Source organism: Pseudophryne corroboree, chromosome 2 (genome assembly GCF_028390025.1).
Source record: "Pseudophryne corroboree isolate aPseCor3 chromosome 2, aPseCor3.hap2, whole genome shotgun sequence".
In the NCBI taxonomy this organism is placed as follows: Eukaryota; Metazoa; Chordata; class Amphibia; order Anura; family Myobatrachidae; genus Pseudophryne; species Pseudophryne corroboree.
In genome coordinates this window covers 692,150,627-692,438,984 of record NC_086445.1, presented here as the reverse complement: position 1 = coordinate 692,438,984, position 288,358 = coordinate 692,150,627, and the positions used below count along the sequence as shown (strand labels likewise).

Sequence of the window (288,358 nt, the reverse complement as noted above, 5' to 3'; positions counted from 1 at the left end):
TCCGATGGGCGGAGTATCACGTGCTAACACTGTCAGCAGTGTTCATTCCGGGTGTGGAAAACTAGGAAGCAGACTTCCTCAGCAGGCACGACCTTCACCCGGGAGAGTGGGGACTTCATCCAGAAGTCTTCACGCAGATTGTGAACCGTTGGGAACGGCCACAGGTGGACATGATGGCGTCCCGCCTCAACAAAAAGCTAAAAAAGTATTGCGCCAGGTCAAGATACCCTCAGGCGATAGCTGTAGACGCACTAGTGACACCGTGGGTGTACCAGTCGGTTTATGTGTTCCCTCCTCTTCCTCTCATACCCAAGGTACTGAGGATAGTTAGTAAGAGAGGAGTAAGAACTATACTCGTAGTTCCGGATTGGCCAAGAAGAACTTGGTACCCAGAACTACAAGAAATGATCTCGGAGGACCCATGGCCTCTGTCTCTCAGACAGGACCTGTTACTGCAGGGGCCTGTCTGTTCCAAGACTTACCGCGGCTGCGTTTGAAGGCTTGGCGGTTGAACGCCGGATCCTAACGGAAAAGGGCGTTCCAGATGAAGTGATTCCTACGCTGTTAAAGGCTAGGAAAGACGCTGCCTGAAGTTCAGACGTTGTTAAGGGAGTGCTGTATGTTCAGCCCCTTTTGTGCCTCCAGTGGCACCTTGGGATCTCAACGTAGTGTTGGATTTCCTAAAATCACATTGTTTTGAGCCACTTCAGACCGTGGAGTAGAAGTATCTCACGTGGAAAGTGGTCATATTTTTGGCCTTGGCTTCGGCTAGGCGTGTGTCAGAATTGGCGGCTTGTCATGTAAAAGCCCTTATCTGATCTTCCATATGGACAGGGCAGAATTGAGGATTCGTCCCCAATTTCTCCCTAAGGTGGTATCAGCGTTTCATTTGAACCAACCTATTGTGGTGCCTGCGGCTACTCGGGACATGGAGGCCTCCAAGTTGCTGGATGTAGTCCGGGCCCTGAAAATCTATGTTCCAGGATGGCTAGAGTCAGAAATACTGACTCGCTGTTTATCCTGCATGCACCCAACAAGCTGGGTGCTCCTGCTTCTAAGCAGACTATTGCTCGCTGGATCTGTAGCACGATTCAACTTGCACATTCTGCGGCTGGACTGCCGCATCCTAGATCAGTAAAAGCCCATTCCACGAGGAAGGGGGCTCTTCTTGGGCGGCTGCCCAAGGGGTCTCGGCATTACAACTTTGCCGAGCTGCTACCTGGTCGGGGTCAAACACGTTTGCAAAATTCTACAAGTTTGATACCCTGGCTGAGGAGGACCTTGAGTTTGCTCATGCGGTGCTGCAGAGTCATCCGCACTCTCCCGCCCGTTTGGGAGCTTTGGTATAATCCCCATGGTCCTTACGGAGTACCCAGCATCCACTAGGACGTCAGAGAAAATAAGATTTTACTCACCGGTAAATCTATTTCTCGTAGTCCGTAGTGGATGCTGGGAGCCCGTCCCAAGTGCGGAATTCTGCAATACTTGTATATAGTTATTGCTTAACTATAGGGTTTTTTGTTCTGAGCCATCAGTTTAATGAGGCTCAGTTGTTATTCATACTGTTAACTGGGTATAGTTATCACGAGTTGTACGGTGTGATTGGTGTGGTTGGTATGAGTCTTACCCTGGATTCCAAATCCTTTCCTTGTAATGTCAGCTCTTCTGGGCACAGTTTCCCTAACTGAGGTCTGGAGGAGGGGCATAGAGGGAGGAGCCAGTGCACACCAGATGTAGTACCTAATCTTTTCTTTAAAGAAGTGCCCAGTCTCCTGCGGAGCCCGTCTATTCCCCATGGTCCTTACGGAGTACCCAGCATCCACTACGGACTACGAGAAATAGATTTACCGGTGAGTAAAATCTTATTTTTGCACATCCCCATTAGTAAAAAATCGCATCTGCAGCAGCAGCATTAGCGTACAATGAATCAGGCCCAATGTAAAGTGTAAAGTCCTTGGAGATGATTCCGAACTGATCGCTGGGCTGCAAACCTAGCTGTCTTGTGTTCAGATAGTTGCCGCCTCCAGGGGGTGTGTAATTTCGCCGTGCAATTGTGCGATCCCATGTGTTTGCAGAGCTGCAAAAATCCACTTTGTCTCCTACAGTGCGATGAAAACCGGCTGATTGGGGCCAGAGCTGACGTCAGACACACTCACTGAAAACGCTTGGGCACACCCAGCGGTCATTTACCACCCACAAACAGCTTTCTCCTGTCAATCACCTTGTGAACCAGTGGCGGAACTAGCAGCGGTGCAAGCGGTGTGTTGCACCGAGGCCCGCCGCTGTGAAGGGGTCCACAGCCAGCAGCGGCACGTAACTAAGGATGGCAGGATGCGGTCCGCCCTGAGGTGTCATCACTTCAAATGAACTGAAGGGTTATGAGAATGAGATCACCCTTCATACTGGTGCTGCTGCGGCTGTGAGTCTTTCTTTGCTGGCCGCGCACAGCACGCTGTGAGGAAGGAGGCGGGCCAGTCACGGGAGCTCTATATGCACTGGAGTGGATTCAATCAGAGGCTGGGTGGAAGCTGAAGCTGCTATGAAGCAGCAGCTGCTATGAAGAGCTATTCCGCGCTGGAGCCAGGGGAAGCCAGACAGGCAGAGCTGATGTATGTACAGTATGGCACTATGGCCCTCATTCCGAGTTGATCGCTCGCTGTTGTTTTTCGCAGCACAGCGATCAGGTGAAAAAACTCCATTTATGCGCATGCGCATGGTACGCAGCGGGCATGCGCTAAGTACTTTCACACAAAAGTTTGCAGTTTTACAGAAGCTCGAGTGACGTTTTTCAGTCGCTCGAGTGTTCGTAGTATGATTGACAGGAAGTGGGTGTTTCTGGGCGGCAACTCTGCGTTTTCAGGGAATGTGCTAAAAAACGCAGACGTGCCAGGCAAAAACGCAGGAGTGGCTGGAGAAACGGGGGAGTGGCTGGCCGAACGCAGGGCGTGTTTGTGACGTCAAACCAGGAACTAAACAGACTGCAGTGATTGCAAGATAGGAGTAGGTCTGGAGCTACTCAGAAACGGCATGACATTTTTCCTGTGCAGTCCTGCTACTCTTTCGTTCGCACTTCTGCTGAGCTAAGATACACTCCCAGAGGGCGGCGGTTTAGCGTTTGCACTGCTGCTAAAAGCAGCTAGCGAGCGATCAACTCGGAATGAGGGCCCATGTATGGTGCTATGTATGTACAGTATGGTGTATGTAGAGTGAAAAAAAATGTATATACCAGTATGTGTGTGTGAACATAACGGGTTAATTTGTCAAGACAGGCTCAGCAATGGTATGATAGTTTAATATACATCTAATCAGATAATACAATCTGGACGCGTTGGGTATAGGTGACTGGTGGCCAGGATCCCGGCGTACACCATACCGACACTGGGATCCTGACCTCCAGAATGCCGCAGGGGGGCGAGCGCAGCAAAACCCCTTGCGGGATTGCTGCACTCGCCACAGGTTCTATTCCCACTCTATGGGTGTCGTGGACACCCACGAGTGTGAATAGCCCCTGTTAGGCAGGATTTACTGCGGTTGGGATTCCAGCATCTGCATCCTGACCGCGGGGATCCCGACTGCCGGCAATGTAACTGCATTCCCTCTGGACACCATAAAATATTACTATCATTTCTGACAATGACACCAGCATACTATACAGTTTTAATGACCATAATATAATTCCTATACTTTCCATGAATACCAGTGATGGTGTAGGAGCTTCCGCAGTATAGCAAATATATTGATTCAAGCTTTTTCGCATTGATTAAGATATTTACTGTTAATCACAAATGTGTTCATGTATCCTTAAATATTGCACAGATATTCAGAAAACTGTATACTCCGAATATCTTGTTTAAAGCATGAATTGTTCAAGGACATACAACGCCAGATGTGTCCAAGGCCAGTCAGGCAAATCGCCAATATGTCTGAACATCGAGAACGTTGGAACCCTGACCCTTTTGAATATCAGGAAGGATGTTTTGAGTATAAGTCCGAGAGACTGATAATCACAAAGCAATAAACCATATTCAAGAATGTTCTAATTGCTAATTAAAATCTTGTATGACAATTGATGTATTTCAGGTTCTTAGACATACATGGTGTATTCTGATTGGCTAAATGTATTGGCAAGCATGATTCCTTTGTCTTTAAACTATAAAAATAAACCTGTAACGAGCCCTGGGCAGGTCAGCTATGATCTGTCTAGGTTACACATAATCCTGTGTGTGATCTTTTCATTTACTGACCTCCAACCGGTTGTTAAAGGAACAGAATTCTGACTGATGACTGAAGAGAGTTAATAGACCAGACCTTAAGTGGTTAAAATACCCTAACATTTTTGGGAGCATCGTCCGGGGATCTTCCAGCATCTCCTCCACTTGCAACAAATCCTCTGATCTTTCAGGAACCGCTGATAAAAAAAAACCGGTAAGTGAGATTTAATGTGTAGATTTCTACCTGCTCACTTGACTCAGCGCTTCTTGTATGTATCTGGGGAAGTCCAGTTGGGAAGATCAGAGAATATCTTAAAGAGCCCAGTGTCAGTCAGAAGTAATTTTTTTAAGGTACCATACATGTATGTCATATTGTTGAATTGTGGGTAAATATCTTCAGCTAATTTGTCACAAGTGCACAGGGGGAATTAATCAAATATCCAGGAAACTTTTACATTTTAAAAAGGTGGCATATGGCCAAGGTGTATTCTAATGCTGATAAACAGTTTGAATTGATAAATAACCAAAGAGGTGTATGCAAATCTTGTACCTGTGTTGTTGTGTTAAGAAAATACAAAGGGTCCGTAGCACCGAGATTGGTGGCAATTACAAGCACTGAAGTCTCATTTGGTTATGTGGAAAATGGTGATGAATTTTATTGTACAATAGGTTGTCATTTAAAAAGGGAATTGTTGGAACATTACATTGAGAATGATTGGTCTAACATCATAACCTATTGGCCTAGGAACCACATAATCCCAGGTCTAAGACCCATTTGCCCGTACAGCCTCAAACAGCTGCCGCGCACACAGATAACAGACATAGCAGAAAGAGGGTATCCAGAAGACAGAAAAACCAGATATAAGAGGTGGTCGAGAGTCTGTCAGATATAGCACTTATTGTCATCCTTGTCTTGGTATCCTTGCACTGTTGTATGTACTCTGTCAATATGCTTTTGAAAAGGTGGGGGGAGTCGGGTGTCTGCTAAACAATGGAACCAGTGCCAGTAACTAGATTCTCCTGCACACATTGTACTGCATATATATTGTAATTCAGACTGTAGGATCAAGAGCGCCAAAGGTGGTAGGAATTCTACCAATCCAAGCAGTCCCCGGTGTAGATTTTAAATCAAAAACTCACCCTTGGGAAAACCTTACACTTATAGTGGGAACGCATGTTGGCACCCCAGTTGAACAAGGGAGGCAAGGTAATTTGCATTCTCTTATTGTATGTCCCTATGCAAGAAAGTTAAGGGGTAGGATTGGGTCAGTAACAAAGAACAGCTACTGTCTGAAAGGAAACAAGAAATAAATTTAATGGTATACCCAATAGCAAGGAGACTCAGGTATGATTGCCCGAGGTGCACAGGACACATAATTCTCCAGACACAAGGTGAACGTATTCCAAGAATAGTGGGGAATTTACCAAGAACACAAGGAACAACAGGGGTACTGGTACAAGCAGGAGTCTATATAGGCAGGGGGATAGACCCTTGGAGTGACTTAACAATAATATTAGGGACGCATCTCAGTGATCCAGAAGAAATAATCTATTATGCAGGTCTCACTTGGGGAGCAGTACTAATAGATTTTCCACCAATACAGGGAGGAAGAGGCAACACTACAACCCCAGTCATTTGTCCACAGACGGATTTAAGGAGCTCTTTAGGTACAAGAATAGAAGAGATTCTTCAGAGTCAGCGTCTCACAAGGAGATTTTAAGTCCCTCATACGGGGTTACTAAAATACCACATCAGGAGGGGTTCCGCGCACGCTCACCCAGGCATGGGAGCGCGGTCTGTAAAGATGTCAGGGCCCGACAAACCCTTGGATATTGTTAGTAACAGGGAGGGGAGGAAAACTCTGAAAGGAATAAGAAAAATTTTCAAAAGAGCAGGTTTTCCGTCAGAAGGGACACTAGACCTAGAGAAATGGGAAAAATGTGCCTCCTGTAACAAGAGTTGGATAATTAAGCATAATCGTGGAGATCAAGTATCCATCTGGATCACTGTAGCAAAAGAATTAGAAGCAGGAAAAGAGTGGCGAATAGTCAGCCCTATCTTGAAAGGATCTGTGGTTGAAAACCCGAATGATTTACCTGAGCTATGTATACAGAGTATGCCCCAGTGTCCTGATACTTTATCACAGGAAACCCCAACAAGATCAAACCAAAGAAACTGGCCACCTAAGGCTCCCCTCATGTTTAAACGAGTGGTGGACACCTGGAATCAAGCTATGAGTCCAGTAAACAATAGTCCACAATCAGGAACTATAGGCGAAAGGGTGCAATTCAGGCGGAGAGGAGAAGCAAGGGGTCAAGACACAGCCTCTACAGCTTTTCATGCCCAGGTACATAATGTACAGAATAAAGTGACACATTTTCCAGAAAGATTGTGTCCGGTATGTCAGTTTTGCGTTCCAGAAGGATATGAACACTGCCCAAATTGTGGAAACTGGATTTCACCCCATGAACCACCATGCCAAGATATCTATGCAACTAGAAATGCTGAAAGGCGGTCATCATTGCCTATTTCTCTGTATCCAGTACAAGTACAGAGAATACGCAACCCAGATGATGTAGCCAGGACGAACGAACCATATATCGTACAGAGCCAACACCACAAACCATGGTATGGCAATGACCTCGCAAGTATAGTTGCCAAGTCCCCAGATCCTAGAAAAAATCCAGCAGCATTTTATGCCTATATGTAAAGAATTCAAACCATATGGACACCGGCATGGGTCGACTACCACCAGTTGTGTGAGGCTATACTAGGACCAGGAACTGCCCAAACAGTAAGCACCATGTTAAAAGCAAATGCAGTAGATGATTGCCCAGCCATAGCGGACACGCCGACAGAGGAAAATAGAATAACGTTTGAGAGTGGACAGATGTACATGACAAGACTTAAGAGATGGTGTCATGCACAGAAGCTCAGAGCACCAGCAGCCCCAGATTTGAAACAGGAAAAGACTGAGTCCATCAGAACATACTATGATAAAGTCACTATACGACACACTGATGAAGGTTATGCAACGGATAACCCTCAACATAAAAGACTGTTAAAAACGAAATACCTAAATGGATTGTCAGAAGCCTACAGAACTCAGTTGTTCCAGGTCAGGCCAGAAACCTCTTATATGGAACTTGACGCAATAGTTCAGGTGCTAGAAGGAGTGGAGGAAAGGGAGAATGAAAAAATAAGACAAGCCAAAGAAAAGCATGCAATACCAAAGGTAACAGTACACGTTGTACAGGAACAAAGCAAGTGGAAGACCAGAAGCCCATCACAAGGGGCCACCGGAAGGAACTCAAAAGAAGGAACCAAGCAAGATGACAGAAAGTGTTATTTCTGCAAGCAAGAAGGACATTTCAAAAAGAATTGCAGGAAATACAAAGAATGGTGTGAAAACCAGCAAGAAAAGCCTAAAGCATGAAAAAGTGGCTTCCCGAGGTACCTCCCTGCCAAAACACCATCTGAACAAGAAAATGATCAAGTGACCCTTGTACTGCCAACAGGTCACCAATATCAATGCATTATAGACTCTGGAGCAAGCCGAACAATTTTACAGCAACAGGAGGTACCAAGTGAATTAATGACCACTGAGACACTTCTAGCAACTGGTTTAGAAGGAGCTACAGTGAAATTAAAGGAAAGTAAACCTATGGTATTAACCATTGAAGACGTTGAAACTCCCATTCCGGTCCAATTCCTCACCTCTAGTACTTGCCCAGTAAACTTATTAGGAGCAGATGTTCTAAAGTTGATTCAAGCCTGCATACAGTACACACCAAAAGGAATTACATTTTCCAGTAAATTACCAGAGAAGGTTCATCAACAGATGGAAGCAGCCATACAGATATATCATATAAGACAAGATTCCAACCCAGCACCAAAACAAGATCTGGCTGATGTACCTGACTGGTTAAAGGCAGTACCAGAAAAACTCTGGTCCAAAGGAAAGAATGATGTTGGACACATGCGGGTTCAGCCAGTACAGCTACAGCTGAAACCAGGAACGCAACCAGTATCAATCAGACAATATCCTCTTACAGAAGCACAATCAAAAGCCATAACCCAGCAAGTGGAACAATACAAGAAGGTGGGGGTCATTAAAGAATGCAGATCCCCTTTTAACTTTCCTTTGTTTCCCGAAAAAATGAACTAATGCAAATGAAGTTCAATATAGGCTTGTGCATGATTTAAGAGAAATCAATAAAAGACTGATTGTCAATACTCCAATAGTACCTAATCCTCACACTTTGCTCAATGAGATTCCAACCGAAGCTGCATGGTTTTCGACAATCGATCTCGCGAACGCATTTTTTTCTGTCCCCATTACAGAAGAAAGCCAGAAGTTCCTAACATTCACTCACGAAGGTAAACAATACTGTTGGACACGATTACCCCAGGGGGGAGCAACCAGTCCATCAGATTTCTCAGAGGCAATGGCATTAATCCTGCAGAAATGGAGACCGCACTTTACAGACACCCAGTTAGTTCAATATGTCGATGATCTGCTTATTGCTGCAGAGACAGAAGAGAAGTGCAAAAAGGAAACAGTATCACTACTCATCTTTTTGGCAGAAGAAGATTGCAGAGTGTCAAAAGACAAACTACAGCTAGTACAGAAAAAAGTTGTCTTTTTAGGACACTGCATATCCCAAGGAACAAGGCACCTTACTGATGAAAGAACAAAAGCAATAACTCAAGCAAAAACCCCAAGAACATTAAAAGAAATCAGAGCTTTCCTGGGCCTTATTGGATACTGCAGAGAATGGATACCCTCAGCCTCATTACTGATGCAACCTCTATATGAATTAACAAAAAAGGAGGCATCAGCAGAAAACAGGGACACCATTGAAGAAGCAGTAAGAAAACTAAAGCAAGCCATAATAACAGCCCCAGCATTGGGATTGCCTGATTACAAAAAGCCTTTTAACCTATTCTGCCATGAAAACAGAGGGCACTCTTTAGGGGTGCTCACCCAGAAATACGGAACAAAACAAAGACCAGTGGCATACTATTCAGCCCAGCTGGATCCAATTATCAGAGGAGCACCATCCTGTGTCCGAGCAGTGGCAGCAGCAGCAATACTCAAGGAAAAGGTGGCAGACATTGTGCTTGATCATCCACTGTGTATACAAGTACCTCACGCTGTAACAGAAATACTAAGTCAAGCAAAAACCAAGCATCTTTCTGCAGCCAGGCTTACCAAATATGAAGTAGCACTATTAAGCGCCTCCCATGTCACCATCACAAGATGCGCTGTACTAAACCCAGCTACACTCCTTCCCATCAACGATTCAAAAGAGGGGAGGAGAGGGGGAAATGGTAATGATGGTGAATCGTCAGATGAGGAGGAAAATGCTGCTACAGATGCAGAAAATACAACACAAACATCTCCACATGATTGCCTAGCCCTCATGGAATTAGAGACTTTACCTCTTCCTAATGTCCAAGATACACCACTGGACAATCCAGACATGAACCTGTTCGTCGATGGATCAAGATATTATGATAATGGATCCCCAAGGACAGGATATGCAGTAACAACTGAAACTGAAGTCATAGATTCTGGACCATTGCCACCAAGTATGTCAGCACAAGAAGCAGAACTCATAGCAATGACCAAAGCCTGCATACATGCTGAAAACATGACAGCTAACATCTACACGGATTCACGCTATGCTTGGGGGGTGTCCCAGGATTACGCTGTTATTTGGAAAAGTAGGGACTTCAAAGGTGCAAATGGAAAACCCATCAAACATGCCAGTTTGATTATGGAACTCTTCAGAGCATTGGAACTACCTAAAAGGATTGGAATAATCAAGGTACAAGCACATACTAAGAGCAAAACCATGGAAGCTAAAGGAAATGCATTTGCAGATGCAGAAGCCAAGAGAATTGCCTTACAATCAAAAGAAGCTGAGCAAGTCTTAGTAGCTCAAGATGTGAAGCAAATGCCCAGTGAAGAGGAGTTGATCAAAATTCAACAACAAGCATCACAAGGAGAAAAGGAAAAATGGACACGATCGGGGTCAGAAGAAGATGAACATGGACTTTGGAAGTCAAGAGAATTGAAGTACTGTCTACCAGCAGCTCTATTTCCACCTATGTTACAAGTAGCTCATGGACAAGTACATCATTCAAAGGAAGCCATGGTGAATAGAGTACAAAAGCATTGGATAGCTCCAGGCTTCAATAAAGCTGCAACAAACTTTGTAGCAGGATGCTGGATCTGTGGAATCAGCAATCCAGGACAAAGAACCAAGACACCTCTAGGAACTATACCCAAAGCCTCTTACCCATTTTAAAGACTACAAATCGACTATATACAGTTGCCACGAAGCGGTCCATATGAATATGTACTAGTAGCAACGGACATGTTTAGTCACTGGGTCGAAGCCTGGCCAGTAAGCAAAGCCACAGCAAAAACCACTGCAAAGAAACTGATAGCAGAAGTAGTATGTAGATTTGGGGTACCTGAGGTTATAGAATCAGATAGAGGTACACATTTCACAGGAGAAGTCATGCAGCATATAATGAAAGATTTGGGGGTACAGCAGGCCTTCCACGTGCCTTACCGTCCCCAGGCGAGTGGGAGGGTGGAACATCTGAACTTTGACCTTAAGCTAAAACTACAGAAAATGATGACAGAAACCAAAAGAACTTGGCCAGAATGCCTACCTATAGTCTTGTTCAATATTAGGACCACACCTATGAGACCTAGTAAGCTGACTCCATATGAAATATTGTTTGGATCAGCTCCAAGAACAGGTTGTTATTATCCACAACAGTTACAACATAATCATGGTGATTTAACAGGTTATGTACAGGAGGTCTGTAAAACGTTGACTAACCTCCATTGCCGAGTGTTTTCTTCCATTCCAGACCCAGAAGGATCAGCTACGCTTAAGCTAAATCCAGGAGATTGGGTCTATTTAAAGAGACATGTGAGAAAGACCTTTGAACCAAGATATGATGGTCCATATCAAGTGCTGCTAACCACGCCTACCTCAATTAAGGTGAAAGGTCGTGATACCTGGTTACACGCCTCCCACTCGAAGAAGTTGACAGTGACTCTCCAACCAGAAGAATGAAGTTGCTTATCCTTTGGTTGTTGTTAGGGGTAATCCCCAAGGTTTGGGCTATAAGTCCAGGGGACTGGTTTACTGAAAGGGAGTGCCATAATGATGGGACAGTTAATAAGGGAAAACCAGATTCCTGCTGGTGGAGCTTTGATGACCAACGGTGGAATTACTATAATCTAACTACACAACCCTCTGTCTGTTTTCACTTTTATAAAAAAGGTGGAGTTCTCACTTATGAGACACCAAAAAACAGGTCAGAGCAAGCTATGAAGAGGTGGAGAGCATGTAAAGCTCTTAAGATTATTATAAATGAAGGAAAAATGTATAAGAAAAGAATTGGTGCAGAAATACATCTTTTTCTATTGCCAAGTAACCGCACCACATTTACATTGTCCCGTGGTACCAGGATAAAAATGAAATGCTGTGTAGAGCCATTCACAAACCCAATAAGAAATAAGGGGGTAGTTCAGGCCATATCAAGATGTATAAATGGCTCTAAGGAACTACCTTTTAATACTGAATTGTCCGCACAGGAGTATTCAAGCACAGTAATTGTGTGTACGAACACATCCAGTCTTCCTGGTAATGCTACAGGACACAGATCAAAATTTTATATTTTGCAAAATAAGCCAGATATAAGAAATTACACTTTGATTAAAATACCAGCAACCTGTCAGAAGGTGGGAATAAAACAATTTAGAACACTACATCGATTTAATATTTCATTCCCCAAAGGCCCTAAGTGTAACCGGATAAAAAGAGAATGGTATGATATCCTGTTGGGAGGGGCAGGAGCAACAATGGGAGCACTAAATTCCATAGACATAGAAACACTGACTAACAAAATGAGTGATGCAGGCAGTGATATGGAAAGAGTGGTTCACATGCAGGCAAAATGGATGCCCATTGTCTTCAATCCGATTTTAAAGGTCATTAATTGGGATCATTCTTTTCTAACCTTGGTCAATAGTTCTTTTATGAACACGTTAAAATTGACCAAAAACATCTGTAGTTTGTTTAAGTGGACAGAATGCTCCATAAGAACTGTGTATCAGGAACAACAGAAAAATCTGTCCCAGACCCAGTTAATGACTGGGAACATACAGGTTTACAGAAAAATGTTTAATATAGCATCTGAGTTATGGGTCAGGCTATATGAACATGAGGTTTATTGCACAGACAGGTGGTGTTGGGGGCAAATAGAAACCTACAACAAAACAGAACCTAAGCTCATGTGTAAATACTTCATTTTAGCAGTACCCTTCACCACAAAAGCAGGTAACACAGATCTATGGACACCACAGTTCAGAGGGCAGTACATTGATCCAGAAAACAAAACTCATGACCTATCCCTATGCACTAGCACTGATAATGGGCTGGCATGTCCTCATACTACATACATACCAGAATCATGTCAGCTTAAAAATCCTACTAGTGTTTGTAATTGGGAGTTGCATGACCCAAAAGATGACATCTTCATAGAAGTGGCACCACAAATAGTCTGTATGATTACATATGACATACAGATTAGTTAGCTATATCAGTTACCAAACCCTTTTTCAGGATTCCTGTTCAATGTAACTCATTTAATATGGAAAAATCAGACCATTATTTTCTATAAGGATCAAACTGACTACCTAGATCAGGCTTTTAAGCCATTAACTCTTACCCCCCCTCCCCCCATTACATAACTGTAAGCATACAGGACATCATTAATATAATCAACAATACAGACAAATTGGAAGAGCACCTAAGGGAAGTTAATTACTCTACAAGGCATGCACAGATGCAAACAATAGTAGAAGCTGGGGAATTGAAACATGGCTACACAGCTAAAAAATAACTTACAGCATCACTGGTGGGATATTTTTACAGGAAAATCCCCATCAGCTACAGGATTAATGAAAACTGTCCTACACCCACTACTGGCAATAGTCATAGTATTGATAGGGCTGGTTGCTTGGAATTGTTATTTTTCCTGCAGGTTCAGGAAACATGTGAACAAGATGGACGCAATCAGAAATGCCCAAGAGGTTCTTCTGTAGAATAGGGAACTTGTTGCATTAGTTTTCTTGCCATGAGGGCATTTAATGACAGGCTGCCCATCCCAGTGTGGTGACATAGGTGCCGGAATCATGACAGGGATTACTAATGTAGCCTAGTGTAGGTAGAATAGGGAGAAAAAGTGGAATCAAAAAGAGGGGAAATGATGGTGTAGGAGCTTCCGCAGTATAGCAAATATATTGATTCAAGCTTTTTCGCATTGATTAAGATATTTACTGTTAATCACAAATGTGTTCATGTATCCTTAAATGTTGCACAGATATTCAGAAAACTGTATACTCCGAATATCTTGTTTAAAGCATGAATTGTTCAAGGACATACAACGCCAGATGTGTCCAAGGCCAGTCAGGCAAATCGCCAATATGTCTGAACATCGAGAACGTTGGAACCCTGACCCTTTTGAATATCAGGAAGGATGTTTTGAGTATAAGTCCGAGAGACTGATAATCACAAAGCAATAAACCATATTCAAGAATGTTCTAATTGCTAATTAAAATCTTGTATGACAATTGATGTATTTCAGGTTCTTAGACATACATGGTGTATTCTGATTGGCTAAATGTATTGGCAAGCATGATTCCTTTGTCTTTAAACTATAAAAATAAACCTGTAATGAGCCCTGGGCAGGTCAGCTATGATCTGTCTAGGTTACACATAATCCTGTGTGTGATCTTTTCATTTACTGACCTCCAACCGGTTGCTAAAGGAACAGAATTCTGACTGATGACTGAAGAGAGTTAATAGACCAGACCTTAAGTGGTTAAAATACCCTAACACCAGCATATCAGTGTCTGTATGAGATATATACATGTACTTGTGTTTATATGTATGCATATATGTGTATATAAATCAGTCTATCTATATATGAAATTTGTGTGGCCAGGGCACTCATTTAAATAATGTGCTTTGCCCAGTGTTTTAAGACATTTTAATACGTTAGGTTTATCTCTGAGTCTGTGCATTTTTAATAGTGCCGCCAACTGCATCAGGTGAGCCATAGTACTCACCCGATGGTTGCTGTGTGCTGTCCTCCATGTTTTGGTACTTGCTTCTCTTTGTAAGGTGGCAGAGCGTCCTACAAATGGTCCCGCTTTCCTTCTTAGCGTTTGGAGTGCTGGGTAATACCGTCCACAGTGGAGCACTCAGGTGATTGGGCAGCAGGGGAATTATAGGGGGGGGGGGGGGAGCCGCGGCAGCAGCACACAATACATGGCTGCCATGCTATGGTGCTGGCAGTCACTAATGATATGTACAGTATATGGGGGTCACTAATGCTGTCTTTAGTACATTGTGGTCACTTCTGTTTGTATTATATGGTGGTCATATTAGTAAAGGGTGATTGCTATCCACTGGGAAAGGGGTCACTGAGATGAGTCTTTGCCTTGGGTTGCAGAAAGACTAGCTTCACCCCGGAGAGGAGGAGGAAGGGTCCCCTCCATGTGCTGTAGATCTGACATGGACCCAGGTAAGTAAATACTTTGTTCATCCCATTCACACTTCTGATGTCCGACCCATTCCCAGCATACACCCCACACAGGGTGTCAGTATTATTCATTTACTAAGCAAAAATAGGATTTCTCTTACGTCCTAAAGGATGCTGGGGACTCCAAAGGGAACATGGGGTATAGACGGATCCGCAGGAGACATGGGCACACTAAAAAGACTTTTACTGGGTGTGAACTGGCTCCTCCCTCTATGCCCCTCCCCCAGACCTCAGTTAGACTTTGTGCCCAGGAGTGACTGGACACACACTAGGGGAGCTCTCCTGAGTTTCTCTGGAAAAGACTTATGTTAGGCTTTTTTATTTTCAGGAAGACCTGCTGGCTACAAGCTCCCTGCATCGTGGGACTGAGGGGAGAGAAGTCAGACCTACTTCTGCTTAGTTCAAGGGCTCTGCTTCTTAGGCTACTGGACACCATTAGCTCCAGAGGGTTTGATCACTTGGTTCGCCTAGCTGCTTGTTCCCGGAGCCGTGCCGTCACCCCCTCACAGAAGCCAGAAGAAAGAAGCCGGGTGAGTATTAGAAGATCAGAAGGCATCAGACAGCGGAAGACTTCAGTAACGGAGGTACAGCGCAGCGGTCGCGCTGCACTCCATGCTCCCACACACACATCACCAATGGCACTTGCAGGGTGCAGGGCGCTGGGGAGGGAGCGCCCTGGGCAGCAGTTACTGGGGTCAGTTCTGACTGGCAAAGAGTATATTCGGTGCCGGGCACCAAATACCGTACCCCCGTCAGTATAAATATTTAAAATTTTAGCGGGACTACAGCGCGCCGGGAAGGGGCAGGGCTTAGCTGCACAGCTCACCAGCGCCATTTTCTCTCTCTTCACAGTCGCTGCAGAGATGCTGGCCCGGTCCTCCAAGCTCCTTCAAGTAACAAGGGAGCAAAACGGGGGGGGGGGGGGGGGCACATACAATTTGGTGCTTTTTTGTTGTTAAATACAGCGCTATCCACATATATTATTGCTGGTAGTATATGGGCGCTGGGGTGTGGGCTGGCATATTCCCTCTGTATTTCTCCCTGTAGGCTTCCCTGTGGGTCTGTCCCCTTGTTTGAGAGTGTGGGTGTGTTGGTACTACGTGTCGACATGTCTGAGGCTGAGTGTTCCTCCCCGGAGGAAGTTACTGGGGGCGCAGAAAAGGATTTGGGAATGACTCTGTCGGCACAGCTGACTGCTGATTGGGTGAATATGCTGAGTACATTGAATGCAAATGTGGCTTTATTGTCTAAGAGGCTGGATAAATCGGATTCTCAGACACAAACATGGAGGAAATCCATGGAGGATGCTTTGTCTCAGGTACAGACCCCCTCAGGGTCACAGAAACGTTCATTTACCCAGATGGCAGATACAGATGCCGACACGGACTCTGATTCCGATGCCGATTTCAATGAAGCTACTTTACACCCAAGGGTAGTTAGGAGTATTCAGTACATGATTGTGGCTATTAAAGATGTTTTACATATCTCTGAGGACTCTGCTGTTCCAGACACGCGGGTTTGCTTATTTACAGGGAAAAAACCTGAGGTGAAGTTTCCCCCCTCTCATGAAATGAACGCTCTTTGTGAAAAGGCTTGGGAGTCGCCGGATAATAGGTGGCAGATTCCCAAGAGGATATTTATGGCGTATCCTTTTCCCTCTGATGACAGGGAGAAATGGGAGTCGTCTCCCAATGTCGACAAGGCTCTATCCCGATTGTCCAAGAAGGTGGCGCTGCCGTCTCCTGACACGGCTGCGCTCAAGCATCCGGCGGATCGCAAGCTGGAGACGACATTGAAGGCCATTTTCATTAATACTGGTGCATTGCTCAGACCTGCTGTGGCGTCGGTATGGGTGAGTAGTGCTATTGCTAAATGGGCTGCCAATTTGGCCTTTGATATGGATATCCTTGATAAGGATAACATTCTTTTGACTCTTGGTTATATCAAGGACGCCGCTGATTACCTAAAGGATGCGGCAAGGGATGTTGGCCTCTTGGGATCAAGAGCTAATGCCATGGCGTTCTCGGCCAGGAGGGCGCTGTGGACTCATCAATGGAATGCTGATGCCGACTCCAAGAAAAATATGGAAGCTCTCCCCTGTAAAGGTAGTGTCTTGTTTGGAGACGGCCTTGCTGACCTGGTGTCTACTGCTACTGCGGGTAAGTCATCTTTTCTTCCTTATGTTCCCACACAACAGAAAAAGGTGCCCCATCAGCAGATGCAGTCCTTTCGGCCTAATAAATACAAAAGAGGTAGGGGTTCGTACTTCCTCGCTTCAAAGGGTAGAGGAAGGGGAAAGAGATCGCCTGCAGTGTCAGGCACCCAGGACCAAAAGTCCTCCCCCGCCTCTACCAAGTCCACCGCATGACGCTGGGGCTCCCCTGCGGGAGTGCGTGCCGGTGGGGGGCCATCTCCGAGTCTTCAGTCAGGCCTTGTTTCAATCGGACCTGGATCCTTGGGTTTTAGACGTAGTGTCCCAAGGGTACAAACTGGAGTTTCAGGAGATGTCCCCCCGCCGCTTTTTCAAGTCGGCCCTTCCAGTTTCTCTTTCAGAAAGAGCAGTAGTAAATGCTGTGATTCAAAAGCTGTGTCAACAGAGGGTCGTGGTGCCGGTTCCCCCATCCCAACGGGGGGAAGGGTTCTATTCAAGCCTCTTTGTTGTGCCCAAGCCGGACGGCTCGGTCAGACCGATTCTGAACCTAAAATCCCTCAATCCATACTTGAAAACTTTCAAGTTCAAGATGGAATCTCTTCGAGCTGTTATCTCCAGCTTAGAATGGGGGATTTTATGGCGTCAGTCGACATAAAGGATGCCTACTTAAACGTCCCGATCTATCCTCCTCATCAGGCCTTCCTGAGATTAGCGGTACAGGATTGTCATTACCAATTTCAGATGTTGCTGTTTGGGCTTTCCAGGGGCCCGAGGGTTTTCACCAAGGTTATGGCGGAAATGATGGTACTCCTTCGCAAGTAAGGGGTCACAATTATCCCGTACTTGGACGATCTCCTGATAAAGGCGAGATCAAAGGAAAAGTTGCTAAGAAATGTGGAGCTTTCCCTGTCGGTTCTGCGACATCACGGTTGGATTCTAAATTTGCCAAAGTCTCAGTTGATCCCGACAAATCGGCTGCCCTTCTTGGGCATGATCCTAGACACGGAACTACAAAGAGTGTTTCTTCCGGCGGACAAAGCTCTGGAAATCCAGACCATGGTCAAGGAACTTCTGAGACCGGCAAGAGTGTCTATTCATCAATGCACTCGAGTGCTAGGGAATATGGTAGCGGCTTTGGAAGCCATTCCGTTTGGCAGGTTTCATGCTCAGGTGTTTCAGTCGGATTTGCTGAACAAATGGTCCGGGTCTCACCTGCACATGCACCGGAAAATAAGTCTATTGTCAAAGTCAGAAAAATATCTCTATGCACACTACCATATTTGCACCTCACACAGGTCCGTGCTGCGCATGCGTACGCTCTCCCGTACGTGCGCATACTCACAGTCGCGGGCACCCGCAGGCGCACGGTATGCGTATTTACGGTAGAGTTTATGTGATCATAGCGTGCGACTCAATCGTTACTTATTTTCACTATATAATGTATTTTGTAGATCATGGTCCCTTTGATAGATTCTGAAAGTTTGGTTAATATAGAATGTTCATGAACAGAGAAATCCCTCTTTGTTTGATACGAAGGGTCAGACAGGAGTAATACAGTGGTGTTTAGTATCCATCGGAAGAATATTTAATTAGAAATATTCCGGTGTTGGTTTGAAGCAGATCAATCGCTCGTGCGAATAGTTATGGACATAAGAAGTTTATGAACATTTACTTTATTTGCACTTTATTACCCATGCGGCGGGAAACCAAGTTTCCCTCCCACCTGAGCTGTTGGAAATAGTCACAGCCCACCTGTATGAATCAACCTATGACCTTTTGTTATAATGCAAAGCCGAATTCCTGTGTCCAATGAACAATGAGATTGTAGGGACCATTGAATTGCATTGTGTGTGGGGCATAAATAGAAAGGCCGATCACATCCAGGTCTCACTCTTCAACGGTTATCATTGCTGAAAATCGGGAGCTGGATGTCCAGAGGCGCATGCGATCGTTTCCTTTGTGCGTAAGTTTTTCTCCGTAATCATACTGTTTCTCTCTTGTTATTATGGGCCATATCTTTCTCTCTCTTCTCTTTCTCTCATTTTTCTCTTAAACTTAATTGTATTGTATTTACTGTGTAGTTACCTGGTTAGTTAGTCTATGTTATATTGTAGTGTATGATTTGTATTTGTATTAATTCTTTTGCAAGTATATCATTCAAAATATATATATGTTAGGCGTTGGACCCTAAGCCCAGGTATCTGTGTATTTCTTATAGAGTTAAGTATTCTCAGAGCGTCGGTGACTCTCAAACTGCTTTTAAGCTAGTAAAGTTATACTGTGTTGCATTTACACCATATCACTACACAAAGGGTTTACTGCATAATACACTGTTTATGGTTTAGATATAAAGGTTTTACATTGTGAGCGTATGCACCGCTGGTGATCTCCTCGTGGTCTCGAGCGGTCGCATCGCTATAGCGAATCATTACGGTATTCGGCAGCCAATAGCGTGCCTGCCTGTGATCTCTTGGCCGTGAGCGAACGTAACGCTTGAGCGTCTCGACCACGGCTAAGCGATTGTTACGCAACGTGCGTACCCTTACGGTACTTCATACGTAGTTAGCGTACAGTGTTCTTAGACCTCATAAAGGGTATTATATAAGATAAATAATCTGCTTTAACAATTGCGGGCTCGTCCTGTCCTTCACATATCTGCACTAGGTAATTTCAGCAGACATTATCCAGCAGCAAAGGGCGGGAGATCATATTCCTCGTAGTGCTGTTTGGATAAGCGTCTGCATCCCTTAGTAAAGGGTGCTGAAGGAATCCGGGAACCGGAGGTAAGAACAACACGCTAGTCTCTTTTAAAAACTGTTTATTTTTCTGTCTTGCGTACACACGCACGCATATCTGCATTTCTTTTCATTCGTGTATTTTCGTATATCACTCTCCTGTTTGCTATTGTATAGTTGATAAACGTGCTAAGAGAGATTTGCCGCTATTTCAAAGTGTAAAAGTAAAGGTAATATAGTTAAAGTATAGACAAACACACAGCTCTGCCTGAGAGACAAGGCGAAGTCAGTGTGGTGTGCGGTAGATGATCAAGGATCATCTACATTGATAAACATATAAATTGTGTTACGGTGGATCTTTATTTTGCGTACACGTGTCTCTAACAAGGACTGAGATTTGTGCACGCAAACCAAAGGCCGACGCACGCAGCGTATATTACGCAACGGAGCGTACGGGTACGCCCACGTAACTCAAATCACAAGTTTTTTCTCTCCTCTCAACGCGATAAGTAGCGCCACGCGGTAAATAACGCCAGGCGATAAATCGCACAAATTTATTTTAAATTCGAAATTTAAATTAATAGATCCTTCTCCTAATTTGTAACACATCTGGTCTAAAGAGAAATTTCTGCGCAGAAATAGAAATAGAAACAAAAGTGTACATGTGGTGAGTGAGTGTGTTGTATACAATTTTACAGGTTGAACCACAAGAAAAGTCGAGTTCTCGTGAGGTACATGCGTGTAAGTGACGTACATGGTGGCTAGGGAGGCATCCCTGGTTAAACATACAATTTGAGCATTAGAGTGTAGCAGACCAGGAGGTCATACTGTAACAGACCAGGAGGTCATAGCAGACCAACAGGTTCAGGTACAGCAGACAAGGAAGTCCGCTATACAGTCCACAGGCACAACACCAAGAAAGGGTTGGTGCAACACCCATATAGGCCATACAAGCTCTTGCTGAAGGAATTCGCAGCCGCAATTTTCGATTCCACTGGTCGCTCCGTACATAAGATCAGTTGCTTATGTGCTGAACGATTGTACCGCACGTAATTGTGTACATTAGTAAACCTGACCGGTACTATTTGTGTACGAAGGTCATAAACGCTATTTGTACATTCTAACGTGATTTGTGTAATTTTTTTTATTTTAAGGGAAGTTCGCTGCTCACTCAGGAACTATCCAACAACCAATAGTTACTGGAAAGAGTAAGTGTTCTTCGGATCACCCTCACAGGTTCCAGTAAATAGAGGTTCAGGTCGCAGGGGCCCTAGGTCGAGTACGCCAGCACCATATCGGTGTGATCAGGTCGTATTGGTCGGCGTGGGCGAGTGAGTGGGGTACTCGGTAAACCGCCACCGTCAGCCTATTTTGAACATTTTGGTTTGCGTAAGGGTTGGCTGAATAAAGCAACACCTTCGAACTATGGGGGCCACTTGTTCAGGTAAGGGGCGATCAACCTCGGTTCGGGTTGATTCAGTGAACCGACCCGTCGGGTCGGCAAGATACGTGATGTGTGAAAAATACGGTTCACACACGGAGGTTTTATGTGATGAATGGGAGAGAATGACGGTACATGACGGGGAGAAATTCCCAAGAGTAGGTAGCTTCAGCACAGAAGTGTTAACGAATTTAAGGAGAAGGATATGTCTCATTAAATCAGCAAAGAGACGAATCAAGCATTATGATTATTTGCAGTTGTGGCAACAGGAGGGTGACATACAGAGAGGATTGGCTCAGGCGGCGGGATCTAGCTCAATCAGAAAACTGATAGCCACGGCCCCACCGCCACCATATATATCGGGAGAGAAATTGGTTGCGGAGAATGACGCACTAAGGTGTAACACACAAACACTTAGCAACTGTGTAAATGTTAAAGATAATGTTAACCAATTAACCAATGCAAGTATTAACCCGTGCAAGTTGTACCCTGTTTTGAACTTTCCTCAGGAGTGTGATCAAGAAGACGAATCGGCAACAATTTCAGCGCTCTCTCTAGCAGCCACCATAGCAGAGACCACAGTAGGCACAGCTCCACCCACGAGATTAGTAACAAGGGCTCCTAGCGGAGGGATAGGTGAGGTCGTATCTACAGGTAAGTACGGCACCATACACTATGCTGAAGCCATTTCACCACAGGCTGTAGAACCCACACAGAGTGATGTTGTTAGAGTTAATCCTGTTAGGGTAATAGCTGTTCCAAATGGGAAAACTGACACATCAGGAGTCACCCCTGTGAGGAACATTGCCATGTATAGCCCATTTTCCAGAATGGAATTAAGGACCATAGTGTCTGAATTCCCTGACCCTAGAAAAGACTTAGTTGCCAGTCAAAAATACATCAGAGACTTAGGTAACACTGTAGAGCCCAACAATAAAGACTGGCAGATATTGCTGAGAGCATGTTTACCCTCCAATGTCGACGCAGCTCAATTTTTAGCTGACTGTGGATTAGATCAGGATGTACCTCTTACAGATGTGTACAACAAAGACAATGTAAAAAGAATAAGCTTACAGTTAAAGGAGTATTTCCCAGCCGTAGTTAAATGGAACAAAATATTCTCCATTAAACAGAAGGAGTCAGAAACAGCTGCAGAGTATTTTCACAGAGCATTATCAGAAATGGCAAAATACACAGGCATAGAGGACATTAAAACAAACATAAACCATCGAGAAGTAGCAGTATCGGTACTGATGGATGGTTTAAAAGAGTCATTGAAAACTAGGGTACAGACCACACAACCATGTTGGCGAGGTCTGTCTGTGGCTACTTTGAGAGAGGCTGCTATTGATCACGATAGGAACATCACCAGACACAGGGAACAACAAAGTGATAAGTTAATGGCAGTAAGTATACAGGCCCTGACCACAAAACTGCCTGTGTTAACATCACCAAACCCTGTGGGTAAGTCAAATGTGGTAACATGTTATTTTTGTCACAAACAGGGACACTTTGCACGAGACTGTAGATCGAGAAATGTACAAAAATCTTATCAACCCCCTAGACAACGACACGACACACGACATTGGGAGCAGGGTCCGCAGAAACGGAGTTATGAGCCACATGCAGGGGAAACAAAAAGATACCCCCCAAACAGAGATTGGCAAACCTCTGGTAGTTCCCAGCTAACTCCCTCACAAGTAGTTGCTGCCAGCGGGATTCAGGGAGGTCACCATACCCAATAGGGGTGTGGCCATACCTGTAATCTGCAGCCAGTAAAATTGATTGCAAGCCTTGGAAGTGAACCAGAAATTGCAATCAATGTAGCTGGTAAATCATTAAACTTTCTTGTAGACACAGGGGCGGCCAAATCAGTGATAAATTCGACAGTGGGCATGAGAACCACTGGTAAGACAATTCCAGCCATAGGGGTAACGGGAGTAGTACAGCACTACCCTGTTAGCAAACCAGCCGAGATTACAGTAGGGCCGTTACATACCAAGCATTCCTTTTTGCTGGCTGCATCGGCACCGACCAATCTCCTGGGTAGAGACTTATTGTGTAAAATGGGGTGCGTCATTTATTGTACTCCTGAAGGTGTATTCTTGGACATACCTGAGAATCACGCTCAGGAAGTACGAGACATGTTAGACTCCCCGTCAAAATTAATGTCACATACCACTATGACAAATAGGACTCCCTCCCAAGTAGAAGAAATGACATCTCAGATACCAGAGTCACTTTGGACAAAAGATGGACAGGACACTGGATTAATGGCAAACGTAGCTCCGGTAGTTGTACAAGTAAAAGATGGTAGGATAGCTCCAAAAATCCCACAGTACCCTCTGAAGCCAGAGGTGGAGTTAGGAGTTTATCCCGTAATAGAGCGCTTGCTACAACAGGGCATTCTGGTAAGAACGTCCAGCACTGCCAATAGTCCCATCTTCCCTGTTAAAAAGAGTGGGGGGAGGGGTTACCGGCTAGTGCAGGATCTAAGGGGGATTAACAAAATAGTTGAGAGTCAGTTCCCCGTAGTGCCAAATCCAGCTGTCATCTTAATGCAAATCCCTCCCACTGCAAAATTTTTCACTGTTATTGACCTCTGCTCCGCTTTCTTTTCGGTACCTCTGCACCCTGACAGTCAATATTTGTTTGCATTTACATACAGAGGAGTCCAATACACATGGACTCGATTACCACAAGGATTCATAGATAGTCCAAGTATATTTTCTCAGGCTTTGCATGATTGTTTACAGTCTTTCCAACCAGTGAGTGGATCAGTATTAATACAGTACGTGGATGATCTACTACTGTGTTCTGATTCATTGGAAGCATCCCTGAAGGATACGAAACAGCTCCTGTTTCATCTTTCAGACACAGGACACAAGGTTTCCAAAGACAAGTTGCAATTATGCCAAACTAAGGTAAAATATTTGGGACACTGTCTAACACAAGGACTGAGACACCTGACCGCTGATAGAATTCAAGCAATTAGAGACATGACTCTGCCACAAACCCAGCAACAGATCAGAACATTTTTAGGAATGTGTGGGTATTGCCGTAACTGGATCCCAGGGTTTTCCATTTTAGCGTTACCTTTGCAGGAGATGGTCTCCTCAAACAAACCTGATCGGATTTCGCATACAGACGAGTCTGAGGCAGCATTTGAGAGACTTAAACAGTGCCTAACGCAGGCACCAGCATTAGGTATGCCGGACTATGGGAAACCCTTTGAACTATACGGAACAGAAAGTGCTGGTTGCGCGGCAGGCGTACTAACCCAAAAGCACGGTGATGCCAGCAGGCCAGTAGCATGTTACAGCGCTCAGCTAGACACGGTAGCGCGATCCCTCCCCACATGCTTGCGAAGTGTTGCTGCGATAGCATTGCTAGTAACGAAAAGCGAAGACGTCGTGCTAGGTCACAACCTCACAATTCATACACCACATGCAGTGTCAGCCCTGTTAAATTCTGCCCAAACCAGACACGTCTCATCAGCGCGGTTTACAAGATGGGAATTGGCACTAATGGCCCCCGTAAACATCACCATAAGGAGATGCAGTGCATTAAATCCTGCAACATATCTCCCAGGTGTGCCTGGACAGGCACAAAGGGTGGAGGATGAGAGTGGTGGGGAAGGAGAATTTAACACAAAGGAAGACACTCATGATTGTATGGAATATTTGACCCAAAATTTTACCGCAAAGCCTGACATCAGTGACAACCCACTGGAAGATGCAGAACTTACGTTCTACACGGACGGTAGTTGTCATAGACAGTCAGACTCGGGAGACTTGTGTACTGGATACGCAGTCGTAGATGACCAAGGCACCATAGAAGCGGAACCGCTAGGCCCACCTCACTCAGCCCAGGTTGCTGAACTGGTCGCCCTAACCAGAGCATGTGAATTGGCTAAGGGCAAATCAGCCAATATCTACACCGATTCTAGATACGCATTCGGGGTAGTCCATGATTTCGGAGCCCTATGGCGCCTCAGAAATTTCATGACGGCAGCTGGTACACCGGTAGCGCATGCAGCTCACATAAAAAGGCTTCTAACAGCGATACAGGAACCCGACAGAGTGGCTGTTATCAAATGTAAAGCACATACATATAGCCAAGACCCAGTATCACTTGGTAACAGCCGAGCAGACGAAGCTGCTAAATTAGCAGCTGGTACCCCCAGACAGACAGACACCACACAACTGATGGTATTTAATACCATCAACACACAGAAGTTGTGTGAGATGCAAAATTTGTGTTCCACACAGGAAAGGGCAGTCTGGAAGGCAAAGGGATATGGCCAGGAGTCCTCAGGACTCTGGACGGATGGACATGGTAAACCGGTGGCCCCCAGAGCATATCTTCCATGTTTGGCTGAAGCAGCTCACGGGCTGACTCATCTAGGCAAGGAAGGGATGTGCAAGTTGGTAAGAGCATATTGGTGCGCCCCAGGATTCTCCTCTCATGCGAGTAAAAGAGCCATGTCATGCCTTACCTGTTTGAGAAAGAATATTGGAAAGGCAATACCTACAGAACCATCCCATATCCCACCTGCCGGCGGCCCTTTCCAGGTAATACAGATTGACTTCATTCAATTACCCCCTTGTCGAAATTTGAAATATGTACTTGTTTGTATAGATGTTTTCTCAAATTGGGTCGAAGCATTTCCGGCGGCCACAAATACCGCTATGTTTACTGCTAAGAAAATTGTGCAGGAATTTGTATGTAGATATGGTATCCCTAGAATTATCGAAAGTGATAGGGGTACCCATTTTACAGGTGATGTCTTTCAAGGAATGTGTAAATTGATGGGAATTGATAACAAGCTGCACACTCCATACCGTCCACAGGCGAGTGCGAAAGTGGAAAGAGTGAACAGCACTATTAAAAATAAACTGAGTAAAGTGATGGCAGAGACAGGATTGACATGGCCAGAAGCTTTACCCATTGTACTGTACAGCATCAGAACCACTCCCAGGTCCCCTCTTAATCTGTCTCCCTTTGAAATCTTGTTTGGTCGACAACCGCATGTTATGATTAACCCTCAGGATGATTTGAAGTGTAACAATGAAGTGACTGTAAAATACTTGATTAACATGAGTAAACAGTTAAGGAATCAAAATGATAATCTGAAGTTAGTGATTCCTGATTTACCAGATAGTAATTGTCATGACATTGAACCTGGGGATTATGTAATGATACGGAATTTTCTACGCTCAGGTTGCCTTATTGACAGATGGGAAGGACCATACCAGGTCTTATTGACTAGCACTACAGCATTGAAGGTTGCTGAGAGAGAGACTTGGGTTCATTCGTCCCACTGTAAGAAGGTCGTTGATCCAGAGAAGTCCTGTGATAAGGAACAGACGGTAGAGGTTGTATCACTAGAGTGTCTGTTCCAGGAGGACTAAGGCGGCACCTGAGCATCGAGAACCACAAGATCAAAAGCAGTTGTCGATCCCCTGTTCCCTTTTATTGTTTTTCTCCAACTTCCCATCCCCTCTCCCTCAAATTATTTTTTTTTCCCCTTCTCATTCTTCTCCGTTTCCTCCTACAAGATGGACTTGCCCCAAGAGACTGTGATCCGGATTTTCCTGTTGACCATGATGTTGACCAGAGCAGTCTGTTCCGGCGAGAGTACCATGGAGGTCGAGAGAGGGTCTGGAATGGGTTCTGATGATAAAGATGGAGGCGTAGTTTTCCAAGAACAACATAATCAACAAGCAAAGGCGAGTATCAGAAAACGATCCGATAGCATTGACCATAGAAGGAATTGTGAAGGATTGTTAGCTGAAGAAAACTGTATCTGTCGGCTCTGTAACAATGTCATTGAGGATGGGTGCATAAAGAAATGCCAATCCAGTTTTAATATCCATATGGACCGGCATCCCTTGAGTGACTATCACTCTTTAGTGGGTAGTGTGTTAAATAAAACAGATTGTTGGGTATGCTCTCAAGTACCTCAAGGTCATAGCAAATCAGGGCTAGTACCATTTCCTTTAACGTTAGGGGAGGTACTTGAGTTAAGTGGTGGGAGACCGGTGGACAGGAGGTTTAATATCTCCAGCCCTCCTAGTTTTAAGCTCCACCAATACCATGTGGATAGGTCCCTATTATGTTTTAACATCTCCAATCCCCGAAAGCCGGGAAATTGGGAAGTGTCATGGAGTAACCAAACCATGACCATTTTTCGCATAGAGCAGATAGAATGCCTACAGATACAGAGCTTGTACGCCACATAGCCAGTAGAGGAAAATCTTTCCGGTATAGGTATACCTTAGGAAATAGGATTACGAGAGTTGGAGAGGTATCACCAGGATGCTGTGCACATATCGTACAACCTGATACGTGTACTAAGCAGATGGAAGAATTAGGGTTAGGAGATTTCACTTGGAAGGTGTGTAATATGGTTATGTCCTACTCCGTCCCATATGTTCTCCCCGATGATGCATATTTCATATGCGGGAGAAAGGCGTATAAGTGGCTTGCCCCAAACTCTGAAGGATTGTGTTATATTGGAAAAGTACTGCCTGAAGTAATGACTGTATCACATGACAAAATGAAAGACATACACCGTGTTGCCCAAACTCCTTATACTCACACCCATTACGAGCACGTAGTTAAACGGCACCTGATAGAAAGAACAGAGCACCCGGCCTCTGACATGATCAGTGAATCCACCGGGATTCAATTCTTAATCGCGTTAGATATCACTCACACCGCTAGAGGAGTGTTGAATTATAAATACATTTCTGCGCTCGCCAATTTGTTAGATAATATCACTGAAATGTATGATGACACGTTTAGGTATACTGGAAGGGAACTTCAGGCTTACAAAACAGAACTAGTCCAGCATAGAATGGTTCTTAATTACCTCACAGCAGTAACAGGCGGATATTGTGTCACACTGGCAACACAATACGGCGTGAAATGTTGCACATATATTACGAATAGCACCGAGGACCCGGTCGAGGTCATAGACCAAAAGATGGACGATATTCTCCAACTAAAGTGGGAATTTCGCAGAAGACACAATCTCACCCTTGCTGCTGTGAGTAATGAGCTGACTGGTTGGGTGTCATGGTTGAACCCGCGAAATTGGTTCTCCGGTTTAGGAGAATGGGCCCAAGGAGTTATAATGGATGTTGGGAAGTTTCTCCTATGTATCTTAGGTGTTATCATAACGATTGGTTTGATATTTAGATGCGGTCAGGCTTTAATGAGGTGCAATCATCATACTAGGGTAATGAGTTTAAGGAGTGAGGAAACTGTAATTCCAATGGACTTGATTTATGACCCAACGGTAGAAACAATGATGTAATGAAAATGCGATTTCTACGGTCCGTTTCTTTCACCTGTTTTTCCGTTTCCTCCAAGGTAAAAAGACCCACTTGGACGAGGAATTTGATGAGCCGATATACAGACAACAGAGAGATTAAAGAAGAAGTTTTGACAACCTGATACACAGATTTTTGATGAACTATGCCATGGATCCCCAGTTTCCCTAGAAATTTTAAAATTACGCTAGCCCAACACTTTTGTAAATCTATGGACATTGACAGCTTTGCTCGCACCTTATGAGCAAAAGCACAAAGAAGACTGCATTCAACAGACACCAAACAAGACCTCAATCGACGAATGTACATTTACCTGACATAGAATACCACCGCATTTACCGTAATTATGTCTTTTCTTCATTTCTACAACCCTCAGGTAATGACACACATAGTCGATAGGGAATACAGGCACAGATATCAGCAAATCACATATCTCCCCCATTCATGTATCATCAACTACAATGTGCTCCCCCATTTTGTTACAACCAAAGCCGAAAAGAGCTCGGTAAAGTTTGACAGCCCATCCACAGACCCGTACCACGGGATAAGAAGGAATTCAAATGTATACTTCGCAATACCTCGAAGCTTGATTTAAAACACGTACGGCACGATGATACATGACCCCCAAGCACGGATTCATACACACATACTTCTGCTATCTCACTAGGTCATACCCTTTTCCTACCATCTCCTCTCCTCCCTTACCCAACCATGTAAATGTATTAACCCCTAACATATATTTTTCTCTTTTTGAAATGTTTTCAGGAAGTGGCAGTTATTGTTGACTGCCAAAGGGTGGACTGTCAAAGTCACAAAAATATCTCTATGCACACTACCATATTTGCACCTCACACAGGTCCGTGCTGCGCATGCGTACGCTCTCCCGTACGTGCGCATACTCACAGTCGCGGGCACCCGCAGGCGCACGGTATGCGTATTTACGGTAGAGTTTATGTGATCGTAGCGTGCGACTCAATCGTTACTTATTTTCACTATATAATGTATTTTGTAGATCATGGTCCCTTTGATAGATTCTGAAAGTTTGGTTAATATAGAATGTTCATGAACAGAGAAATCCCTCTTTGTTTGATACGAAGGGTCAGACAGGAGTAATACAGTGGTGTTTAGTATCCATCGGAAGAATATTTAATTAGAAATATTCCGGTGTTGGTTTGAAGCAGATCAATCGCTCGTGCGAATAGTTATGGACATAAGAAGTTTATGAACATTTACTTTATTTGCACTTTATTACCCATGCGGCGGGAAACCCAGTTTCCCTCCCACCTGAGCTGTTGGAAATAGTCACAGCCCACCTGTATGAATCAACCTATGACCTTTTGTTATAATGCGAAGCCGAATTCCTGTGTCCAATGAACAATGAGATTGTAGGGACCATTGAATTGCATTGTGTGTGGGGCATAAATAGAAAGGCCGATCACATCCAGGTCTCACTCTTCAACGGTTATCATTGCTGAAAATCGGGAGCTGGATGTCCAGAGGCGCATGCGATCGTTTCCTTTGTGCGTAAGTTTTTCTCCGTAATCATACTGTTTCTCTCTTGTTATTATGGGCCATATCTTTCTCTCTCTTCTCTTTCTCTCATTTTTCTCTTAAACTTAATTGTATTGTATTTACTGTGTAGTTACCTGGTTAGTTAGTCTATGTTATATTGTAGTGTATGATTTGTATTTGTATTAATTCTTTTGCAAGTATATCTTTCAAAATATATATATGTTAGGCGTTGGACCCTAAGCCCAGGTATCTGTGTATTTCTTATAGAGTTAAGTATTCTCAGAGCGTCGGTGACTCTCAAACTGCTTTTAAGCTAGTAAAGTTATACTGTGTTGCATTTACACCATATCACTACACAAAGGGTTTACTGCATAATACACTGTTTATGGTTTAGATATAAAGGTTTTACATTGTGAGCGTATGCGCCGCTGGTGATCTCCTCGTGGTCTCGAGCGGTCGCATCGCTATAGCGAATCATTACGGTATTCGGCAGCCAATAGCGTGCCTGCCAGTGATCTCTTGGCCGTGAGCGAACGTAACGCTTGAGCGTCTCGACCACGGCTAAGCGATTGTTACGCAACGTGCGTACCCTTACGGTACTTCATACGTAGTTAGCGTACAGTGTTCTTAGACCTCATAAAGGGTATTATATAAGATAAATAATCTGCTTTAACACTATCTTTCAGGGCCAGGATCTCTCTCCTGTGGTGGCTGCAAGGCTCTCACCTTCTAGAGGGACTGGGTTCTGCTGACCAAAGATGCAAGTCTCCGAGGCTGGGGGGCAGTAACGCAAGGAAGAAGTTTCCAGGGAAAATGGTCAAGCCAGGAGTCTTGTCTCCACATAAATGTTCTCGAGTTAAGAGCCGTTTACAACGGCCTCCTGCAAGTAAGGAACCTTCTCCAGGGTCTCCCTGTCCTGATCCAGTCGGACAACATAACAGCGGTGGCGTACGTAAACTGCCAAGGCGGAATAAGGAGCAGGGCGGCGATGGCGGAAGCCACAAGAATTCTCCACTGGGCGGAACAGCACGTGAGCGCTCTGTCAGCAGTCTTCCTCCTGGGCGTGGACAACTGGGAAGCAGACTTCCTCAGCAGACACGAACTCCATCCAGGAGAGTGGGCTCTTCATCAAGAGGTATTTGCAGAAGTGACAAGGCGTTGGGGCATTCCTCTGATAGACATGATGGCGTCTCGTCTCAACAAGAAGCTTCCGAATTATTGTTCCAGGTCGAGGGATCCCCAAGCCTGTGCGGTGGACGCCCTGGTAACTCCGTGGGTGTTTCGGTCGGTGTATGTGTTCCCTCCGCTACCTCTCATCCCCAAGGTGTTGAAGATCATAAGACGAACAAGGGTTAAGGCTATACTCGTCGCTCCAGGTTGGCCTCGGAGGGCCTGGTATCCGGATCTTCAGGAATTACTAGTGGAAGATCCCTGGCCGCTTCCTCTAAGAGAGGACCTGTTACTGCAGGGGCCATGCGTGTTCCTGGACTTACCGTGGCTGCGTTTGATGGCGTGGAAGTTGAACGCCAGATCCTAGCCCAGAAGGGTATTACCGGGGAGGTCATCCCCACACTCCTTAAGGCTAGGAAGGAGGTCACGGCGAAACATTATCACCGTATTTGGAGAAGGTATGTGTCGTGGTGTGAAACCAAAGCAGCGCCTGCGGAGGAGTTTCACTTGGGTAATTTCCTCCATTTTTCACAGGCAGGCGTGGACGCAGGCCTGAAATTGGGTTCCATAAAAGTGCAGATTTCGGCTTTATCTATCTTTTTTCAAAAGGAATTGGCCGTCCTTCCTGAGGTTCAGACTTTCGTGAAGGGAGTGCTGCATATCCATCCTCCATTTGTGCCACCCGTGGCACCGTGGGATCTTGAAGTGGTGTTGCAGTTTCTTATGTCTCACTGGTTTGAACCTTTGCGTAAGGTTGAGTTGAAGTTTCTCACTTGGAAAGTGGTCATGCTTTTGGCTTTGGCGTCTGCCAGACGAGTGTCCGAGTTGGCGGCTTTGTCTCACGAGAGCCCATATTTGATTTTTCATGTGGATAGAGCGGAATTGCAGACTCGTCAACAATTTCTGCCGAAGGTGGTGTCTTCGTTTCACATAAATCAACCTATTGTGGTACCTGTGGCTACGGATGCTGTGGCAGTCCCAAAATCTCTTGCTGTTGTGAGAGCTTTGAAAATTTATGTCGCCAGAACGGCTCTTACTAGAAAAACAGAGGCTCTGTTTGTTCTGTATGCTTCCAACAAGATTGGAAATCCTGCTTCTAAGCAGACTATTGCACGCTGGATTTGTCATACGATTCAGCACGCTCATTCATCGGCTGGGCTACCGTGGCCGAAGTCAGTAAAGGCCCATTCTACCAGGAAGGTGGGCTCATCTTGGGTGGCTGCCCGAGGGGTCTCGGCGCTTCAACTTTGCCGGGCAGCTACATGGTCGTGTTCAAACACTTTTGCTAGATTCTACAAGTTTGATACCCTCAAAAAAGAATACAATATACAGCGCTTGGAAAAAACTGGATATGGAAAAAAACAATTGAATTTTATTTAGTAAATTATATTGCAGAAATTAGTTAAAAATTCATAGATGTACATCAATTAAAAAATAAAATAAAAATAATATACACTGTTAGTATAAAATTATTGGGCAAGCACAGCACAGCAGAATGGTTTGGTATATTACCATATGAGAGGTTGAGAAGTCAATTGGTGCATATACTCCTAGGAACTTATGCCACAGTCCTGGGGGCAATTTACAATGCAGGCAGATGTAAGTCCACAAATTTCTTTAGGAACAGACCTTATGCTTTGTTCCGAGCAGCAGCTCAGTCCTATTGGTAGCTTGGTCTCCTTTCTTTGTAGTGGATATCTGTCAATTCCCCATTTAGGCAGGTAAATGGACTTCCAGGCTTGTTCCAGGTGTTTGGCAATTGGAGTCTGTATGCCCAACCTCTCCAGACCAGACTTTTAAAGGGCACTTCCACAGCAAACACCTACACCTTGAGAAAGCTGTTGTTACAGTGAAACGCGTTGGTCTGGAGAGGTTGGGCATACAGACTCCAATTGCCAAACACCTGGAACAAGCCTGGAAGTCCATTTACCTGCCTAAATGGGGAATTGACCATTCTGCTGTGCTGTGCTTGCCCAATAATTTTATACTAACAGTGTATATTATTTTTATTTTATTTTTTAATTGATGTACATCTATGAATTTTTAACTAATTTCTGCAATATAATTTACTAAATAAAATTCAATTGTTTTTTTCCATATCCAGTTTTTTCCAAGCGCTGTATATTGTATTCTTTTTTGTTGCTTTCAGGGGCTAACTACCCCCCTTTTTACAGCCGCTTAACGAGAAGCACCACACCTCATAAGCGCCGAACCTATTACCTTGGTAATTTTTTTCTTTTGCAAGTTTGATACCCTGGCTGATGAGGACCTTATGTTTGCTCAATCGGTGCTGCAGAGTCATCCACACTCTCCCGCCTGGTCTGGAGCTTTGGTATAGACCCCATGGTCCTTTTGGAGTCCCCAGCATCCTCTAGGACGTAAGAGAAAATATGATTTTAATACCTACCGGTAAATCTTTTTCTCCTAGTCCGTAGAAGATGCTGGGCGCCCATCCCAGTGCGGACTGTTCTTTGCAGTTGTTTTGATTCTGGTTACTTTCGGTTACACGAGGTTTGTGTATCAGTGTATTCAGCTTGTTGCTGTTGTTGGTTCATACTGTTATCTGGTTTCCTGTTGTTCCAGTTGTACGGTATGTTTGTGGTGTGGGCTGGTAGTTTTCTCGCCCTTAGTTAACAAAAATCCTTTCCTCGAAATGTCCGTCTCTCCTGGGCACAGTTCCTATAACTGAGGTCTGGGGGAGGGGCATAGAGGGAGGAGCCAGTTCACACCCAGTAAAAGTCTTTTTATTGTGCCCATGTCTCCTGTGGATCCGTCTATACCCCATGGTCCTTTTGGAGTCCCCAGCATCCTCTACGGACTAGGAGAAAAGGATTTACCGGTTGGTATTAAAATCCTATTTTTAATTACCTACCGGTAAATCCTTTTCTCGTAGACACATTTCTAGTAGATACTAATTTCAACAGTGTGACCGCCTTCCAAGTAAGAAACTTGACATCCACCTCCTGTAAAGGCTCGAACCAATCCGATTGCAGGAACTGCAGCACCACATTAAGGTCCCAAGGTGCCGTAGGAGGCACAAAGGGTGGTTGGATGTGCAGAACCCTTTTCAAGAATGTCTGAACCTCAGGGAGAGAAGCCAATTGTTTCTGGAAGAAAATGGACAAGGCCGAAATCAGGACCTTTATGGAGCCCAAGCGTAGGCCCACATCCACACCTGCTTGCAGAAAGAGGAGAAACCGTCCCAGTTGAAACTCCACCATAGGAAACTTCTTGGATTCACACCAAGACACATATTTTTTCAAAATCCGATGGCAATGTTTAGACGTTACTCCCTTCCTAGCGTGTATCAGGGTAGGAATTACCTTGTTTTGAATGCCCTTCCGAGCTAAGATCTGGCGTACAACCTCCATGCCATCAATTGTAGCAGCGGTAAGTCTTGATAGGCGAACGGCCCCTGTTGTAGAAGGTCCTCGCGAAGAGGAAGAGGCCTCGGATCCTCCGGCAGTAATTACAGAAGATCTGCGTGCCAAGCCCTTCTTGGCCAGTCCGGAGCAATGAGGATCACCTGAACTCCTGTTCATTTTATTTGTTTGAGAATCCTTGGGATGAGTGGAAGTGAAGGGAACACATACACTGACTGGAACATCCACAGAGTTACCAGTGCATCCACCGCCACTGCTTGTGGGTATCTTGACCTGGAACAGTACCTCCAAAGTTTCTTGTTGAGGCGAGAGGCCATCATGTCTTTTTTAGGTACACCCCATTGGCTTGTCACCTGGAGGCCCCATTCTCGTGTCTGCTGAGGAAGTCCGCTTCCCAGTTGTCCACTCCAGGAAAGAAGATTGGTGACAGTGCCACCGCATGCTTTTCTGCCCACAGGAAGATTATTGTTACCTCTGACATTGCCGCTCTGCTCTTCGTTGTGCCCTGTCGGTTTATGTAAGACACTGCCGTTACATTGTCCGACTGAACCTGTATAGCCTGATCTTGCAGAAGATGTGCCGCTTGTAGAAGGCCGTTGTATATGGCCCTTAGTTCCAGAATGTTTATCGGAAGGATGGATTCCAGACTTGACCACTTTCCTTGGAAATTTTCCCCTTGGGTGACTGCTCCCGAACCTCTGAGACTTGCATCTGTGGTTAGAAGGATCCAGTTCTGAATCCCGAACCTGCAGCCCTCGAGTAGGTGAAAAGTTTGCAGCCACCAGAGAAGTGAAATTCTGGCTTTTGGCGACAGGCGTATCTGCTGGTGCATGTGAAGATATGATACCGACCATTTGTCTAGGAGATCCAGCTGGAAGGACCTCGCATGGAATCTTACATACTGTAGAGCCTCGTAGGAGGCTACCATCTTCCCCAGGTGAATGCACTGATGAACCGATACCCGTGCTGGCTTCAGGACATCCCGGACCATTGATTGGATCACCAATGCTTTCTCCACAGGTAGGAACACCATTTGCACTTCCGTGTCGAGTATCATCCCCAGGAAAGGCAGTCTCCTTGTCGGCTCCAAATATGACTTTGGAAGGTTCAGGATCCACCCATGAATCTGGAGAAGTCGAGTTGAGAGAGCAATACTCTGTAACAACCTCTCCCTGGAAGATGCTTTTATCAGCAGATCGTCCAGATATGGAATTATGTTCACTCCCTGCCGGCGGAGGAGTAGCATCATCTCTGCCATGACCTTTGTGAACACCCTCGTTGCTGTGGAGAGACCAAATGGCAGTGCCTGGAACTGATAGTGACAGTCCAATAGCGCAAATCTGAGATAAGCCTGGCGAGGTGATCAGATCGGAATGTGAAGGTACGCATCCTTTATATCTAGGGATATTAGGAATTCCCCCTCCTCCAGACCCGAGATCACCGCTCTCAGAGACTCCGTCTTGAATTTGAATTCCCTCAAGTATGGGTTCAATGACTTTAGGTTTAATATCAGCCTTCCCGAACGGTCCGGTTTTGGTACCACAAACAGGTTTGAGTAGTAACCCTTGTGTTTTAGGTGAGGTGGAACTGGAACAATAACATTTGTTTGAACCAATTTTTGAATTGCTTCCTGTAGGATAGCACTTTCTGTCAGCGAAGCTGGTAAGCCTGATTTGAAGAATCTGTGAGTTGGGAGTTCTTGAAACTCCAGTCTTTACCCCTGGACAACAATATCTCTTACCCAGGGGTCTGGGCATGATGACGCCCAGATGGGACTGAAATTTTTTAGTCTCGCTCCCACCTGCCCGATCTCCAGGCTGGGAGGTCCACCGTCATGCTGAAGATTTTGAGGAAGCAGAACCTGGTTTCTGTTCCTGAGAACCTGTTGGTGCAGGTTTTCTGGATTTTCCCCGACTACCCCTAAACAAAGTGGAAGGGGGTTTGGACTTCTTCACTTTTGTGGTTCTAAAGGACTACAGTGTAGACGTAACATAATATTTCCTAGTCGGTGGTGTTGCTGAGGGAAGAAAGGTTGACTTACCCGCAGTTGCCATCGAGATCCACACATCCAATGAGTCCCCACACAGAGCCTTACATGTGAAGGGTAGTTTCTCCACACTTTTCTTGGATTCTGCATCCGCCGTCTATTGGCGTAGCCAGAGTCCTCTGCGCGCCGAGACCGTCATAGAAGTAGCTCTTGCGTTTAGCATGCCAAGGTCCTTCATGGCCTTCACCATGAAACCTGCAGAATCCTGTATGTGACTTAAAAACAATTCAAAGTCACTCCTATCCATAGTATCTAAGTCCTCTAGTAATGTGCCTGACCACTTTACTATGGCCTTAGAAATCCACGCACAAGCAATAGTGGGCCTTAAAGCCACGCCAGTAGCCGTGTATAGTGATCTGAGTGTAGTCTCAATCTTGCGGTCTGCCAGCTCTTTTAAGGCGGTTGAACCAGGGACAGGTAAAACCACCTTTTTAGACAACCTAGATACAGAAGCATCTAATATAGGTGGGTTTTCCCACTTCTATCCTCTTCAGGGAAAGGGAAAGCAATGAGAATTCTTTTAGGGATCTGGAATTTCTTCTCTGGGTTTTCCCAGGATTTTTCAAATAAAGAGTTTAACTCTTTAGAAGCAGGGAAGGTAAGCAATGATTTCTTATTTTCGGTAAAATAAGATTCCTCCTCCTGCTCAGGTACCTTCTCAGAAATATGTAAAACATCCCTAATGGCTTCAATCATTAGCTGCACCCCTCTAGCAAGGGATGCATCTCCCCCATGCATATCCCCATCACCGTCTCCTGTCGGTATCCGTGTCAACTTGCATTATCTGGGCAAGTGTAATTTTTTTCGGCTATGTAGGGGGGGTGTTTGAGGAAGTAGTGGGAGCTGAATACTTCAAACCCTCTACAGATTTTCTCAAAAACTGTGTCTCTTTCTCAGTATCTGACATTCTTGTAGAAATCTAGGATATCATTCCCCTTAAAGAATCCACCCACCGGGGTTCGGATTCCGAAGGCTGGGAAAGTACATTACAGTCCTGAGTACATGGGATAGACTCATCAGGAGGAGATACACATTCTGCAGCACAGGACACAGAGTCCCTAGACATGGTAAAGTGTATACACACACACACACACACACACACACACACGAAAATGTCAGACACAGTTTCCCCCAGAGTACCTTCAGAGAGTCACAGAGTAAAAGGAGCCAGCCACACAGCGCCCCAGTAGGCAGTTATTATGATAAAAGCCTGGCACTGACTAATTAAACTATAACACCCTGGTACCGCAGAGGTATGCTGGAGTTATGTGGAGGGCAGCGGTCCCTGTCAGCTTCTTTGTCTGTATAATATGCAGGGAGAAAATGGTGCTGGTGAGTACTGGATCCACTCTGAAAGGAAGCCCCGCCCCTTGCAATGGCGTGCGGCTTACCGCACTAAGTTATTTATATTGGCCTGAGGTGTTTGTTGCTAACAGCAGGGATTAGCCCCTGTTAGCAGAGTGACCAGTTTAGGGTGAATTGCGCTGGCCCAGGACGCCCCTCAAGCGCCTACACAGTGTGTCTGAGCCTGCCGGAGGGCAGCCTGTCAGAGCTGTGCTCCCATCCTTGTGCCGCCATTCCCGCCGGCGACCTGCTAACCGGGCCGCCGGTGCTGCACTCACCACTCTTTTTTCTTCTGGCTCTGTTAGGTGGTGGCGGCCATGCTGCGGGAGTGAGCGGTCGCATCGTGGGCTTGCGATCAGCACCCCCAGGAGCTCAGTGTCCTGCCAGCAAAGATAGAGAACCATTAACTTCAAAAGTTGGTTCCTACTCCCCCCCCCCCCCCCCTAAGTCCCACAAAGCAGGAAGGCTGTTGCCAGCAGCCTTCCTGTAACCTAACAACTCAGAAAACAATAAAGCTAGAAAAACTCCTTAGAACTCCCCTAGCTGTGACCGGCTCCTCCGGGCACATTTTCTAAACTGAGTCTGGTAGGAGGGGCAAAGAGGGAGGAGCCAACCCACACTATTAAACTCTTCAAGTGCCCATGGCTCCTAGTGGACCCGTCTATACCCCATGTTACTAAATGGAACCCCAGCATCCTCTAGGACGTAAGAGACATAGGTGGTCATTCCGAGTTGTTCGCTCGCTATTTTCGGTCGCTGTGCAGCGATCAGGCTAAAAATCTGCACTTCTGCACATGCGCACGCGCGATGTACTTTCACAACAGCCGATGCAGTTTCACACAAGGTCTAGCGACGCTTTTTATTCGCACTGCTGGCCGCAGAGTGATTGACAGGAAGTGGGAGTTACTGGGAGGTAACTAACCGTTTTCTGGGAGTGTTTGGTAAAATGCAGGCGTGTCAGATACAAACGCAGGCATGCCTGGGAAAACGCAGGCGTGGCTGGCCGAACGCAGGGCGTGTTCATGACATCAAAACAGGAACTAAATAGTCTGAAGTGATCGCAAGCTAGGAGTAGGTCTGGAGCTGCTCAGAAACAGCACAATCTTTTTTTGTAGCAGCGCTGCGATCCTTTCATTCGCACTTCTGCTAAGCTAAGATACACTCCCAGAGGGCGGCGGCTTAGCGTTTGCACGGCTGCTAAAAGCAGCTAGTGAGCGAACAACTCGGAATGAGGGCCATAGTCTTCAGTCAAATCAGGATTATTCTGATTTGATTTGATTGAAGACTATTTTGCATTGTACATGAATAATACTGATACACTGTGTGCCGCAAGGCCATGTCCGTTTTAGGCCGAGTCCTTCGGAATGCAAAGAGACCCTATTTTGGGGTTAAAGGCTGGGGGCCAGGGGGGCCCAAAGCATATTGTTGCACCTGGGCCCACCACTGACTAGTTCCACCCTTTGTTGATGTCCGATGCGCATGCACATTGTGGTGCATACGCATGCACAGCATACTTACCTACTTTGTGGAGGGAGCAGCCAGGTCACACAAGAGGGGGCGCGGAGGAGGCAATACGGGGGCGTGGTGACGTGTTTGCATCATCGTAGCCACGCCCCTGCTCTGTAATGCCCACATTATTGGTATTGCAGAGCGGGGGCGGGGCTACCCCGCCCCTTTTTTCTATTAAACAGGCTTAAAGTGGTGGGGGGCATGGGATGCAGCGGGAGGAGTGCGGAGTGGGGTAGGGGTGGCGAGCGGGATGCGGGAGACTTGCCCCCTTCCCCGGGGGGCCGGGAGTGCCACCCTAATTTCGGGAGCCTCCCGGCCTTTCCGGCAGAGTGGGCAAGTATGATGCACAGTTACTACCTGATCGCCCGCTGTGCGAAAACACACAGCAGCAATCGGGTCTGAATATGACCTGTAGAATTGGACATTGATCTTCCTGGCCAATCAACCTAGTTTGCCAGTATCTTTACACCAGCCCCCCAAAGGATACACCTCCTTATAAATGGGCATCTAGAGGTGTGTCCAAATTTCATTAGGTGAAATCTCTAAAGTGCTGCTACAATTATGTTAACTAGCCCTTTTATATGTTCCACTAACAGTTCACTTCCCAGATGTCTGAGGATGAAAGTGTAAGATATGCACAAATCTAGCTATGGATGCCTTTTATTACACGTGAACAACATACAGAAATTCATATATGTGCCATATGCCTAAATCTGAATGAGGACCGATGATATCACATTATAAATCTGGCAAATAATACCAATGTACTTATCTCTGTTCTGCACAAGCCATCAATTCCTGAAATGATGCAGATTTAACAAATTTGAAAGGTATAATTTATTTCTAAAGCTATTATTATTCTAAGTGTTCTTTTAGGAAGAGTACTCTACAATATATGCTACTATAATTTTTCCCTCTGCCTAGCACTTCCAGTAGTGATGGCTGGCAGTGAAACCTGTTACTGCTTTGTGAATGTTTCCTTAAGTTAGAGTTATTAAGTTATTAAGTGGTTATGATGATGGAGAACATTAAGGGGCCTATTTATCACCGTGGTGTGATAAAATCACCCGAATCCTCACTGTGATAATGGATTACATAGCACGTATGTATAAATTATCGCATGCAGGGACAGAGCTTGTCTCTGTCCCTGCGATAACAATCTGCAGCTTCTTTGGGGTATTTTGCAACCACCGTTGACATCGCCGCTACCGCCGCCTCCTGGTCAACTCCCCTCATGACTACCCTCGTGCCGCGGCCCCCACCCCCCATGGTAATTATACTTACCAGTCCAGGGAGCCAGAGATCACTGCTCCTGTAGGGCTGCCGGGCGCCGGATCCTGTGCGCTGCTGTGTCCCCCAGGGCTGTAAAGTGAGCTGCAGTTTTGCAGCGTCACTTTACTGCACCAGGGTTCACAGCACAGCACATGAAGGACCGATGACCAGCTCCCTGGACTAGTAAGTATTTTTTTTATTAATTTTTACTTTTTTTTGTTAGTTTGTTTTAACCAGTGATAGCTTGGGTGTCCATCGGACACACAGAGCTGATTACACTGGCCGGTCCCCGCACAGCTTTCTCTACCAGGGGTCAGAGAAAGCTGGGTAGAAGTAGGGATCTCGCAGTGTTGCCCTGTGATTTAACCAGCCTGAGCTGGCATTAATATCACAGGGCACACTGCGGTGTTTTTTTTTAACATTTTTTGTAAATTCGTCCATATCGCATTTCCCATTATAAGTATGGGGAATGCGATAAGGGGTTACAAAAAAAAAATTACAATTAAAGGGTTTGGAGCAGATTTTCATGAAAACTGATCCAATAAGCCCTTTAATAAATTTCAGGGATACTAAAATAATGTGAAAAGGGTGTGAAAACACCCTTTAAAAAAAAAATATGACAGTAACAATAATGTTAATAAATAGGCCTCTAAGTGATGATAACTGACAACTTTCTGACAGCTGACATAAGAACAGTCATCAAGTGCTGGATCAGTACTGTAACAATAAATCACCACAACCAATAGCAAGGACATTGTTAGATACAGATGGAGTGGTGCTCATATAATGCTGCTCCATCGCAAACGTGCACTCCCAGCGCGGCTAGGCGATCTGGCGCCTAGCCATGGTACGGTTTGATTGTCCTTTTATCACAACCAGCAGGAGCCCCCGTGGGCATTTTTATACATCCCCATGGATACATAGCACTTTTACAGGGGTACAACTGATCAGCCCAGGGAGGAACCAGGTTAGCAGAAATGTTAGTCAATGCACTTTCAGTATCCACTAAGGCCCAGACCTCTCGGCCTACATGTTTCCCTGCTTTTCATACACTAACTTAGCAGGCTTAATTAACTGTCTATGGCAAGCCAGATTCCCAGCACACTATCTCAGCATGTTTCCCTTAACACTGCACACCAGTGTCTGGGCTACTAGCCCTATACACAGCTTGCAAAAAAACACATGAATAAGTACTGATGTTTCAGGATTCAGACTCAACGAGCCGCTGTGCAGAGTGTAGCACCCTGCAATTCGTCTCACTGCCTCTGTGGGTGGACGGGGTAAAATCCAACTCACTTTATTCCATCACAGGAATGTTACAGAGTTTCATGTAGGATTCACAGGTCAGGTTTTAAATGCAGTTTCATACAGCAACAAAAGTCACACACAGGGTACAGTATTCTCAATGAAGTTGATCTGAAAAATCCAATGGTTCCTAACGTAGTCCCCAAACAACCCTCCTATTGCATGGCCGACTACTTCAGCATCAGTTTCAAAAAGTAGAGATTTGTCCTGCACCGGCCTAATTAGATATATATGAGATAATGATACTGTGAGATAACACTAACAGCAGGATCACCACTTTCACTTATTCGTATTACTTCACTACGTCTAGATCTCACTTTTATTCATCGTATGCAATTTTCTCCTAGACGGACTCGAACTATCAGGGTAGATCTCAGTCAGGGGGTGGTCCCTCGCTTGAAATCATCCCTATTCAGGGCCTTATTAATACAAACACAGTTTGTACAGATCTTTGGCAGACGGAAGCAGCATGGTATGTAGCTATCTTCCAATATGCATTTATCTAAGCATAAATAAGATCTGAACATTCCCAATTTTTTCCAGAGAATATTTGTCTCATTGTTGGAATGCTAATATCCATTTATGTTAAATTTCATTATTGATTTTTGTTTTGTGCTGAGTTTCCACATATTTTAAGAGTAGAAATAAAGAATTGACTATTTTTTATACACATCCCTAATCATTAGACAACACGATACAACAAGAGTGTGCCCCAACAAGAGTCATACTTTTTCTTTCTTTGTTACATTTGTACTTCAGCATCAGGACAGTTTCCTAATGTCTCTGCTGCTTCCTTTACCAGGCTCATAGAGGTAATTGTAATCATATCTGCTGCTCAGTTTTGCACACAGTTTACCGGGCCTGGATCTTATGTTCTGCATTTTACCTTTCTGTGCTATCCCTGCCACAATACTTACTTGTTTATTAGCAGATTTAATAAACTACTGTCTCATGTAAGTGCACTCTCCTTCTACAACTCTGCCCCAGGTGTGATCCTGTTCAAGCCATGTAGGGTAGGCATTTAGTTGGAATGGTAACCTAAGATAAAGATGGTACTTTTCTCCCTATATGATAGGTGGGTGTCCTAATTTGATTTTTATGTCATTTTTGCTTTTTAAACCAAGGACGTAGCTACCATAGGTGCAGGAAGTACAGTCGCTATGGGGCCCAGAGCACCTTTCTTGTTAAAGTTACATGTGTTCTATAAAAATTTTTTTACCATTGGTAAATACATAAAGGCCTTTACAAACTTTTGCCTTGGGGCCTACAATATATCTAGGTATGCCCTGGTACCTGGTTATTGTAATGTGGTATAAAATAACCAGGGAGACATTAAAATGTTACATAAGAAAAACTGGGGCATTATAATGTGGTATAATATGAAATAGAGGCACTATAGTGTAGCATAAAATGAATTGGGTGGCCACTGTAATGGCATAATATAAATGGGTACAATGTATGTCATAATGTGAATTGGGGGTATTGTGTTACATAATGTTTACTGGTAACCATACAATGTGACATAATGTGAACTAGGGCACTACTGTGGTTCACAAAATAAGCTAGGGCACTACTATGGGGCATAACATTAACTAAGGCACTACTATTGTTCATAAAATGAACTAGGGCATGTTGAGGGGCATAAAATGAACAATTGCTGCAGAGGTGTTTCTCTAGAAGCATTGGACAGGAAACCCCTTCAAAATGTTCCTATGGGGACCACAAAGTTCTTGCTATGCCCCTGTCTTTACCTATATTTCTCTTTAATGTGTTTCTTATTCTGGCCTACTTGTGAAATATTTTGACATTCAAGTGACACAGTCAGGCCTGTTAACCAAGAGTAGATACAAACAACTACAGTATAAGCAAGTGTGCGTAGATCAATGTTTCCCAAATCTGGTCACCCTGCACCTCCAACAGCTTATGTTTTGAGGATTTTCGTCAGTGGCAATGGGTAATTGTCATGAATCTGCATTTAGTTCAGCGTTTCTTACCAGCGTGATGGTGTACTGGTCTGCGGAGGTCAGCAGCTCAGGCTGTCTGTCAGTCTTCCCTGTTCCACTGCTGTCCTCAGTGCACCCCACTCAGTGAACACCGCTTTTCTCCCACCTTTCTGGTCATTGGGCGCTGCCATGACACCTCTGATCAGCTGACTCCAGATTCTGGAATCCTAGCCTCAGCAGGGGTCAGCCGACTCCATTCTCCAATCATCGCTGGCCAGGAAGGATAAAAGGGAAACTCAGACAAGTCACCATTGCCTTGAACAACATCTCTTCTGATAAATGTCGTGGGCTCCAGACTACTAGCTTCTGCCTACTGGTTATTTGACCACAGTCTGTATCTCTCCGTCAGTTCCAGCCTGACTCAGAGAACACCTGCTGATTTCAGCCCTGCACAGAGCACTTGTCAGTTCCAGTCTGACTTAAGGAACACCTGCTGATCCCAGCTCAGTGCTTGTGTCAGTTCCAGTCTACCTTATAGAACATGTGCTTATTCCAGCTCTGCCTCAGTTCCAGCCCAATATCAGTAACATTGTTGGTTCCAGTCCGATATCAGTAACATCATCAGTTCCAGTTCGTTATCAGTAACATAATTTGCTCCAATCCGATAATCCAGTACCATCGGTTCCAGAACGATAATCCAGTACCAACGGTTCCAGTCCGTTAATCCAGAATCATTGGTTCTGGTCCAAAAACCTAGTACAATTGGTTTCAGTCCGATAATCCAGAACCATCAATTCCAATCTGATAATCCAACCAGGATATTCTAGCATCTGTATTGGGAGACCCAGTCAGAGGGCCGCGACCTGCATGTAGGGCGCAGCTAAATCTAAACTTCCTTACGTGGGTCCCTAGTGAAAACCACTCTGTGCCACTGATCTGGGTTCTCACCAACTTCCCAGTTCCAGTTAGTCAACTCATTACTGCACATGCACAAGTATGATACCCCAGTTATGCATCCCCCCCAAACTTCAACTGGGAATACCTGTGGAGCCGTGGGACCTGGAGATGCACGGGATAACTGGCTGGCCGGTTGCTAGGCAACACCAGCAAACAGAAGCAGCACTAGGACCCAGAGAAGCGAAAGGCAGTGGCTCGCAGCAGTTGGCTGAGAGAGAGCGGGCTGAGGAGGAGGCGGACCTGGCGCCTGAGGTCTCGTCTGGCAGTGCGGAGAAGAGAGACTTGTCATGATGCCAAGGGGAGGAGAAGAGAGGAAGCCAGGGAGCATCACGTGGCTGCAGCACACTGGGAGAGAGGAGAGCCGTGGGTGGAATGGGCTGGTGTGAGCGCCGGATGGCAAATGAGTGAGGCCACGGACAGCAGCCAGCAGGAGAGCCAGAGCAGGAGCACACTGTGGGTGGTCCCAGAGCACAGAGCCACGTCAGGAGCACTAGCGGCAATCAGGTACCAGCTCCTCCACTGTTGTGCCCCCTGTAGTGACCAGGGTATCATTAAAGACAGCTCCTTCCCCTTGAATTACCACTGAACCCAGTTACACCGTGCCTGGCACATCTGTAGCTGCCTAAAACAAAGTGCCTTGAGCCTCACTGCTGGTTCATGCTGCCCACCTCATGGAGGGACATTAGTAGAGACAATTGGGTGCACCCCCTTCCCCGTATCCGGTAGCCCTCTGACACTGCATGCAGCTACCCAGGAGTAGTGAACACAGAAGCCAGTGCTTTAGGCTATACTGAACCCCCAGCCTCAATAGGCTGATCATACCACAGCCGCCCTACGCAGCTGTGCAAGGAACTGTGATATCTGCTAAACAGTATGAACTCATGTTTGAACTTCTCAGGATTGTGTAAGGGGTCAGAGACTGCCTTTGTTTGACCCACAGTGCCAGCTAGTGGCTTATTGGTATATTGTTTGAATATTCATGAATCAGCTTTTCTAAATGTCTGAGTGTTGAAATTCTGAAATGCACTTGTGATGATGTTGTGTTATGCTTATGTTCATCATGCAAATGATATTAATCAAAAGTAATGTGCCTTATTGAATTGTACCGAGTTTCACCAATCGGTAAATCAAGTCTCGTGAACCGGTGCCTAAACCCTGTTTGCAATAAATCCTTATCACCGTGTCCCATGATCGTGATCCTTGTGCACTTTGGGGGTGTTGATCGTACTGGGGTATCGCCATCCTTCTTCCCAGTTCCTACACAAGTGTTCTACGCAGATTTCGGCAGGTGTCGTGACAAGCGAGAACTGGACAACCATACATGCCACAACTGGACAGGCATGAGACTCCAGGTACGCAGACATATTACATCTGGCATCCACGATCAGGATACAAATAGGATGACAGATCCACAGGTTCCCGCGACCCCCACATCAGCATCTGGCAGGAGGATGCTACCTGCGTCACCCGTGCAAAGAAACACGACCACCAAAGTGGCATCACCGTTAACTAGGCCATACTATTTTGGGGCCCCATGGTTACCAACATATGCAGGAAAGCAAATTCCTGGTTAGAGTACCTACAAGGAATTTAAAGACAAAATGTATTCAATGTTCCGCCTATACCTGCTGACGGAAGAACAGAAAATAGAGATTGTGATGGGTCAGTTGACAGGCTCAGCACTATGGGAAGTGAAGGCATGGAAAGACAGTGAAAATAAGACTGTCAAATGTATCTTTAAGAAGCTGATGACCATATTCGACAGCGAGACCATAGCAGAACTAAAGAGTCGCCTTTATGCAAGAAAACAGCAACCCGATGAATCACTGCAGGACTTCGCGCTGGCCCTACTAGAGACCAAGTAGGCTGTATGGGCCTTGGATGTACAAGAGGTCGAGGGGATGGATGGAACGTTAATAGACCTGTTTGTGGAAGGGGCGAGAGTAGAGACGATCCGCTCTCAATTGCGCAGGTGGAGATGACAGCAACAAAGGAGCTCCTTTTCCGAATTCAAAGACATGGTGCTGCAGATCCTTGGGCAAAATCAGAGCAGTGATGTTGAGAAGGACGCGTCTTCTGGGTGGAGTGAAGATGACAGCTACAAGGAATCAGTCATCTGGGTAGATGACCTTTAGAGTCTGTGATAGTGACCTGGCATGCAGCTGGCTCTTTAAACAGTAGATCAAAACATAATACAATAGACACTGTGTGCTCTTCTTCCATTAGTTCGGGGGTGGGACATATCCTGTGCACCAGGGATCATTGGTCAGCTCAAGAAGTGGGCGATGGCTAAGACTTGAGATGTGATTTATGTTGTTTGCATCTGAGTTCCCGCCCCATGACCAGTTAAACCCATCACATTAATCATACATAAATCTGGTATTATTAATAACTTAATGTGGTAATATATATGATAATATTCTTATTCCCACCAGATTAATGTTTACGTGACTCTGAACAATATGATCCCACACATGATATGATTATTTATTTCCATCCTCAAGATATACATATATCCACATATAGATATCTATATATATATCTATCTATCTATATATATATATATGTACACTCACACATACTCCTGCTATTACAATTTGTTAGTAATTATATATATATATATATATATATATCTCCAAGAGTTTAGGCTATGAATGTTATTACCTCAGATTTCTAAATGTCTGGTTTGTATTTTTGTTAGCTATTGCTAATTGAGTTTCTCCTCAACCTAGGTTCCTGGGTATTGTCTTTTTGTTTGTCTTGTCTTCAGGTAAGACAATGACAATCCAGTACTAATTGCTTTCGATAGAAACTAGGCTACCCTAGGATAATAGGAGTAAACAAAGGTGTTTGCCTTCTTCTTAGAATTTCAAAGCTCTGTGTAAATAAGGCCATTGTATTTGAGTCTCTGGGAATTTAATTTACGTGTGACCGATCTTCATGCTATTTAGAAGAGGAAGCAGACAGTGGGGGATTAATGCAATATATGGATTAGATTTATGATATGTCTTTGTGGCTTTTCCATGTGAGTACAAATTCCACTGTAATTACTTATACCACGCTCTAATGCGCAGGACCACGGGAGCGACCATACGCAAATTGCGAATATGTGCACGCACAGCCGAACATGTATGCACACGGAGGCCATCTATGTGGTGTTTGTACGTAATGTGTGTGTTGTAATATTTTCTGACTTCGACATTGCATATTTTGATATTTAGAATGCGCTATGGCATTTATTAATGGATGCATCTACGATGCATGCGTCGAAACAGTAAGGCACGAATGACCGTAATGGCAAGTTACTGTGTGCATTACGGTAAAAGATGCATTTGTTAATAAATATCATACTGTGACAAAATAGCAAATCTCTCTTACACACACTCAAATGTGGTATCTCCAGGAATACAAATCAAATAGTGTCTTAAACATATCAGATTGCTTAAACAGCCATTGTGAACATACAATGTAGTGTTCTTTACTCATAGGATTTCTTTGTTGGGAAGGTAAATACCTTATGTGTGCCTGACTGTAAGCACGAACAATTGAGAGTTGTGAGTTGAGTCAATAGATCCTGGACTGTCATTATTACACTATAGGTCAGAACAAATAACACAATATAACATACAAAACCCTAAGTATAGGCAAATGCCTGATTGTGTACTCAAACAGCACAATCCAGAACCTTGTTTGCTTAAGCCTTTAAATTATTTAAGCAAGACCACCAAAAGCTGACATTCAATATAGTACAGACCAGACATTGATGTATGATATGTCAAATGTATAACACTTATATTCTCCTACACATAGTTTTAAACACATCTAATCCGCGGTTTATATATATATTTTATAACATGATTGTAATAGCAGGAAACTATATATATATATATATATGTATATCTATCTCATGAGGATGGGATTGAGTAAGGATACCGGGTGTGGGATCAAATTGTTCAGGGTCACATAAGCAGTAATCCGGTGGTTGTGAGGATATTGTCGCATACTGCTGCAACAAGTTAATAGCAATACCGGATTCATGTATATTACTGTATGATAATGTGGTGGGTTTGACTGGTCTTGGGGCAGGAACTCAGATGTAAACAATGGTAATCACATCTCAGGACTTAGTCATCACCCACCATTTGAGCCGACCAATGATCCCCAGTGTACTGGATATGTCCCACCGCTGGACCAATAGCAGAAGACCCAGCCCCAGACATGTACATTCTCCAATACGCAGTATATAAGTATTTTCCCTTACCCAGGAATTCAGTTGTTACTGATTCTAAATGGAGATGACTGTCCACTGAGCTAAGGGTGATGTATTCTGGCTGTAACTGTTTACCATGTAACTGTAACTCTGTACCACTTACTTAGGCTTATATATGTTATACTGAATGATATACTGTACATGTTATTTTGTATGCATACCTTTTAATATCAAATACATATATATATATATATATATATAAATATATATATATAAAAGGGAAGTCCCACACTCTCACCCAACACAGATAATGGCTGGGGTGCCAAATCAAAGCCTGATCCAATCACGGGGTCAGACTCATAGTACAATACAGTGTTTTTCCACATGAAAGTGGAAAAAGATAGCACTCTCCAGACCTATGTATTAGTATAAGCAGTAAAGTAATTTATTCAAGGAATTGGTTCCATGTAACTTCATATCACAAAAATAAAGAAAGGGCTCACCAACATTTCGGTCCCATGTAGGGACCTTTCTCAAGGTATATGCCAGTCAATAAACAGTCCAGGACAGCCATAACTGTTATGAACCACAGGTAGCGGTTCATTCCTATTTTATGTTTATAAGTTGTTTCCCAGGCCAGGATTTCCCGTTGCTCTGTTTAAGAGTACTCTTGGTTGCTGCCGCTGGTGAGTCTGTGTAATTGCAGCTTGTTCCCATGTGTTCAGCCTCACCTGGCTGCTAATTGCATCTTGTCAGTTTGGAGTCATGCAACAGGGCAGCTGCATGAGATTATTAATTAGGCCTCTCTGTTATATGCTGGCTCAGTGCTATTCACAGACGCTGGTGATATTTCTGGGTATCCAGTCTGCTTGAGTTATGAGCTTGGTTCCTGCTAGTTTCTGAGCTTCCTGTGTCGATTCCTGTGTCAGTCCCTGTGTCGATTCCTATGTCTGATCCCGTGTCCTGCCGTGAGGCGTTCCTGTCCTGAGGTCCAGCGCCTTTGCCTGTGCCTGGTCAAGTTTCTGGCTTCTTGGTGTCCACCGGTCTGTTGTTTGGGATTCTGCCTGTCCTCCAGTTCTGAGAGTCTGCGTCAGCAGCATTGGGAGTTCCTGTCCGTTTGCCAGTATTCGTACCGGTTCCGTGTGTAGCGGCTCTGCCGCGTCCGTCGGCCTAGGCCGCTGTATTCCATTATTATTTCTGTCACTGGTGTTTTGCAGAGGGTTCTGCTTATACTGTCACCGCCGGTACACAAAAGTATTGTGTGGGCGTGTGGTCAGCATTTCCTTTGTTGTTCTTTTCCTTTGGCGGCAAGCCGCACATACATTTAGTTTTAGGCTAGTTAGTAGCCCCTGGCTTTGGTTGTTTCAGTAAGAGGGCCTCTTGTTATCACCCTGTCTCGGTACACTCTTTGTCTCTCATTAAGACCTGAGGGGGCATCGAAGTTGGGCAGACGTAATCCGCCCTTCAAACGCGGCTGCCATGGGCTCAAGCAACCATAGTCTCGCAAGAGTGTACTGACAGCACGGGCGAGACAATGGAGATAGGGCGCCAGGGGCTATTCCCTTTCCATTCCCCTTTCCCAGCATTACGTCCTGGTGCTCTGGACTCTCTTCATAACATCTCCCTTGTTCTGAGCACCAGGAACCTAACATCCTCACCAGCCATACCACAAAAAAGAAATAAAACTTTTTTTTTCTTTTTTGGCCCAGTCCAGTGTCTAGTCTAGAATCCAGTCTTGTCTAGAATTCAGTGTGCAGAATCCAGTCCGGTGTTTAGAATCCTGTCCGGTGTTTAGAATCCAGTCCGGTGTTTAGAATCCAGTCCGGTGTTTAAAAAAAAAATTAGTCTTGTTTTGTCTAGTTTAAAAATTCAGTCTTGCCTTGTTTAGTCTTGCCTTGTCTTGTCTAGTTTTAAATCCTCCTATGTCTACTATGCAAGCCCTGCAGGCATCTCTCTCAGCCCTGAACTCTGCTTTCAGTGATTTGAGACCAGAGCGACTAGAAGTTTTGCAGCAATCCTTAAAGCAACTGCAAAACCTTCTGACTAAAATCTTGCTCATCTTGCCAGAAGTCGTTGAGAGTACATCTATCTCTAAAGAGACTCTTGTTCACAGTATGGTGACAAGAGAATCCTCTGGTTTAATTGAAGAGAAAAGGTTTAAAAGTTTTCTGCGGCCCAGGCTCTCAGAAGAGGAGCGTCTGTGTCGCAGAAACTTAAACTTATGCCTATATTGTGGGGGTTTAGGCCACTATCTGCAGACCTGTGAGTTGCGCAAGCCAAAGTGTGGTGACGAGTCTTGCCCTCTGGCCAAGTTGAGTCAGGATACAAGACCTACTCCTGTCTCTACTGTGGCAGAGGTACTTGTCACACAACCCACACTAAAAAGCTCTCTGTCCTATAATTGGGGTCCTTTGGCAAGGGAGCCCTATTATAGATTTAGGAATCAAAAGAGAATGTTTCTCTCCTCTCTTGATGTTCCTGTTGAAGCAGAGTTGCAAGCCCCTGGAGTGGTGCTTGATGCCCAGGTTCCTGGAGTGGTGCCCGATGCCCAGGTTCCTGGAGTGGTGCCCGATGCCCAGGTTCCTGGAGTGGTGCCCGTTGCCCAGGTTCCTGGAGTGGTGCCCATTGCCCAGGTTCCTGGAGAGGTGCCTGTTGCCCAGGGTCCTGGAGAGGTGCCCGATGCTCAGGATCTTGGTGCGGTACCCGATGCCCAGAGTGCTGGAGCGGTACCCGATGCCCAGAGTGCTGGAGCGGTACCTGATGCCCAGAGTGCTGGAGCGGTACCCGATGCCCAGAGTGCTGGAGCGGTACCCGATGCCCAGAGTGCTGGTGCGGTACCCGATGCTCTAGCTTATAGAGGGACATCAAATATTTTAGCTCAGGTTTCCATACCAGAAGGGGTCTCAGAAGCTGTTACCCCAGGTAGGGACTTGAAGAGCTCAACCCCAGAAAGGGTATCTGAAACCATAGTTCTAGAAGGGAACTCGAGAAGCAAAACCCCAGAAGGGATCTTTGAAGTAATATCCCCAAGTGGGGTCTCGAGAGACGCAGCCTCTAAGAAGGGTCTAGAGGTCGCTTCCCCAGGAAAGAACTTAAGAGGTGTAGCATTAGTGGAGGTGTTGAAGGTTATAGCTTCAGCAAAAGTTCTGGAAGTCATAGTCCCGGGAGAAGTTTTGATAATTATCGACTCAGAGAGGGAGGCCGATGGCTCGGTCCCAGTGGGGGAGGCCGACGGCTCGGTCCCAGTAAAAGAATCGGAGGCCACTGCCCCAGCAGAGTTCCCGGAGGCCACTGCCCCAGCGGGGTTCCCAGAGGCCACTGCCCCAGCGGGGTTCCCGGAGGCCACTGCCCCAGCGGGGTTCCCGAAAGTCACTACCTCGGGTGGGGTTCAGAAAGTCACTGCCCCGGGTGGGGTTCAGAAAGTCACTGCCCCGGGTGGGGTTCAGAAAGTCACTGCCCCGGGTGGGGTTCAGAAAGTCACTGCCCCGGGTGGGGTTCAGAAAGTCTCAGCCTCGAGTAAGGTCAATAGTGACCAGGTCCTAGCAAAGCACTCCAGTCAGTCAGATGGGAAGGAAACAGATCCTGACTCTGATATCTCAACATCCATAATCTTTGATGGGGACTTAGCCCAATTTCTGGCGCTTTACAAACACTATTACATTATTATGTTGTCTAGACCATTTCTAGGCATCACTTCAGAGAACCTTGTGCTTTATCTGATTTATTCTTTTAGAGGAGAGCCTTTTGAGTGGGCGACCAGCCTAATGAAAGCTGAAGATCCCATTCTTCAGGATCCCCCAGCATTCAGTGATGCAATTATTAAAAGATATGGTTCCAAAGAAATTGGTTCAGGTTCCTCTAAGTCACCCGTCTTGTCTGCTGAGAGTCCACCAAATACTGTAAACTCGGCACAAGAGTCCCAGCCCGTTGTTTTGACTGCAGGATGTGCTTTTCTGACTTCTTCTTCTTCTAATAATAGTACTTGGCCAGAAAGTTCAGCTCCCAAGGGTAAGAAACCTGTCTCTGATTTGAACGCAGCCTTGCTGGGTGGTACCATCAGTTCAGACAATGTTTGGGGAATTACCTTGGTCAGACCTATAGAGCTTTGTAAAAAGAAGAAGAAGAAAAAGAAATAATTTTTGACTCTTGCCTTGATATAAAAAAAAAGAAAGATTTTTTTTCCTTATCTTGTGTCCAGTGGCCACCGTCAGGGGGAGGGCACTGTTACAAGCTGTGGTTGCAGCTTGTTTCTGTTTTCGTGTCTGTTAGACCAGTGTGTCAGGTTTTTTTTTTGTATCCCTTGTTTTGGATAGTCTGTATTTTGGGGTCCTTTGACCCCTCCTCAAGGGGGGGGGGGTACTGTTATGAGCCACGGCTGTGGCTCATTCCTGTTGTGCATGTCAGTTAGGTATTTTATGTTATTCTTTTGTTCATGTTCCCCGTGGGTGTCATGGGGTGCTCGGAACTCACCCTTAAGGAGGGGATACTGTTATGAACCACAGGTAGTGGTTCATTCCTATTTTATGTTTATAAGTTGTTTCCCAGGCCAGGATTTCCCGTTGCTCTGTTTAAGAGTACTCTTGGTTGCTGCCGCTGGTGAGTCTGTGTAATTGCAGCTTGTTCCCATGTGTTCAGCCTCACCTGGCTGCTAATTGCATCTTGTCAGTTTGGAGTCATGCAACAGGGCAGCTGCATGAGATTATTAATTAGGCCTCTCTGTTATATGCTGGCTCAGTGCTATTCACAGACGCTGGTGATATTTCTGGGTATCCAGTCTGCTTGAGTTCTGAGCTTGGTTCCTGCTAGTTTCTGAGCTTCCTGTGTCGATTCCTGTGTCAGTCCCTGTGTCGATTCCTATGTCTGATCCCGTGTCCTGCCGTGAGGCGTTCCTGTCCTGAGGTCCAGCGCCTTTGCCTGTGCCTGGTCAAGTTTCTGGCTTCTTGGTGTCCACCGGTCTGTCGTTTGGGATTCTGCCTGTCCTCCAGTTCTGAGAGTCTGTGTCAGCAGCATTGGGAGTTCCTGTCCGTTTGCCAGTATTCGTACCGGTTCCGTGAGTAGCGGCTCTGCCGCGTCCGTCGGCCTAGGCCGCTGTATTCCATTATTATTTCTGTCACTGGTGTTTTGCAGAGGGTTCTGCTTATACTGTCACCGCCGGTACACAAAAGTATTGTGTGGGCGTGTGGTCAGCATTTCCTTTGTTGTTCTTTTCCTTTGGCGGCAAGCCGCACATATATTTAGTTTTAGGCTAGTTAGTAGCCCCTGGCTTTGGTTGTTTCAGTAAGAGGGCCTCTTGTTATCACCCTGTCTCGGTACACTCTTTGTCTCTCATTAAGATCTGAGAGGGCATCGAAGTTGGGCAGACGTAATCCGCCCTTCAAACGCGGCTGCCATGGGCTCAAGCAACCATAGTCTCGCAAGAGTGTACTGACAGCACGGGCGAGACAATGGAGATAGGGCGCCAGGGGCTATTCCCTTTCCATTCCCCTTTCCCAGCATTACGTCCTGGTGCTCTGGACTCTCTTCATAACATCTCCCTTGTTCTGAGCACCAGGAACCTAACATTATCACCAGCCATACCACAAAAAAGAAATAAAACTTTTTTTTTCTTTTTTGGCCCAGTCCAGTGTCTAGTCTAGAATCCAGTCTTGTCTAGAATTCAGTGTGCAGAATCCAGTCCGGTGTTTAGAATCCAGTCCGGTGTTTAGAATCCAGTCCGGTGTTTAAAAAATAAATTAGTCTTGTTTTGTCTAGTTTAAAAATTCAGTCTTGCCTTGTTTAGTCTTGCCTTGTCTTGTCTAGTTTTAAATCCTCCTATGTCTACTATGCAAGCCCTGCAGGCATCTCTCTCAGCCCTGAACTCTGCTTTCAGTGATTTGAGACCAGAGCGACTAGAAGTTTTGCAGCAATCCTTAAAGCAACTGCAAAACCTTCTGACTAAAATCTTGCTCATCTTGCCAGAAGTCGTTGAGAGTACATCTATCTCTAAAGAGACTCTTGTTCACAGTATGGTGACAAGAGAATCCTCTGGTTTAATTGAAGAGAAAAGGTTTAAAAGTTTTCTGCGGCCCAGGCTCTCAGAAGAGGAGCGTCTGCGTCGCAGAAACTTAAACTTATGCCTATATTGTGGGGGTTTAGGCCACTATCTGCAGACCTGTGAGTTGCGCAAGCCAAAGTGTGGTGACGAGTCTTGCCCTCTGGCCAAGTTGAGTCAGGATACAAGACCTACTCCTGTCTCTACTGTGGCAGAGGTACTTGTCACACAACCCACACTAAAAAGCTCTCTGTCCTATAATTGGGGTCCTTTGGCAAGGGAGCCCTATTATAGATTTAGGAATCAAAAGAGAATGTTTCTCTCCTCTCTTGATGTTCCTGTTGAAGCAGAGTTGCAAGCCCCTGGAGTGGTGCTTGATGCCCAGGTTCCTGGAGTGGTGCCCGATGCCCAGGTTCCTGGAGTGGTGCCCGATGCCCAGGTTCCTGTAGTGGTGCCCGTTGCCCAGGTTCCTGGAGTGGTGCCCATTGCCCAGGTTCCTGGAGAGGTGCCCGTTGCCCAGGGTCCTGGAGAGGTGCCCGATGCTCAGGATCTTGGTGCGGTACCCGATGCCCAGAGTGCTGGAGCGGTACCCGATGCCCAGAGTGCTGGAGCGGTACCTGATGCCCAGAGTGCTGGAGCGGTACCCGATGCCCAGAGTGCTGGTGCGGTACCCGATGCTCTAGCTTATAGAGGGACATCAAATATTTTAGCTCAGGTTTCCATACCAGAAGGGGTCTCAGAAGCTGTTACCCCAGGTAGGGGCTTGAAGAGCTCAACCCCAGAAAGGGTATCTGAAACCATAGTTCTAGAAGGGAACTCGAGAAGCAAAACCCCAGAAGGGATCTTTGAAGTAATATCCCCAAGTGGGGTCTCGAGAGACGCAGCCTCTAAGAAGGGTCTAGATGTCGCTTCCCCAGGAAAGAACTTAAGAGGTGTAGCATTAGTGGAGGTGTTGAAGGTTACAGCTTCAGCAAAAGTTCCGGAAGTCATAGTCCCGGGAGAAGTTTTGATAATTATCGACTCAGAGAGGGAGGCCGATGGCTCGGTCCCAGTGGGGGAGGCCGACGGCTCGGTCCCAGTAAAAGAATCGGAGGCCACTGCCCCAGCGGGGTTCCCGGAGGCCACTGCCCCAGCGGGGTTCCCAGAGGCCACTGCCCCAGCTGGGTTCCCGGAGGTCACTGCCCCAGCGGGGTTCCCGAAAGTCACTACCCCGGGTGGGGTTCAGAAAGTCACTGCCCCGGGTGGGGTTCAGAAAGTCACTGCCCCGGGTGGGGTTCAGAAAGTCACTGCCCCGGGTGGGGTTCAGAAAGTCACTGCCCCGGGTGGGGTTCAGAAAGTCACTGCCCCGGGTGGGGTTCAGAAAGTCTCAGCCTCGAGTAAGGTCAATAGTGACCAGGTCCTAGCAAAGCACTCCAGTCAGTCAGATGGGAAGGAAACAGATCCTGACTCTGATATCTCAACATCCATAATCTTTGATGGGGACTTAGCCCAATTTCTGGCGCTTTACAAACACTATTACATTATTATGTTGTCTAGACCATTTCTAGGCATCACTTCAGAGAACCTTGTGCTTTATCTGATTTATTCTTTTAGAGGAGAGCCTTTTGAGTGGGCGACCAGCCTAATGAAAGCTGAAGATCCCATTCTTCAGGATCCCCCAGCATTCAGTGATGCAATTATTAAAAGATATGGTTCCAAAGAAATTGGTTCAGGTTCCTCTAAGTCACCCGTCTTGTCTGCTGAGAGTCCACCAAATACTGTAAACTCGGCACAAGAGTCCCAGCCCGTTGTTTTGACTGCAGGATGTGCTTTTCTGACTTCTTCTTCTTCTAATAATAGTACTTGGCCAGAAAGTTCAGCTCCCAAGGGTAAGAAACCTGTCTCTGATTTGAACGCAGCCTTGCTGGGTGGTACCATCAGTTCAGACAATGTTTGGGGAATTACCTTGGTCAGACCTATAGAGCTTTGTAAAAAGAAGAAGAAGAAAAAGAAATAATTTTTGACTCTTGCCTTGATATAAAAAAAAAGAAAGATTTTTTTTCCTTATCTTGTGTCCAGTGGCCACCGTCAGGGGGAGGGCACTGTTACAAGCTGTGGTTGCAGCTTGTTTCTGTTTTCGTGTCTGTTAGACCAGTGTGTCAGGTTTTTTTTTGTATCCCTTGTTTTGGATAGTCTGTATTTTGGGGTCCTTTGACCCCTCCTCAAGGGGGGGGGGTACTGTTATGAGCCACGGCTGTGGCTCATTCCTGTTGTGCATGTCAGTTAGGTATTTTATGTTATTCTTCTGTTCATGTTCCCCGTGGGTGTCATGGGGTGCTCGGAACTCACCCTTAAGGAGGGGATACTGTTATGAACCACAGGTAGTGGTTCATTCCTATTTTATGTTTATAAGTTGTTTCCCAGGCCAGGATTTCCCGTTGCTCTGTTTAAGAGTACTCTTGGTTGCTGCCGCTGGTGAGTCTGTGTAATTGCAGCTTGTTCCCATGTGTTCAGCCTCACCTGGCTGCTAATTGCATCTTGTCAGTTTGGAGTCATGCAACAGGGCAGCTGCATGAGATTATTAATTAGGCCTCTCTGTTATATGCTGGCTCAGTGCTATTCACAGACGCTGGTGATATTTCTGGGTATCCAGTCTGCTTGAGTTCTGAGCTTGGTTCCTGCTAGTTTCTGAGCTTCCTGTGTCGATTCCTGTGTCAGTCCCTGTGTCGATTCCTATGTCTGATCCCGTGTCCTGCCGTGAGGCGTTCCTGTCCTGAGGTCCAGCGCCTTTGCCTGTGCCTGGTCAAGTTTCTGGCTTCTTGGTGTCCACCGGTCTGTCGTTTGGGATTCTGCCTGTCCTCCAGTTCTGAGAGTCTGTGTCAGCAGCATTGGGAGTTCCTGTCCGTTTGCCAGTATTCATACCGGTTCCGTGAGTAGCGGCTCTGCCGCGTCCGTCGGCCTAGGCCGCTGTATTCCATTATTATTTCTGTCACTGGTGTTTTGCAGAGGGTTCTGCTTATGCTGTCACCGCCGGTACACAAAAGTATTGTGTGGGCGTGTGGTCAGCATTTCCTTTGTTGTTCTTTTCCTTTGGCGGCAAGCCGCACATACATTTAGTTTTAGGCTAGTTAGTAGCCCCTGGCTTTGGTTGTTTCAGTAAGAGGGCCTCTTGTTATCACCCTGTCTCGGTACACTCTTTGTCTCTCATTAAGACCTGAGGGGGCATCGAAGTTGGGCAGACGTAATCCGCCCTTCAAACGCGGCTGCCATGGGCTCAAGCAACCATAGTCTCGCAAGAGTGTACTGACAGCACGGGCGAGACAATGGAGATAGGGCGCCAGGGGCTATTCCCTTTCCATTCCCCTTTCCCAGCATTACGTCCTGGTGCTCTGGACTCTCTTCATAACATCTCCCTTGTTCTGAGCACCAGGAACCTAACAATAACATCCTCAGCAGCACAAAGTAGGAACCAAGGACCTGGTTCCTACTTTGTGCTGCTGAGGATGTTATGGCTGTCCTGGACTGTTTATTGACTGGCATATACCTTGAGAAAGTTCCCTACATGGGACCGAAACATTGGTGAGCCCTTTCTTTATTTTTGTGCTATGAAGTTACATGGAACCAATTCCTTGAATAAATGACTTTACTGTTTATACTAATACATAAGTCTGGAGAGTGCTATCTTTTTCCACTTTCATGTGGAAAAACACTGTATTATATATATATATATATATATATATATATCTCTGAGCATTGGACCTCAGTATACCATGTGTGCGACTACTTGCTTTCTCTTAAGGGACATAGTGCTGTGACATTTAACGCACTATTATCGTATATGGTAATAAGACACAACTTGCATCCGCAGTAACAATGACAGTAACAACAATAACACTGGTATGTAAATGTTTATTTAAAATGATGGAATTTCACAGTTGGGGGCTCGCCGCCAGGATGTCACATCCTTATATGATGCACAGTACAGACGCGCTGTGGTCTACCGTCTACGGGTGAACACATCCGATGCCGATGAACCACATCCGTTTGTGCGCTATCATTAAGGCACTGATTTGAATCAAGGGACAATAGATTTCTTTGTTGCCTTTGAGTTTGACAGAAACGCACAATATTAGAAATGTTAGTACTCTTTATTGTTGCTAACGGCGTTCAATAAGTCATATTGTGATTGATTCAGATTGGATTGTTTATCTGTTAAGTCATTTTAAAAAGAGTTTAAAAGTTGGTGCATGCGTCTAATTCGCATAGTACGGATATAGCTTGGTTACCATGCTGCGTCTTATTTGCCTAGTGCTAACACAGGTCTGAAGTAACAAAGCTTCATTCATGCTGAAAAAGATGCATATGGAAGCTTTGTTAGCATGCAGTGGGTATTGTCCAACAGGGTGACTTCTGGTGCTTGTATAATTTGGGATTTACTTGTGACAAAAGAGAGAGCTAGTGTTTGTGTGTACTGGCCGCATGGCTTAGACTCCATTTTGTGTCCAAGCACATGGCTTGGAGGGGGGAGGAGCAGTGGCCATTCTAGTACAAGTTACAGTAATCAATAGCAAATATTACCTGTTGTTTGTGCTGTACAAATCTGCATTGGTCTTAAAACCAACATAACTTAAAGTCACTCCCTACCCACTTAGCTAACAGCTAACTTTCAGCTGTTCCTGAATTAAACACCATAATAAGCCATTGTTAAACAATCTGTTAACTTTGTCATAGGTAAACAATATATATGTACAAATCCATCACCATTTAAAAGCTACCAATTAATTTAACTAACCCATGCCATAGTCAATTATAAATAGTGTTTCAATTAGACCTAGTGAGATTAATAGTGAGATTAATACTTAGCTTGATGTAAGAAAAATCCACTCCGATGAGAAAGTTTTTCATGATTTGTCTTAGAATTGAGATGAGTGTGTAAGATGAGACCCTTTATCTGTTACATCAGCTAGGCAATTGAAATGTTAATGAACTTGTTCAACTACTCTGGAACAAGAGTACAGTATGTGGACATCTGTTGAGATGCAAATTAGGCTGCTATGGAAGCTATATTCAGTATAATGTGTGTGTGTGTGTGTGTGTGTGTGTGTGTGTGTGTGTGTGTGTGTGTGTGTGTGTGTGTGTGTGTGTGTGAGATATATATATATATATATATATATATATATATGCTGTATGAGAGTTTCATAGAGTGGAATAAATTAATGTGTGTGTATATATATGTATATGTTATATTATTATTATTATTATTATTATTATATAAATATATGTATATTTATATTAGTGTATCTTCTGCAAGAGGGCTATCCAATCTGAATCACAGCATTTAAATTATAGTCAATAGCAAATATGAATTGAAGTTTAATACCTCTAGGGGGATGCTACCAATTATTGGTAAATGATTCCTTTTCTGTACAGAAAAATATTGTTTGTGTGAAGATTGAAAATTAATGATAGAAGGTATTGTTTGGGACCCACATTCACTCTTCATTAAAAGCTGGTTAAGAGGCGACGCTAGTTAAGAAGCGGTAGTGAAGTGACGCTAGTTAAGAAGCGGTAGTGAAGTGACGCTAGTTAAGAAGCGATACTGAGGTTTAGGATATGAGGGTGTTGGAATCGTAGCCCATTTGAAACCAATTAGCCAGGTGCAGGGGGCATAGCCTAGTTAATCTGTCGCCTAAATAAAGGAAAAAAAATCACTGGTTAAGGGGCGATAGTGTTGGTTAAGTGACACTAGTTCCGGAACAAAGCAGACCCAAAGGGTCTGCCAAGTTCATACAGTTTCACCAATCTCAGGGTACAAGGAGAACAAGTGTCCTTGTGCTGTACGATTGGTCTGCATGGCCGTAGGTGAGACACGGCCATGATTGAGAATTACAATTTCCTCGTAGCGTACGCTGCTCACTTAGTTGTCGGACTAGCTGTGCCTACTGAGGAAGGAGTCTTTGGGGGTCCTCAGAAAATCGCCCACCGGCTCTGCTGATAGTGAACTTCTTATCTCATCACAATGGGAAATAGAGGTTCACGCAGGGAGACTGTGATACATAGGGATCAGGAGCAAGACAGACCCAAAGGGTCTGTCAGGTTCAAGGTGGTAGGGACCTAGCCTTGTGAAATAGTCTCTGTGAAGGTAATGCGGAAGGGTAAGTATGCATTGGCTTATGGTAATGATTGGGTAAAAATGACAATGAATGAGTGAAATATAATTTCCAATGATTGGTGGTTTTGATCCTGAGGTATTGCAGGTAGTACGAAGACAAATAAAATGTCTGATAAAATCATGTAAGTTAAGAACGAAAACATTATATCTGTTTGAACTTGTAGCAACAATAAGGAGAAGTAAAAAAAAAAGGGAAACCAAGTACACCACCACCGCCAAATGTGGATGTGGAAACAGTTACAGCCAGTATACAAACTATAGAAAATAAAAAAATTAAAATATGAAAAAGAAATGTAACCTATAATATGTACTAACGTATGTCAAAAGTTTTTTTCAGGAGGAGATGGTGACCCAAATCTGGTTTCAGCCATTTCTCATGCACTCAGGAGAAATATCCAACAGGTAAAAGAGGCGCTATAGCCTGCAGGGGAAGTGGCTGGGTCCAGTGGAACTGGTAAGTATGGTGCCATTCAAGTACATATATAATAAGACCAAAAAATTAAATCAGGAAAGTAATGACGTAAATGGAGAATATCCTGTCCGCACATTAGTAGTTCCCAGTAGGAAAGCGGACAGAGAAGGGGTAATCCCCAGGGTGCTTCTTTTTAACTATCACTTAAGAAGTATTAATTTCTAGGAAATAGGTAAAACGAGTTGAGGGCCCTTGTCTAGATAAGCTTGGTAATGTTTGTTGGAACATGTAAAGACCCTTAATACGGGATAAGAAGGATTAAACGAATAATTTGCATGACCTAAAAGCTTTTTTTTTTTTTTGTAGTACTAGAAAATTCTCTATTAGGAAAAGATCACAGGTAAAAAAAACTAATTAGGCAAATGGGAGTAATGAGAGAAGTGCAACATTACCCTTTGAGAAAACCTGCAGAAGTTACGATTGGACATCTATGATGCTAAACTCTTTTCTTTTCTCCTGGCAGCAGTGGCCCCTGACTAACTTACTCGACAGAGATTTTGTTGTGTAAATTGAAATGTGTAATACATATATTGTACTCCCGCTCAGGAAGTACAAGGTATGTTAGATACTCCTCAAAGACTAATGTTGCATTCCACTGTTCTAGATTCATGTCCATCACAGGTAGAGGAAATTATCTCGCAGATACTGGGTTCCCTATGAATTTAGGATGGACAGTACACTGGATTGATGGCTGAGGTAGTCTCAGTAGTGACAGTAAGTGCAAGATTTAAGGAGGGTAAACCCAAGTACTGAAGAATCAATTCTCCGTAGTGCCCAATCCAGGTGTCATTTTAATAAAATCCTCTCCACCTCTACCAACTTTACTGTCACCAATCTCTATTCTGTTTTCTTCACTGTTTCCTCTACATCTTTGCTTTCACAAAAGGGGTACAATACATGGAACCAACTCTCCCAAGGTTTCATTGACGGCCATACAGAAACCAGACAGAGTGGCTGTTATTAAGTGCCAGGCCCACACTTACAACCAAGACCCAGTCTCACTTGGTAACAAGCCACGCAGACGAAGCTGCCAAACAGGCAGCAAGCAGCAACATACAAACAAATACCACACAACTGATTACATTCAATATGGTTACCACACAGAAATTGAGATGCAAAATTTGTGTTCCCTACAGGAAAAGGAGGTCTGGAAGGCGAAGGGATATGGCCAAGAGTCCTCCAGACTCTGGAGAGATGGACAAGGTAATCCAGTAGCCCCCAGAGCATACCTACTAAGCTTAGCTAAGGCAGCACATTGTCTGACTCACCTAGGGTAAGGAAGGTATGTGCAAATTGGTAAGAGCTTACTGGAGTGTGCCAGGGTTCTCTCCTCAGGTGAGCAGGAAAGCAATGTCCTGTCTTACTTGCATGAGGAAGAACATTTGGTAAGGTAGTACCAACAGAGTCATCCCATATTCCTCCTGCAGACTGACCTTTTCAGGTAATACAAATCGACTTTGTACAGTTATCACCCTGTAGGAATTTAAAATGTATTGGTATATGCACTGAATGTATTTTCAAGTTTGGTAGAAACATTTCCAGATGCCACTGGCAATACTGTTTTAACTGTAAACTGTAAAGAAAATCATGCAAGAATTTGGTTGTAGACATGGTATCCCTAGGATTAGGAGCAAAGTGATAGCTGAAACTGGACTATTGTGGTCATAGACACTGCCACAAGTGTTATGTAGCATTGGAACCACTCCCAGATCCCCACTTAACTAATCACCCTCTTTGAAATTTTAGTTTTTTTTTTTTTTTTTGGAAGACAACCTCATGTCATGATCGATCCGCACTATGATCTGAAATACACCAATATGCCAACTACTAACTGTCTTGAATGTGAACCAAGAGACTGTGTGATTATTCTTACACTCAGGTTGCCTAATAGACAGGTGGGAAGAACCATATCAAGTTTTGTTGACAGCACAATTTCAGTGAAAGTAGCCGAGAGAGAGACTTGGGTCCACAATACCCATCGCAAGATAGTCGTTAGTCCGGAAGTAACTCGTAAAGGGAGTGAAATCGCAGAAATATCACTTGAGAATCTGTTCCGTGAAGACTGAGAGCCGGCACTGTTGAACATTACCTAAGCGTACTAAATAATTACAAAAAGACCAGTCGTTGTAATGGATTTGCTATAAGCAAGATTTGTTTTGTTCTATCTTTCTTTTTCTTTTGATAAACATTTTTTTCCAGGACATTCTATTTTTGTGAGGGATCCTGAGGAGTCGAGCGTGGGACTGGAACTGGTTCTGGAGAAAGGAGTGATGTCTTTATAGAATCCCAGGATCAGCCTATTACTTTGTGTAAAGCCAGAGTAAAATCAAAGGTCTAGTAGTTACGGACTTCAGAGGCAATGTGATAGGCTATTGTCTGAGGAATACTGTATTTTGTAGTTACTGCGACCCTATAATTGAAGATGAGTGCATCCAGAGATGTCAGTCAAGGGGTAAGGTTGAATTTGACAGACATCCTTTGAGTGATTATCATTCATTAGTGGGTAAGATTTTAAATTAAACGGAAAGTTGGATGTGCTCACAGGTACCTCAAAGACAAAATGATGCGGGATTTGTGCCATATCCATTAAAATTAGCTGGGGTACTTTAATTACATGGAGGGGGGGACCGGTGGACAAGGAATATAATATAACTAGATGTTGCACTCTTAAGATCCACCAGTACCATAGATAAATCCCTGGTATGTTTAAATCCCACCAATTTCAGGAAATTAGGAAATTGGGAGGTAATCAGGAACAGACAATGGTCTATTCACACAGAGCAGAAAAGGAGCTAATTAATACCATAACTGTACAAAAGATTGTTATCTGTGGAAGAAAAGTATATTCCTAGATAACATAAACTCTGAAGGTTTATGTTATCTAGGAAGGACACTACCTGAAATAATAACCCTTGTTCAATGATGAAACAGACCTAGCATACGATCCAGAAATTGAAACTATAATCAGATAACAATACCATGCATACATGTGCCAAATAATGTATACATATATCTATGTCACCAATTGTATTTGTATTTATTAATATTAGAAAAGTGTAATAGTTTTAGTTTACTATCAAAGGGTGGTCTGTCAAAGTCAAATTTCATATTTCGATATTTAGAATGTGCTATGGCATTTATTAATGGATGCATCTATGGTGCATGCATCGATACGGTAGGGCGCGAATGGCCGTAATGGCAAGTTACTGTGTGCATTACAGTAGAAGATGCATTTGTTAATAAATATCATACTGTGACAAAATAGCAAATCTCTCTTACACACACTCAAATGTGGTATCTCCAGGAATACAAATCAAATAGTGTCTTAAACATATCAGATTGCTTAAACAGCCATTGTGAACATACAATGTAGTGTTCTTTACTCATAGGATTTCTTTGTTGGGAAGGTAAATACCTTATGTGTGCCTGACTGTAAGCACAAACAATTGAGAGTTGTGTGTTGAGTCAATAGATCCTAGACTGTCATTATTATACTATAGGTCAGAACAAATAAGAACACAATATAACATACAAAACCCTAAGTACAGGCAAATGCCTGATTGTGTACTCAAACAGCACAATCCAGAACCTTGTTTGCTTAAGCCTTTAAATTATTTAAGCAAGACCACCAAAAGGGGACATTCAATATCGTACAGACAAGACATTGATGTATGATATGTCAAATGTATAACATTTATATTCTCCTACACATAGTTTTAAACACATCTAATCCACGGTTTATATATATTTCACAACGTAATTGTAATAGCAGTAAACTATATATATATATATTAAATATATATCACGAGGATGGGATTGAGTACCGTGTGTGGAATCAAATTGTACAGGGTCACATAAGCAGTAATCTAGTTCTTGTTGTCGCATACTGCTGCAACAAGATATTAGCAATACCGGATTCACGTGGGATGGAAACTCAGATGTAAACAATGGTAATCACATCTCAGGACTTAGTCAACGCCCACCGTTTGAGCCGACCAATGATCCCCAGTGTACTGGATATGTCCCACCCCTGGACCAATAGCAGAAGACCCATCCCCAAACATGTACCTTCTCCAATACACAGTATATAAGTATTTTCCCTTACCCAGGAATTCAATTGTTACAGATTCTAAATGAATGATACACTGTACATATGTTATTTTGTATGCATACCTTTTAATATCAAATACACACACATATATATATATATATATATATATATATATATATATGTGTATCTTGGAGAATCCAGCACTCCTGTGCTGAAGTTAATAATACTGGGTGCACGTGCTATTTATGAATAATGTCCACTGTTGCTGCAAGAGCAGAACTGCACGACAGCTTCATTAAATGAAAAAAAGCCTTTAATAAGTTTCTGAGTTCAAAACATCATGTCATGCACAGTGAAAAAAACAGCCTGCCTGTGAATATCTACGGCTCGTTTTGGGACCTAGCATGGTCCCTTTGTCAGGATAGTGATGTGATAGCATGTCTTTCATCACTATCCTGACGAAGGTACCATGCTAGGTCCCGAAACGACCCGTAGATATTCACAGGCAGGCTGTTTTTTTCACTGTGCATGACGTGATGTTTTGAACTCAGAAGCTTATTAAAGGCTTTTTTTCATTTAATGGAGTGACGTGCAGTTCTGCTTTCACAGCAACAGTGGACATTATATATATATATATATATATATATATATATATATATCTGAGCTTTGGAACTCAGTATACCATGTGTGCAACTACTTGATTTCTCTTAAGAGACATAGTGCTGCGACATTTAGCGCACTATTATCGTATATGGTAATAAGACGTAACTTGCGTCCGCAGTATATAATAACACTGGTATGTAAATGTTTATTTAAAATAATGGAATTTCACATACTCGACCTGACCAGATGCCCCGACCACCAGAACCTGAAGTCCCAAAGCACAGGGAACTGCTGGAAACAAGCAAGAGACCAGTTGTGAAGGGTCAGAGTGAGACAGTGCAACGGTACCTTCAAAATGTGATTAAGCCTTTGCTTTCTCCTCAACCAAAGCGGGAGTACATCCCAAGAAGGCAAGACACAAGTTACCGTACAGCAAATCTTGCGCAAACAGAAGCCAGTGCGACCGACCTGAAAAGGGACTCTGAAGCAGTGTTCCACATGGCCGTGACAAAGATAGTGAAGCCCTTGGAATCCAAAAGCCCAGAACCTGCTATGCCACCGCCTGAACCTAAGACCATGGCAGAGACCCCAAAGGTAGCTGAGAAGGCCGAGACCCGTTCCACTGAAGTGAAGCCTGTAACAGATAGCGAGTACATGACCATAACTGGAGAAGAATTTGCCTTCAGGATACAGCAGGCTATACAAAGATCCATGAGACGTTACAAAGGTGTACCACGTGCTCATTGCAGATCACACTCCGTGATATAAAGTACCAGAGACATAGTAACATAGTAACATAGTAACTAAGGTTGAAAAAAAGACAATTGTCCATCGAGTTCAACCTATTTGTGGTCTGCTATGCAGTCTTATTATAGGACTAGTTAGTTTTATGTTATGACAAGTTTTATTAACTATAATGCGTGCCTACGCACCATAATCCTGAATATCTTTATCCAATAGGAATTTATCCAACCCATTCTTAAAGGTGTTGACTGAGTCCGCCATTACTACTCTCTCAGGCAGGGAATTCCAAACACGTATTGTCCTTACTATGAAAAAAACTTTCCGCCTCAATGTGCAAAAACTCCTTTCCTCTAACCTAAGCAAGTGACCATGTGTCCTCTGTGCTGATCTTATAGAAAACAGGTCCCTCCCAAGCTCTGTGTATTGACCCCTTATATATTTGTAGATGTTGATCATGTCCCCTCTTAGTCTCCTCTTTTCCAATGTAAACATGCCTAGCCTTGCAAGCCTTTCCTCATATTCCAGCGTCTCCATGCCCTTGATTAGTTTGGTCGCTCCGCTTCTGAACCTTTTCTAGCTCCAGGATATCCTTTTTGTAATATGGTGCCCAAATTGCACACAGTATTCAAGATGTGGCCGCACTAGTGATTTATATAATGGGAGTATAATACTCTCGTCCCTTGTATTAATTCCCCATTTTATGCATGCTAATATCTTATTAGCCTTCTTTTCTGCACTCCTACTTTGGGTACTGCGTCTTAATTTATTTATTTATTTATTGTTTATTAACAGTTTCTTATATAGCGCAGCATATTCCGTTGCGCTTTGTTATCTATGTGAACTCCTAAGTATTTTTCCAGTACAGAATCCCCTAATATTACCCCATTTAGTATGTAGGTGTTATTTTTGGTCTTACCACCACACTTGTCTGTGTTGAATCTCATTCTCCATTTTGCTGCCCATGCTTCCAGTTTAGTTAAGTCGTTCTGAAGAGACTCAGCATCCCCCTCCGTATTTATAACCTTACACAATTTGGTATTGTCTGCAAAAATTGACACCATGCTCTCTAGACCTACTGTTTGGTTGTTGATGAAAATGTTGAACAAAAGTGGTCCAAGAACAGACCCTTGTGGCACACCACTTAGTACTTTAGTCCAATTTGAAAATGATCCATTGACCACAACGCGCTGCTCCCTATTATTTAACCAATTACTGACCCAAGTGCATATTGTGCTCCCTAGCCCTATTTCTTGTAGCTTATATATAAGACGCATGTGTGGTACAGTGTTGAAAGCTTTGGCAAAGTCTAAAAAGATTACATCCACCTCCTTACCCTGATCAAGGTTCGCACTTACTGTTTCATAAAAGCCAAGTAAGTTGGTCTGACATGATCTGTCCTTCACAAATCCATGTTAGTTTCTTTTAATGACCTTATTTGCTTCAAGGAACTTTTAAATACTGTCCCTTAGAATATCTTCGAATACTTTCCCAACTATAGATGTAAGACTAACTGGTCTATAATTACCTGGTTCAGCTTTGCTCCTCTTTTTTAATATTGACACTACCTCCGCTATACGCCAGGCTTTGGGAACCATACCCAATTTAACTGAATCCATGAAGATCAAAAATAGAGGTCTTGCTAGTTCAGCGTGCAGCTCCATAATAAACCTCGTGTGAATTCCATTGGGACCAGGTGACTTATTAATCTTTAACTTTTTTAATCGGTCACAGACTACCTCCTCATGTAAATAAGCATTTAGCAGTGGGACATTATCTTTGTTGACATTTTGTGTTAGACCTAGCATTTGGTCCTCTCTGGTAAATACCGTTGAAAAAAAATTGTTTCGTTTGTTTGCTATGTCATTATCATTTTTAATTAAGACTCACCTCTTGTCTTTTAAAGGGCCTATACTCTCCTTCTTTAGTCTCTTGCTGTTGATGTACTTAAAAAAAAAAATTGGGATTCACTTTGCTTTCCTTTGCTACTAGTTTTTCAGTTTCTACTTTAGCCACTCTTATTCCTTTTTTGAAATTTTATTACAGTCCTTATAGTTCTGAAATGACTCCGTATCCCCCTCAGATTTGTATTTTTTAAATGCTCATCTTTTTTTGTCCATTAATTCCTTTATATTTTTGTTGCTGGTGGGAATAAATTATTAAGTATTAAGTATTATTAATTAGCAGTGATTTTAATACATCCCATTTCTCTGTAGTATTTTTTCCTTGAAACAGAATTTCCCATTCAATGTCCCTTAACGCTTCCTTCATCATGTCAGAGTTGGCTTTGCTAAAGTTTAGAGTCCTTGTTGAGCCAGTATAGGACTGCTTATGAAAACTAATATTGAATGTGACCATACTGTGGTCGCTGTTACCTATGGGCTCTCCTACTTCAATATTTGATACCAATTCCCCATTGTTAGTTAATACCAGGTTTAAGATTGCATTGTACCTAGTTGGTTCCTCGCTTAATTGAACTAAGTAATTATCATTTAGCGTGTTTAAAAACATATTGTCCCTAGCAGTATCACATGAATTGATTTTCCAGTTTATCTCGGGATAGTTAAAGTCTCCCATCACTACTATGTCTCCTACTCCTGCTGCTCTTTCAATTTGATTTAGTAACAATTTCTCATCAGACACATTAATACCAGGTGGCCTGTAGCATAACCCCAATAATAACTTCTTTATTCCTTTACCCCCACCTGTAAGATCCAGACAGAAGATCCACCTGTGGCAGAAGGCTGGGGGTCCTCAGGGGCAGCCCAGTCACTAACCATAGTGAGAACAGAGTCCCCACTGTGGCAATTAGAAGGTTGGGACATAGCACAAAGGGCGTCCCGCCCTCCAGGTACAGGGTATAAGCTAACACTAGACCTGTAAATACGTTCATGTTCTGAAATGTATATGCATGTTGTTACCCAACTTGGTTATGTTTACCTATTTACTATTGTTGACATCTTGAAATGTGTTGTGGACTGTTGACATGTTTCCCAATCTTCTAGAGGGGAATATATGATACCCAAGTTATGCTCTTTCCCCGCCCCCCCACCCCCCCCCCCCCACCCCACACCCCCAACTTCAACTGGGAATACCTGTGGAGCCATGGGACCCGGAGCTGCACGGGTTAACTGGCTGGCCAGTTACTAAGCAATGCTGGCAAACAGGAGGAGCACTAGGACCCAGAGAAGCGTGAGGCAGCGGGCTGTGACAGTTGGCTGAGAGAGAGAGCGGGCTGAGGAGGAGGTGGAGGAGCTGATGCCGGAGGTCTCGTCTGGTGCTGCAGAGAAGAGAGACTGGTCACGCTGCCAACGGGAGGAGAAGAGAGGTAGCAGGGGAGCATCACGCGGCTGCAGCACACTGGGAGAGAGGAGAGCCGCGGGCGGAAGGGGCTGGTGTGAGCGCCGGGCGGCAAGAGAGTGAGGCTGCGGAGAGCAGCCACTAGGACAGCCAAGGCCGGAGCACACTGTGGGTGGTCTCAGAGCACAGAGCCACGTCAGGAGCACTAGCGGCATCAGGTACCAGCTCCTCCACTGTTGTGTCCCCTGTAGTGACCGGGATCTCATTAAGGACAGCCCCTCCCCCTTGAGTTACCACAGGACCCAGTTACACCGTGCCTGGCACATCTGTAGCTGCCTAAAACAAAGTGCCTCGAGACTCACTGCTGGTTCATGCTGCCCACCTCATGGAGGGACATTAGTAGAGACAATCGGGTGCACCCCTTCCCCGTTTCCGGTAGCCCTCTGACACTGCATGCAGCTACCCAGGAGTAGTGAACACAGAAGCCAGTGCTTTAGGCTATGCCAAACCCCCAGCCTCAATAGGCTGATCATATCACAGCCGCCCTACGCAGCTGTACAAGGAACTGTGATATCTGCTAAACAGCATGAACTCATGTTTGAACTTCTCAGGACTGTGTAAGGGGTCAGAGACTGCCTTTGTTTGACCCACAGCGTTAGCTAGTGGCTTATTGGTATACTGTTTGAATATTCATGAAACAGCTTTTCTAAATGTCTGAGTGTTGAAGTTCTGAAATGCACTTGTGTTGATGTTGTGTTATGCTTATGTTCATCATGCCAATCATATGTGATCAAAAGTAATGTGCCCTATTGATTGTACTGCGTTTTACCAATCGGTAAATCAAGTTTCGTGAACCGGTGACTAAACCTTGTTTGCAATAAATCCTTATTACCGTTAGTGATGAGCACCGGAAATTTTTCGGGTTTTGTGTTATGGTTTTGGGTTCGGTTCCGCGGCCGTGTTTTGGGTTCGAACGCGGTTTGGCAAAACCTCACCGAATTTTTTTTGTCGGATTCGGGTGTTTTTTTCAAAAAACCCTAAAAAACAGCTTAAATCATAGAATTTGGGGGTCATTTTGATCCCAAAGTATTATTAACCTCAATAACCATAATTTCCACTCATTTTCAGTCTATTCTGAACACCTCACACCTCACAATATTATTTTTAGTCCTAAAATTTGCACCGAGGTCGCTGGATGACTAAGCTCAGCGACCCAAGTGGCCGACACAAACACCTGGCCCATCTAGGAGTGGCACTGCAGTGTCACGCAGGATGGCCCTTCCAAAAAACACCCCCCAAACAGCACATGACGCAAAGAAGAAAAAAAAGAGGCGCAATGCGGTAGCTGTGTGAGTAAGCTAAGTGACCCTAGTGGCCGACACAAACACCTGGCCCATCTAGGAGTGGCACTGCAGTGTCACGCAGGATGGCCCTTCCAAAAAACACCCCCCAAACAGCACATGACGCAAAGAAAAAAAGAGGCGCAATGAGGTAGCTGTGTGACTAAGATAAGCGACCCAAGTGGCCGACACAAACACCTGGCCCATCTAGGAGTGGCACTGCAGTGTCACGCAGGATGGCCCTTCCAAAAACTACTCCCCAAACAGCACATGACGCAAAGAAAATGTATATGTTGTATAAACAGGACATGCACACTTTAACCAACCCATCATTTCAGTGACAGGGTCTGCCACACGACTGTGACTGAAATTACGGGTTGGTTTGGACCCCCACCAAAAAAGAAGCAATTAATCTCTCCTTGCACAAACTGGCTCTACAGAGGCAAGATGTCCACCTCATCATCATCCTCCGATATATCACCGTGTACATCCCCCTCCTCACAGATTATCAATTCGTCCCCACTGGAATCCACCATCTCAGCTCCCTGTGTACTTTGTGGAGGCAATTGCTGCTGGTGAATGTCTCCACGGAGGAATTGATTATAATTCATTTTAATGAACATCATCTTCTCCACATTTTCTGGATGTAACCTCGTACGCCGATTGCTGACAAGGTGAGCGGCGGCACTAAACACTCTTTCGGAGTACACACTTGTGGGAGGGCAACTTAGGTAGAATAAAGCCAGTTTGTGCAAGGGCCTCCAAATTGCCTCTTTTTCCTGCCAGTATAAGTACGGACTGTCTGACGTGCCTACTTGGATGCGGTCACTCATATAATCCTCCACCATTCTTTCAATGGGGAGAGAATCATATGCAGTAACAGTAGACGACATGTCCGTAATCGTTGTCAGGTCCTTCAGTCCGGACCAGATGTCAGCATCAGCAGTCGCTCCAGACTGCCCTGCATCACCGCCAGCGGGTGGGCTCAGAATTCTGAGCCTTTTCCTCGCACCTCCAGTTGCGGGAGAATGTGAAGGAGGAGATGTTAACAGGTCGCGTTCCGCTTGACTTGACAATTTTGTCACCAGGAGTTCTTTGAACCCAAGCAGACTTGTGTCTGCCGGAAAGAGAGATCCAAGGTAGGTTTTAAATCTAGGATCGAGCACGGTGGCCAAAATGTAGTGCTCTGATTTCAACAGATTGACCACCCGTGAATCCTTGTTAAGCGAATTAAGGGCTCCATCCACAAGTCCCACATGCCTAGCGGAATCGCTCTGTGTTAGCTCCTCCTTCAATGTCTCCAGCTTCTTCTGCAAAGCCTGATGAGGGGAATGACCTGACTCAGGCTGGCAGTGTCTGAACTGACTTCACGTGTGGCAAGTTCAAAAGGTTGCAGAACCTTGCACAACGTTGAAATCATTCTCCACTGCGCTTGAGACAGGTGCATTCCACCTCCTATATCGTGCTCAGTTGTATAGGCTTGAATGGCCTTTTGCTGCTCCTCCAACCTCTGAAGCATATAGAGGGTTGAATTCCACCTCGTTACCACTTTTTGCTTCAGATGATGGCAGGGCAGGTTCAGGCGTTTTTGGTGGTGCTCCAGTCTTCTGTACGTGGTGCCTGTACGCCGAAAGTGTCCCGCAATTCTTCTGGCCACCGACAGCATCTCTTGCACGCCCCTCTCGTTTTTTAAATAATTCTGCACCACCAAATTCAAGGTATGTGCAAAACATGGGACGTGCTGGAATTTGCCCAGATTTAATGCACACACAATATTGCTGGCGTTGTCCGATGCCACAAATCCACAGGAGAGTCCAATTGGGGTAAGCCATTCTGCGATGATCTTCCTCAGTTGCCGTAAGAGGTTTTCAGCTGTGTGCGTATTCTGGAAAGCGGTGATACAAAGCGTAGCCTGCCTAGGAAAGAGTTGGCGTTTGCGAGATGCTGCTACTGGTGCCGCCGCTGCTGTTCTTGCGGCGGGAGTCAATACATCTACCCAGTGGGCTGTCACAGTCATATAGTCCTGAGTCTGCCCTGCTCCACTTGTCCACATGTCCGTGGTTAAGTGGACATTGGGTACAACTGCATTTTTTAGGACACTGGTGAGTCTTTTTCTGAGGTCTGTGTACATTTTCGGTATCGCCTGCCTAGAGAAATGGAACCTAGATGGTATTTGGTACCGGGCACACAGTACCTCCAACAAGTCTCTAGTTGGCTCTGCAGTAATGATGGATACCGGAACCACGTTTCTCACCGCCCAGGATGCTCAGTTATCCGCTTTGCAGCAGGATGACTGCTGTGATATTTCATCTTCCTCGCAAAGGACTGTTGGACAGTCAATTGCTTGGTGGAAGTAGTAAAAGTGGTCTTACGACTTCCCCTCTGGGATGACCATCGACTCCCAGCAGCAACAACAGCAGCGCCAGCAGCAGTAGGCGTTACACGCAAGGATGCATCGGAGGAATCCCAGGCAGAAGAGGACTCGTCAGAATTGCCAGTGACATGGCCTGCAGGACTATTGGCATTCCTGGGGAAGGATGAACTTGACACTGAGGGAGTTGGTGGGGTGGTTTGCGTGAGCTTGGTTACAAGAGGAAGGGATTTACTAGTCAGTGGACTGCTTCCGCTGTCGCCCAAAGTTTTTGAACTTGTCACTGACTTATGATGAATGCGCTGCAGGTGACGTATAAGGGAGGATGTTCCGAGGTGGTTAACGTCCTTACCCCTACTTATTACAGCTTGACAAAGGCAACACACGGCTTGACAAATGTTGTCCACATTTCTGTTAAAATACTTCCACACTGAAGAGCTGATTTTTTTGGTATTTTCACCAGGCATGTCAATGGCCATATTCCTCCCACGGACAACAGGTGTCTCCCCGGGTGCCTGACTTAAACAAACCACCTCACCATCAGAATCCTCCTGGTCAATTTCCTCCACAGCGCCAGCAACACCCATATCCTCCTCATCCTGGTGTACTTCAACACTGACATCTTCAATCTGACTATCAGGAACTGGACTGCGGGTGCTCCTTCCAGCACTTGCAGGGGGCGTGCAAATGGTGGAAGGCGCATGCTCTTCACGTCCAGTGTTGGGAAGGTCAGGCATCGCAACCGACACAATTGGACTCTCCTTGTGGATTTGTGATTTCGAAGAACGCACAGTTCTTTGCTGTGCTTTTGCCAGCTTAAGTCTTTTCATTTTTCTAGCGAGAGGCTGAGTGCTTCCATCCTCATGTGAAGCTGAACCACTAGCCATGAACATAGGCCAGGGCCTCAGCCGTTCCTTGCCACTCCGTGTGGTAAATGGCATATTGGCAAGTTTACGCTTCTCCTCCGACGATTTTATTTTAGATTTTTGAGTCCTTTTTTTACTGATATTTGGTGTTTTGGATTTGACATGCTCTGTACTATGACATTGGGCATCGGCCTTGGCAGACGACGTTGATGGCATTTCATCGTCTCGGCCATGACTAGTGGCAGCAGCTTCAGCACGAGGTGGAAGTGGATCTTGATCTTTCCCTATTTTTGGAACCTCAACATTTTTGTTCTCCATATTTTAATAGACACAACTAAAAGGCACCTCAGGTAAACAATGGAGATGGATGGATACTAGTATACTTATGGATGACGAGCGACTGCCGACACAGAGGTAGCTACAGCCGTGGACTACCGTACTGCGTCTGCTAGTATAGACTGGATGATAATGATATAAAAAATATATATATATCACTACTGCAGGACAGGTATATATTGTATAATGATGGACCTGCTGGACACTGTCAGCACTGCAGACTCCTAAACTACTAGTATGAAGAAGATAGAAAAAAAAAACCCACCACAGGTAGGTATACAATTATGGACGAGCGACTGCCGACACAGAGGTAGCTACAGCCGTGGACTACCGTACTGCGTCTGCTAGTATAGACTGGATGATAATGATATAAAAAATATATATATATCACTACTGCAGGACAGGTATATATTGTATAATGACGGACCTGCTGGACACTGTCAGCACTGCAGACTCCTAAACTACTAGTATAAAGAAGATAGAAAAAAAAAAAAAACCACCACAGGTAGGTATACAATTATGGACGAGCGACTGCCGACACAGAGGTAGCTACAGCCGTGGACTACCATACTGCGTCTGCTAGTATAGACTGGATGATAATGATATAAAAAATATATATATATCACTACTGCAGGACAGGTATATATTGTATAATGACGGACCTGCTGGACACTGTCAGCACTGCAGACTCCTAAACTACTAGTATGAAGAAGATAGAAAAAAAAACCCACCACAGGTAGGTATACAATTATGGACGAGCGACTGCCGACACAGAGGTAGCTACAGCCGTGGACTACCGTACTGCGTCTGCTAGTATAGACTGGATGATAATGATATAAAAAATATATATATATCACTACTGCAGGACAGGTATATATTGTATAATGACGGACCTGCTGGACACTGTCAGCACTGCAGACTCCTAAACTACTAGTATGAAGAAGATAGAAATATAATGAATGACGGACCTGCTGGACACTGTCAGCAGAATGCGTTTATAGAATAAATAAAAAAAAACACCACACGAGTGTTTAACTTTTTCAGGCAGACAATATACTGGTGATCACTGCTGGTCAGTCACACTGGCACTCTGGCAGCAAAAGTGTGCACTGTTAAATATGTACTCCTGCTATAACTGCTCCCCAGTCTCCCCCACAATTAAGCTGTGTGAGCAGTGAGCACTACTCAGCACAGTCAGATATACATAGATGATATTATCATGCAGCACACTGAGGCTGAGCACAGATATGGTATGTGACTGTGTATCATTTTTTTTTCAGGCAGAGAACGGATTATATTAAATAATAAATAAAACTGGTGGTCACTAGTATAACTATCAGCAAAACTCTGCACTCTCTGAGTACTCCTAATGCTCCAGTAAATCAAGTGTCTCACTCTCTATCTAAACGGAGAGGACGCCAGCCACGTCCTCTCCCTATCAATCTCAATGCACGTGTGAAAATGGCGGCGACGCGCGGCTCCTTATATAGAATCTGAGTCTCGCGATAGAATACGAGCCTCGCGAGAATCCGACAGCGGGATGATGACGTTCGGGCGCGCTCGGGTTAGCCGAGCAAGGCGGGAAGATCCGAGTCTGCCTCGGACCCGTGTAAAAAGCGTGAAGTTCGGGGGGGTTCGGTTTCCGAGAAACCGAACCCGCTCATCACTAATTACTGTGTCCCACGATCGTGATCCTTGTGCACTTTAGGAGTGTGGTACGTACTAGGGTATCTCCTTCCTTCTGCCAAGGTCATACACAGGTGTTCTACGCAGATTTCGGCAGGCCTCGCGACAAGTGAGAACTGGACGACCAGACAGGCCACAACTGGACAGGCGTGAGACTCCAGGGTACACTGACATATTACACAAGAACTACCTGAGACCTTCCAGTTTCCTCCATCAACCTTCAACCACTGGCTCACTATTATCACAACCAGGAACACAAACAACTCAAGTCCTGACAGTAATTACTGAACCAGCCAAGTAATCTAAATCATTTGAAAGCAAGAGCTATTGGGGGGAGTTTAATGGATTTAAAGCATTACCCTTGTTGTTGATGTTGTTGGTGCAGTACCATGGCTTATTGAGCCAGAAGTGGTAGTTGCGCCAGATGCCTGCTGCATGAGCACATTTTGGAGCAAATTAAGAAAAGCACACATTTGGTTTATCATGAGCTGACAGGACTTGCTCCTGAGAGCACACGCCTCCTGCCCTCATGTCCCCTCCTCCCCACTGCTGTACAGGGGGCATTTCAGGGTAACCTCACATGGGGACAATGTCCCTCTTATAAGCTGAACCGGGTGTGTGCAAATACTACATAAAGTGGTTGAACTGAGGTGCAAAGTAGATAAATAAAGGGCATGTAAAAGTGAGTCTAACACCATTATACAACAGGGGTAATTTGTAATGAAGTAGAAAAGTATGCTCTTTAAAGTAAGCAAATGCTGGTTACTTGCATTAGTTGCCTTATGCTTATCATACAATAATATTAGCTCCTGTCACTCGCTGCAGCACCATACCGCCCAACTGTCCCGATTTCAGCGGACACTGTCCCGCTGTCCTTCCCGCGGTTCGCAGTGTCCCGCGGGCGTGGGGGTGGGGGTGGGGGGGGGGAGACAGTTGAGGGAGTCTTTGATCACCCGTTCCTCTGCTCTGCAAAGCAGCGAGTGATCTCTGAATAGATGCTGTGCACACGCGCACGGCATCTATTCAATGCTGGGAGGAAAGCAGGGGGCTTCCCAGTTGTTCAGGGAGCGCTGGACAAGGCCCCAAAATGCAGAAAATGGGTCCATGGTGCTCGGCCATGCCCACTCGGCCAAGGCCATGCCCATGCACTAAGCCAAGCCCCTTTTTCGGGTCGCACGCGCGGCTACGCCGTGCAATCGTCCCGACTCTGGACCATCAAAGGTTGGGAGGTATGCAGCACCAGTGAATAGTTGCTATCTGCATGCAGAGACAGAGGGACTGGGTGCATGCCAGCAGCTTAAAGAGTGCTGGGCATGCCCCCACAGTGATGGAAAATGGTGGCGTGGCTCGCAATTGCGGTTTCCTGCTAAGCCACCCCCCCTTTTCAATAGAAAATGCCCCATTTCCATCTGGCAAAAGAGTCCCGTGATGCAGTGTACGGATGTTGGGAGGTATGGTGAAGCTGAACAAATTAGAAACGTGATACTGGACATTTACAACAGTGAAATAATCAGACTCGTCAGGACAGGTCAAAGAGGAGGAGGAGTGCTGCCCTGGAGAGGGGGAACAGACAGAGCCCGACAGAATCAGCAGCAGCACAGAGAGACAGGGGGCGGTATCCTATTACCCAATTTTAGCAGTTTATTTTACAGGCTATCCTATAAGATCGCCTGTAAAAAAATTCCCTTTCTTCCGAAAACATACAGGTTCAGTGAAACCTGTGTGTATTCATGAGAAACAGCCCCGTGATTACTTGAAAACGTGGCTGTTTCCTGGGATTTGATTTAACGATAACCGATTACCACGGCAACCTGCAGTGTCCCATGCACACTGCAGCAGCAGTAGGCTGGGAGTGCAGGGAGAGGCGCCGCGGCCCAGAAGTCATCTCTCTGCGCTGCAGTGCCGTAACCTGCTTCCCTGCCCCCTCTTCCCTTGTCCCCGGCAGCGGTCACATGATGGGGGAGCGGCTATGTGAATGGTGGGGGGAAGGGGTGGAGGTGGACCGCTGCACTGGGAGCTGTCAGGAGCCGGCTCACGGTGCAGTACACAAAAGCCCCGATAAGCCGCAGCTCGTATTGGCTTATCGAGGCTAATAGGATAGCCGTGAGTGAGAGCATTACAGGCATTAATGTGCCACGGGTAATAGGATACCGCCAAGAGTGGGACAGGGAGAGGAGCAGCATACCTCAGCCAGTAAGTGTGAGTGAGAGGAAGAGAGGAGACAGCAAAGAGAGGCTGTATAGTTTGAAGTAGCTGAGACTCATTTCTCACTCATGTTTCGTTTCATGTTCTGATCCCTCTGCAATCCCTGACCCTGTCTCTGTCCTCTTCATTTTTGACCTGCTGCTGAACAGACTGGACGGCCCAACTTCACTGCTGCGCGGGGCGCCATCCTGAAATCCATATCCCTGGTTACTTGCACCAGTGTCTGACACCGCACCACACTTATACTACAGTATTCAAACTTAAAATAAACTACTGCTCCTGACAATTTTTGAGTTTGAACACTGTGGTGTATGTGCTGTGCCGGAAACAGGCCCCTTCACAGATTCAGCCCTCTTGGCACTACCCCGCCGAGTCCTAACCAATTGGTTTGGTCGCATTGCAGTAAATCCACTACTGGGTGCGGGGGATGTGGGCGGCACCCGGGTGTCACCCATCGAGGGTCCATTTGCCCAACTTCCTGTATAGCCCAAAATACATCTCTTAAGCAAGAGAGTTAAATGACATTTAAGGGCCCATTTCTCACCATCCGCATCTGAGGAGGCAGATGTGAGGTGATAAAATAAACCCAATACGCAATGCGATTATTGAAGCTGAAGCTGGCGTTATTATCACTGGGCTCACTGTGGTATTTTTTTACATTTTCTTTTAATAATTTTGATCATTTTAAGTATAGGAAATTATATCTGGTTACTAAAAAAAAAGTGAATTAAAGGGTTTGGAGCAGTTTTTCATGAAAACTGCTCCAAAAGCCCTTTAATATATTTAGACAACACTAAAATAATGTGAAAAGGGTGTTAAAACATCCTTTTTCCCATTATTTTAGTAAAAATATTTTTAATATATCTGCCCCTTAGGGTCCCTGGAGACAACCTAATTTGCATCTGCACAGGTCTTGTGAGACCAAAGGTAGCAGTCCTTTTTAGCCTGGAAAGGGTGGGGGCTGCTTGAAGGAGGGTTGTTGTGGGAAAATAAGGATCAGAAGCAAACACTACTGAGTGTTCACTCTACATGGGCGTAGCTTCATGTTAGGAGTGGTCCAATCTTCTGCCTCCTGTGGTCTCCCCTACACAGATCACCTAAACCTCAGAGTAAGATAATGGAAGGTTCTGATGTTTTATTCCTTTTTATTTACTTGAAGTCAGTCTACACAATTCATAACTGTATGTCTTGTTTAGTTACCTGTTTTCCTTTGTAATTTAACCCTGGATATATTTTTTCAATAAATCCTAAAAATGTATCAGCGTTCGCTCTTTGCTTTATGTATTCATGTGCCTGGACAGGCCCACACTATATATGTGTTATAACTCTGGATTTGTAAGTGCACTGTAGGTATCTGGTGATCGTAAGAGCACTATTTCAATACTCTTCAAAGTAGCAGCTTGAGTAAAACCGACGTCACAACCACTCACCTGAATCAGGTTGACGTATATATGAGTGCAGGCTGGGGCATTGTGTTGTGACAGGTGTGTTAATTATCGGTGGTACCATCAATATTGATGGTTAACCTCAATGGTATGAAATCATTCATAGGTAAACTATTGAGGGTTTCAACCACTGATGGTCATCCCTGTGCTATGGATTAGTAAACCACTGGCCAATAAGAGCCTGGGGGTGGGGTTTCATGGTTACCATTGGGGAGCGGAGCTACAATCCATACCCAGCATTAAGCGGGGGTGACACACACAACCATCGTGGTGTCTCTACCATCGATGGTCGAGAACCACTAGTTCTCTGCCATCGATGGAAAAACTATTTGACATCAGCCATCAACCATCGATGATTTTAAATCATCGATGGACGATGGCCATCCCTACCATCCCGCACCAAGTGTCACCTGAGGTAGGAACGCCACTGGAGACCACAGCACAGTTTTCCTTATAACTTAAACTAATATTTTGACCACTTTTGCCTAGTGCATGCTCCTCACCCTCTTCTCCTTCCTACTCCTCTAGCTGTTTGGCTGTCCCAAACTTCTGTGGCTCTTCACTGTCCTCTTTCCTGCAACCTTTCATTCTTGCTACACTGAACACTAAATACCGACAAAACATGGAACAACAAAAAAGGAGATACAGTACAAACACTTGCAAATGCATGCCACTCACTGACAAATAAGACAATGTGGACAAGAAAAAAACAACATACACTACCGTAAGGATATAACAACAAAAAACTCAAAGAAATACAGGTAAGGACACAGACAAATCACTCAGTCATTACAAAAGAGACTTACTGGTTCACCAAATCTCACAAGCCAACATTCCTGACGGTTATCAGTCTCCTAACACAATCTAATAATAAGAATTTACTTACCGATAATTCTATTTCTCGTAGTCAGTAGTGGATGCTGGGGACTCCGTCAGGACCATGGGGAATAGCGGCTCCGCAGGAGACAGGGCACAAAAATAAAGCTTTAGGATTAGGTGGTGTGTACTGGCTCCTCCCCCTATGACCCTCCTCCAAGCCTCAGTTAGGATACTGTGCCCGGACGAGCGTACACAATAAGGAAGGATATTGAATCCCGGGTAAGACTCATACCAGCCACACCAATCACACCGTATAACTTGTGATCTGAACCCAGTTAACAGTATGACAAACGTAGGAGCCTCTGAACAGACGGCTCACAACAATAACAACCCGAATTTGTTTGTAACAATAACTATGTACAAGTATTGCAGACAATCCGCACTTGGGATGGGCGCCCAGCATCCACTACGGACTACGAGAAATAGAATTATCGGTAAGTAAATTCTTATTTTCTCTAACGTCCTAAGTGGATGCTGGGGACTCCGTCAGGACCATGGGGATTATACCAAAGCTCCCAAACGGGCGGGAGAGTGCGGATGACTCTGCAGCACCGAATGAGAGAACTCAAGGTCCTCCTCAGCCAGGGTATCAAATTTGTAGAATTTTGCAAACGTGTTTGCCCCTGACCAAGTAGCAGCTCGGCAGAGTTGTAATGCCGAGACCCCCCGGGCAGCCGCCCAGGATGAGCCCACTTTCCTTGTGGAATGGGCCTTGACAGATTTAGGTTGTGGCAAGCCTGCCACAGAATGTGCAAGTTGAATTGTGCTACAAATCCAACGAGCAATCGTCTGCTTAGAAGCAGGAGCACCCATCTTGTTGGGTGCATACAATATAAACAGTGAGTCAGACTTTCTGACTCCCGCCGTTCTTGAAATATATATTTTCAATGCCCGGACCACGTCCAACAACTTGGAATCCTCCAAATCGTTAGTAGCCGCAGGCACCACAATAGGCTGGTTCAGGTGAAACGCTGACACCACCTTAGGCAGAAAATGAGGACGCGTCCGCAGTTCTGCCCTGTCCGTATGGAAAATCAGATATGGGCTCTTATATGATAAAGCCGCCAATTCTGATACTCTCCTGGCTGAAGCCAGGGCCAGTAGCATGGTTACTTTCCATGTAAGATACTTCAACTCCACCGATTTGAGCGGCTCAAACCAATGGGATTTGAGAAAATCCAAGACTACATTAAGATCCCACGGTGCCACTGGGGGCACAACCGGGGCTGTATATGTAGTACTCCTTTTACAAAAGTCTGGACTTCAGGAACTGAAGCCAATTCTTTCTGGAAGAAAATCGACAGGGCCGAAATTTGAACCTTAATGGACCCCAATTTGAGGCCCATAGACAATCCTGTTAGCAGGAAATGTAGGAATCGACCCAGTTGAAATTCCTCCGTGGGGGCCTTCCTGGCCTCACACCACGCAACATATTTTCTCCAAATGCGGTGATAATGTTGTGCAGTCACCTCCTTCCTGGCTTTTACCAGTGTAGGAATGACCTCTTCCGGAATACCTTTTTCCCTTAGAATTCGGCGTTCAACCGCCATGCCGTCAAACGCAGCCGCGGTAAGTCTTGGAATAGACACGGTCCCTGTTGAAGCAGGTCCCGTCTTAGAGGTAGAGGCCACGGATCCTCCGTGAGCATCTCTTGAAGTTCCGGGTACCAAGTTCTTCTTGGCCAATCCGGAGCCACTAGTATCGTTCTTACTCCCTTTTGCCGTATAATTCTCAGTACTTTTGGTATGAGAGGCAGAGGAGGGAACACATACACTGACTGGAACACCCACGGTGTTACCAGAGCGTCCACAGCTATTGCCTGAGGGTCTCTTGACCTGGCGCAATACCTGTCCAGTTTTTTGTTGAGGCGGGACGCCATCATATCCACCATTGGTTTTTCCCAACGGTTCACAATCATGTGGAAGACTTCTGGATGAAGTCCCCACTCTCCCGGGTGTAGATCGTGTCTGCTGAGGAAGTCTGCTTCCCAGTTGTCCACTCCCGGAATGAATACTGCTGACAGTGCTATCACATGATCTTCCGCCCAGCGAAGAATCCTTGCAGCTTCTGCCATTGCTGTCCTGCTTCTTGTGCCGCCCTGTCTGTTTACGTGGGCGACTGCCGTGATGTTGTCCGACTGGATCAACACCGGCTGACCCTGAAGCAGGGGTTTTGCCAGACTTAGAGCATTGTAAATCGCTCTTAGCTCCAGTATATTTATGTGAAGAGACATCTCCAGGCTTGACCATACTCCCTGGAAGTTTCTTCCCTGTGTGACCGCTCCCCAGCCTCTCAGACTGGCATCCGTGGTCACCAGGACCCAGTCCTGTATGCCGAATCTGCGGCCCTCTAACAGATGAGCACTCTGCAACCACCACAGAAGAGACACCCTTGTCCGTGGCGATAAGGTTATCCGCTGATGCATCTGCAGATGTGATCCGGACCATTTGTCCAGCAGATCCCACTGAAAAGTTCGTGCGTGGAATCTGCCGAATGGAATCGCTTCGTAAGAAGCCACCATCTTTCCCAGGACTCTTGTGCATTGATGCACAGACACTTTCCCTGGTTTTAGGAGGTTCCTGACAAGTTCGGATAACTCCCTGGCTTTCTCCTCCGGAAGAAACACCTTTTTCTGAACCGTGTCCAGAATCATTCCCAGGAACAGCAGACGTGTCGTCGGGGTCAACTGAGATTTTGGAAAATTCAGAATCCACCCGTGTTGTTGCAGCACTAGTCGGGTTAGTGCTACTCCGTCCTCCAGCTGTTCTCTGGACCTTGCCCTTATCAGGAGATCGTCCAAGTAAGGGATAATTAATACGCCTCTTCTTCGCAGAAGAATCATCATTTCGGCCATTACCTTGGTAAAGACCCGAGGTGCCGTGGACAATCCAAACGGCAGCGTCTGAAACTGATAATGACAGTTTTGCACCACGAACCTGAGGTACCCTTGATGTGAAGGGCAAATTGGGACATGCAGGTAAGCATCTTTTATGTCCAGGGACACCATAAAGTCCCCTTCTTCCAGATTCGCTATCACTGCTCTGAGTGACTCCATCTTGAACTTGAATTTTTGTATGTACAGGTTCAAAGATTTCAGATTTAGAATAGGTCTTACCGAGCCGTCCGGCTTCGGTACCACAAATAGCGTGGAGTAATACCCCTTTCCCTGTTGTAGGAGGGGTACCTTGACTATCACCTGCTGAGAAAACAGCTTGTGAATGGCTTCCAATACCGTTGCCCTGTCTGAGGGAGACGTTGGCAAAGCAGACTTTAGGAACCTGCGACGGGGAGACTTCTCGAATTCCAACCTGTAACCCTGAGATACTACCTGCAGGATCCAGGAGTCCACCTGTGAGCAAGCCCACTGTGCGCTGAAATTCTTGAGTCGACCCCCCGCCGCTCCTGAGTCCGCTTGTAAGGCCCCAGCGTCATGCTGAGGGCTTTGCAGAACCCTGAGAGGGCTTCTGTTCCTGGGCAGGGGCTGCTTGCTGCCCTCTCTTACCCCTTCCTCTGCCCCGAGGCAGATATGACTGTCCTTTTGTCCGTTTCTAAGCAGCTCTTTAGGAGAGCCACCTAGATTGCACCCTGCTCGGACGGGCACAAAAACCTAACTGAGGCTTGGAGGAGGGTAATAGGGGGAGGAGCCAGTACACACCACCTAATCCTAAAGCTTTATTTTTGTGCCCTGTCTCCTGCGGAGCTGCTATTCCCCATGGTCCTGACGGAGTCCCCAGCATCCACTTAGGACGTTAGAGAAAATATAAGCACAAATCCCTGCTTCTGGGACTGATTATGTAATATTGCAAGTTTTCATCTTGGGCCAGTAAAGAATATACTAATCACCATGTTTTTGATAAGTCAACGGCACATTGGATGAATTTTTAGCAGGATTCAAGTTGCATCACTGAGTGTCATAATAACCCTTATATTATATTACATACAGTATGATGACTTTGAGGGCAAAATCGCCAGAATTTTTAATTAAAATTCATTGAAAATTCCCACCCCATTATTATTCTTCACACAGGGTGTAAAAATAGTAAAAATAAAAAATGTTAAAATACAGTTTATAGAAGATGAAATCCAATAAAAAAAGTGAGTTACAAAGGTAAAAATCTAGATACGAACATGCAAGTCAAATACATTGAAATGTGAAACACTTTTCTAAAAAAGGGAAGAAAATCCCCCCCTATCATCCCCCTATAACAATGATAGCCAGCTACTCTGTGCAACTCCAACTAGAATTCCAAGCAGTTATCAATTTACACATGCAAGAGCCCCATCACCTACAATAGTGGACTGGAGTTATGTAATATTGTTCCCAGATATATAATGTGAATTATATAAATCAATGGGCAGGAAGCCTCCACCTCTGTTATTATATATATGGATCCTGTATGAGAGACTGAGGGCTCCTTGGAGAAGAGCTTTCACTAACGAGCTTTGTCTTCTGTTTATCCATTAAACCCCTTACTCTCACCCTGCATATTCCATTAATCCACCTGCATTATTAATGGTACTGGGAGCAGAGCAGATGGGATGCAGCGTGCGTCCTTGTGACCCCCTGTTATGTTTCCATTGTAATACTGACTGTTGACACCTCCTGTCTAGGTCTGGTAGCCTTACACCCTGAAGTGTTCTGAGAATATATGCAAAGTGGGGACGCAATAGTCATTTTGCAGAGGGGGAATTAGCATGCTGTGCAACTAAGGGTAGAATATAGAGCACACTGTTTATATCAGTTCATGAATATTCATGCATTTAGGATTGTGATTTTACTAAATGTGCACAGTAAATTCATGTGAGTACACAGAAACTATTTCTACATACGCACTCATATAAGCTGTGCTTGTGCTGTTTGAATATGTGCTGTGTAATGATTTCATTTAATATTTAACAAATAATAAACAGGCTGTGAATTTAGTGTTACTGTGCTTCTCGGTGTGTTTCATTAGGGAGGCAGTTACGTGACCGCCGGTCACAATACCGACTCCGGAATCCCGCCCCCTTACAGTCCTGACAGTCGGCATGCCAACTAACAGGGACTATTCCCACCCATAGAGTGGGAATATAACCAGTGGCGAGTGCAGCTAGCCTCTGAGCCCACAGCGTGGAGAGCGAAACGAGCCTGCAAGGGGCTTTGTTCTGCTCCCCCCACCCCCCCGGCCATCTGCAAGTTGGGATTCCGGCATCGGTATGCTGACCGGCGGTCTCCTGACTGCCGGTCACGCATACCAAACCCGTTTTATTGCTCTGATTAGTCTGCAGCTCATTTCACACTAAAGCAGGGGTGACCATCGGTGAGTGAAACCATCAATGGTTACCTGGCAGATGGTTTCACACCATTAAGGTTTTCCGTCAATGATACTATCGATGGTGACCATCGATGGATAACCCAGCGATGGCCATCCCTATGCTTCACTGCTCTCTGCCAGGCACACTCCCCCTGAACTACCAGTAGCCACTGCAGCATCCAGGAACCTCAACTGCAGAAGGGACCCGCCAGCTGACTCCAAGCACCACAGAGGGGACCACAGGAGTAGATAGCACCGCTGGAGCCCAGGATACTGGATCTTATCTCCAGAAAGGTGAGTATGCATGAATTACTACTTATCAAAGCTATATATCGCTTCAAACTAATGCAATGTATATATGATATGCAACAATTCATTTTATGTACATGAATAGACCCCTATATACCAAACATTATCATGTATAACATGTAACTGAAAAAAATTCAGGGGCAGATGTTTAAATGCTTAGATTGCGTACAATTACCAAGCATGCAGTGTTGGACTGGGGCATGAAGGGCCCACCAGGTAAATGCAATCACAGGGGCCCACTAAGCGGCGTTGCCATATGCTGGAAGGGGTGTGGCCAAGTGACCAGAGAGGAGTGGCCAGCCATTATAGGCGCCACCTAGCATAGTATATAAAGAGAAAGAGCTCTACCTCGCTGCCCACTTCAAGCTGTTGTGTATGTGCCTGGGTTACTCCAGGAGAGAGCAGTAGTATATTCGCCTGGGTTACACCGGGAGAGAGCAGTAGTATATGTGCCTGGCTTACACTGGGAAAGAACAGTAGTATATGTGCCTGGGTTACACCGGGAGAGAGCAGTAGTATATGCGCCTGGGTTACACCGGGAGAGAGCAGTAGTATATGTGCCTGGGTTACACTGGGAGAGAGCAGTAGTATATGTGCTTGGGTTACACTGGGAGAGAGCAGTAGTATCTGTGCCTGGGTTACATCGGGAGAGAGCAGTAGTATATGTGCCTGGGTTACACTGGGAGAGAGCAGTAGTATCTGTGCCTGGGTTACACCGGGAGAGAGCAGTAGTATATGCGCCTGGGTTACACCGGGAGAGAGCAGTAGTATCTGTGCCTGGGTTACACCGGGAGAGAGCAGTAGTATATGCGCCTGGGTTACACCGGGAGAGAGCAGTAGTATCTGTGCCTGGGTTACATCGGGAGAGAGCAGTAGTATATGTGCCTGGGTTACACTGGGAGAGAGCAGTAGTATATGTGCCTGGGTTACACTGGGAGAGAGCAGTAGTATCTGTGCCTGGGTTACATTGGGAGAGAGCAGTAGTATATGTGCCTGGGTTACACTGGGAGAGAGCAGTAGTATATGTGCCTGGGTTACACTGGGAGAGAGCAGTAGTATATGTGCCTGGGTTACACTGGGAGAGAGCAGTAGTATATGTGCCTGGGTTACACTGGGAGAGAGCAGTAGTATATGTGCCTGGGTTACACTGGGAGAGAGCAGTAGTATCTGTGCCTGGGTTACATTGGGAGAGAGCAGTAGTATATGTGCCTGGGATACACTGGGAGAGAGCAGTAGTATATGTGCCTGGGTTACACCGGGAGAGAGCAGTAGTATATGTGCCTGGGTTACACCGGGAGAGAGCAGTAGTATATGCGCCTGAGTTACACCGGGAGAGAGCAGTAGTATATGTGCCTGGGTTACACTGGGAGAGAGCAGTAGTATATGTGCCTGGGTTACACTGGGAGAGAGCAGTAGTATATGTGCCTGGGTTACATCGGGAGAGAGCAGTAGTATATGTGCCTGGGTTACACTGGGAGAGAGTAGTAGTATATGTGCCTGGGTTACATTGGGAGAGAGCAGTAGTATATGTGCCTGGGTTACACTGGGAGAGAGCAGTAGTATCTGTGCCTGGGTTACACTGGGAGAGAGCAGTAGTATATGTGCCTGGGTTACACTGGGAGAGAGCAGTAGTATATGTGCCTGGGTTACACTGGGAGAGAGCAGTAGTATATGTGCCTGGGTTACACTGGGAGAGAGCAGTAGTATCTGTGCCTGGGTTACATTGGGAGAGAGCAGTAGTATATGTGCCTGGGTTACATCGGGAGAGAGCAGTAGTATATGTGCTTGGGTTACACTGGGAGAGAGCAGTAGTATCTGTGCCTGGGTTACATCGGGAGAGAGCAGTAGTATATGTGCCTGGGTTACACTGGGAGAGAGCAGTAGTATCTGTGCCTGGGTTACATTGGGAGAGAGCAGTAGTATATGTGCCTGGGTTACACTGGGAGAGAGCAGTAGTATATGTGCCTGGGTTACACTGGGAGAGAGCAGTAGTATCTGTGCCTGGGTTACATTGGAAGAGAGCAGTAGTATATGTGCCTGGGTTACACTGGGAGAGAGCAGTAGTATATGTGCCTGGGTTACACTGGGAGAGAGCAGTAGTATCTGTGCCTGGGTTATACTGGGCATGTTTTTATTTATGCACAGCTTCCATTTTATAACAAAATATAAACATTCTAATCATATTTACAATTATATACATAATAAATAGAGATCATTATATCATGATATTTACAGTTTACATAACTCAAATTTGTTTTCCATCACTTTATCATACTTTCATTTAAACATTTTCCTTGATCCACATAATTTCTGTGAATACGTTTCAGGGAAACCCCCCAACATTCCCCAGTTAGCTGACTCAACATTTAACACACATTTATCCATCTATCATAAATCCTCCACCCCCATACACTACCACATTTATCCACAATCCTACCTTCATTCATACCATTCATCCTCCATACATACCGGACTACCAACAAATAATTATAACTAGAGTAACATATCTGCATATTTTAAGGTGTATGCAAACCCCTTCTTTAAAAAAATTAAACAACCAAACCTAATCAGCCAAGAAAAGGTGACCAGGACAGAAAAGAACCTGAGACTGAAATGAGGAAATCTTCCACCACCCACTAAGGGGGTTTCAACTGGCGCCACAATCTGGACCAGCTGACAGTGTCCAATCTCTTCTTCTCCAGATCCATCATCCGACTCACCTCATGAAGAATACGACCCACCGCCTCTTCACAGGGAAGGACTTTCTCTCTTTCTCTCAAACTAACCAAATACCGTGCCTGCCACATGTGGAACCTAACCACTAAGCTGACAAGAAAAATTGTGCCTAAATAAAAGCCCCCATACCCTTTGAATGTCCCGTAAACCCATTCCGGGTAACTGAGAGCCGAAAGTCAAGGGATGCCTATGGCACCCGACACTGTTTTGTAAACCTTTATGTTAAAGGGACATCTACAGAAAAAGTGGTCCATGGTCCCCCCCTCCCCTTGACATTCCTCCCATGGGCAAACACGATCATCGGCATTTCTAAATATGTTTCCCCTAACATAAAGCCTCCCTTGAAAAGAGAACCAGGCAATATCCCTAAACTTCAGAGGTACCCTTTGGGAATTTATCAGATACAATCCTTTTGTGAGAACATTACCTGTGCAGTCTTTTAGGGCCAACAGGACATAAAAGTGGGAACACAAGACCCTCTTCCCTAACTCCTTTCTCGAGAGATCTCTTATATCACCCACCTGCAGGCCCCATCACCTGATCACTTTCAGACACTGGATCACATAGATCGGGAGGTAGCCTCTCTGAGCCCAAAAGATTCTCAGCCTGCCATCCTGTAACTATACTCTAATAAAGGGAGACACCCATTTCCTAAAGCCATTTACCCACGAGGGGGCGTCTCTAAGCAGAAACCACCAACATTTAGCTTCAGAAAAGCTGTTACAAAGAAGACTACGGGGTTTACCATGTCCAAGCCTCCTTCAGTCCTCGGTCTGTAAGTGATACCTCTTTTCACAATGTTCATCTTGTTCCCCCACAAAAGCAGAAAAAACAAGGAATTCATTCTAGTCCACAAAGACTGCGGCAAGAAACATACATAGCTGACATACAAAAACATTGGGATCAGGTAAGTTTTACACAGGTCCACCCTTTCCCTCAGAGAGAACTAGAGATGAGCGGGTTCGGTTTCTCTGAATCCGAACCCGCCCGAACTTCATGTTTTTTTACACGGGTCCGAGCGACTCGGATCTTCCCGCCTTGCTCGGTTAACCCGAGCGCGCCCGAACGTCATCATCACGCTGTCGGATTCTCGCGAGGCTCGGATTCTATCGCGAGACTCGGATTCTATATAAGGAGCCGCGCGTCGCGGCCATTTTCACACGTGCATTGAGATTGATAGGGAGAGGACGTGGCTGGCGTCCTCTCCGTTTAGAAATTAAAATAGATAGGAGAGTGAGAGTGAGACACTTCATTTACTTACTGGAGCTTAGGAGGAGTTATACTAGTGACTGATGACCAGTGACCTGACCACCAGTGCAGTTTTATAATTTATTATTATTTAATAATCCGTTCTGTTCTTGTTCTCTGCCTGAAAAAAACGATACACAGTGACTCAGTCACACTCACATACCATATCTGTGCTCAGCCCAGTGTGCTGCATCATCTATGTATAATATCTGACTGTGCTCACACAGCTTAATTGTGGGGGAGACTGGGGAGCAGTTATAGGTTATAGCAGGAGCCAGGAGTACATATTAAACAGTGCACACTTTTGCTGCCAGAGTGCCACTGCCAGTGTGACTGACCACTGACCACTGTGACCAGTGACCTGACCACACTGACCACCAGTATAGTATATTGTGATTGAATGTCTGTCTGAAAAAGTACACTCGTCGTGTGACTTGTGTGGTGTTTTTTTATTCTATAAAAATTAAAAAACTCATTCTGCTGACAGACAGTGTCCAGCAGGTCCGTCATTATATAATATATACCTGTCCGGCTGCAGTAGTGATATATATATATTTTTTATATCATTATTTATCATCCAGTCTATACTAGCAGCAGACACAGTACGGTAGTTCACGGCTGTAGCTACCTCTGTGTCGGCACTCGGCAGTCCATCCATAATTGTATACCACCTACCCGTGGTTTTTTTTTTCTTTCTTCTTTATACATACTACATCTCATTATCATCCAGTCTATATTAGCAGCAGACACAGTACAGTACGGTAGTCCACGGCTGTAGCTACCTCTGTGTCGGCACTCGGCAGTCCATCCATAATTGTATACCACCTACCCGTGGTTTTTTTTTTTCTTTCTTCTTTATACATACTACATCTCATTATCATCCAGTCTATATTAGCAGCAGACACAGTACAGTACGGTAGTCCACGGCTGTAGCTACCTCTGTGTCGGCACTCGGCAGTCCATCCATAATTGTATACCACCTACCCGTGGTTTTTTTTTCTTTCTTCTTTATACATACTACATCTCATTATCATCCAGTCTATATTAGCAGCAGACACAGTACAGTACGGTAGTCCACGGCTGTAGCTATCTCTGTGTCGGCACTCGGCAGTCCATCCATAATTGTATACCACCTACCCGTGGTTTTTTTTTCTTTCTTCTTTATACATACTACATCTCATTATCAACCAGTCTATATTAGCAGCAGACACAGTACAGTACGGTAGTCCACGGCTGTAGCTACCTCTGTGTCAGCACTCGGCAGTCCATCCATAATTGTATACCACCTACCCGTGGTTTTTTTTTCTTTCTTCTTTATACATACTACATCTCATTATCAACCAGTCTATATTAGCAGCAGACACAGTACGGTAGTTCACGGCTGTAGCTACCTCTGTGTCGGCACTCGGCAGTCCATCCATAATTGTATACCAACTACCCGTGGTTTTTTTTTTCTTTCTTCTTTATACATACTACATCTCATTATCATCCAGTCTATATTAGCAGCAGACACAGTACAGTACGGTAGTCCACGGCTGTAGCTACCTCTGTGTCGGCACTCGGCAGTCCATCCATAATTGTATACCACCTACCCGTGGTTTTTTTTTTCTTTCTTCTTTATACATACTACATCTCATTATCATCCAGTCTATATTAGCAGCAGACACAGTACAGTACGGTAGTCCACGGCTGTAGCTACCTCTGTGTCGGCACTCGGCAGTCCATCCATAATTGTATACCACCTACCCGTGTTTTTTTTTTCTTTCTTCTTTATACATACTACATCTCATTATCATCCAGTCTATATTAGCAGCAGACACAGTACAGTATGGTAGTCCACGGCTGTAGCTATCTCTGTGTCGGCACTCGGCAGTCCATCCATAATTGTATACCACCTACCCGTGGTTTTTTTTTTTCTTTCTTCTTTATACATACTACATCTCATTATCAACCAGTCTATATTAGCAGCAGACACAGTACAGTACGGTAGTCCACGGCTGTAGCTACCTCTGTGTCGGCACTCGGCAGTCCATCCATAATTGTATACCACCTACCCGTGGTTTTTTTTTCTTTCTTTATACATACTACATCTCATTATCATCCAGTCTATATTAGCAGCAGACACAGTACAGTACGGTAGTCCACGGCTGTAGCTACCTCTGTGTCGGCACTCGGCAGTCCATCCATAATTGTATACCACCTACCCGTGTTTTTTTTTTTTCTTTCTTCTTTATACATACTACATCTCATTATCAACCAGTCTATATTAGCAGCAGACACAGTACAGTACGGTAGTCCACGGCTGTAGCTACCTCTGTGTCGGCACTCGGCAGTCCATCCATAATTGTATACCACCTAGTCCTACCCGTGGTTTTTTTTTTCTTTCTTCTTTATACATACTACATCTCATTATCATCCAGTCTATATTAGCAGCAGACACAGTACAGTACGGTAGTCCACGGCTGTAGCTACCTCTGTGTCGGCACTCGGCAGTCCATCCATAATTGTATACCACCTACCCGTGGTTTTTTTTTTCTTTCTTCTTTATACATACTACATCTCATTATCAACCAGTCTATATTAGCAGCAGACACAGTACAGTACGGTAGTCCACGGCTGTAGCTACCTCTGTGTCGGCACTCGGCAGTCCATCCATAATTGTATACTAGTATCCATCCATCTCCATTGTTTACCTGAGGTGCCTTTTAGTTGTGCCTATTAAAATATGGAGAAAAAAAATGTTGAGGTTCCAAAATTAGGGAAAGATCAAGATCCACTTCCACCTCGTGCTGAAGCTGCTGCCACTAGTCATGGCCGAGACGATGAAATGCCAGCAACGTCGTCTGCCAAGGCCGATGCCCAATGTCATAGTACAGAGCATGTCAAATCCAAAACACCAAATATCAGTAAAAAAAGGACTCCAAAACCTAAAATAAAATTGTCGGAGGAGAAGCGTAAACTTGCCAATATGCCATTTACCACACGGAGTGGCAAGGAATGGCTGAGGCCCTGGCCTATGTTCATGGCTAGTGGTTCAGCTTCACATGAGGATGGAAGCACTCAGCCTCTCGCTAGAAAACTGAAAAGACTCAAGCTGGCAAAAGCACCGCAAAGAACTGTGCGTTCTTCGAAATCCCAAATCCACAAGGAGAGTCCAATTGTGTCGGTTGCGATGCCTGACCTTCCCAACACTGGAGGTGAAGAGCATGCGCCTTCCACCATTTGCACGCCCCCTGCAAGTGCTGGAAGGAGCACCCGCAGTCCAGTTCCTGATAGTCAGATTGAAGATGCCAGTGTTGAAGTACACCAGGATGAGGAGGATATGGGTGTTGCTGGCGCTGGGGAGGAAATTGACCAGGAGGATTCTGATGGTGAGGTGGTTTGTTTAAGTCAGGCACCCGGGGAGACACCTGTTGTCCGTTGGAGGAATATGGCCGTTGACATGCCTGGTGAAAATACCAAAAAAATCAGCTCTTCAGTGTGGAGGTATTTCAACAGAAAAGCGGACAACAGGTGTCAAGCCGTGTGTTGCCTTTGTCAAGCTGTAATAAGTAGGGGTAAGGACATTAACCACCTCGGAACATCCTCCCTTATACGTCACCTGCAGCGCATTCATAATAAGTCAGTGTCAAGTTCAAAAACTTTGGGCGACAGCGGAAGCAGTCCACTGACCAGTAAATCCCTTCCTCTTGTAACCAAGCTCACGCAAACCACCCCACCAACTCCCTCAGTGTCAATTTCCTCCTTCCCCAGGAATGCCAATAGTCCTGCAGGCCATGTCACTGGCAATTCTGACGAGTCCTCTCCTGCCTGGGATTCCTCCGATGCATCCTTGCGTGTAACGCCTACTGCTGCTGGTGCTGCTGTTGTTGCTGCTGGGAGTCGATGGTCATCCCAGAGGGGAAGTCGTAAGCCCACTTGTACTACTTCCAGTAAGCAATTGACTGTCCAACAGTCCTTTGCGAGGAAGATGAAATATCACAGCAGTCATCCTGCTGCAAAGCGGATAACTGAGGCCTTGACAACTATGTTGGTGTTAGACGTGCGTCCGGTATCCGCCGTTAGTTCACAGGGAACTAGACAATTTATTGAGGCAGTGTGCCCCCGTTACCAAATACCATCTAGGTTCCACTTCTCTAGGCAGGCGATACCGAGAATGTACACGGACGTCAGAAAAAGACTCACCAGTGTCCTAAAAAATGCAGTTGTACCCAATGTCCACTTAACCACGGACATGTGGACAAGTGGAGCAGGGCAGGGTCAGGACTATATGACTGTGACAGCCCACTGGGTAGATGTATGGACTCCCGCCGCAAGAACAGCAGCGGCGGCACCAGTAGCAGCATCTCGCAAACGCCAACTCTTTCCTAGGCAGGCTACGCTTTGTATCACCGGTTTCCAGAATACGCACACAGCTGAAAACCTCTTACGGCAACTGAGGAAGATCATCGCGGAATGGCTTACCCCAATTGGACTCTCCTGTGGATTTGTGGCATCGGACAACGCCAGCAATATTGTGTGTGCATTAAATATGGGCAAATTCCAGCACGTCCCATGTTTTGCACATACCTTGAATTTGGTGGTGCAGAATTTTTTAAAAAACGACAGGGGCGTGCAAGAGATGCTGTCGGTGGCCAGAAGAATTGCGGGACACTTTCGGCGTACAGGCACCACGTACAGAAGACTGGAGCACCACCAAAAACTACTGAACCTGCCCTGCCATCATCTGAAGCAAGAAGTGGTAACGAGGTGGAATTCAACCCTCTATATGCTTCAGAGGTTGGAGGAGCAGCAAAAGGCCATTCAAGCCTATACAATTGAGCACGATATAGGAGGTGGAATGCACCTGTCTCAAGCGCAGTGGAGAATGATTTCAACGTTGTGTAAGGTTCTGATGCCCTTTGAACTTGCCACACGTGAAGTCAGTTCAGACACTGCCAGCCTGAGTCAGGTCATTCCCCTCATCAGGCTTTTGCAGAAGAAGCTGGAGACATTGAAGGAGGAGCTAACACGGAGCGATTCCGCTAGGCATGTGGGACTTGTGGATGGAGCCCTTAATTCGCTTAACAAGGATTCACGGGTGGTCAATCTGTTGAAATCAGAGCACTACATTTTGGCCACCGTGCTCGATCCTAGATTTAAAGCCTACCTTGGATCTCTCTTTCCGGCAGACACAAGTCTGCTGGGGTTCAAAGACCTGCTGGTGAGAAAATTGTCAAGTCAAGCGGAACGCGACCTGTCAACATCTCCTCCTTCACATTCTCCCGCAACTGGGGGTGCGAGGAAAAGGCTCAGAATTCCGAGCCCACCCGCTGGCGGTGATGCAGGGCAGTCTGGAGCGACTGCTGATGCTGACATCTGGTCCGGACTGAAGGACCTGACAACGATTACGGACATGTCGTCTACTGTCACTGCATATGATTCTCTCAACATTGAAAGAATGGTGGAGGATTATATGAGTGACCGCATCCAAGTAGGCACGTCACACAGTCCGTACTTATACTGGCAGGAAAAAGAGGCAATTTGGAGGCCCTTGCACAAACTGGCTTTATTCTACCTAAGTTGCCCTCCCACAAGTGTGTACTCCGAAAGAGTGTTTAGTGCCGCCGCTCACCTTGTCAGCAATCGGCGTACGAGGTTACATCCAGAAAATGTGGAGAAGATGATGTTCATTAAAATGAATTATAATCAATTCCTCTGCGGAGACATTGACCAGCAGCAATTGCCTCCACAAAGTACACAGGGAGCTGAGATGGTGGATTCCAGTGGGGACGAATTGATAATCTGTGAGGAGGGGGATGTACACGGTGATATATCGGAGGATGATGATGAGGTGGACATCTTGCCTCTGTAGAGCCAGTTTGTGCAAGGAGAGATTAATTGCTTCTTTTTTGGTGGGGGTCCAAACCAACCCGTCATATAAGTCACAGTCGTGTGGCAGACCCTGTCACTGAAATGATGGGTTGGTTAAAGTGTGCATGTCCTGTTTATACAACATAAGGGTGGGTGGGAGGGCCCAAGGACAATTCCATCTTGCACCTCTTTTTTCTTTAATTTTTCTTTGCGTCATGTGCTGTTTGGGGAGGGTTTTTTGGAAGGGACATCCTGCGTGACACTGCAGTGACACTCCTAGATGGGCCCGGTGTTTGTGTCGGCCACTAGGGTCGCTTATCTTACTCACACAGCTACCTCATTGCGCCTCTTTTTTTCTTTGCGTCATGTGGTGTTTGGGGAGGGTTTTTTGGAAGGGACATCCTGCTTGACACTGCAGTGCCACTCCTAGATGGGCCCGGTGTTTGTGTCGGCCACTAGGGTCGCTTATCTTACTCACACAGCTACCTCATTGCGCCTCTTTTTTTCTTTGCGTCATGTGCTGTTTGGGGAGGGTTTTTTGGAAGGGACATCCTGCGTGACACTGCAGTGCCACTCCTAGATGGGCCCGGTGTTTGTGTCGGCCACTAGGGTCGCTTATCTTACTCACACAGCTACCTCATTGCGCCTCTTTTTTTCTTTGCGTCATGTGCTGTTTGGGGAGGGTTTTTTGGAAGGGACATCCTGCGTGACACTGCAGTGCCACTCCTAGATGGGCCCGGTGTTTGTGTCGGCCACTAGGGTCGCTTATCTTACTCACACAGCTACCTCATTGCGCCTCTTTTTTTCTTTGCGTCATGTGCTGTTTGGGGAGGGTTTTTTGGTAGGGACATCCTGCGTGACACTGCAGTGCCACTCCTAGATGGGCCCGGTGTTTGTGTCGGCCACTAGGGTCGCTTATCTTACTCACACAGCTACCTCATTGCGCCTCTTTTTTTCTTTGCGTCATGTGCTGTTTGGGGAGGGTTTTTTGGAAGGGACATCCTGCGTGACACTGCAGTGACACTCCTAGATGGGCCCGGTGTTTGTGTCGGCCACTAGGGTCGCTTATCTTACTCACACAGCTACCTCATTGCGCGTCTTTTTTTCTTTGCGTCATGTGCTGTTTGGGGAGGGTTTTTTGGAAGGGACATCCTGCGTGACACTGCAGTGCCACTCCTAGATGGGCCAGGTGTTTGTGTCGGCCACTAGGGTCGCTTAGCTTAGTCATCCAGCGACCTCGGTGCAAATTTTAGGACTAAAAATAATATTGTGAGGTGTGAGGTATTCAGAATAGACTGAAAATGAGTGGAAATGATGGTTTTTGAGGTTAATAATACTTTGGGATCAAAATGACCCCCAAATTCTATGATTTAAGCTGTTTTTTAGGTTTTTTTGAAAAAAACACCCGAATCCAAAACACACCCGAATCCGACAAAAAAAATTCGGTTAGGTTTTGCCAAAACGCGGTCGAACCCAAAACACGGCCGCGGAACCGAACCCAAAACCAAAACACAAAACCCGAAAAATTTCCGGCGCTCATCTCTAGAGAGAACTGATCCTATCCAGCTCTTTACTTTACAGGTTGCACCATCCAGTTTCCCGACCCAATTTGTACTGGCATAGTCACCATGATCAAATTTGATGCCCAAGATTTTAATACTTTGACTGGCCCTGGGGAGGCTGTCCGGAAAAAGATCAAACTCGTTGCCTTCCTCCCCATCCAGAAAGCTTCACACTTGTCCTGATTGATTATGGAACCCGAAGCTCTTGAATATTCCATGATCAGTTGGTCTACATCACGTGCCTCTACCACCGATGACAGGACTACCGTGATGTTATCAGCATAGGCTACTACACTCAAAGGAAACTCTGGGTTCAGCTGCACCCCTTCCAACATGCCGCCCTCAACCCTTCTTATAAAAGGATCGATTGCAAACACGTACAAAAGAGGACTCAGGGGTCCTTATAGGGAAACCATACCTTTCAAGTAAGGCCCACAGGTACTCATGATTGACCTGATCAAAAGCCTTAGACTGATCCAATGCCAGCAGAAACTTATTCAACTTTCCAGCCCTGCACCTTTCAAGAGCCTCCCGGACACCAAGGACAGCAGTAAAGGTACTGCGGCCCTTTACAGTAAAGTGCTGGGAAGGTGAAAGTACAGTACAAGCTCTGAAAATTCATTTAGCCTGTTGAAAAAGTTTTTTTTGTCAGAATCTTTCTGTCCATGTTGAGAAGAGCGATGGGGCACCATTTCTCAATATGGACCGGGTCTTTACCTTTGGACACCAAAATAAGAGCAGACTGTCTCATGGAAGGAGGGAGTTCACCCTCACCCAGGCTAGTATTATATACTTCCGTAAGACGAGGAGCCAGGATATCTGAGAATTCTTTATAGAATTTAGCTGTTAAACCATCTGGTCCTGAAGATTTTTTTGGAGTTAACCAGCCAATTGTCTCTCTGACCTCCTCCACACCTATTTCACTCTTCAAACATTCAAAAGAAGCATCTGGCTCCACAAGACCAGGGGCAATATTTACTAATATTCGTGTTTTAGCCGTTTTGAAGGGTGTTTGAACTCGAATGGTATCGGGTGCATTTTACAGCAACTTTTTGAATCCTCATACGATCATTCACTAAGCTGCCGAGTTTTGTACATTCGTTTTTTCCGATGTCGATGTGATTCGTAATATCAGGCAGTGTTTTACGGGAGTGATGAGTAAAACACTGCCTGAAAAAACACAAGGAATCCCCGCCGGATCTGTGAGATCCGTGCAGGGCTTCATTGTGTACCTTAAATAGTTGATTAAAGTCTTTAAAAATCTAAACAAAATTGCGTGGGGTCCCCCCTCCTAAGCACAACCAGCCTCGGGCTCTTTGAGCCGGTCCTGGTTGAAAAAATATGGGGGGGGGAAATGACAGGGGTTCCCCCATATTTAATCAACCAGCACCGGGCTCTGCGCCTGGTCCTGGTTCCAAAAATACGGGGGACAAAAAGCATAGGGGTCCCCCGTATTTCTAAAACCAGCACCGGGCTCCACTAGCTGGGGAGATAATGCCACAGCCAGGGGACACTTTGATATCGGTCCCTGCGGCCGTGCCATTAAAACCCCAACTAGTCACCCCTGGCCGGGGTACCCTGGAGGAGTGGGGACCCCTTCAATAAAGGGGTCCCCCCCTCCAGCCACCCAAGGGCCAGGGGTGAAGCCCGAGGCTGTCCCCCCCATCCAAGGGCGGCGGATGGGGGGCTGATAGCCAAGTGTGAAATTGTGAATATTGTTTTTAGTAGCAGTACTACAAGTCCCTGCAAGCCTCCCCCGCAAGCTGGTACTTGGAGAACCACAAGTACCAGCATGCGGGAGAAAAACGGGCCCATTGGTACCTGTAGTAATACTACTAAAAAAATACCCCAATAAAAACAGGACACACACACAGTGACAGTACAACTTTATTACATACATGCACACCAACATACACACATACTTACCTATGTTCCCATGAGGCTCAGTCCTCTTCTCCATGTAGAATCCTAGGGGTACCTGTGGAAAAAATTATACTAGCTAGGGATAAGGGCGCACAGGCTAAAGTACAAGTGAGTATTGTTTAAGTAAAAGGACCCCAGTAAGATTTATTGATTTAGTTTCATTCTAGAGTTATCAAGAAAAATGGGGGGTGCTACCACGGACACAAAGACTACAATCATATGGTTCAGAAAGAGGAAGAAAATGTCCAAAGTGTGGTGCACAAAATTTTACATTAGCAGCTAAAATATAACTTTTATTAGTATTCTAGATAAAAGATGTTCGTAAAAAGCGAAAAATTTATTTAAAAAAGACAGTGTAGAAGTGTCAAAAGAGATGAAAGTGTGTATTAAAACATCGCTATATGTGAAAAGACTCCATGAAGTATTTTTCTGAGAAAATTCAGAAAATAAAACGAGAGAAAAATATCTGTGCCCAGTGTATCAGTATGTCATGATATAATATCCAATCCTGGGCACAGTATGTTCTCCAAAAAATATCAATCACTATTAAATCTATGGGACCTTATGGGTTCGATTTGTTATATAACTTTACGTCTTAAGTTATGCCCTAATGGGTAGAATTCCCAGTGTTCTCAAGAAGTGTCATGCTCCTGGGTCTCTCAACCTTACAGTTAGGCAAATCAGCTGGACACAGCAGTTTTATATGTATGGGGGCGCTAGCACCTATTAATGTATTATACATATAAAACTGCTGTGTCCAGCTGATTTGCCTAACTGTAAGGTTGAGAGACCCAGGTGCATGACACTTCTTGAGGACACTGAGAATTCTACCCATTAGGGCATACCGAAAGTAACCTCATCGCTGACCGCAAAGTTCCCACCATTGGCTACAATGGAGCGCATAGGCGCTACATTGTATCACTGCCGTATCACTGCCGTGTACTACAGGAGCACACAGCCAATCAGGAGGGTGCCACAACGTGGCGCTCCCTGATTGGCTGAAGGGACCCTCTTTGACAGGAGTCAGGGGGGGTCCTGGCAGTCGGGGAAAGGGGTCCCATGTGTAAACATGGGACCCCTTTCAGTGTGTGGTCGGGTTTGCTTTTTTTTTTTTTTGCCAAGTACGTGGATTATTCAAAGGCCGGATTCTTCACTGGATTGTGTGAGTATAATTTTTTTCACAGGTACCCCTAGGATTCTACATGGAGAAGAGGACCGAGCCTTGTGGGAACATAGGTAAGTATGTGTGTATGTTGGTGTGCATGTATGTAATAAAGTTGTACTGTCACGGTGTGTGTCCTGTTTTTATTGGGGTATTTTTTTAGTAGTAGTACTACTACAGGTACCAGCGGGCCCGTTTTTCTCCCGCATGCTGGTACTTGTGGTTCTCCAAGTACCAGCTTGCGGGGGAGGCTTGCTGGGACTTGTAGTACTGCTACTAAAAACAATATTCACAATTTCACACTTGGCTATCAGCCCCCCATCCGCCGCCCTTGGATGGGGGGACAGCCTCGGGCTTCACCCCTGGCCCTTGGGTGGCTGGAGGGGGGGGACCCCTTGATTGAAGGGGTCCCCACTCCTCCAGGGTACCCCGGCCAGGGGTGACTAGTTGGGGTTTTAATGGCACGGCCGCAGGGACCGATATCAAAGTGTCCCCCGGCTGTGGCATTATCTCACCAGCTAGTGGAGCCCGGTGCTGGTTTCAGAAATACGGGGGACCCCTACGCATTTTGTCCCCCGTATTTTTGGAACCAGGACCAGGCGCAGAGCCCGGTGCTGGTTGTTTAAATATGGGGGAACCCCTGTCATTTTTTCCCCCATATTTTTTCAACCAGGACCGGCTCAAAGAGCCCGAGGCTGGTTGTGCTTAGCAGGGGGGACCCACGCAATTTTTTCCCCCGTTTTTACACTAAACAGACCCTTTCCCATAGATAACCATGCACAGATCTCACTGATCCGTGCATGGTTATCCAAACTCGACTGGAAAAAGCAGGTCTATTTTATTGCTGGTTTTTTTAACGAATCGAAAAAAAACAGACCCGCACTTGAGCACTCAGAAACTAACACCCAAATACGAATGAATAGTGAATGCCCGTATTCTATGAAATAACAGCCGCGTTTGACCGATGGTCTATTCATTCGTATTTCGGAAGGTTGTCATTAAAACCATTACGAATAGACCAGACACTGCTGAGATTGGTGCTTAGTGAATTCCCGGATTGGGACTTAGAAAAAAAAACACAAATCGGGCAAACTCGGATTTTTAGTAAATACTGGCCCAGGTGTCTCCCTCAGAAATGCCTCCATCGTTTCTCTATCCAGTGCCTTCCCAGACAAGAGTTCAGCGTAATAGGACCTATGACTTTTAGGATGCCTTCCTCACCTTTCTGAAGCACACCCTCTCCATCAACAAGCCCTCTTATCTCTTTAACATCAATTCAACTTCTACAACTCTGGTAGGGATCCGGGGAGTGGTACTTTCCGTAATCCCTCTCCAAAATAAAAAAAGACAGGCGGCTATACTATTGTACTCTCATCTGTGATTTCACCCGGGAGATTTCCCCACTATCCCCCCTGTTCAGAGATCAGGAAATGTAATCTCCTTCTTAGAGTGTAGTAGGTATTTTTTATAACCAAGTTTCTTTTGACTACTAGCCTCCTGAAAAGACTTCGGGCTCTCTTTTTTACTTCCTCCCACCACTCTGATCTACACCAACCCGCCTCCAACAGTGACTCCTGTGCCTGAAAAAACTCCCTGAAAGACTGTCTCACTTCCTCTTCCTTGAGAAGCTCAGCATTCAGACGCCACAGACCCCTACCTTTCTGGAAGGATTCCGAGGCATTCAAAACAAAACTTAAGTACGCGTCATCGGAGAACTCTACAAACTTTACCTCTGAAGGTTAAGTGCTTGAGGACTCCTTAACAAAAAACCTGTCTATCCTAGATCTGTGCTGACTACAAAAGTAAGTGTTCCCCATGAGGTCTGGTTGATGTTTAATGTGTACATCAACCATACCTGCCTGACTAGCCATACTAACTAAAAAATTCTGATCATAGCCCAGCCTCAGTCCTCTGGAGCCTCCCCTGTCTTTTGGCCTAATGACGGCGTTAAAATCGCCCCCAAAGATGATTTGCTGGGCCGTGAAAAGAAAGGGTTTAATCATTTCAAAAAGACATTTCCTATCCCAGCGAGACTGGGGGCCATAGATGTTGATAAGCCTAAGGTTATGTCCTCTTAAAGTGACATCCAAAATCATACACCTTCCCACTTGTAACTCAACAACCTTGCGCACGGTTACCATGTCGGTAAAAAGTACCGCCACCCCACTGTACGGCTCAGCAGCAAGAGACCAAAAGGAGTGCCCACGCCTCCACTGCCTTTCAGCTTTGTGAAGGGCTGCCAATCTCTTGATCTGAGTCTCTTGTAAGAACAAGATGTCCACATCCTGCTTGTCAAAAAACTCAAAAGCCAGATACCGAGCATGTATGGATAACACGGAAGCCACATTCATTGTGGCACATCTAATAGGATGGGGATCCATGGTCCAAGATTGTTGAAATGGACTATGCACGTACATTACTCTAGTTATCACCACCACCCCCACCACCAACACCACAGTCCATACATGCCACCCCATTCACTTCCTCAATCACAACCACATCCACACCCGCACCAGCAACTTTAGGACCAGGGTCAGGGGGTTCCCTTGCATCCAATGACCCAGGGCCAGACTCATTATTTTGATTGATCTGACTCTGATTCACTATCTGCCTCTTTCCCTATCACCATCACTTCCTCCTCAGCAGCAACCACCTCCACACCTACCTCCTCATCCTCAAACAGTGGCTTCCCAAACTCCTCTTCCTCTTTTCCTTGTTCCAATTCAATCCCTATTGGATCCCACTCTAAACTTTCTGCTGCAACATCCTCTATTTTACTGCCTGCATTCCCTTCTCCCTCCTTCCTCCTTCTCTTCCCTACCATCTTGATTACGTCTTCTTTCCTTTCTTTGTTCTTTCTTCTCTGTCTTCTAGGTTTAAGTCTTGGTTCCCCTTTTTCTAGAACCACTTCACCCTCATCTTCCTCATCTGTGGAGAATACCCCAAACCTATTTGAAAGAATCCCCCCCCCCCCTCCTCCACTTCCTCTTTGTTGTTTTCACACCCTTTTTCCCACCTGAAACCGGGATTGGGACTGGGATTGAGGTTGGGATTGGGCCTGAGGCTGAGCTTTGCGTCCTTCTGACACTTTCTTTCCAATTTCCCATAACATCTTTCTCTTTGTTCACTTTAACTACTGCCCCTCCCCTAGGAATTCTCTTTTCTGAAATATTACCTTCTTCAAAATTCACGCAACCCCTGTTGTTATGACTTGCCATGGGGCAACGACTATAGGGATGCCCCATCTCTCCACAAAGGTTACATTTCACCCTATTACATGTTCTAGATGTATGTCCACTCTCCCCACACATCGAACATTTCACCCCCGCACAGTCTCCACTGAGGTGCCCAGCCTCACCACACTTAAAGCATGTCCTTGGTTGACTAGTATAAAATATCTGCACCCGGTCTCGACCTATGTACGCAGCAGATGGAATATGGCGCACACCGGTCTCCCCAGGATGCAGATGTACACTGGCCAACCAAGCACCTCCCCACACTCCCATTGTGTGGTCTGTTTTCCTGATATCTGATTGCAATTCACCTTGCCTGCTTAACCAAAACCTGATATTTTTCTCAGGTATGGATTCATTGCGGACCAGGATGGTCACTTTTATGTAATTTTGCTTCTCCATCAAATCTGCCTCATAATTACAGTAACCATTCTTGTCCTTGTTTACTGACCACTTTCTCCAAAAAATAAACAATGTTTCCTTATTATAAAAGCAATCATACTCAACAGATTTTATAGGATAAATACAGGCATATAAATCTCTGTAAGTAACCCCAAGAGAAAAAATGAACCTAAGAAAATCAGTCTTAGGTGGGGGGTGACCATCACCCACCCACCTAAACTGTACTAGGTTCCGTCTCACTCTCTGGCCACCACTACCACCACCAAATCTTGAATCCTTATTTTCAGAATTTTTCCCCATATCTGCCACCTTCTGTGCATAAGACATTCCTTCAGGGTTAGGCTTGCCCGCACTCCCTCCAGCTAAATTGACATTTTCACTTTGCATTTTCCCCCCCACACACACATTTTTGTCCTTTCCTTCTGGGATGTCTTTAGAATTCTTTTTCTTTACTTCTGCACTGATTAACGACAATGCTTCCTTCACCCTGGCAGGAGCTGGAATGTTCCCATACATTGACCCTGCAACTACTTTCTCACCAGCATCTAAAGTCTCTGGATTTAGAGCTGGCAGACCTTGAGCCAAACCATCAATAATTACCGTTTTTCTCACTGTCTTTCCCACACCTCCCTGCACTTTGGACACAGCCTGCACAATTACACTAGGACCTGCATCAGATTCAAGCAAAATGATAACAGGCTCAACCTCCATGCCACCCTGCGCATAGACCCGACGCCGGGCCCTTCCCTCCGGTCCTCACCGGCCTATTACAGCCTTTTCATTACTGCTACCATCGCCCGGCACCTTGGAAGCCACGGGTAACCCCCGGCAACCCCCTCCTGACAACACCTGCACAGATCTTACCTTGCTTGGAGTGCCATCAGGGATTCCCAAGCCGCCGTGTGCTCCCCTTGCCTCCACTTCCATCTCCATAGCAGCTGAATGATGCTGCTTCCAGAACAACCACGGACAATTCCTTGATCACAGGCACATCACTCTGGAGCTTATTAATAGCTGGGGATTCCTCCATCTACACCCTCTTCCTTCTCCAGGTGAATCAACTCTTTTGATGAGGGTATAACCTGAATTCTATGTACTGCAGTTAACTCCTTCCCTGCTGGTAAGGAAACTTTGGCCTTTTTTCCCCCTCACATTCTTTTAAGGATGTAATTCTTGCCTTTATACTGCTCATGGTTTCTCGTATATCATCCATTTCACCCTGGATCCTGACCCGCTACAAATTGGCAATTGTATTACATTTTCTCTTGCGAGCATAATACTGGGATATAAGTTTAGCAGCTTCTGCCACTAATTCCTTCAGGCCTAACCGAACCCAGTAATATTCCTCTGAAACAACATCATCACCATCTGAGTTCTCTGCATCTGAGATCCCCTCTGTTACACTGACATTAACCCCTCCTTGCCTGGAGGCTCAGCCGCTGCGGCGACTGTACTGTCCCTGCCAGTAATCTTACTGGCAGAGGTGCTTTCCACAGGTTTTGGGGTACACAATCTTCCTGCCGATCCCTGCTGCTTCACAGGGGCTCCGGCAACACTGATGGTACTTCTTGTAAACCGTGGCTGGCTGGCTGGCTGAATCCACTGCCCCTTCCCATCTCCCAACCCCTACAACTAGAGAAGGGCTGGCGTGGGGGATGCCTGACCCATCATCATACCTCTGGGACCCGACAGCAACAGCGCTGGGCGCGGGCCTTCCACCTGCTGAAACTTCCACTCTCCCCCTGCTAAGAGCAGCAACTCCTGCCCAGAAATCCTACAGGGGGGGGCGGGCACTCTCACTCTGCTGCACTCCTAAGCTCTGAAGCTCAAGATCTCCTGCACATATGTCTGCACACCAGGAGAGAGCAGTAGTATATGTGCCTGGGTTACTCCGGGAGAGAGCAGTAGTATCTGTGCCTGGGTTACACTGGGAGAAAACAGTAGTATATGCGCCTGGGTTACACTGGGAGAGAGCAGTAGTATATGCGCCTGGGTTACACTGGGAGAGAGCAGTAGTATATGCACCTGGTTATACTAGGAGAGAGCAGTAGTATATGTGCTTGGGTTACACCGGGAGAGAGCAGTAGTATATTCACCTGGGTTACACCGGTAGAGAGCAGTAGTATATGTGCCTGGGATACACCAGGAGAAAGCAGTAGTATATATGCCTGGGTGATACAGGGAGATAACAGCAGTATATGTGCCTGTGTTACACTGGGAGAGAGCAGTAGATACACATAAATACCCCAGTACAGTGCCAAATACAAATAATGACCCCAGTAGTGCAGTGCCAGATACACATACACCCCCAATAGTGCCAGATACACATATGCCTCCTGTAGTGCAGTGCCAGATACACAGATGCCCACAGCAGTGTCAAATACACTTATGCCCCCAGTAGTGCAGTGCCAGATACACATACGCCTCCAGTAGTGCAGTGCCATATACACAGATGTTCCCAGTAGTGCAGTGCCACATACACATACACCCCCAATAGTGCCAGATACACATACGCCTCCAGTAGTGCAGTGCCAGATACACAGATGCCCCCAGTAGTGCAGGGCCAGATACCCAGATGCCCCAAGTAGTGCAGTGCCAGAAACACAGATGCCCACAGCAGCGCCAGATACATATACACCCCCAGTAGTGCAGTGCCAAATACACATATGCCCCCAGTAGTGCAGTGCCAGATACAGAGATGCCCACAGCAGCGCCAGATACACATACACCCCCAGTAGTGCAGTGCCAAATACACATATGCCCCCAGTAGTGCAGTGCCAGATACACAAATGCCCCTAGTAGTGCAGTGCCAAATACACATACATCTCCAGCAGTGCAGCGCCAGATACACAAATGCCCCCAGTAGTGCAGTGCCAAATACACATATGTCCCCCCAGTAGTGCAATGCCAGATACACAGATGCCCCCAGTAGTGCAGCGCCAGATACACATACACCCCCAATAGTGCCAGTTACACATACACCTCCAGTAGTGCAGTGCCAGATACACATACACCCACAATAGTGCCAGATACACATACGCCTCCAGTAGTGCAGTGCCAGATACACAGATGCCCCCAGTAGTGCAATGCCAGATACCCAGATGCCCCAAGTAGTGCAGTGCCAGATACACAGATGCCCACAGCAGCGCCAGATACACATACACCCCCAGTAGTGCAGTGCCAAATACACATATGCCCCCAGTAGTACAGTGCCAGATACAAAGATGCCCACAGCAGCGCCAGATACACATACACCCCCAGTAGTGCAGTGCCAAATACACAAATGCCCCCAGTAGTGCAGTGCCAGATACACATACCTCTCCAGTAGTGCAGTGCCAGATACACAAATGCCCCCAGTAGTGCAGTGCCAAATACACATATGTCCCCAGTAGTGCAATGCCAGATACACAGATGCCCCCAGTAGTGCAGCGCCAGATACAAATACACCCCCAATAGTGCCAGATACACATACACCTCCAGTAGTGCAGTGCCAGATACATATACACCCCCACTAGTGCCAGATACACATACGCCTGGAATAGTGCAGTGCCAGGTACACAGATGCCCCCAGTAGTGCAGTGCCAGATACACAGATGCCCCAAGTAGTGCAGTGCCAGATACACAGATGCCCACAGCAGCGCCAGATACACATACACCCCCAGTAGTGCAGTGCCAAATACACATATGCCCCCAGTAGTGCAGTGCCAGATACACAGATGCCCACAGCAGTGCCAGATACACATACACCCCCAGTAGTGCAGTGCCAAATACACATATGCCCCCAGTAGTGCAGTGCCAGATACACAAATGCCCCCAGTAGTGCAGTGCCAGATACACATACGTCTCCAGTAGTGCAGTGCCAGATACACAAATGCCCCCAGTAGTGCAGTGCCAAATACACATATGTCCCCAGTAGTGCAATGCCAGATACACAGATGCCCCCAGTAGTGCAGCGCCAGATACACATACACCCTCAATAGTGCCAGATATACATACACCTCCAGTAGTGCAGTGCCAGATACACATACACCCCCAATAGTGCCAGATACACATACGCCTGGAATAGTGCAGTGCCAGGTACACAGATGCCCCCAGTAGTGCAGTGCCAGGTACACAGATGCCCCCAGTAGTGCAGTGCCAGATATACAGATGCCCACAGCAGTGCCAGATACACATACACCCCCAGCAGTGCAGTGCCAAATACACATATGTCACCAGTAGTGCAGTGCCAGATACACATACGTCTCCAGTAGTGCAGTGCCAGATACACAGATGCCCCCAGTAGTGCAGTGCCAGATACACATACACCCCCAATAGCGCCAGATACACATACACCTCCAGTAGTGCAGTGCCAGATACACATACACCCCCAATAGTGCCAGATACACATACGCCTGGAGTAGTGCAGTGCCAGATGCACATACGCCTGGAGTAGTGCAGTGCCAGATACACAGATGACCCAGTAGTGCAGTGCCAGATATACAGATGCCCACAACCATGCCAGATACACATACGCCCCCAGTAGTGCAGTGCCAGATACACATACGTCTCCAGTAGTGCAGTGCCAGATACACATACATCCCCAATAGTGCCATATACACATACACCTCCAGTAGTGCAGTGCCAGATGCCCAGATGCCCCCAGTAGTACAGTGCCAGAAACTGCAGTGCCGGATATCCAGATGCCCCCAGATACACAGATGCCCACAGCAATGCCAGATACACATACGCCCCCAGTAATACAGTGCCAGATACACAGATGCCCCCAGTAGTGCCATGCCAGATACACATATGCGCCCAATAGTGCCAGATACACATATGCCCCCAGTAGTGCAGTGCCAGATACACAGATGTCCCCAGTAGTGCAGTGCTAGATACCCCCAGTAGTACAAGACCAGATATACAGATGCCCACAGTAGTGCAGTGCCAGATACACAGATGCCACCAGCAGTGCCAGATACACAGATGCCCCCAGTAGTGCAGTGTCAGGTACACATATGCCCCCAGCAGTGCCAGGTACACAGGTACTGCCCCCAGCAGTGCCAGATACACTGGTACTGCCCACACAGTGCCAGATACACAGGCATTGCCCACACAGTGTCAGAAACACAGGCATTGCCCACACAGTGCCAGATACACAGGCACAGCCCACACAGTGCCAGAAGCCCCCACAGTGCTGCTGCTCCCACTGCTGGTCCTGGGGCTGGGGGCCAGGGAGGAGAGCGCAGCACGCCTCTCCTCCCTTCCCCTCAACCGAACGCTGCAATCACCCGCTGGCTTCTGATCCTGTGGCTGGGACGGGAGCCGGGAAGGAGAGCGCAGCCCCGCCCTCATACAAAAGAGGGCATGGCTAAAGCTCGGCAGGTCCTAGCAGTGAGTTCACTGGCTCCCCGGTGGCCCAGTCTGAGCTTGCAAGCATGGTATTCTATATTCTATATTCTGATCATTAGCATATGGCATTTCTATAATGGGTGCAGGCCCGAATCATGTTTTATTACTCACCATTCGAGAGTCCCATGTAGGAGCTTCAGCCATGATTAAATATCGCCTGCAAAATGGCCACCACACATGCGCAGTAGGAATTTAGTCTCCGGAACATGGTGGGTGCCATGTTTGTGGAGACCTGCGCATGCGCAGTAGACTCTGGCACAATGCCAGAGTCTACAGCACCGTGAAGAGGAGTGGGCCCACCAGGAGTCGGCACATGGGTTCCCTCCTCTGCAAAAACGCCCCTGATTTTGATAGATTCCCATCTATGTTGTGACTTTTATATTTATTATTCCTATATAGTAAATAAAATTTAAACTACACTGATGTAGGACAATTCATGTTTTATAATGACTTTGACTATTAATACTAATAAAAAAGTTAAATACTAATAAAATTTCCATTGTGCCAATACATAATACCCCTTTTTTGCACCAAAATGCCAGGTCCGACCTGGGTTTTCGAACAGACCCCATTCACACAGTAGGCTGGACAGGGCCGTCTTAACAGCAGTGTGGGCCCCTGGGCACAGCAATACACTGGGGCCCCTACTCATCCTCCATGGGTGGGGGTGCTATCAGCAGCAGCTTTGATGTCCCGCGAGCGGTAGGGGGTGTTCTATATTCAGCTCAGCATGTAGGACTTGGAGCAGTAATTTCTGCTAATTACTCCTTTACTGCACAGATAGGGTGGAAGGGAGAACACTAAACTGTACAAGGAGGCACTGGGCTGAATGAAGGGGCCCCAGTATATGACTTTCAGGGTGGTAGGGGGTGTTTAATACATAAGGAAGGGGTCGATAGTGGAGTGGGCTTAATTTTCATCATTTACTGGTGAGAGAGTAGCTTGCTTGACTGCAGACATCTCAAGTTCCCGGAAAAAGATTTCTTAGCTGTGAATGGGATAAAAAATTAGAGTGTCTCACCTGTCAGGAGGTTCTGGGGACTTGGGTATCAGAGTTCAGGAGCCAGAGCAATTAACCAACAAATATATAAAACTTGATATTAGACGTGTGGAGCTTGAGCTAGTACCAGCTGCTTGAAGGCTGATATATTTGGTTCTGGGCATAGTAGAGACAAGCTGCTAGTGTCCACCGAAAGTGGAGAGTCACAGCTTTTGAAATATACCCTCAGAAAAACGCTACGTCATACAGAGCCCGAGATATCTGGCTGGGAAGAGCAATTAACAGGCTTGGATGGGGACCACTGCTTTGAAGTCGGATATCTCTGGTTCCCTAGGGCCGATTTTCAAAAATCTGGTACCCCTGGAAAGAGGGGACCCTCAGCTATCAGCCTGGGGCCCTTATACTCCTGGGGCCCTTGGGCAAGAGCCCATTGAGCCCATACGAAAATGGACCCGGCATATTGTCAGGTAGACTCATTTCGGACTGCACCCTTATGCAGTCTGCCTGTTCTGCCGGCGCTTGGAGATGACATCATCTGCAAGCGCCGGTGACCTGACTTTCTGTATACTTTTAGTGTTTACACTGCACCGTTACCCAGGTCGGTGCTGGGTTCTACCCTGGTAGCTACTGTTGTCGGATTCGCAGGTAATGCGACCCAGGATATTTTTCTCAGACCCTTTCCCACCAAACCTCGACCCTGGTTGCCCCAGCAGTAACTCGGGTTAAAAGTTTGGTGGAAAATGGGTGTTACATGGGTTTGGTATGCGTGACCGCCGGTCACCATACGGACTGCAGGATCCCGTCAGCGGTATGCCAGTGGGGAGCGCGAGCACAACAAACCGCTTGCGCGCTCGCCACGGGTTCTATTCCCACTCTATGGGTGTCGTGGACACCCACGAGTGGCAATAGTCCCTGCTAGTAGGCATGCCATACTGTTGAGTTTCTGAGGGTGCGGGATGTAGGGGGAAGTATTTTGACCGCCAGTCTCCTGACCACGTCCCGTATTACACAGCTCTGTAATGTACAATCTGAGAACTTTTCCAGCTATATAAGTCACTTCCAAGTAACCTCCCAGTATTTATTTATTCCATGGTGGGAAATCAAAAACTTGCAGAAAGCCCTCTGAGCAGCACAGACAGAGCATACATGCTCCCCACTGACAGCACCTCGTCAGGATAGAATTCAGGATGTATGATAAATGTATGAAATATATCTGTATGTTTACATTCAAAAAGTTAACTTACTACAATGCTGAGTGTCGCTGTCTCCATACACTGTTAATTAACAGGTCATTCAGTTTATGTTGTTGAGTCCTGCTATATACAGTGATTTAAGCATAAGGAAAACATTACATGTGAGCATCCACATTTATCACTATTATGATGTACCAGAATAAATAAAACTGACACAGCCTGTGCATCTGCCAGTGTGTCTGTGCTACTGCTGCCCTGTGTCAGGGAGGACTCTGGAGAGAAAGGGAGGGAGTAAGAGAGACTGGGAAGAAGGGAGGGAGAGAATAAGAGAGAGAGGGAGAGAAGGAGAGAGATAGGAGGAGCATATACTGATGCAGTCAGCTTGCAGTATCCTGATACACACACACACACATATATATATCCACACACTCTGAACCTGCACCCTCCCTCCTCGCTGCAGATTTCTGTGTGTGATGTAAAGAGAGAGACAGAAGTACCCGCTGGTGTAGCACCTGTCTTTGGCATTCAGGTAGGATTTGTGATGTGTCACTGTGTGTGCTTGGCATGAAAACATTTATTTTGCAGCAGGTTATTCTTGTTATTCGTAGTCATTTACGGGTGCTTAAATATGATTTTGGAGAACCTACTTTCCTGGCAAAGGATGTTTTATTAAAGTGATTTTTCTGCATTAAGATGCAGTCTTTTAGATAGACAATGTTTCACTTTAAATGCTAAAATGAATGGAGGTGTACAGGAATGCATATCTTGGCAACATACATTAGAAGAGGAAGCTTGGCACCAAGTCAGGTGAGTCTATAGCTTAGTGGATCCAGCAAAAAGTCAGGGTCTTCAGCCTGGCCTTGGAGACTCAGGTCTCAGGAACAGCTTCTAGTAGACAGGGCAGTTCTGGTGGATGGTCTGCTGCATGGAAGTGTTCAGGCTCAAATAAGAAGTAATGCTTTCATAACCTGACAACTGTGCTGCAAGAATAGGAGAATAGACAGGTACAGAACACCTGCAGAACATTATATGGAAGACTATAGTACCCAGGTGATGGGAGTAATTGATCACAAGAAGTTTGGGTAAGTTTTAGATGTTTCTCAAATGTATTAATATGAATAGTAAGTAGGAGACTGATAGTCTGCAAATTATGGGGATGCTTTACAAAATATGTACTTATTTGGATCAGATTGTAACTGGGTCAAAGCTCAATAAAGCCAATACCTAAAAGATAAAATATGTGCTTGAGGCCCTGGCACTTCAGTTGTCATAGAGCAGGATAGCGAGTAGATGATGTGTGTTGATTGGGTGGATCAATTACGAATAAGACACAAAAGTGCAAGAACAAGTTTCAGGTCATATTAAAAGCACTAGTAAGACACTGAGAATAGACTGAATGGGGGATGAGTGACCAGAGTCATAACTTGACCTTTTGAAGTCATGTACATTACTAAAAGCTCAACTTGGAATGATTTAGACAAGTGGTTCCCAAACTTTTTTGAATCATGGCACCCTAGAGTATCAAAATTTCTTTCACGGCATTCCTAGGCCAAAAGTTTCTTATTGAGAAATTTAGAAAGAAATATTAAATTAAGTAAATCAAGTTTATATGTCGTCACCATCAGCACTGGTTTTGCCTATAACGTTGACCATAAATAATTTGATTTGGTGCTGGACTACCACTCCAAGGCACCCCTGCAAGTGTCCCAAGGCACCCCAGATTTAACCAGGTATAACTATTTACTACAGTACAAATGTCCAGCATGGCAATTAGTACCCTACTTCTTTATAGCCGTTAGCCATGCACTCTCATTATAGCCTGATCTCGGCCAACTATACTATAGTGTACAGACTGTCCAGATTCCTTCTTGATCCTTTTGAACCTCTAGAGGTGACTCCTGACACCCCTTCCCCTACACTACTCTTATTCTGTTATGTATATCTGTTGCCTATTATATTACAATTCATGCAGGTTGAAGTTTCAGATTTTAAATTTTGTCTTTCTTTGCTTTCATCATTCTTATTGGTTGTATCCCACTTCTGGTCACTAAAAAGTAAGATTATAAAGAAAACCCTAAAGTTTCATTTTATTTAAATAAGAGTTAAAATGTGGTAATATACAGTATGATGGCAACAACATAGTAGACCTGTGCTGAATCCAAGCGAATATAAATTGTATACTGTTTGTTTACCGTAAGAATTATGTTTGTTTTGAGTATCTGAAACTGTATCTGTACTGTTTTTTCCAGCATCACTCCTAAACTGTCTTACTCCCAGTTCTAGAGAATTACCACTTTTTATAAAATTTAACATAAATGTTCTCGTAGTGAATTTTGTTAAAGAATCATAATTTGTTTCTCATCTGTACAGGTTAAGATCCATGAGTTTTATCATAAGTTGTATGTTTAAAAACATGCAGTATTTGCAACTCTGTCATTGAAATTAGTCCCAATTTATTACATATACCGGAAAAATATGGATCGTCTGGTAGAACCAATAGAACGTGATTCTGCAAGCTTTCTGTAGCTCTGCATCTGAGCAAATGTCATTTTTGCGCTGATCCTAAATAGCTCTGTATGTTTATAAAAATGTGGTACATTTACATATTGCATTCAGACATTCATTTTACTTAAGTAAAAAAAATGTAATAAGGTTTAAAAGTGGTAAAAGTGACTATAAACTATACATTTCTTGCAATACCAGGGTAGAGCACAAATAAAATCAAATAACTCCACCACACCAAGCACAAAAAGTGGCAATAAGCCAAGGTAGGTAACATGGTCCTCTAGCCGTTGTGGAACAACAAGTCTCTGTAATGTGTTGACAGGGAATTCTGGGACTTGTAGCTCTACGAAGACAGGTGAAATGTTGCCTAACTCCTCTATAAGGAATTGTGTCTCAGATGTGCTTTTCCAGTCATAACTTTCATTATTATTTATATTTGTCTTTCAGTTTTCAACTCTGAAACTCTATTGGTATACAGTTAAGCATAGTCAACAATGACATTTTTCCTTTAGGCTATGAAGTTGTAGCAGCTTGATGCTGTAAGATCCATACTTTAGACCCATCTGTTGCCGCACACCCTGCATATGAGTAACCTGGGGCAATGCACGCCCTATCAAAAAGAGCCTAAGAACTAGACAAATACTCTTTGTAGCTATCAACTGAGGAAGACCTGACTCAGACCACACACATCTCTATATATAATGTGTATTCTTATGCAGTTATAATGTGAAATTGGAAAGTGTTAGCTGATATACATACATGTTATTAGAATTAGCTATAAGCTATGCATATTGTGCATATTTGAACGCATTCCTGAAGTTGTAGAGCTCCACCAAACTTTATTCTGTAGATACCCAAGCGTGAAACGTACACAGCCTAGAAGATGGTAGAAATCATTGCTAATCTACTACATCAATGGGATGCCATTTGCTTATTCTCGGATGGTGGTGCTATACAAAAAGCTTCTGCTTTAGTCCAATTGCCCTCCAACACTGCGTTTTTATCAAAAGACACAAATGAAAATTGCTTTTGAAAATGCATACATTCATTCCACAAGCATTTAATATAATATTTGATAAATCTGTATCATAAACAACACACTGATGTCAACAAAACACTACAAGGGATGAATAGACATGTCTATACAGGACACTAAGTTTAGGGAGGTATTCAATTAGCCGCAATATTACTATGGCTCGGTAAAAAGGGGGGGTCATAAAAAATTTTTCACCCCTATTCAATTATTTCTCACGAAAACCTCCTGTTTTTCATGTGAAAATACATACAGATGTAGCCACTGTTATTGTTGCGCGATGTATACATACGAGCATGTGCATCGTAGCATACTGCATGGTGCGCTGGGCTGCAAATAGTTGCACTTGACAATTGCTCCATAGGAATGAATGGCGTGCACATATGTTCGCACGCATTTGACTCATTACTGAGAACACTTGCTGCGCCAGCTATGCTGCGATACATGGCTACATCGGTAGGTCCCACGATAAGCCGCAAGCCTATGTACTTTCGCGCCAGTTGTCATGAGAAAAAAAGCCACTTATCGCTGATTTGAATTCACCTACTTGAGGCAGGTGAACCAAACCCTCGATAAGTGCCAGCGTGATAATTAGTGGTGGCAATTAACCACTGCTAATTAAATATTGAACATTGAGCATACTAGGCATACTTATGCAAAAGCTTAAAAATGACACTTTTTTCTCAATTTTCCTAACAATCAAACTAACATGTTGTGTCAAGCAGTATATTAGTTCAACATGACTAAGAATAAATGTGCAGATGGTATACGTTTAATATGCCGGCTGTCGGGATCCCGGTGTTCAGGATACCGATGCCGGCGCAACAGGACTATTCCCACTCGTGATTGTCCATGACACCCGAGCCCACAGCGTGGCGAGTGCAGTGATCCTGCAAGGGGACTCTGCGCTCGCCCCGCTGCCAGCATACTGGTGGCTGGGGTGCCGCCGTCAGTATATTGACAGCTGGCATCCCGGCCGCCGGTAAATCATACTGAACTCGTGCAACACAAATGCACTAAGAAGATCAGAAAAACGTGGCTATGGCAAGGTCAAGGTGGGCTATCAACCATATGTTATCAATTTGGTGTTGTTTATTTTGATGACATTCACATTCCCAACATTCATTATGTTGACATGAGAATGTTGAAATGATTGTAATGACAACATTAAACAGTACACATGTCGACACTGATGTAATGCTATTTATGAAATACACACATAGTAACATAGTTAATGAGGTTGAAAAAAGACAATTTGTCCATTGAGTTCAACCTGTAGTATAAATCATACACTATTCTGTATACAACTATAGTGTAAATGTAATGACACGGATAGAGTTATGTTTTAAATCTATCTGACACTATAATTCTCACTGTTTCTAAAATACAATAATTTTAAATGTTATATCTTTGGATATCTTTTTCAGTTAGAAATGTATCTTATCCATTTTTAAACATATTGACTGAGTCCACCATTACTACCTTCTCTGGCAGAGAATTCCAAATCCTTACTGCTCTTACTGTAAAGAATCCTTTCCAATGCTCAGTAGGATAATTTCCTCTCCTCTAACCTCAGAGGATGCCTGCATGTCCTGTGTAAAGATTTTTCAATAAACAAATCGCCTGATAGCTCCATGTATTGTCCCTTTATATATGTATAAATATTAATAATGTCTCCTCTTATAGGCCCTACACACTGGGCGATATTATTGAAAGAAATGAACGATCTCATTCATTAATGAACGAGATACCATTCATATCTTGTAGTGTGGAGGCAGCAATGATGAACAATGCGCGGCCCCGCGCTCGTTCATCGCTGGTGCCCTGTCGCTTGTGCATGCAGGCCAATATGGACGATCTCGTCCATATTTGCCTGCACTGCTGTGGAGCCGGGTGATGGGGGAAGTGAAGAAACTTCACCCCCCCCCCCCCCCCGTCACTGCCCCCGCCGCGTCGCCTGTCGACCGTATCCGCCGTCGGGCAGCTCGGCGGCAGATCGCATAGTGTGTAGGGCCCTTTAGACGCCTCTTTTCTAGTGTAAACATACCTAACCTGGTAAGCCTTTCCTGATAATCCAGTGCCGCTAACCCCTTAATCAATTTAGTGGCTCGCCTCTGAACCCTTTCAAGTTCCAAGATAGCTTTTTTTATAGCGTGGTGCCCAGAGCTGTAAACAGTATTCAAGATGTGGCCGTACCAATGATTTGAATACAGTGGCAGGATTATACTCTCATCCATTGTCTCAGTCCCCCATTTCATGCATGCTAACAGTTTATTAGCCTTCGTTGCTGCACTTTGACATTGTGTACTGCTGCTAAGCACGCTGATTGAATTGCGATCAAATGCGACTCATGTATTTATTTACAAGTGACTAACTTGGGCCATTTTGTGGGAGGTAATGGGGAGTGGTGGCAAAAACATGAGAGTGTCGCGTCCGTTTTCGTGGGAGTGTCTACCTACATCTGCGATCCTGCATGCAGAAAACATAGCACCAGCACCTCAGTTCCAGCGGCCATTCTGTGTGACCATAGGGTTGAAGAATCTGTGACTGTTGCAGCGTGTGTGTGCACAGCTGCTGGGATCTGCGAGGCCACCGGTGGGCGTGTCTCAACATATTTTCATCAGTAGAACTACAGAGCCACCGCCGCAGTAGATACACACCAAATAAAGTGGGTACCAATCAGAAAGTCCAGGCTGCAAAAAAGGTACAGTATAAATGATGGGTCAGTCCACAATAACAAATCTCAGCAGGACAAGCAAGGCCCAAAACAATGTTGTGTTGCTAATTAGCAGGATGGCGATGTTCTTATTCACCCAAGGAAATCTAAGCCTTGTGAGTACCAGCCAGCAGCATGCAGGTGAATAAACAAAGAAGCAACTTGCTCAGTTCACACACAGCAGGTATGTATGTCAGACACATAAACAAGACTGTGACATTGAAGTGTGAACAAAGGTCACCATGGCCTGTAGCAGCACAAGGCAGTAGATTGATGGGAGGTAGGGAGCAGGTCTGTCCCTGGTAGAGTCCAACTCACCCTCCACCTGTTGGATCTCTGTATGTATAGTGAGGGAGTCCCTGGTAGGCAGACAGCTGCAGGTGTGAAAGGTAGACAAGCACAGTGGCGGATCTAGACTTAACTTTTAGGGGGGGGCGGTTTAAGAATTATAACTCCTCCCCCTAATCATAGCCCCTCCCACTTAGTAATACCCTTCCCGTTCGCTTCTAAAATTTCCTATTGTTGCCATTACTAATAAAATGTTGCCAGTTAGTGGAGAGAACCCTGCGCACTGGTGATACAGACTGGCGAATCGCCATTCCTTCCATCAGAGGTGGTAGAGGCTAAGACACTAGGGCAATTTAAATATGCATGGGATAGACATAAGGATATTCTTACAAAGAAATAAGGATCACATAAGGTTAGAGATAAAAATAATGTAAAAAAAAAAAAAAAAGGGGCAGACTAGATGGGCCAAGTGGTTCTTATCTGCCGACAAATACTGTTTCTACAGCACACAGAATGAGCCGAAATTCACATTATAGCACACTGAATGAGCCGTAATTCACATTATAGCACACTGAATAAGCCGTAATTCACATTATAGCACACTGAATGAGCCGTAATTCACATTATAGCACACTGAATGAGCCGAAATTCAAATTATAGCACAGTGAATGAGCCGAAATTCACATCATAGAACACTGAATGAGCCGAAATTCACATCGTAGCACACTGAATGAGCTGAAATTCACATTGTAGCACACTGAATGAGCTGAAATTCACATTGTAGCACACTGAATGAGCCGAAATTCACATCGTAGCACACTGAATGAGCCAAAATTCACATTATAGCAAGCAGAATGAGCCAACATTCACATTATAGCATGCTGAATGAGCCGAAATTCACATTATAGCACACTGAATGAGCCAAAATTCACATTATAGCACGCAGAATGAGCCAAAATTCACATTATAGCACGCAGAATGAGCCAAAATTCACATTATAGCACGCTGAATGAGCCAAAATTCACAATATAGCAAGCAGAATGAGCCAAAATTCACATTATAGCACGCTGAATGAGCCGAAATTCACATTATAGCAAGCAGAATGAGCCAAAATTCACATTATAGAACGCTCAATGAGCCAAAATTCACAATATAGCAAGCAGAATGAGCCAAAATTCACATTATAGAACGCTGAATGAGCCGAAATTCACATTATAGCAAGCAGAATGAGCCAAAATTCACATTATAGAACGCTGAATGAGCCAAAATTCACAATATAGCAAGCAGAATGAGCCAAAATTCACATTATAGAACGCTGAATGAGCCAAAATTCACAATATAGCAAGCAGAATGAGCCAAAATTCACATTATAGAACGCTGAATGAGCCGAAATTTACAATATAGCAAGCAGAATGAGCCAAAATTCACAATATAGCACACTGAATTAGGCAAAATAATGCAGGGACATAATGCAGGGAGAAGAGGGGGGAGAAATGGGACACAGGGGACACAGGGGACACCCCCCCAGGGGACACCCCCCCCCCCCCACCACCACCACCACACAGACACAGTCACAAGCAAACAATTACATTCAAAGCATAGCATATAAGGGCACACGGCTTCAGCTACCACAGAGGCAGATATCAAAAGGATGATGGTCACCAGAAGTCCTGTATGGGTCTGGACAGCTGTTGTGAGCAAGAAGGTCTTCAACACTGCAGGATACTCAGGAAGACTCTCTATAACTAAAAAATGTTCCAAGAGGGAAATGCACATCTGTAGTCACTGCAAGAGGGTGTCTCAGTTTAGGTGGCCATCTCCCCATTGATGGAGGAGACAAGTTGGTGTCAGGGGAGCCAAAGCTACAACTATAAAAAAAGCAGGACCTCAGCTATGGTCATAATAACTAATAGTTCCTCTGTGAGGGTAAGACCAATTCCTCAGCTGCAGTAGACAGAGTAGATCTCCAGTTGATGCAGACAGGGACCACCGAGAAGGTCAGTGTAATATACATAGGAATCTCTTAAATGTCCAAATCATGAGAGAACTCACACTGGTCTGCAGGTACATATATACTTATACTCAGGGCTACCATCAGATATTGTGGGGCCCAGGACTGACAAAATAGACAGGGCCCCTCCCTCCACCCAAAAAAAGATTCTTCCGCACTGCTCCACCCCTATGTGATGTCATACATTGTGATATTACATATAGGTGGGGTCTTGTGGACCTACAGGAATGATTCACAGAGAGCTGACACGCAGATAAGGCTTGTTTTAAGAAGTCCTCCCCGCGCATCAGCCTGCTGTTGATTCACAGACTGGTGCAGCTCTATAGGTATCGATAGGAGCTAGGGGTGGGCCTCCCTCTCTGTATGGGCCTTGGACAACAGTTCCGCCCCCCCCCCCCGCCCCCCTGATGGCTGCCCTGTATATACTGCAGTGCTAGCCAGGTCTCACAACTCGTATAGCGTTCTTCTGTCCACTGGTTCAATAATGCCAATCAGTGAGCAGAAGGAGTGGCCAAAAGGAAAATGGTTTAGGCAGCACACTCAGGAGACTAGTCACATACACATAGCTTATTAAGTGGTGGAAAATCTCCCGCCAAGACCTGCAGGACTCTGGGGATATTCAAAATTCCTCCACTCAGATCATTAAAGTATCTGTGCTCCATAGGGAGTCTAGATAATTCACCATTTGTAAGTACAATTAGGATCCTGAGATAGCACAGGACCAGAACGAAGCCATCGTAAAAAGGAACCATCAAGGATGCCCTGCCCACCAGATGTCCTCTGCAAGCATATGATATGCGTTCATATTCCATATAGATATATCTGCAGTTGACATACTGGCTATTTGATGAATGCATCTAGATGGGATGTAGTTATGTGACCGGCGGTCGGAACGTACGTGGCATGCAGGTATTCTTTTTTTATCTCAATGGCCTATTCTTTTTAATGGGGAGGATGGCATGTGAAAAGCCCATTGATATGAATGGCAGAAGGCATTCAAGGAAATACACAGGTTGTAATAAGTGATTTTGTAATCAAATGATGGCACAAGGCTTAAAGATAGTAAAAAACCAATAGCAGGTAATATACAGCAAAAAAAAATCATAAAAATGTAAGTCAATCTATTTTAATTGAAAATGTGAAAGTAGTAATAATGAGTAATATATAGCAGAATGAAGAGCATGGAAAGAGAACTATAAAATCCCAATGCATAAACAACATTGGTGGTCATTCCGAGTTGATCGCTAGCTGAATTCGTTCGCTGTGCAGCGATGAGGCAAAAAAAGGCACTTCTGCACATGCGTATGCGGCGCAATGCGCGAGCGCGACGTACTTTTACAACAGCCGATGTAGTTTCACACAGGGTCTAGCGAAGCATTTCAGTCGCACTGCTGACCGCAGAGTGATTGACATGAAGTGGTTGTTTCTGGGTGTCAACTGACCGTTTTCAGGGAGTGTTCGAAAAAACGCAGGCGTGCCAGATAAAACCGCAGGTGTGGCTGGGCGAACGCAGGGCGTGTTTGTGACATCAAAACAGGAACTGAATAGTCTGAAGTCACCGCAAGCGCTGAGTAGGTATTGAGCTACTCTAAAACTGCACAAAAAAATTGCCGACGCTCTGCGATCCTTTCGTTCGCACTTCTGCTAAGCTAAAATACACTCCCAGTGGGAGGCGGCATAGCATTTGCACGGCTGCTAAAAACAGCTAGCGAGCGAACAACTCAGAATGACCACCATTACCATATAGCCATAAGCAACTAATATTAAATGTTAAAGGAGAGCAGAGGGAACCCTAGCAGGAACAGTGTTTGGGTTTTCATTCACCACTCAATTTATACCTTGCTGTGTTAAGTTCCAGCAGCATTATTTAGCTATAGAGGTATGTACAATGGCATTAGTTGTGTTGACCTTTAAGAAAGAGCCCAGAGGAGCCCACTTGTTTAATCACCAGATGGAATTGCTCTCAGAATAATGTTTTAGCAGAGATGATCTCTTCATGTAGCTGGGCTGCCCATAAAAGTATACACCAGCTAGAGATGATCACATAATTGTTCACCAAGCTGTTTGTGCGAATGTGTGAACCACGGGGGTAATTCCAAGTTGATCGCAGCAGGAAATTTTTTAGCAGTTGGGCAAAACCATGGCCCTCATTCCGAGTCGTTCGCTCGGTAATTTTCTTCGCATCGCAGTGAAATTCCGCTTAGTACGCATGCGCAATATTCGCACTGCGACTGCGCCAAGTAATTTTACAATGAAGGTAGTATTTTTACTCACGGCTTTTTCTTCGCTCTGGCGAACGTAGTGTGATTGACAGGAAATGGGTGTTACTGGGCGGAAACACAGCGTTTTCGGGGCGTGTGGATAAAAACGCTACCGTTTCCGGAAAAAACGCAGGAGTGGCCGGAGAAACGGGGGAGTGTCTGGGCGAACGCTGGGTGTGTTTATGACGTCAAACCAGGAACGACAAGCACTGAACTGAACGCAGATGCCGAGTAAGTCTGAAGCTACTCTGAAACTGCTAAGTAGTTTGTAATCGCAATATTGCGAATACATCGGTCGCAATTTTAAGAAGCTAAGATACACTCCCAGTAGGCGTAGGCTTAGCGTGAGCAACTCTGCTAAATTCGCCTTGCGAGCGATCAACTCGGAACGAGGGCCCATGTGCACTGCAGGGGAGGCAGATATAACATGTGCAGAGAGAGTTAGATTTGGGTGGGTTATTTTGTTCCTGTGCAGGGTAAATACTGACTGCTTTATTTTTACACTGCAATTTAGATTGCAGATTGAACTCACCACACCCAAATCTAACTCTCTCTGCACATGTTATATCTGCCTCCCCTGCAGTGCACATGGTTTTGCCCAACTGCTAACAAAGTTCCTGCTGCGATCAACTCAGAATTACCCCCCACGTGCATGCACATTAGCATTGCTGAATCAACGGTCCCCGTATTGTTGGGAGACAGTTGATCTTCGGATCAACTGTCTTCGCATTGGAGCAATGTTGTATATTGCTATGGTGTTTAAGGGGTCTATTCATGAAGCAGTGAAAAGTGTGGAGAAGTGAGGCAGTGGAGAAGTTGCCCATAGCAACCAATCAGCTGCTCTGTGTAATTTTATAGTATGCAAATTATAAGTGTTACGTCAATGCTGATTGGTTGCCACGGGCAACTTCACCACTGGCTCACTTCTCCACACTTTTCACTGCTTCATGACTAGACCCCTAAGTATCTACCGATGCTACCGCAGGGAGTTGGAGTAGCACAGCAGAGAAGTGGTACTTGATGAAGAGAGACAAGTAAAAACATAAAAAAGGTAATGGTACATACCAATGATTATCAGCAGATAAGGGTTCATCCACTTTCTTTTTCACTTCACTGTACTCAGATGCTGCTGAGAAAATAGACACCTGCTGTACCACACTTCCATTTCAGTGCACTGTATAAGGAGGGGGTGTTTGATCAGGGGTCACAGCCAGTAGCGGATCTTGCCACGGGCAAGCAGGACTTTTGCCCGGGGTGCCGCCTTCCGGAGGGCGCCGGCGCCATCCGGAGGGCGCCGCACCATGGCAAGATCTGCCACTGTGCCCCCCGCAGTGCCCCGCTGTGCCCCCCGCTTTGAAGGGAACCAGACGCGTAGCGTCTAGTTTCCCTTCATGGAGAGGACCTTGTTGTGCGGTGCACGATGACCTCATCGCGCGCCGCACAGCAAAGGTCCTCTCCATGAAGGGAAAGTAGACGCTACGGTCTAGTTTCCCTTCATGGAGAGGACCTTTGCTGTGCAGTGCGCGATGACGTCATCGCGCACCGCACAGCATAGTGGCACAGACACTAGGGGTCATAATTGACCTCTACTGTCTATGCTGTTCTATGGGAGAGACGTAATAACGTCTCTCCCATAGATCGAGGAGAGGTGAGGAGAAGAGCGGCGCGGCGCCGGCGGGGGAGGTCTGCAGCAGTCTGGATCAGGAACGGGGATAGTAAGTATATATTTTTTTATTTTATTTTTTCTTTCAGCGGCGCTACAGGGGGCACAAATGGGGGCGTAACTGACCCCGCCCCCATTTGAAGCCACGCCCCTATACTTTGCCCGGGGCGCCACAAGGGCAAGAACCGGCCCTGGTCACAGCAGGAGTGGTAAAAAGGAGAGGAGTCTGGATATGATGTTTTAATAAGGAGGGGCCCCAGAGCAATTTTATAAATAAACAATAAATAATAAGAACTTAATTAATTATCTTAATAAACTGTACAAATAGCCCCCCTAGATGAAGGTTGCATACACATACTACAATAATATGAAAGGGAGATTGGTCCAGCAATTGCATTCATCCTCTGTGCATGTTTGTCTCCTGTGCTTTTATGAAAGCATAGCAAGGTAAGGAGAAAGAGAGCACTTGTTTCCATAAATAAATGTCAAGATTGATTTGCGTGGTGACACAGTGATTAGATCTGCTCCTTTGTGATGTAGAACCATGGGTTGCAGGACACTATACTGTACCTCCAGATTTAGGAACGACAGTCCTCATTTGAGGACTCTGTCTAATCGGGACTGCTTTTTTTGGTAAGTATTCCCCATTCGCATAGCACAGATGCCATGCACCTGCGCTGAGAGAGGGTATGGGTACAAAATAATCAGCCTCTGTAGGGGCGCAGGAGTGTAGGGCAGATGTCACATAATCATTTCGCAATCGTGGCTACTAATATGCGCCCCATGCTAATGTATACAACGAGGATGCATAGCTATGCTCCCTCCAGCAACCATGCACTCGGGCCGCTCAGATTTTGCCAAACCCTGCCAGCATTCAATGGGTGCTTTTACATGAAGATAACACTACAGTAAAGTGAGTCAAAAGTTCAGACATGATCCCACAATGCGTGACCATGTCCCTGCTTCTGCATTTATTCTTACTACCCGACTTAAAAATCTGGGAGGTATGCAAACTATGTGGAGTTTGTATGTTTTCTCTATGTTCACATGGGTTTTACTCTGGGTGTCCTGGATTCTTCCCACAGTCCAAAAACATTTAAGTTAATTGGCTTCTCATGTAGCAATGCTAATGTGTTTGTGGTAGAGAATGTCAGAAGCTCTATCTATTTACTGTAGATCTTCTATACCACACACTTTATGATTATAATTAAACATTTTACATAAAACACAACATATTTATCAACAGTTTCTTATATAGCGCAGCAAATTTCGTTGCGCTTTACAATTGGAAAATAAAATAAAACAATTGCAAACAACAGTGATAAACTAAACTGGGTACTAACAGTCAGTCATAGGGAAATAGGCATTGACACACACGGATACACTATGTACTATATATTCCATAATGCTCCATCAGATTGCAAAGGTTCTTGGTGGGCTGTATGATATGGACACACAGCAATGTTGGCCTGGGTTCAGGAGGATGGGAAAGTGAACAGGGAGAAAATATTTGAGGATATGTGTGGACTCTACAGTGGGGAGCCAGTCAGGATCCCGGCAGTCGAAATACTAACATCGGTATCCTGACACTGATCGGCATGCCAGCACCAGAATCCCAACTAGGATCCCTAAACAGTGTTTGTTGAGCCTCCATAGAGGTAACCTTGAGAGGAGGGGGAGATTTAAGCAGCTTGGGGGAGTGTTAGGGTTAGGCTGCCGGGAGGGGGTTAGGTTTAGGCTGTGGGGAGGGGAGGTTAGGTTTAGGCACCCCTGGGGAGGGTTAGGGTTAGGCTGCCTGGGGGGAAGGGTTAGGTTTAGGCTGTGGGAAGGAGGGGTTAGGTTTAGGCACCACCGGAGAGGGTTAGAGTTAGGCTGCGGGGATGGGGGGATAGGTTTAGGCGGCGAGGAGGGGGGTCAGGTTTAGTCTGCGGGGAGGGGAGATTAGGTTTAGGCACCCCCGGGGAGGGTTAGGGTTAGGCTGACTGGGGGGGGAGGGATAGGTTTAGGCTGCGGGAAGGAGGGGTTAGGTTTAGGCACTACCGGAGAGGATTAGAATTAGGCTGCGGGGATGAGGGGATAGGTTTAGGCGGCGAGGAGGGGGGTCAGGTTTAGGCTGCGGGGAGAAGAGGTTAGGTTTAGGCACCCCCGGGGAGAGTTAGGGTTAGGCTGCCTGGGGGGGGGGTTAGGTTTAGGCTGCGGGGATGGGGAGGTTAGGTTTAGGCACCCCCGGGGAGGGTTAGGTTTAGGCTGCGGGAAGGAGGGGTTAGGTTTAGGCACCACCGGAGAGGGTTAGAGTTAGGTTGCGGGGATGGGGGCTAGGTTTAGGCTGCGAGGAGGGGGTTAGGTTTAGGCTGCGGGGAGGGGAAGTTAGGTTTAGGCACCCCCGGGGAGGGACAGGTTTAGGCTGCCTGAGAAGGAGGGTTAGGTTTAGGCTGTGGGAAGGAGGGGTTAGGTTTAGGCACCACTGGAGAGGGTTAGAGTTAGGCTGCGAGGATGGGGGGGGGAGGGATAGGTTTAGGCTATGGGAAGGAGGGGTTAGGTTTAGGCACCACCGGAGAGGGTTAGAGTTAGGCTGCGGGGATGGGGGGGGGGGGGGTAGGTTTAGGCTGTGGGAAGGAGGGGTTAGGTTTAGGCACCACCGGAGAGGGTTAGGGTTAGGCTGCGGGGATGGGGGGGGAGGGTAGGTTTAGGCTGTGGGAAGGGAGGGATTCTTACCATTGGGACGCCATGGTCGGTATTCTGACAATCAGCATCCTGACCGTCATATCAGACCCACCCCTACAATGGGGTTGTAATTGGATAGGAGTGTTTATGTTGGTACTACTGTAAATAAAGGATAATAACATAGCAATTGTGCTTTTTCTACACTTCAGCAGCCATTATGCACAAATCAAAATGGACGTTTTGTGGCTTTCTACAAGCATAAAATCTTGGCGTTTGCTTTGCAGCTAGCGCTGTACAATGTTGCTAACACAAAAACATGTTGGCTGTGCCAAGTCAACATTAATAGGAGAGATTTACCTTTCTGTGCACATAATGACCAAGATGAAATGGTTATGAGTTAATCTATCTGGAAGTGTTGGCAAACTAGTTTTAATGAATAAGCTATGTACCATAGTGTGTAGGAGATGGGCACACTGTGAAATAATTTAAGGCACATCTGTCTGAAACTTATATCAAGTCTGTCTGTTACTTTTGAGTGTTGCTATTTATTTGTCGATCTTACCACCTTCGATGGTTCTCAACAGCCATCATATATTGTGTACCCTCAATTCATCAATTCGTCACCCATCACGTGATCACAAAATTCATCATGTGATGAATTGGGTGAATGCATCTTCCCATCTGCGGTGCTGCACATCAGATTGGATTATGCAACAGAGTAGTTACAGTAAGCATGTAACAAGATATTGCAATATACGGCGGATTGTGCAGTGTGTTTGGCAATATATCACTACATTGCATCGCTGTGTCGTTGGGTCCACACATCACTGAGATATGTACCCAGCTTAAGAGTCAAAAGAGCACTGATACTTCCAAAACGTACAATGAGTATGAGAAGCCAAGCTGAAATGGATCCTAGTGCATTTAATATACGAGGCTGAAATGTATGGAAGCATTGCATATTAAACACACAAACATACGCTCTGTATCATCTGACACCTTCAAACAAATATGAACTGATTTGACCCCCAGGGACACATTAATCATTAAATAATTGTGGCATATTCCCTGAAAACACCAGTTTTCACCAGTTTTTTGGGGATATCCACAAATATTTAGTATCTGCGCAATGTATGAAGGAGAGACGGCAGCAGATACTGTATCTCCACATGTACTACAGTCCTGTCCATTTCCAACAGCAGCCCAGCCCTTGTAGGTTTCTAAGGGGTATGCAATATTGTAAGACACAGCCCATACAGGGTTCTAAGGGGGATGCAATGTTGTCAGATTTACCAAACTCTGGAATGCTAAACACTGCACGGCCGCCATGCATGTTCCCCTTCACAGGAGTGAACAGACTGCTGATGTGGCCACTACACTCTGGGCACATCCACACGGTATAAATTAATTACATCCTGCAATGCTATTGTGTGTGCTAGTATTGCACCCAAATGACATTACAGATGTGATTATTGATAAATGGGGCCCCAAGACTGTAAGCTTTCACAGACAGTGTTCACCACACTCTACTTTCTCACCTTGAACTCTCCTTGTCTTTGGCAGCTCCGATCCTTTCTGTTCGCCCTTCTCAGGGCATTGGGTCATTGATAAATAATTCTGTTATCTGTCACTCACGTGTTTGTATAGACATCTCAGTTTGAGTTTTCCACCTGTACTGTCTGAATGCATGTATTGTATTATTTGGATGTTTGATTGTAATATTCCCTGTACAGTCACTAAGTGCTTCCATATCAATAAAGGATAATAATAATAATAATAATAACAACAAAAAGCTTGCTGCCAATTATGTTGCTATATGCACAGAATGGATAAGAACCCACAGAAAGGAAAAGCACCCACAGAAGTGATGCACCCACAGAAGGGAAAAGCACCCGCAGAAGGGATAAGCAAGCACCCACTTGCTAGAATCTAGAACTTTCACAAGGTTTTTTTTTTTTAGCAAATTCTTATAATACATTAACTCCCAAGGTCAGCCTACATTTACTGCTAAAATATTATTAATCTTTTTATATGTGCCAGGTCTTTTTTTTATATATGTGAACGTACGGCCACAAAAGAAGTAACATCAGAATAAAGACAAAGTGCCTTATCTTAATCATTATAAAAGGGTACTTTGTAAAGTGGTCTATGATGAAATTAACTGCAAACGGAGGGGGTGCTCTCTGTAGTATTAGACAGATAAGACACAGGGTCATGTGTCATCTATAACGTGAACAAACACTAATGGAAACCCATAAGTCAGACCTGCTCAGCCTTGTCATTACACACTAAGTAGCATCTCGTAATCTCAGATGAGATCATAGAAATTAATTAGGGATGTGCTTTAACGATATGATGTATGATGACTAAGTTATAGGTCCAACTAAACCACAGCTGATATCTTTTATACTGTTCATTAATGTAGATTCATTTAATATTTTTAATCACTTAAAGTTATTTCATGCCAATTTAGAAACGTATTTTATCACAGGTCAAAGTTTTTGAAGCCTAATTTGGCAAAGAGAAGATTACTTCTTTAGTATGGAAGTGACATAATGGAAATTACAGTTTCATCTTTATTAATAGCAATTAGGTTGACATCTGAAAAAAAAAATACATTTTAAGTTATAAGTTACGGCTGCCTGTGTGGAAATTTTGACATATATATACACAGTAACTTCAGAATGTATACTGTATGTTATGAAGAGTAATTTGTGACTGCAAAGTTATATCAGTATAATGGAATACATACGATTTACCGGTTGACGGGATGCCGGCTGTCAATATGCCGACAGAGGCATCCCGTCCACCAGAATGCCATAAGCGGGGGGAGCGCTAAGAGTCCCCTTGCGAGCTCGGTCGCCCGCTGTGGTCTCCACAGAATCTATTCCCATTTTATGGGTGTCTTGGATACCCACTAGTGGGAATAGCCCTGTTATGCCGGGATTCCGGCTGTCGGTATTGTCACATGTCGGGATTTCGGCATCGGTATCCTGAATGCTGGGACACCGACAGTCGGCATTTTAACTGCAACCCAGTATAATAGTAAGTGACATTTATTATTAATCAGTGATATTTTGGACATATTGAATGTAGTTTTGGTAGATAGTTAAATGCATTTTAATGTCCTATATGTTTTATTGTAAGCTATTAGTTGTTCCCTCAAGTATGCATTAATGTATCTGTAGGCAGGAAGTCAGCTCTGCAAAGAAAAATGCTTCCCCCATAATTGCTAGACTATAGTCTGGAATTTGTGCGTATATTTGTGAAAGTTACCAGAATCTTTTTCACATTGTGACTTGAATTTCATATTTCTTATAAATGATGTAAGTATGTTAGCATGTAACCTGTCTCTGCTGTACTGAGATATATCTTAATTTAAGAGGAATCTAATTTCTGCAAATATAGCCTCAACATAATCACTACTAGACAAGACACTGCCATTAATTCAGGACAATGGGAAAATAATAGTCCAGTTGCAATGATGTGTCTCTGTATTATGACAGAGCTGACACTGTTAAGGAATTTGTCATTGCCTGTTGTCTGTTTAATAATCAGATTGCATCAAAGTTTCAGTTTTCAATGATGTTTAAATATGTACGTTCTTGGATGCAGTTCTTATTGTAAGATTGTTTATACTGCATGTATCCCCTGGTGACTGGTCTATTAAAAGATGCCCGAATTACAGCTGAACACAAAAAAAAAACCAGTGGCCTGAAAGTAGATGCAAAAATAAATTTTAAGAGATGAGCAACTTTAAATATGACGTACAGATATATCCATAATAACAGTCATCATTATCATTAACAACTAAAGTTGCACAAGGCTAACACAATGTGCAAATGGACACCTCATCTCTGCGTGCCATTACTGTCAGGGCCATAACTAGGTGTGTGCAGAGTGTGTGCCACACATAGCACTGCAGGGTAGGGGGCGCTATTTGCAGTACTTGTCAATTATGAATTATCTAATTACTTTCAATTACAGCTTCCCCCTTATTTGAAGCCCAGAATCTCCTGACCCTCTCTGTCTCCCCTTTTGTTGCTAATACCTATACAGCATTTATGGACTTGACTTAATAACTCTTTGTTGTTCAGTCGCACTGTCCTTTATTACATTTCCGGATGCTGATGTGCCCAGGATTCGAACCCATTGCCTATGACATTTGTAGCCGGACACTTTATTCATTGAGCTATCTGCCCTTGCATAGACATTTAGAGAATTCCAAGCTGGAGAGTTTTAACTATTTGAACCTTACCTTGTACTTTGTGAAGGGGTGATCAGTGTTGCGGCTTTGGCAGATCTATGTAGTGTGTGGCTGCAAGGGATTGGATGTGTGGCAGTACACTGCACTGATCTGCTTGATTATGGTGCTGGTTATTTTTTTACGGGGTACAGGTAGCTTCATATAGTTAGAAATCTCATACTTTTTATGCGGCATCAAGTGGCTTGGTGGGTGGGGTGTTTGGCTGGGATACAGCAGGTTGTGTGTTTGAGTCCTAGGTGTGACAGTATATTAAAATGTGTTATTTAATGAGGGGTATTGTGATTGGATGGTGGCAAGCTCCCGGGTTGAGTGCATGAATGTGCTATAAAGTGGTATATTGTGTCCAAATCCATTTTCTTGCAGTGTTCTATAAATGTGTGTGTGTATAATATATATATATATATATATATATATATGTGCGTGTGTGTGTGTGGGAACTGGCATCATAGCATGGGCTCTCTCTGGGATCAATTTTATCATGCTCCTTCTCCGCGAGGCATGTGCATTGTGTTTCTATTGGAAAAATGGGAATGGGGGGTGGGCAATTCTCTTTCTGGCACAGGGCACCAAAAAGTCTGGTTATGGCTCTGATTACTGTACTGCCATGCACTTGCAGGTGAACATCTACCCACCCCTCCAAGTGAAAGTGACTGTAAATATATACTATGCTCTACAGAAATTACAGGGACACGGTGTTTACATAGGAGAGATGTATTTTTACATGAGGCAAAAGGACTTATAGCCAAGTTCTAAGGCTTTGTACACAGTGCTGTTTGTAAAGAGTAGATCAATAAATAATGCAGTTTGTGTTATACATCTAATTACATCAAATTGATTTAGTTAAGTTTGTAATAAAAATCATGATTTTATTAATCCTAGCCTTGGTCTTGTGTTCTCAACTGAATGCAGTGCTTGCCCATTCAATAGGCCAATTGACCATGGCCCCCATTTATCTAGCCTTGCAGATTGCTAAATAGCACAGAGATAAAGTGCCAACCAACCAGCTTCTAACTTCCATGTCACAGGCTGTGTTTGAAAAATGGCAGTTAGGAGCTGGTTAGCTGGTACTTTACCACCGTGCAAATTATCACTCTGTATGGCATAATAAATCTGGGCCCAGATCTGAAATGGCTATATTGAACTTCCTTGTTCAGGTCTGCGAATGGCTCCATAAATGCCTTGCCGTGTGTCAGCGGACTAATGGTTTTTCCAATTTGCCAAATTACTAACTGAATGGATTTTGGTCACACAAGAGCATCATCCAAACATTGGTAAGTGTAGATGGTCTCTATTTCTGTGTTGCATATGAGTAAAACCATAAAAAATGACAGCAAGTCAAGCACATTTGCATGTGACATGTACTGTAGTTTCACTGGAATTTCTTCTTCTTTTTCGAAGTGATACAAACACTAGTGGGTAGGATGGCTTAAAAAGATGACTTTTAGTATTACTAAAAATATGTGATCACTTAAATTGTAGAAAGTTACTTTGTTTGGCGTGGCCGTGGCTTTCTCCATCTAGTTTTGGTTCAGCACCATGGAGATGTGGTCTGTACCTTACTGCACCTTTGTTGCTTCTGATTTCCCAAATGTGACTGATACATTGTAGGCCGATTCCAATAGAATGTGCAAGGCATTACACATTAAGCATTTATGTCGTTTAAAATGACAGATTTCCAGTATTTCCCTTGTGCAGCCCTCTTTATTACACTTCCTGGCATCCTGTAACTTAACTATACTTAGAGGAAACAGTGTTTATTACTGGGAACTTGTGCTTTTCTACTGCTGTGGGTATATTATGATCCCCACATAATGAGGTAATTCAGTTAATTTTTTCTTAAATGTGCACACCCATAATGAACCTCACACTCTCAGAATTGCAGAAGATTCTCCCTCTGTAGATTTTGCTACCTAAAAGATTTTTTATGGCAATAAAGTTCAACAAGTCTTCCGTGTTCTACAATATGAATAAAGCAAGTCATAAGAGGAAACTGAATTATGAAAAGAGAAAACCTGTACCGTACATTTGAAGAGGACATATTACTTGTCAGATTAGGGTTTTACTAAAGCGATTTTTGCTTAATTTCTAAGCAATCTGACTAGATTGCTTAGAAATGAAGCACACATCCTTCCGTCTGTATGCCCATTATCGCCGGTTCTAGATTGGCCTGCATGCAGGATGAAGTGAGCATCTCCCCCCTCGTCGCTCAGCACATATTGCACTGTGTGCTGAGCGGGAGGAGAGATGTGTGCTGAGCGTTGTGTGATAGATCGCTCAGCACACATCACCCCCTGTAGACAGATACTTAATGCAAATCATCTGTCGCTCAGCATATGTTACATCTTGCTAGGTCTGATCTATAGAGCAAAGGGAGCAGTGATACAGTTGACTTCTGTAGATTACCATTGCCTAATTGATTAAAAATCATAAAGTAAGTGTTTAGATAGTTCAATAGTAAGTGAAAATCCCTGGCATGTAGTTTTTCCTTTTATTGTGATTGGATGTACTTCCACAAACAAGGCCGCAGTGATGGGTGTACACCGTTGCCACCTACCCAGACATAAGGCCAGTGGGTATCACAGCCGCTACCATCATGGACCCCACCACACCTTGCAGGGAGCATGTAGCGGCACCGTGCTGCAAGGAAAGCACCTGCCAGTCCCATTCATGCTCCTTCGCAGCTTCCCTGGCGTTTGCTGTGTGACATCATGATGTCACATGCACCAGGGGTAGATAGAGTTACCACCTCATCCCTCTAATTCTGGACACATATTAATTACACAGGTTCTGTGGCTGGCTGACTTGAAGACTCCATTTCACCTGGTTTTAATCAGACACAGAACCTGCGTAATTAATATGGGTCCAGAATTAGAAGGATGAGGTGGTAACCTTAGGGGCAGAGCGTGCTGAACCAGGATACATAGTTGCTGCTGTGGCACTGTCAGGGGCTGGCTGGAAACTTTCAGCCTGGGGTGACAAGCAAGAGGCCCAACTTTTCACAGGAAATCTGCAGTCAGGTGGCCCTGGAACACTTAAATTGCACTGGCCCAGGGAGCATATGGCACCCTGCCCCCTGCCCAGCCAGCCCCTGGTCACTGTCCACATATACCTTCTCCTCCCTAACACTCAACATAACGGAAAGACAATTGTTGATGGCACTTAGCACTTCTCCAAATCTGTGTGTATCTCGCAAATAAAGACATGGGGATTTTAGTTCATATTTTGATCAAAACATTTAAACTTGCAGTCCCATTCAGGGGAATACAAGTCTCTGCAAATCCCTACACTAGAATATACACATTGGCATCTGTGGCTCACACAACAATAGAGTGCAATTAAGATGCACTCACCTCTCTGATTCAGAGGGTAACATCCAGACAAGGGCCGGCTTGTGAGCCACACCCAAATTAGCCTTTTAGAGCCTTGATTAGCAGCATTTATAACAACACTAAACAACATTTTGAAATAAAAACTAGGTTTTACCCATATTATACATGTTACCAGTTGCTAGGCAGTATTATAATGCCATATGTGTATACAACAAAGTAAAGCGCTATCAGTGCCACTACAAATGTTAGTATATCTAACAAATAAAAGCATGGAAATTGTGTTGATATTTTGAATAAAAACAGTTAGACTTGCAGCCCAGTGTCAAGGGACCCCAAATCCCTGCAAGTCCCTACACTAGCATCATACAGTTTTCCTGACTGTAAAGAGTGTCCACTATAATAATAATAATAATAATAATAATAATAATAATAATAATAATAATAAAGAAATATGTAGAAGTTATAATTCTTTGGAACTAGCATTAAATTGTGTGCTTTACAATATGTAGCTGTCTACATATCCATAGCTACATGCCTCCCTCCTGTTTGTACGGCACTATGGAACATGTTACTGTCCTATAAATAAATGATGGCATAGTGGACACACTTTGTTCTAATCTTCTAAGAGCTTGTAAATGAGCTGCCCCTGACTCTTCCCTCCTAATCCTGTCCCATAAGGAGGTTTTGGCAAAATAAGTATGTCTTTTTAATAATGGGATGGGTGGTGGGGGTATCAGGAGGCTTAATAGAAGACTGGGTCTAGATTTCAGTGTAGAGGAAGCACTGTGTGACCTACTGTAATGGATCCAATGACCCCTCAAGGGAGCAATGAGAAGGGATTAGCAAAAAAGGAGGAGGGAGTGTACTGTGTGTCTCAACATCAATGCCCGCATCAAGTCACCCTAGGGAAAAGGTCATTAGAAATAAATTTATTAACAGAGTCCTTTTAGTCTGGCAGATTGTACGTGCTTACTGAGAAACCACTGGGCACATTCCTAGTGCTGAAATGGAACAAAATGGATTCAGTTTTTAGTCTCTTTGTATTGATTGGATATACAACTACATAAATGTAGGGACTGCAAAAGAGCAATAGATTACAGCTAAGGGTTATATTGCTGGGTGATCATATCATACAACCCATGAAGAACCTAGCAATCTGGTGGACCATTATGTAACAGGTAGCATCTATCCTTGTGTATCAATGCCTATTTCCCTGTAGATTGTAAGCTTGCGAGCAGGGTCTTCCTACCGCTATGTCTGTCTGTTTTTACCCAGTTTTGTTCTATTACTGTTGTTCTAATTGTAAAGCACAACGGAATATGCTGCGCTATATAAGAAACTGATAATAATAATAATAATAATAAATAAATATTCAGGGACCGTGCAAAGCTGACAGCAGGAACTATATCAGTTTATCACATGCGCAGAAGACTATTCTAAGGAATGTTTTATAGCTCCTTATTTGTGAAATAGGGAAAGATTTTTCATATAGGTATTTTATCCAGAGAAAGCTAAAGTTGTTTAAAACCGACCGACTAGGCGTATATTCTTATCTATCCCTAAAACTCACACATAGAGATTATTTCGACTGAATGTGTTCCACTTAATCTAAAACTATTAAATAAATAAATAAATAAATAAATACCCTTTATGTAAACATCAGCCGTAAGTTAAAATTTATGTGTATATTAAGATTTGGAAATGAGTATTTGAATTATAATAAACATATATGTATATATAATGGTCATGTTAAGAACTATAGAATTGTGTTGTAGAGCAGTACAGTAAGGCTATCCATGCTTAAGCACAGATGACTTAATCAGTAACTTAGACACTTGATTTAACCATCTGTGCTCAATCATGGGTATCCTTAAAATAGGATGCAGTTAATTTACCGGCTGTCGGGATCCCAGCGGTCAGGAAGCCGATGCCAGAATCCCGACAGCCGGAAAAATGCAGCCGGTCGGAATCCCGACCAACGCCCCAAGTTCCCACTCGGGTGTGGTCCACGCCACCACCCGAGGGGGAATATAATAGTGTGGAGAGCGAAGCTGCGCTCGCCGGCAGCATTCCAGATGTCGGGATTCCGGCGTCAGTCTCCTGACCGCTGGTATTACATACCGGACACCTTAAAACCTAGAATGTGTGTATTGAGCAACGAGTTGAGAAGCAATGCTATAGAGCATGCAAATGGCATGATATCCAGCCAAAAATTCACCAGTACTTAAGCATACCTCCCAACATGACCCTCTCCAGGAGGGACAGAATGCTCTGCTCCTGGACTTCCCTCTTACTGTATGAGTGCCGGCACCTGTGCTGAAACACCTTTCTTATCCATTACCTGTTCAACACAGGTGCAGGCAATCATAGATTAGGAGAAAAGTCCAGAAGCAGAGCATTCTGACTTAAGTATGACTTAAGCAATGTGCCCTTGAAAATTGTGTTGGCATACTGGAAGTCATGTGCAAAACTTTGGCCCTCATTCCGAGTCGTTCGCTCGGTATTTTTCATCGCATCGCAGTGAAATTCCGCTTAGTACGCATGCGCAATAATCGCACTGCGACTGCGCCAAGTAATTTTACAATGGAGATAGTATTTTTACTCACGGCTTTTTCATCGCTCCGGCGATCGTAATGTGATTGACAGGAAATGGGTGTTACTGGGCGGAAACAGGCCGTTTTATGGGCGTGCGGGAAAAAACGCTACCGTTTCCGGAAAAAACGCAGGAGTGGCCGGGGAAACGGGGGAGTGTCTGGGCGAACGCTGGGTGTGTTTGTGACGTCAAAACAGGAACGACAAGCACTGAACTGATCGCAGATGCCGAGTAAGTCTGAAGCTACTCTGAAACTGCTAAGTAGTTTGTAATCGCAATATTGCGAATACATCGGTCGCAATTTTAAGAAGCTAAGATACACTCCCAGTAGGCGTAGGCTTAGCGTGAGCAACTCTGCTAAAATCGCCTTGCGACCGATCAACTCGGAATGAGGGCCTTTATTCTAATGCTATAAATGTCAGTCACCATAAAAAGAACTTCCCAACATGACCCAACCTCGGAGGGGTCCAGGAACAGTATTTTGTCCCTCCTGAAATGGGTCATATTGGGAGGTATGATATAGTACATAGGTTCTCAAACTTGGGGGGTAATTCTGAGTTGATCGCAGCAGGAAATTTTTTAGCAGTTGGGCAAAACCATGTGCACTGCAGGGGAGGCAGATATAACATGTGCAGAGAGAGTTAGATTTGGGTGGGGTGTGTTCAAACTGAAATCTAAAGTGCAGTGTAAAAATAAAGCAGCCATTATTTACCCTGCACAGAAACAAAATAACCCACCCAAATCTAACTCTCTCTGCACATGTTATATCTGCCTCCCCTGCAGTGCACATGGTTTTGCCCAACTGCTAACAAATATCCTGCTGCGATCAACTTGGAATTACCCCCTTGGTCCTCAGGTCCCCAATCAGCGTTTTCCAGGTAACCCAGCAGGTGCACAGGTGTATTTATTACTCACTGACACATTTTAAAGGATCCGCAAGAGGAGCTAATTATTTCACTTGTAATTCTGTGAGAAGCACAAATATTGGAAAGCTGCTCAATCAGATGTAATATCAGTCAGGTGCTAAAAGGGAGGGGTAATTCTGTGTAAGAAAAAACAATTTGTGTTCCCTAATGCACACTGCGTGAGTAATAATACTACATAATAATCAGATAATACGGAGATCTTAGTTGCGTATATCTGCAGATATAGGGTTAAGCCCCCAGGCCGATCGACAAGGCTTCTCCGTCACTGGGGGTCCCTAATACTAGGTATGGGTCCGGGGTGCAGGACCCCATCATGCCGGCACAGGTCGGCTACCCCAGGTCAGCACACAGGTGAAAATTAATAAGGGTTAATAAGAAGCACAGAAGTGCTATGTAAGTGGTGTGATTAAAAGAATACAAAAATATATACAAAGTGATAGGGAAAATCATGAGTGTTAATAAAGTGTTAGGGTGTGCCGACCTGAAGCCACTCAGCCATACCGACACAGGGGCCACCGCACCCCACACCCACCCCATAAATAATTTGCAATTTAAATTGCAATTGTACATGCATACGGCATTAGTAAACACTCATTCAAAATCAGTGCCGTAACTAGGCATTTTAGCGCTGTGTGCAAGAAACGATAGTGGTGCCCCCCCCCCCCCCCCCCAATGTAAGATAGGGGCAGTGCGCGCCGTAGGCGTGCAAAAAAATTATAGGGGCGTGGCTTAATGGGGAAGGGGCGTGGCCACAAAATAATAGCAATTCATACTACGGTGCACAGTAGTCTACATTATTCAAATTACGCTGCACAGTAGCGCCACTACACCAGGTAGAGCCCCTTTTATACATTACAATAGACAGCGTCCCCCTTTTTACACATTACAGCAGCCAGTCCCCCTTTTTACACATTGCGGCAGCCAGGCCCCCTTTTTACACATTGCGGCATCCAGGCCCCCTTTTTACACATTACGGCAGCCAGTCCCCCTTTTTACACATTGCGGCAGCCAGTCCCCATTTTTACACATTGCGGCATCCAGGCCCCCTTTTTACACATTACGGCAGCCAGTCCCCATTTTTACGCATTGCGGCAGCCAGTCCCCCTCTTTACACATTGCGGCATCCAGTCCCCCTTTTTACACATTGTGGCATCCAGTCCCCCTTTTTACACATTGCGGCAGCCAGTCCCCATTTTTACACATTGCGGCATCCAGGACCCCTTTTTACACATTGCGGCAGCCGGGACCCCATTTTACACATTGCGGCAGACGAGACCCCATTTTACACATTGCGGCAGACGAGACCCCATTTTACACATTGCGGCAGACGGTGAGAGAGAGAGAGAGAGAGAGAGGGAGAGAGGGAGAGAGAGAGAGGGAGAGAGGGAGAGAGGGAGAGAGAGAGAGAGAGAGAGAGAGAGAGAGGGAGAGGGAGGGAGGGAGGATATACTTACCTTCTCCCCGCTGACAGGCTCCTCGTGCAGCTTCCTCTCGGTGCAGGCTGTGTGTGGTGAGAAGGAGGAGGAGGGAGGGGGAGCAGGGAGCAGCAGCAGCGCTATTTGATTGGTAGTAAGCGCCGCTGCAGCATCCCCCTCTCCTCCTGTATTGGTTGCCTGGCGCTGCTGTGGATGCTGGGGAACCGCATCCCAGCATCCTTAGCAGCGCCGGGCAGCCAATACAGGAGGAGAGGGGGATGCTGCAGCGGCGCTTACTACCAATCAAATAGCGCTGCTGCTGCTCCCTGCTCCCCCTCCCTCCTCCTCCTTCTCTCCGCTGCCCGGCGCTGGTCCTCTTCTCCCTACACAGCGGGGCGCACGGCGCAGACTTCGGCGGCATGTAATGAGTCAATTTGACTCATTACATGCCGCTGGCCGTTGCGCCCTCAGGGCAACTGTGCTGTGTGCCAAGCCCCCTTGGCACACACGTAGTTACGGCCCTATTCAAAATGCAATGCTTGATACATCCTGCCCCTAATGTGTTTACAGTTTAATACAGATAATAATAAATTAGCATTGAAACCATATGAAAAGTGTCATTTTCTCAATATTTTCACAAAAGTTGCCTTGATACTGTACTTCTGTGGGTGGATTCATCTCATTGTGGAAAGCAGATGAGGAAATAACTTGGGGGTAGGTGTATTGAGCGTCGTTATGGGGAAGGGGGGGAAGTGGTTCCCCCATGTATGACAGCGGCGGTGTGTGCCCAGTGTCATTAAAGGTGCTGCTATCTTTTAAGCACACCGATATTCCGGGCAAAGTATGTACGCACAGACCGTTCCAACATCTGCAGCTATCAATTTCGACAGCTGCAGGTGTTGAAGCCCTATCTCCACAGCAGGGACGGCTCTGTCCCTGGCTGTAGCAGATGCCAGCTCTGGGCTGCATGTGAGATCTCGCGTGAGGAGCTGGGCAGAGAGACGATGCACATCAGCACTAAGCTGATGCGCTGCGGTCTTAGGCAGGAAAATATTAAAGCAGTCAAATTCGTTTACGACGGTTTGACTGAATTTCGGGGGACAGCTGTGGCAGGTGCTGGAGCCGGCACCTACCACAGCCAGGGACAGAGCTGTCCCTGCTGTGGAGATAGGCTGTGTAGCTATCATGATGTTTCCTGATTCTGGTCCCAGACACATACTGCACATGTGCTGCCCTAAGCTACTATAGGATGGAGCTGGATATGGCATTATCCTATCAGGGCCAAGCTTGGTATTCCAAAGCTTGATAAATCTGCCAGCTTCACAACCCCATAGAAACCTATGGGGGCTGCAACTACTTTCAGAAATGGGGGAACCGCAGCATAAAATATAGATATCTGCTGCCATCCCTCCATAATACATCTGGGGGATACTAAATATTTGCGGGTACCCCCCAAAAATGTCTGCTTTCAGGGAATATACGCAAATAATTAATGATAAATAGGCCAATTAAACTCATTAGAGATGTATGAAACCTCAGAAATAGTTGACTACGACTTTCGCAAATTGAAATGAAAAACTTGCAATCAATTTTTCTATATCAAAATGTTTATTTGCTATGGAATTTTAAGTTTATCCTTATGTATAGCAATGAAGTTGTTTAAAAAGGAGATTTATGGTAGACTTACCATAGTTAAATCTATTTCTGCGAGGTACACTGGGTTCCACAGGGAGTACATCGGGGTGTAGAGTTGGATCTTGATCCAGAGGCACCAACAGGCTAAAGCTTTGACTGTTCCCAGGATGCATTGCATGGCCTCCTCTATAACCCCGCCTCCAGACACTGGAGCTCAGTTTCGTTAACCAGTCTAATGCAGTAGCAGGTAAAAGAGAAGGCAGATGTTAGTCACATAGAACCACATTCTCATGACAGGAGAAGGGACCAGCGGCTAATGCCATACAAACACAAAGAAGCTAAGTGCGTCAGGGTGGGCGCCCTGTGGAACCCAGTGTACCTCGCAGAATATGGTGAGTCTACCATAAAGCTCCTTTTCTGCAGCGGGGTACACTGTGTTCCACAGGAAATACATTGGGGATGTCCCAAAGCAGTTCCTCATGGGAGGGGATGCACCGTAGCGGGCACAAGAACCCGGCGTCCAAAGGAAGCATCCTGGGAGGTGGAAGTATCAAAGGCATAGAACCTAATGAACGTATTTACTGAGGACCACGTAGCCACCTTGCACAATTGTTCAGCGGATACGCCTCAGTGGGCTGCCCAAGAAGGTCCAACAGACTGAGTAGAATGGCCTTTGATAGCAGCAGGAGCTTGAAGGACAGCCTGTGTATATGCTTGTGCAATCACCATTCTAATCCATCTGGCCATGGTCTGCTTATTCGCAGGCCAGCCACGTTTGTGAAAACCAAAAAGTACAAAAAGAGTATCGGACCTCCGGACAGAGGCAGTCCTCTCCACATAAATACGGAGAGTCCGTATCACATCCAAAGACCGCTCTTTGGAGGACAAACCAGAAGAGATGAAAGCTGGAACCACGATCTCTTGGTTAAGGTGAAAAGATGACACCACCTTAGGCAAATAACCAGGGCGAGTTCGGAGAAATGCCTGGGCACGGTGAAAAATCAGAAAGGGCGGACGACAGGACAAAGCTCCTAAGTCTGACACCCTCCTAGCAGAGGCAATAGCCAGCAGAAACACGATCTTAAGCGTAAGATATTTAAGGTCCACAGACTCAAGAGATTCAAATGGAGACTCTTGTAGGGCATTCAAGACAACACACAGATCCCATGGAGCCACAGGAGGGACATAGGGAGGCTGGATCCGTAAAAAGCCTTGAGTGAAAGTATGAACGTCAGGAATAGACGCAATTTTTCTCTGAAACCACACTGACAAGGCAGAAATATGAACTTGAGGGAGGCCAAACAAAGGCCTAAGTCCAGGCCTTGTTGCAGAAAAGCCAAAAGTCTGGAAGTTCTGAAATTGTATGCGTCATAATTCTTAGCAGCACCCCAGGTGAAGTAAGAATTCCAGACCCTGTAATAAATCTGTGCAGAAGCCGGTTTGCGGGCCTTCAGCATAGTTTGGATAACCGCCTCGGAGAATCCTTTGGGCCTCAGGAGTGAAGCTTCAAGAGCCACGCTGTCAAAGCCAGTCTGGCCAGGTCTAGATAGACACAAGGGCCCTGAACGAGTAGGTCTGGGTGCTGAGGAAGTAGAAGAGGATGCTTGATCGATAAACCCTGCAAGTCTGAGGACCAATGCCGTCTGGGCCACGCTAGAGCGACTAGAAGTAGTATTCCTCCTTCTTGCTTGAACTTCCGTAGAACCCTGGGCAGGAGTGACACTGGAGGGAACATGTATGGCAGCTGAAAGTTCCATGGAATTGCCAGTGTGTCCACGAATGCTGCCTGAGTATCCCTTGTCCTTGATCCGAAGACCGAAACCTTGTGATTGTGTCGAGACACCATCAGGTCTACATCTGGTAGGCCCCATTTGTCCACTAGGAGTTGAAAGACTTCTGGATGTAGACTCCACTCTCCGGCGTGCACGTCCTGATGACTGAGGAAATCTGCTTCCCAGTTGAGGACTCCGGGAATGAACACTTCCGATATTGCTGGTAGATGGCATTCTGCCCAACAAAGGATTTTTGACACTTCCATCGTTGCCATGCGGCTTCGAGTGCCGCCTTGATGATTCATGTATGCCACCGTGGTGGTGTTGTCTGATTGTACTTGAACAGGCCTGTTCTGTACCAGAGGCAAGGCAAGATTCAAAGCATTGAACACTGCCCGCAATTCCAGAATGTTTATCGGGAGGAGAGATTCCTCCTTGGTCCACCGACCCTGGAGAAAGTGTTGCTCTAGCACCGCTCCCCAACCCCGCAGACTGGCGTCCATAGTTAGTAGGACCCAGTTGGGGATACAGAAGGGTCGGCCCATGCTCAACCGTTGGTCCTGTAGCGACCAGCTCAGTGTCAGACGAAAATCCAGAGTCAAGGAGATCATATGAGACCTGATCCAATGAGGCAGGCCGTCCCATTTGGAAAGGATTAACCGCTGCAGAGGGCGGGAATGAAATTGAGCCTACTCTACCATGTCGAAAGCTGACACCATGAGGCTTTTTACTTGCATCGCCGAGTGTATCAACACTCTTTGGCGTGAAAGGCAGCATCTGATCCTGTCCTGAAGTTTCAGGACATTATCCGGAGACAGAAACAGTCTTTGGGTGTGTGTGTCTAGCAGTGCCCCCAGGTGCACCATGCTCCGAGCAGGGACCAGCGAGGACTTTTTCCAGTTAATGAGCCACCCGTGGGCTTGTAGGAATTGGACCGTCAGTTCCAGATGACTGAGGGGAACATCTTGAGTTAGGATCCTGATTCCCTGATGGCGGAGAAGGCCCGTCATCACAGCCATGACCTTGGTGAAGATCCGAGGGGCCGTGGCCAGTCCAAATGGCAGAACCCGGAATTGATAATGTAGGTTGCCAATAGCAAACCGCATATATTGCTGATGTGATATGGCAATAGGTATATGCAGGTAAGCATCTTGTATGTCCAGGAATACCATATAGTCTTCGGGTTCCATGGCCAGTACAATAGAGCGCAGAGTTTCCATATGGAATTTGGACACTCTCATAAATTTGTTCAATGATTTGAGGTTGAGTATAGGCTGGAAGGACCCATTGGGTTTCGGAACTAGAAACAGGGTCGAATAGTGTCCCCTGCCTCTCTGGGACAGAGGTACCGGCACTACCACTCCTGTGTCCAGGAGGGATTGCACAACCAATTGTAAAATTGCACTACAACGGATACAAAAGAATAACCGTCGAGCAGAACTGGCGAGGGGGGCGCCTCTTGAAAGAGATTGCATACCCGTGAGAGAAGGGGAGGCCCACCCCATCATGCAGCAGGCTTGTCTTGTTTGGAAGCAGGCTGATGGACAGCCCAGGATTATTTAGGTTTGGGCTTAGTGGTTTTAGAAGTATGAGCCTGTCTCGGGTAGGCCTGCCCCTTTGCTTTCCCTGGAGGTTGAAAGGAACGAAAAAAGTGGTACTCTTTGCCTTCGGTGCAGAAGAATTAGTACTTCGGAGAAACGCAGTCTTAGCAGTCGCCAAGTCAGTCACAATCTTATTCAGTTCCTCCCCAAATAGGATGTCTCCCTTAAAAGGGAGCACCTCCAAGGTCTATTTGGAGTCTAGGTTCACCATCCAGGACCTCAACCACAGAATTCGGCTAGCCAGTATAGATGTAGTAGACGCCTTGGCCGCTATTACACCAGCCTCAGAGAACGCCTCCTGGATATAGTGGGAGGCAGTGGTAATATGAGACAGATATTGTCTGGCAGTGTCAGAAATATCCTGAGACAGCTCATCCTCTAATGCCTGAACCCACGTTTCAATTCCTTTTGCGGCCCAGGGTAGTGGGTTTATGTACAGCACTGGTAAGGGAGTAAATAGACTTCAGGCATCCCTCCACACGCTTATCCGTCAGTTTTCTCAGTGAGGCGACAGTGGTGACAGGCAGAGTATATGACACCACAAGACGGGCGACATGAGAGTCCACCTGCGGTGGAGTTTCCCACTTGTTACTCAACTCAGGGATAGGATAATGAGCTAGCATCTTTTTAGACAGGGAGAGTTTCTTTCCTGGAGTAGACCAAGATTCCTGACGTATGTCAATTAAATGGTCAGAATATGGTAAGACTACTTTAGTAACCTTCTGACGTTTGAACTTATCAGGTTTCTTAGACGCAGTAGTGGGATCTACCTCATCATCAATTTGTAGAATCAGCTTAATAGCCTCCACTAGGTCAGGAACATCTACCTGAGTTGTAGGTTCCTCGTCAGAAGTGACTGTATCAGTGTCTGACGGATCAGTATATTCCAGATCCTCATCAGAAGAATTATCTGAAATATTAGTGGATTGTGAGGAGGAAGCAGCCCACTTAGATGACCCCTTGACCCCAGGGGGGCTTGGGGTAGACTTTTGTCTAACCAAAGATTGATTTAATTGTTTTATCTGGGTAGACAGAGTGTCCGCCCAGGGTGGATTAACCACAGGGACAATATGTGGCTGCAATGGCACAGGAGGCCCCACAGGGAGCATAAGACATGTCACAAGCGTATTCAGCATACTTGAGAATGCTGCCCAAGGTGGTTCCTGATTGGCCACAAGTGCTGCGGGCTGACTGGGAGATGTATGGCACCCAGTACCTGAACCATCAGCTAAAACTTCCCCCTCAGGTAAATCCTTGGTGCAAGCACTGCATGATGCAGAAGCGTCGCGGATTTCCCGCCCTGTGTGGCAGACATTATAGGGAATGTAGCCTTAGGGCGTAACAGTACAATATAGCCAGACAAACACAATACCTGCAAATAACCACCTGATTTATGTGACAGTAAATACAGGACACAAACAGAGATTAAAACGGTATGAGGTTACTGAAATACACAGTAAAAAAAACACACAAAACAGTATATACTGTGTAGCACTATATATATATATATATATATATATATATATATATAAAAGACCCTGATGCACCCAGCCCCCCAGGGTACAGAATATACTGTAGTGATAGCAATAAGTGTGATACATGAGAAGGAAATCCAAGCAGCAGCTACAGGCACACTCAGTCACAGTTACAATGCAGAAATAATTTCAGGGGTGCTGGTGGTCGGCGGGGGGTCCCTCCTGTCTTGGGTGCCCTGGGCCCCCCGAGGGCTTAATCCGGCCCTGGGCAGGTGGATTTACAGAGGAGACATTGCCCTGCAGTACCGGAGATCAGCCGCAGCTACTTGTGTAAAGATGGCGCCAAAATCTCTGTCAGGGAGTGAGAGAGAGTGAGAAGCAGCTCCAGGGCGTGAACACCAGCAGTAGATGGCGCCCTGAGCTGTGGGAGGGGCTACAGGTCAAGCGCCTTATCCCCTATGCTGGTCCTCGCCACCAGGTACTGTAGAGCCTTGTTAAAAGGAATTTTGTGAAATCCGACCTGTGCTCCCTGCCCTGTTGGATATAGTGGGGTGGTCCCTGCACAGCCACAGTGTCCACGCCAGTGCCGCAGTCCATCTCCTAAGACCGCGACCGGAACGCAATTTCAGCAGGTCTCACCTGGGAGACCATCTTACCTCCTCCCAAATGAGCAGCCACGTAATCCGCCGCAAGTACCCGGGAACCCGGCCAGCGGGAGTATGCGGCGCTGCTGGGGAGGTGTTGGAGCCGCAGCACAGTATGTCACTAGGACATAAAAGTGCTGCAGCCCTTGAAGAATCTTCTAATAAAAGCTCTTTTCAGGGCTGCCTAGCGCAGCACCCCCCACACAGTGCCAGATTAAGGTCCTGATGGGCCTGGAGCTGAAATTTATAAAGGGCCTCTTGTGGGCTGCCGCAGGGGGTGTGACTACTAATATGGGGGTGTGGTCTGTGCCGTGAGGTGCAACTAGCACCAAGGAGGGCATAGCTACCCACCTTCCTTTACCTACTTCAATCTCCTTCATCTCTTTGCTTAAATGAAGCATATACATAATAGGGCTGTTCTAATCAGAGTGTAACCGCTTGACCAAGGTCTGCTAGGAAGGATCAGTCTGTGTGGTCACATTCAGATTATGTAGCCCCTTGTAACCAATAGCTCCAGTTCACCTGGCGCTGATTGCGGGAGGTCTCAGTCTGTTTGTGGTATGGTAACCTCAGCGGCTTTTATTTAAACCTGAGTGGTTTTAAGTAAAAGAAATGAGTGTGGTGTGCTGCGTTCCTTTACTGGATAATTATTTGGGCCAGATGTACTAAGCCTTGAAAAGTGATAAATTTCACGGTGATAAAGTACCAAGCAACCAGCTCCTAACTGTCATTTCTCAATCCCAACCTGTAACATGGCAGTTAGGAGCTGGGGTGTAGTATGAGTTGCCGGCGGCCAGCATACCGGCGCAGGGATCCCGACTGCTGGCTTGCCGACAGTGGGGTGAGCGCAAATGAGCCCCTCCGGGGGTGTCGTGGACCTCCAAGAGGGAGAAAAGGTGACGGTATGCCGGGTGTTGGGATTCCGTCACCGGTATACTGTGCGCCGGGATCCCAACCACCGGTATACTGAATACCACCCAGAAGCTGATTGGCTGGTACTTTATCACCGTGAAATTTATCACTTTTCAAGGCTTAGTACATCTCTCCCATCTCTGTGTGTAGATAGATTTATTTATGACAGCTCCCAGCGACGATCGTTACTTACATTAAACCGCACAGCGTAATCCGTTGTTCACATTACACCGCACAGCACTGTCACATTACAACGTACTGCGGCATCCTTTATGCACATTACGTCACTCAGCAGCATTTGTTACTCACGTTACACCGCCCAGCGATGTCCGTTAGTCACATTACAACGCACAGTGGCATCTGTTATTCACATTACACCACCCGGCAATGTCCATTATTCATATTACACTGCACAGCAGCGTCCATTATTCACAATACAGCGTACAGCGGCGTCACATTACACCCCACAGAGGCATCCGTTATTCCCATTACACTTCACAGAGGCACCCATTGTACACATTATACGCACGACAGCGTCCGTTACTCACATTACACCGCACAGCAGCATCACATTATTTACATTACAGTGTACAGCGGCATCACATTACACCCCACAGCGGCATCCTTTATTCCCATTACACTGCACTGCGGCATCCATTGTTCACATTACAGTGCACTGCGGCATCCTTTATGCACATTATTTCACCCAGCAGCATTCGTTACTCACATTACACCGCCCAGCGACGTCCGTTACTCACAATACAACGCACAGTGGCATCTGTTATTCACATTACACTGCCCAGCGGCATCCGTTACTCACAATACAACGCCCAGCGGCGTCCCTAGCTCACATTACACCGCACAGAGGCATCCGTTATTCACATTACAGAGCACAGTAGCGTCACATTACAGCGCCCTTCAACATCCGTTACTCACATTACACCGCGCAGAGGCATCCATTCCTCACATTACACCGCACAGAGGCGTCCATTACTCACATTGTACCGCACAGAGGCGTCCATTACTCACATTGTACCGCACAGAGGCGTCCATTCCTCACATTATGCCGCACAGAGGCGTCCATTACTCACATTGTACCGCACAGAGGCGTCCATTACTCACATTACACCGCACAGAGGCATCAATTACTCACATTGTACCGCACAGAGGCGTCCATTCCTCACATTATACCGCACAGAGGCGTCCATTACTCACATTGTACCGCACAGAGGTGTCCATTACTCACATTACACCGCACAGCGACGTGTATTACTTACATTACAAATCCCAGTGTTAGCCGATACTCATATTACATCGCCCAGCAACATCTGTTACTCACAGTACACCGCGGGCGGGGGGTGACGTGAGTGGGGTGTGCGGGAGGAGGGGGGGTTAAGGGGGGGGGGAGGGGAGTGATAGTACTGCTCTATCACAAGAGCACTTTGTTTGTAGGCAGAGGTCAGAGAGATTAGAGAAGACTCATACTCACCAATCCTGCTGGATCCACTGCAGCCGCACCGTCTCTTCCTCCGAGGTACGCGCGATTACGTCAGTGGAGTTCGGCGTGCAGACCTTTTCCTGACAGCCGGGTGGTGTGGGGGTGGGACCTCTTCAAGGTGCTGAAACACCTTTCTTATCCAGTAACCTGTTCAGCACAGGTGATGGCAATCACAAATGAAGAGAAAAGTCCAGAAGCAGAGAATTCTGTCCCTCCTGGAGAGGGTCATGTTGGTGGGTATGCTCTTGCTCCACAATTCTCTCCTTTTTGCATGTGCCCGATTTAGCCACATCCTGCTTCTGGCCTGTTATACTCATATATACTCACTCAGGCAATCCCTTCTCTTACCTCAGTTCAAGCCTGTAATAGGAGCACCAGCACTAATTGAGGCACTTGATGTGACCAAGGAGTGTATTGTACTGCACTCAGCAGGGTTCTACATCATAAAAGACAAGCATGCTACTGAAAAATGTAAGAATACAACAAAAATTATTTATTTGCAGTTTAATATTTTACACTTTAGTCTCTACTTGTCTTTCTCTTCCAAATAAATGTAATAAATTATGAAGCACTACGGAACATATAAGCAGATATAAATCTATGTTAATAATAATGTTTCACAGTATTTCTCAGCATTTGTACAGGCAAAAGTGGGACCAAATAAGGCAATTTCCACAGTTCAGGAATCCAATTCATTCTAGAACTGCCGTAATCCACTGCATTTATCTTTAAGACCTTTCTGTCGGGGTCAACAAATCTATGCAATCCCACCAACATTGGTACTAGTGGGCGGTATGGGCCTACAGAACAAGGTACCATGTGTATTTTGTGATAGTGCAATTATAGTTCTAATTAATCTTGCATGGGGTGATTTTCCTTCCCATGCAGTGTTAATTGATTTTAATGAATGTCTGCATTGCACATTTATGGAGACTAATTGACTACGCTTTTCAGTTACAATTGGGTATCATGGAATAGACAATAGCTATCTCATAGGCAGGAAAGTGTTTCAGTGGCAAATTATGACATTTATGGCAACTGGTCAATATTGCTGTATGAATAAATGAGAAGTTTATGTTAGCAGTTCTTGGCAATGCTTTCATATTTCACAATGTCATTTGTATTGCTTTTAGAAGGAAAAAATGTGTCTATGTTCCACTTCTGGGCTGGGATGTAATATCCTTCGAATTTGCAAAAGCAGGTTTCTGGCGATTTTCCAGCAACTGCAAATTGCTATAGATGTAATTGAGTGCGAATCACTGCTAGGTTGCCAGAAACCCACCGTGTAAGTCTCCAACTTGGTTATTTCAAGCCTATTATACAGTATATATAGGCTGCAACTTTGAAAGAACGCCAGAAAAAAACATGGTGAACCACTAGCGGTGCCCCTGGCTGGTGAGATGGCTGCACTCACATGTATCTGGTCAGGCACCGTGTTCTAAAAAATAAAATAAACCAGTGGTTCTCAAACTCAGTCCTCAAGTAACCCCAACAGTTCATGTTTTCCAGGTCTCCTCATAGGATTGCAAGTGAAATAATTTGCTCCACCTGTGGGTCTTTTATAATGTGTCAGTGAGTAATGAATACACCTGTTCAACTGCTAGGTGACCTGGAAAACATAACTGTTGGGGGGTACTTGAAGACCGAGGTTGAGAACCACTGAAATAAACAATAATACAAAAAAAAGTGTTTGTGTGCCCCCTTGTCAAAAATAGATAAATAAATAAAAAATGTATATATATATATATATATATATATATATATATATATATATATATATATATATATATATATATAATGGGTATATCATTGATAGGGGTGGGATGGGCAGGGGGGGCATATGCTCCTGGGCCAGTCCAAGTTTCAGTTGCTTATTCTACATGGGTAGGGGCAGTTTAGGGATCAGGACGCCCCTAGGCACAACATTATTGGACACCCCACTCCCCCAATAAAAATAAAATAATATAATAATTTTGTGTTGTCTCCAGTAATAGAACAAAAAAATGTAATAAGGATGTGCCCTGTCACTAAAATACATACTTTATTTATGCATTATTTAAATTGGTTCTCAACCTCGGTCCTCAAGTACCCACAGCAGTTCATGTTTTCCAGGTCTCCTCATAGGATTGCAAGTTAAATAATTTGCTCCACCTGTGGGTCTTTTATAATGTGTCAGTGAGTAATGAATACACCTGTTCAACTGCTAGGTGACCGGGAAAACATGAACTGTTGGGGAGCACTGGAGGACCGAGGTTGAGAACCACTGATTTAAATTACAATAAGAGTACATTCCAATCTGGGCTACCAGTGCCACCAGACATGGAGCAATGCTACAGCATCTGTGCTGGCCATAACCTCCACCTGAGACACCCGTGCTGGCTCCACGGGCACAGAGGTTCAGCATAGCTGCAGATCCATTCAGTAGGGACAGGTATCAGCAGGTTGTTCATGTAGGGGGCAGCCAGTATTAGACTGCAGTCCCAACCTCGCACACCTGAGACCCCCCACCACATCTCCTCCGTGATGCTAAATACAAAAAGGCACTGGCTGCTTTTATGCAGGGGCAGGGCTGCTGTGGCAGCCCCACATACCTCCCAACATAACCCTCTCCAGGAGGGACAGAATGCTCTGCTTCTGGACTTTTCTCTTAATTTATGATTGTCTGCGCCTGTGCTGAACAGGTTAATGGATAAGAAAAGTGTTTCAGCACAGGTGATGGCAATCATAAATTAAGAGAGAAGTCCAGCAGCAGAGTATTCTCTCCCTCCTGGAGAGGGTCATGTTGGGATTTATGGCCCCAGCAGGTGGTACCCTGAGCACATGCCTCATGTGCCTAGTGGGATATCTGTCAGTGACTGGGACACACACTGTCTTTGTGTATTATCTTAAAGAGACTGTGGCTGCACACGCCCATTAATGGATGCTCAGCTGCCTCTATATGTGCGCATGTGTCCCTACCGCGTCTCTACCTACCCTACATTCACCCCCTCCCATATCTTCCATTTCTTCTTGTGTACAAGACATTATCCCGGCAAAACCAATATCCGACGATTTCCAGAGGATTTAATTCCACACCAACTACTCTAGGTAATTCTCTAGGTAATCCACTTTTGTTCTAACAAAAACAAATCCAACCTTTGAAGTTTTTTGACCTTCTTGTTACAAGGGGATGCCTTTTGTTTAATCCATTTAGGATCTAATACCTGACCTGGATCAATGTTGTTGATTAGATTACACAGTGTGCGGGCAAACAATGAACTAACCCACAGGGTCTTTTCTGGTGGAAAAAAAAATAGCAGTAGGCTAATCAGCATCGCAATATCTGGAGCACTTTACTTTGTACTGAAAGATGTACTTTTCCTGTCAAATATTATTAAACATATAATCAGTTTCAGCTTTTATTGTCATGTCAATTAGTAGAGAATTATGCAGTCAACAAAGCCTTACAGACCGATGACCTTTAGTTATGTATTACAGTGAAAATACTATGCAGCAGAATAAAGTAAAGCTATAACTGTTGATGAAAGCCTAAATAGATTTTTCCTCATGGCATATATTATTACATTATTTATTATAGATTTATAATTATATATTATTATTATTATTATTATTATTATTATTATTATTATTAAAAGTGAGGTTTAATTTAATGATCGGATGTCTTGCAAATGAACATTTTGACGTGTGACAGAAAAATTTAAGGTAAAATATATTTTTATTATATTTCTTTGTTCTTAATAGTGATGAGCGGGTTCGGTTCCTCGGAAACCGAACCCCCCGAACTTCACCCATTTTACACGGGTCCGAGGCATACTCGGATTCTCCCGTATGGCTCGGTTAACCCGAGCGCGCCCGAACGTCATCAACCCGCTGTCGGATTCTCGCGAGATTCGGATTCTATATAAGCAGCCGCGCGTCGCTGCCATTTTCACTCGTGCATTGGAAATGTTAGGGAGAGGACGTGGCTGGCGTCCTCTCCGTTTATTAATAATATTTGTGCTTATTGCTTAATTGTGGGGACTGGGGAGCAGCTGTATAATATAGGAGGAGTACAGTCCAGAGTTTTGCTGACAGTGACCACCAGTATACGTTGTCTGACTGAAAAACACTCCATATCTGTGCTCAGTGTGCTGCATATAATTATATCTGTGCTCACACTGCTTTATTGTGGGCACTGAGGACCACCAGTATATTATATAGGAGGAGTACAGTGCAGAGTTTTGCTGACCAATGACCACCAGCAGGGGCGGATTGGGAAATGAAAGTGGTACTGGAAAAATTTCTAGAAGTGGCCTCATGTGGGCGGCACCAAAACAACTGTGGGCGGAGCCAATACCAAAGTAGGCGGGATTACTTCAAAATGTAATATAGGCGTTGTTACACCAACAAAAGGCAGAGCATGTCATATTAGCTGGACCTAACTCATTAAAACTTTTAGATAGTATTGTGATGTAGCAGAAATATTTAAACAATTGAAACTGGTTTGACATTTAGGGGGTCATTCCGAGTTGTTCGCTCGCTAGCAGTTTTTAGCAGCCGTGCAAACGCATTGTCGCCGCCTACCGGGGAGTGTATTTTCGCTTTGCAGAAGTGCGAACGCTTGTGCAGCAGAGCACCTGCAAAATCTTTTTGTGCAAAACAAGACCAGCCCTGTAGTTACTGTTCGTGTGCATTGATTCTAACGACGGAGGGACGGCTTTTGACGTCACACACCCACCCAGCGTTCGCCCAGCCATGCCTGCGTTTTTCCAGGCACGCCTGCGTTTTTCCTAACACTCCCAGAAAACGGTCAGTTGCCACCCAGAAACGCCATCTTCCTGTCAATCTCCTTGCGAACGGCTGTATGACTGAAAGCTTCGCTAGAACCTGTGCAAAACCACAATGCTCTTTGTACCCGTATGTAATGCGTGCACATTGCGGTGCATACGCATGCGCAGATTAGCCTTTTTTTTCACTGATCGCTACGCAGCAAACAACAGCAGCTAGCGATCAACTCTCAATGACCCTCTTAATCCTCTGCACACTCACTAAATACATTTTAAAGCAATTACAGCTATACTCTATTACAGTGGTTCTCAAGCTCGGTCCTCAGGACCCCAAACAGCTCACATTATCCAGGTCACCCGACATGTGCACAGGTATATTCATTATTCACTAAGGCTTGGCAGGAAGGAGCCTGTACATTCACATTATACCACACGGTATGAGCAGAAATCACACATTATAGCACACAGAATAAGCCAAAATTCACAATATAGCACACGGTATGAGCCGAAATTTACATTATGCCACATGGTATGAGACAAAATTCAGGGAGAGTGACAGCAGGGACATAGGGACAGGGAGAGTGACAGATGAACAGGAGGAGTGACAGCAGGGACATGGAGAGTGACAGCAGGGACAGGGAAAGTGACAGCAGAGACATCGGGATTGGGAAAGTGACAGCAGGGACATAGGGACAGGGAGAGTGACAGAGAGAGGGACAGCAAGGGCATACAGTAGAGACTAGGGAGAGAGAAAGGCAGCAGGGTAAGATTACCTCTTTAGTAGCGGTGGTGCTGAGAATGCTGTGGTCTGCGGTGCGGTGGATGAGGAGGCTGTGGTCGGCGCAGGGTGGAGGAGGCTGTGGGCCTCGCAGATGGTGCGTTAGAGGAGACTGCAGGAGTTGACGAAGAAGGACTGAGGGCGGCGGCGGGGTGGCAGAGGAGGCTGAGGGCGGCGTCCTTTGGTGCGTCACTGTAGCTCCTATGACCGCGGCGCTACTATTTCAAATCTAAATCTGCCACGGACCGGCAGCCAATAAAGAGAAGGCATGCGGCCGCTCCTGATTGGCTTTCGGTCCGCAGCAGATTTTAAATAGTAGCGCTGCGGTCACAGGAGAGAGAGCGCAATGCGGCGGCGGGGTTCTTCAAACTCAGTGCTCAAATAAGTGCCGGTATACCGGCCCACTTCACGCACTGACCCTTGGCAATAGCCCCCTCAGACAGATCATCTCGCCCTAGCACAGAATAGCAACCCCACCCCCCACCCCTGCAGATCATCTCTCCCTAGCACAGAATATTCCCGGTTAGATCATCTCCCCCAGCACTAAATAACCTTCCTCCTCGTCCTATGGAATATCTCCTCCTTCCTCCTCTCTCTCTCTCCTCCTCTCTCCCCCGCCCGTACAAATGTCCCCTCCTCTCACCACAGGCTGGCAGGGCAGGATGCAGCTGACAGTGGCCCAGGGAGCGGAGAGCAGGCTGCTGTACGCACCGCCCTCTCTTCCTTAGAGGTGCGTGACGTCATTGGCGCTAGCAGCGCATGCACTTCTTCTCCTCCGGGTAGCGCGGGCCTCTTCTTAGGGGCCGCACTAGTAAAAAACCTGTGACGTTGATAGGCTGGGGGGGGCTGAGCCACAAATGGCAGGCGGCCCACGCACCGCCTGGCCCACCGGGGATCTCCCCGGTGGATGTAATGGCCAATCCGGCCCTGACCACCAGTATACGTTGTCTGCCTGAAAAACACTCCATATCTGTGCTCAGTGTGCTGCATATATCTGTGCTCACACTGCTTAATTGTGGGGACTGGGGAGCAGCTGTATTATATAGGAGGAGTACAGTGCAGAGTTTTGCTGACCAGTGACCACCAGTATACGTTGTCTGCCTGAAAAACACTCCATATCTGTGCTCAGTGTGCTGCATGTATCTGTGCTCACACTGCTTAATTGTGGGGACTGGGGAGCAGCTGTATTATATAGGAGGAGTACAGTGCAGAGTTTTGCTGACAGTGACCACCAGTATACGTTGTCTGCCTGAAAAACACTCCATATCTGTGCTCAGTGTGCTGCATATATCTGTGCTCACACTGCTTTATTGTGTGCATTGGGGACCACCATTATATTATATAGGAGGAGTACAGTGCAGAGTTTTGCTGACCAGTGACCACCAGTATATATAGCAGTACGGTACGGAAGGCCACTGCTCTACCTACCTCTGTGTTGTCAAGTATACTATCCATCCATACCTGTGGTGCATTTCAGTTGTGCGCAGTATATATAGTAGTAGGCCATTGCTATTGATATATCACTGGCATATAATTCCACACATTAAAAAATAGAGAACAAAAATGTGGAGGTTAAAATAGGGAAAGATCAAGATCCACTTCCACCTCGTGCTGAAGCTGCTGCCACTAGTCATGGCGGAGACGATGAAATGCCATCAACGTCGTCTGCCAAGGCCGATGCCCAATGTCATCGTAGAGAGCATGTAAAATCCAAAAAACAAAAGTTCAGTAAAATGACCCAAAAATCAAAATGAAAGCGTCTGATGAGAAGCGTAAACTTGCCAATATGCCATTTACGACACGGAGTGGCAAGGAACGGCTGAGGCCCTGGCCTATGTTCATGGCTAGTGGTTCAGATTCACATGAGGATGGAAGCACTCATCCTCTCGCTAGAAAAATGAAAAGACTTAAGCTGGCAAAAGCACAGCAAAGAACTGTGCGTTCTTCTAAATCACAAATCCCCAAGGAGAGTCCAATTGTGTCGGTTGCGATGCCTGACCTTCCCAACACTGGACGGGAAGAGCTTGCGCCTTCCACCATTTGCACGCCCCCTGCAAGTGCTGGAAGGAGCACCCGCAGTCCAGTTCCTGATAGTCAAATTGAAGATGTCACTGTTGAAGTACACCAGGATGAGGATATGGATGTTGCTGGGGAGGAAATTGACAAGGAGGATTCTGATGGTGAGGTGGTTTGTTTAAGTCAGGCACCCGGGGAGACACGTGTTGTCCATGGGACAAATATGGCCATTGACATGCCTGGTCAAAATACAAAAAAAATCACCTCTTCGGTGTGGAATTATTTCAGCACAAATGCAGACAACAGGTGTCAAGCAGTGTGTTGCCTTTGTCAAGCTGTAATAAGTAGGGGTAAGGACGTTAACCACCTAGGAACATCCTCCTCACCTGGTCCGCATTCATCAGAAGTCAGTGACAAGTTCAAAAACTTTGGATGACAGCGGAAGCAGTCCACTGACCACTAAATCCCTGCCTCTTGTAACAAAGCTCCTGCAAACCACACCACCAACTCCCTCAGTGTCAACTTCCACCTTACACAGGAAAGCCAATAGTCCTGCAGGCCATGTCACTGGCAAGTCTGACGAGTCCTCTCCTGCCTGGGATTCCTCCGATGCATCCTTGAGTGTAACGCCTACTGCTGCTGCTGGCGCTGCTGTTGTTGCTGCTGGGAGTCGATCATCATCCCAGAGGGGAAGTCGGAAGACCACTTGTACTACTTCCAGTAAGCAATTGACTGTCCAACAGTCCTTTGCGAGGAAGATGAAATATCACAGCAGTCATCCTGCTGCAAAGCGGATAACTCAGGTCTTGTCAGCCTGGGTGGTGAGAAACGTGGTTCCGGTATCCACCGTTAATTCAGAGGCAACTAGAGACTTGATTGAGGTACTGTGTCCCCGGTACCAAATACCATCTAGGTTCCATTTCTCTAGGCAGGCGATACCGAAAATGTACACAGACCTCAGAAAAAGACTCACCAGTGTCCTAAAAAATGCAGTTGTACCCAATGTCCACTTAACCATGGACATGTGGACAAGCGGAGCAGGGCAGACTCAGGACTATGACTGTGACAGCCCACTGGGTAGATGTATTGCCTTCCGCAGCAAGAACAGCAGCGGCGGCACCAGTAGCAGCATCTCGCAAACGCCAACTCGTTTCTAGGCATGCTACGCTTTGTATCACCGCTTTCCATAAGAGGCACACAGCTGACAACCTCTTACGGAAACTGAGGAACATCATCGCAGAATGGCTTACCCCAATTGAACTCTCCTGGGGATTTGTGACATCGGACAACGCCACCAATATTGTGCGTGCATTACATCTGGGCAAATTCCAGCACGTCCCATGTTTTGCACATACATTGAATTTGGTGGTGCAGAATTATTTAAAAAAACGACAGGGGCGTGCAAGAGATGCTGTCGGTGGCCCGAAGAATTGCGGGCCACTTTCGTCATTCAGCAACCGCATGCCGAAGACTGGAGCACCACCAAACACTCCTGAACCTGCCCTGCCATCATCTGAAGCAAGAGGTGGTAACGAGGTGGAATTCAACCCTCTATATGCTTCAGAGGATGGAGGAGCAGCAAAAGGCCATTCAAGCCTATACATCTTCCCACGATATAGGCAAAGGAGGGGAATGCACCTGACTCAAGCGCAGTGGAGAATGACTTCAACGTTGTGCAAGGTTCGGCAACCCTTTGAACTTGCCACACGTGAAGTCAGTTCAGACACTGCCAGTCAGGTCATTCCCCTCATCAGGCTTTTGCAGAAGAAGCTGGAGACATTGAAGGAGGAGCTAAAACAGAGCGATTCCGTAAGGCATGTGGGACTTGTGGATGGAGCCCTTAATTCGCTTAACCAGGATTCACGGGTGGTCAATCTGTTGAAATCAGAGAACTACATTTTGGCCACCGTGCTCGATCCTAGATTTAAAACCTACGTTGTATCTCTCTTTCCGGCAGACACAAGTCTGCAGAGGTTCAAAGACCTGCTGGTGAGAAAAATGTCAAGTCAAGCGGAACGTGACCCGTCAACAGCTCCTCCTTCACATTCTCCCACAACTGGGGGTGCGAGGAAAAGGCTAAGAATTCCGAGCCCACCCGCTGGCGGTGATGCAGGGCAGTCTGGAGCGAGTGCTGACATCTGGTCCGGACTGAAGGACCTGCCAACGATTACTGACATGTCGTCTACTGTCACTGCATATGATTCTCTCACCATTGAAAGAATGGTGGAGGATTATATGAGTGACCGCATCCAAGTAGGCACGTCAGACAGTCCGTACGTATACTGGCAGGAAAAAGAGGCAATTTGGAGGCCCTTGCACAAACTGGCTGTATTTTACCTAAGTTGCCCACCCTCCAGTGTGTACTCCGAAAGAGTGTTTAGTGCAGCCGCTCACCTTGTCAGCAATCGGCGTACGAGGTTACTTCCATAAAATGTGGAGAAGATGATGTTCATCAAAATGAATTATAATCAATTCCTCCATGGAGACATTCACCAGCAATTGCCTCCAGAAAGTACACAGGGACCTGAGATGGTGGATTCCAGTGGGGACGAATTAATAATCTGTGAGGAGGGGGATGTACACAGTGAAAGGGGTGAGGAATCTGAGGATGATGATGAGGTGGACATCTTGCCTCTGGGGAAGCCAGTTTGTGCAAGGAGAGATTGATTGCTTCTTTTTTGGTGGGGGCCCAAACCATCCAGTCATTTCAGTCACAGTCGTGTGGCAGACCCTGTCGCTGAAATGATGGGTTCGTTAAAGTGTGCATGTCCTGTTTATACAACATAAGGGTGGGTGGGAGGGCCCAAGGACAATTTCATCTTGCACCTCTTTTTTCTTTCATTTTTCTTTGCATCATGTGCTGTTTGGGGACAATTTGTTTGAAGTGCCATCCTGCCTGACACTGCAGTGCCACTCCTAGATGGGCCAGGTGTTTGTGTCGGCCACTTGTGTCGCTTAGCTTAGTCACACAGCGACCTTGGTGTGCCTCTTTTTTTCTTTGCATCATGTGCTGTTTGGGGACTATTTTTTTTGAAGTGCCATCCTGCCTGACACTGCAGTGCCACTCCTAGATGGGCCAGGTGTTTGTGTCGGCCACTTGTGTCGCTTAGCTTAGCCATCCAGCGACCTCGATGCAAATTTTAGGACTAAAAATAATATTGTGAGGTGTGAGGTGTTCAGAGTAGACTGAAAATTAGTGGAAATTATGGTTATTGAGGTTAATAATACTTTGGGATCTAAATGACCCCCAAATTCTATGATTTAAGCTGTTTTTGAGGGTTTTTTGTAAAAAAAACACCCGAATCCAAAACACACCCTAATCCGACAAAAAAATTTCAGGGAGGTTTTGCCAAAACGCGTCCGAATCCAAAACACGGCCGCTGAACCGAATCCAAACACAAAACCCGAAAAATTTCCGGTGCACATCACTAGTTAATGATACAAATATGCATGCAAATCATTTTGCTATTAAATACTTATACCCCCTTCTGAGCCGAGGCCTATGAAATCTGCGGAAGGATTACCTTTGTAGTGGGGAAGCGGAAGCACTATAAAGAAATTCTTTAAAGAAATGCTTCATTTATTTTCTCTAAAGCATTTATTAAAGATTCTTAAATATTTCTTATTAATATATATATATATTTTTTTTTATGCCTTTTTTTAATAGTAACGCTGACAGTCAAAAATAGTCCTTTCGGTTTCTCTGCGCATGCACAAGCCGGCTGACTGGCTCTCGTGTGCACGTATTTAAAGAGACTGGCCCAGGCAAGCGCAAGTTAACCCTAACTGCTCCTGGCCAATGGAGGAGCTAAGCTGCAGCTACCGCTATGATAGGTTAATGATAAATTGCTGTGGTAATGGATTTTTGGTAAGATCTCCATTGCTTTAACCAAAATCACATTTGTCAGGCTCCTTGGGCATTTTAATAATGCTAGTTTAGGATAAACACTATCTGGGGGTGCTGTTATCAAAACAGGGGCTTCGGTATATTGTCTACTGTCAGAATGCCGACATTCATTAGGTTGATATGAGAATGATGACATGGTTATTGTGTCGACATGCTCATAATGTTGCTATTCAGCATGTCGGCACTGATGTAATATCGACATTGTTTAAATGTTGACAATGTGTTTTTGCTGTAAATCTATATTTTAACCCTTAGAGTAACCCTAAACCTAATGTCAACATTTCCTGGTGTTGTCATTAATGATGTCAACATTTTAACCATGATGAATGTTGACCTTCTGGTGTCAACATTATGATTGTCAACATTGTCACTGTCAGCTTGGTGACCACATCACAGAACAGGGAGCTATGCTTAATAAATAGGCTCCCCAAATGGGTTATCACTGGGGATAATAGAAACATAGAAACATAGAATTTGTCGGCAGATAAGAACCACTTGGCCCATCTAGTCTGCCCCTTATTTTATTTTTTATTTTTTTTTATATTATTTTTTATCACTAACCTTATTTGATCCTTATTTCTTTGTAAGGATATCCTTATGTCTATCCCATGCATGTTTATAATGCTATTTATGTACAGGGCAAAGCAAACGAAAATCACTTTTGCCAGCAGAACACCCGATTATGGGGTCTATTTACTAAGCCTTGGATGGAGATAAAGTCGACAGAGATAAAGTACCAGTACCAGCCATTCGGCTCCTAACTTCCATGTCAAAGGCTGTGTTTCAAAAGTGATAGTTATCTCCATCCAAGGCTTAGTAAATAGACCCCTTTATCCTCTATACCAGTGGTTTTCAAACTTTTTTGAATCACAGCGCCCTAGAGTATTTCACGGCACCCCTAGGCCAAAAGTTTCTTATTGAGAAATTTAGAAAGATATATAAAATTAAGTAAATTATGTTTGTATGTCATCCTTAGGTTCAATTTTGTGGTGAGGGACAGGATTCACTTCTGGCTGTACACATACTGTATTTTATTATTGACAGCCACCAGCGCTGCTTTTGCCTATTACATTGACAATAAATAGTTTGAATTTGTCCTGGACCACAAACCTGAGGCACCCCTTCAAGTGTCCCGCCGCACCTAAACTGTGTGCCACTTCTCTAAACTGTATACAGGTTGAGTCTCCCTTATCCAAAATGCTTGGGACCAGAGGTATTTTGGATATGGGATTTTTCCGTATTTTGGAATAATTGCATACCATAATGAGATATCATGGTGATGGGACCTAAATCTAAGCACAGAATGCATTTATGTTACATATACACCTTATACACACAGCATGAAGGTCATTTTAGCCAATATTTTTTATAACTTTGTGCATTAAACAAAGTGTGTCTACATTCACACAATTCATTTATGTTTCATATACACTTTATACACACAGCCTGAAGGTCATTTAATACAATATTTTTAATAACTTTGTGTATTAAACAACGTTTGTGTACATTGAGCCATCAGAAAACAAAGGTTTCACTATCTCACTCTCACTCAAAAAATTCTGTATTTCGGAATATTCCGTATTTCGGAATATTTGGATATGGGATACTCAACCTGTATCACTATTTATGGATAGGCTGCTGCTGTGGGCCTGAGCATTTTGTTACACTCCAAAAATCTATACTGTGTATGTACAGATACATACATGCAGTACATACAGATCTGTGAATGCTACAAGATGGCCATTAAATATACAGGTGTTTTATATAGTATAGACTCTTTAAAGTAAACTTTTTCTTGGTAAGTGAAATAACTTCAGTTTATGGAAACATGGATAATTAATTTAAAGCAAACAAACCCAAAATAGTATTTTCCTCTTGGTGTAAAAGATAAATCATAGTCATGTGATTTTTTCTGGCTAACAGCTATTGTCAATATAACATCTTACAAAATATTATCCTGAAAGCATTACAGGTAATCTTCACAGTTTGCCTATCATTTTCCATCAATAGCTTGGGCTTATGAAGGTCGGTTCCAACAACACACATTCTGAAATTTATATTCAAGGTCAATGCAAAGAAACTGCATTTTATTCAGTACAGATTACTCATGGACTTCCCTTGAGATTGCATCCATCTGCAATCTAAACAATGATGTCTATTTACAGTCATGCTAGCAGATCGCCGAGTACTTAGCACACGCAGCTGGAGGCTTTGGACCTGCAGATCTGTACAGTACATAACAGTACATGATCCTGCCTAAAGAGGGCTGGGCTTGTAGTGACAGATACACACTGTCACCCAACAGCCCTACATCTCACCATAAGCTCCACTTCCAGTCACCTGGCATATATACGGTCACCCAACAGCCCCGCATCTCACCATAAGCTCCACTTCCAGTCACCTGGCATATATACTGTCACCCAACAGCCCCGCATCTCACCATAAGCTCCACTTCCAGTCACCTGGCATATATACGGTCACCCAACAGCCCCGCATCTCACCATAAGCTCCACTTCCAGTCACCTGGCATATATACTGTCACCCAACAGCCCTACATCTCACCATAAGCTCCACTTCCAGTCACCTGGCATATATACTGTCACCCAACAGCCCCGCATCTCACCATAAGCTCCACTTCCAGTCACCTGGCATATATACTGTCACCCAACAGCCCCGCATCTCACCATAAGCTCCACTTCCAGTCACCTGGCATGTATACTGTCACCCAACAGCCCTGCATCTCACCATAAGCTCCACTTCCAGTCACCTGGCATATATACTGTCACCCAACAGCCCTACATCTCACCATAAGCTCCACTTCCAGTCACCTGGCATATATACGGTCACCCAATAGCCCCGCATCTCACCATAAGCTCCACTTCCAGTCACCTGGCATATATACTGTCACCCAACAGCCCCGCATCTCACCATAAGCTCCACTTCCAGTCACCTGGCATATATACTGTCACCCAACAGCCCTGCATCTCACCATAAGCTCCACTTCCAGTCACCTGGCATATATACTGTCACCCAACAGCCCCGCATCTCACCATAAGCTCCACTTCCAGTCACCTGGCATATATACTGTCACCCAACAGCCCCGCATCTCACCATAAGCTCCACTTCCAGTCACCTGGCATATATACTGTCACCCAACAGCCCTGCATCTCACCATAAGCTCCACTTCCAGTCACCTGGCATATATACTGTCACCCAACAGCCCCGCATCTCACCATAAGCTCCACTTCCAGTCACCTGGCATATATACTGTCACCCAACAGCCCTGCATCTCACCATAAGCTCCACTTCCAGTCACCTGGCATATATACTGTCACCCAACAGCCCTACATCTCACCATAAGCTCCACTTCCAGTCACCTGGCATATATACTGTCACCCAACAGCCCTGCATCTCACCATAAGCTCCACTTCCAGTCACCTGGCATATATACTGTCACCCAACAGCCCTGCATCTCACCATAAGCTCCACTTCCAGTCACCTGGCATATATACTGTCACCCAACAGCCCTGCATCTCACCATAAGCTCCACTTCCAGTCACCTGGCATATATACTGTCACCCAACAGCCCTGCATCTCACCATAAGCTCCACTTCCAGTCACCTGGCATATATACTGTCACCCAACAGCCCCGCATCTCACCATAAGCTCCACTTCCAGTCACCTGGCATATATACTGTCACCCAACAGCCCCGCATCTCACCATAAGCTCCACTTCCAGTCACCTGGCATATATACTGTCACCCAACAGCCCCGCATCTCACCATAAGCTCCACTTCCAGTCACCTGGCATATATACTGTCACCCAACAGCCCTGCATCTCACCATAAGCTCCACTTCCAGTCACCTGGCATATATACTGTCACCCAACAGCCCTGCATCTCACCATAAGCTCCACTTCCAGTCACCTGGCATATATACTGTCACCCAACAGCCCCGCATCTCACCATAAGCTCCACTTCCAGTCACCTGGCATATATACTGTCACCCAACAGCCCCGCATCTCACCATAAGCTCCACTTCCAGTCACCTGGCATATATACTGTCACCCAACAGCCCCGCATCTCACCATAAGCTCCACTTCCAGTCACCTGGCATATATACTGTCACCCAACAGCCCTGCATCTCACCATAAGCTCCACTTCCAGTCACCTGGCATATATACTGTCACCCAACAGCCCTACATCTCACCATAAGCTCCACTTCCAGTCACCTGGCATATATACTGTCACCCAACAGCCCTGCATCTCACCATAAGCTCCACTTCCAGTCACCTGGCATATATACTGTCACCCAACAGCCCTGCATCTCACCATAAGCTCCACTTCCAGTCACCTGGCATATATACTGTCACCCAACAGCCCTGCATCTCACCATAAGCTCCACTTCCAGTCACCTGGCATATATACTGTCACCCAACAGCCCTGCATCTCACCATAAGCTCCACTTCCAGTCACCTGGCATATATACTGTCACCCAACAGCCCTGCATCTCACCATAAGCTCCACTTCCAGTCACCTGGCATATATACTGTCACCCAACAGCCCTGCATCTCACCATAAGCTCCACTTCCAGTCACCTGGCATATATACTGTCACCCAACAGCCCTGCATCTCACCATAAGCTCCACTTCCAGTCACCTGGCATATATACTGTCACCCAACAGCCCTGCATCTCACCATAAGCTCCACTTCCAGTCATCTGGCATATATACTGTCACCCAACAGCCCTGCATCTCACCATAAGCTCCACTTCCAGTCACCTGGCATATATACTGTCACCCAACAGCCCTGCATCTCACCATAAGCTCCACTTCCAGTCACCTGGCATATATACTGTCACCCAACAGCCCTGCATCTCACCATAAGCTCCACTTCCAGTCACCTGGCATATATACGGTCACCCAACAGCCCCGCATCTCACCATAAGCTCCACTTCCAGTCACCTGGCATATATACTGTCACCCAACAGCCCTGCATCTCACCATAAGCTCCACTTCCAGTCACCTGGCATATATACTGTCACCCAACAGCCCCGCATCTCACCATAAGCTCCACTTCCAGTCACCTGGCATATATACTGTCACCCAACAGCCCTGCATCTCACCATAAGCTCCACTTCCAGTCACCTGGCATATATACTGTCACCCAACAGCCCCGCATCTCACCATAAACTCCACTTCCAGTCACCTGGCATATATACTGTCACCCAACAGCCCCGCATCTCACCATAAGCTCCACTTCCAGTCACCTGGCATATATACTGTCACCCAACAGCCCCGCATCTCACCATAAGCTCCACTTCCAGTCACCTGGAAGGAATTTGTAGTACAGGTCAGATAAATTGTTGCTCATTTCTGTGTTTTAATCACAGCCCAAATGAGCCCCTAACTGGGGCTTATAATTCCACAACAACTTGAGGGCAAACCAAATGCAGATGCCATAGGGAGTGTTGTGTGTGCCCAGCAAGATGACATAGATAGATGTGTCTAAAGACCCAGTAATGTTCCCAACAACAGCTAACTGTGCATCTCTCCTACAGGTACAGTGGTGTCGTCATGTAATCTCTGTAATGCATAATAAAGCACAGCCAAGGCACTGGGTCTGAACTGGCATTTATTCCCTGCCCCCTTTTCCTATTAATCCACTTCATTTTCACCTATTTTATATGCCTTATGTATGTGGGAAAAATAAAAAGGTGGGAGAGAATAACCACAGACACCTATATATCTCACGGAGAACATGAAGAATGTATCAACAACATCAGTGCGCAAGATCTTGCTTCCTATTTCAAGCACAAGATTGATAAGATCCGAAATTAAATGGTATACTCTTCCACAGCCAGAGACCTGCTCAATTCCCTTCCTGAACCCTCTAACACCTTCTCTTCATATGATCCCACAAATGAAGATGAAGTATCTGCACTCTTCTCATCTGCCTACTCTATTACCTCTCGCCTTGACTCTGTACCCTCACAAATCAGTAAAGCTCTGTCTGCTGTGATCATCCCAACCTTAACTAAAATCTGTAATCTCTTTCTGTCTACTGCAGGGGTGGGGAACCTCCGGCTCGCGGGCCGTATAAGGCCCACAAAGCCGTTTGTTCCGGCCCACCTGCTGCTGTGTGTCAGCAAGACACGCTGCCGCTCAGTCAGCTGTCAGGGCAGGGAGGAGAGCGCAGCTATGTCCGGCGGCAGCGAGTAGGCTCTCAAACCAGCCGTCAGTTCGTGAGCCAATCAGAGCTTGCGTACCTGCAGCCAATCAGGAGCCTCCGCTGCTGGTCCGCGAGCTCTGATTAGATCACAAACCGGTGGCTGGTTTGAGGTCCTACACGCTGCCACCGCCGACCGACATAGCTGCACTGTCCTCCCTGCCTGGCCCTTGACAGCTGAGACACGCCGCCGCCGGACGGAGCACTAAGGGGCAGGAGAGGCACACGCTGCGCTCTCCTCCCCTCCCCTGACACAGCAGCAGCAGCAGCAGCAGCAGCAGTGAGCAGCACAGTGGGGTGGGGGGGCATGTGTGGGGCATTTGTGTATCTGGTACTGTGGGGGCATTTGTGTATCTGGCACTGTGGGGGCATTTGTGTATTTGGCACTGTGGGGGGCATTTGTGTATCTGGCACTGTGGCATCATATGTTTATTTGGCACTGCACTGGCATATGTGTATCACGTCCCATTTTAATTGACCACACCCATTTTTTGGTGCATGAACTCAGTACCACTAAGGGGCATAACTACTGGGGGGCAGGATAATTTTTAAGTTGATAATTTTTGTACGGCCCCCGAAGGATTTTATAAATATCCAAATGGCCCTTGGTAGAAAAAAAGGTTCCCCACCACTGGTCTACTGGTATCTTTCCTTCTCTGTACAATCATGCAGTGATTACTCCCATTCTGAAAAAAAACTAAATTCTGACCCTAATGCTGTCTCAAACTTCCGTCCCATCTCTCAGCTCCCATGCCCCTCCAAGCTACTTGAGAGACTTGCCTACACTCACCTCACACACTTTCTTAACTCACACAGCTTACTGGACCCACTTCAGTCAGGATTTCATGCCCAACACTCCACAGAGACAGCACCGACTAAGGTAGTGAATGATTTGGTCACTGCTAAATCTAAAGGCCATTACTCACTACTTATTCTCCTTGATCTCTCTGCTGCTTTTGACACTGCTGACCACTCTCCTCTCATACAAACACTACAATTCCTAGGTCTTCAGGACACAGTCCTTTCTTGGTTCTCATCCTACTTATCTAATCACTCCTTCAGTGTTTGTTTCTCTGATTCCACCTCCTCTTCGCTACTTCTCTCAGTTGGAGTACCGCAAGGCTCAGTCTTAGGTCCTCTGCGTTTCTCAAGCTATACCACATCTCTTGGCAAACTAATCAACTCTTTTGGATTTCAGTACCATCTGTATGCATATGATACTCAAATCTACGTATCCTCCCCAGATTTGTCACCATCTGTATTGGCCCATGTCACTGAATGCCTTCCTGCCATTTCATCTTGGATGACATCTCGCCACCTCAAACCTAATATTTCCATAACAGAATTAATTATATTTCCACTGGACAATAGAAGTTACCAACCTGATATCTCCATCACTGTTGATAACTCGGCAATCATCCCTACCCCACAAGCTCGCTGCCTAGGTGTCATTCTTGACTCTGAACTGTCCTTTGTTCCCCACATTCAATCTGTCTCAAGATCATGTTACATACATCTAAGAAACATATCCAAAATACCACCATATCTTACACAAGACACAGCAAAAACTTGAATTCCTGCTCTCATTATTTCCCGCATTGATTACTGTAATAGTCTCCTGACTGGCCTTCCCAAACATAGGCACACACCACTACAATCCATTTTTAATGCAGCTGCGAGGCTAATCTTCCTCGCTAGATGTTCATCATCTGCAGATCCGCTCTGTCAGTCCCTCCATTGGTTACCGGTATTCTACCGTATTAAATATAAAATACTTGTACTTACATACAAGGCTATTAACCAAACTGCACCAACATACATCTCTTCACTCGTCTCAAAATATCTCTCTACCCGACCTCTCCACTCTGCACAAGATCTGCGTCTCTCATCCACACGTATTACTTGTTTACACTCAAAATTACAGGACTTTATCCGGGCTTCACCCACTCTGGAGTGCCCTCCCATGCACAATAACTCACCTCTAGTCTCCAAACCTTTAACCGTTCCCTGAAAACTCACCTCTTCAGACAAGCCTATCAAATTCCAGTCCCACCCACATAACCTTCATTGCTTCCCTATCTAATTGCATCCTTTCTGTACAGTACACATAACCTCACATGTGGTACTGGGACACACAGCACAGCACACTATTGGTTGTGAATTATATGAATCTCCAGTGGGTTTTTGATTCCATAATTTCCACACTTTTATCCCTCCTGATTGGCCAGGCATTATTGGCTATGAACTCATAGTGGATGATCCACTTTTTACCAATGTTAATATCCCAGAGCAAATGAATCCATTGATTGTTTGAGGCTAATTATTCGAATAAGATGTACCCCTGATGAAGTCTCTGTGAGAAACGAAACGCGTTGAGTTTTCAAATTTGTTGTGATCTGACCTCCAACTTACAATCCTTGAAGGAGGAGTTCGCAAAATAAATATTTGTGCATCCGCTCTTACGTGGACCACCACTGGATGTTAGTGGTGGTTGAAATGTTTTATGGACAGTTATAATATCAATACAGATTTAGATGATCTTTTAGAAATTGTAATAAATTTTGCGTATTGGAATATATTGTTTGTTTTCCTATACAAGATTTTATTTGACATTAGGTCATTCTGTCACAAAAATAGGGGTGTTATAACAACCCCAAGGCGTCAATTACACTAATAATAATATATATATATACTTATACACACACATTTATTATAGAACACTGCAAGAAAATGTATTTGGACCCTTATTAAATAACATTCCAATACGTTGACATACCTGCGCACACGCAGCAGCCACAGTATGAGTGCACAACCAATTATTATGCGAGCGCATCCCAGAAGGATGTGATCTCATCATGATTTACAACTGGCGGGAGTCCGTGGGCAGCGACACAGCGTTGTGGGGGAGTGGACCAGGAAACGCAGCCGTTTTCGGGGCCGAACGATGATGTTACCTGCTTTTCCTGAGATCATATAAATGGCGGCGCTCAACCCCTATTTTTTTTTTCAATGCGATCGCATCACTGGGTGGCACCACACATGCTGGGCTGTCTTGCCCTTTGCCGGGCAACCCCCAGAAAGAGGTTTTAGTGGTTGCAGATTTTACTAAAATCATACCTCTTAACATCGGGAGAAGGTAAGGGGGCACTCTTTGGCGTGGCGAGGCAGCGTCCGGCTGAAAAAGTGGATGTGACCTATAGAAAAGGGGCGTGGTGTCACAGTGCAGCGATCGTGAGCCACTCCCCCAATTCCCGTCACTGTGGGGGCATGGCCAGCGCTCTATGAGCTGCTGACATGCCTCCAGTCCCTCTGTCTACCGTGAATAGTTGATGTGTGCATGTGCACAGCATCTATTCACCGCTGCTCAGAGCAGTGACTGACAGGAGTCTCCCAACTGCCCCCCACCGCTGGACACTGCGTCCTGCGTGTGGGACAATGTGACAGTCCCAAAAAACGGGACTGTCCCACGAAAATCGGGACAGATGGGAGGTATTCTAAAATGGCAAAATTTGCGACCAACTCTGTATAACCCCCTATGAAATGTAATATACGACAGTGTGACTGAATAACAAAAAGCTCTCAAGTTAAGTTCATGAATGTTGTACAGGTATTAGTAGGGGAAGGAAACGGGCAGTCAGGTGATGCCTTCAAAGAGGAAGGGAGCGATAAGTGAAAGTAATTATACCAGATAATTGACAATTGCTGCTAACATTGCTGTAGCGCTTAGTGCGACGCACACCTAGCACTACCCTAGTTACGTCCCTGTTACCTACAGTCTTGGTGAGTACAGAACTCTCACAATTTTCTGTAGTTAAGAGTTGTGGCTTTCTGGGAAGGAGTGTCGTCTCTCCTGGAACAGCCATGGTTTGGGCGAATGTGTCCTGATTTTTTTTAATCAGGGATTTTTGTCAGGGATGAAAAGAAACAGCTTTTACATTTTATGCAGGGCCTAAATTATCAATAAAACTGGACCTAAGCTGTATTGATTAGTACCACTTGTCATACATTTTTAGGTAAAAGTGGCATATACAGTAACACAACCATATGTGCTGGTTGGCATCGGGTGTACAAGACGGTCGGGATCCTGGCAGTCCGCATACCGACGCCGGGATCCTGGCTGCCAGAATGCCAGCGAGGGGGCGAGCGCAATGAAGCCCCATGCGGGCTTGCTGCTCTCACCACGTAGCAGGCTCGGTGTCTCGCTGCGCTCCCCACAGGTTCTCGGGATTTCCAGTGGTCGGGATTCCGGCATCAGTATAGTGACCGGAGAGATCCCGACCGCCGGTAACAAGATTACATCCCATATGTGTATTTACACATAGATGGTCGTATTTTCCTCTTGCACATCTTGCTTCTCTCTTTCCTCTATCCACTTACCAATATATTTTCTCCCTGTGCAGAAACACCATGCTGCCTCCGTCTTCTGCCTTTCTCATGTCCTCTGTCCTCCTCTCTTATGCAGGTACGTTGAGGGAAATACAGCTATGTTTCCACCATACACTATTTCTGGCTTATATTTTGCTCTGTCCTTTTTCTTATTTGATTACATAGTTCCTCATATGCCACATTATGTTTATGTTATACATAGTTTTCTGTTCTCAGACACTAAAGCTTCTTTTATTTATGGAGAAATGATAACCCCATGCTCTGTCATTTTGGCCTTAGCAGTGGTTCCCAAATGCGGTCCTCAAAGCACCACAGCAGGCCAGATGTTAGGGATATCCCTGCTTGTGCAATCTGTATACAAAAACTGACTGAGAATTAAGTAACCTGTGTCTAAGCATGGATTGCCTTAAAACCTAGACTGTAGTGGTGCCTTGAGGACTGCGTTTGGGAACTACTGGGCCATAGAAAGAGGGTTATGCCACTTTTTCCAATTTACCAAGAAGTCAACCGGGAAGATACCACAGACATCTATGGCTATGGCAGGCAATAGGGACCCAGTGAAGCCTGAGAGGCTATGCTGTATTCCCTACAGGTAAATTACATATGCATGTGTATGGACAATAGCACACATGTCCATATTGCCATTATCTTTCTCTTGAGGAGTGGGGTTTTGGTCTGGGCTCCAGAAGGAACCCCAACATGTTAAATTGTGGCATAACTACAATATCTAGCGCTGTGATAAGTGTCAATAAAGGTAGGTAGAGATCTGCAATGATACCTCTGAGTTCTTCTTTACAAGATTGTTTTTTAACATGTAACCTATTTTTCCTATTAGCCTTGAACCCTGCGAAAGAACTGATTGGAGGATATGGTCCAGTTTTTGAGGAGCAGCCCCAGAACACATTGTTTCCTGAAGGTTCAGAGGAGCAACTCACCCTATCCTGCCGTGCACGGGCCATCCCATCTGCTACCTACAGGTCAGTCTAGTCATAGAGGGGGAGATGTACAAATACAATACAGACATCAACACCTATTGTTTTATCAGAGATACTGTACATCAGCACATCCAGAACATAGCTAAATGCTATCTATACAAAACACAAAAATAAAGCTATGAGGACACTGAGCCTATCAATGAGAACACTGTAGAATGAAAGTTCCTCATCTATAATCATGTCTTAAGCTTTGAGTCAAACATGTTCAGTAATGACTACTGTAAATGCAGCATTGATCCTGCTTCATATATTGTAAAGGGAACAATGTCTTCTATATCTGTACATAACAACCTTCCTGAGGTCACTAATCAGGTGAGTTTCACCTTGATTTTTTTTCTGCATACTGTATGTATTTATTATACCACAGGTTCTCAAACGTGGTCCTCAAGGCACCCCAACGATCCAGGTTTTTGATATATCCATGGCTCAGCACAGATGGTTAAATCAAATTGACTGAGATGCTAACTAAGTCACCTGTGGCCAAGCATGGGTGTCTTGAGGACCGTGATTGGCAAACTCTGTATTATATATACTTTGCTTCTACTCATAGTACCAAACTAATTTATTTATGAAGGTGATTTATTATATTTTAGATTTTGTTTAGTACTCTCCACTGCTTTATCTCTATGACAAAAGTGGCAGTACTCACCTAAATTTACAATTTAATACAAGATTTGTCGTAGCTTCCACCCTCTGGATAATTCCTATGCCCTTCTGCTGAGACCAGTGGACAGCTCCTTTCATGATGATGCATTTTAGTGAGGGGCAGCCCTGACGGGTTTGGTATGTGTGACCGGCGGTCTCCTGACCGCCAGTCACATAATCGCATCCTGCCCTGACAGCTAGCCTCTGCAGCCTCCTCTAGTGGTATGTCATTTATTATGTGAGGAATAATGAGAAAAACATGCCCGTTTCTGGAACAATGTTTTGTAACCTGAATAATGTGAATTGGGATGAAATTAATAATTTGAGCCATTTATATCTAAATAATACCCTTATATGAGAACCTTTTATATGGCTTTTGCCTTTGGAATGAGCATTACTTGGAGTTATGACAGTCACATAGCAATTCACCAGAAACGAGTACGGGCATCCCGTTACCCAGCACAGGTGCCTATGTTTTTTTAGGCAGTGCTGTAGGAATTATCTTTATTTCCTTTCTCTATTTACAAGTGCAGAATTGGTGTCACAGGCAGAACAGTGAATTATTGAGCCCCTTAGCACAATTTGGGCAGGGTGCACTGATGATCATAAGCAAAGTGGGTACTTCAGGGGATGGGAGGACAATGGAGGTCTAGGGCAGAACAACATGGCCCTGCGGGCACCTTTCACATCCTGATCCCCATCATTGCCATACCCCCTGCACCTTGTGAAGTGTCCCACTGAAACTCACATTTAAAACATATTGTAAAGGTTTGTATATATGTAAAATAGTAGTATAATGAACTTACATTATGAGTGACCATTACTATTGCAGCTATTTATTTAATCAATCAGTAATCCTGCCTTCATGACATACTTGCAGATGGAAGCTCAATGGCACAGAACTGAACCTGGTGGATAACCCCAGTTACCAACTGGTGGGAGGGAACCTGGCCATCTCTAGCCCTACACAATCGAAACACACAGGAACCTATCAGTGTGTTGCCTCTAACCCCAGGGGTACAGTGCTCAGTAATGAAGTCTCTCTGCGCTTTGGATGTAAGTTGGAAACCCCAAAATCGCTATTAACTTTGTATTGGCTCCTGATCTCTTACCAACTATACCACTGTACATTTTGAATCTCTGTATCATGTCTCAGATTTGCACGAGTTCCCCCCTGAGGAGAGGGATCCAGTGAAAACAACAGAGGGATGGGGAGTTATGCTGCCATGTAACCCTCCGCTGCATTATCCAGGTAATTCTTCATGGACATTGGTATTTTGTGCAGATTGCATGCGTCTCAGAATCAGGCCTTCTTTGCGTTTTATTTCTCAAGTTTTTGCCATGCATCCTAATAGTCAGTGTGAAAAAAGAACTAATAATGATTCAAATATATAATCAAGCAATCATGGCAGACATGGTCAAGAAGTTGTATTAGGAGGAGAGGGGAACTCTGGAGAACTTGAGCACAGGTAGAATTTGTCAGAGTAAGATTAAATCAGTAGTGGATTCCACAATTATTGTCTTAATAGTTCACTAGGACGTGCCTAGTGGAAAATGTATCATGTGGAGGTGCACCCCAGAGAGTCAGAAGTAATCTAGTGTAAAGTGGAGAGAAAAAGGAACTCTCTTGTTTTATTGGGGGCACTCTTGTGTAATTTATAGTCTATAGAAAATGTAAAAATGAACTTTATTGGTACGTTTAAGATAGGTAAGTATCCCAGTTCAGACAAGGACAGACATCAACTTACAACATAAATATAGTAAAAATCAGCTCACACTTCGAGCAATTTATCAAAAATTCACTCTAAGTAAAAGAAGCTGAGCAAGATATCGGCACATATGGTCTAAGTTGTATAAAGTGCCAATACTATGGGCGGGATGTACTAAGCGGAAAATGCGGTAAACTCCCTGTTTACCGCATTTTCCTGATGTACTAACCCCCGGCCGGCAGGACAGCGCCGCGGCGGGGTACGCCAGCTTTAGCTGGCGTACGTCCATAGAAGCCTATGGGCTTCTCTCCGCGGCGCTGTGTGAGGAATCCGATCAGATCCCTCCCAGCATGCCCTGCGGCCGCCCCCGTCACCCCGCGCATGCGCAGACTGACTTCTGGGGCCGAATCCCGGAAATCAGGCTGCCGCTGCGCATCGCGGAGGACAGCTCTTATCGGAAGAGCTGTCCTCCGCAATGCTGATCGCATATGTTAGTACATATGCGATCAGCATCGTGGCGCAGGGAGGCGATGGGCGGCGATGTACATTAGTACATCCCGCCCTATATATCAACTGGTATGATCAAATTAGTTAACGTCGTTTATAGTGCTGATACTTGAAAAAGCAGTGCAGTCTTCAGATCCATCTAATTATTTAGTATCAATACTATTTATCAGTAGAGTACGGTTAGTAGATTGACAGAACAGGAATTAATTTTCACAGGAAAGTAAAATGTGAGGACAGCAAGACAATTGTAGATATATCATCAATGTATGGTCATTTAAATCAAAACTTTTCCTCACTGCTTGATATCAGAGAGAGATATTAGTGCAATATATCATTTGTCCATTACATTTGGACACATTGGGGGAGATGTACTAAGCCTTGAAAAGTGATACATTTCACGGTGATAAAGTACCAACCAATCATCATCAAATTGACAGTTAGGAGCTAGTTGGTTGGTACTTTATCACCGTGAAATGTATCACTTTTCAAGGCTTAGTACATCTGGCCCATTATCATTTAGTTTCTGCACATATTGTTTACATAGTATTGCTACTAAATAATTATATAGATCTGTGGACTGCACTGCACAGCTCCACCAAAACTAGACAGTTGAATATTGGAAAAATATCTCCTGGTTTGGCAAATCTCAGGTCAATAATTTCCCCACAGAATAGTTACAGTTAAGCAGGGTTGGAATCACCCACAGGGGTACAGGGAAACCCCTGGAGAGCACCACTGCCTGAGGGCCCCACCCCTTCCTTTAATTCCAGGTTCCAGACAGTGCGCTCAAATTATACATTGTTACTCTATTACATGGTCTCTAATGGCTGTCGCCACGCATTATTATGTATAGGCAGCACTACTGCTGGGGGCATTATGTGTATAAGTGGCGCTACTACTATGGGCATTAAGTATATGTGGTGCTATTACTGGGGGTATTATGTGTATGAGCGTCACTACTACTGGGTGCATTATGTATAAGGGGTGGTACTACTTTAATTGTAAAGTGCAAGAGAATTTTCTGCGCTATATAAGAAACTGTTAATAAATAAATACAATAAATAAATATTATGGGCATTATGTAAGAGCAGAACTACTACTGGGAGCATTATGTTTATAAGCAGCACTACTACTTGCAGTGCAATGTGAATACGATTGTGCTACTGTGTGGCGTAAATTGAAATGGGGTACTGTTGTGTGGCCACGCCCATTCCTTGTGAGACCACACCCCTTTTTTCAGCGCACACTGTCCCTTTGTAAAGTATCGGAGGGCACAACTGTATAGTTTGCAGGAAGGCGATGAACACCCTGAATAGAGGGGAAATTTACTAAGTGGAGGGTTTGAAATTCCATGGGTATTGCTGCTTTCTGCTGGTGGCTTTGCATCCCGTCAATTTACTAAGCTTACTATTATGATTTTTCTTCATTAAAATGATAGCCACTACCTAAGAGGCAGAGTTTGAACACATTGCAAACTCTCCAAAAAATTGTCCAAAACAATGAAATGCCTCTGTGTTTAGGTAAAGGCCTGCTCAGATCCCTATGATAAAAAGGCAAAATAAAGCATCCAGGTAATAGTTTTTTTATTTATGCACATAAAGTTTTCTTCCTTCTTATCTAAGGTGACACTAGCTTTACCTGGACCTGCAAATGCAGGGGGAGTTTCCAGTTACTCGGATCCCCTCCCTTTCTCCCGTCCATTGTCTCAATCCATGCCCAAAATTGCAGTGGCGGAACTAGCGAGTGGTGGGCCCAGGTGAAAAAAATATGCTTCGGCTCTCCTTCCCTCACCCCCACGCTAAAGAAAAACAAGGTGGTTAGTATGTAGATGCAATGATTGCCTGGACATCCTCCACAGCACTACATCCCCACTATGTGCTGCGCTACATCAATACACTACATCCCCCCTATGCACAGCGCTATATCACTACACTACGTCTCACCCCCATGTGCAGCGGTACATCACTATACTGCATCCACCCTATGCGCAGTGCTACATCACTACACTACATCTCCCTACGTGCTACGATTCATCACTACACTACATCTGCCCTACATGCTACACTATATCACTACACTACATGCCCCCCTATACACAGCTCCACATCACTACACTACATCCCCCCTAAGCGCAGAGCTACATCATAAACTACAGCTGCCCTATGCACAGCGATACATCCCTACACTATATTCCTCATAGCGAGTGGTGGACCCAGGTGCAAAAATATACTTTGCCCCCCCTTTCCCCCCACGCTAAAGAAAAAGAAGGTAGAATGTGGATGCAATGAATGCCTGGATATTCTCCACAGCACCGTGTTCACCATATCCCGACTACACTACATCACTGCACTACATCCACACTATGCACGGCGATATATCATTACATGACGTCTCACCCCCATGCGCAGTGCTACATCACTATACTACATCCCCCCTATGCGCAGTGCTACATCACTACATTACATCCCCCATATGTGCTGCACTATATCACTACACTACATGCCCCCTATGCACTGCTCCACATAACTACACTACATCCTCCCTAAGTGCAGCGCAATGCTACATCACTACACTACATCTCCCCTACGTGCTGCACTATATCACTACACTACATACCCCCTATGCACTGCTGCACATAACGACACTACATCCCCCCTAAGCGCAGAGCTACATCCCTACACTACATTCCTACTATGCGCAGCTCTACATTACTGCACTACACTACACCCCCGACAGTAATTTAGAACAATCCCAGTGCCTCCACATGTACTTACCAGCTTCTCTGTCCTAAAGCTGCATACAGATTAGAACAAAGACAGCAGTGGGCATGGACATCTGGATGGGAGATAGCAGGAGACAAAGCGGCAGGGTAGAATGGAAAGCGGGCCGATTTCTCTAGCTGGAGGTTGCTCATTGAAATAGAGAGCGGCAGGGCAGGGGGAAGGTGGGCGCCTAGTGGAAATGTAGAGAAGAAGGGGGAGGGCCTCTCTGGAACTGGAGAAGCTGTCCCCTGACCCCTACTAGGAGGGGATGTATTCCCCTCCTTCTCCACTGTGGCCAGATGTCTTCCACATTTAGTACTACGAATATAGCTAGCTGCGACCCACTTCAGAGCCCTGCAGGCACTGGTGCAATGCACTGGCTGCACCACCAGTAGTTCCACCACTGAATACGATATTACTAGAGCTGTATGTTTGATACAGAAAGTTCTTTTTACTCAGGATGTGGAGAAAACACTGTGAATCACGGCTATATTTTGAGGGGGCAGGGCTAAAAGGTGAATAATTACGTTATTTAGCCAGCCTCTTCCACGCTGACCCGTGAATCATTGCATTTTTCCTATGCTGGGATGGAGCCTAATGACGCCTTAGCCCGGCCCACCAACCAAAGTTGCCTGCAGCAGTTTGTCTTCGGGATTCATCAGGAGAATAGTCCTACAAAGAAGGTAAGTATTGTTCATATATACCTACATACGGTGCTAGGTGGCTTCAATTTTCCACAAAGCAAGGGACTCACATAGGCTGGCCCATCTGCAGCATCTAATGGCTTACTGTGATCACTGACCCTTTATGTGTATGATGTACTACACTATAAGCTGGTCCTGCTGCAGCATATAACAGATTATTGAGATCACTAGCCCTGCATGTGTTACAAGTCATGGGAATGGCTCATCTCGCCATTGGGTCCCGTTTGTTGCTAGGCAACCAGGACACTGCGTCATCTGGCCACAATGTCTGACGGTTCCGCAATACCTTGGACACCAGACACCTATGGCAGCTTTGGTTACATAGCAGCCTGGATGCTTAGGCTAAGTGCAGTGATGCAGCTGCATGAGATTTCTAATTATGTGGGCCTTCCCATTCTGGCTGTTCTGATTGGTCCTACTTTCTGTTATAAGGAAGTCCGCCCTGCTCTACCCTACCAGTTATAGCAGGGGTGGCCAACCAGTCAGAGACAAAGAGCCTAAAAAAATGTGTTAGGTACGTCAAAGAGCCGACATCGAGCCGAAGGCGCACATGCAAAAATGGGGTGTGGCCTTGTGCCTTCTATGCCATGCCCCTGGTATAAAATACATTGAAAAAGCCAGATCCAACATAAAATACATTGAAAAAGCCACTTCCACATAAAATAATTGTTAAAGCCAGATCCACATAAAATATATTGAAAAATCCAGATTCACATAATACACTTCAGCTTCCCCATGTGTCACTCCAACCAGCACCCTCTTGTCACTCCAACCAGCACCCTCCTGTCACTTCAGTCAGTACCCTCCTGTCACTTCAGCCAGCACCCTCATGTGTCACTTCAGCTTCCCCCAATTCATGCCATTGCAGCAGCCCCTTCTGTGTACTCTGTTTGCTGGTGGGTATCTCATCTCTAGGATCTGGCTCCCTCAGTTCTAAGTCCCCGTAGTGCTGCTGTGTGTTTTTCTGGAGAGCAGTCATTACCGGATCTGTTGTGGTCATGTGACTTTGTGTGTTAGAGCCACATTTGAAGAAAGAGCCGCATGTGGCTCAAGAGCCACAGGTTGGCCACCACTGAGTTATAGCTTATATCTTAGTGTAAGTGCTGGTCTGTGTCCCGGATTCCTATGCTCAGATACTGTTCCTGTAGATACTCTGTGTGTCAGTACATTGGATTCCCTGCCATGCCTGAACCTAGTTCCTGCTACTTCTAACTTGTCCTTAACTTTTGTCTTTGCCATTTCTTTCCTTTTGTGTTTCTATCCCACAGCTCAGTCTGCTAGCCTCTCTACCTAGCCGCACTGTGCTCAGTTGCCTAATAACACACAATGTCCCACCTGCTGCTGCTGTGACCCACATTATGCTCTGTTGGTTACCCAGTGTGTGCCATTCACTTGTTGGCTATCAGTCTGCCTAGCATTAATACTTCAGCCAAATGATCCTGTCGTCTCCAGCCAATTGTATAAGCCCCTACTGCTTGAGGTTTAAGAACTGGTGGCATCCTAAGTACTGCTGTGTGAATAAAACACTAGGGGAACAGCGAGTTACTGTTATAGGCATAAGACCCTCACAATTGCTCTAGGGGTCTCATACAATTGTGCTGGAGTTCCATATTAGTATGTGTCTGATGTATTACACATACTTGCCGACATTTTAAAATTCCTCTCTGGGAGAAGCAGCTGGGGATATTGGAAGGCGGGGCCGGGAATCCACGTCTTGAGGAAGAGGCAGGGCTAAAATTATGGTGAATAATGTTATTTTAGCCCCGTCACCTCCATTTTGATTCAATTCCCAGCATTATTTGGCTATCCTGCCCGTTTCCATTGGAAGCAAGCAGAATGAGGAGGAGTACCCAGTTTTGTGAGGGTGCGGGGGGCTACCCAAAATATAGGGAGTCTTTCGCAACTTTCGGGAGAGTAGTTAAGCATGGTATTGCATACACTACACTTTGCATAGCTGGCCCGACTGCAGCATATAACAGGTTACTGTGATCACTGGCCCTGTATGTGTCTGATGTATTACATACACTACACTTTGTATAGCTGATGTATTACACTGCACTTTGTATGAGACAGACAATACCTTGCTAAGTAATAATTGTACCCTCTCCATGGCCTGGTCACACTTGTTCAAAAACTTTGCATTTGGAAACCCCCCTCTAGCAATCCTGCTCTTCGGGGTCATTCCGAGTTGATTGTAGCCGTGCTAAATTTAGCAGAGCTTCGATCATGTTCCCATACATGCGGGGGGACGTCCAGCACAGGGCTAGACTGCCCCGCATGTCAGTCTGCCCCCCCGCACAAGTACAAATGCATCGCACAGCGGCAATGCTTTTGTACTTGTGGAGTAACTCCCGGCCAGTGCAGCTCCTGCGGCTGGCCAGGAGTTGATCGCCGCTGCCCTGGTCGCAGCGGTTGCGTGTGACGTCACACAGCCGCTGCGGCCCGCCACCCGCACGTTCCGGTCACACCTGCGTTGGCCGCACCGCACCCCCATAACGGAGGCCAAACGCTGCCGTGCCGCACCCTCCCACACTGTGGCGCCGGCGAACGTGCAGTTCCGACCCGATCGCTGCACTGCGATAAACTGCAGCGAGCGATCGGGTCGGAATGACCCCCTTTGTCCCTGACCTGATCCAATATTTGAAATACAAGTTAAACAGCATCAAATTCCTCAGAGGAAGCATAAGCAACCTGGACCTGTATTTCACTCTGAGAATCTGCCAGGATCATCATCAGCAGGGTGCCAGCAGCAAAGCATAGAAAGCTGCTCAGACACCTGAATATTAATTGACTACTATTAACCTCAGAAAAGGAATCAGCAAATATACTTCCTAGTACAGTCAAAGAGAACAATGGGGCAGATGTATTAACCTGGAGAAGGCATAAGAAAGTGATAAACCGATGATAAGTGAACAGTTAGGAGCTGATAGGCTGGTGTGTTTATCACCTTGCACTTACCACTGGTTTATCACTTCCTTATGCCTTCTCCAGGTTAATACATCTGCCACTGTATTCGTTGTCCATGGATATGACGATAAAGTACCATCAGGTAGGAACTGCTGGAGTTGATGACTGGGCCTGCCAGCAAGTTGATGAACTCAGAAAAGACCCTTTCTATCTTGCTAAAACTAAAAAAGTAGTGAATAGCTTACCAGCATAGCATAGTGGTGTGATCTGCTCTGGTTGTCTTATTGAACAGATATGGAGCTTTTCGCCAAGATACACTGAGGAAGTCACCAAAAACATTCCGGGACATTAGAAAATAACTCAGGGGCAAATGTATTAAGCCTGGAGAAGTGATAAAGCCGTGATAAAGAAATGATAAGTGGAACGTGGTTATGCACCAGCCAATCAGCTCCTGTCTTTTATTAAACCCGTAATGATTGGCTGGTGCGTTATCACCTTCCACTTATCACTTCTTTATCCCTGCTTTATCACTTCTCCAGGCTTAATACATCTGCCCCTCAGTTTCTATTCCAGTCAGCCCAAGCAGTGCTATATATGTGGAATGAGTGGCTATGTTAGCACTGCTTTCATATAGCCAAACAGAATGTCTGGCAGAGAAATGCGTGCAGATCTGGTGTAATCCATGCCTTCATTTAGGTCTTGCCTGCATTAAGTGTCTAGAGGTATGGCACAATATTGAGCAGGTATATCTTCCTTGTAGAGATGGCAGAAAATCAAAATGATGTAGATGTCAGTAGTCATAGCTACTGTTCCCTTATGTCAGACAATTCAGGATGAATCAAGTAAACCAGTTGGTAGTTTTATTGACTATATAACCAATTTCTTGCAGCTTTGTCGTACCGCTGGCTACTGAATGAGTCTCCTACGTTTCTGCCTGCTGACAGCAGGTATTTTGTGTCCCAAGTGACAGGAAACTTGTACATCTCGCACACAAAGGCAGAGGATGAAGGGGGATATTCCTGCCTGACTACCAGCCACATCACATTTACCACCAAAAGTGTTTATAGCAGCTTCACCCAACTCAGCATCACCCAAAATGGTAAATATCTTGTATAAATTGTGCATAAAGTGTTTTAGTATGCAGTATGCAGGTATAACTCCACATAACTCCACAAAACACACAGTTGTTCAGGATTAGGCCAATACTGCTAAACTAGAGGCTGAATTTATTTTTTTCAGTATGACTGGAAATGTACAAATGGCAAGGCTAGGTTAAGATTCCAGCTAATTGTTATATGATCCCCTTAATAATAAAGTTATTTGGGAGCCATTTATGAATAAAATACTGCACCTATTTTATAGGACCTCCCATACATTTGTACAGAAATCTGTGTCCCACATACTGTGCAGAATGATGGCTCCTTCTGGCGGCCATTCTACACTGCTGTAGGTGCAGTCATTTAAAAAATAAATAATGCTCTCTATTGTCAGCAGTATTGACTTCTATTGAAAGGGGCACTGAAAGGGGAATTGGTCATAAAGAAAACAGAGAGGTGCCTCTGCCAGGAGCAACTGCTCACACACGGTAGTTGCATGGAAAAGATCAAATAATTGGTGGATCTAGGGGGAATTGCTACACTATGTAGACAAAAGTGATTGGACACTGACAGCAAATAGATCAACATGATTTATTTATAAGTCAGTACTTTGTAGGTCCACCACGTGCAGTGATTACTGCAGACACCCTTCTTGGCAAACTGTCCACCAGTTCCTGGACAACAGCAGGCGTTATGTTTTGCCATTCCGCCTTAAGTACAGTAACCAACTGCGACACTGAAGAAGGTCGAGTCGGTCTAGAATGCAGCCGTCGCTCCAATTCGTCCCAAAGATTCTCCATGGGGTTGAGATCTGGACTCCGAGTTGGCCAGTACATCCAGGTTATCAAATCTTCTACATACTAGTCCAGCGTCGCCCTGGAAACATGACATCGCGCAGCCGAAGATGATCCCCTTTTCAAACATGGTGTGCTCCTTTCCGCAAGCCATTTAATTAACAAATGATCTAATCAGTGCCCCTCTACCCATTTTATACCTTCACAAACAAGTGTCTGCTGCAAGAGCACACCATTTTGTTTGCGTGGGTGGGGGGAGGTCCAATCACTTTTGTCTACATAGCGTCGTTTCCACATGTTTAATGTAAGCGGCCCATACATTAGGAACCTTATAGAGCCGACTAATATTCAGCAAACTTTTAAAATGTAAAGTTTTTGAAGTTTGCCTGTGGAAAGAAATGTAATCTTCAGATGACGGTGACTCCCAGAGCCTCACTCCTTCCTATGGTCCGGGTTTACAAAGAGGGCGGGAACCCACCACCACCTCCTCACTGTGTGCACGGAGGCTAATTTAAAATGTGCAGAGAGATTTAGGGGCATATTTAATAATGAGTGATATTCTTGTTATCACTCGTCGTTACTGGTTTTCCAACCATTCAGTGTTTGAAACAGGAGCTGGTTCGTTGTGCTCCATTAAGAAAAGTAACGATTGATAACAAGAATATCACTCGTAGTTAAATGTGCTCCTTAGTTTTTTTTAGGATATAGGTATCTGGTTTAAAGATTGGCAGAGTGGGGAGACAGAAACAGAACAGCATGAAATAAATATCAGTCTAGCAGCAGGGTTAGAAAAAGGGTTTGAAAAAGGGAGAGAAAGATTAGGGGGAGAAAGTAAGGCTGGTTAAGGCAAGACATACAGTAAGGGAGTGGACTAGTGTCTTGTAGCACTAAACAGGAGAACAAGCCTTAACCCTATCAATGCTACAGAGATGGAACCACCAGGAATTGGTGAGATTTGGAGAGTAAATGAGGATTCAAAGGTGACCCCTGTTTGCTTGTTTATCTGTTCATAAGAACACTGAAGCATTGGTAACAACTGCAGTGCTTCTTCATTTATCTATTAACATCTATTCACACTCTGTACACTGGACTACACGCACTTCCCAGCATTCCCCATGGTCCTAGGACAGTCACTGAAGATTCAGGCTTTCACATGAAGTAAGGGAGTGTCTACATATATCTAATGCAACAACATCACAAACCCCAGCCAGCAGACTTAAGAGACTGAAAGGAAGCTGGTATTGTCAACAGTGATGGCGAGTTAGGTAGAGGAAGCGCAATGAGGAAGTTGAAAGACAAATATTAATTGATAAATTGGCTCCATAGTCAGGGAATTACTCATAGACTAGACCAGGCATTCCCAACCACGGTCCTCAGGGCACACCAACAGTGCAGGTTTTAGTGATATCCAGGCTGCAGCACAGATGGCTAAATCAAAATAACTGAGCTACTAATTAAGTCACCTGTGCTGAAGCCTGGATATCCCTAAAACCAGGGCCGGATTAACAATGGGGCGGATGGAGCTGCAGCTCCAGGCCCCCCATTGAAAATAGGCCCACAGGCTTCCCTGCAAAGCAGCCAGTGTTTACAGGAAAGAAACACTGTCTGCATTGCTTTGTCCCCACAGTGGCCTGCACTCACCTCTTCACAGGATTGCTGCCGCGATCGGAGCTTAGCTCCGATCAGGCAGCGTTTGGTAACAGCACCCAGCACAGCCTGTACCACTGATGCTGCAGCCCGTGCTGGTTCTCCATTCTCCCAGGGTTGGTTCTATTTTGGAGTGGCTGAAGGGACCTTGTGACGTATCTAGGGGAGGAGCTACGTCACCAGGGGGAGGAGCTACGGGCGAACAGGGTACCCAAAAAGTACCCTCGCGGGCTCGCTTCGCTCGCCACGCTTCGGGCACGGTGGCTCGCTTCGCTCACCACCTAATTACTAAAGGTAATAGTTAGTGGCGTGGACAGTAGAGGAACTATCCCGCTGGCGTAGCTCCTCCCACTTGGGTCGTAACTCCTCCCCCAAATGGAAAAGGTCCCTTAGCCCACTTGATTCTAGCATCTACCATTCTTTCCCAGTGGCTGGGCTTAGGGCTATGCAGCACTTCCTCCTCGTACTGCAAGCCCCGCCCACCTCATGACATCGTGAAAGGGGTGGGGCCAGCACTGCTGCAGTCTTGTTGTCACATGCAATACTGAGGCAGGAAAAGGTAAGGAGAGAGAAGTAGCAAGGGAGGGAGAATAAAGAAGGAATGTAGGTAAGACATGAGTACAGGTAAAGAAGAGTAATGTACAGACAGACAGACAGACAGTAAAGTAAGTGATTAAGGTATGTTAGAAAAGAAGTAAGTAAATAAAGATAAATACTCTATGTAAGAGATTAGAAAGGAAGGCAAGCATGTGATGTGAGAGATTCAGTAATCACAAAACATGCACTACAGGCATTTTGTGACCCTGTTTTTAAAAATGTGCAGGTGCTGCAGGATATGCTGTGCAGCCAGTAACATTTCTCGGTGTCTGTCACCACTAGCAGTGATCTCATCCAATCGCCGCCTGAGACCTACAGCCTCCCCTACCTGCTCACCATCGCACACTGCGCCGCTTTACAATTTATATCAGGTGTTACTATGTGCACGTTCGGGGAGAGCTTGTCAGTGTGACCCGGGCTGCGGTGTCAGCAGATCTGTGCTGGTGCTGACAAGGTTCGTGAAGCTGAGCCGGCAGATCACGGTGCTCGGCAGTGCTTTCTGCGTGGCGATCTTCTTCCTCTACCTAATGCTGGACTGGGCCATTTAGGCTATGGGAGGGGAGGTTAGGGTTAGGCTGCAGGGAAAGAGGTTAGGGACAAGCACTTGGGGAGGTTAGAGTTAGGCTGCAGGGAGGGGACGTTAGGGTTAGGTTGCGGGGAGGTTAGGGTTAGGCTGCGGTGAGAGGAGGTTAGGGTTAGAATGCGGGGGGGGGGAGGTTAGGGTTAGGCTGCGGTGAGGGGAGGTTAGGGTTAGAATGCGGGGGGGGAGGATAGGGCTAGGCTGCGGTGAGGTTAGGGTTAGGCTGCAGGAAGGGGAGGTTATGGTTAGGCTGCAGGTAGGGGAGATTAGGGTTAGACTGCGGGGAGGGGAGGTTAGGCTGCAGGGAGGGGAGGTTAGGGTTAGCCTATGGGATGAGAGGTTAGGCTGCAGGGAGGGGAGATTAGGGTTAGGCTATGGGAAGGGAGATAAGGGTTAGGCTGCGGGGAGGGGAGGTTAGGGTTAGGCTGCAGGGAGGGGAGGTTAGGGTTAGGCTGCAGGGAGGGGAGGTTAGGGTTAGGCTGCGGGGAGGTTAGGGTTAGGCTGCGGGAGGGGAGGTTAGGGTAGGCAATGGGGGGAGGTTGGAGAAAGGCTGTAGAAGTGGAGGAGAGGGTTAGGCTGGCGGTACCTATAATTATGGGACACACAGTCACACAGTGACTTGGGACGTCGATGGACACCTTGCACAGGGCAGCACAAAGTCACTGGGTGCAATCCGCACTCCACAGTTTTAACGCACAGGGTTAGGAGCCAGTGTCAGGCGTATCAGCGGTGATAGCAAACTGGGGATCTCTAAAACGTGGGCCTCTGTCAGGACAGAGAGGTAGGAGCCGGACACAGGGGAAGCCTCCTAGTAGAACAGCCTGCCTCCTCCTCTCTCCCCTTCTGCTCTCTGCTCTCCCGTCTCCCGCTCACTCACCTTGGTCTGTTTCCTGGTGCCGGCGTCAGGGCTTGGTAGAGCAGGTAGAGGTGCTCTTGTTCGGGCAACATGTCCGCAGTGCCTCTGCTACAAGCACCGTGCAGGGAGACAGCAGCGTGCAGATCCACAGGATAATCAGCCCACATCGCCGCCGCCAGTCAGGACGTGCTGGGGATGGGTCGCCAGTGTTGGGGGAAGCCCCTTCTGCCCTGAGTGAAGGTGCCACCCCTGTTCATGGGGAAGGGGGGCGAGCGACGCAGCAGGGGGAGAAGGGAACAGCTCCTGCAAGTGACTAGAGAGCGGGTGCCTCACTACTTTTTTTTTATTTTGGTGCACGCAGAGCCGTACTTCATGTGCTGACGCCAATAGGCAGCTGCCTAATGGAAGCGCCGGCTCTGCTTACTGCAATGTATCCGACCCGCTCTTTAACCTGCACTGTATCCATCCTGCACTGTACCTGACCCACACTGTGTGAAAAACACTGTAACTGACTCAATATTTAACTGTGTGTCCCAATATATTCCACACTGTACCCAACACAGTATCCAGCAGGTACAGAGCACTGTTTTTATTGTTGGGGAAATTTTGGGAGCTGCTCAACAAAAAGGCTGATTGATCAGTCACTTTACATGGGCACAGAGTGACAGTCATCAGTGGCCCGGGGCCCCCAGGAGGCTGGTATAGATTGGGAATTGAGAATAGGCATGTGCACATGCCTAAAGGCCCATACACACTAGAAGATATTGTGAACTATATCAGTCCTTGTGAGCTTTATGAGCGATATCGTTCACAATATAGTCCAGTGTGTATCCAATGAACGATGCGCGCCCCTGCCCTTCATCAGCTAGGGTTTCAGTCTTCTGAACTTGCAGCTTAATTTTGCCTATATCTTTCACGTAAAAGTGTATATCGTTCAGTGTGTACGATGAGCGATGGACGATATGAACGATATTCATCATAATAGCCACTCTGTAATGCCGGCCCATTATTTAAATTAGCCACCATTAGTGTCCCAGACGATGCTAGCAATATCGTTCATCGTTCATATCGTTTGAAAAATCATTCAGTGTGTATGCACAATGTCTTTTATCAAGTATGTTTGGAAGCTGAAGGGAAATCATTCACCAATATCGTTCATTGGTCATATTGTTTAGTGTGTATGGGGCTTAAAAGTCAGCCACCCATGGGCTGATGCACTGTAGTGAGTAAGCAGACACCCAAAGTAGTCCCTCCCATCCTCAGGGGCCCACCCCTTCTTACCCCTTATGCTACCTGGACTGCGTCACTGTAAACTTCTCCTCCAGAGCTGCTCTGCACGCAAAGACCAGAGCAAAGATAAAAATAAAAATTTTGTGGGGAGGCAGTGGAGTGTTGTGTATAGTGATGTATTGTGGTGAAGTAGTGCAATTATGCAGTGTGAGGGAGAGAGTGTAGTGATGTAGTGTGGAGAGTTAGTGCTGAGATATAGGGGTCTATTTACTAAGCCTTGGATGGAGATAAAGTACCAGCCAATCAGCTACTAACTGTCATTTTTCAAACCCAGCCTGTGAAATGGCAGTTAGGAGACGATTAGCTGAGACGTTATCTCCGTTGACTTTATCTCCATCCCAGGCTTAGTAAATAGACCCCATAGTGCTGAGATGTAGTGTGGGAAGGTAGCATAGTGATGTAGTGTGGGGAGGTAGTGTAGTATAGTGTTGAGGTGTAGTGTGGGGTGGTAGCGTAGTGATGTAGTGTGGGGTGGTAAGTGCAGTGATATAGTGCGGAGGTGTAGTATGGGTAAGTAGTGCAGTGATATACTGTAGTGCGGAGATGTAGTGTGAGGAGGTAGCGTAGTGATGTAGTGTTGGTTGGTAGTGCAGTGATATGGTGCAGAGATGAGGCGTGGGACGGTAGCGTAGCAATATAGTGTGAGATGGTAGTGCAGTGAGATGGTGCAGAGATGTAGTGTGAGGATGTAGCAGAGTGATGTAGTGTGGGGTGGTAGTGCAGTGATATGGTGCAGAGATGTAGTGTGGAGTGGTAGCATAGTGATGAGATGTAGTATAGGGAGGTGGTTCAGGAATATAGTATAGAGGTGTAGTGTTGGGAGGTAGTTTGGGTATGTATAGTGCTGGGATGTAGGGTGGGGGGGTAGCGAAGTGATATAGTGCAGGCATGTTGTGCAGAGATGTAGGAGTGATATAGTGCAGAGATGTAGTATAGTGAAGATATGTAATGTGGGGAGGTACTGTAGTGCAGTGATGTAGTATGCCACCACACCACCCTGGACACACAGGGAGAACTTCTGTGCGGCGATCACACGCCCGGTGGCGGCACACAATAGGCCCTTTATAAATTTCAGCTCCAGGCCTATGTGGACCTTAATCTGGCACTGCCTAAAACCTGCACTGTTGGTGTGCCTTGAGGACCGTGGTTGAGAATGCCTGGACTAGACTAAACCTGATCTAGGCACCTTGAGTCCTGTTGGAGAAAGAGCGCTATATAAATAAAAGTATTATTTACAAATTAGTTAAATGCATAATTACTAATTATGGTATGTACACACTATGGGATCAGTACAATTAAATGACAAGGGTGCAAGTTGCTGTTGCCACTGCGTTTCAATGCTGGCAATGGACCCCAAATTAGTACCCCTCGAGGCACGATTTCAGCTCAAATTTGCTCAAAAGTGCAAGTTGGGGCTGCCATAATGTACAGCTGTAGCCATGCTTACTTGTGGTATGGGGAACTAGCATTTAATTGGATTGACCCCTATATATAGATGAGTGAAAGCATAGGAACACTGAAAAGAACTATGGGTAACAGTCTCATGCAAAGCATGTTAATCTCTTCTGCACATAAAGAAACTGATGATGACATTCTTAAATGGTGAGGTTATGGTTAGGCTTGTTCAGAAAAAGAAAATCCTTATTCTCAATTTTATGGAAAAGAGAAAGTGAATTCCACTATATGTGAATATATATGGATTAAATAATATATATGAAAAATGCAATCCTCCCAACACAATAAAAACAAGACGTTGCTTGCTTGGTATCACATACAGTATTGAAATGATCTGTCAGGTGGAGGATATTGGGCATATATTTAAAGCAACATATAAACAAAAATAGCAACTTAAAATATTTTTCACTTAAAATAAAACAGCATCAAACAGTAATTTATTGAGAGAAATATTAATGATGGAGGGTTAGAAGTTGTGCTTTGTGGTCATGGGTTTTGGTTGTGCTAAATGTGCATTTTCAACATCGGATTGATCATACACACGTGGACTTTATTATTATTATTATTATTATTATTATTATTATTACTACCAGTTATTTATATAGCGCACACATATTCCGCAGCGCTTTACAGGCTTATGGGCTGCTATGAAGATGGACCATGAACTTATTGAAAAGGATCATGTATCTCTGAATGCACAGATTCCTAAAATATACAGATGTGTCCTCAGACACAGGGAGAGGCAGTACGGATGGTGTAATGGTTAGCATTACTGCCTCACAGCACTAAGGTCATGGGTTCAATTCCCACCATAGCCCTAAGTGTGTGGAGTTTGTATATTCTCCCCGTACTTGCATGGGTTTCCTCCAGATACTCCGGTTTCCTCCCACAATCCAAAAATATACTGGTAGGTTAATTGGGTACCATCAAAATTAACCCTAGTGTGTGTGTACTGTACATGTGGAAGGGAATATAGATTTGTAAGCTCCACTAGGGCAGGGACTGATGTGAATGGCCAAATATTCTCTGTAAAGCGCTGTGGATTATGTGTGCGATATATAAATAAATACACCTTTACTCTAATTACGCCACAGACTTTGCAACTTAGCCACATAAATTGTATTTTTTCTTATTTGCACTAAAGCAATGAACCTACATTGTAATTGTACCTAAACCACTGTGGATGGCAACGCTTGTACATCTGTGTGCAACTAAGTCCCTGATCTGGTAAAACACAATAAGAGCAATGGGGGCCATTCCTCCCATCACATTTCATTTTGCTTAATCTCTGAGTATATACACAATTTATACTAAAAGTAGCAATGAAAGTAGCAGCCTATCATTCCTGGTACACTGAGCAGCTTTGTGTATGGCTCAGTGCCGTTTCTTGCGGCGGGCGAGCCGTGCACCTGCATGGTGCGCCCGCCACGGCACTTTTTGAGGACTTTGAAACCCTCCTCCCCTCTCCTCCCGAGTGCCCAGCTCGGGGGACGAGGTCTCGCGGAATGATGCGTTTGCGTTGTGACGTCATGACGCAATCGCGTCATTCCGCGAAACCCTGCCCTCCGAGCTGGGCACTCGGGAGGAGGGAGAAGGGGGAACCAAGCCGGCCGGCGCCGCGCAGACGAGGGAGAGGCGGCTGAAGAGCGGGAAGAACCGCTTGAAATGTAAGTCAGCCCCTCTCCCTCTCTCTCTCCCTCCCTCACCCCCCCCCCCCCCCACCACCACCTGCCGTACTGTGTAAAATGGGGACACCTGTCTCCCGGAATGTGTTAAAAGGGGACGCAGTCTGCCGGAATGTGTTAAATGGGGACTCTTGCCTGCCTTAATGTGTAAAATAGGGACACCTGTCTGCCGGAATGTGTAAAATGGGGACACTTGCCTGCCTTAATGTGTTAAATAGGGACACGTGCCTGCCGGAATGTGTAAAATGGGGACACTTGCCTGCCGGAATGTGTAAAATGGGGACACTTGCCTGCCGGAATGTGTAAAATGGGGACACTTGCCTGCCGGAATGTGTAAAATGGGGACACTTGCCTGCTGGAATGTATAAAATGGGGACGCAGTCTGCTGTAATGTGTAAAATGGGGGCACGTGCCTGCCGCAATGTGTAAAATGGGGACACTTTCCTGCCGCAATGTGTAAAATGGGGGCATGTGCCTGCCGCAATGTGTAAAATGGGGGCACGTGCCTGCCACAATGTGTAAAATGGGGGCACATGCCTGCCGCAATGTGTAAAATGGGGACACTTGCCTGTTGTACTGTGTAAAATGGGGGCACGTGCCTGCCGCAATGTGTAAAATGGGGACACTTTCCTGCCGCAATGTGTAAAATGCGGACACTTTCCTGCCGCAATGTGTAAAATGGGGGCACGTGCCTGCCGCAATGTGTAAAATGGGGACACATTCCTGCCACAATGTGTAAAATGGGGGCACGTGCTTGCCGCAATGTGTAAAATGGGGACACTTGCCTGCCGTTCTGTGTAAAATGGAGTCGCGTGCCTGCTGTAATGTGTAAAATGAGGCCTTTTTTTTTTTTTTTTAAGATAAGATGAGGTCACGCCCATTTTAACAAGGTCACGCCCCATTTCCGGGAGCGCGCGCGCCTTAGGCGCGCGCATGCTTTCACTCTTTATATCTTTGGGGAGGCGCATTTTTTTTAATGTGAATGGGGGGGTGCGGGGGCGCATTTTTAAATCTCGCACTGGGAGCCAAATTGGCTAGAAACGGCCCTGGTATGGCTATAATGTAATATTTGTAAGATGTAATATTTAGGATGTGTGTACTGCAGTTCTCATAGGATGCAATGCAACAGTACATTTGTAAATGTTTCTGACTAAAATAATGAACTATAGCTGTTTTGTCTTACTGCAGAGCCACGTCTGTATGCCCCAAGTATTAAATTGCGGTTCCCGGCTGAGACATACACTCTTTCCAGACAGTCAGTGACATTGGAGTGCTTTGCTTTTGGGAAGTAAGTTACCTCATTTTTTTGTCTTTGTACAGAAGTAGATAGATTGATACGGGATACAGTTACATTGCTGACAGTCAGGATACTTATGCCGGAATCCCGACTGCCGGCAATGCCGCCAGCCAGAATCCAGGCTAACGGGCTATTCCCACTCGTGGGTGCCCACAACACCCATAGAGTGGGAATAGAACCCGCGACGAGCACAGCGAGCCACCGAGCCCGCAAGGGGACTCTCTGCACGCTCACCCCGCAACCGGCATTCTGCCGTCGGTATGCTGACCGTCGGGATCGTGGCCGCTGGCATCCCGTACACAATGCATTGATACAGTATTTGGTCACCACTGAATATAAATATGTTTTTTTATTAAAAAGCAAAACAAAAACCAAGATGCATATAATGATTATGTAGCGCGGCAATTCTCACCATAGTGTTCCCACATTAGTATGATAGAACGATTATCTATCTGCTGTCTATAAATGGAGTCATTATGTACCCCTCTCAACAAAAACAACCCATTGTAAAGAACAATGAGGTCCGTGCTAAATAGCGTTGCAGTCTAAGACCCTGGGCGCCCTAAAATAATCAAATGGCTTTATTTGCTGGCCACATAAATTTCTATATATTAATAGCAGAAGGACGACTTTTATGAGTGACAAATTTTATGATGCCATTGTCTGAGCATGGCACATTATATACCAAATTAAAGGTCTGTAGATTTGCAGAAAATGTTTGGCATTGTAGTTGGTTGCTTCATTTTGGAGTTATGTGGCAAAATGTCTGCCTGCCATTTACAATGTATCACCATTGTGCCCAGGAAAATGTGATAGTTGGTGAACTCTCCCTGTACACCTGCTGGGTGATCTGGAACATGTGACCTGCTGAGTGGTCTAGAAACTGTGACAGTTATTTGCAGCCACCCACTAAGCACTAATGTTCTGCTCAGCAAACCTATGCCCGGTTTCACACATTCGCACATTAGCTAGTATTTATAAAACAGCAATAATAAAACTTAATTTTAGCTAAACATCTTCTATAAACATTTGAGAGTCTGCTGTCAAAATAAAAATATATAATTAGGTATATATCCTTTAGGGATCTTCACCACTAAATGTCCTGTTATACATGCGGAAACACTAGGTCATTCATCCAATAGGATTACATAATATTGAACAAACTCCGAAAACTTAAAGTTTTTTGAGTTTGCCTGCGAGAACAAATGCCATCTTCAGATGGCACTTTTCTCGGCGCCCCACTCCTTCCTATGGGAAAGAGTTCTGGAGATACGAAGAGGCATCCAAGCAAATACCTCCACTGCCTCCTCACTGTGTAACCAGTGACTCTGTGCATATGTGACCTGCTGTCACATATGCACAAAAGCCGTCAACGGGGGTGATAAGCAATACTGCTACTAAAATAGCAGTGTTAATGATCTTGGGGACAGGTGCTTTTCGGAGCAGCGATCCACGCACTGGAGCAATACTGAATTGCTCCAGTGACAAGTATCACTCGCTGCAAGTTTGGTCCATGATGATGAATAGGCCCCTGAGGAACTTAAGAGTCCCATTACCATATTAATCTCCCACTATACAGACTCAAAACTTCTTAGCAGTCTCCTACTCAAGTCTTACAAATTGATGCCCTTATTGATCAATGAGTGACAAATTTCACTGTGAGTGATAAATTGCACCAGCCAATCAGCTCCCAACTGCCATGTTACAGACTATTGCCCTTATTTATCAGAGTGATACATTTCACTGTGAATGATAAATTGCACCAGCCAATCAGCTCATAACTGCCATGTTACAGACTATTGCCCTTATTTATCAATGAGTGATAAATTTCACTGTGAGTGATAAATTGCACCAGCCAATCAGCTCCTAACTGCCATGTTACAGACTACTGCCCTTATTTATCAATGAGTGATACATTTCACTGTGAGTGATAAATTACACCATCCAATCATCTCCTGACATTTTTCAAACACAGCCTGTGACATGGAAGTTAGGAGCTGATTGGCTGGTGCAATTTATCACTAACAGTGAAAATTATCACTCATTGATAAATAAGAGCATGTGTTTGAAAAATGACAGTTAGGAGCGGATTGGCTGTTGCAATTTATCTCTCACAGTGAAATGTATTACTCATTGATAAATAAGGGCATTAGTGTTATAAAAGACAGTGATAAAATTTGATCGCACTGCAGTCCAGTAGATGTAATCAGGTTTTATGTACTTGCCAGCTTAAAAAAAGTCACCTCCAGGGGAGATCCCGGTGAGGAGATGCTGCTGTCAGATATGGCACAAGCACAGTGTCGGACTGGCCCACAGGGGTAACCCCTGGTGGGCCCCACTGCCTGTGGCCCACCTCCCCCTCTAGGAATCAGAATCCAGACTGTGCACTTGAATTATGCATTATACATGTGGTACCTTATACTATACATGACTATGGTGTATTTTCTATAATGTATTTCTGTTAGTAATCTGGTACGTTATCATGCATGCACTAGCAATATTTACTATATAAATATATCAAGGGGCCCAGCCCAGGCACTCTCTAATGGTTAGCCAAGCCTCTCTGGAGAGTGGCCACACCCCTAAACATGCAGTCCGACTCTGCACAAGCACTTCTTGCCATTAAGCCCTTCTCTCTTGCAGCATAGTGTTTCAATTCATAGTTTATTGAAGAGGGAACATGGCCATGAAGATGCGGTTATCTGAGAATCACATCATCGCATCCCCTCCATTGTTGGAGGCTTACCTACTCTTCTAAGAGGCCATGGGTTGCCACAAAAAAATTGTGAATCCTCGGACACTCCAGGAGAGTAGGGCGCAAGTATTTCTCACTATCATTTAATCCAGATAAGATGGTGGTAAATTTCCCACTCTTACACATCATGACCTGGCCATATTACATAAAGACTTGCCTTCACTAACATAACCACACAAGTGGACAGGTTGCTGTCTCTTATTGTGAAAGGCATACAGTACTCACTGACTTTCTATGTGCTGCTGTTGAAAAAACAATGATCAGAACTACCCCAGACAAGCACAGTAAATGGGGGCTTGATGCAATCTTAGTTGTTCAGACCGTAAGGGGGGTACTCACGGAGCGATATTCTAAGTAATCTGACTAGATTGCTTAGAATTTCAGCATTATTGCTCTGTGTGTACCCTCTACAGCGATAGCGATGCGCAGCCCCGCGCATCGCTATCGCTGCTGCTAGATTGGCCTGCATGCAGGCCAATCTAGCGGGTCGCTCACTTCACCCGCTGGGTGAAGTGAGCAGCCCTCCCGTCTCCCCCCGCACGCTCAGCACACATTTCGCTGTGCTGAGCGGCGGGAGAGATGTGTGCTGAGCGGTTCGCTCAGCACACATCTCTCCTGCATCGGCGCGTCTATATGGGCCTTTAGTCAAATGCACCATAAAAAAAATGCCTTCTTTAGGGTTTGGGATAAGATGATACCAAACTGTGTAAGGTTAAAAATTCGGAGGACAATGCTAAGTCTCTTCAGAATTACTTATTTAAACTGGAGGCATGGGCAGCAAAATGGAGAAAGAGGTTCAATATAGACAAATGTACTGTAAGGTAACACACTTTGGTAGCAAGAACAGAAATACTACCTACATACTAAATGGGGAAAAACCAGTGGATTCTGTACTGGAAAAAGATTTAGGTGTTCACATAGATAACAAACTTAACAGTAGTACCCAAAGTAGGAATACAGCAAATAAGGCAAACAACGTATTAGCATGCATGAAGCGGGGAATTGCTGTAAGGGAGGAGAGTGCTATACTCCCATTATATAAATCACTAGTGAGGCCACATCTCGAAGACTGTACACAATTATGGGCAACATAGTACAAAAAGGATATCCTGGAACTAGAAAAGGTTCAGAGACGGGCGACCAAATTGATTAAGGGGATGGAGACGCTAGAATACGAGGAAAGGCTTGCTAGGCTAGGCATGTTGACACTGGAAAAAAAGGAGATTAAGAGGGGGCATGATTAATATTTACAATTATATAAGGGGACAATACACAGAGCTAGCAGGGGATTTGTTTTTGGTAAGATCAACACATGGACACGTGGACACCCACTTAGGTTAGAGGAGAGGAGATTTTGCCACAGACCGGGATATTCAATTTGCCCCAAAGAGACACCGGGAGTAACAACTCCCGATGTTTCTTCGGGTTTTGCGTTCAGCCTATTTGATTTAATCGGCCGCTAAAAAGTGCATTTTCGTCCGGAAACACACAGGTTCAGTGAAACTTGTGTGTTTTCGGGGCTGTTATCTGGGATTTTGCTTGGCCTGATGGAAATCCCCGATAAGCCGCTGCACGTGCCGGCTTATCTGGGCTAATTAGATAGCCCACACCGGCAATACTTATCACCCAACAGTGACGGGGATAATTGAATATCCCTTAGAGACTGAAAGGTTTCTTCACAGTAAGGACAATACGTATTTGGAATTCCCTGCCTGAGAGAGTAGTAGTGGCGGACTTGGTCATTGCTTTTAAGAATGGGCTAGATACATTTCTAAAGGATAAGGATATACAGGGTTATGGTGGGTAAACCATGCACTATAGTAATTAGGAATAGACATAACGGCTAAAATTAGTCTTAAAAAATATTACAGTGTTGGAGATCACTAACAGGTTGAACTCGATGGACAAATTGTCTTTTTTCAACCTCAGAAACTATGTTACTTAAGTTACCTTTTAATGTGCATAAACCATAATAACTTTCAGCCCAGAGCCTAGCATCCGATGGAGAAAGGTGGATACAACACAACCCCCTCAGTGGTTTGCTTCAGACCCTGTTCTGCACATTCAGAGTGTCAGCTTTGACGATGACGGAACCTATGAGTGTGAAGCTGAAAACTATAAGGGCCGGGACACCTACCAAGGACGTGTGATAGTGCAAGGTAAGGTACCAGTGTGCGTAATATTATTTTTTAGTTCATATATTCTTTTGTTATAACCATACTTGAAAACTCTTGAGTTTCTCACAATATCTGTTAGAGATGAGCGGGTTCGGTTTCTCTGAATCCGAACCCGCCCGAACTTCATGGTTTTTTTCACGGGTCCGAGCAGACTCGGATCCTCCCGCCTTGCTCGGTTAACCCGAGCGCGCCCGAACGTCATCATGACGCTGTCGGATTCTCGCGAGACTCGGATTCTATATAAGGAGCCGCGCGTCGCCGCCATTTTCACACGTGCATTGAGATTGATAGTGAGAGGACGTGGCTGGCGTCCTCTCCATTTAGATTATAAGAGAGAGAGATTTACTGGAGCTTAGGACTAGGAGGAGTACTGTAGAAGTGTAGAGAGTGCAGAGAGTTTACTAGTGAGTGACCACCAGACAGTGCAGTTTATTTAATATATCCGTTCTCTGCCTGAAAAAAGCGATACACACAGTGACTCAGTCACATACCATATCTGTGTGCACTGCTCAGGCTCAGCCCAGTGTGCTGCATCATCTATATATATTATATATCTGTCTGACTGCTCAGCTCACACAGCTTATAATTGTGGGGGAGACTGGGGAGCACTGCAGTGCCAGTTATAGGTTATAGCAGGAGCCAGGAGTACATAATATTATATAGTGAGTGACCACCAGACAGTGCAGTTTATTTAATATATCCGTTCTCTGCCTGAAAAAAGCGATACACATAGTGACTCAGTCACATACCATATCTGTGTGCACTGCTCAGGCTCAGCCCAGTGTGCTGCATCATCTATATATATTATATATCTGTCTGACTGCTCAGCTCACACAGCTTATAATTGTGGGGGAGACTGGGGAGCACTGCAGTGCCAGTTATAGGTTATAGCAGGAGCCAGGAGTACATAATATTATATTAAAATTAAACAGTGCACACTTTTGCTGCAGGAGTGCCACTGCCAGTGTGACTGACCAGTGACCTGACCACACTGACCACCAGTATAGTTAGTAGTATACTTATATTGTGATTGCCTGAAAAAGTTAAACACTCGTCGTGTGACTTCACTTGTGTGTTGTTGTTTTTTTTATTCTATAAAAATAAAACTCATTCTGCTGACAGACAGTGTCCAGCAGGTCCGTCATTATATAATATATAATATATACCTGTCCGGCTGCAGTAGTGATATATATATATTTTTTATATCATTTATCATCCAGTCGCAGCAGACACAGTACGGTAGTTCACGGCTGTGGCTACCTCTGTGTCTGCACTCGGCAGGCAGTCCGTCCATAATTGTATACCACCTAACCGTGGGTTTTTTTTCTTCTTTATACATACATACTACTACGACATCTCTTTATCAACCAGTCTATATTAGCAGCAGACACAGTACAGTACGGTAGTTCACGGCTGTGGCTACCTCTGTGTCTGCACTCGGCAGGCAGTCCGTCCATAATTGTATACCACCTAACCTTTTTCTTTGCATCATGTGCTGATTGGGGAGGGTTTTTTGGAAGGGACATCCTGCGTGACACTGCAGTGCCACTCCTAAATGGGCCCGGTGTTTGTGTCGGCCACTAGGGTCGCTAATCTTACTCACACAGTCAGCTACCTCATTGCGCCTCTTTTTTTCTTTGCGTCATGTGCTGTTTGGGGAGGGTTTTTTGGAAGGGACATCCTGCGTGACACTGCAGTGCCACTCCTAGATGGGCCCGGTGTTTGTGTCGGCCACTAGGGTCGCTAATCTTACTCACACAGCTACCTCATTGCGCCTCTTTTTTTCTTTGCGTCATGTGCTGTTTGGGGAGGGTTTTTTGGAAGGGACATCCTGCGTGACACTGCAGTGCCACTCCTAGATGGGCCCGGTGTTTGTGTCGGCCACTAGGGTCGCTAATCTTACTCACACAGCTACCTCATTGCGCCTCTTTTTTTCTTTGCATCATGTGCTGATTGGGGAGGGTTTTTTGGAAGGGACATCCTGCGTGACACTGCAGTGCCACTCCTAAATGGGCCCGGTGTTTGTGTCGGCCACTAGGGTCGCTAATCTTACTCACACAGTCAGCTACCTCATTGCGCCTCTTTTTTTCTTTGCGTCATGTGCTGTTTGGGGAGGGTTTTTTGGAAGGGACATCCTGCGTGACACTGCAGTGCCACTCCTAGATGGGCCCGGTGTTTGTGTCGGCCACTAGGGTCGCTAATCTTACTCACACAGCTACCTCATTGCGCCTCTTTTTTTCTTTGCGTCATGTGCTGTTTGGGGAGGGTTTTTTGGAAGGGACATCCTGCGTGACACTGCAGTGCCACTCCTAGATGGGCCCGGTGTTTGTGTCGGCCACTAGGGTCGCTAATCTTACTCACACAGCTACCTCATTGCGCCTCTTTTTTTCTTTGCGTCATGTGCTGTTTGGGGAGGGTTTTTTGGAAGGGACATCCTGCGTGACACTGGAGTGCCACTCCTAGATGGGCCCGGTGTTTGTGTCGGCCACTAGGGTCGCTAATCTTACTCACACAGCTACCTCATTGCGCCTCTTTTTTTCTTTGCGTCATGTGCTGTTTGGGGAGGGTTTTTTGGAAGGGACATCCTGCGTGACACTGCAGTGCCACTCCTAAATGGGCCCGGTGTTTGTGTCGGCCACTAGGGTCGCTAATCTTACTCACACAGTCAGCTACCTCATTGCGCCTCTTTTTTTCTTTGCGTCATGTGCTGTTTGGGGAGGGTTTTTTGGAAGGGACATCCTGCGTGACACTGCAGTGCCACTCCTAGATGGGCCCGGTGTTTGTGTCGGCCACTAGGGTCGCTAATCTTACTCACACAGCTACCTCATTGCGCCTCTTTTTTTCTTTGCGTCATGTGCTGTTTGGGGAGGGTTTTTTGGAAGGGACATCCTGCGTGACACTGCAGTGCCACTCCTAGATGGGCCCGGTGTTTGTGTCGACCACTAGGGTCGCTAATCTTACTCACACAGCTACCTCATTGCGCCTCTTTTTTTCTTTGCGTCATGTGCTGTTTGGGGAGGGTTTTTTGGAAGGGCCATCCTGCGTGACACTGCAGTGCCACTCCTAGATGGGCCCGGTGTTTGTGTCGGCCACTAGGGTCGCTAATCTTACTCACACAGCTACCTCATTGCGCCTCTTTTTTTCTTTGCGTCATGTGCTGTTTGGGGATGGTTTTTTGGAAGGGACATCCTGCGTGACACTGCAGTGCCACTCCTAGATGGGCCCGGTGTTTGTGTCGGCCACTAGGGTCGCTTATCTTACTCACACAGCGACCTCGGTGCAAATTTTAGGACTAAAAATAATATTGTGAGGTGTGAGGTATTCAGAATAGACTGAAAATGAGTGTAAATTATGGTTTTTGAGGTTAATAATACTTTGGGATCAAAATGACCCCCAAATTCTATGATTTAAGCTGTTTTTTAGTGTTTTTTGAAAAAAACACCCGAATCCAAAACACACCCGAATCCGACAAAAAAAATTCGGTGAGGTTTTGCCAAAACGCGTTCGAACCCAAAACACGGCCGCGGAACCGAACCCAAAACCAAAACACAAAACCCGAAAAATTTCAGGCGCTCATCTCTAATATCTGTGCAATATTACAGCAGGTATAGCCAAAAGACAAGTGGACATTGCTATGCTTATTAAACTGCTAGACGCTTTACATATGTATGTATACTCACTACAAGAGATGAACTGCTTAATCATCTCTGTATGGAGATTATCAGCATCATTTCCTCTTTTCCTGGCAGCCCAACCAGAATGGCTTCAGATTATCTCTGACACTGAAGCAAAGATTGGTTCTGATCTTAGATGGAGCTGTGCAGCCTCTGGAAAACCACGTCCTACAATTCGCTGGCTGCGGAATGGTAAACCACTAATATCACAGGTGAGAAAACAGTGTTTACCTGTATACATATTTTGCTGAAGCAATAACAGGGCATAATACCTGATGTCTACATTTTCTTATAGTGTGATTGTATTGTGTAATTGTGTTGGGAGCAAGGTAACACAAAGCAAATAACTTTGCATCTTGCTCAAACCATGCTGCACAGCAGGAGAGGCAGATAGAAAATGTGTAGAGCTGTAGATGTGAGAGGGGCATGTCCAAACTCAAATCTAAATTGCAGTGTAAAAATAAAACTGCTCAGCATTTGTGGACTGCATGCAAAAGCAGCCAGTATTTACCCTGCATGCAAAGAAATAAATGTACTTGAGATCCTTGCATTGCAACAGGGTTGTCTTTTTTCTTTGGTTTGCTTCCAAAACAGAATAAGCCTCATGTGCAGTACTAGGGGGTTAGTCTCTTAAGTAACAATGGCCCTCATTCCGAGTTGTTCGCTCGCAAGCGGATTTTAGCAGATTTGCTCATGCTAAGCCGCCGCCTACTGGGAGTGAATCTTTGCATCTTAAAATTGCGAACGATGTATTCGCAATATTGCGATTACACACCTCGTAGCAGTTTCTGAGTAGCTCCAGACTTACTCGGCATCTGCGATCAGTTCAGTGCTTGTCGTTCCTGGTTTGACGTCACAAACACACCCAGCGTTCGCCCAGACACTCCTCCGTTCCTCCGGCCACTCCTGCGTTTTTTCCGGAAACGGTAGCGTTTTTTCCCACACGCCCATAAAACGGCCTGTTTCCGCCCAGTAACACCCATTTCCTGTCAATCACATTACGATCGCCAGAACAATGAAAAAGCCGTGAGTAAAATTCCTAACTACATAGCAAATTTACTTGGCGCAGTCGCAGTGCGGACATTGCGCATGCGCATTAAGCGGAAAATCGCTGCGATGCGAAGATTTTGACCGAGCGAACAACTCGGAATGAGGGCCAATATAACAGTGAATAATTGTAACAGATTCAGAGATCTTGATGAATATTTAAGAATCTATTAGTTATTTGTGGCAAAGTGGGAGCACTCTGTATGGTGGTGTATTGCAGTTACGGCAGTATTTATCATGGCAAAAACCCTGCCCCTATACTGAGATATTGGCACCTTCATCGGTAGCCTAACACGCCATGGTGAGGCTGCATGCACATAGGCATTTAACCCAGAAGGAATGCAATGATGCCTCTTCGGCTTCATGCTTCTCCCATTGTCAGGTATAGGTAATGGCATCTCAAGAAAACAGCAAAATGGCAGGGACTGCAAAAGAAATCACGGGCAGTGTGGTTGGCGTAGTGGTTAGCATTAATGCCTCACAGCACAGAGGTCTTGGATATGATTCCCACATAGGCCCCATCTATATGGGGTTAGTATGTTCTGTCCGTGTTTGTGTGGGTTTCCTCCCACATTCCAAAGACATAATGGTAAGCTAACTGGCTTCTGACAAGTAAATTTAACCCTATTGTGTATGTTTGTACTTGTGATAAGGGAATGTAGTTGGCATCCCAGCGCTTAGAATGCCGGTTGTCAGAAGACCGACATAAGCCAAAATTCTTATGCCGGAATCCCAACAGTCAATATCGCAAATGTAAGTATGTTGGGAAGAGTTAGGCAGCGGGGGGGGGGTTAGGGTTAGGCTGCGGAGGGGGGGGGGGGCAGGGTTAGGCTGCGGGAGGTAGGGTTAGGGTTAGGCTGCAGGGGGGAGGGTTAGGGCTAGGCTGTGGGGGCGAGGGATAGGCTGCAGGGGGAGAGATAGTGTTGGGCTGTGGAGGAGAGGGTTAGGCTGCAGGGGGAGGGTAAGTTAGGCTGCGGGGAAAGAAAAGTTAGTGTTAGGCTGCGGGAAGGGAGGGTTAGGGGAGGAGGGTTAGCATACTTACCCACCAGGTGTCAGGATTCTGAGCACCAGGGTGCCACTGTCGGTCTTGTGACTGCCGGCATCCTAAGCTTTGTAAACTTGTTAATCCTAATGATGTGATTAAGGCAGTATAATGATGTGTAGCTAGTGTCCTTGGTACTTTTGTCCTGCTTGCCAGTGCTGTTGATGTTATAGGTCAGACCCATGCTGTCAGAGAGATGCAGCTAATTTTTTGGTAGTGCAGAATATTACCTCCCATGTTAAACAACATGTGATTTAGGTGTTTGAAATTGCCACACATCATGAATGCAGTTATTATGCTATGCAATTACAGAGGTAAATCATAGGAATAAGGGAAGAACCCTTGCTGCAGCTCCTTAACCATATTTCTTTACATTCTGGCACAGGCTCGAGTGGAGATAAACAATGGACAACTGAAAATCACCAATCTGAATCTAGAGGACTCGGGCATGTACCAATGTGTAGCAGGGAACAAGCATGGCACCATTTACACCAGTGCAGAACTCAGTGTGCAAGGTCAGTAGAATAGCAGGAAATTACACAGCCGCTTAGCAGAATAATGATTTACCATCATCCCTGTAAGCAGTGTCAGACTGGGGCATGGAGGGCCCATCTTGAGAATGCAGTGGAAGGGGCCGTGTTTAGGGGTGTGGCCAATCTCCAGAGGGGGTGTGGTCAGCACCACGTTAGTTTTCCTAACCTAGATACATATATAAATATATATACAGTAAATACTGCTAGTGCATGCATGATAATGTACCAGATTAATAACAGCAATGCACTGTAGAAAATACACCATAGTCCGGTGCAGTATAAGGCTACATATGTGTAATGTATAATCATAGTTGCCTACCCTCCCTCATTCTGCAGGAGACTCCCTGAAATAGCAGCAATCTCCCTCCCTCCCTGAAAAGTCCAGCATTCTCCCTGATTGCACCTTACCCCCATTATGCAGCTATTACATTCTTGGGGGGAAAATAAATCTAACTCTCTCTGCACATGTTATATCTGCCTCCCCTGCAGTGCACATGGTTTTGCCCCTGCTAACAAAGGGGGTCATTCCGAGTTGTTCGCTCGCTAGCTGCTTTTAGCAGCATTGCACATGCTAGGCCGCCACCCTCTGGGAGTGTATCTTAGCTTAGCAGAATTGCGAACGAAAGAGTAGCAGAATTGCGAATAAATAATTCTTAGCAGTTTATGAGTAGCTCGAGACTTACTCCTACACTGTGATCAGCTCAGCCCGTTTCGTTCCTGGTTTGACATCACAAACACTGCGTTCTGCTAGCCACTTCTCCAGACACTCCTGCGTTTTATCCTGGCACGCCTGCGTTTTTCCGCACACTCCCAGAAAACGGTCAGTTTCCGTCCAGAAACACCCACTTCCTGTCAATCACACTACGATCACTTCAACGATTAAATTTCTTTGTTCGGACGTGAGTAAATCTACTAAGTTTTGTGATAAAATACTTAGCGCATGCGCGCTGCATACCATGCGCATGCGCATTTTTGCCTTAATCGCTCCGTTGCGAAAATCGGCAACGAGCGAACAACTCGGAATGACCCCCAAAGTTCCTGCTGCGATCAACTCAGGATTACCTCTCTTGTCTCTAAGATACTCAGTAACATCTGTTCTTTCCTAAGACAATACTGAGCACCACAGTACACATACACAGAGCCGGCGCTACCCGCTCAGCAAGGGTATGCATTGCAGGGAGGCGCTGAGGTGAAGAGGTGCTCTCCCTGCTCTGCTACCCTGCCGCTGCGCCTGCCAGTCTGGATGACAGGTAGCGGCGCTGGCAGCGGGTAGCGTGGCTCCCTCCTCTCCTCCTCCCCAGTGAGACTGCAGGCACTGTGCAGAGTGACTCACCCCTCACACAACTCTGCTGCCGCCGCCATCCCCCATTCCGAACTGTATTGGAGGCGTGGCCTAATCGCGGGAGGCGTGGCCACGCCCCCTTATGGAAAAAGTTTTTTTTTTTTAAATCTTTATGGCGCCTGATGATCCCTGAGCCCCTGGCCAGCCCTCTGGCAGGGTAAATTCGGAGTAGAAACATGAACAGTGTGAGCACCCTCCGCCCCCCACCCCACCTATACAGTAACAGGCAGAGGCTCAGCAATATGCTGCTGCCCAGTAAAGAGGGATAGTGGTGGGAGTGTGGCAGACCAGGGTCCATGCTGGGCCACTCCATAAGTCCCAGGCCTGGGTAATTAGTACCCGCTCCCCCCCCCATCATCACTGCCGACATCCTACAGCCGCTGAAGTAACGGAGCCTGCAAGAAGGCGGAGAAGGGAGAGGAGGAGCAGCACCAGCACCGGGACCTCCTGCAGGTAACGGGGCTGCACTGTGGAGGGAATGAGGGCTGTACCTGGCATAGGGGGTTATTCAAAGATGAATGCAGATAGTGTATATGCAGCCAGATCTGCGTTCATCTCTGCACATGCTGAGGGCCGCCCAGCACAAGGCAAGGCCGCCCAGCATGTGTGGCGCCGCCTCCCGATGCATCCGCAATTTGATTGCGGACGCATCTGATCTAAGGTTGACCCCTGGCAGTGAAGCCTGGTCAGCAGCCATTTTTTTATGGGAGCGGCTGTGTGTGACGTCCTGGCCTACCCCCTTTTTTACCAGCGTCACCCCCGCAACACCTTAACTCCGCTACGCTGCCGCCTATCAATCACATTGTGGTCGCATCCATTGGGGAAGCGACCGCAATGTGTGTGGCCTCATACCCACTGCACATGCACAGTTTGCTGCCACTGGCAAACTGCGCTGAGGGCCGCTATTACAGCGGGGTCTCAATCACCTTCATAATGTGTATAATGGGCTCTACTCTGGCGTAATGTGTAACAGCGGCTCTCCTGTATGGCGTAAGGTGTATAAGGGTACTACTGTGCGGTGTAATGTGACTAATGGACCCTACTGTGCGGTGTAATGTGAATAACGGACCCTACTGTGCGGTGTAATGTGAATAACGGACACTACTGTGCGTTGTAATGTGACTAACGGACACTACTGTGCGGTGTAATGTGACTAACGGACACTACTGTGCGGTGTAATGTGACTAACGGACATTACTATGCGGTGTAATGTGACTAACGGATACTACTGTGCGGTGTAATGTGACTAACGGACACTACTGTGCGGTGTAATGTGACTAACGGACACTACTGTGCGGTGTAATGTGACTAACGGACACTACTGTGCGGTGTAATGGGACAAACGGACACTACTGTGTGGTGTAATGTACTAATGGACACTACTGTGCGGTGTAATGTGACAAACGGACACTACTGTGCGGTGTAATGTGACTAACGGACATTACTATGCGGTGTAATGTGACTAACGGACACTACTGTGCGGTGTAATGTGACTAACGGACACTACTGTGCGGTGTAATGGGACTAATGGACACTACTGTGCGGTGTAATGTGACTAACAGACACTACTGTGTGGTGTAATGTGAATAACGGACACTACTGTGCGGTGTAATGTGTGTAACGGACACTACTGTGCGGTGTAATGTGACTAACGGACACTACTGTGCGGTGTAATGGGACTAATGGACACTACTGTGCGGTGTAATGTGACTAACGGACACTACTGTGCGGTGTAATGTGACAAACGGACACTACTGTGCAGTGTAATGGGACTAACGGACACTACTGTGCGGTGTAATGTGACTAACGGACACTACTGTGCGGTGTAATGTGACTAATGGACACTACTGTGCGGTGTAATGTGACAAACGGACACTACTGTGCGGTGTAATGGGACTAATGGACACTACTGTGCGGTGTAATGTGACAAACGGACACTACTGTGCGGTGTAATGGGACTAACGGACACTACTGTGCGGTGTAATGTGACTAACGGACACTACTGTGCGGTGTAATGTGACTAACGGACACTACTGTGCGGTGTAATGGGACTAATGGACACTACTGTGCGGTGTAATGTGACAAACGGACACTACTGTGTGGTGTAATGTGACTAATGGACACTACTGTGTGGGGTTATGTGAACTGGTACTATTCTGTGGCCCTATATTTTTGGCGCGCGCCTTCGGCGCACACTGTTCCTATTCTGAGCATGGCCAAAGGAAACTGTTGCCCTGAGCTCTTCAAGATCTAGAACCGGCCCTGTCATCGATTTTAAATGTGAATAAGGGGCACTATTATGTGGCATAATATGAATCAGGGGCACTACGTTTGGGTTAATGTGCATAAGATTGTAATACTGTGTTGCGTAATTTGAATTGTGGGTACCATTGTGGCCACGCCCCTTCCTTTTGTGACCACACCCCTTTTTGCAGTGCGCACTATCCCTTTTTTACGGATGGGAGGGCGCAAATTTATTATTTGCAGGGGGGCGCCGAACACACTAGCACCGGCCCTGCACATACAGTACTTAAATGCCTAGTGCCTGAACTGTATACTCTTGTTTCTAGCTTAGTATAGTTATTGCTGAATTTGAGTCCTAAATAATTGAAAATACCAACACACATAACAAGGTTTGCTATGAAGAGTTTGAGAATATGAGACACGCTAAAATCTTCTATAATGAAGTATATTGATGATCAAGTGCTTCTTAACCACAAGATGGCGCTGTGACATAAAACTGTCCCTGTTATTTTTTTCTATGGTCTATTTTAATTCACCATACAGTAAGTTACTGCAATGCTTTTGTATGTGTGCAAAACAAATTTCACATTACTGTATTTGGAAGCATCCCAGTAACAAATCTGTGCCTAGTTTCACAGGTTATGCGCAAGGTGGAAAAACAATGGCACATTAAAAAATCATCCCAATCCCAGTTAAGGTTCACCACCTTACTTCATATCAACTTCTCCTTAAATACTGCTCAGTTTTGCTTTTAACAGGGACATTTGGATTTTTCTTTGTTACATGTGGCATTTTGTTATGTTTCAAGCTTTTTCATACATTAGTCAATTCGTTACTAAAAATTGCTGTCCCAAATCAGTGCCACCAAAAGGATAAGTCTTGATCTCCTGGACCTGACTTGTGGGACAGAGATCCATTAATTTTTGCAGGGAGCAAAAGGCTATGGGCCTGCTGTAAAAGAACGAAGACCTATCTAATTGCTCGCTCTTTACTTCTCTAAAGCCTTCTGAGTTATTTAAATGATCCGACTCAAAAAAGTACTCGTGTACCACATCCACACATAGCAGTAAATGCCCTTGATTCACACAACTACCTCCTAAAGCTTGGGTCTTCAACCTGTGGCCCTCCAGCTGCTGTGGAACTACACATCCCAGCATGCTCTGCCACAGTTTTGCTATTTAGGCATGCTAAAACTGAGGCTGGGAATGCTGGGATGTGCAGTTCCACAGCAGCTGGAGGGCCACAGGTTGAAGACCCATGTCCTAAAGGATGGTACAAATTTTCCATTTGACCTGCAAATCAATGCGCTTCCACTTATCATGTCCGATTGCACAAAAAGTGAGCTTGTCTACTTGTTTAACTCTTTACTCTTTTTTATATTTGTCCTGAAGCGTTAGCCCCTGATTTTCGTCTATCACCGGTAAAGCCACTGATTCCTGCAGCACGTGGTGGGGAAATCACTATACAGTGTAACCCACGGGCAGCGCCTTCCCCAGTCATCCTTTGGAGTAAAGGGACTGAACTTTTGCGCAACAGCAGCAGGTAACAGGATAATGCATGTGCTGAAAGCAAAGATCATCTATTCATGCCAAATATATTGTTCTTGTCTTCTAGTAGATCAGTGTCTGTAATAAATGTCAGAGACTTCAAAGCATAATAACTCTTCTTGTTTCTCTTAATGGTTTAACAGAGTAATGATCACAGCCAATGGAACACTAATCTTGAAGAATATTTCTCGTTCTGATGAAGGGAATTATACTTGTTTTGCTGAGAATCTCATGGGAAAATCAAACAGTACTGGCATCCTGAGTGTGAGGGGTAAGATGAGAAGATACATTTGTAGGACAAAGTGAATAGAATGTTAAGGTGACAGTCACTCTTATGTGTGAGATACAGAACACCATTTGTCCAAATGATGAAGTGATGTAACGTCTGAGATGTGCATTTGGATAGTGAGAAGGATATGCATAGGAATGAAAAAGATTAAATTGCACCTATTAGTGTAGTGAACTGATGTTAGCAAGGTGAATATGTAAAAGAGGGGGCTAATAATAATGCAAATGCTTTAGTCATACAAAAGCAGATATCCTTACTATGAGTAAAGACAAAGAAAAAGAAACCAGGCGCTAAATGTGGAAAATAAATAGCATCTAATAAATACACAGTCCAGTGCTCACTCCAAAAATAATAATATAAATCAGTTGCATAATTTAGATGTGTGGAATTATGCAGGGAGGTCAGTATTTAGGAAACTACAATGGTCTGGACCCTGTTCCCAAGGACTGCCTATCAAATTCTAGCCTGGAAACGGGCACCAGCCATAGTGAGGGATGTGCAAGTGATGCCATCGCCCGGGGCACAGGGCCCTTTCTCTGCATCTGGTTAGCAGATTGCCTGGTATGGTGCTCTGAGGCCAGTAGTGCTGTTTCAGTGCTGCCTGAGGTGTCCAAAGGATGATCCAGGCAAGCACCCTGCAGTGTGTACAGGCGCTCACAGTGTATGGGCAACTCTACGCTTACTCCTGTCTGCGGCCCTGCCCCCTCATTTGATGCCCAATGTTGGGGGCAGGACCGGCACAGGGAGCCCTGTTTCAGCACTGGCACTGGACCATAGTGCATTAATAGTCTACCATCTATTAAGGTGACTTTCAGTATCATGAACAGAATAATTCTAAATGCTTGCCCAGATGTCTAATACCTAGATCTCCTCAAGCTTGTGTCACATAAAAAGAGGATTCCCTCATTTAATGCAGCAGACTTTCTAGATTATAAAATGGTATTCCCTGTTAGAGTACCATTTTATTCCAGCATATTATGTTTGTTTAATTCAAGATAGTGAAAATTAGCAAAAAATGTAATATAATGCATTATAATTTAAGTGCAGATTTATCAAAAGTTAAAACTCACACGCCGTATGCTAGTATGAATAGGTGGATTAATGCCGAAGCAAGAACCACAAAATATTTCTAGAGAAATATACACACTTGCTTTACAGTCACTTATATGGCCATTTTGGGTATAGATTTTACTTATCCTGACAGAAGTAGGAAAAGACTAATAATATACTGTAGTCATCTGAAAGAAAGCAGTCTAATTTGTGTGAATACGCATAAGAACATTTGTTATAGTGATATTGCAGTGTGACGAAAAATGGGCTCAGCACAGGATTGAGTAAACCCTCAGCAGAAAAGGGGTTAAGCAGCCTTGGGGACATTTAATAACAATGTATTCTGTATATTAAATGACTGATATGCTCATTCAGTTTTATCTTGCAGAAGCCACTAGAATCACCTTGGCTCCTTCTGGATCAGATATTAACCAGGGAGACAGTGTCACGTTGCAATGCCATGCCTCCCACGATCCTACTATGGATCTCACATTTACATGGGAGCTGGATGGTGTGACCATCAACTTTGAGAACGAGGACGGACATTATCAAAGAGCTTCAGCGGTGAGTGACTCTGACCTGATTGTCAACGAATGTAACACAAGCTTCCCTGTAATAATTTATGTGCAAAGTGACACTTATCAAATATGTGTATATAATATATATGTGTATTTATGTGTATGTATGTGTATATAATGTATGTAGCTAGATAGAGTACTACAGTGTAAATTTTAAAAGGATATCGTTTTTGCAGGATGAAGCTGTTGGAGACTTACGTATTGTTAATGCAAAACTGAGGCATGCTGGGAAATACACATGTACAGCACAGACTGTAGTAGACCGAGCCTCAGCTTCAACATCTCTCCTCATACGAGGTAACTGTTGTATGCAATTTGTGTCATCACATTAGCATCAATACACCAATCATTTGTATTACACTGACAATGACTTGTGATGACATTTGTGTGCTATAGAAATGCATTTGTCACATATTACTTCCTTATGTGTTTCACACAGGGCCCCCTGGTCCACCAGGAGGTGTGGTTGTTAGAGATGTGAGGGAAACAAATGTTCAGCTGACTTGGAGTCGAGGCTTTGATAATCACAACCCTATAAGTCGTTATATGGTGCAGTTTAGTGAGCCGGAAACAGAAGTATGGAAAACAGCACGGACAGGTCAGTATTTGTCATGGGTCACATTAAAAAAAGATTATGTGGGGAATTCAATTGTTTGAAAAGTCGGTTGGGTGTCTGTTTTTTCCTGTCTATTAGATAGGAAAAAAACAGACACCAAACTGATTTTTCAAACAATTGAATACCACCCTATGAGTCATATTTGATAACGAGTGATATTCTTGTGATCACTCATTACTAACCTTAAATTGTGCTCCAACCAATCATCTCCTAACTGTCATGTTTTTTAAAAATGACTGTTAGGAGCTGATTGGTTGGAACATCATAATCAAATATGTTCTAAGTGTTATAGAATAAAAAAAATAGATCAGTACATCATACTTGCTGACTTTTATGTGTCCCCCTCTGGGGGATCCTAAATCCAATTTGCTGGGGGGGAAGAGTGCTGCAAACATATCATCGTGCCCCTCCCCAAACCCCTGGTGTTCAAAGCCCCAATTCATGGCTTTGAGGAGTGGGTGGCTGGGAAGATGTTATACGTTGTACAACTCCTAACTCGGGATGTGGACGGTCTGGGAGAGCTCTCCGAAATTCTGACTCTTACAGACATTCCAGGAGAGTTGGTGAGTGAGTATGAGTTTTGGAGATCGTATGGTGCATAGACGACTAATCAAAATCATATTGCAAGGGTGCTACAGAGGGCAAGATGAAGGACACAATCGGGAAATATGAAAGAGAATAATCACAAACTCTTCAAATGTTGCATATTAGGACCCTTTTCAGGTTGCATCGCTAATCTTGCTAAAAAAGCATTTGCTGCGATCAAATAGTTGCTGCTCAGAAACAGAGAAAAAATGCTCATTGCAGAAATTTTTAATGCATCACATATATGCAAATACTGGCAAATCACTGAATTTTTTCATCTGCACCAGGCAAGGTCATCCACAATTCGGCATACGCTAGAGCAGGGGTGGCCAACCAGTCAGTGACAAAGAGCCAAAAAACCTTGTTATGTACGTCAAAGCGCCGACATTGAGCCGATGGCGCACATGCAAAAATGGGGTGTGGTCTTGTGCCTGCTAGACCACACCCCTGGTATAAAATACATTAAAAAAGCCAGAACGACATAAAATAAAAAAATTTAAGCCAGATCCATTAAAAAAAGCCACTTTCACATAAAATAATTGAAAAAGCCAGATTCACATAATAAATTTCAGATCCCCCATGTGTCACTCCAGCCAGCTGCCCCATGTGTCACTTCTGCTACCACCCTCCTATGTCACTCCAGCCAGCTCCCCCGTGTCACTCCAGCCAGCTCTCCCATGTGTCACTCCAGCCAACACCCTCTTGTCACTCTAGCCAGCTCTCCCATGTGTCACTTCAGCCAACACCCTCCTGTCACTCTAGCCAGCTCTCCTATGTGTCACTCCAGCCAACACCCTCCTGTCACTCCAGCCAGCTCTTCCATGTGTCACTCCTGCTAGCACCCTCCTATGTCACTCCAGCCAGTTCCCCCGTGTCACTCCAGCCAGCTCTCCCATGTGTAACTACTGCCAAGACCCTGCTGTGTCACTCCAGCCAGCTCTCCCATGTGTCACTACTGCCAAGACCCTGCTGTGTCACTCTAGCCAGCTCTCCCATGTGTCACTCCAGCCAACACCCTCCTGTCACTCCAGCCAGCTCTTCCATATGTCACTCCTACTAGCACCCTCCTATGTCACTCCAGCCAGCTCCCCCGTGTCACTCCAGCCAGCTCTCCCATGTGTAACTACTGCCAAGACCCTGCTGCGCCACTCCAGCCAGGTCTCCCATGTGTCACTCCAGCCAGCTCTCCCATGTGTCACTACTGTTACCACCCTCCTGTGTCACTCCAGCCAGCTCTTCCATGTGTCACTACTTCCAGCTCCCCCATGTGTCACTACTGCTACCTCCCTCCTATGTCACTCCAGCTAGCTCTTCCATGTGTCACTACTTCCAGCACCCTCCCGCATCACTCCTGCCAGGACCCATCTGTGTCTCTCCAGCCAGCTTTGCCATGTGTCACTCCAGCTAGCTCTTCCATGTGTCCCTACTTCCAGCACCCTCCCGCATCACTCCTGCCAGGACCCATCTGTGTCTCTCCAGCCAGCTCCGCCTTGTGTCACTCTAGCCCACCCTCATGTATCACTACAGCTCCCCCATCAACTCATGCCATTGCAGCAGTCCCTAATGTGTCCTCTGTTTGCTTGTGGGTGTCTCACCTCTAGTATCTATCTGGCTCCTTCAGTTTTTAGTCCCTGTAGTGCTGCTACGTGTCTGGCTGGAGTGCAGCGGTTTCTGTATCTGTTGTGGTCACATGATTTAGAGTGTTGGGAGCCACATTTGAATAAACAAAGAGCCACATGCGGCTCAAGAGCCAGAGGTTGGCCACCACTGCGCTAGTGGATGGAAGTGGTCATCGCTGATGTCAGAGACCCACCCGAAAAACGCCTTGCCATGCCAATATTTTTACAAACACACCCACAAAACGCCATGTACCCTCCCCTAAATGCTGGCTTCTTTTCAATCAAAGGGCCTGAGTCATACCTGATCGCTGCTGTGTGTTTTCGCACAATGGACGATCAGGTCCTAACTGCGCATGCATATGCACCGCAATGCGCACGTGCATTGGACAACAACAAAGGGCATCGCCGGTCAGCGACGGGATGGTGCAAAAAATCAGATCGGACGGGCGTTCGCAAGGTGATTGAAAGGAGGAAGCCATTTGTGGGTGGTAACTGACCGTTTATAGGGAGTGTCCGAAAAAAAGGCGTGCCCAAGCGTTTTCAGGGATGGTGTCTGACGTCAGCTCCGGCCCAGATCGGCCTGTTGTGATCGCACTGTAGGAGTAAGTCCTGGGCTGCGCAGAGACTGCACACAGTGGATTTTTGCAGCTCGGTGTACAGTACACATATGATCGCACACTTGCACAGCGAATTTACACTCCCCCTCGGGGCGGCGGCTATCTGAACGCAGGACAGCAAAGTTTGCAGCCCAGTGATCAGGTCTGAATCACTCCCAAAAATGCGACTACGTTGAAGCACAATGCATTCGCAGAAATAATTGCTAATCACGGGTGCGCACGTGCAATGCAATTATAGTTTGATAATCATCCAGGTTGCGATTTCTCAAATTTTGCAATCCAACCTTTAGTCATTAATCAACCCTTTATCTGTGACAATTAGCTTTTTGTCTCTTCTTATGGGCCCTACACACTGGAAGATAACACTGAACAATATGAACGTTCTTGCTCATTAATGAACGAGAACTCGTTCATATCATTCAGTGTGGAAGCACCAACGACGAACGATGTGCGGCCCTGTGTTCGTTCATCGTTGGTGCCTCGTCGCTTAAGTATGCAGGCCAATTGGTCGTCGGACAGCTCGGTGGCGGGTCGACAAGTGTGTAGGGCCCATAAGTCCCACTCAACTATTGAATATAGTTGTATTTTATGCTTTATGTTTTCTTCTAATCTAGCCTGGCATCAAAATGAGGAGCTGTGGCTGCAACCAATTTTCAACAACAATAATAATAGCAATGTCATAACATGATATATGTAGTTGTACATTTACAAAAATGTTTTTATTTTTTATTTTTTTATTAATGATTTGGAAACTTGCATGTACAGTACCACTAAAGCCCTTTGATAATCTCTCCATACAGATCCTCCCACTGTGGAGGGAAATGCGGAGTCCGCTCTTGTGGTTGGACTAACTCCATGGACAGACTATTTATTCAGAGTAGTTGCCAGTAATATTTTAGGAGTTGGGGAACCCAGTGTTCCTTCTGCCATAATCAGAACAAAAGAAGCTGGTAAGAGTTTAAAAAAAGTTTTATTTTCTACAATACTGTATTAAGAATTATATTCTGTGGTGGACACTAGAATTACAGTATTATTTGGTAAATTGTGTTTATTTCCTATTGTATTTATTTATGCAATCTAGCATTGAAGTGCAGGTATGGGGTCTCTTATCTGGAAACTCATTATCCAGAAGGCACAGAGAACCACAAGAAAAGGTGTATGTTTCTTAGGGATGCGTTTAGCATCCTGGTGGACGGGATGTCGGCGGTCATGTGAATAATGCCGGAATCCCGAGACCGTAGCGTCACAGTGGGGGTGTAGGGTGTGCGGCACACACTCGGGTGACACCAAAGTGCCAACTCCTCTTCAGTGACAGGAGCCGGGTGCTGCACTGTGACATTACGTGCAGCACCCGGCTCCTGTCACTGTGTAGGAGTCGGCACTGCACTCACACTGGTCCCGGGGGGCAGCCCGTATCTCCGAGACCCCCGGAGGACAAACGGGTGTTCGGGACGCAAGACCACGCCCTTACCCTTGAAGCTATGCCCCCTTTTCCCAGGCATATGGCATAGCCTAACTCGCTGTGTATCCCCCGCACCAGGTGTCACCATCATTAGTGACACCTGTGTACCAACACCACTCAGGAGGCCAGAGCCGGAAACACCAACATCCCGAATGTAAGTATTAGGGTCACTGTTAAGGTTAGGGCCAGGGGGGTTAGGCAATAAGGGGGTGTTAGCACTAGACGCCACCACCCTTGGGTTAGCCCTAGCCGCCACCCCTGGAGGGATAGGGGTAGGGGATGGCATAGGCATCTTAGCTACTTTTTCAAATTATGACAATAGCAATAGTATGTAATACAGTTACTAGAGCTGACACCACATCATGCAGTTTAAGGGACAGAGCAGAGCTGCTGCACATGCCCAGTAGTAGCAGCTTCTTCTACCAAGTTTGCTATGTGTGTGGAGTCCTTAATCAGTGAACTGGACCAGAGAGTAGCTACCAGGAAGAAGAGACAGGAGCCTCACCATGTGTGCTTAGAAAATGCAATACTGGTTCTATTATGTTTTGTATATTTATTTATTTATTTATTATGGTATGTTTAACCTTTTTCTGACCACTTATTATATTTATATTATTTAAATATGTTTGATACAGCCTATACTATAGACCAGCTGTACTGTTAAATATTAATACTGTATTCCATACAGTATCCAGTGTATAAAAAGACCAATGTGTGTATTAATGTCCGAGGTCATTACTAGGTTCTTCTACCACTCCCCCAGACTCCTGCACTTGCTTCAATGTTCCGCAGAGCTGGAGACTGTGAATTGCATTTGGAAACCCCCCTCTAGAAATCCTGCGTTTGCCACTGGATGGCATCTAAAAATACCAACCCCCTCCGACGTCGCGATCTTCAATGTTGGGATGCTGGTGTTGGTCATGTGACTGCTTGCATCCCGACAAGCGGTATTTGATACCGAACCCATTTTCTTATTGAATAGCAGTAACTTATTTACTCACATTGATCACTAAGATCCATTTTTCCTAGAGCTAATGCAAAGAAAACTGCTAATGAAATGACTAAGGGCCAGATGTACGAAGCCTTGAAAAGCAATAAATTGCACGGTAATAAAGTACCAACCAACCAGATCCTTACTCTAATTTTTCAAACACAGGGGGAGATGTACTAAGCCTGAAAAGTGATAAATATCACTGTGATAAAGCACCAGCCAATCGGCTCCTAACTGCCATGTCACAGGCTGTGTTTGAAAAATGACAGTTAGGAGCCGATTGGCTGGTACTTTATCACAGTGATATTTATCACTTTTCAAGCTTAGTACATCTGGCCCACAGCCTTTAACATGGCAGTTAGGAGCTGATTGTCTGGTACTTTATAACTGAATTTTTCACTTTTCAGGGGGTTGGGTTTGATTGAAGCATTTTCCCCCAGGTCCCCTAACCCTCCCTCCCCGCAGCCTAAACCTAACCCTCCCCCTTCACAGCCTAACTCTCCCTGGGGGGTGTCTAACCCTAACTCCCCCTCCCCGCAACCTAAACCCCCCTGGGCGCAGCCTAACCCTAACCCCCCACCTCTGCAGCTTTCCTCTCCTGCAGTCCGGTGGCTGCTCGTTAGGCATCCTGGCTGTTGGGATTCTGTCGCAGGGATGGTGACTCTATTCAGGATGCCGGTGTCGGTATTCTGACTGCCAGGATCCAGACAGCCGAGATCCTAACCGGATCCCCTTTTCAGGGTAAATTACACCTCCCCGTAAGATGTAGGATGCCCAGGGTAGTGTGCTGAAGGATATGAGTAATTTAAATGTAATTACATATATCTTAGTCATGAATCTGATTATCCAAATTCCAGAGAATCTTTAGAAACCTAAGTCATAAGCATTACAGATAATTGATCTGATCCCTCTCCTGTGCTGCAGATACAATGTGTGCACTATTTTCTCCAAAGAAAGTGCTCTGCAGACACTAAATTGCTACACCGTACAATAAAATTAAACTTGTGACAAAAAGTTGTGAGAAGAAACATAACAAAAAAAAATTAGTATTTCTAATGCTCCTACATAATTTGGCTGTTGACTTTTTACCAGAAATAATCATTTTGAAATATGTGCTATAATAAATGGTATTTAGCATCAACAGTTACTATTGTTTTATCAATCGTGTCTCTGCAGCTCCCATTGTTGCCCCATCAGGAGTTACTGGAGGAGGGGGTGCACCAAATGAGCTCACAATTACCTGGACGGTGAGTGACTGAATCGCACCACTAATAAATGCCTGATCAGATTCTTTATTCTCTCAAAAAATATATGTCCAAATTTAAGAGATGCGAAAAACATATATTACCTTAAGTGCTCCATACAATCATTATAATTGCTCAATAACGCAGTTTCCCCAAAATCCCAACCTCCAGCCCATCTTCACCATCCATATGTAATAACCAGTGCCAGCTGATAAACAAAAACACTTGATCCATGTTTTGGTTGTGCGAAATCGCACAACGGGCGATTATCGAATGACTGCGCACGCGTATGCACCACAATGCGCACGCGCATCACCAAACAGCGCATGGATGGTGCGAAAATTTTGATTGCATGGGAGTTGGCAAGGTGATTGACAGGAAACTGATGCTTGTCGGTGGTAACTGACCATTTTCTAGGAGTGTCTGGAAAAAATGCAGGCGTTCCCAAACGTTTGCAGGGCGGGTGTATGACGTCAGCCTGTTTGTATTGCACTGTACGAGTAAGTCTTGGGCTACACACAGACTGGAAAAATAATTCCGTGGTGAGTGAGTTGCGAACGGATTTGCAGCTGTCCACTGTCTTGCGGAATTTTCACATTGCGTACACATGCAGTCGCACACTTGCACGGGGCAGGTTTTCACTCTCCCTGGGCGGCGACTATCTGATCGCAGACCTCTGAAAATTTGCTGCACAGCGATAAGGTCTGAATTAGACCCATAATCCCAACATTAATTAAACCTACAAATGCACACAAGGCAGCTTCATACATTGGCTCATCCACAGTCATTCTGTCCATGCTGCCTGTACTTCTGGGCTTTTTAGAAACAGATCATTATGTGTTTTGTGTCTGGCCTTGTCTCTTATTGCCTGTGGTCCCTCATGTCAGCCTCACCCCTTTATTGTCTACCTCCTTTTTCTTCCGTGTTCAGCCCCACTTCATACCTCTGTGTGACATCAATCGCACCAGTCTGTTTAATAGATTTAGGAACCTTTGTAATTCTTGCAGGAGTGCTGTATGGTGACAGCATCATACAGAATTGTACATTTAGAGACCTTCATGTAACTCCTATACATGATGCTTTGGTACTTCTGTGTAAGTAAGGTGGGGAACAGAAATATGAAGTCCTGATTCAGTGTGGTACCTAAGATCAGGGGTGGGGACACAGGGCTTAATTCAGACCTGATCGTAGCAGCAAATTTGATAGCAAATGGGCAAAACCATGTGCACTGCAGGGGGTGGGGGGGGCAGATATAACATGTGCAGAGAGAGTTAGATGTTAAACTAATTTTGAATACACATATTCTTACCTTTGTAATCTTTGGTATAACAGCCTCTGGGAAGACAGTACCAGAATGGAGATGGCTTTGGATACATCATTGCCTACAAGAGAAAGACCGAGGACTCCTGGCAGATAGCTAAAGTGTCTGGGGCACAGTCTCAGCACTTTGTATACAGAAATGAAACCATTGCAGCGTACACTCCTTTTGATGTTATGATCAAAGCATTTAATCGGAAAGGAGAAGGGCCTTACAGTCTGGAAACCACTGTGTACTCTGCAGAAGAAGGTAGGGCATTTACAGCTGCATTTAGCTCATAGAATAGTATGTTCTATGTATGTGCCCTAGATGATCCTACCTTCCTAACACCCTGTCTGCCGTTATACTGTAAGTATAGGGAAACACATCCAGAGATTAGAATGGAGGAGCAGTGCCCATGTGGAAAAATGAACTAGGAAAATAGTTCAATGCTTACTTCTCCCTATAACACTGTGAAAGAGACGAGGACCACTTACAGCTGGGGAAAAAGGCAGATGTGCAGTACAGAACATTTCTCCCTGCGTTGTCTTTTTTTCCAGCCATTGCTCCTGACATTATGGGGATAACTGAAGGAGAAGTAACTTGTTGTTCCTAATGATGGACAGAGCCTGAACTCATTGGCTTATCCCATACGTTGGGCACCCACTATAATGAACAATTTGAACTCTGATAATTCATGTCCCCTTGTCATGAACAGCTTAGCCAGTGTTCAAACTGACTCACAAGATGTCTTATTACAACTGATGCAGGTCTGGGCATTTCCAAGGCGTCACTGTACGGTGCCACCTACCATTACTATTACTACCATTACTATCTCATAACTTTTGGCATTTCAGTGCAATTAATATTTGTGTCATTGTAGATAGCATGTACTTTGGATAAGGGATACTCAACCTGTATTTCATGACATTTCTGTTTATTATATCTTTTTGGTGGAATAGGCTCAAGTGTAAATTACACAGGGTGATACAATATTGTATTGTTGCAGAATTTTGTGATTGCTTTTGAGTTTTTTAGCTTCCTTTTTTGATCCTTAGAGCCAAGTGTCTATCCTTCAAAGGGGAAGGCCACAGCTTTATCATCATCTGAGATTGAGGTAGAATGGAAGTCTGTGGCTACTGTCAATGGAGTCTTATTGGGTTATGAGGTAAGTCATGCTCAGTGGTCAGTGTCAAGCTCTTCATGGTCCTAAACATTATGTCCTTAAGGGGCAAATGTATCAAACCTGTTAGCAATTTCAATTCTCTGGCAATGTGTATAAGTCTTTAATGGATGTTGCATAGCTAGAAGAGTAAAGTGTATGGAAAATCGCTTTCCATTTACTCCATAAATTCAAATGTATTATTTTGTCTGAGCCTGTGATTTAGATCACATCATATTCAGCTGTAGAATCAGGCTGAAGGGCTCCTCTATAGTACAGACTGGCTGGACATTTGCTCAGAAAACATGTAAACATGTGATGTGTGGCCATGCATTCTACAAACTTCAGACAAAAGGCCCTCCTTACTGGCTGCGCATGGAAAAGACGTAAAGGTTGAAGACTATTTTTGAAAAAACTATTTTTTAAATGAGTGCTTGTGGGTCATTTCTACCAAACAAACCTGATATGGTATAAATAGAAAACCGTGGACCTGACCTTATTCTTTAAAGAGACATTGAAATGTGTTTCATTTATAAGATTGGCCAAACCCTCCTTCAGAGATTATTCAATACAGCTCCTTATCTTGTTAGCTTTGTTCTTTACGTGTTTATATCACCAGTCAATGGTTTTTTTTTTTTCATTTTCACAGTTAGTGTGTGTCCTATACTGGTATGATTATATCCAGTACAATAATAGTAAACTGGGTCAGTGTAACCCTGTGTGCTAAATAGAGCCCAGCACTCCCGGAGATGCTGTTCTGCCCCCAGAGATACTGACTCTTCTGTGTGCGACTGTGGCTGTATCTGCATATATAAATTGTACATTATAGTGTTTTCCTAGAAAACACTGTAACGTACCATTTCGTATGCAGTTGCAGCCGCAGATTCACAGAAAATGTAGGCATGCCACATATCATTTCTCTGACGTCCTAGTGGATGCTGGGAACTCCGTAAGGACCATGGGGAATAGCGGCTCCGCAGGAGACTGGGCACAAAAGTAAAAGTTTTAGGACTGCCTGGTGTGCACTGGCTCCTCCCCCTATGACCCTCCTCCAAGCCTCAGTTAGATTTTTGTGCCCGGCCGAGAAGGGTGCACACTAGGGGCTCTCCTGAGCTTCTTAGTGAAAGTTTAGTTTTAGGTTTTTTATTTTCAGTGAGACCTGCTGGCAACAGGCTCACTGCATCGAGGGACTAAGGGGAGAAGAAGCGAACTCACCTGCGTGCAGAGTGGATTGGGCTTCTTAGGCTACTGGACACCATTAGCTCCAGAGGGACCGAACACAGGCCCAGCCTCCGAGCTCGGTCCCAGAGCCGCGCCGCCGGCCCCCTTACAGAGCCAGAAGCAAGAAGAGGTCCGGAAAAATCGGCGGCAGAAGACATCAGTCTTCAATAAGGTAGCGCACAGCACTGCAGATGTGCGCCATTGTTACTCAGGCACACTTCACACTCCGGTCACTGAGGGTGCAGGGCGCTAGGGGGGGGCGCCCTGAGCAGCAATGTAAAACACCTTGGCTGGCATAAATACACCACATATAACCCCCAGGGCTATATGGATGTATTTTAACCCCTGCCAGAACTCACCAAAAAAGCGGGAGAAAAGGCCGCCGAGAAGGGGGCGGAGCCTATCTCCTCAGCACACGGGCGCCATTTTCCATCACAGCTCCGCTGGAAGGACGTCTCCCTGACTCTCCCCTGCAGTCCTGCACTACAGAAAAGGGTAAAAAAGAGAGGGGGGCACTAATTTGGCGCAGTTTTGATACTAACAGCAGCTATAAAGGGAAAAGCACATTGTATAGTGGTATTCCTGTCTATATATAGCGCTCTGGTGTGTGCTGGCATACTCTCCCTCTGTCTCCCCAAAGGGCTAGTGGGGTCCTGTCCTCTATCAGAGCATTCCCTGTGTGTGTGCGGTGTGTCGGTACGATTGTGTCGACATGTTTGAGGAGGAAAATGAGATGGAGGCGGAGCAATTGCCTATTATACAGTTGTCACCCCCTAGGGAGTCGACACCTGAGTCGATGAGCTTATGGAAGGAATTGCGTGACAGTGTCAGCTCTTTACGACAGACAGTTGACGACATGAGACAGCCGGCTACTCAGCTTGTGTCTGTCCAGGGGTCTCAAACGCCATCAGGGGCTTTAAAACGCCCGTTACCTCAAATGGCAGACACAGACACGGATACTGACTCCAGTGTCGATGATGAGGAGACAAACGTGACTTCCACTAGGGCCACACGTTACATGATTGAAGCAATGAAAAATTTATTGCATATCTCTGATAATACAAGTACCACTAAAAAGGGTATTATGTTTGGTGAGAAAAAACTGCCTGTAGTTTTTCCTGTATCCGAGGAATTAAATGAAGTGTGTGATGAGGCGTGGGTTTCCCCCGAAAAAAAATTGATAATTCCTAAAAGGTTATTGGCATCGTACCCTTTCCCGCCAGAGGATAGGGCACGTTGGGAAACACCCCCTAGGGTGGATAAAGCGCTCACACGCTTGTCTAAACAGGTAGCACTACCCTCTCCTGATACGGCCGCCCTAAAGGAACCTGCCGATAGAAAGCTGGAGAATATCCTAAAATGTATATACTCTCACACGGGTGTTATACTGCGACCAGCAATCGCCTCAGCCTGGATGTGCAGTGCGGGCCTGGCGTGGTCGGATTCCCTGACTGAAAATATTGATACCCTAGATAGGGACAGTATATTACTGACTATAGAGCATTTGAAGGATGCATTTCTATATATGCGTGATGCACAGAGGGATATTTGCCGACTGGCATCAAGAGTTAGCGCGCTGTCCATTTCTGCAAGAAGAGGTTTATGGACGCGGCAGTGGTCAGGTGATGCGGATTCTAAAAGGCACATGGAAGTATTGCCTTATAAGGGGGAGGAGTTATTTGGGGTAGGTCTATCAGACCTGGTAGCCACGGCAACTGCTGGAAAATCCACATTTTTACCCCAGGTAGCTTCTCAACCTAAGAAGACGCCGTATTATCAGGCGCAGTCCTTTCGGCCCCATAAGGGCAAGCGGGCAAAAGGCGCCTCATTTCTGCCCCGTGGCAGAGGGAGAGGAAAAAGGCTGCAACAAACAGCCAGTTCCCAGGAACAAAAGCCCTCTCCCGCCTCCGCAAAGTCCTCAGCATGACGCTGGGGATTTACAAGCAGACTCAGGCACGGTGGGGGCCCGTCTCAAGAAGTTCAGTGCGCAGTGGGCCCACTCGCAAGTGGACCCCTGGATCCTTCAAGTGGTATCTCAGGGGTACAAATTGGAATTCGAGACGTCTCCCCCTCGCCGTTTTCTAAAGTCTGCTTTACCGACGTCTCCCTCAGACAGGGAGGCAGTATTGGAAGCCATTCACAAGCTGTATTCCCAGCAGGTGATAATCAAGGTACCCCTCCTACAACAGGGAAAGGGGTACTATTCCACACTATTTGTGGTACCGAAGCCGGACGGCTCGGTGAGACCAATTTTAAACCTAAAATCCTTGAACACTTACATACAAAGGTTCAAATTCAAGATGGAGTCACTCAGAGCAGTGATTGCAAACCTGGAAGAAGGGGACTATATGGTGTCTCTGGACATCAAAGATGCTTACCTACATGTCCCAATTTACCCTTCTCACCAAGGGTACCTCAGGTTTGTGGTACAGAACTGTCACTATCCGTTTCAGACGCTGCCGTTTGGATTGTCCACGGCACCCCGGGTCTTTACCAAGGTAATGGCCGAAATGATGATACTCCTTCGAAGGAAGGGAGTTTTCGTTATCCCTTACTTGGACGATCTTCTGATAAGGGCAAGATCCAGGGAACAGTTGGAAGTCGGGGTAGCACTATCTCAGATAGTGCTACGCCAGCACGGTTGGATTCTCAATATTCCAAAATCACAGCTGATCCCGACGACACGACTTCTATTCCTAGGGATGATCCTGGACACAGTCTAGAAAAAGGTGTTTCTCCCGGAGGAGAAAGCCAGGGAGTTATCCGAACTAGTCAGAAATCTCCTAAAACCAGGCCAAGTCTCAGTGCATCAATGCACAAGGGTCCTGGGAAAGATGGTGGCTTCTTACGAAGCAATCCCATTCGGCAGATTCCACGCAAGAACCTTCCAGTGGGATCTGCTAGACAAATGGTCCGGGTCGCATCTTCAGATGCATCAGCGGATAATCTTGTCACCAAGGACAAGGGTGTCTCTCCTGTGGTGGTTGCAGAGTGCTCATCTTCTAGAGGGCCGCAGATTCGGCATTCAGGACTGGGTCCTGGTGACCACGGATGCCAGCCTGAGAGGCTGGGGAGCAGTCACACAGGGAAGAACTTTCCAGGGCTTGTGGTCAAGCCTGGAGACATTACTTCACATAAATATCCTGGAGCTAAGGGCCATCTACAATGCTCTAAGCCTAGCAAGACCTCTGCTTCAAGGTCAGCCGGTGCTGATCCAGTCAGACAACATTACGGCAGTCGCCCACGTAAACAGACTGGGCGGCACAAGAAGCAGGAGGGCAATGACAGAAGTTGCAAGGATTCTTCGCTGGGCGGAAAATCATGTGATAGCACTGTCAGCAGTGTTCATTCCGGGAGTGGACAACTGGGAAGCAGACTTCCTCAGCAGACACGACCTCCACCCGGGGGAGTGGGGACTTCACCCAGAAGTCTTCCACATGATTGTGAACCGTTGGGAAAAACCAAAGGTGGACATGATGGCGTCCCGCCTCAACAAAAAACTAGACAGGTATTGCGCCAGGTCAAGGGACCCTCAGGCAATAGCTGTGGACGCTCTGGTAACACCGTGGGTGTACCAGTCAGTGTATGTGTTCCCTCCTCTGCCTCTCATACCCAAGGTACTGAGAATCATAAGAAGGAGAGGAGTAAGGACTATACTCGTGGCTCCGGATTGGCCAAGAAGGGCTTGGTACCCGGAACTTCAAGAGATGCTCACAGAGGACCCGTGGCCTCTACCTCTAAGAAAGGACCTGCTCCAGCAGGGACCCTGTCTGTTCCAAGACTTACCGCGGCTGCGTTTGACGGCATGGCGGTTGAACGCCGGATCCTGAAGGAAAAAGGCATTCCGGATGAAGTCATCCCTACCCTGATCAAAGCCAGGAAGGATGTAACCGTACAGCATTATCACCGTATTTGGCGTAAATATGTTGCGTGGTGCGAGGCCAGGAAGGCCCCTACAGAGGAATTTCAACTGGGTCGTTTCCTGCATTTCCTGCAAACAGGACTGTCTATGGGCCTAAAATTAGGGACCATTAAGGTTCAAATTTCGGCCCTGTCGATTTTCTTCCAGAAAGAACTGGCTTCAGTTCCTGAAGTTCAGACGTTTGTCAAGGGGGTACTGCATATACAGCCTCCTTTTGTGCCTCCAGTGGCACCTTGTGATCTCAATGTAGTTTTGGGGTTCCTAAAATCACATTGGTTTGAACCACTCTCCACTGTGGTCTTAAAATATCTCACTTGGAAAGTGGTAATGCTGTTAGCCCTGGCTTCAGCCAGGCGTGTCTCAGAATTGGCGGCTTTATCCTATAAAAGCCCTTACCTAATTTTTCATACGGACAGGGCAGAATTGAGGACTCGTCCTCAATTTCTCCCTAAGGTGGTTTCAGCGTTTCACTTGAACCAGCCTATTGTGGTACCTGCGGCTACTAGGGACTTGGAGGACTCCAAGTTGCTGGACGTAGTCAGGGCCCTGAAAATATATGTTTCCAGGACGGCTGGAGTCAGGAAATCTGACTCGCTGTTTATCCTGTATGCACCCAACAAGCTGGGTGCTCCTGCTTCTAAGCAGACTATTGCTCGTTGGATTTGTAGTACAATTCAGCTTGCACATTCTGTGGCAGGCCTGCCACAGCCAAAATCTGTAAAAGCCCATTCCACAAGGAAGGTGGGCTCATCTTGGGCGGCTGCCCGAGGGGTCTCGGCTTTACTACTTTGCCGAGCAGCTACTTGGTCAGGGGCAAACACGTTTGCTAAATTCTACAAATTTGATACCCTGGCTGAGGAGGACCTGGAGTTCTCTCATTCGGTGCTGCAGAGTCATCCGCACTCTCCCGCCCGTTTGGGAGCTTTGGTATAATCCCCATGGTCCTTACGGAGTTCCCAGCATCCACTAGGACGTCAGAGAAAATAAGAATTTACTTACCGATAATTCTATTTCTCGTAGTCCGTAGTGGATGCTGGGCGCCCATCCCAAGTGCGGATTGTCTGCAATACTTGTACATAGTTATTGTTACAAAAATCGGGTTATTATTGTTGTGAGCCATCTTTTCAGAGGCTCCTCTGTTATCATGCTGTTAACTGGGTTCAGATCACAGGTTGTACGGTGTGATTGGTGTGGCTGGTATGAGTCTTACCCGGGATTCAAAATCCTTCCTTATTGTGTACGCTCGTCCGGGCACAGTATCCTAACTGAGGCTTGGAGGAGGGTCATAGGGGGAGGAGCCAGTGCACACCAGGTAGTCCTAAAGCTTTTACTTTTGTGCCCAGTCTCCTGCGGAGCCGCTATTCCCCATGGTCCTTACGGAGTTCCCAGCATCCACTACGGACTACGAGAAATAGAATTATCGGTAAGTAAATTCTTATTTTTAATACACTTGTGGAATGCCCTCCCACGATCAGTAAGACTCTCCTCTGGTCTCCAAACCTTCAAGTGTTTCCTGAAAACTGACCTCTTCAGGTAAGCTTGTCAAATTCTAGAACCACCTAACTAGCCTTCAGAAACTTTTCTATTCAATTACATCCCCACTGTACAGTCCACACATATCCTCACATATTTTCTTTTTCTTCACTTTCACATCCTCCTGACCCCTGACCAACATTGTTGTGTATCCATATTATACAGCCCACCAAGGACCTTTGCAATCTGGTGGACCATTATGCAATCGACAATAACTATCCTTGTGTATTAATGCCTATTTCACTATAGATTTGCTTGCAAGCAGGGCATTGCTACCTCTATGGCTGTCTATTATTACCTAGTTTTGTTTTATCACAGTTGTTTCCAGTTGTTTCCAGTTGTAAAAAGCATTGTTTGCTGCGCTATATAAGAAACTGTTACCAAATAAATAAATAAATAAATAAATAAATAAATAAAGGAGTTATGGATTACCATTTATACTTGGTGGCTCACTTGCATACTTTAAATCTCCCCACAGATCCGATACTGGAAGGCGGGAGATAAAGAGGCAGCTGCCGATAGGGTGAGGTCAGTCGGCCTGGACACTGTTGCCAGAGTGGGTGGTCTAAAGCCAGATACTATGTACCATGTCACAGTTCGTGCTTACAACAGAGCTGGCACTGGCCCCCCTAGCCCTACCGCCAATGTTACTACCAACAAAGCAGGTAAGCACAGTGCAAGAAGGCAGCTCATAGCTAATCACAATACCAATCGCTTGTTACTTTTAGGGCAGTGTTTGGTTTTGCTATTACATTGTGAACAGGGGTCACTTACATTCTGCATCCTTCAGCTCCAAACAGGCCCCCTGGAAATATTTCCTGGACAGTTTCTCGTTCCACTATCAGCATCAAGTGGGATCCTGTGATGGCAATGAAAAATGAGTCGTCTGTGACTGGATACAAGGTAATTGTTCTATGAAGTGATGCAGGTCATATGGTTTCTTGTTGGTATCATGATGATGAATTAATTGTTTTGTTCTGTGACATCTGTTAAGTTTTTATTTTATAAAGTAAAGGATATAAAGTAGTGGTTTGACCTATTGGTCCACATGACCCCAAACAGGTCATGTTTTTCAGATCACCTAGCAGTCGCACAGGTGTATGACCAACAGTCACATTTGAAAGATCCTCAGGTGACCTGGAAAACATAAACTGTTTAGGGTCCTGAGGACTGAGCTGGCGAACCTCTGCCCTAGTATAAATTAAATAGAAGATATTTAGGAGTACCGTGACTATATATACAAGCACAGGACTGCAGGCCACATGCTTTTATACAGGGCACAACAATTCTATTTATAATAGTAAGTAGCAGATTCAATTCAACCCAAGCTGCTGTCAGCAGATCGCATTGCGCAGTTATCTGCCAGTCAATGTAGCCAGATTCTGGCAGCTTCCACGTATGATTGAATCTGCCCCATAGTGTGACTGTTGGTTTTAGACAAAAAACATTTCAGTATGTTTATTAGCATTTTATTAACCCCTTCATTACTTGAACTAATTTCCATCATAATGTTCAGCACAGTTTGCATGCGTTTAGTCTATATTCACGTGGCCAGTAATAATGGGCCTAATTCAGACATGATCATTGCAGCAAATTTGTTAGTAGATGGGCAAACCATGTGCACTGCAGGGAGGGGGGGTGGGATGTAACATGTGCAGAGAGAGTTTGATTTGGGTAGGTTATATTGTTTCTGTGCAGGGTAAATACTGTCTGCTTTTGTTTTACACTGCAATTTAGATTTCAGTTTTAACACACCCCACCCAAATCTAACTCTTTCTGCACATGTTATATCTGCCCCCCCTGCAGTGCACATGGTTTTGCCCATCTGCTAACAAATTTGCTGCTACGATCAGGTCTGAATTAGGCCCTACCCTGTATGTGTGAATGTCCTGAAATCTAGGAGGTCATTCCGAGTTGTTCGCTCGCAAGGCGATTTTAGCAGAGTTGCTCACGCTAAGCCGCCGCCTACTGGGAGTGAATCTTAGCATCTTAAAATTGCGAACGATGTATTCGCAATATTGCGATTACACACCTCGTAGCAGTTTCTGAGTAGCTTCAGACTTACTCGGCATCTGCGATCAGTTCAGTGCTTGTCGTTCCTGGTTTGACGTCACAAACACTCCCAGCGTTCGCCCAGACACTCCTCCGTTTCTCCGGCCACTCCTGCGTTTTTTCCGGAAACGGTAGCGTTTTTTCCCACACGCCCATAAAACGGCCTGTTTCCGCCCAGTAACACCCATTTCCTGTCAATCACATTACGATCGCCAGACCGATGAAAAAGCCGTGAGTAAAATTCCTAAGAGCATAGCAAATTTACTTGGCGCAGTCGCAGTGCGAACATTGCGCATGCGCATTAAGCGGAAAATCGCTGCGATGCGAAGATTTTTACCGAGCGAACAACTCGGAATGAGGGCCCTGGTGCACTTCCCTAGTTTCAGCAGCCAAAATGGCTAGTTAGAGTGTGCTAGTTAAAGTTTGTTACTGTAATTCAGTTTTACTTTGGATCTCTGAGATTCATTATCAAAGTGAAGGGTAACCATGGCAACTGGTTCCCATATATTGCTTCCTGAGGCCTTTCAAGGCAGCTGCCCTCAAAGCTCTAATTGAGTGCTCCCTGGTAGGAGCTGTGATTATACGTGTAAGTAGCACTTTTAGGGGTGTATTCAATAACTGTCGGAAGCTGCCTTCTTGTCGGAAAGACGGCAGCTTCCGACAGAAATAGGTCGGAAGGGGTTCCGACCTATTCAATAGGGGCTGTTTTTTTCCGACAAGTCGGGAATTCCCAACTTGTCGGAAAACACGTGGATCGGCGGAATAAACGTGCTTCTGTCGGAAATGGGGTCAAATCCGACAGGATTTGGCCCTCTTTCCGACAAACTCAATCCGACTTGAAAACAAGTTGGATTGAGGTGAGGAGAGGAGCAGTGCTGCGGGTGGCTAAGGAGCTGAGATCCAGGCACCTCTCTCCCTGCAGCGCCTCCCCCCGCCGCCGCAGACATGTCCCCCACAGCCAGCTCCTCCCACCGGCCGCCGATCTCTGCTCCCCCCGCCACCCGCAGCACCTCTCTTCCTGCAGCGCCTCCCCGCGACGCTCCACACATGTCCATCGCAGCCAGCCCCTCCCAGTCGCCGATCTCTGCTCCCCTGGCCGACAGTCGGATTTGGCTGTCCATTGATTAGGGGTTGTCTGATCCATTCCGACAACTGCATGTCGGAATGGATCCGACTCTTGTTGAATATACCCCTTGGACATGTGATGGGCAACATAATCTCTGGCTGACTGAGAAGGATACATGAAAACGAAGCAGAGAAGTTGCATCTATAAACAACGCAAATGAGGAAACTGTAATAAATGATGTTATCTTCGTCCATCGCTAACATCACTAGTCCCCGAAGTGTCAGGTTATAACTCACAGTGGTTTATACAAGTATTCATAATTTCATATACACTTCGGTATCATGGAGTATATTTATAAATATGTGCTGATTGTAAAGAGCCAAATGAAACTTAGAACCCAATGATATTGAATATTCGAATTGCAAACCTTTATGTTCTAATGATGCGTAAATAAATCTCAAGAAAGTCCAGCAGTTAGCAAGTGTTTTCCTCAGTTTGGGGCTGATTCTGAAGTGAACACAAGTGCAGTTTTGGTGCATCTGTGTCTTTATGCTGATCTCACGGCTGATGGTCATCCTACTAGTGATGTGCACTGGACACTTTTTGGGTTTTGTGTTTAGGTTGTGGATCTGGATCTCCTTTCGTGTTTTGGATCTGGATTGGTTTTGCCCAAACCATACTTTCGGGTTTTAGTTTTGGATCTGGATTTTTTTTTAGAAAAAAACATAAAAACAGCTAAAATCACAGAATTTGTTTTGTTTAGTTCCTACAGTATTATTAAGCTCAGTAACATTAATTTCCTCTCATTTCCAGTCTATTGTGAATACCTCACACCTCACAATATTGTTTTTAGGCCAAAAGGTTGCACCGAGATAGCTGGATAACTAAGCTAAGCGACACAAGAAGGCGGCACAAACATGCGGCCCATCTAGGATTGGCACTGCAGTGGCAGACAGGATGGCAATTTTAAAAACTAGGCCCCAAAGATTACATAATGCAAAGAAATAAAAGAGGTGCAAGATGGAATTGTCCTTGGGACCTCCCAGTCCCACCCACCCTTATGTCGTTTAAACAGGTCATGCACAGTTTAATAAACCCATAATTTCAGCGACAGGTGGTCCCCCTGGAAACAGCTTGCCAAGTTCTCCAAATCATAGCTAGCTACAAACATACCACTTCCATAGTTGATGACTTTTCACATTATGAGAAGAGCCAAGAGGAAGAGGACAGTGTCAAGAAGGTGATTTCACCTCCACTCCTATCTTGGTGTGGAACAGAAAGGACTTTAACCAAGCAAATGTATAATTACCACTTTACTGGGCAAACTGAAAAACAAGGGGCCAAAGCCTCCGAATTTGTACCCCCTTCTCCATTTTCAGGGATTACGATAATCTCGGATTAAATGCTGGAATGCAAATAAACCAGTTTATACCACAGGATCAAGATTGGACATTCCCCCCCCCCCCCCCCCCGCGGACTTTGGAGAATTATTTTGTGAAAATATCGTGGGTTTCTTTTTTTCCATTTTTTTTTATTGCATTTTTGTTTACATATTTTGTGGCAGATGCCTTATTTTCATTTTTCACAGCTCCCAGTTACACACATGTGAGCATACCTGTGTCTTGTTTATTTTATTTATATTTTATTTTTAAATAAAGCAGCCCCTTAGATATTTTAGCAGACCCTCCTGAGCCCCCACAGCAGCCCCGGATCGGGCAAGTTGAGTTCGGGTGGCTTCGGTACAGTACTAAGCAGGACTGTGCAGTGAATTTTTTGTTATTCAGCCCATGCCCTAGTGGGTAAGTTGAGTTTGGGTGGGTTCGGTACAGTAATAGGCAGAACTGTGCAGTGAATTTTTTGTTATTCAGCTCCTGCCCTAGTGGAGCTTACCACTCTACAGTCAAAACTAATTTCATACTACAAGTAGGACTGTGGGAGGAAGCAATGCTAACCTCTGTGCCACCAGCATCCCTCAGCCTGGCAAGCCAGACATCTTCCTCATTGTAAGCCACCATGAGACTCCATACTGGGCCCTTATTCAGTAATTGTTTGTGCCTCACAGGTGCTCCTGGCCCATCTAGTGCTGCAGTGTAATGGAAAGCTGAGATTTTATTTTGCAATGCAAGATCATTGAAACTCTGTTCTTCTAAAACCGCAAGATCTTGCGACAACCCTACGCAGCCCTTACATTGTACAATTATTAAGGAGAAAACATTTACAAAATAAAGGAAAAGAACCATGTACAACAAATGTGCATTTTGTTAATAATTCCAAAATGTGGAACATTAATAATAAATCAAAATTAAGGTTGACTTATTGGAGCCATTAATTTGAGTTCCTAACATGAAATAATTGAGAAGAACCTCTCTCTAATGCTGGGTACACAGTGCACACTAGAAGATATATCTACTAGAGATGAGCAGGTTCAGACAGGGCACCCCTGGACTTATATGGCAGACATATGGACATTGATGTGTTTGGAAAATCTAGTTTTCTCCGGCAGTTTCCAGAGAAAATGAAGTAGGGATGTTGCCATGTCACGTTCCACTGGATTCTGATTCTGTCTCTTCTGAGTCTGACTGACTATGGCCACAAATGTGGTCTCTCCCCACTTTATTGGAAAAAAACTTTGTCAAACTTGGAATTTCCATTTCCACCTTTGTGGCTATATGTTTTCACAAATCTGGTTGTGATGTTGAAGCTTGTTTCAAATTATGCTCTAGGCTTTAGTTTAAACCTCGGATCAAGTACAGCAGCACCCCTGGATTATATGGCAGATAGGCAGCACCCCTGGATTTATACAGCAGATAGGCAGCACCCCTGGAGAATTACACAGCACAGCAGACAGGCAGCAGCACCCCTGGAATTAAACAGCAGTTGGGCTGCACCCCTAGACTGATAGGGCAGAGGGGCAGCACCCCATATAGGGCAGCACCCCTGGAATGATATGGCAAATAAAGAAAAGACATGCAAGATGATATTGTCCTTGGGCCCTTACACCCACCCACCATTGTATAAACAGGACATGCACACTTGAACAAACCAATAATTTCAGCGACAGGGTCTGCCACACAACTGTGGCTGAAATGATTGGTTTGTTTGGGCCCCCACTGAAAAAGAAGCAATAAATCTCTCCTTGCCCAAACTGGCTCTACAGAAGCAAGATGTCGTCCTCATCCTCACCCTCCATTTCCTCACCCCCTTCAGTGTTTACATCCTCATCGTCACAGAGAAATCCACACTGAAGAGGTGTATATTTTGGTATTTTGCCCAGGCATGGCCAACAACTGCCTCCACTGGTGCTTTAATCAAACAAACCACATCACCAGCAGAGTCCTCATTGTCAACTTCCTCCTCAGTACCAGCTACAGCAATATCCTCCTCATCCTGGTGTACTTCTACAATGACATCCTCAATCTGAATATCAGCAATTGGACTGGCGGTGCTCTTCCCAGCACTTGCAAATGGTGGTAGGAGCCTCCTCTTCCCATACAGTGTTGTGAAGGTCAGGCTTAGACATTGCAACCGCGGACACACTTGGACTCTCCTTGGGAATTTGTGATATCTCTGAACACACAGTTGTTTCCTGTGCTTTAACAAGCTTTATTTTTATTTTTTTGAGAGGAAGGAGGGCTTCTATCTTCATGAGAAGCTGAACCACCAGTCATGAACATAGGCCAAGGCCTTAGCCTTTTCTTGCCACTTTGTATCGTGAATGGCATATTGCCAATTTTATGTTTCTTATCAGATCTTTTTTTTTTTTTTGGTTATTAATTTTTGCTTCTTGAATTTTATATGCCCTCTATGACATTGGGCATGGCCTTAGCGGACGACGTTGATGGAATTGCATCGTCAATGTTATGACTGGTGGCATCAGCTTCAGCACTAGTTCTAGGAAGTGGTTCCTAATTTTTTTCCTCCAAATTTTTGTTTTCCATTTCACAGGACAGTGCCCCTTAATTTTTACAGCACACAGAGCAGTGCCCCTTTATTTTTACAGCACACAGGACAGGGCCACAGAACATTGCTTCTTTATTTGTACAGCATTCCTTTATTTTTACAGCACACAGAACAGTGTCGCTTTATTTTTACTGAACCCCTTTATTTTTACAGCACACAGAACAGTGCCCCTTTATTTTTATAGCACACAGGACAGGGCCACAGCACCCCTTTATTTTTACAGCACACAGAACAGTGCCCCTTTATTTTTACAGCACCCCTTTATTTTTACAGCACACAGAACAGTGCCCCTTTATTTTTACCGCACCCCTTTATTTTTACAGCACACAGAACAGTGTCCATTTATTTTTACAGCATACAGGACAGGGCCACTTTATTTTTACAGCACACAGAAAAGTGCCCCTTTATTTTTTCAGCACACATAACAGTGTCCATTTATTTTTACAGCATACAGAACAGAGCCCCTTTATTTTTACAGCACACAGAAAAGTGCCCCCTTATTTTTACAGCACCCCTTTATTTTTAAAGCATACAGAACAGTGCCCCTTTATTTTACAGCACACATGACAGGGCCACAGCACCCCTTTATTTTTTACAGCACACAGAACAGTGCCCCTTTATTTTTACAGCACCCTTTTATCTTTACAGCACACAGAACAATGCCCCTTTATTTTTACAGCATACAGGACAGGGCCCCTTTATTTTTACAGCACACAGAACAGTGCCCCTTTATTTTTACAGCACCCCTTTTTTTTTACAGGACACTGAACAGTGCCCCTTTAATTTTACAGCACGCAGAACAGTGCCCCTTTATTTTTACAGAACCCATTTATTTTTACAGCAAACAGAACAGTGCCCCTTTCTTTTTACAGCACACAGGACAGGGCTACAGCACCCCTTTATTTTTACAGAACACAGAACAGTGCCCCTGTACAGCACAGGACTGCAGCACGCCTGTGCAGCACCCCAAACAGCACAGGACACCACCCCAGAACAGCACCCCTGTACAGCACAGGACAGCAGCACCCCTAGCAGCACAGGACACCACAGGACAGCACCCCTGTACAGTACAGGACAGCAGCAGCCCTAACAGCACAGGACACCACCCCAGGACAGCACAGGACAGCAGCACCCCTGTACACCACCACCCACAGAGAGGCAGACAGCGGGATGATAATGTTTTGCCTCGATGTAGGATCCGAGTCTGGCGGAATTTCAGAGCCGGACTAGGATCCAGACTCAGATCCTGAAGACCAGGGGTGTCCGGAACTCTGAGATACAAACCCGCTCATCCCTACATCCTACTGATAACACGCACTGGCTGCTGCGCTATTCCACTGTTGTGCATATTAAGATGCACCATCGCGGTCCCACCATCAGAGACACTACCACACTGCTTCCAGCTCTGCCAGGATGGGCTCTTATCGGAGCCTGCCCCCTATCAAAAGGATTTTAGTAAATTCACATGAAAATATAAATTTTCACATTGAGAATTTGCACTAAAAAAAGATTTATATCCACATTAAAAATATGGATTGTGATAAATATGCCCCTTAGTGATCTATTAATGTAATCCATGTGATCAAGTTGATGGTGTTAAATTATGTAAGTCAAATGGATCATTGCAACATCTGGTGTATTGTGCAGTGCAATGCAATGCATCTTTCCAGTGACAAATCAGGCTCAGGTTCTGTGTAACAACCAAAAACAAACACGTGGTTGTGCTAATGGGATCCAGACTGCAGGTCGACACTGTCTAGGTCAACAATGTTAAGGTTGACCACTATAGGTCGACAGGAATGGAAGGTCGACAGGGTTTTTAGGTGGACATGTGCTAGGTCAAAAGGTCGACATGAGTTTTTCAAGGTTTTTCCTTTTTTTGAACTTTTTCATACTTAACGATCCACGTGGACTACGATTGGAACGGTAATCTGTGCCGAGCAAAGCGAGGCACCTTGCCCGAAGCATGGTGAGTGAAGCGAGCCATGCGAGGGGACACGGTGCACTAATTGGGGTTCCCGTTCACTCTACAAAGAAAATGACACAAACCCCCCAAAAAAACCTCATGTCAACCTTTTGACCTGTCGACCTACCACATGTCGACCTAGAAACCCTGTCGACCTTCCATCCCTGTCGGCCTAGTGACTGTCGACCAATAGTGGTTGACCTAAACATTGTCGACCTAGATACTGTCGATTTGATGATCCACACCCGTGCTAATAGGAGCCGGCTAGTGTTATTACAGCAGCTGACACCAGAGGGTGTTCTGCTATTTCCCAAATGAAATGGGAATAGAAAAGATATGTGCCTGCTGTTGCATAACACAACATAACTGATTTAATTTATTTCCCAGAAGCTAAATACATATAGAATATTTATTATCAATAACAATTTCTTGCTTACTACTATAGGAGGATTCCCCTTGCCAGATATCATAAATGTAGCCTTGTAATACACTAAAGGACAGAGCTGATTACGGCAAATATACCAGGACTCCAATACTATCCACGCTGATTATGTTGCGGCATAGTTGCCTACCCTCCCACATTCTGCAGGAGACTCCCTGAAATAGTAGCAATCTCCATGACTACCTGAACAGACCAGCAATCTCCCAGATTGTACCATATCCCCATTATGTAACTGTAACATTCTTGAGGACAAAAAAGAAATCAGAGATACATACATTCAGATGGGCTCATCGGCGCCATTTCCCTGCATTGGTTGTAAGGCACAATGATCCCTATGGCTACATCAGGGCTGGCTCTAGACCTTGTGGTGCCCAGGGCGAAAGTTTCCTTTGGTGCCCCCCCCCCCTGAGACGGCGAAATAGGGTTAGTGCGCGCAGATGGGGCGTGGCTTCATAGGAAAGGGGCGTGGTCTGTTTTGCTCCCTGTAGTTTTGCCCCCTGTAGCGTTGTGCACCCTGTAGAGCTGTGCCTACAGTAGCTGTTGTGCCCCCAGTAGCTGTTGTGCCCCCTGCACCTGTTGTGCCCTCTGCAGCTGTGCCCCCTGCAGCTGTGCTCCCAGTAGCTGTTATGCCCCCTGCAGCTGTGCCCCCATTAGCTGTTGCCCCAGTAGTTGTGCCCCCTGCAGCTGTGCCCCCATTAGTTGTGGCCCCAGTAGTTGTGCCCCCCTGCAGCTGTGCCCCCATTAGTTGTGGCCCCAGTAGTTGTGCCCCCCTTAGTGTGCCCCCATTAGTTGTGCCCACAAGTAGCTGTGCACCTAGTACAAAAATAAAAAATACTTACCAGCCCCGTTCCTGTTCCCGACCACTGCACTCTGTCTCCGCCGCCGGCGCCGCTCCTCTGATCTATGGGGCTCTGATCGCCGGTGCCGCTCCTCTTACAAACTTTGGGGCTCATTTACATTTGGATGTAAGTCATGTTTATGACACACCTCTGAGATGTAGCAGCACACGTCCATGCTGATAGGTGTTACTTTCACATAGGGATGGCCATTGGTTGGTTGCCCGTCCTTGGTACCACCAATGGGTAACCTCGATGGTGTGAAACCATGTGCAAGGGAACCATCAATGGTTTTACCCACCGATGTTCACCCTTGCTTTTCAATTCATTATGCTGTGGGCCAATGAGAGCATGGGGGCGGAGCTTCATAGGAGTGTCAAGGGCAGAGCTAAGCTCCATGTCCTGGAACTTTGTAAATAAAATGTATATATTCATTGCTTGTGCATCATCGATGGTGGGAAACCATCTGGTTCTCCCCCATCGATGGCAAAAGTATTCAACATTGGTCTTAGACCATCAATGATTTTGCATCATTGATGGTCGATGGCCATCCCTGCTTTCACAATCTCCCTAAAATGCTTTTTCAAAAATAGGCACGTATGTGTTGGGGTAGTCCCTTATAGGAGTCAAGGAATCCGGTTAAGTGGCATTTATAGACAGTAACACTTTAGCCATTCAGACAGATACAGCCTGTTACAGTTTTCATTTTAATGATTACATTTGTGTGCCTCCAAAATTATACTTTTTGGAACTATTTGCATGAATACTACAATAGTCTATAATATTGGTGGACTTCTATGTGTAACATTTTGGTTACAGATTCACAGAATATACAAAATATGCATAGGTGTATTTCTGATGATATAAATATACTGAATACCATGCAAGTAATCTAAGTGACATGTATTGTGATTACTATCGAGAAATGAGACAAAGGGGGAATTCAATTGCCGGGAGTTCATTTGCTGGGACGAATCAGCACTGCACCTGCCACACTATACATCAGCAGGATCTTGCACAAAAAAATAGACTACCCCATAGGGTACCAAGCACTTTTGTGCAAATCGGGCATTTTGTCAGCTGGATGGAGGGTACAAGAAGAGATGCCATTGCCAGTGTTTGAATGCTGCGGCAACGACAGTCCGCAACCTTCGCACGGAATTGAATTACCCAGATAGTGCTGATTACATGGATTAAATCTGACTAGTATCAAGAAATATGTGTTACAATATAACAGACCATATAAGTGGCAGAGTTCGGAATGTAATACCAGCGGTCGGGATGTCGGCCATCAAATAACCGATAGCAGCATCCCACTGAAGATCCCTACACCGGACGGGGTAAGTATTTTTACTCTCCCCTAACCCTCGGAGGCTGGCGGCTATGGCTAACCCTCCGTGGGTGGCGGCTAGGCTAACCACCCCCCTAGTGCCTAACACCACTTTAGTGCCTAACACCCCCCCCCACACACACACACACACACACACACACAGGCCCTAACCCCGATACTCCCTTTGGGATGTTGGCTGTTACAGCACCAGTATCCTGAGTGGGGTCGGGATTCTGGCGTCGGTTACATGCCGAACGCATCCCAAGTGCCAACATTTGAGATGAAATTTTAGCATACAAATTGTGATCCATACAGAGATTTGCTAATATTTACATATCTAATATCAAAGTGTCTAAAATGATTCTCAAACTAATAAAAAGAAAAAACATATTATATTGATTTGTCCTTGGTTCAAGTGCCGGCAAAAAAACAGGCTATATTGAAATTAATGCGTGTGAGTTAGGTGAATCCCAGCTAATCATAATTCTTAGAGGTAGATTTGAGTGTCATCAGCATAGAGGTGGTATTGGAAGTTAAAAGAACTGAGTTTACCTAAAGAGGACGTATAGAGAGAGAAAAGGAGAGGACCAAGAACAGAGCCTTGGGGGACACCAACAGTTAGTGGAAGTGGGGGGGAGGTAGTATCATGAGAGGAGACAGAGAAGGAACGCTCATAGAGGTAGGAGGACAGCCAGGAGAGGGCAGTATCACGCAGACCAAGAGAGTGAAGGATTTGCAGAAGGAGAGGGTGGTCCACAATGTCAAAAGCAGCAGAGAGGTCAAGAAGAATAAGCAGAGAGTAGTGGCCCTTAGATTTGGCTGCAAGGAGGTCATTGCAGACTTTTGCAAGGGCAATTTCAGTGGAGTGGAGAGAACGGAAACCAGACTGGAATGGGTCAAGCAGTGAGTGAGAGGAAAGAAAGGCAGTGAGGCGATTATAGTTTGGAGGCAAAAGGGCTCAAGAAGTTTGGAGGCAAAAGAGAGAAGAGAGATGGGTTGATAGTTGGAGAGAGTGTTTGGATCAAGGGTAGGTTTTTTAAGAATAGGGGAGACAAGAGCATGCTTGAAGGCAGAGGGGACAGTGCCTGATGAGAGGGAGAGATTGAGAAGGTGGGCAAGATGGGAACAGGCAGAAGGAGAGAGGTAGCGGAGGAGGTGGGAGGGGATAGGGTCAAGTGGGGAGGTTGTGGGGGGGGGGGAGGAATGGATGAGGGCCATGACTTCCTCGCCAGGTACATGGGAGAAAGATGTCAGAGTTGGTAAGAGGGAAGGGGAGGGGTGGCAAGGGATGGGTGGTGGCTGGTTGCTGGTCTGGTGGGATGTGATGTCCTGACGTATGGAGTCAATCTTGGATGTGAAATAAGTGGCAAAGTGAAGCGCAGACAATGAGGAAGGGAGAGGAGGTGGTGGTGGCAGAGGAGGGAGTTAACAGTGGCAAAGAGCCGCCGGGGGTTATACAGAGTAACATACTTTAAAATAAATACACACACAAATTTGGAAGACAATTATTTTTAATTTCACTTGTATAATTTCATACTATTCACATTATTGTCACTTTATATTTCGCTGGCTAAAGATTATTAATTACGTAAGATTAAAAGCTAACTACGAATTTTCAGATACCTAGGAATATTTATCTCTTTGTGCAACTATGACTGTATGAGGTAATGATTAATCAGTGATTGCCCCATTTGGAAATACTTTTCTATTTTACTTACTTGTTTCAAGTATTATTAATCCTGGGTTCACCTCCCCATATGGGTCTTTTGACTTATAAAGAGTATACCACCGTTAGGGAAAGGATGAGTGAGCAAATGTTAGGGTCTATGTGGACATTTTCCTTTTCCTTGTTAGTTTAATATTATGTGCTCTCTCCAAGACAATTATTTCTCTTTCTTTTGTGTGGGCTTACAATATGCGTTAGAAAGGAAATTTACATTCAGATGCTATGTGTACAGTTTGGAGGAGGGATGTGAGAAGAGTCGGGGTGATAGGTGCATGGTCAGACCACATCCTCAGTAGAAGTGTTTAATCAGGTACAGAAATCTATCGGGAGCAGGAGGTAATTGAGTCTAGTGTAGATCTCATGCTGGTTGGAATAAATCATGTATTATCTAAATACCAGGTACTGAAGTCGCCACGTGTCAACCAGCTGGTACTTATGGAGGGTGTGTCTTACCTTGTGGTGTAGAATCTAGGAATGCTTAGGTGAGAGATGGGAATTATTGCTCTCTGGCTGGATTGTCTAATTCAAGGCACCTCCCACTACTATAATCCCCTTGATCCAATATTTTCGACAGAAAGGCTGGCTGATCCTGACTGGGGACATAGAGATTGGATTGTCAAAACTAAAAAGCTGATCATAAAATTTTAATTTAACCAAAAGGGCCACAAAGTTTAAACGTTCAATACCAGTGAAGGGCTGATGGCGGGAAAGAAAAATAGCGACTCCCATAGTGTTACCTGCATTACTGTTACTATAATAGTGGTGGGAAAATTAATATCCTGCGGTGTAGATGCTGCACCATACTTAAAATGGCCTTCTTGTAAGAAAGCAACGTCCACCCTAGCGGTAAATATATCCTGTTCAGCCCTAGAACATTTTTCTGCAGACCTTGCGCATTAACATAAACAATTGTAATGTCCGTCTGTCTAGTATCAGCTGCTATCTTAAGGCCCATACACACTAGACGAGAAAGTAAAAGATCCTGCTCAGAAGGGCCAATCTGAGCGAGATCTTTTACTTTCTCGTCCAGTGTGTACACCAAATGCAGTCCCGCGCATTGTTAACGACCCCCTCACTCATCTGAACATGTACAGACGAGGGAGGTCCTTGTTAAGCCCCATACACACTAAACGATCTGTGTATACACACTTGCTGATGCCAGCGGGGAAGGGAGCAGCGGCGGGGGGCTGTCGTTAACGAGGACCTCCCTCATCTGTACATGTTCAGACGAGGGAGGGGGTCGTTAACGATGTGCGGGGGCGTGCATCGTTAACGACATTGAGTGTGCACACTGGATGAGAAAGTAAAAGATCTCGCTCAGATTGGCCCTTCTACCTCCACACATTAAATCGAAACGGCTACAGAACGCTATTAATTGACTGTGCTTGGTTTGTGGCTTAAAGCAGTACTAATACTAACCCTATACTGTAAATGAAGAAAAATTATTATTGAAGTGTTTTGCGCTCCTCTGGCCACTAGATGGTACCTGACTGAGCAATTTGAGTGTTGCTCAGCTCAGGCGCGCACAGCTACCACAGCAACAGATTATAGGGGCTAATTCAGACCTGATCGCTGCTGTGCGCGTTCACACAGCAGCGTTCAGGTCTGTAGTGCGCATGCGCCGGTGCAGTCTTAGCCCTGCGATCGCCTCTGCCTGATTGACAGGCAGAGGCGGTCGCTGGGCGGGAGGAGACGGGCCAGCAACATTTGGCCGACATTTAGGAGGTGCGGTCCAGGCAACGCAGGCATGCCCGGACCGTTTGGGGGGGGGGCGGCCCGCGGCAGTGACGAGTAGCTCCCTGCCAGCGCGCAGGAGCTGCACTGCCTGGGAGCTACTCCTAAGGTACAAAAGCATCTTGTGCGATGCTTTTGTACTTGTACGACGGGTAGGGCCTGACATGCGGGGTGGACTAGCCCTGTTCTGGGCGTCCCCCCGCATGTCAGGGAAGCTGATCGTAGATGTGCTAAATTTAGCACATCTACGATCAGGTCTTTATCACCCCCATAGCTTGTTGTCATACAGAACAAATCTGTTAACCACTACAGTACTGAGGTGGACTATTAGTGTCACTTTTGTGTTTTCTGTGGTTGACCGCAAATGTAATTTATTTACTCTGTTTGTGGAATTGATTCAGTTTAAATTAGTGTCAGTTTGACCTACGATTGATGAGTTTTCTCAGATTAAAGCACACTGCATTCTGTCATTAATATTTCAGTTCCGGACATTCTATAACAGAATTACATTGTGAATTTATTTACATAGGACTGCCTGTATGCATTATTTAAGTCATGGAACCCTAATCCCTAATCATTGTCTCTGATATTTTCGCCAATATTAGAGTTTTATTCAACTGTTTTATTCTATGTGAAATTTATCTCAGAGCTGACCCCATATTTTTTCAAACTATACTTAATAAAAGTTAAGTTTTAACTAATTGAATAATTTCATAGACAGAGTACCCCAAACTAGAGAGTTTATTTTCTTCTTTATATTTGACAATCACTAATTAAACAGTTAAACAATAAAATTATGCCGCAGCCATTTGGTATCCATTGTCACCGGGGGGTCACTGAGGGTTGGTAACAGTAAACAAAGGTGGACATTTAGGATGAGACCACAGGAGCTCCTTGCTACAGCAGATTATTGAACATTCTGGTATAAAAGTACAAAAGGAGCAAAGGCAGAAGCAAGCAGGTACAGGCCGAGGGACAAAGATTTCAAGATAGACATGGTGAAGGCTAGTTCCTCAGACTGACTAAATTGTTACCTATGAGAAAAGATACAGAGATTGGCAGGCGCAACATTCAAAACAGTGTAATAGATTGAACCAAAATGTAACTATCCAGCTCAGACCTTCTGATATATGGAGGTTGGCCTAAAAATAGAACAATAGAAATAAAAAACAATATCTACTGTATATGTAGGATGTTAAACACAATCTGCCTGCAAGATGCTTTCAGGGAGGCACCTCCACGGTCAAAAGTTGTTTGGAGCATTTGGATGTCCCACTAGCCATGTGCCATCCACTACTACCAGTGCTAAAGGTGGGTGGGATAGACCTGAGCAGCGAGTCCCGCCAGTCTGGTAGTGAGACAGGTGGAATGCCCTGGTCTGAGCAGAATTTTAGCAAGTCACTCGGTTCCTGCAGTATGAGAATTTTACCATTGTAGGAGGCTTTGGGATAATTTACTATGGTCCTTGCTTGCCCGAATTTGCAATCTCGGGTGTGTTTGCCCATTTTTACAAACAGGGGATCTTACTAAAGGCAAAACATGGGAGTGTTACACGCAATAGAACATGTACACCATCGGCCAAATTTGCATGTACTTTCCATGAGAAACACTGAAACATTATAATATATTTAAAATTGTGACCCTGGTGCTGTTCGCGTCCACTTCTCCAGTAGAATTCATGAACACTGTAATAAAACCGCTAGAATGACCGCTAATAACCTAGTTGTTCCCACCATTAATAAAGTTAATGAGGAAAGCATTGATTAACAGTCTGGCTGCTCGCAGCCAATCAGCGAGCTGCTCCAACAGAAGCGGCTGCTGATTGGCTGTTGGCTCTCATAATAACAGCATCACGTGGGTGAGTATGGATTTTTTTATTACATTTATCGAAGATTCTACAGGAGTAGGGGATATGAATGTCACCAGGGACAAGGTGAGTATGTGTAAGTGTGTGTATTAAAGTTTTACTATCATGATGTGTGTGTCCTGTCGTTATTTTAACATTTATTTTACAGTGGGACTATAGGTACTTGTGGTTCTCCAAGTACCGGTATTCGGAGAGGCTTATTTACAACTTAAACTGACTGAATGCTATCAACTCGGCACCCTCAGCTCACTTCCCCAGTACTCCCCGGCCTGGGCTGACTAGTTAGCAGAGATGAATGCTTCAGCCATTGCACCCCATCAAGTGTGTCCCATGGCTGTGGCATTACGTCCCTGCTAGTGGATCCTGATGCGGGTTCTAAAATTACGGGAGACCCCTATATAATTTTTCTCCATATTTGTAGAACCAGGGCTGGCTTCAAAAACGAGTTTTATGGTAAGAACTTACCTTTGTTAAAACTCTTTCTGCGAGGTACACTGGGCTCCACAAGGAATGGACAATGGGGTGTAGAGTAGGATCTTGATCCGAGGCACCAACAGGCTCAAAGCTTTGACTGTTCCCAGAATGCATAGCGCCGCCTCCTATATCACCCCGCCTCCCTGCACAGGATCTCAGTTTTTAGTTAACCAGTCCAATGCAGTAGCAGGAAAAGAGACGACAACGGTTAGTAGCCACAACACTGCATTCTCACGACAGGAGACGTGTCAGCGGCTAATGCCATACCAACCCAAAGAAGCTAAGTGCGTCAGGGTGGGCACCTTGTGGAGCCCAGTGTACCTCGCAGAAAGAGTTTTAACAAAGGTAAGTTCTTACCATAAAACTCGTTTTCTGCTGCGGGGTACACTGGGCTCCACAAGGAATGGACAATAAGGATGTCCTAAAGCAGTTCCTTATGGGAGGGGACGCACTGTAGCGGGCACAAGAACCCGGCGTCAAAAGGAAACATCCTAGGAAGCGGCAGTATCGAAGGCATAGAACCTTATGAACGTGTTCACAGAGGACCACGTAGCCGCCTTGCACAATTGTTCAAGGGTCGCACCACGTTGGGCCACCCAAGAAGGTCCAACAGACTGAGTAGAATGGGCCTTAATGTGATCAGGAGCAGAGAGACCAGCCTTCACATAAGCATGTGCAATCACCATTCTAATCCATCTGGCCAGAGTTTGCTTCTGAGCAGGCCAGCCCCGTTTGTGAAACCCAAACACAACAAAAAGAGAATCATATTTCCTAATAGGAGCAGTTCTCTTCACATAGATACGGAGAGCCCGTACCACATCCAAAGACCGCTCTTTGGGAGACAGATCAGAACAAGTGCCGGAACTACAATCTCCTGATTAAGGTGAAACAAAGAAACCACCTTACGTAGATAGCCAAGACGAGTCCTAAGAACCGCCCGGTCACGGTGAAATATCAGATATGGGGAAGTACAGGACAAGGCACCCAAATCCGACACTCTTCTAGCTGAAGCAATAGCCAGCAGAAACACCACCTTAAGGGAAAGCCACTTAAGGTCAGCTGAACCAAGAGGTTCAAACGGAGACTTTTGTAACGCCTCCAAAACCACCGACAAGTCCCAAGGAGCCACAGGCGGGACATAGGGAGGTTGGATAAGCAACACGCCCTGAGTAAAGGTATGCACATCAGGTAAGGTCGCAATTTTTCTCTGAAACCACACCGACAAGGCAGATATTTGAACCTTGAGGGAGGCCAGACGCAGGCCTAAGTCCAGGCCCTGCTGAAGAAAAGCCAACAACTTGGCTATACTAAACTTGGAAGCGTCATAATCATTAGATGCGCACCAAACAAAGTAAGAATGCCAGACCCTATAGTAAATCCGAGCCTAAGCCGGTTTCCGGGCCCGCAACATAGTTTGAATGACCGCCTCAGAAAACCCTTTAGCCCTTAAGCTGGAAGCTTCAAGAGCCACGCCATCAAAGACAGCCGGGCTAGGTCCTGGTAGACACAGGGGCCCTGAACGAGGAGGTCTGGGCATTGTGGAAGTAGAATTGGACACTCTGACGATAGGCCTTGCCGGTCTGAGAACCAGTGCCGTCTGGGCCACGCTGGAGCTATGAGAAGCAGAATTCCTTTTTCTTGCTTGAACTTCCGAATTACCCTGGACAGGAGTGACACCGGAGGGAACACGTACGGCAGCCGAAATCTCCACGGTACCGCCAGCGCATCCACGAATGCTGCTTGAGGATCCCTTGTCCTTGCTCCGAAGACCGGAACCTTGTGATTGTGTCGAGACGCCATCAGATCTATGTCTGGAAGGCCCCATCTTTCCACTAGAAGTTGAAACACTTCTGGATGGAGGCCCCACTCGCCGGCATGCACGTCCTGACGACTGAGAAAGTCCGCTTCCCAATTCAGGACTCCCGGAATGAATATTGCCGATATGACCGGTAGATGGCGTTCTGCCCACTGTAGAATCCGTGAGACTTCCTTCATTGCTAGGTGGCTTCGAGTGCCGCCTTGATTATTTATGTAAGCCACTGTGGTGGCGTTGTCCGACTGTACTTCAACAGGACAGTTCTGAATTAAATGCTGGGCTAGGTTCAAGGCATTGAAGACCGCCCGCAACTCCAGAATATTGATCGAGAGGAGGGACTCCTCCTTGGTCCACCGCCCCTGAAGGGAGTGTTGCTCCAGCACCGCACCCCAACCTCTTAGACTGGCATCTGTCGTCAACAGGACCCAGTCTGATATCCAGAACGGACGGCCCCTGCACAGTTGTTGGTCCCGGAGCCACCAGAGCAGCGACAGACGGACCTCCGGAGTCAATGAGATAATTTGAGACCTGATCCGGTGAGGCAGGCCATCCCATTTGGCTAGAATCAGCCTCTGGAGAGGGCGAGAGTGAAATTGAGCGTACTCCACCATGTCGAATGCTGACACCATAAGGCCCAGCACCTGCATCGCCGAATGTATCGACACTTGCGGACGAGATAGGAAGCAATGAATCCTGTCCTAAAGTTTCAGGACTTTCTCCTGAGACAGGAACAACTGCTGGTTGTGAGTGTCCAATAGTGCTCCCAGATGCACCATGCACTGAGCAGGGATCAGGGATGACTTCTTCCAGTTGATGAGCCACCCGTGGGCTTGCAGAAATCGGACCGTCACATCTAGATGACGCAGGAGAAGTTCTGGGGAATTTTCCAGGATTAACAAGTCGTCCAAATATGGCAGTATCCTGACCCCTTGACGGCGGAGTACCACCGTCATCACCGCCATGACTTTTGTAAAGACTCGCGGAGCCGTTGTTAAACCAAAAGGTAACGCCCGAAACTGGTAATGGCAGTTGCCAATCGCAAATCTCAGGTATTGCTGATGAGACACTGCTATAGGAATATGCAGGTAAGCATGCTGTATATCCAGGGAGACCATGAAGTCCCCAGGTTCCAAGGCCAGAACTATAGAGCGAAGGGTTTCCATCCGGAACTTGGAAACCTTCACAAACCTGTTCAATGCCTTGAGGTTGAGAATGGGCCTGGAGGACCCATCGGTTTCAGAACTAGAAACAGCGGAGAATAGTACCCCCGGCCCCTCTGCGCGAGAGGCACCTGTACTACGACTCCTGTATCCAGGAGGGTCTGTACCACCGAATGTAGAGTGTTTGCCTTTGTCTTGTCCAATGGGACAGCTGTCTGGCAAAATCGATGAGGGGGTCGGTTTTTGAAGGCTATGGCGTAACCTCGAGTGACGACTTCCCGTACCCAGGCATCTGAAGTGGTCTTCAACCATTCCTGGGTATACCCTAGAAGCCAGCTCCCCACCATGGGATCCCTCAGAGGGAGGCCCGCCCCGTCATGCGGCAGGCTTATCTGTCTTGGAAGCTGGCTGACGGGCCGCCCAGGCTCTTTTGGGCTTAGGCTTACCAGGTTTGGAAATGCGGGCCTGCTTGTTGTACGCCTGACCTTTTGCTTTACCTGAAGGACGAAAGGGGCGAAAGGAAGTAGCTTTAGCCTTCGACACAGAAGGAGCAGTACTTGGCAGACAGGCAGTTTTGGCAGTAGCCAAGTCAGCCACAATCTTATTTAAATCCTCCCCAAACAGAATATCTCCCTTAAAAGGGAGTACCTCCAGGGTTTTTCTAGAGTCCAGATCCACAGACCAGGATCTCAGCCACAATATCCGGCGAGACAGGACTGACGTAGTAGAGGCCTTGGCTGCCAGGATACCGGCATCAGAAGCCGCCTCTTTAATATAATGAGAAGCTGTGACAATATAAGACAAGCATTGCCTAGCATGGTCAGAGGAGATTTCAGCATCTAACTCCAAAGCCCATGCTTCAATGGCCTCTGCAGCCCAAGTAGCTGCAATAGTGGGCCTTTGTGCAGCACCCGTGAGGGTGTAAATCGCTTTCAGACAACCCTCCACACGTTTATCCGTAGGCTCTTTTAGAGACGTGACGGTGGTGACCGGTAGAGCTGAGGAAACCACCATCCTAGCCACATGTGAGTCCACTGGAAGAGGCGTTTCCCAATTCTTAGACAGCTCCGGTGCGAGGGGATAGCGAGCCAGCATCTTCTTTGAGGCACAAACTTCGTACCCGGGTTTTCCCAGGGTTCCTGACGTATATCAATTAGGTGGTCAGAGTGAGGTAAAACTTGTTTAATCACCTTCTGACCCTTGAACCTATCTGGTTTCTTAGGAGGAACGGATGGCTCAGGATCATCCGTAATCTGTAAAATTAACTTAATAGCCTCCAAAAGATCAGGAACATCCACATGTGAACCACCTTCCCCATCAGCCGTATCTGAGTCAGAACCTGTGGGGTCAGTGTATGTGCCGTCTTCATCCGACGAGGTGTCAGTGACAGCAGTGGATTGTGAGGAGACAAGCGCTCACTTAGAGGACCCCTTGGACGTAGGCGAGCGACGGTCAGACTTTTTAGTAGTCAGGGACTGGTTCAACTTCTTTATTTGAGCAGATAAATCGTCCGCCCACGGCGGGTTAGGTGCAGGGACCACAAACGGTTGCACCGGCATTGGGGGTCCCATAGGGGGTGTTAGTTTATGAACTAGCGTATGCAGAAGCGTGGAAAAAGCGGCCCACGGCGGGTCATTATTTGCCCCCGTTGACACCGTCCCACTGGGGGGCAAGGAGCACCCCGAACCAGAGCCCAAAACTGCTATATTCTCCTCATAGGTATCTGCGGCTTCAGCAACACCGGCAGTGTGTTCAGCCCCAGAACCGTTACTCTCAGAAGCAGACATGATATAACTTGCAGTATCAGGTAACACAGTACAATTTGTCAGCAGCACAATACCTCTAGCCCAAACCCCTGCGCAGTGTAGTCAGCACCAGCAGAGATAAAGGAGAGATATGGTGACTAAATCACAGAGAAAAATACGTAATACAGTATATCTTTGTGAAAATCCTATATTAGATAAAACCTGACGCACCAAGACCCCTCAGGTTATAGAATATAGGGATAGCAGGTTGAGTGAAAGACACAAAATGGACCCCACTCAGCTATCAAATGCACACACAAATAGTCACAGTCTGTACAATGCAGAGGTTATTACTAACAATAATACTGCACTGGACTAGCTTACACAGCTATATAACAATAGATATAACAGTACACAGTAAGAACTGGATGTATATCACAGGGTAATTGTACTAGGAAACCCTGACTAAGTGCACTCTTTCTTAACTAATACTGACTAAAAAAGGCAGGTAGAATACTTAAGTGTCTTGTAAAGTCACAGCACTGACAACCAGGCGGCTTCACACAGGAGGATTTGCCCAAGCATTCCCAGGAACAATGAGCTGAGGGATAATGGCGCCGCAGACACTGCCAGGGAGTGAGGGAGAGACAGATATGCAGCTACAGGGCGGGAACATTTGCAGAAAATGGCACCCTGGGGCTGGGAGAGGGGCTTCAGGTCCAAGCTCTATCCCCTTGCTTGCAAAACCACCGGGTACTGCGGGCTCTAATAAAACGGTTTATAGAGAAAACCTGACCTGTCCCATGCCCTGGTGATCTAGTGGGATCGCCTGTACTGCCACAGTGTCCACCGCCAGCGCGCGCGCCTCCCACTGACCGCGCTGGATTGCGATAAAGACCGGGTCCCGCAAGCGGGACCCACTTACTACCTCCCGAAGCGCGACCACACGATCCCGGAGAGCCCCCGTCGTGTGTGCCTGACAAGAAGAAAACCGGAGCCTCCTGCTGTAGTTACCCGGCAACCAGGGCTCAGGAGTGTACAGCACCGCTGGGGAGAGCCGGAGCTGCAGCCGTGAATGTCCACTGACATGTAACACTGCTGCTGCCCTTGAAGTCTTCACTTTTTTCCTCAGAAAAAAAGCTCTTCTTAGGGCTGCCTGGAGCAGCCCCTCTGTTAAGTGCCTGCTACTGCAGCACCAACTACAAAACTGAGATCCTGTGCAGGGAGGCGGGGTGATATAGGAGGCGGCGCTATGCATTCTGGGAACAGTCAAAGCTTTGAGCCTGTTGGTGCCTCGGATCAAGATCCTACTCTACACCCCATTGTCCATTCCTTGTGGAGCCCAGTGTACCCCGCAGCAGAAAGATCAGTGCTGGTTCAATAAATACAGTGGAACCCTACACAGTGTTTTCGCTGTATTTTTGACCCAGGACCAGCTCAAAGAGCCTGGGATTGGTTTTGCTTTGGGGTAAGAAACCCATTGCCATTTTTTTTCTTTTTTATACTTTTAAACACACTGATCTGTGCAGGCTTCATGTTCAGGAGTGTTTGGCTGCCGGCACACACGGCAATCATGGTTACCAATCACGACTGCATACACCATTGGAAAACACTATTACAGAAAATACGGTATCATAGTAAATATATGTTAGCTTTTGAAAAATACTCCTGTATCCTTGCAATCACTACCATGTTTACTATAGGGCAATCTCTGCAAAAACATGATTCTTAGTAAATTTACCCCTTGTAGACTGAAGGGGAAGCACCATCTATATTTAATGGGTGGTCTTCAGGTTGCTGGCTGTCAGGATCCCGGCGCACAGTATACCAGCGCCGGAATCCCGACACCCGGCATACCGACACTTTTTCTCCCTCTTGGGGGTCCACGAGCTCCTGGGAGGGAGAATATATAGCGTGGCGCGCGTAGTGCGCCACCATGCCCGCAGCGTGGCGAGCCCGCAAGGGGCTCATTTGCGCTCACCCAGCTGTCGGTATGCCGGCGGTCGGAATTCCGGCGCCGGTATGCTGGTCACCGGGAGCCCGGCCGCCGGCATACCCTACTACACCCATATTTAATGTCTACCTTACACAGCTGAGCCATCAGGGGATGGAGAACTCAGCAGTTCTGCAGTGTATCCCAGGGAAGGTTTTGAAGGATTTGAATCTTTTGACCGTCAACTTAGATAACATCTAAATGGTGCACTTTCCTGAGGATGTAGTCTTTCTGTGTGTAATAATGTAAAACGACATATGACATCCCTGGGGAAGTCCGATGGCGCTGCCCTAGGCTGCAATGCTCAATGCGCCCTATTAAAACTTAATGAACGAGTTAGTGTCCTGGCCAGGGATTTTGTTTGAAAATTCTGGTAAGGGAAACCGATGAATCCCTGTGTTGGCATGTCCTCTGAGATACCATAAGCCCTCAGGTAATTTCTCCTCCCCATCAAGGTCATCAAGCCTTTTAGTGAGAGTTTTGAATGTGTTGGCTTGTTGTACTAGGACTTTGAAATACACTGAGTACATTTTGAAAGTCCACTGAGTAATCCTTAAACTCCTCAAGAGACATTAGTGGGAGATGTCTCCCTTAATATCAGCTATTTTGGGGCAAATCATATCTTATAGCCAATGTTACAGGTCATCAAAGTCCTGTTTGGCAGGATGGTCTATTTTAGTAGGTAGAGAGTGCAGGAGTTGCAATACTTGGTTAATGTTTTCATCATCCTAAGCTATTCTGGTTTGGACTTTGGAGGCATCCCTCAAACTGGGATTGCGTCTCTGCAGATAGTGAGGGTGTAAGGAGGACTCATGGGCTTCTTCCCATGTTGATGTAGAGTTAGAGAGTTTGAGGAATTGTCTCGTACCAAGGGGGTAATTCAGAGTTGATCGCAGCAGCAAATTTGTTAGCAGTTGGGCAAAACCATGAGCACTGCAGGGGGGGCAGATGTAACATTTGCAGAGAGAGTTAGATTTGGGTGGGTTATTTTGTTTCTGTGCAGGGTAAATAATGGCTGCTTTATTTCTACACTGCACTTTAGATTTCAGTTTGAACACACCTGTCAAAGTCAGAAAAATATCTCTATGCACACTGCCATATTTGCACCTCATTCAGGTCCGCGCTGCGCATGCGTGCGCTCTCCCGTGAGTGCGCATACCCGCTGTTGCGTGCACCCGCTGGTGCTCGGTATGCGTATTTACGGTAAAGTTTGTGTAGTCGTAGCGTGCGACTCAATCGTTACATATTTTCACTAATAAGGTATTTTATAGATCATGGTCCCTTTGATAGATTCTGAAAGTTTGGTTAACATAGCATGTTCCTGAACGGAGAGATTCCTCTTTGTATTGTACGAAGGGTCTAACAGGGGTCATACAGTAGTGTTCGGTACCCATCGGAAGAGTATTTAAATAGCAATATTCCGGGGTTGGTTTGGAGCGGATTAATCGCTCGTGCGAATAGTTATGGACATAAGAAGTTTATGTCCATTTACTATTATTTGTTCTTACTTAGTCATGCGGCGGGAAACCCAGTATCCCACCCACCTGAACAGTTGGAAACAGTCACAGCCCACCTGTATGAATCAACCTATGACTTTTTGTTATAATGCGAAGCCGAATTCCTGTGTCCAATGGACAATGAGATTGTAGGGACCATTGAATTGTATTGTGTGTGGGGCATAAATAGGCAGGCCGACCATATCCAGATTCACTCTCTTCAACGGTTCTCATTGCTGATAATCAGGAGCTGGATATCGAGGCGCATGCGATCGTTACCCTTGTGCGTAAGTTTTCTCCGTAATCATATTGTCTTACTGTGAGCCATCTCTCTCTCTCTCTACTCTTTCTCTCGTATTTTCCTTTAATTGTATTGTATTGTATTTCCCGTGTAGTTATCTGGTTAGTTAGTCTATGTTATATTGTAGTGTATCATTTGTACTGTGATTCCTTTTGCAAGTATAATAGTTATAATACATATAATAGGTTTTGGACCCTAAGCCCAGGTATCTGTGTATTCTTTATAGGGTTAAGTATTCTCTGAGCGTCTCGACTACGGTTGAGCGATCGCTACGCAATTTCGGTACTTCTTACGTAGATAGCGTACAGTGTTCTTAGACCTCTTAAGGTGTTTTATATACGATAAATATTTAGCTTTATCAATTGGCGGCTCGCCCGTCCTTCACATATCTGCACTAGGTAGATCAGCAGACATTATCCCTCAGCAAAGGGCGGGAGGTTGTATCCCTCGTAGTGCTGACAGGATAAGCGTCTGCTTCGCTTAGGTAAAGAGTGCTGAAGGAATCCGGGAACCGGAGGTAAGAACAAAACGCTAGTGCCTTTTAAAACTGTTTATTTTTCTGTCTTGCGTACACACGCACGCACACATATATATATCTGCATTTCTTTTTCTTTTTCATTTTCGTATATCACTCTCCTGTCTGCCAGTTTTATAGTTGATAGAAGTGCTAAAAGAGATTTGCCGTTATTTCATAGTTTAAGAGTAAAGGTAATATAGTTAAAAGATAGACAAACACACAGTTTTGCCTGGGAGATAAGGCGAAGTCAGTGTGTTGTGTGGTAGATGATCAAGGATCATCTACATTGATAAAAGTATAAATTGTGTTACGGTGGATCTTTGCTTTGCGTATACGTGTCTCTAACAAAGACTTGCGTACGCAATCCAAAGGCCGACGCACGCAGCGTATATTACGCAACGGAGCGTCCGGTTACGCCCACGTAGCTCAAGTCACGATAAGTTGATTTTTAACGCAAAGCGATAAATAACGCGAGGCGAGAAATAACGCAAGTCTATTTTTGGGTGTCCGAAATTTTAATTAACAGATCCTGCTCCTAATTGGTAACACACCTGATCTAAAGAAAAATTTCTGCGCAGAAATAGAAATAGAAACAAAAGTGTACATGTGATGAGTGAGTGTTTTTACAATTTTTAAAGGTTGAACCACAAGAAAAGTCGAGTACTCGTGAGGTACATGCGTGTAAGTGACGTGCACGGTGGCTAGGGAGGCATCCCTGGTTAAATATACAATTTTGAGCATTAGAGTATAGCAGACCAGGAGGTCATACTGTAACAAGACCAGGAGGTCGTACTGTAACAAGACCAGGAGGTCATAGCAGACCAGGAGGTCCAGGTACAGCCGACAAGGAAGTCCGCTATACAGTTCACAGGCACAACACCGAAAAGGGTTGGTGCAACACCCATATAGGCCATATAAGCTCTGGCTGAAGGAATTCGCAGCCGTAATTTTCGATTCCATTGGTCTTTCCGTACATAAGCTTAGTTGTTTGTGTACTGAACGATTGGACCGCACGTAATTGTGTACATTAGTTAGTAATCTGACCTAATACCATTAGAGTAAAGGGGTCACAAACGCTATTTGTACACTCTAACGTGATTTGTGTAATTTTTTTATTTTAAGGGAAGTTTGCTGCTCACTCAGGAACTATCCAGCAACCAATAGTTACTGGAAAGAGTAAGTGTTCTTCGGATAACCCTCGCAGGTTCCAGTAAATAGAGGTTCAGGTCGCAGGGGCCCTAGGTCGAGTACGCCAGCACCATATCGGTGTGATCAGGTCGTATTGGTCGGCGTGGGCGAGTGAGTGGGGTACTCGGTAAACCGCCACCGTCAGCCTATTGTGGACATTTGGTTTTGCGTAAGGGTTGGCTAAATAAAGCAACACTTTCGAACTATGGGGGCCACTTGTTCAGGTAGGGGGCGATCAACCTCGGTTCGGGTTGATTCAGTGGTCCGACCAATTGGGTCGGCCAGGTATATAATGTGTGAGAAATATGGAAGTCACACAGAAACTTTATGTGATGAATGGGAGAGAATGACAGTACATGACGGGGAGAAATTCCCAAGAGTAGGTAGCTTCAGCTCAGAAGTGTTACAAAATTTAAGGAGGAGGATATGTCTCATAAAATCAACAAAGAGACGAATCCAGCATTATGATTATTTACAGTTGTGGCAACAGGAAGGTGAGATACAGAGAGGTTTGGCTCAGGCGGCGGGATCTGGCTCTAACAGAAAACTGACTGCCACGGCCCCACCGCCACCATACATATCAGGAGAGAAGTTGATTGCGGAGAAAGACGCACTAAGGTGTAACACAAAATCACTTAGTAACTGTGTAAATGTTAATGATAATGTTAACCCATTAACCCATGCAAGTATTAACCCGTGCAAGTTGTACCCTGTTTTGAACTTTCCTCAGGAGTGTGATCAAGAGGACGAATCGGCAACGATTTCAGCGCTCTCTCTAGCAGCCACCATAGCAGAGACCACAGTAGGCACAGCTCCACCCACGAGATTAGTAAAGGCCCCTAGCGGAGGGATAGGTGAGGTCGTATCAACTGGTAAGTACGGCACCATGCATTATGCTGAGACTATTTCACCACAGCCTGTAGAATCTACACAGAATGAGGTTGTTAGAATTACACCTGTTAGAGTAATAGCAGTGCCAAATGGGAAAACAGACACATCAGGAGCCACTCCCATTAGGAACATTGCCATGTACACCCCATTTTCCCGAATGGAATTAAGGACCATAGTGTCTGAATTTCCTGACCCTAGAAAAGACTTAGTTGCCAGTCAAAAATACATCAGAGACTTAGGTAACACTGTAGAGCCCAACAATAAAGACTGGCAGATATTGCTGAGAGCATGTTTACCCTCAAATGTCGACGCAACTCAATTTTTAGCTGATTGCGGACTAGATAATGATGTACCTCTTACAGATGTGTACAACCAAGATAATGTGAAAAGAATAAACTTGCAGTTAAAAGAGTATTTCCCAGCAGTAGCTAAATGGAATAAGATATTCTCCATTAAACAGAAGGAGTCAGAGACAGCTGCAGAGTATTTTCACAGAGCATTATTAGAAATGGCAAAATACACAGGCATAGAGGACATTAAAACAGACACAAACCATCGGGAAGTAGCAGTATCGGTACTGATGGATGGTGTAAAAGAGTCATTGAAGACTAGGGTACAGACCACACAACCATGTTGGCGAGGTCTGTCTGTGGCTACTTTGAGAGAGGCTGCTATTGATCACGATAGAAACATCACCAGACACAGGGAACAACAAGGTGATAAATTAATGTCAGTAAGTATACAGGCTCTGACCACAAGGCAGCCTTTGTTTGTATCACCAAATCCTGTGGGTAAGTCAAGCATGGTTACTTGTTATTCTTTTCACAAACAGGGACACATGGCACGATATTGTAGAGTAAAGAATCCACGAAACTCATACCAACCCCCTAGACAACGACACGACACACGACATTGGGATCGGGGTCCACAGAAACGGAGTTATGAGCCACATACAGGGGAAACAAAAAGATATCCCCCGAACAGAGACTGGCATGCCTCTGGTAGTTCCCAGCTAACTCCCTCACAAGTAGTTGCTGCCAGCGGGATTCAGGAAGGTCACCATACCCAATAGGGGTGTGGCCATACCTGTAATCTGCAGCCAGTAAAATTAATTGCCAACCTTGGAAGTGAACCCGAGATCGCAATTAATGTAGCTGGTAAAACTTTAAACTTTCTTGTAGACACAGGGGCGGCCAAGTCAGTGATAAATTCGACAGTGGGCATGAGAACCACTGGTAGGACAATTCCAGCCATGGGAGTAACAGGAGTAGTCCAGCACTACCCTGTTAGCAAACCAGCCGAGATTACAATAGGGCCTTTGCATACCAAGCATTCCTTTTTGCTGGCTGCATCGGCACCAACTAATCTCCTGGGAAGAGACTTACTGTGTAAAATGGGGTGCGTCATTTATTGTACTCCTGAAGGTGTATTCTTGGACATACCTGAGAAACACGCTCAGGAAGTGCGAGACATGTTAGACTCCCCATCAAAATTAATGTCACATACCATTATGACAAATAGGAATCCATCCCAAATAGAAGAGATGACATCTCAGATACCAGAGTCACTTTGGACAAAAGACGGACAAGACACTGGATTAATGGCAAACGTAGCTCCAGTAGTTGTACAAGTAAAAGATGGTAGGATAGCTCCAAAAATCCCACAGTACCCTCTGAAGCCAGAGGTGGAGTTAGGAGTTTACCCAGTAATAGAGCGCTTGCTACAACAGGGCATTCTGGTAAGAACGTTCAGCACTGCCAATAGTCCCATCTTCCCTGTTAAAAAGAGTGGGGGGAGGGGTTACAGACTAGTGCAGGATCTAAGGGGGATTAACAAAATAGTTGAGAGTCAGTTCCCCGTATTGCCAAATCCAGCTGTCATCCTAATGCAAATCCCTCCCACTGCCAAATTTTTCACTGTTATTGACCTCTGCTCCGCTTTCTTTTCGGTACCTCTGCACCCTGACAGCCAATATTTGTTTGCATTTACATACAGAGGAGTCCAATACACGTGGACTCGATTACCCCAAGGTTTCATAGATAGTCCAAGTATATTTTCTCAGGCTTTGCATGATTGTTTACAGTCTTTCCAACCAGACAGTGGATCAGTATTGATACAGTATGTGGACGATTTACTACTGTGTTCAGATTCACTGGAAGCATCTCTGAAGGATACGAAACAGCTCCTGTTTCATCTTTCAGACACAGGACACAAGGTGTCCAAAGACAAGTTACAATTATGCCAAACTAAGGTAAAATATTTGGGACACTGTCTAACACAAGGACTGAGACACCTGACCGCTGATAGAATCCAAGCAATTAGAGACATGACTCTGCCACAAACCCAGCAACAGATCAGAACGTTTTTAGGAATGTGTGGGTATTGCCGTAATTGGATCCCAGGGTTTTCCATTTTGGCGTTACCTTTGCAGGAAATGGTCTCCTCAAACAAACCTGATAGGATTTCGCATACAGACGAGTCCGAAACAGCATTTGAGAGACTCAAACAGTGCCTAACGCAGGCACCAGCACTAGGTATGCCAGACTATGGAAAACCCTTTGAACTATACGGAACAGAAAGTGCTGGTTGCGCGGCAGGTGTACTAACCCAAAAACACGGTGATGCCAGTAGGCCAGTTGCATACTACAGCGCTCAGCTAGACACGGTAGCGCGATCCCTCCCCACATGCTTGCGAAGCGTTGCTGCGATAGCATTGCTAGTGACAAAAAGCGAAGATGTCGTGCTAGGCCACAACCTCACAATCCATACGCCACATGCAGTATCAGCCTTATTGAATTCTGCCCAAACCAGACACGTCTCATCAGCGAGGTTTACAAGATGGGAATTGGCACTAATGGCCCCCGTAAACATCACCATAAGGAGATGCAGTGCATTAAATCCTGCAACATATCTCCCAGGTGTGCCTGGTCAGGCACAAAGGGTGGAAGGTGAGAGTGATGGGGAAGGAGGATTTAATATAAAGGAAGATACACATGATTGTATGGAATATTTGACCCAAAATTTTACCGCAAGGCCTGACATCAGTGACAACCCACTGGAAGATGCAGAACTCACGTTCTACACGGACGGTAGTTGTCATAGACAGTCAGACTCGGGAGACTTGTGTACTGGATACGCAGTCGTAGATGACCAAGACACCATAGAAGCGGAACCGCTAGGCCCACCTCACTCAGCCCAGGTTGCTGAACTGGTCGCCCTAACCAGAGCATGTGAATTGGCTAAGGGTAAGTCAGCCAATATCTACACCGATTCTAGATACGCATTCGGGGTAGTCCATGATTTCGGAGCCCTATGGCGCCTCAGAAATTTCATGACGGCAGCTGGTACACCGGTAGCGCATGCAGCTCACATAAAAAGGCTTCTAACAGCGATACAGGAACCCGACAGAGTGGCTGTTATCAAATGTAAAGCACACACATATAGCCAAGACCCGGTATCACTTGGTAACAGCCGAGCAGACGAAGCTGCTAAGTTAGCAGCTGCTACCCCCATACAGACAGACACCACACAATTGATGGTATTTAATACCATTAACACACAGAAGTTGTGTGAAATGCAAAATTTGTGTTCCACACAGGAAAAGGCAGTCTGGAAGGCAAAGGGATATGGCCAGGAGTCCTCAGGACTCTGGACGGATGGACATGGTAAACCAGTGGCCCCCAGAGCATATCTTCCATGTCTGGCTGAAGCAGCTCACGGGCTGACTCATCTAGGCAAGGAAGGGATGTGCAAATTGGTGAGAGCATATTGGTGCGCCCCAGGATTCTCCTCTCATGCGAGTAAAAGAGCAATGTCATGCCTTACCTGTTTGAGAAAGAATATTGGAAAGGCAATACCTACAGAGCCATCCCATATCCCACCTGCCGGCGGCCCTTTCCAGGTAATACAAATTGACTTTATACAATTACCCCCTTGTCGGAATTTGAAATATGTACTTGTTTGTATAGATGTTTTCTCAAATTGGGTCGAAGCATTTCCTGCGGCTACAAATACCGCTATGTTTACTGCTAAGAAAATTGTGCAGGAATTTGTATGTAGATATGGTATCCCTAGAATAATCGAAAGTGATAGGGGTACCCATTTCACAGGTGATATCTTTCAAGGAATGTGTAAGTTGATGGGAATTGATAGCAAGCTGCACACTCCGTACCGTCCACAGGCGAGTGCGAAGGTCGAAAGAGTGAACAGCACTATTAAAAATAAATTGAGTAAAGTGATGGCAGAGACAGGATTGACATGGCCAGAAGCTTTACCCATTGTATTGTACAGTATCAGAACCACTCCCAGGTCCCCTCTTAATCTGTCTCCCTTTGAAATCTTGTTTGGTCGACAACCGCATGCCATGATTAACCCTCAGGATGATTTGAAATGTAACAATGAAGTAACTGTAAAGTACTTGATTAACATGAGTAAACAGTTAAGGAATCAAAATGATAATCTGAAGTTGGTGATTCCTGATCTACCTGATAGTAATTGTCATGACATTGAACCTGGGGATTATGTAATGATACGGAATTTTCTACGCTCAGGTTGCCTTATTGACAGATGGGAAGGACCATACCAGGTCTTATTGACTAGCACTACAGCATTGAAGGTTGCTGAGAGAGAGACTTGGGTCCATTCATCCCACTGCAAGAAGGTTGCTGATCCAGAGAAGTCCCGTGATAAGGAACAGACGGTAGAGGTTGTATCACTGGAGTGTCTGTTCCAGGAGGACTGAGGCGGCACCTGAGCCTTGAAGACCGAGAGCTGTTGTCGACTTCCCACTCCCTTTTATTGTTTTTCTCCACTTCCCATCCCCTCTCCCTCAAATTTCTTTTTCCCCCTTCTCATTCTTCTCCGTTTCCTCCTATAAGATGGACTTGCCCCAAGAGACTGTGATCCGGATTTTCCTGTTGACCATGATGTTGACCAGAGCAGTCTGTTCCGGCGAGAGTACCATGGAGGTCGATAGAGGTTCTGGAATGGGTTCTGATGATAAAGATGGAGGCGTAGTTTTCCAAGATCAACCTAACCAACAAGCAAAGGCGAGTATCAGAAAACGATCCGATAGCATTGACCATAGAAGGAATTGTGACGGATTGTTAGCTGAGGAAAACTGTATCTGTAGGCTCTGTAACAATGTCATTGAAGATGGGTGCATTAAGAAATGCCAATCCAGTTTTAATATCCATATGGACCGGCATCCATTGAGTGACTATCACTCCTTAGTGGGTAATGTGTTAAACAAAACAGATTGTTGGGTATGCTCTCAAGTACCTCAAGGTCATAGCAAATCAGGGCTAGTACCATTTCCTTTAACGATAGGGGAGGTACTTGAGTTAAATGGTGGGAGACCGGTGGACAGGAGGTTTAATATCTCCAGCCCTCCTAGTTTGAAGCTCCACCAATACCATGTGGATAGGTCCCTATTATGTTTCAACATCTCCAATCCCAGAAAGCCGGGAAATTGGAAAGTGTCATGGAGTAACCACACCATGACCTTTTCGCATAGAGCAGATAGAATGCCTACAGATACAGAGCTTGTACGCCACATAGCCAGTAGAGGAAAATCTTTCCGGTATAGGTACACCTTAGGAAATAGGATTACGAGAGTTGGAGAAGTATCACCAGGATACTGTGCACATATCGTACAACCTGATACGTGTATTAAGCAGATGGAAGAATTAGGGTTAGGAGATTTCACCTGGAAGGTGTGTAATATGGTTATGTCCTTCTCCGTCCCATATGTTCTCCCCGGTGATGCATATTTCATATGCGGGAGAAAGGCGTACAAGTGGCTTGCCCCAAACTCTGAAGGATTGTGTTATATTGGAAAAGTATTGCCTGAAGTAATGACTGTAACACATGATAAAATGAAAGACATACATCGTGGTGCCCAAGCTCCTTATACTCACACCCATTACGAGCACGTTGTTAAAAGGCACCTGATAGAGAAGACAGAGCATCCGGCCTCTGATCTGATAAGTGAATCCACCGGGATTCAATTCTTAATCGCGTTAGATTTCACCCGCACCGCTAGAGGAGTGCTAAATTATAAATACATATCGGCGCTCGCAAATTTGTTAGATAATATCACTGAAATGTATGATGACACGTTTAGATATACTGGAAGGGAACTTCAAGCTTATAAAACAGAACTGGTGCAGCATAGAATGGTTCTTAATTACCTCACAGCAGTGACAGGCGGATATTGTGTTACATTGGCAACACAGTACGGCGTGAAGTGTTGCACGTATATCACGAATAGCACCGAGGATCCGGTCGAGGTCATAGACCAAAAGATGGACGATATTCTCCAATTGAAGTGGGAATTTCGCCGAAAACACAATCTCACTCTTGCTGCTGTAGGTAATGAGCTGACTGGTTGGGTGTCATGGTTGAACCCGCGAAATTGGTTCTCCGGTTTGGGAGACTGGGCTCAAGGAGTCATAATGGATGTTGGGAAGTTTCTCCTATGTATCTTAGGTGTTGTCATATCAATTGGCTTGATATTTAGATGCGGTCAGGCTTTAATGAAGTGCAAACATCGTACCAGGGTAATGAGTTTGAGGAGTGAGGAAACTGTAACTAACCTGGATTTGATTTATGACCCAATGATAGAAACAATGATGTAATGAAAATGCGATTATACGGTCCGTTTCTTTCACCTGTTTTTTCTGCTTTTCTCCAAGATAAAAAGACCCCCTAGGACGAGGAAGTTGACGAGACGCTATACAGACAACGGATAGACCAAAGAAGAAGTTTTGACCACTTGAGATACGGACATTTGATGAACTTTGCCATGGATCCCCAGTTTCCCTAGAATTCTTAAACTTACGCTAGCCCAACATTTTTTGTAAATCTAATGGCATTGACAAAGCTTTTTGCTCACACCTAATGGGCAACACAGCGCAAAGAAGACGACTTTCAACTGATACCGAACAAAACTTCAACCGACAGATGTACATTAACCTGACATAGAATACCACCGCATTTACCGTAATTATGTCTTTTCTTCATTTCTACAACCCTCAGGTAATGACACACATAGTATAGGGAATACAGGCACAGATATCAGCAATCACATATTCCCCCATTCATGTATCATCAACTAAAATGTGCTCCCCATTTTGTTCAAAATCCGAAAAGAGCTCGGTAAAGTTTGACAGCCCATCCACAGACCCGTACCACGGGATAAGAAGGAATTCAAATGTATACTTCGCAATACCTCGAAGCTTGATTTACAACACGTACGGCACGATGATACATGACCCCCCAAACATGGACTCATACACACATGCTTCTGCTATCTCACTAGGTCATACCCTCTTCCCACCTACTCCTCTCTCCTCCCTTACCCAACCATGGAAATGAATTAACCCCTGACATATATTTTTCTCCTTTTGAAATGTTTTAGAAGGTGGCAGTTATTATTGACTGCCAAAGGGTGGACTGTCAAAGTCAGAAAAATATCTCTATGCACACTGCCATATTTGCACCTCATTCAGGTCCGCGCTGCGCATGCGTGCGCTCTCCCGTGAGTGCGCATACCCGCTGTTGCGTGCACCCGCTGGTGCTCGGTATGCGTATTTACGGTAAAGTTTGTGTAGTCGTAGCGTGCGACTCAATCGTTACATATTTTCACTAATAAGGTATTTTATAGATCATGGTCCCTTTGATAGATTCTGAAAGTTTGGTTAACATAGCATGTTCCTGAACGGAGAGATTCCTCTTTGTATTGTACGAAGGGTCTAACAGGGGTCATACAGTAGTGTTTGGTACCCATCGGAAGAGTATTTAAATAGCAATATTCCGGTGTTGGTTTGGAGCGGATTAATCGCTCATGCGAATAGTTATGGACATAAGAAGTTTATGTCCATTTACTATTATTTGTTCTTACTTAGTCATGCGGCGGGAAACCCAGTATCCCACCCACCTGAACAGTTGGAAACAGTCACAGCCCACCTGTATGAATCAACCTATGACCTTTTGTTATAATGCGAAGCCGAATTCCTGTGTCCAATGGACAATGAGATTGTAGGGACCATTGAATTGTATTGTGTGTGGGGCATAAATAGGCAGGCCGACCATATCCAGATTCACTCTCTTCAACGGTTCTCATTGCTGATAATCGGGAGCTGGATATCGAGGCGCATGCGATCGTTCCCCTTGTGCGTAAGTTTTCTCCGTAATCATATTGTCTTACTGTGAGCCATCTCTCTCTCTCTCTACTCTTTCTCTCGTATTTTCCTTTAATTGTATTGTATTGTATTTCCCGTGTAGTTATCTGGTTAGTTAGTCTATGTTATATTGTAGTGTATCATTTGTACTGTGATTCCTTTTGCAAGTATAATAGTTATAATACATATAATAGGTTTTGGACCCTAAGCCCAGGTATCTGTGTATTCTTTATAGGGTTAAGTATTCTCTGAGCGTCTCGACTACGGTTGAGCGATCGCTACGCAACTTCGGTACTTCTTACGTAGATAGCGTACAGTGTTCTTAGACCTCTTAAGGTGTTTTATATACGATAAATATTTAGCTTTATCACACCCCACCCAAATCTAACTCTCTCTGCACATGTTATATCTGCCCCCCCCCTGCAGTGCACATGGTTTTGCCCAACTGCTAACAAATTTGCTGCTGCGATTAACTCTGAATTAGCCCCCAAAATGGAATGTGTGTCTGTTTTAGTCCTTTTGCCTTTCTTCATTGAAGAGGTAGGCGAAAAGCAACCAATTAAAGAAAACAGTTCACAGAAAATAGAATCCAAATTGGATGTGCGCAATATGCTGAGCTGCCACTGGTCCATATTGAAGCTCAGCATACAGTTTTATACTACCACAGGTCAAGATGCACTATTACAGAAGTCTGGATAGGGGTATATTATGAATGGAGGTAGGTAGGTATAGGTCAGATAATATTGAACATGAAGGGAAAGTCTAACTGATGGGAGTTCCGATAGGTACGTCCAGCCACAGTTTGGTGCCTCACGAAGGGATAAGGGAAGGTAGGCAAGGATGGTGGAAACCTGTGTAAAGTTAGGAGTGCAGCTCTTCCAGGTGGAATCAGGTCTCTTACAATAGATGAAATGGTGGTAGGCAACTATTAATACAGTAAGGTCCTGATGGAGTTGGGCCTCTCAGATGCTAGGGACAGTGTGCAGCGGATTAGCAGTCTGTGTTGCGGTAGCCTCTGGGGATCCACATCTAGAAGCCTGTGCCCAAATCTGCTGCAAGTTGGTAGGGCAAGGCCTGATAAGTCTTGATGGAAGGCCTAGCATGGAGCCTCCCCTCATACTGTGGACAGAAGAGGCAATAGGGGGATGGCAGAGCAGGTGGGGAGAACAGGTGGGGAGAGGCACTCCCAGAGAACCGCAGACACGGGGCCGGAGCACACGGACCAGGTAGCAACCCATTCTGAGCCAGTGCTCTTCACAGGTAGCCCCAAGAGTTGCCCAGGGAGTGAAAGACTGCATAATCTCCAGAGATGACGAGGGATGGTGCCCAGTGAAGATGTATCCACTTGAGATGGTCTTCTAGCCACCCCCATTGAATACTTTTTAAATTGGTCAAAATGCACCTAGAATTGTGCATTCCAGTATACAGAGTGTCTGGAAATCACTCCCTTTAAGGCTTTGGGATCTACAAGGATTTGTAAATTTGAAAATGATTCTGGTGGGAGAAAAATGTTTTGCAGCATTCTGCTAAACAGCGAATGTCCCCATCCACAGTAAAGGTAACATCTCCGCTGCTTGAATCTGATTTCATTAATGTCATTGCTGAAAGCAGAATCCTGTATTATATTTGTACCTACAGTAGGTGCATAAAATGGCACATTTAGTTTCTTGCTGATTGAGCTTAAATCTTACTCGGTGAGGAACTCCCCAATACCTCAGCCAAGCTCATCCTATCTGCAGGAGCAATATGTGCACCCACTGATTACACATGGTTACCCGCCAGGTCTAATTTTAATGTTTCAGTTTCTCTAGGCTTTATTATGATACTTGGCTCTTTCCTATGTTGTATTTTGAGTGAGGGCTTAATTCATATTTGTACACAATGCCGATGTTCATGCAGCAGCGATTATCAGCAATCACAGTGCGCATGTTTAACGGTGCCCTTAGGTTTCTGCTCGCAGTGAGGATTTCTTTGCAGGGTGATTGACAGGAAGTGATCGTTTGGGAGTGGTTATGGGGAGTTGCAGCAAAAACGCAGGCTGTTTTCGGGGCGTGTATCTGCCATCGGCTGCAATAATGCACAGTACATAGAGAAACATGGCGCCAGTGTTGTGACTGCCTCTGCCTTTCTGCGTGAACTATAATGTGTATAGGCTGAGTATGTGTACGCAGTTGCGAACGACTTTGCGACTGCACCGATTGGCGTCTATCTTCTTTTCTGTGCGGCATCTTCACTTGCAGAAATAACAATTTCGTAGCCTATGAATTCACAGCTGCATAGGCAAGTGTGTACAAACATGTATTAGGCCCTGAGTGCAGCAGGATTATATTGACGTTATCCATAACATGCAATAACTAAATCAATTATTTCTGCAGATGCTTTATAGGTTGGATTCACATTCGACCCCCACCCTCTATGTGACCAGCAAAACACGAGCAGAGCTTCCACTCCCAGAGGGTGCCAGTCATGTGACCATACAGCTCCGTGCCACTGGATTGGGAGGAGATGGGGAGTCGGCAGAGGTGCACATTCCCACAGATTCAGGTACATGTCTCACAATAGTGTAGCAGTAACTTTGCATTCAGCTTTGTGTTATACATTACAACTCATGTGGTCCCACAGTGTGGCATAAAGTTTGTGATCATGTCACATTGTAACTACTAGAGCTGATCTAAAATACATTGCACACAATGCACTGAGGAAGTTTGTAATATAAGCACAATGATTAGCTATATAATAAACTTGTGGCGCCATATAAATAAAGGATAATAATAATAATAATAATAATAATAATAAAGAACTGCCTAGGATTCTTAATTAATTTCGTTCTTCTTCCTAGTGTTGCACCTGTAGCTGTATAGCCGTATCTTGTAGAAAGTGACAATTCAGGAGTACCCAGAGCAAATGCTCTATGGAGGGTACATAAGACTTTTGTGGAGGAGTATGGGTCTCGGTGCTTGGCTTAGAACTACAGTATGGGGTATATTTACTAAGGTTCCGATTTTGACCGAGATGGTGTTTTTTCTTCAAAGTGTCATCTCGGGAATTTACTAAACTCAAATCACGGCAGTGATGAGGGCATTCGTATTTATTTGGAAGTCCAAGGAAAAAAATACGAATGAATACACCATCGGTCAAATACGCATGGAATTTGGTAGAACTCGGTCATTTACTAAAAAGTGCAATTCACAAACACTGCCGACAATAGCCAAACACTGCCGTGAAAAAATACAAATCGTGAAAAAGTGCTAAAATAAAACAGACCTGCTTTTTTTTACCGTGTTCTGAGTGGCATGCACGGATCCATGAGATCCGTGCATGTTTATCAGTGGGAAGGGGTGGGAAAGTGTTAAATTGGCAAAAAAAAAATGCGTAGGGTCCCCCCTCCAAAGCAAAACCAGCCTCGGGCTCTTTGAGCAGGTCCTGGTAGAAAAAATATGGGGGAAAAATTGACCGGGGTTCCCCCATATTTAATCAACCAGCATCGGGCTCTGCGCCTGGTCCTGGTTCCAAAAATACGGGGGACAAAAAGCGTAGGGGTCCCCCGTATTTCTGAAACCAGCACCGGGCTCCACTAGCCAGATACATAATGCCACAGCCGGGGGACACTTTTATATTGGTCCCTGCGGCCCTGGCATTACATACCCAACTAGTCACCCCTGGGCGGGGTACCCTGGAGGAGTGGGGACCCCTTCAATCAAGGGTCTCCCCCCTCCAGCCACCCGAGGGCCAGGGGTGAAGCCCGAGGCTGTCTCCCCCATCCAAGGGCGGCGGATGGGGGGCTGATAGCCTTTTTGTCAAAATTTGAATATTGTTTTTAGTAGCAGTACTACAAGTCCCAGCAAGCCTCCCCCGCAAGCTGGTACTTGGAGAACCACAAGTACCAGCATGCGGTGGAAAACCGGGCCCGCTGGTACCTGTAGTACTACTACTAAAAAAATACCCCAATAAAAACAGAAGACACACACCTTGAAAGTAAAAGTTTAATACATACATCCACACCTCCAAACATACATTCTTACCTATGTTCACACGAGGGTCGGTCCTCTTCTCCATGTAGAATCCATGGGGTACCTGTTGGATAAATTATACTCACATAATCCAGTGTAGTTTGGTCCTCTTCTGTTCTATTTGTAATCCACGTACTTTGCAAAAAATAAAACGGATACACGACCACGCACTGAAAGGGGCCCCATGTTTTCACATGGGACCCCTTTCCCCGACTGCCAGGAACCCCCCCTGACTTCTGTCTAAGAGGGTTCCTTCAGCCAATCAGGGAGCGCCACGTTGTGGCACCCTCCTGATTGGCTGTGTGCTCCTGTAGTGTATGTCAGGCAGCACACGGCAGTGATACAATGTAGCGCCTATGCGCTCCATTGTAACCAATGGTGGGAACTTTGTGGTCAGCGGTGAGGTTACTTTTGGTCAACCGCTGACCACAAAGTTCCCACCATTGGTTACAATGGAGCGCATAGGCGCTACATTGTATCACTGCCGTGTGCTGCCTGACATACACTACAGGAGCACACAGCCAATCAGGAGGGTGCCACAACGTGGCACTCCCTGATTGGCTGAAGGAACCCTCTTAGACAGAAGTCAGGGGGGGTTCCTGGCAGTCGGGGAAAGGGGTCCCATGTGAAAACATGGGGACCCTTTCAGTGCGTGGTCGTGTATCCGTTTTTTTTTTACAAAGTACGTGGATTACAAATAGAACAGAAGAGGACCGAACTACACTGGATTATGTGAGTATAATTTATCCAACAGGTACCCCATGGATTCTACATGGAGAAGAGGACCGACCCTCGTGTGAACATAGATAAGTATGTATGTTTGGAGGTGTGGATGTATGTATTAAACTTTTACTTTCAAGGTGTGTGTCTTCTGTTTTTATTGGGGTTTTTTTTTAGTAGTAGTACTACAGGTACCAGCGGGCCCGGTTTTCCTCCGCATGCTGGTACTTGTGGTTCTCCAAGTACCAGCTTGCGGGGAGGCTTGCTGGGACTTGTAGTACTGCTACTAAAAACAATATTCAAATTTTGACAAAAAGGCTATCAGCCCCCCATCCGCCGCCCTTGGATGGGGGGGACAGCCTCGGGCTTCACCCCTGGCCCTTGGGTGGCTGGAGGGGGGGGACCCCTTGATTGAAGGGGTCCCCACTCCTCCAGGGGTGACTAGTTGGGTATGTAATGCCAGGGCCGCAGGGACCAATATAAAAGTGTCCCCCGGCTGTGGCATTATGTATCTGGCTAGTGGAGCCCGGTGCTGGTTTCAGAAATACGGGGGACCCCTACGCTTTTTGTCCCCCGTATTTTTGGAACCAGGACCAGGCGCAGAGCCCGGTGCTGGTTGATTAAATATGGGGGAACCCCGGTCAATTTTTCCCCCATAATTTTTCAACCAGGACCGGCTCAAAGAGCCCGAGGCTGGTTTTGCTTAGGAGGGGGGACCCACGCATTTTTTTTATTTTATTTTAACAATGTATTATTTTTTACGAAAGGTGCACAATGAAGCCCAGCACGGATCTCACAGATCCGGCCGAGATTCATTGTGTTAAAGTCGGCAGTGTTTTACAATTCACTCACGTAAAACACTGCCAAAAAATACGAATGACATTGACATCGGAAAATACGAAAATGCAGAATACGACAGCTTAGTAAATTAGTCGTAATAAATTCAAAAAGTTGCAATTTTACACTTTCGATGTCATTCGTGATTGAACTTTAACCTCATTCGGAAAAATACGAATTTTAGTAAATATACCCCTATGTGTACACACTTTGCTTTAACAAATTGGTAATTTAAATTCTGCTCCTATATAACAGCCCAGATCTGTGCCTGTGTGTATAACGCTGGGCATGGTTAGGAGCTCTCATTGGGTTAGCGTCATGTCTATCACACCCAGTCCACAGCTGATTGGGCGAGAAACGTCCTCCCACACAGGTTACATCCAATGGGAGGCTCTGCCCTTTGGCTGCTGTGTGTTCCCAGAGCAGGATTAACAATGGGACTGATGGAGCTGCAGCTCCAGGTCCACACCCCAAAATAGGCCCACTGCATCTACAGCAACATACCCTGCAACAATGTACACATAAAAATCAGTACAAATTCGAAAAGGGGCCACATCCCTTTTCCTATACTTTCAATGGAAGTTTGGAGAGCCAGAAATCGGTATAGACCATAAAAAAAGGTACTGTACCTGCCAAAAAGGTACAGTTGGTGGGCCTGCCACTGCATCTGCAGAAAGTCTCTGCGCTGTAGATAGGGGGGGAAAAAATCCTTGTACTGCAGCGTCCTATGTCCTGCTGCCAGTCCGCCTGCCCCCTCCGGCATCAACAATCCCCACACCCTAGCTGCGGCGCAGGTGGAACAAAGGCTGCTGCGGCCACCGGCATAGATGTGTATGAAAGCAGCGCAGCGGAAGGCTTGCATAGCCCTCCCTGCGCCGCATACTCTCTGAGCCCCGGAGCCTCCTTTGCGCGTAATGTCACAGAAGTGCCTCCCACCCATAGCCGTGCCCAGATACCCAGAGGCCCTGACTCCGCAACACAGCACCTGGGCTGCCAGCCTGGAAGCCCCGAGATGGCTAATGTCACAGATAGAGTGGGTGATATCGTGGAGGGTAATGTATGGACGCTGAATCAATGTAAAAGGTGACATGCAGTGCAGTGGGTGTGGAGTGTTACTGACACTGCACAGCACAACACTCTCACCTTTTACTTTGATTCAGCTAGTCAGTCAGTTCTGCCAGCCAGTCACTATTGTTAGCTCCTGTGTCCCAATGCGCCCCCACCCACCCTCCTCCACCACCCGCAGCACCCCCGCATCCGCCCCACCCCTACCCGCGGTACCCCTGCAACACCACAAGGGCGTGCAAGGGTTAAGGGGGCGTAACCCCTTACGACGGTGTGAAGAGCGCCCGTAGGGCACGATGAATCACCTAGTTTTAATATATTTAACTAAGCAACATCTTGGGAAAAATAATTTAATATTGCAAGACAATAGGTGAAGAAGATAGGTATCTGGATGATAGGTCGACAGTTTAAAGGTCAACACCAAATGGTCGACATGCATATGGTCGACATAGTTAAAAGGTCGACCGGTTCAAATGGTCGACATGCCAATGGTCGACACATCATATGATCAACATGAGTTTTTTTTGTCATTTTTCATATTTTACTGTCCACATGGACTTGAATTGCCTAAAGCATGGCGAGCAAACGTAGTGCACTAATTGGGGGTCCACGTGCTGGAAAATTTTTACACCAAAAAACCATCAAAAACTCATGTTGACCTTGTGCATGTCGACCATTTGGTGTCAACCTAGACTGTCGACCCTTTGATCCATAGCCAAGAAGATATTGCGTAGGATTGATGAATCTATATGCTGTGCTAGTACGTCTTGTGGTACAGGTGAGAAATCTCGCCTCTACTGCTTTTACTTTTTATAGCAGAACCTTTCCATGTTGAAGTGTATGTTTAGAAGTCCTATAAATGTGCTTCTATGTGCAATGGATTTGTCTTTATGCTTCCACGTAAATTGCTTTATTTCCTTACTCTACTTATATTGTCATTTTACTATAACAGTTTTCTTCATTTCCGCCCAGGCACCAGTATGATGGTAGAAAACGCTGCCTCTCATCTACAGACTCACGCCCAAGTGGCTAACTCAGTTGTGGGTTTGGTCCTGATGAGATATCTTGCAGTCTGATACACCTCCGCTATCACTCCGGGATGGAAGATTTGGATGTAATCTACACCTCTTTGACTTTGAAAATCTACCATCCTTATCAGCAAGAGACGTCATTCTTTTGTAGATTACAGTTAAAAAGGGGAATTAAACTATTTCTGTGAGAATACAAGTGCATCTAGAAGCAAAAGGGCGTCACAAATGTTTTCCTAAACATGAGGGGATTCACTTTTAGAATTTGGGGGAGGGGTATGCAAGCACTTTTTGATGGGACACATTGGGGAGTTTTGTCTTATTAAGCCATGTGTACATGCTTTATAAATAGCAAGATTTTTTTTCTACAACTGCCGTACTTTTTGTTTATTCCTGCCTCTGACAGCTCAGGTAATCTTGGGAGAGCAACACCCTTGTGGTTGAGATGAATATAAACCAATCTACAGCTCTGGTCACTATTCAAAGTGTGGTACGTTATAGATTAAAGGAAAGATTGTTTGGGATATTGCAGTTCAAACTGTAGCTCTGTGAGTCAATGCCCTACCCAGTACAACATGGCCTTGCGGTGACACAGGGTCTCCATCTCCAGAAGAATGTGGCCTCAAGTGAGGCCCTCACTACAGAACTGATTGCTCTGTCCAGCATGTGAAGAGCCATGGAGGCTGCCTCTCCCAGTAACAGTGGACTGAAGTTCTCTTTCTCTTTCTCTCTTCATTGTTCTTCTGAAAATTGCAGCTCAAAATACTAAAACAACTCTCCCCTATGAAAATACTATGGAGCACCGTAATCTGCATGTCATTATTTAGTTGGCAAAGTTAGAGAAAAAAAAAATGTTCTTACATTGCCAAAAATGGGATATGGATTAGAGATGAGCGGGTTCGGTTCCTCGGAAACCGAACCCCCCCGAACTTCACCCATTTTACAAGGGTCCGAGGCATACTCGGATTCTCCCGTATGGCTCGGTTAACCCGAGCGCGCCCGAACGTCATCATCCCGCTGTCGGATTCTCGCGAGATTCGGATTCTATATAAGGAGCCCCGCGTCGCCGCCATTTTTCACTCGTGCATTGGAAATGATAGTGAGAGGACGTGGCTGGCGTCCTCTCACTTTGTTTCAGGGGGCTGCATATCTTTATTCTGGGGACCAGTAGTATTATAGGAGGAGTACAGTGCAGAGTTTTGCTGACCAGTGACCACCAGTATTATACGTTGTCTGCCTGAAAAACGCTCCATATCTGTGCTCAGTGTGCTGCATATATCTGTGCTCACACTGCTTTATTGTGGGGACTGGGGACCAGCAGTATTATATAGGAGGAGTACAGTGTAGAGTTTTGCTGACCAGTGACCACCAGTATACGTTGTCTGCCTGAAAAACGCTCCATATCTGTGCTCAGTGTGCTGCATATATCTGTGCTCACACTGCTTTATTGTGGGTACTGGGGACCACCAGTATATTATATAGGAGGAGTACAGTGCAGAGTTTTGCTGACCAGTGACCACCAGTATTATACGTTGTCTGCCTGAAAAACGCTCCATATCTGTGCTCAGTGTGCTGCATATATCTGTGCTCACACTGCTTTATTGTGGGTACTGGGGACCACCAGTATATTATATAGGAGGAGTACAGTGCAGAATTTTGCTGATCAGTGGCCACCAGTATTATACGTTGTCTGCCTGAAAAACGCTCTATATCTGTGCTCAGTGTGCTGCATATATCTGTGCTCACACTGCTTTATTGTGGGTACTGGGGACCACCAGTATATTATATAGGAGGAGTACAGTGCAGAGTTTTGCTGACCAGTGACCACCAGTATACGTTGTCTGCCTGAAAAACGCTCCATATCTGTGCTCAGTGTGCTGCATATATCTGTGCTCACACTGCTTTATTGTGGGTACTGGGGACCACCAGTATATTATATAGGAGGAGTACAGTGCAGAGTTTTGCTGACCAGTGACCACCAGTATTATACGTTGTCTGCCTGAAAAACACTCCATATCTGTGCTCAGTGTGCTGCATATATCTGTGCTCACACTGCTTTATTGTGGGTACTGGGGACCACCAGTATATTATAAAGGAGGAGTACAGTGCAGAGTTTTGCTGACCAGTGACCACCAGTATTATACGTTGTCTGCCTGAAAAACGCTCCATATCTGTGCTCAGTGTGCTGCATATATCTGTGCTCACACTGCTTTATTGTGGGGACTGGGGACCAGCAGTATATTATATAGGAGGAGTACAGTGCAGAGTTTTGCTGACCAGTGACCACCAGTATTATACGTTGTCTGCCTGAAAAACGCTCCATATCTGTGCTCAGTGTGCTGCATATATCTGTGCTCACACTGCTTTATTGTGGGGACTGGGGACCAGCAGTATTATATAGGAGGAGTACAGTGCAGAGTTTTGCTGACCAGTGACCACCAGTATTATTAGAGATGAGCGGGTTCGGTTTCTCTGAATCCGAACCCGCCCGAACTTCATGGTTTTTTTCACGGGTCCGAGCAGACTCGGATCCTCCCGCCTTGCTCGGTTAACCCGAGCGCGCCCGAACGTCATCATGACGCTGTCGGATTCTCGCGAGACTCGGATTCTATATAAGGAGCCGCGCGTCGCCGCCATTTTCACACGTGCATTGAGATTGATAGTGAGAGGACGTGGCTGGCGTCCTCTCCATTTAGATTATAAGAGAGAGAGATTTACTGGAGCTTAGGACTAGGAGGAGTACTGTAGAAGTGTAGAGAGTGCAGAGAGTTTACTAGTGAGTGACCACCAGACAGTGCAGTTTATTTAATATATCCGTTCTCTGCCTGAAAAAAGCGATACACACAGTGACTCAGTCACATACCATATCTGTGTGCACTGCTCAGGCTCAGCCCAGTGTGCTGCATCATCTATATATATTATATATCTGTCTGACTGCTCAGCTCACACAGCTTATAATTGTGGGGGAGACTGGGGAGCACTGCAGTGCCAGTTATAGGTTATAGCAGGAGCCAGGAGTACATAATATTATATAGTGAGTGACCACCAGACAGTGCAGTTTATTTAATATATCCGTTCTCTGCCTGAAAAAAGCGATACACACAGTGACTCAGTCACATACCATATCTGTGTGCACTGCTCAGGCTCAGCCCAGTGTGCTGCATCATCTATATATATTATATATCTGTCTGACTGCTCAGCTCACACAGCTTATAATTGTGGGGGAGACTGGGGAGCACTGCAGTGCCAGTTATAGGTTATAGCAGGAGCCAGGAGTACATAATATTATATTAAAATTAAACAGTGCACACTTTTGCTGCAGGAGTGCCACTGCCAGTGTGACTGACCAGTGACCTGACCACACTGACCACCAGTATAGTTAGTAGTATACTTATATTGTGATTGCCTGAAAAAGTTAAACACTCGTCGTGTGACTTCACTTGTGTGTTGTTGTTTTTTTTATTCTATAAAAATAAAACTCATTCTGCTGACAGACAGTGTCCAGCAGGTCCGTCATTATATAATATATAATATATACCTGTCCGGCTGCAGTAGTGATATATATATATTTTTTATATCATTTATCATCCAGTCGCAGCAGACACAGTACGGTAGTTCACGGCTGTGGCTACCTCTGTGTCTGCACTCGGCAGGCAGTCCGTCCATAATTGTATACCACCTAACCGTGGTTTTTTTTTCTTCTTTATACATACATACTACTACGACATCTCTTTATCAACCAGTCTATATTAGCAGCAGACACAGTACAGTACGGTAGTTCACGGCTGTGGCTACCTCTGTGTCTGCACTCGGCAGGCAGTCCGTCCATAATTGTATACCACCTAACCGTGTTTTTTTTTTCTTTCTTCTTTATACATACATAGTTACATAGACATCTCTTTATCAACCAGTCTATATTAGCAGCAGACACAGTACAGTACGGTAGTTCACGGCTGTGGCTACCTCTGTGTCTGCACTCGGCAGGCAGTCCGTCCATAATTGTATACCACCTAACCGTGGTTTTTTTTTCTTTCTTCTTTATACATACATAGTTACATAGACATCTCTTTATCAACCAGTCTATATTAGCAGCAGACACAGTACAGTACGGTAGTTCACGGCTGTGGCTACCTCTGTGTCTGCACTCGGCAGGCAGTCCGTCCATAATTGTATACCACCTAACCGTGGTTTTTTTTTCTTTCTTCTTTATACATACATACTACTACGACATCTCTTTATCAACCAGTCTATATTATTAGCAGCAGACACAGTACAGTACGGTAGTTCACGGCTGTGGCTACCTCTGTGTCTGCACTCGGCAGGCAGTCCGTCCATAATTGTATACCACCTAACCGTTGTTTTTTTTTCTTTCTTCTTTATACATACATAGTTACATAGACATCTCTTTATCAACCAGTCTATATTAGCAGCAGACACAGTACAGTACGGTAGTTCACGGCTGTGGCTACCTCTGTGTCTGCACTCGGCAGGCAGTCCATAATTGTATACTAGTATCCATCTCCATTGTTTACCTGAGGTGCCTTTTAGTTGTGCCTATTAAAATATGGAGAACAAAAATGTTGAGGTTCCAAAATTAGGGAAAGATCAAGATCCACTTCCACCTCGTGCTGAAGCTGCTGCCACTAGTCATGGCCGAGACGATGAAATGCCAGCAACGTCGTCTGCCAAGGCCGATGCCCAATGTCATAGTACAGAGCATGTCAAATCCAAAACACCAAATATCAGAAAAAAAAGGACTCCAAAACCTAAAATAAAATTGTCGGAGAAGCGTAAACTTGCCAATATGCCATTTACGACACGGAGTGGCAAGGAACTGCTGAGGCCCTGGCCTATGTTCATGGCTAGTGGTTCAGCTTCACATGAGGATGGAAGCACTCAGCCTCTCGCTAGAAAAATGAAAAGGCTCAAGCTGGCAAAAGCAGCACAGCAAAGAACTGTGCATTCTTCGAAATCCCAAATCCACAAGGAGAGTCCAATTGTGTCGGTTGCGATGCCTGACCTTCCCAACACTGGACGTGAAGAGCATGCGCCTTCCACCATTTGCACGCCCCCTGCAAGTGCTGGAAGGAGCACCCGCAGTCCAGTTCCTGATAGTCAGATTGAAGATGTCAGTGTTGAAGTACACCAGGATGAGGAGGATATGGGTGTTGCTGGCGCTGGGGAGGAAATTGACCAGGAGGATTCTGATGGTGAGGTGGTTTGTTTAAGTCAGGCACCCGGGGAGACACCTGTTGTCCGTGGGAGGAATATGGCCGTTGACATGCCAGGTGAAAATACCAAAAAAATCAGCTCTTCGGTGTGGAGGTATTTCACCAGAAATGCGGACAACAGGTGTCAAGCCGTGTGTTCCCTTTGTCAAGCTGTAATAAGTAGGGGTAAGGACGTTAACCACCTCGGAACATCCTCCCTTATACGTCACCTGCAGCGCATTCATAATAAGTCAGTGACAAGTTCAAAAACTTTGGGTGACAGCGGAAGCAGTCCACTGACCAGTAAATCCCTTCCTCTTGTAACCAAGCTCACGCAAACCACCCCACCAACTCCCTCAGTGTCAATTTCCTCCTTCCCCAGGAATGCCAATAGTCCTGCTGGCCATGTCACTGGCAATTCTGACGATTCCTCTCCTGCCTGGGATTCCTCCGATGCATCCTTGCGTGTAACGCCTACTGCTGCTGGCGCTGCTGTTGTTGCTGCTGGGAGTCGATGGTCATCCCAGAGGGGAAGTCGTAAGCCCACTTGTACTACTTCCAGTAAGCAATTGACTGTTCAACAGTCCTTTGCGAGGAAGATGAAATATCACAGCAGTCATCCTGCTGCAAAGCGGATAACTGAGGCCTTGACAACTATGTTGGTGTTAGACGTGCGTCCGGTATCCGCCGTTAGTTCACAGGGAACTAGACAATTTATTGAGGCAGTGTGCCCCCGTTACCAAATACCATCTAGGTTCCACTTCTCTAGGCAGGCGATACCGAGAATGTACACGGACGTCAGAAAAAGACTCACCAGTGTCCTAAAAAATGCAGTTGTACCCAATGTCCACTTAACCACGGACATGTGGACAAGTGGAGCAGGGCAGGGTCAGGACTATATGACTGTGACAGCCCACTGGGTAGATGTATGGACTCCCGCCGCAAGAACAGCAGCGGCGGCACCAGTAGCAGCATCTCGCAAACGCCAACTCTTTCCTAGGCAGGCTACGCTTTGTATCACCGGTTTCCAGAATACGCACACAGCTGAAAACCTCTTACGGCAACTGAGGAAGATCATCGCGGAATGGCTTACCCCAATTGGACTCTCCTGTGGATTTGTGGCATCGGACAACGCCAGCAATATTGTGTGTGCATTAAATATGGGCAAATTCCAGCACGTCCCATGTTTTGCACATACCTTGAATTTGGTGGTGCAGAATTTTTTAAAAAACGACAGGGGCGTGCAAGAGACGCTGTCGGTGGCCAGAAGAATTGCGGGACACTTTCGGCGTACAGGCACCACGTACAGAAGACTGGAGCACCACCAAAAACTACTGAACCTGCCCTGCCATCATCTGAAGCAAGAAGTGGTAACGAGGTGGAATTCAACCCTCTATATGCTTCAGAGGTTGGAGGAGCAGCAAAAGGCCATTCAAGCCTATACAATTGAGCACGATATAGTAGGTGGAATGCACCTGTCTCAAGCGCAGTGGAGAATGATTTCAACGTTGTGCAAGGTTCTGATGCCCTTTGAACTTGCCACACGTGAAGTCAGTTCAGACACTGCCAGCCTGAGTCAGGTCATTCCCCTCATCAGGCTTTTGCAGAAGAAGCTGGAGACATTGAAGGAGGAGCTAACACGGAGCGATTCCGCTAGGCATGTGGGACTTGTGGATGGAGCCCTTAATTCGCTTAACAAGGATTCACGGGTGGTCAATCTGTTGAAATCAGAGCACTACATTTTGGCCACCGTGCTCGATCCTAGATTTAAAGCCTACCTTGGATCTCTCTTTCCGGCAGACACAAGTCTGCTGGGGTTGAAAGACCTGCTGGTGACAAAATTGTCAAGTCAAGCGGAACGCGACCTGTCAACATCTCCTCCTTCACATTCTCCCGCAACTGGGGGTGCGAGGAAAAGGCTCAGAATTCCGAGCCCACCCGCTGGCGGTGATGCAGGGCAGTCTGGAGCGACTGCTGATGCTGACATCTGGTCCGGACTGAAGGACCTGACAACGATTACGGACATGTCGTCTACTGTCACTGCATATGATTCTCTCAACATTGATAGAATGGTGGAGGATTATATGAGTGACCGCATCCAAGTAGGCACGTCACACAGTCCGTACTTATACTGGCAGGAAAAAGAGGCAATTTGGAGGCCCTTGCACAAACTGGCTTTATTCTACCTAAGTTGCCCTCCCACAAGTGTGTACTCCGAAAGAGTGTTTAGTGCCGCCGCTCACCTTGTCAGCAATCGGCGTACGAGGTTACATCCAGAAAATGTGGAGAAGATGATGTTCATTAAAATGAATTATAATCAATTCCTCCGCGGAGACATTGACCAGCAGCAATTGCCTCCACAAAGTACACAGGGAGCTGAGATGGTGGATTCCAGTGGGGACGAATTGATAATCTGTGAGGAGGGGGATGTACACGGTGATATATCGGAGGGTGATGATGAGGTGGACATCTTGCCTCTGTAGAGCCAGTTTGTGCAAGGAGAGATTAATTGCTTCTTTTTTGGGGGGGGTCCAAACCAACCCGTCATATCAGTCACAGTCGTGTGGCAGACCCTGTCACTGAAATGATGGGTTGGTTAAAGTGTGCATGTCCTGTTTTGTTTATACAACATAAGGGTGGGTGGGAGGGCCCAAGGACAATTCCATCTTGCACCTCTTTTTTCTTTTCTTTTTCTTTGCATCATGTGCTGATTGGGGAGGGTTTTTTGGAAGGGACATCCTGCGTGACACTGCAGTGCCACTCCTAAATGGGCCCGGTGTTTGTGTCGGCCACTAGGGTCGCTAATCTTACTCACACAGTCAGCTACCTCATTGCGCCTCTTTTTTTCTTTGCGTCATGTGCTGTTTGGGGAGGGTTTTTTGGAAGGGACATCCTGCGTGACACTGCAGTGCCACTCCTAGATGGGCCCGGTGTTTGTGTCGGCCACTAGGGTCGCTAATCTTACTCACACAGCTACCTCATTGCGCCTCTTTTTTTCTTTGCGTCATGTGCTGTTTGGGGAGGGTTTTTTGGAAGGGCCATCCTGCGTGACACTGCAGTGCCACTCCTAGATGGGCCCGGTGTTTGTGTCGGCCACTAGGGTCGCTAATCTTACTCACACAGCTACCTCATTGCGCCTCTTTTTTTCTTTGCGTCATGTGCTGTTTGGGGAGGGTTTTTTGGAAGGGACATCCTGCGTGACACTGCAGTGCCACTCCTAGATGGGCCCGGTGTTTGTGTCGGCCACTAGGGTCGCTTATCTTACTCACACAGCGACCTCGGTGCAAATTTTAGGACTAAAAATAATATTGTGAGGTATTCAGAATAGACTGAAAATGAGTGTAAATTATGGTTTTTGAGGTTAATAATACTTTGGGATCAAAATGACCCCCAAATTCTATGATTTAAGCTGTTTTTTAGTGTTTTTTGAAAAAAACACCCGAATCCAAAACACACCCGAATCCGACAAAAAAAATTCGGTGAGGTTTTGCCAAAACGCGTTCGAACCCAAAACACGGCCGCGGAACCGAACCCAAAACCAAAACACAAAACCCGAAAAATTTCAGGCGCTCATCTCTAAGTATTATACGTTGTCTGCCTGAAAAACGCTCCATATCTGTGCTGCATTGTAGTATATAGTATGAGTACAGTGCATAATTTTGCCGACCACCAGTATATAATATATAGGAGTACGGTACAGAAGGCCACTGCTCTACCTACCTCTGTGTCGTCAAGTATACTATCCATCCATACCTGTGGTGCATTTAAGTTTTGCACAGTTTGCTGACCACCAGTATATAATATATAGCAGTACGGTACAGTAGGCCACTGCTCTACCTACCTCTGTGTCGTCAAGTATACTATCCATCCATACCTGTGGTGCATTTCAGTTTTGCACAGTTTGCTGACCACCAGTATATAATATATAGCAGTACGGTACAGTAGGCCACTGCTCTACCTACCTCTGTGTCGTCAAGTATACTATCCATCCATACCTGTGGTGCATTTAAGTTTTGCACAGTTTGCTGACCACCAGTATATAATATATAGCATTACGGTACAGTAGGCCACTGCTCTACCTATCTCTGTGTCGTCAAGTATACTATCCATCCATACCTGTGGTGCATTTCAGTTTTGCACAGTTTGCTGACCACCAGTATATAATATATAGCAGTACGGTACAGTAGGCCACTGCTCTACCTACCTCTCTGTCGTCAAGTATACTATCCATAAATACCTGTGGTGCATTTCAGTTGTGCGCAGTATATATAGTCGTAGGCCATTGCTATTGATACTGGCATATAATTCCACACATTAAAAAATGGAGAACAAAAATGTGGAGGGTAAAATAGGGAAAGATCAAGATCCACTTCCACCTCGTGCTGAAGCTGCTGCCACTAGTCATGGCCGAGACGATGAAATGCCATCAACGTCGTCTGCCAAGGCCGATGCCCAATGTCATAGTAGCGAGAATGTAAAATCCAACGACACGGAGTGGCAAGGAACGGCTGAGGCCCTGGCCTATGTTCATGGCTAGTGGTTCAGCTTCACATGAGGATGGAAGCACTCATCCTCTCGCTAGATAAATGAAAAGACTTAAGCTGGCAAAAGCACAGCAAAGAACTGTGCGTTCTTCTAAATCACAAATACCCAAGGAGAGTCCAATTGTGTCGGCTGCGATGCCTGACCTTCCCAACACTGGACGGGAAGAGGTGGCGCCTTCCACCATTTGCACCCCCCCTGCAAGTGCTGGAAGGAGCACCCGCAGTCCAGTTCCTGATAGTCAAATTGAAGATGTCACTGTTGAAGTACACCAGGATGAGGATATGGGTGTTGCTGGCGCTGAGGAGGAAATTGACAAGGAGGATTATGATGGTGAGGTGGTTTGTTTAAGTCAGGCACCCGGGGACACACCTGTTGTCCGTGGGACGAATATGGCCATTGACATGCCTGGACAAATTACAAAAAAAATCACCTCTTCGGTGTGGAATTATTTTAACAGAAATGCGGACAACAGGTGTCAAGCCGTGTGTTGCCTTTGTCAAGCTGTAATAAGTAGGGGTAAGGATGTTAACCACCTCGGAACATCCTCCCTTATACGTCACCTGCAGCGCATTCATCATAAGTCAGTGACAAGTTCAAAAACTTTGGGTGACAGCGGAAGCAGTCCACTGACCACTAAATCCCTTCCTCTTGTAACCAAGCTCCTGCAAACCACACCACCAACTCCCTCAGTGTCAATTTCCTCCTTACACAGGAAAGCCAATAGTCCTGCAGGCCATGTCACTGTCAAGTCTGACGAGTCCTCTCCTGCCTGGGATTCCTCCGATGCATCCTTGAGTGTAACGCCTCCTGCTGCTGGCGCTGCTGTTGTTGCTGCTGGGAGTCGATCGTCATCCCAGAGGGGAAGTCGGAAGACCACTTGTACTACTTCCAGTAAGCAATTGACTGTCCAACAGTCCTTTGCGAGGAAGATGAAATATCACAGCAGTCATCCTGCTGCAAAGCGGATAACTCAGGCCTTGGCAGCCTTGGCGGTGAGAAACGTGTTTCCGGTATCCACCGTTAATTCACAGGCAACTACAGACTTGATTGAGATACTGTGTCCCCGGTACCAAATACCATCTAGGTTCCATTTCTCTAGGCAGGCGATACTAAAAATGTACACAGACCTCAGAAAAAGAGTCACCAGTGTCCTAAAAAATGCAGTTGTACCCAATGTCAACTTAACCACGGACATGTGGACAAGTGGAGCAGGGCAGACTCAGGACTATATGACTGTGACAGCCCACTGGGTAGATGTATTGCCTCCCGCAGCAAGAACAGCAGCGGCGGCACCAGTAGCAGCATCTCGCAAACGCCAACTCGTTCCTAGGCAGGCTACGCTTTGTATCACCGCTTTCCAGAAGAGGCACACAGCTGACAACCTCTTACGGAAACTGAGGAACATCATCGCAGAATGGCTTACCCCAAATGGACTCTCCTGGGAATTTGTGACATCGGACAACGCCAGCAATATTGTGCGTGCATTACATCTGGGCAAATTCCAGCACGTCCCATGTTTTGCACATACATTGAATTTGGTGGTGCAGAATTATTTAAAAAACGACAGGGGCGTGCAATAGATGCTGTCGGTGGCCCGAAGAATTGCGGGCCACTTTCGGCATTCAGCCACCGCGTGCCGAAGCCTGGAGCACCACCAAACACTCCTGAACCTGCCCTGCCATCATCTGAACCAAGAGGTGGTAACGAGGTGGAATTCAACCCTCTATATGCTTCAGAGGATGGAGGAGCAGCAAAAGGCCATTCAAGCCTATACATCTGCCTACAATATAGGCAAAGGAGGGGGAATGCACCTGACTCAAGCGCAGTGGAGAATGATTTCAACGTTGTGCAAGGTTCTGCAACCCTTTGAACTTGCCACACGTGAAGTCAGTTCAGACACTGCCAGCCTGAGTCAGGTCATTCCCCTCATCAGACTTTTGCAGAAGAAGCTGGAGACGTTGAAGGAGGAGCTAACAAAGAGCGATTCCGCTAGGCATGTGGGACTTGTGGATGGAGCCCTTAATTCGCTTAACAAGGATTCACGGGTGGTCAATCTGTTGAAATCAGAGCACTACATTTTGGCCACCGTGCTCGAGCCTAGATTTAAAACCTACGTTGTATCTCTCTTTCCGGCAGACACAAGTCTGCAGAGGTTCAAAGACCTGCTGGTGAGAAAATTGTCAAGTCAAGCGGAACGTGACCCGTCAACAGCTCCTCCTTCACATTCTCCCACAACTGGGGGTGCAAGGAAAAGGCTAAGAATTCCGAGCCCACCCGCTGGCGGTGATGCAGGGCAGTCTGGAGCGAGTGCTGACATCTGGTCCGGACTGAAGGACCTGCCAACGATTACGGACATGTCGTCTACTGTCACTGCATATGATTCTCTCACCATTGAAAGAATGGTGGAGGATTATATGAGTGACCGCATCCAAGTAGGCACGTCAGACAGTCCGTACGTATACTGGCAGGAAAAAGAGGCAATTTGGAGGCCCTTGCAGAAATTGGCTTTATTTTACCTAAGTTGCCCACCCTCCAGTGTGTACTCCAAACGTGTGTTTAGTGCAGCCGCTCACCTTGTCAGCAATCGGCGTACGAGGTTACTTCCAGAAAATGTGGAGAAGATGATGTTCATCAAAATGAATTATAATCAATTCCTCCGTGGAGACATTCACCAGCAATTGCCTCCAGAAAGTACACAGGGACCTGAGATGGTGGATTCCAGTGGGGACGAATTAATAATCTGTGAGGAGGGGGATGTACACAGTGAAAGGGGTGAGGAATCGGACGATGAGGAGGAGGTGGACATCTTGCCTCTGTAGAGCTAGTTTGTGCAAGGAGAGATTGATTGCTTCTTTTTTGGTGGGGGCCCAAACCAACCAGTCATTTCAGTCACAGTTGTGTGGCAGACCCTGTTGCTGAAATGATGGGTTTGTTAAATTGTGCATGTCCTGTTTATACAACATAAGGGTGGGTGGGAGGGCCCAAGGACAATTCCATCTTGCACCTCTTTTTTCTTTCATTTTTCTTTGCATCATGTGCTGTTTGGGGACTATTTTTTTGAAGTGCCATCCTTCCTGACACTGCAGTGCCACTCCTAGATGGGCCAGGTGTTTGTGTCGGCCACTTGTGTCGCTTAGCTTAGCCATCCAGCGACCTTGGTGCACCTCTTTTTCTCTGACGTCCTAGTGGATGCTGGGTACTCCGTAAGGACCATGGGGTATAGACGGGCTCCGCAGGAGACTGGGCACTCTTAAAAGAAAGATTAGGTACTATATCTGGTGTGCACTGGCTCCTCCCTCTATGCCCCTCCTCCAGACCTCAGTTAGTATCTGTGCCCGGCCAGAGCTGGATGCACCCTAGGGGCTCTCCTGAGCTTCCTAGAAAAGAAGGTATTTGTTAGGTTTTTTATTTTCAGTGAGATCTGCTGGCAACAGACTCACTGCTACGTGGGACTGAGGGGAGAGAAGCGAACCTACCTGCTTGCAGCTAGCTTGGGCTTCTAAGGCTACTGGACACCATTAGCTCCAGAGGGATCGAACACAGGCCCAGTCCTCGGTCGTCCGGTCCCGGAGCCGCGCCGCCGTCCCCCTTGCAGAGCCAGAAGAACGAAGAGAAGTTGAAAATCGGCGGCTGAAGACTCCGGTCTTCATTAAGGTAGCGCACAGCACTGCAGCTGTGCGCCATTGCTCCCTTAGCACACCACACACTCCGGTCACTGATGGGTGCAGGGCGCTGGGGGGGGGGGCGCCCTGGGCAGCAATTAGATTACCTTACTTGGCGAAAAGCACATAATACAGTCTGATAAACTATATGTGCATTAACCCCCGCCATTAAAGTACATAAAAGGACAGAAGCCCGCCGCTGAGGGGGCCGGGCCTTCTTCCTCAGCACACCGGCGCCATTTTCTCTTCACAGCTCAGCTGGAAGGAAGCTCCCCAGGCTCTCCCCTGCAGTATCCTGGTACACAAAGGGTAAAAAAGAGAGGGGGGGCACATAAATTTAGGCGCAAAACTGTGTATATAAGCTGCTATAGGGGAAAAATCACTCAGTATAGTGTACATCCCTGTATTATATAGCGCTGTGGTGTGTGCTGGCATACTCTCTCTCTGTCTCTCCAAAGGGCCTGGTGGGGGAACTGTCTTCAAATAGAGCATCCCCTGTGTGTGTGGTGTGTCGGTACGCGTGTGTCGACATGTCTGAGGTAAAAGGCTCCTCTAAGGAGGTGATAGAGCGGATAAGTGTGTGGGAGGGTGTCTCCGTCAACAACGCCGACACCTGTTTGGATATGTGTAAGTGCTGAGGTAAAATTATTGCACAAAAGGTTAGGGAACAGAAAGGAAATCTACCCTGGTCTGTCCCTATGTCACAGAGTCCTTCAGAGTCTCTCTATGCTCACTATCCAAAATAACAAAGTATCGACACAGAGTTTAACTCCACTGTCGACTACGATAATGCAAAGTTACAGCCAAGTGGGCTAAAAGATATTCAATATATGATTATTGGAATAAAAGATGATTTGCATATCACTGATGACTCATCTGTCCCTGACACGAGAGTACACATGTTAAGGGGAAGAATGCTGAGGTAAATTTCCCTCCTCTCATGAGGAAAAAGAGCGGGAATCTCCAGACAAGAGACGGCAGCTTCCCACAAGAGAATTCTCAGGCTGTATCCTTTCCCCACTAGGGCCAGGATGTGTTGAGAATCTTCCCCTTGGGTGTCCTGTTTGCACTAGCTATTCTCAGGGATCCTGCAGATAGTGTGCACATTCTAGTATACTACCCAGACCGGCGATTGTGTCGGCATGGGTTTATAGCGCTGTGGCAGCGTGGACAGGTACCTTATCAGCAGAGATTGAGACCCTAGTATGCATATAAATATTTTAAGATGCTGTCTTAAGTGATAGATATATAATTATAAAGCATGCCCAAAGGGACATGAGTATACTGGGTCCTAGAGACAAAAGCTATGTCGATTTCTGCTTGACGTGTCCTGTAGAATATACATTGGACAGATGATGCCGACTTAAGAGGCATATGGAAGGCTGAGGATTGTGTGGAGAAAGGTTCTCGGGCCTGGTCTCCACAGCTATAGCTGGTAATTCTGATATTTTGCCTTATATTCCTGCACAGCCTAGGAAAGCACGACATTATTAAATGCAGCTTTTCGAATAAAGAAACAAGAAAGTCTGAGGTGCGTCCTTTCTTGTCAGAGCCGGGGGCAGAGGAAAGAAGCTGTACAACACAGCTAGTCCCCAGGAACAGAAGTCCTCCCCGGCCTCTACAAAAATCCACTGCATGTCGCTGGGGCTCCACAGGCGGAGCTAGGCCCGGTGGGGACACGCCTTCGTAAATTCAGCCACAAGTGGGTTCACTCCCTGTTAGATCCCTGGGCAATAGAAATTGTATCGCAGGGATACAGGCTGGACTGTGAGAAGATGCCCCCTCACCGAGGACCCGGCGGGCATCCCCCCAAGAGAGGGAGCCAGTGTTAACTGCAATTCGTAAATTGTATCTTCAACAGGTGGTGGTCAAGGGTCCCCTCCTTCAACAAAAGGGTGTTATTATTCGACCATGTTATAATCCCGAAACCAGACGGTTCGGTTAGACCCATATTGAATTAAAATCCCTGAACATATACCTGAAAAGGTTCAGGTTCAAGATGGAATCGCTAAGAGCGGTCATTGCAAGCCTGAAATGAATCGGGACATAAGGGATGCATACCTTCGTGTCCCCATTTATCCACCTCATCAGGCGTACCTCAGAATTGCGGTACGGGATTGTCATTACCAATTTCACCAAGGTAATGGCGGATATGATGGTGCTCCTGCGGAAGCAAGGTGTCACTATTATCACATACTTGGATGATCTCCTCATAAAAGC

General features: G+C 45.7%; 1 protein-coding gene across 2 annotated transcripts; it reads left to right on the top strand.

Moving 5' to 3' along the window:
* Positions 1 to 113,291: 113,291 nt before the first annotated feature.
* Positions 113,292 to 273,092, top strand: CNTN2 (contactin 2). 2 transcript variants are annotated; one of them, XM_063955219.1, is made up of 23 exons: positions 113,292 to 113,485; positions 172,259 to 172,320; positions 173,080 to 173,221; positions 174,765 to 174,940; positions 175,041 to 175,136; positions 183,363 to 183,572; positions 193,663 to 193,762; positions 198,510 to 198,685; positions 202,453 to 202,589; positions 204,852 to 204,981; positions 209,977 to 210,127; positions 210,276 to 210,403; positions 211,860 to 212,035; positions 212,226 to 212,346; positions 212,489 to 212,647; positions 216,287 to 216,436; positions 219,116 to 219,186; positions 220,516 to 220,750; positions 221,539 to 221,648; positions 228,797 to 228,983; positions 229,109 to 229,221; positions 267,437 to 267,605; positions 272,666 to 273,092. In XM_063955219.1, exons 2-23 carry the CDS (start codon positions 172,266 to 172,268, stop codon positions 272,767 to 272,769), a joined length of 3,096 nt encoding a protein of 1,031 aa, XP_063811289.1. In that variant the 5' UTR covers positions 113,292 to 113,485; positions 172,259 to 172,265; the 3' UTR covers positions 272,770 to 273,092. The 2 variants fall into 2 exon arrangements, with proteins under 2 accessions (XP_063811289.1, XP_063811288.1); XM_063955218.1 differs by lacking the exons at positions 113,292 to 113,485; positions 172,259 to 172,320 and adding an exon at positions 150,379 to 150,635.
* Positions 273,093 to 288,358: the final 15,266 nt, after the last annotated feature.

Excerpts from the sequence above, each read along its gene's own strand:
- CNTN2 (XM_063955218.1), top strand. The coding sequence starts at position 150,392 with ATGTTGGTGGGTATGCTCTTGCTCCACAATTCTCTCCTTTTTGCATGT. Across the intron at positions 174,941-175,040 it reads AGTCTCTCTGCGCTTTGGAT|ATTTGCACGAGTTCCCCCCT; the intron begins GTAAGTTGGAAA and ends ATCATGTCTCAG. Across the intron at positions 216,437-219,115 it reads AATCAGAACAAAAGAAGCTG|CTCCCATTGTTGCCCCATCA; the intron begins GTAAGAGTTTAA and ends GTGTCTCTGCAG.